Here is a 232657-nt window from a genome sequence, read left to right on the forward strand (position 1 = left end):
AACCGTATCAGTGCTACCCATATAGCAATGACCCTTCTTTTTACAACCATATCAGTGCTACCCATGTAGCAATGACCCTTCTTTTTACAACCATATCAGTGCTACCCATGTAGCAATGACCCTTCTTTTTACAACCATATCTGTGCTACCCATGTAGCAATGACCCTTCTTTTTACAACCATATCAGTGCTACCCATGTAGCAATGACCCTTCTTTTTACAACCATATCAGTGCTACCCATGTCACAATGACCCTTCTATTTACAACCATATCAGTGCTACCCATGTACCAATAATTCTTCTATTTACAACCATAGCAGTGCTACACATGTAGAAATGACCCCTTCTATTTACAACCATATCAGTGCTACCCATGTACCAATGACCCTTCTATTTACAATCATAGCAGTGCTATCCATGTAGCAATGACCCCTTCTACTTACAACCATAGCAGTGCTATCCATGTAGCACTGACCCCTTCTATTTACAACCATAGCAGTGCTATCCATGTAGCAATGACTCCTTCTATTTACAACCATAGCAGTGCTACCCATGTAGCAATGATCCTTCTATTTACAATTATAGCAGTGCTACCCATGTCACAATGACCCTTTTTTTTACAATCATAGAAGTGCTACCTATGTTGCAATGACCCTTCTATTTACAATAATAGCAGTGCTACCCATGTAGCAATGACCCTTCTTTTTACAACCATAGCAGTGCTACCGATGTAGCAATGACCCTTCTTTTTACAACCATATCAGTGCTACCCATGTCACAATGACCCCTTCTATATACAACCATAGCAGTGCTACACATGTAGCAATGACCCCTTCTATTTACAACCATATCAGTGCTACCCATGTACCAATGACCCTTCTATTTACAACCATAGCAGTGCTGCCAATGTAGCAATGATCCTTCTTTTACAACCATATCAGTGCTACCCATGTAGCAATGACCCTTCTTTTTACAACCATATCAGTGCTACCCATGTAGCAATGACCCTTCTTTTTACAACCATATCTGTGCTACCCATGTAGCAATGACCCTTCTTTTTACAATCATAGAAGTGCTACCTATGTTGCAATGACCCTTCTATTTACAATAATAGCAGTGCTACCCATGTAGCAATGACCCTTCTTTTTACAACCATAGCAGTGCTACCGATGTAGCAATGACTCTTCTTTTTACAACCATATCAGTGCTACCCATGTCACAATGACCCCTTCTATATACAACCATAGCAGTGCTACACATGTAGCAATGACCCCTTCTATTTACAACCATATCAGTGCTACCCATGTACCAATGACCCTTCTATTTACAACCATAGCAGTGCTGCCAATGTAGCAATGATCCTTCTTTTACAACCATATCAGTGCTACCCATGTAGCAATGACCCTTCTTTTTACAACCATATCAGTGCTACCCATGTAGCAATGACCCTTCTTTTTACAACCATATCTGTGCTACCCATGTAGCAATGACCCTTCTTTTTACAACCATATCAGTGCTACCCATGTAGCAATGACCCTTCTTTTTACAACCATATCAGTGCTACTCATGTAGCAATGACCCTTCTTTTTACAACCATATCAGTGCTACCCATGTCACAATGACCCCTTCTATTTACAACCATATCAGTGCCACCCATGTACCAATGACCCTTCTATTTAAAACCATAGCAGTGCTACCCATGTAGCAATGACCCTTCTTTTTACAACCATATCAGTGCTACCTATGTCACAATAACCCCTTCTATTTACAACCATATCAGTGCTACCCATGTAACAATGACCCTTCTATTTACAACCATAGCAGTGCTACCCATGTAGCAATGACCCTTCTATTTACAACCATATCAGTGCTACCCATGTACCAATGATTCTTCTATTTACAACCATAGCAGTGCTACACATGTAGCAATGACCCCTTCTATTTACAACCATATCAGTGCTACCCATGTACCAATGACCCTTCTATTTACAACCATAGCAGTGCTATCCATGTAGCAATGACCCCTTCTACTTACAACCATAGCAGTGCTATCCATGTAGCACTGACCCCTTCTATTTACAACCATAGCAGTGCTATCGATGTAGCAATGACTCCTTCTATTTACAACCATAGCAGTGCTACCCATGTAGCAATGACCCTTCTATTTACAATTATAGCAGTGCTACCCATGTCACAATGACTCTTTTTTTTACAATCATAGAAGTGCTACCTATGTTGCAATGACCCTTCTATTTACAATCATAGCAGTGCTACCCATGTAGCAATGACCCTTCTTTTTACAACCATAGCAGTGCTACCGATGTAGCAATGACCCTTCTTTTTACAACCATAGCAGTGCTACCCATGTCACAATAACCCCTTCTATTTACAACCATATCAGTGCTACCCATGTAGCAATGACCCTTCTTTTTACAACCATAGCAGTGTTACCGATGTAGCAATGACCCTTCTTTTTACAACCATATCAGTGCTACCCATGTCACAATGACCCCTTCTATTTACAACCATAGCAGTGCTACACATGTAGCAATGACCCCTTCTATTTACAACCATATCAGTGCTACCCATGTACCAATGACCCTTCTATTTACAACCATAGCAGTGCTACCATGTAGCAATGACCCTTCGTTTTACAACCATATAAGTACAGTCTCTAGCACTGATGACCCCTTATTAAGTAACTGCCCCTATTAGCCATGCTCCCCCCTTATATTTACCAGTTGTTGACATGTCGTTCTGTTTGACCTAACTAATCCCTTCTTATTTTGGTATTAGTTCCCTCAATTATACTTTTCAATGGATAACACCACTCAATAAACCAAAGCAGGCAATGTATTGATAAAATGTTCACTAGTATAAATGTTAAATAATCATTGTATCCATCTCCACATGAGAAAATTTAAGTGTATTTAAATTCTAATTTTAGCCCATTCAAGCGTTTACATCTTCAATAATAGGAATTTATTTCTGTGCATCGAATATCGCAGTCTTTCAACTCATTACACAACTGCCCTTGGACCTATTATATTCCATTGAAATTCTTTCACAAAAGATATATTCAAACTTGATCTCAGCCTATTCAATAGGATGAAACGCTACAAGGCTTTTTGTAATAAGATATTTAATAATATTACAAAGGAAGTCAAAATGCAGGGGAAATATATCAATAAATGTCGGACAGGTACCCTATTTATTGTGAGGTTTAAAAAGGGGGACAGTAGTGTCAACAGTTGTTCAGCTGGATGTAATCAAGAACATTTAGTTATTAATCTATTAAAGCTGTCTATTCAAAAAAAGGATGAGCATTGAAATGTCCCAGCCACATGGTGTAGTTCAGGGACATCTAATTTGCACAATAAGTGTTATGTAATGCAGTAACATTTATCTCTTCAATATAACTTCTTCAAATTATGCTAAATTCCCCAATAATAGGCCATAACAAACTTTACATATAATAATGAGAGCAATTATAAGGTAATTTTCATACAATCTACCTTTCCAAGGACATTCAAAATGTTCAATAAAAATTCATTTTCGATCTCAAAAAATAAACTTGCATAGGTAAGAATAGTTAAAAGACATTATTTCATGCTGCAATACCCAAAGCTTTTAATTGAGCACTGTCTTCTGAACTGATTAAAAAAATTAACCATTACTTAAATCAAACCTATCAAGAACTGTAGAGGCAATAGCAATTTTTATATCAATTATTATTTCCAAGGGCCATAACTAAAAATTTTTTGATTGGTACTATTTATTGAACTATATATTGACCTTCATGTAATACTGTATATATAAAAAAAAATTATCAAAAACCATCAATAATTGCAAGGGAGAGAGCTTACAAAGAAATAACCAGTATCACATAATTTATACATCTTCTCTCAAAATGTTCAATTGGCACTGATTTATAAACCTGCTTCAGATACATTGTTTATATAGACCTTTCGTATGAATTTTATCAAAATTAAAGAAGCACCATGGGTACATTAGGGGAGTTGCATCTATGGATTTGTAGTAAAAGAAACATATAAACTCCCTATTAACATTAATCGCTAATGATTACTACTTTTGTTTTTTTAATCATATTCTAATAGACCTTATTTATATGTTGATAATTTTTTTATATACCACAACGAATTCATTGGCAGAATCTATTCATGAAAATAGGTGCACAAAAATCAGTTCAAATACAGTAACACATGATATGATAATGATGTAAACAACTACAGGTCACCTTACAGCCTTCAACAATGAGCAAAACTCATATATACCTTCATCTTTACTGTCCAGCATTTTCAGTTAATCTCTTACTTTTACAAGGGATCAATGTTCAAATTAATATAGCATTTCATTTGATGGATAGAATTGTGCATAAATTTAAAATTTTCACATACCAATAGTACTTTCCCATATTTTTTACAAAACAAAAGAAAGTGACATGTTATAATCGAATAACCAGCTATGCCAAAGCCCATGATAAGCCATTTTGTGCATTTTACATTTTTTTTTAGGATAAAAGGAGATATTTATACGGATCTAACCCAAAGTAAGTGAAGTGGCTCTGTAGAAAAAGGCATGAGGATAACTTTAAATGTATAAATATTGGGTCAAATATGACAGTTAAAAGTCCCATAACTCCAGGACTGCACACAAGAAAATTCTCAAAATCAAAAACAAGTCTAAATTCACCAATGCAAACAACAGAGTAAAGTTTGTAGTAAATTGATCCAAGCATACTAGAGCTAGTATGACATGTAAAACAAATGTGAGCAAAGAACTGAAAAAATTGAAATTGAACTATCACCTATTATGGTCTAATATCCAAATTTAAATACACGGTTAGATTCAGCATATCCAAGTACACCAAGAATTTTATTTAAATTATTTATTAATGAAATATAAGTTAAGTTTTTAAAGGGGTTTGTTTCATCATAAAATAAAATGCTCCGCTGGGCGCAGCTTGATACGACGGCAGAGGTCGAACCCTGAACAGTTGGGGCAAGTATGGACACAACATTCAAGCTTGATACAGCACTGAATTTGGATTGTGATTAAATATTTGACACAGCATAGGTTTCTGACACAGAATGAATGTGGTCTAAGAACTAAAAAAATTTTAATTTACCTCTTCAAACCATATCATTATTATTTGCTTTTATATATAAATCAGAAATAACCAATTTAAAATGGAAAATTTTAAAGAAAAAAAAGTGGTATTGAACCTTATGGTAAAATTTCATAGAGATCCATTCACTTAAACTAAAGTTAGAGTGCGAAAACCAATGTGTCTTCGGACGACGATGACGACAACAAAGACGCCATCGTCATACCAATATACGACCGCAAAATTTTTTTGCGGTCGTATAAAAATTAAATAAGTGGGGAATGTGTCCATGGGACACAGATGATGCCCCCCTTGCATATAACATTATAAAGGGACATAACTCAAGAACTGTAAAAGTGACGCTACCCAAATTTGTACTTGATCTGATTTTTGTGGTAATAAACATTGTTTATAAGTTTCATAACATTTGGTTGAGGCAAATTAAAGTTAAAGAACATAAACAAATATTTCAGCACTTTTTCCATTTGTAAAGGGGCATATCTCTAGAAGGGTAAAAGTGACGCCACCAAAATTCAAACTTGATCTTTGTTTTGTGGTAATAAGCATTGTGTATAAGTTTCATAACATTTGGTTGAGGCAAACTAAAGTTATAGAACGGAAATGAAAATTTCAGCATTTTTTCCATTTGTAAAGGGGCATAACTCTAGAACGGTTAAAGTGAAACCACCAAAATTCAAAATTGACCTGTGTTTTGTGGTAATAAGCATTGTGTATGAGTTTCATAACCTTTGGTTGAGGCAAACTAAAGTTAGAGAACGGAAACCAAATTTGGGACGTACGTACGGACGTACAGACGTACAAGGGTAAAACTTAATGCCCCCTCCGCTACGGCTGGGGCATAAAAACAATTTTCAAAATATTATTCATCATTAATACAATGTCTTTAAAAATTCTATAAAACTTTCCTTTAATTATTTTCGAAATATCTAATAATGAACAGTAAATTTCAAACTATATCTACACATAATTTCTAACATTAGAATTTAGATGCTATATCTATTTCAAAATCAAAAATCTAGCTTCATGTTCAGATTCAGCATATCAAAAAACCCGTTGAATTCAATTTTTGTTAAAATCGAAATTAAGTTTAATTTTGGACCCTTTGGAACTTAATGTCATGAATGTGGACCAATTTGAAAACTGGGCCCAAAATAAAAAATCTAAATACATGTTTAGATTCAGCATATTAAAGAACCCCAAGTAGTCAATACTTTGAATTAAACCCCATTGAAGTTGGTCAAGAAATAAGCAATTAATACAAAGTATTGTTTTTGGCCCCTTTTTCCTAAACGGTTAGGGCCATAACCCCCAAAATCAAATCCCAACCTTCCTTTTGAGGTATGGAACTTGTGGTACAATTTCATAGAGATCCATACCATTATACACAAGTTATTGTCCTGAAACAAGAAAAATGCTTGTTTTAAGCCCCTTTTTGGCCCCTAATTCCAAAACATATAGGACATTAACCCCCAAAATCAATACCAACCTTCCTGATGTGATATGGAACCTTGTGGTACAATTTCATAGAGATCAATACACTTATACTCAAGTTATTGTCTGGAAACCAAATGTCTTCTGACGACATCCTCGCTGCCATAACACTATACTAATTACTATATTAAAATTTTAGTTCTTACAAAAATTGCTTCAAAGTGATTAAAGTACCATAACTCTGGAATGACAAATAGGGAATTTTCACAATCAAAATTATCTTACTTTCATCAATTCCAATATTTATGTAAAGTTTCAAGTAATTATTCCAAGCAGACTCAAGTTAGAGTAAAACATGTGGAAAATTTCCTTAAATGTGACAGTTAAAGTCCTGTAACTCTGTGACAACATAATAAAATTTGTTTAAATCAAAATAAAGCTTTCTCACATCAATCCTTATATGGTGTTACAATTTCATGAAAATTGGTTAAAGTGAATTTGAGTAGGAAGTGTTGACAGACGGACGAAAGGTAGTGGTATACCATAATACATGTATACATGTTTATAAAAGGGCATATATTATTTTCATTTACCTGTGTATAATTTGACGCAGGTTTTTTCAAAAGTGATGATTTTCTAAATATTGTTTAACATTTCACAGTGGTATCATACTTTAACTTTGTTTAAACCTGTTAATTATTTTTGACCTTAATTATTTATCCCTTATAATTTTTATTAACTATGTATTTGCATTCAGGTATCACAGATCAAATTTATTCATTCATTGTGTGTTAATTTGCGTTTTTTGATTGAGTTAAGCCTTCCAATTGATATTTTATAGTATGTCTTTCTATGTTGTGATGTTATACTATTGTTTCAGAAAAGGAAGAAGGTTTGGTACCATAAAAACATTTAATCCCGCTGCAAATGTTTGCACCTGTCCTAAGTCAGGAATCTGATGTACAGTAGTTGTCGTCTGTTTATGTAGTTCATACCTGTTTCTCGTTTCTCGTTTTTATATAGATTAGACCACTGGTTTTCCCCTTTGAATGGTTTTACACTAGTAATTTTTGGGGCCCTTTATAGCTTGCTGTTCGGTGTGAGCCAAGGCTCCGTGTTGAAGGCCGTACCTTGACCTATAATGGTTTACTTTTATAAATTGTTACTTGGATGGAGAGTTGTCTCATTGGCACTCATACCACATCTTCCTATATCTATATAACTCATGAAAGGTAAAAGTGATGCCACCTAATTTCAAACTTGACCTGTGTTTTGTGGTAATAAGCATTGTGTATAAGTTTTATAACATTTGGTTGAGGCAAACTAAAGTTAGAGAATAGAAACCAACTTTTGGGTCAGACGGGACGGTCATGGGTAACACTTAATGCCCCCTCCGCTATGGTGGGGCATAAAAATACCCTGTAAAGAAAATAAAACAAAAGAAGATGCAGAATCGTATTAATATCTTTATATCTATATCAATAAGAATATGTGTCCACAGTACACCTTAAATCTCTCACATCATCATATTTCCATGTAGTCAAGTGTTAAATCTGCTTCAAAACCCTAAAAAAGTTCACATCATAATGAACATGTGTACTAAGTTTCAAATTGATGTGACCACAATTTCATGGTAGACTTCCCTTTATCCACAAAACATTTTTTAACCTCATATGGGATGGACAAATGAGTGGACTTATGGTCATACTGACCAGAAAATGTCTCCCTACTGTCCCAGGTTGGACATAAGTTGGTAAGTAAAGTAAATGATCATTTGAATCCCCCCTCCTACAAGGACAAGGTCATCTGTTTCCACTATAAAAGTAGTTATCTTATTTTGTTTAAATATTGAACCTAACTGTTTATCAACTTTATCAATGGGATGTACTTGAGTTTTACAGAAAAACAAAAGGAGCATATAGTCCTCTCTCTGGGAAAGACTTGGTATTAATTTTAACTACCATGTGCCCATCCCCACTTGGGACAATTGAATTTTTTGGGAGTATATTGTTACAAGATGTCTGTTGATTGTTTGTGTTGCTGTTTTATTGACCCTTACCCCCACATCTCCTTTTTATTTATCTGTATTACAAGTAACTTCAGATTACCATAGTATTTTTTCATTTTATTTTCCAAAGCTATAGTGGTTTTTATTGGTAATGGAGTTTTCTCATTAAATCAAATATATTACTTTATATAAGCCATGAACTGGCATATCAAGTGGAAACAAGTAAAATTCTAAAAGAGAGCAAAGAAACAGAAAAAAATCCTAATGGATGTGAATTTATAAATGGTAGATGACTGCATCTTATGTCCTAAAGGCAGCTCTAACATTTGAAGTTGAATAAAAATCTGTTACATGATTAATGCTAACCTGTTACATAATTTATGCTCAGCTGTTACTTGTCAAATAGTGCAAATTGTGCATTCAGAAATTATTGTGAGGTTTTTATGAATGTGAATTATGTGACTTGGTAAGTAATGCAGTAATAAGAACACTGATATCTGATAAATATATCTGTATGCAGAGTTTCCATCAATCTTATATATTTGCCCTTTCTTCAAAAATTGCAATAATAAATGCATGAAATAATTTCTGAATTTACAGTATATATGTTAGGGGCAATAAGTGAAATCAGGCAATAAGCTTAAATCGTAGGCAATAAGCTAACACCTAGGCAGTAAGTCTATTGACTAAATGGTGTTAGGCATAATCTCAAAACCTAGGATTTAAGCTTAAATCCTGACAAATGTGTCCAGGCATTAATCTTAATGCCTAAAATGTAAATGCAGGTAAATAAAAAGACATTTATTCAAAGTTAAAATACATTTGGTACATAATAATATGATAAGAACTGAAGTTTAAAATGTCAACTATCTGAAATAAATTCACTAGTTCTAGCCACTTTAATTTTAACACAGATATATAACCAAACTAAAGCTGTAAATTCACGACCATTGTCACTTTGCAGTTTAATGGGCGCACCAAAATTTTTGAAAACTCAATTAAATAAAAAGTCACCTCTGAAGCACATTTTGACCTTAGAAATCAAATGTTACAAACTTTTATTTTGTGATTTTGGTACACCATAAGAAATTTATAGTTTCCATCTGAGTTTGATTGGAAATCCATTAAATCAACCTGTCCTCTACTGTTGAACTCTTTGGATAAAATGAGTTTCACTACTATATACTCCCTTACCTAAACACTTTTTCTTCATGTTACAATTTTCCCAATTTGATAGAAATTGTTTGAAGGAATCACGAGAAATATTTTGCATAGCCATGGAATCACGAGAAATATTTTGCATAGCCATGGAATCACGAGAAATATTTGCATATTAATTAATAAGTTGTTTAAATCATACGGTCTCTGTCGCCATGACCTGTTTATATGCCTTTTCCAAAGTACCCTACAGTTCCTCTAGAAAAAACTAAATTTGGAAATTTTCCTCATCATTCCCTTTACTTAACTTATCAAAAATCTTGGGATTATAAAAGTTGTAAGTTTAATCTTAGCCAAAATATCATTTTACTGTCTTGGGTATATGCTCCTTGTTTTCTGTTATTCAAATTTAGACCGCAAAGATTCAAGACCAGATGGGCCAAGTGTATTTAACAAAATGTTTCACAGTATATTTTTATACATCCAATAAAATCAATGGAAAGATGATGTGAGCAAAAATTCATATCTATTGTCTACTTTTGACCAGACTAAAACCAGCTCGACCAGTGAATTGTGAATTTTCTTCAAATAATTTTCAGATGGAATCTTCAATCTCCCCTCCCTCCTTTAACTAGATATAATCACTTGTTTTAAACATTTTAATTTTTGTAATACCACAAAGAGTTGCAAGTTAATTATGGAAAAATACTAAAATTCAAAGGTCTGTTAAATTAATGTATATTAATATTTGGAATATATTTAAACAATATTTTACATCAGGAATATTTCACCGAATGTACATGTGCTTGGAAGATAAAACAAAAATCCCCAAGTTCACTTATATCCTAAAATGATGTTTAGCAATAGGTTGAATAATCATCATCAGATTTCAAGAAATAAGCTTAATGCCTAAAAATTTCAGGCAATAACTTAATGCCTAGGATTTAAGCTTACTGTAATGCCTAATTTAACTTATTGACGCTAACATATATACATCAGATATTGTATAGTGCATTCTTTTTTTGTTTTCTTACTTTACTGCGATACTTCATCATAATGTATAACTTCTTATGTCCCTTAAACATTTTTGAAATATCACATATCTTTTGTACTTTATATGAAACGACAATATACCTAAAATCTGGTCATTTGGATGGATGCTTTGTCTTTACTCAGTAAGTGTCACAGGGTTAGATGCAGTTAACATACCATTTCATCTGTCATCTAAAAATAGAAAGAAACCTTTACATCAATACTTTATACAGATGTTTTAGGAGTAACATGATTAAAAAGGTCAATATATTAACATATTACTATTAATAACAAATATATGTACTGGAATAAAGTTAAAACATTGATCATATATCTCATATAGACAATCACAGTACTTTTATAAAACAAAGTGTGACCTTCTGACAACTATTTGAACTAAGCAAATGACAAAATGAAGCTAAATAAAAAAATAAACTGTAGCTTAAGTCACTTGTCAGAAAACCAATCTGAAAACTTTAACTTGGAGGTATCTAAACCAGATGGGAAAAAAAGGAAGTTAAGCAATTTGCAATTTTTTTTCTAAACTTAATGGTAACATTCAACCCAAAGTAAAATTGGACACAATCTATATATAATCAGGATTTTGTTCATCCCTATTGGGCACATTCCAACCATAATAGTAAAACTCTGATTCCTATTGGGAACTTTCCAACTGTTTTACAATCTGCTTTTTTTTTTCTGGCCCTATGTGCACATTTAAATCATTAAAAATAAATGGAGAATGTGTCCATGGGACACAGATGATGCCCCACCTTGCATATAACGTTATAAATGGACGTAACTAAAGAACTGTAAAAGTGACGCCACTAAAACTCGAACTTGACCTGAGTTTTGAGGTAATAAGTATTGTGTATAAGTTTCATAACATTTGGTTGAGGCAAAGCCTGCAATGATAAGTATACAGATCCATTTCCTTTTAAAAACTACTTAAGACTCTTCACTGATAAGGAAACAGAAAGACAATACACAAGCTGGAAGACAACAGCAATCAATGATTGCTCTGATGTTGCTGTATGAAATAAGGTTCCCACACTTTAGAAATCTAAATATTGAAAGGTTTTTCTGGGATTTCTAAAGAACAATCATCAAGGACATTCATATTGGGAAAAGTGACATACATACTGTCTTATAAACACTCCAACGTCTAAAGTAATGGTCAATAACTAAGTGATTCAATTATATATAGGGGAACAAACCTGCTTCTAACAAATTTTACCCAGGGTAGAATTTTCATCAATTTTAAGGGCATTTCTTGGCCATAAATGACTAAAACAAACTTCCAGGCTTTTTACATTTTCAAGGTAGAATGAGCACTCTTGATGAAATCTACTGAGAAATACAGCTATTGATATTAAAGTGTAAGAAAGCATGCTTTCTATATGATAACATTCAACTATATACCTGTTGTAATTCCACTGATCAAGAAAAAAGTGGAGGGTTTGATAACTCACAAGTACTAGTTTAATCACATTAATCATACGAACATCCAATGTCTGGAACCTTGTCTTGTTTCTCCTACAGAGAACTAGGTGTTACTAGCAGATCTTTATATACAGAGAACTAGGTGTTACTAGCAGATCTTTATATACAGAGAACTAGGTGTTACTAGCAGATCTTTATATACAGAGAACTAGGTGTTACTAGCAGATCTTTATATACAGAGTACTAGGTGTTACTAGCAGATCTTTATATACAGAGAACTAGGTGTTACTAGCAGATCTTTATATACAGAGAACTAGGTGTTACTAGCAGATCTTTATATACAGAGAACTAGGTGTTACTAGCAGATCTTTATATACAGAGAACTAGGTGTTACTAGCAGATCTTTATATACAGAGAACTAGGTGTTACTAGCAGATCTTTATATACAGAGAACTAGGTGTTACTAGCAGATCTTTATATACAGAGAACTAGGTGTTACTAGCAGATCTTTATATACAGAGAACTAGGTGTTACTAGCAGATCTTTGATAGATTCTGTTTAATCTCTTTTTATACTTTTCTAGACTCATAAAAACAAGCTTGAGATATTGTACAAAATCTTTAAGACAATATTCAGGCTTTCAGATGTGTTTTATTGCTTTGTGTGGTTGGGTTACTGTTCAATGTGTACTCACATCTCAAAAAATTATTTAAAGATCTATTTAATCACCACATCTCATCCATTTTACACAAAATGCACTTGTCTAAGAGGTCTTTTGCATTTTTTTTGTGGTTGGGTTGCTGTCCCATTGATATATATACCCAATATCTCCTTTTTTTTATATACAAAACAATATCAACTGTTTATCTGATACACATTTTTCAGGCATTTTTGTTGTGTTGCATTCATTTTTGCCTCCATACTATTAAATAATCAAATTCGTACTGATTGACTTTTATTTACATACATCCTATAAACATAATGGATTACAGAAAGGTCATGTATGTACTTTTAAAGTAATTGTTTATAACAGGAAGTACAATGAACTTTCACTTATTAATATTCATTACCCAAGAATAAACTCACCAACCATATAAAACATTTTTAGCCCATGCAGTATTCAAATTTTTGAATATATATAAAAAATCATTGTAGATATTTTTCTAGACAGCAATAATTTTCATTGGTATTAAACAAGATCTAATTTGGATGTTTATTTCTATTAAAGCAGTATAGTTATATCAATAATAGGTTATATGGTATAAACACTTGTCTATTGTTGAATAGCTTATGTGGACTATAGATGTCTGTTGAGGATAAATTCCGTCTCATTGATGTAAAAGCATTGTTTATAAGTTTCATAACATTTAGTTGACGTAAACTTAAATTAGAGAACAGAAACAAAAATTTCAGCAATTTTTCCATTTTTAAAGGGGCATAGCTCTAGAACAGTAGAAGTGACGCCACCAAAATTCAATCTTTATCTGTGTTTTGTGGTAATTAGCATTGTGGATAAGTTTCATAACATTTGGTTGAGGCAAAATAAGGTTAAAGAACAGAAACGTGGTAATTAGCATTGTGGATAAGTTTCATAACATTTGGTTGAGGCAAAATAAAGTTAAAGAACAGAAACAACTATTTCAGCAATTTTGAGATTTGTAAAGGGGCATAAATCTAGAACGGTCAAAGTGATGCCAAAAAAATTCAAACATGATCTGTGTTTTGTGGTAATTAGCATTGTGCATAAGTTTCATAACATTTGGTTGAGGCAAACTAAAGTTAGAGAACACAAGAGTGCACATGCTGAAATGTCTCGCCTTCTTTATTAATCATTGATATTATGTTGATAGTCCTAAATATAAAGCTTTATTACAACTGTCACATAAACTTAACATTAACCAAAAAACTAAACATTGACCAATGAACCATGAAAATGAGGTCAAGGTCAGATTAATCATGCCAGGCAGACATGTACAGCTAACAATTCTTCCATACAACAAATATAGTTGACCTATTGCTTATAGTTTAAGAAAAACAGACCATAACATAAAAACTTAACACTGAGCAATGAACCGTGAAAATGAGGTCAAGGTCAAATAAAACCTGTGCGACCAACATATAGATCATAAAATATTTCCATATACCAAATATAGTTGACCTATTGCATAAAGTATTAGAAAAAAAGACCAAAATTCAAAAACTTAACTTTGACCACTGAACTATGAAAATGAGGTCAAGGTCAGATGAAACCTGCCAGCTAGACATGTACACCTTACAATCATTCCATACACCAAATATAGTAGACCTATTGCATACAGTATAAGAAAAACAGACCAAAACACAAAAACTTAACTATAACCACTGAACCATGAAAATGAGGTCAAGGTCAGATGACACCTGCCAGCTGGACATGTACACCTTACAGTCCTTTCATACACCGAATATACTAGACCTATTGCTTATAGTATCTGAGATATGGACTTGACCACCAAAACTTAACCTTGTTCACTGATCCATGAATTGAGGTCGAGGTCAAGTGAAACCTGTGCGACCAACATATAGATCATAAAATATTTCCATATACCAAATATAGTTGACCTATTGCATATAGTATTAGAAAAAAAGACCAAAACTCAAAAACTTAACTTTGACCACTGAACCATGAAAATGAGGTCAAGGTCAGATGTAACCTGCCAGCTAGACATGTACACCTTACAATCATTCCATACACCAAATATAGTAGACCTATTGCATACAGTATAAGAAAAACAGACCATAACATAATAAAATGCTCTGCTGGGGCGCAGCTTGATACGACCGCAGAGGTCGAACCCTGAACAGTTGGGGCAAGTATGGACACAACATTCAAGCTTGATACAGCACTGAATTTGGATTGTAATTAAATATTTGACACAGCATAGGTTACTGACACAGAATGAATGTGGTCTAAGAACTTAAAATTTTTTAATTTACCTATTCAAACCATATCATTATTATTTGCTTTTATATATAAATCAGAAGTAACCAATTTAAAATGGAAAATTTTAAAGAAAAAAAAGGAAAAAAAAATCCCTCCTGCCCCCCCCCCCCCCCCCCCAATTTTTTGAACCCCCTTATGATTCATCACTCGCAAACTCAATCCCAGCCTTCCCTTTGTGGTATGGTACCTTGCAGTACAATTTCAGAGAGATCCATACACTTGAACACAAGATATTGTCTGGAAACTAGAAAAATGTGTTTTTTGGCCCCTTTTTCCTAAACGCTTTGGGCAATTACCCCCAAACTCAATTCCAGCTTTCCCTTTGTGATATGAAACCTTGTAGTACAATTTCATAAAGATCCATACACTTACACACAAGTTATTGTCATGAAACTAGAAAAATGCTTGTTTTTTGCCCCTTTTTTGCCCCTAATTCCTAATAAAATGCTCCGCTGCGGCGCAGCTTGATACGACCGCAGAGGTCGAACCCTGAACAGTTGGGGCAAGTATGGACACAACATTCAAGCTTGATACAGCACTGAATTTGGATTGTAATTAAATATTTGACACAGCATAGGTTTCTGACACAGAATGAATGTGGTCTAAGAACTTAAATTTTTTTAATTTACCTCTTCAAACCATATCATTATTATTTGCTTTTATATATAAATCAGAAATAACCAATTTAAAATGGAAAATTTTAAAGAAAAAAAAAGTACCCCACCCCAAATTTTTTGAACCCCCTTATGATTCATCACCCCCAAACTCAATCCCAGCCTTCCCTTTGTGGTATGGTACCTTGCAGTACAATTTCAGAGAGATCCATACACTTGAACACAAGTTATTGTCTAGAAACTAGAAAAATGCTTGTTTTTAGGCCCCTTTTTGGCCCCAAATTCCTAAAAATTTAAGGCAATTACCCCCAAACTCAAACCCAGCTTTCCCTTTGTGATATGGAACCTTGCAATACAATTTCATAAAGATCCATACACCTACACACAAGTTATTGTCCTGAAACTAGAAAAATGCTTGTTTTTTTGCCACTTTATGGCCCCTAATTCCTAAAATTTTGAGGGAATTACCCCCAAAATCAATCCCAGCCTTCCCTTTGTGGTATGGTACCTTGCAGTACAATTTCAGAGAGATCCATACACTTGAACACAAGTAATTGTCTGGAAACTAGAAAAATGCTTATTTTTGGCCCCTTTTGGCCCCTAATTCCTAAACGTTTTGGGCAATTACCCCCAAACTCAATTCCAGCTTTCCCTTTGTGATATGGAACCTTGTAGTACAATTTCATAAAGATCCATACACTTACACACAAGTTATTGTCATGAAACTAGAAAAATGCTTGTTTTTTGCCCCTAATTCCTAAAATTTGGAGGCAATTACCCCCAAAATCAATCTCAGCTTTTCCTTTGTGATATGGAACCTTGTGGTACAATGTCACAGGGATCTATACACTTACACACAAGTTATTGTCATGAAACTAGAAAAATGCTTGTTTTTTGCCCCTTTTTGGCCCCTAATTTCTAAAATTTTGAGGCAATTACCCCCAAAATCAATCCCAGCATTCCCTTTGTGATATGGAACCTTGTGGTACAATGTCAGAGAGATCCATACACTAACACACAAGTTATGTCTGGAAGTTACAAAAACGCTTATTTTTGGCCCCTTTTTGGCCCCTAATTCCTTAACTGTTGGTACCATAACCCCCAAAATCAATCCCCACCTTCCTTTTGTGGTATTGAACCTTATGGTAAAATTTCATAGAGATCCATTCACTTAAACTTAAGTTAGAGTGCGAAAACCAATGTGTCTTCGGACGACGACAACAACAACGACGCAAACATCATACTAATATACGACCGCAAAATTTGTTTGCGGTCGTATAAAAATTGGAGGCAATTACCCCCAAAATCAATCCCAGCATTCCCTTAGTGATATGGAACCTTGTGGTACAATGTCAGAGAGATCCATACACTAACACACAAGTTATGTCTGGAAGTTACAAAAATGCTTATTTTTGGCCCCTAATTCCTTAGCTGTTGGTACCATAACCCCCAAAATCAATCCCCACCTTCCTTTTGTGGTATTGAACCTTATGGTAAAATTTCATAGAGATCCATTCACTTAAACTAAAGTTAGAGTGCGAAAACCAATGTGTCTTCGGACAACAACGACGACGCCAACGTCATACCAATATACGACCGCAAAAAAATGCGGTCGTATAAAAACTTAACTATTACCACTGAACCATGAAAATGAGATCAAGGTAAGATGACACCTCCCAGCTGGACATGTACACCTTACAGTCCTTCCATACACCAAATATACTAGACCTATTGCTTATAGTATCTGAGATATGGACTTGACCACCAAAACTTAACCTTGTTCACTGATCCATGAAATGAGGTCGAGGTCAAGTGAAAACTGTCTGACGGGCATGAGGACCTTGTAAGGTACGCACATACCAAATATAGTTATCCTATTTCTTATTATAAGAGAGAATTTAATGTTACAAAAAATCTTAACTTTTTTTTCAAGTAGTCACTGAACCATGAAAATGAGGTCAAGGACATTTGACATGTGTCTGACGGAAACTTCATAACATGAGGCATCTATATACAAAGTATGAAGCATCCAGGTCTTCCACCTTCTAAAATATAAAGCTTTTAAAAAGTTAGCTAACGCTGCCGCCACCGCTGGATCACTATCCCTATGTCGAGCTTTCTCTGACAAAAGTCGCAGGCTCGACAAAAAACTAATATTTAAGCAACTTTTCCATTTGTAAAGGGGCATCACTTTAGAACGGTGAAAGTGACACCACCAAAATTCAAACTTGATCTGTGTTTTGTGGTAATAAACATTGTGGATAAGTTTCATAACATCTGGTTTAAGCAAACTAAAGTTAGAGAACAGAAACGATTGTAAAGGGGCATAACTCTCGATTGGTAAAAGTGATGCCACCAAAATTCAAATTTGATCTGTGTTTTGTGGTAATAAGCATTGTGGATAAGTTTCGTAACATTTGGTTGAGGCAAACTAAAGTTAGAGAACGGAAACTATATTGGGATGTACAGACGGACATACAGACAGACAAAGGTAAAACGTAATGCCCCCTCCGCTACGGTGGGGGCATAAAAATCTTAACCAAAAATATTCATGCATTAAATGAAGGTTGAGTTTCCCCCAACTTTATATAGGGTTGACCTTGATGCCAAATATGATGCATCAAATGACAAAAGATAATGATCTTTTGTTATTTTTAAATGCCTCATATTTAGTTATAGCTGCTTAGATATGATCCTTCACGTAAATTTTACCAAGGTCGAACCAAGGATGGACCATTGAACTGAAAAAACTTTTATTTTCTCTCCACAACTATATTTGACAAAGGAATAACAAGTAAACTTATTTTATTCTGTTCAGTAAATAAGGTGCCAAAATTAACCGATAGGATTGATTTTTGTCGAGCCTACGCTTTGTTGCAAAAGCGAGACATAGCGATCCTACATTCCATCGGCGTCGTTGGCGGCGTCCACAAATATTCACCCTGTGGGTAAAGTTTTTGAAATTTTAATAACTTTCTTAAACTGTTCTGCATTTCAACCAAACTTGGACAGAAGCTTGTTTATGATCATAAGATAGTATCCAGAAGAAAATTTTGTTAAAAAAAAATCCTGTTTTTCCGTATTTTACTCATAACTGGACTTAAGTTTTTCTGCCAGTTAACATTACATTTGGTTAAAGTTTTTCAAATTTTAATAACTTTCTTAAACTATCCTAGATTTGTACCAAACTTGGACAGAAGCTTGTTTATAATCATAAAATAGTATCCAGAAGAAAATTTTGTAAAAAAAAATCCTGTTTTTCCCGTATTTTACTCATATATGGACTTAGTTTTTCTGCCAGTTAACATTACATTCACTCTGTGGTTAAAGGTTTTAAAACATTTATTAGATTCATAAACCTTCTTGGATTTTTACCAAACTTGAACAGAACTTCTTATAAACAAGAGATAGTATCTAGAGGAAAAATTTTTAATAATTTTTTCCCCATTTTTGTTGAGCCTGCGACTAACAGCAAAAGTAGGCGAGACACTGGGTTCCGCGGAACCCTTACGAATTTTTACTCAAAATTACTGTTTTATCTGTAGCACTTTTGAGTATGTAAAAGATAATCAACTGGATCCCGTGAATCAACTTTACACTAAGGCCAACTAAAATCAATTAGTAGATTTTCATCCAGATTTTTGAATAAAATGCTTCGCTGAGCGCAGCCTGATAGGACTGCAGTGGTCAAACCCTGAACAGTTGGGGCAAATTTGGACACAATATTCAAGCTTGATACTATCTGAATTTGGATTGTGATCAAATTTTTGACATAATATAGGTTTCTGACAAAATAAATGTGGTCAAAGACCTTACAAATCTAATGCGCAATACTGTGCAATTACACTTAAACAAAAGTTATTGTCCGGAAACCAATGTTTCTTTGGACGACGACAACGTGATACCAATATACGACTGCAAAATTTTTGCGGTCGTATAAAAAAAATGGGGCAGTTGGGAGGATTTTTTTTTTTTTTTTTTATTTCCTCCGAAACCCTTTTGTAATGTGTTCTTCATGTGTTCTTCATATGCAAGGGTAATATTAATAGGATTGTGTATATATATATATATATATCATGGTTATATAAGAAATTCTACATCATTTTTCAAATTCTTAAATAAATATTTCTGATTGGCAACCACTGTTCTAAATGTAATTACCGGCATTAGAAACTTATTTTCAATAAATAACAAAAAGGTGGAGAGATGCACTCTTTTAGACTACCTTGATCAAATTATTTTGCTTTCTAAGCTATGATTTGTAGTGACCATATGCATTGGTATAAAACACAAGTATTATGAGTACCCAGTAAAATGAAAACTCAAACTGTGTTGAAAATACTAGGGCTGATGCTTTTATCATTCTTATGCAAGGTGCAAATATAATTATACAATTTGTAAAACAAGAACTTAACCAAAAAAGAAGAAGTTGTTTAATGACTCTATTGAAATGCTGGGGGACAGAGGGTATTTGCTGTTTGTCAACAAAAAATGACAGCCTTGTGGCTTTATATAATACAATTTGTATGTTGGCCGACTTTTTGTACTCAATATACGGTCATAAATCGCACAAGTTCGTGCTTGTGTCAATTTCGTGCTTGTGTCAATTTCTTTATTCCAGTCATGTTTTTTGTACCAATGTGTTCCACGATTCTTTGCTTTGGATATCATTCACAGTCCAAATTTCCTATCACATAGTCAGTTTAAAAATATCCACGGTTTTCTAATCACTGAAATTTGTGACATACCGAGATTTGCGTTCTTTGGACACCTCCTATTACTTGTAACTTAAATATTTCATGCCCTTCCCATAATCAATCTATATTCTTGGAAGATAATGTTATCATAGAGCAGCAGAATATGTCGACTTAATTATTTTGGTTAAATGTTACTCGGAATAAATACGAAAACCGAAAATTTACAACATTAAGTTTTGAATGAAATGAAATTATCTACAGTTACCGGTATCGGAAATGAACAAAATGCGAATTCATAAATTTCTAAAAATAAAAAAATTTGGGGGGGGGACAATTTCAGAGGGGCAGGCGGGGATGAAAATCTATTTTTATAAAAATTAATTTTAATTGGCCTAACAGATAAAACACACTGCAAACTCTATCATATGATTTTCAGTTAGAAATGAATAATTTCAAAACTGAGATATGGTTTCATGACATTGTTTGTTTGCTGTCTCACCGACATAAACACAAAATCTCCTTTTTTCATACTGCTCCTTTGATTTACCAAGTAATTCATAAATCTGTTGTACATTCACTTTATTTATGTTCTTTTCCAATTTTTATGTGTGTACAATTGATGAGGTAATTGGACTTACATGTTTATTATGCTGACTGTATCGTCTGAAATTAAGTACAAATAGATCACATCACTGACAACAAAAGACATTATCAAAACTACCTTGAGAAACAAATGTCATCATTTATTATTCATAACATAGCAGAAATATACACTGGATCAAATTTTTTGAAATATAATTCAATTTTTGCAAGTTTATACATGTTAGTCTAAAAGATTATCTTTAATAAAGCCTTATATGGGAACAGTGATTGGCTGATGTACTAAAGCAATTGTTTCAGAACTTTTTTATATTGTAATAAGAAACTCAATTTCAAAGTTTCAACATGATATCTCTATCTGGTACTAAGATATGGACATTTGAAAATGCATATAAAATAGTGACAAAATCTCACTGTATAGGTTGCACTTCTGTAAATATAGACAATGCAATTTCCCATAGGAACTCCCTTTGCGGCTAAAGCCTGTGCCACTTATACTATTAAGTTTCGTAAAAAATTATATCCTAAAACGGAAAGTTGATATGCACTACTTTCTTATTCAACAGACAAAACATAGGGCTGTGCGGCATATTTTTAACATTTATATGCCCCGAACTTCTAAGAGTTTAAACTTATACTAAAATTCTGTACAATCCCTACCTTCACTTTGAGTCTCCCTCAGAATTCAATTTTTCCCACTACCATGTTTTTTTTATACTGGTAACATTCCCAAGTTATTTCATTATGAGATGAAACATAGAGATCATATCTGGGAACTAGGGGCCTTGGTGGCCAAGTGGTCTAAATAGTTATTACTGTAATCACTAGCCAGTCAACACTGAGGTTGTGAGTTCGAACCCCGCTTGTGCAGGTGCACTTGACTCCAATCTTAATTGACTAGGATTGTCAGTTTTCCTATCGAAGGTAGGTGGTTTTCTCCGGGCACTCCGGCTTCCTCCACCAATAAAAACTGGCCACCACGAAATAGCCCAAAAGTGGTGCTTAAAAGTGGCGTTAAAATACCAAAAATCAAAATCAAATCAAATCTGGGAACTAGTACGTAAACAAAACAAAATATCGATGAATATTATATTATATCTCCCCAAAAGAGGCGTGGCTTGTGAAACTGCTGTATTTACAAAGTGCAACCTATACCTGGGAAGGTACAAACCATTCAATTATCTGTAATGTGTCGTTACCTACAGTAGGTATTTTCAAATTATAAAATCATATTAAGTGTGTGAAAATGTGCACATTTTTAACGAGAGATGAGGTATAATGGCCATTTAGATAACTATCAATTAAGATAAATGGGGAATGTGTCCATGGGACACAGATGATGCCCCCGCTTACATATCATATAAAGTTATAAAGGGACATAACTGAAGAACAGTAAAAGTGAAGCTATCCAAATTTGTACTTGATCTGAGTTTTGTGGTAATAACAATTGTGTACAAGTCTCATAACATTTGGTTGAGGCAAACTTAAGTTAGAAAACGGAAACGAAAAATTCAGCAATTTTTCCATTTGTAAAGGGGCATAACTTTAGAATAAAATGCTTCGCTGAGCGCAGCCTGATACGACCGCAGAGGTTGAACCCTGAACAGTTTGGGCAAATTTGGACACAATATTCAAGCTTGATACTGTCTGAATTTGGATTGTGATCAAATTTTTGACATAATATAGGTTTCTGACACAAAATAAATGTGGTCAAAGATCTTACAAATCTATTGCCCAATACTGTGCAATTGAAGATTTCTTCTTGAAACTTTTCAAAACTTTGAAATATGAAAAATTTTGAAAAAAAAATATGAATCCCTTAAAAAAATTGGGAAAAAAAATCCCCCCCCCCCCCCCAACTTTTTGAAACCCCCTACGAGCAATAACCCCAAAACTCAATTCCAGCCTTTCCTTTGTAGTATGGAACATTGTAGTACAATTTCAGAGAGATCCATACACTTAAGCACAAGTTATTGTCTGGAAACTAGAAAAATGCTTGTTTTTGGCCCCTAATTCCTACTTGTTTGGGGCAATTAACCCCAAACTCAATCACAGTTTTCCCTTTGTTATATGGAACCTTTGGTACAATGTCAGAGAGATCCATACACTTACACACAAGTTATTGTCATGAAACTAGAAAAATGCTTGTTTTTGGCCCCTTTTTGGCCCTTAATTCCTAAACTGTTGGCCCAATAACCCCTTAAATGAATCCCAACCTTTGACTTGTGGTATTAAACATTGTGGTACAATTTCAGAGCAATCGAAATACTGATACACAAGTTATTATCCTGAAACTAGAAAAATGCTTGTTTTTGGCCCTTTTTGGGCCCTTAATTCCTAAACGGTTGAGACCATCATCCCCAAAATCAATCCCAACCTTCCTTTTGTGGTATTGAACCTTCTTTAAAAATTTCATAGAGATCCATTCACTTAAACTAAAGTTATTGTCCGGAAACCAAATGTGTCTTCGGACGACGACGCAGACGACGACATCATACCATTATACGATCCCAAAAATTTGTTTGCGGGTCGTATAACAATAAAAGTGACACCCCCATAATTCAAACTTGATCTGTATTTTGTGGTAATAAGCATTGTGTATAAGTTTCATACCATTTGGTCGAGGCAAACTAAAGTTAGAAAACAGAAACGAAAATTTCAGCAAATTTTCCAATTGTAAAGGGGCATAACTCTCGAACAGGTTAAAGTGACGCCACCAAAATTCAAACTTGATCTGTATTTTGTGGTAATAAGCATTGTGTATAAGTTTCATACCATTTGGTTGATGCAAACTCAAGTTAGAGAACGGAAACCAAAAATTTAGCAAATTTTCCAATTGTAAAGGGCATAACTCTAGAACAGTAGAAGTGACGCCACCAAAATTCCATCTTTATTTGTGTTTTGTGGTAATAAGCATTGTGTATAAGTTTCATAACATTTGGTTGAGGCAAAATAAAGTTAGAGATCGGAAACGAAAAATTTAGCAAAGTTTCCAATTGCAAAGGGGCATAACTCTAGAACGGTTAAAGTGATGCCACCAAAATTCAAACTTGATCTGTATTTTGTGGTAATAAGCATTATGTATAAGTGTATAAGTTTCATAACATTTGGTAGAGGCAATCTAAAGTTAGAGAACAGAAACAAACTTTCGGACGTACGTACGGGCGGACAAGGCTAAAACTTAATGCCCCCCTCCGCTACGGCGGGGGCATAACAAAAGGACATGTTTATGTTGAAGACCGTACTGTGACCTATAATGGTTTACTTTTATAAATTTTGACTTGGATGGAGAGTTGTCTCATTGGCACTCATACCACATCTTCTTATATCTATTAACCTATCCACATTCTATATGTCCCATGTCAGGAGCCTGTAATTAGGGAAAGACCTTAATTACAGGCTCCTGACATTGGACAGAGGTTAAACATGTCCTTTTGTCTTAATTGAATGTTTTTTTTCCCTTTTTTTCTTCCAACATTTTTTAGACATGGCCTCAATCTGTTTCTCTTGAAGTTATCATTACCAAATTTGGACCATCGATAGACCTCATTACGAAGTATTACCAGATGACCCTGTGTAGGATTTCATCATCCCACTTTTAGAGTTATATCCCCTGGAACCAATTTCCTTTTATTTGCATATATATCTTTAAATTGGTTATACAGATAGAATTGATCTGAAAATGGCAACACGTACAGGAACAGATGGCAATGTTTATAAACATAAACAATTATTTTGTTATCAACCCTTATAAGAGTTGTTTCCTTTGAAATATAATACCGATATTTTGAAAAATTATATTTCGAGAACCAGAAGAGGTAGAGACTTGGGGACCTTCACCATCCATTCAAAAGTTACGACAAGATAATTCTTTTAAGTATAGTTTTTTGTATATATCTTTGACATATATATCAACCTACTATAAACTGCAAAACTGATCAGTATTTTAAGACCATCAACTTGAGGACAATGTCAAGGTTAGGAGGATATTTCACCTGTACCTTGTGACCTTTAGACAGATCAAATGGACTGAGTTGAATGGTGGTAGTCTCATGTCTCTACAACTTCCGGTTGTCAAGTTCTGTATTGCATCACATATCTAATTATTCATTGTGCCCTAAATGAGCTAGGGAAATGGCCCAATTTTTTTTTGACAATGTTGTACGTTATCTGCAGATCATCTAACACTGAGCAGATTTGAGATATCTTTTGTCGTTTTAGAGATATTGTAGTTTGAAATTTTGTGAGGGGGGCATATATTTCTGAATCAACAACAGCTAGCCACCTGAAATTATCAGAAATTGAACAGTTTAACATGGTTATATGTTTGACTAAATACCAAAAACATTTGATGAAAAACAAAGAAAAATAAGCAGTTTGAAATTTTTGGGTTTTACATTGACTCTTTAAGTTTCATAAGTTCTATTTATAAAATTGATATTGCATCATTTTTTGGACTTTGCCAAATGGTGTCATATGACATATGAAATTGAACATCAAAATGAGCTCTGTTAAAAAATGAAAATTCTAAACCCCTTTTCCATCGGAAAGAGAAGTATGGATTCATTAAGTGCAATAAAGAGCTGCGCCATAAGCGCATGATACGCCCGTCGCCAATTGGACAGTTTTCGACAATTTTTCAACTAATAAAGTTTAATAACGCCGCAATGTCATACCAGAAATTTATACAAAACAAAAGAGAGCTAATTTCAAGAGATATAAACAAGTCACCAAAGTTTCATGATAAATGCTAAAAGTGTTTTTGAGTTTGTCCGAAATACTGTAAATCCCCCCTTTTTTATAAATAAAGTCCCAATATTCAATAAAATGCTCCGCAGGGCCCAGCTTGATACGACCGCAGAGGTCGAACCCTGAACAGTTGGGGCAAGTATGGACACAACATTCAAGCTTGATACAGCTCTGAATTTGGATTGTGATTAAATATTTGACACAGCATAGGTTTCTGACACAGAATGAATGTGGTCTAAGAACTTAAAAATTTTAAATTGGACATTCACCTATTATGGTCCAATATCCAAAATCTAAATACATGGTTAGATTCAGCATATCAAAGAACCCCAAGAATTCAATTTTTGATGAAATCAAACAAAGTTTAATTTTGGACCCTTTTGACCTCAATGTGGACAAAGTTGATAATGGGGCCCAAAAATCAAAAATCTACATACATGGTTAGATTCAGCATATCAAAGAACCCCATATATTCAATTTTTGTGGAAATCAAACAAAGTTTAATTTTGGACCCCGCTTTGGACCAACTTGAAAACTGGGCCCATAATCAAAAATCTAAATACATGTTTAGATTCAGCATATCAAAGAACCCTAAGAATTCAATTTTTGTTAAAATCAAACTTAGTTTAATTTTGGACCCTTTAGACCTTAATGTAGACCAATTTGAAAACGGAACCAAAAATTAAGAATCTAAATACACGGTTAGATTCGGCATATCAAAGAACCCCAATAATTCAATTTTTGATGAAATCAAACAAAGTTTAATTTTGGACCCTTTGGACCTCAATGTGGACCAATTTAAAAACGGGGCCCAAAATCCAAAAACTTAATACACGGTTAGATTCAGCATATTAAAGAACCCCAAGAATTCAAGAATAAAACCCCATTGAAATTGGTCAAGAAATAAGCAATTTATACGAAGTATCTTCTTTTGCACAATACTGTGCAATTGAATATTTCTTGCTATTGCGCAATACTGCACAATTGACAATTTCTTGCTATTGCGCAATATTGTGCTATTGGATATTTCTTGCTATTGCGCAATACTGTGCAATTGAAGATTTCTTGCTATTGCGCAATACTGTGCAATTGAAGATTTCTTGCTATTGTGCTATACTGTGCAATTGAAAATTTCTTGCTATTGCACAATACTTATTATATAATAATTTACACATCCTGTTTGGTGTGTATCTCCTACCATATCATTATTATTTGCTTTTAAATATAAATCAGAAATAACCAACTAAAAATGGAAAATCTAAAATAAAAAAAAAGGAAAAAAAGAAAAAAAAGGAAAAAAAAAATCCCCCCCCCCAAATTTTTTGAACCCCCTTATGATTCATCACCCCCAAACTCAATCCCAGCCTTCCCTTTGTGGTATGGTACCTTGCAGTACAATTTCAGAGAGATCCATACACTTGAACACAAGTTATTGTCTGGAAACTAGAAAAATGTGTTTTTTGGCCCCTTTTTGGCCCCCAATTCCTAAACGTTTCGGGCAATTACCCCCAAACTCAATCCCAGCATTCCCTTTATGATATGGAACCTTGTGGTACAATGTCAGAGAGATCCATACACTAACACACAAGTTAGGTCTGGAAGTTACAAAAATGCTTATTTTTGGCCCCTTTTTGGCCCCTAATTCCTTAACTGTTGGTACCATAACCCCCAAAATCAATCCCAACCTTCCTTTTGTGGTATTGAACCGTATGGTAAAATTTCATAGAGATCCATTCACTTAAACTAAAGTTAGAGTGCGAAAACCAATGTGCCTTCGGACGACGACGACGACGACGACGACGACGCCAACATCATACCAATATACGACCGCAAAAATTTTTGCGGTCGTATAAAAACATAAAATCAGAAATGTTTAAAAATAGAAAGGGAACTTATGTCAATATACATGAACAATTAACTAAAGTTTCATGAAAATTGTTCAAAGCATTTTTGAGTTAAAGTCAGAAAACTGGAAAATTCCCCATTTTATATGAATAAAATCCCACAACTCGGAAACGTAAAATCTAAATTTTACAAAAATCGAAAGGGAGCTATGTCAATAGATATAAACAATTCACCAAAGTTTCATGAAAATTGGTGAAAGTGATTTTGATTTATTGTCTGACATGTTGATGACGGATGGAAGGACAGAGGAACGGAAGGACAGGGGTATACCATAATACGTCCAGAAAACAGGCGTATAAAAATTAATAAAATGCTCCGCAGGGTGCAGCTTGATAGGACCGCAGAGGTCGAACCCTGAACAGTTGGGGCAAGTATGGACACAACATTCAAGCTTGATATAGCTCTGAATTTGGATTGTGATTAAATATTTGACACAGCATAGGTTTCTGACACAGAATGAATGTGGTCTAAGAACTTAAAAATTTTAAATTGGACATTCACCTATTATGGTCCAATATCCAAAATCTAAATACATGGTTAGATTCAGCATATCAAAGAACCCCAAGAATTCAATTTTTGATGAAATCAAACAAAGTTTAATTTTGGACCCTTTTGACCTCAATGTGGACAAAGTTGATAACGGGGCCCAAAAATCTAAATACATGGTTAGATTCAGCATATCAAAGAACCCCATATATTCAATTTTTGTTGAAATCAAACAAAGTTTAATTTTGGACCCCGATTTGGACCAACTTGAAAACTGGGCCCATAATCAAAAATCTAAATACATGTTAAGATTCAGCATATCAAAGAACACTAAAAATTCAATTTTTGTTAAAATCAAACTAAGTTTAATTTTGGACCCTTTGGACCTTAATGTAGACCAATTTGAAAACGGAACCAAAAATTAAGAATCTAAATACACGGTTAGATTCGGCATATCAAAGAACCCCAATAATTCAATTTTTGATGAAATCAAACAAAGTTAAATTTTGAACCCTTTGGACCTCAATGTGGACCAATTTAAAAACGGGGCCCAAAATCCAAAAACTTAATACACGGTTATATTCAGCTTATTAAAGAACCCCAAGAATTCAAGAATAAAACCCCATTGAAATTGATCAAGAAATAAGCAATTTATAAGAAGTATCTTCTTTTGCACAATACTGTGCAATTGAATATTTCTTGCTATTGCGCAATACTGTACAATTGACAATTTCTTGCTATTGCGCAATATTGTGCTATTGGATATTTCTTGCTATTGCGCAATACTGTGCAATTGAAGATTTCTTGCTATTGCGCAATACTGTGCAATTGAAGATTTCTTGCTATTGTGCAATACTGTGCAATTGAAAATTTCTTGCTATTGCACAATACTTATTATATAAAAATTTACACATCCTGTTTGGTGTGTATCTCCTACCATATCATTATTATTTGGTTTTAAATATAAATCAGAAATAACCAACTTAAAATGGAAAATTTTAAAAGAAAAAAAAAAGGAAAAAAAGAAAAAAAAGAAAAGAAAAAAATCCCCCCCCTCCCCCAAATTTTTTGAACCCCCTTATGATTCATCACCCCCAAACTCAATCCCAGCCTTCCCTTTGTGGTATGGTACCTTGCAGTACAATTTCAGAGAGATCCATACACTTGAACACAAGTTATTGTCTTGAAACTAGAAAAATGCTTATTTTTGGCCCCTTTTTGGCCCCCAATTCCTAAACGTTTCAGGCAATTACCCCCGAACTCAATTCCAGCTTTCCCTTTGTGATATGAAACCTTGTAGTACAATTTCAGAAATATCCAACCACTTACACACAAGTTATTGTCATGAAACTAGAAAAATGCTTGTTTTTTGCCCCTTTTTTGGCCCCTAATTCCTAAAATTTTGAGGCAAAATGAACAGTTGTACTTTTCTACTTTTTTGAGGAACAACTGAAAACAATAGATATATATACAATGGCACACATAAGTTAACTATTTATCATGATATATAAACCACTGCCCTTATAGATGTCCCTCAACCTTTAAGCATATGTTAAAGGATGTCAAAGTGGTAATGTCTACACAATGTTCTCCTAAATGTACATATATGTTAAAGGATGTCAAAGTGGTAATGTCTACACAATGTTCCCCTAAATGTATATATATGTTAAAGGATGTCAAAGTGGTAATGTCTACACAATGTTCCCCTAAATGTATATATATATGTTAAAGGATGTCAAAGTGGTAATGTCTACTCAATGTTCCCCTAAATGTATATATATATGTTAAAGGATGTCAAAGTGGTAATGTCTACACAATGTTCCACTAAATGTATATATATGTTAAAGGATGTCAAAGTGGTAATGTCTACACAATGTTCCCCTAAATGTATATATATATGTTAAAGGATGTCAAAGTGGTAATGTCTACACAATGTTTATATGTTAAAGGATGTCAAAGTGGTAATGTCTACACAATGTTCCCCTAAATGTATATATATATGTTAAAGGATGTCAAAGTGGTAATGTCTACACAATGTTCCCCTAATTGTATATATATGTTAAAGGATGTCAAAGTGGTAATGTCTACACAATGTTCCCCTAATTGTATATATATGTTAAAGGATGTCAAAGTGGTAATGTCTACACAATGTTCCCCTAAATGTATATATATATTAAAGGATGTCAAAGTGGTAATGTCTACACATGTTCCCCTAAATGTATATATATATGTTAAAGGATGTCAAAGTGGTAATGTCTACACAATGTTCCCCTAAATGTATATATATGTTAAAGGATGTCAAAGTGGTAATGTCTACACAATGTTCCCCTAATTGTATATATATGTTAAAGGAGGTCAAAGTGGTAATGTCTATGCAATGTTCCCCTAAATGTATATATATGTTAAAGGATGTCAAAGTGGTAATGTCTATGCAATGTTCCCATAAATGTATATATATGTTAAAGGATGTCAAAGTGGTAATGTCTACGCAATGTTCCCCTAAATGTATATATATGTTAAAGGATGTCAAAGTGGTAATGTCTACACAATGTTCCCCTAAATGTATATATCTAATTATACCTTTTCTTGAAACACTTCAAAAAAGTTTCATGAAGGTACAACAAACTGGTTGGCATTTAACATTTTTCTCCCATCAAATATTTGTAGGCATTTGAAATCTCAATACTGAAAGATAAAAAGTAATAATATTGCATTTATGTCATACAATTCAATTCAAATATGTATTACATAACATTTAAAGGCTTCTCAATATTTCTATGAAGGTAAAAGGTTTATAATCATGTCAAGTCTTATCATTACAGGTAAACAATCCCCCTTCATATTTGCCAACCTCTGGCAATGAGAAACCATATCATGACATGCAGAAATTTATGCCTTGCGTTTTTACTCTGAAAATCTTCAAATCAAATTTAAGTACACAGAAGTAAGTATTGTAAACTTGAACTGTTATTATATTTCACAGTTGACTGATTGGCTAATTAAAATATCCTAGTTTGATGCATTCATGACAAATACAGTATCAATTGCAGCAATTGCAAAGGAAAATTATGTTTTGCAGCTAAGTTTGAAAAGTATGCCTTGGTGCTGATAGTCAAAGGCAGCTGTCTCTGAATGATTTTTACCTGTATATCTTTATACAACATGATATGCATGTAATATTTGTCACAGTACATTAGAAACCCATTCATCATCATTTAATTGTGAGGAGATCAAGTTCATCCCTATCCATACCTCATTCACAATCATACATCTCATCAAGCAAGAAAAAAATATTATTTACATGAATACTCTATCAATAATATTCTAAGTTATTCACTGCTTCAATAAACACTGTAAATTAAAAAAACTTAAACTTAGGTCGAATTATTTTTAAAAAAAACATTGTAGGATAAAAAGTGCAAGTTTACTTCCTGTTACATAGCCTATTCAATGAACCATTATTCAAGACTTTGGATAGGTTACAGAATTAATTTTTTAAATTATTAAGAAATAAAGAAACATGCTTTTCATTCCTGGTATGACTTAAGGACGCTTTGTTGATGTGATCATTCCAGAAAACATTAGCAAAAAGTACACATGCACTAAATGTTTTGTTTCCTTGAGGAAGGGGATAAAAAATCTTTTATTTTTTTAAAGTCTATCATTCTCTCATGCCATATTTATAAACTTTAACTACCAAACATTAAAAAAAAGTACAAATGTACTAAACATGTTTTTTTTTTCCTTGAGGAAGTGGATAAAAATCCTATGTTTGTAATTTCTATCCTTCTCTCATGCCATATTTATAAACTTTCAAGCTTTCTTTTCTTATTTTTGAACCAATTTACATCAAGAACATTTCAATATTAGCAATTTAATTTTTTTTATAGGTATTTTGAAACCTGTTCAGTTAAGATCAAATGCTGGTCACGAGATGTTTTTACAGATGGTCTATGTAGAACCATTTGAACGGATGTCAGCAATAGTATAGTACCTTCAAGTTGTTGCAAGTATCAACAGAAACTAAGAGTGTATAGGACAGCATGATTTAATACTAGTATATAAAGTTCTAAGAGCTTGCTTTCACTAGCTGTGAGTATCCTTTTTTTGCAGTATTGTTTATACTGTATAAAAGAAAGTAAGAGTACTTAATCTACTAGTATAACTTTTATGGCATGTTCTATCATGTTGACCTTTTGTTTATATACTGGTGGATACTGAAAATGGGAAGGGTTGAGACCTCAAGAAAATATATAATCCCACCTTTATTCATATGATTGTGTGATATAGCCAGCAAAGTAGGCAGCTGTTCTTGACAATGTAGGCGAGGGGTCTGGGGGCTGCCCAAGCCTCTGCCCCCAGAAGCTGACGACTTTTCAGCATTTTACCACTGTTTTGATTAGTCAAAATGTTCTTGATTTTTGTTAAAACTGATCTACCAAGTTATTAACTTAAACAAGAATTTGTGTCCACAGTAGACTCATGCCCCGCTCACAGTGTCATTTTTAATTTTCAGTGAACCATGAAAATGGGATAAAAACCCCTTTTTTTAGAAAATTAGAAATACCACATTATAAGGAACATGTGTACTAAGGTTCAAGATCATGTGACTACAACTTCACCCTAAACTACCTTCACCAAAAACTGCAACCTGATCAGAGACGGATGGGCGGACTCACGGACCAAAAAACATAATTCCCTCTTCTATCATAGGCGGGGCATACAAATAAAAGTAATGTGATTGCAAAACAATTTACTCTTATTCAAACATCACAACTAGTACAAAAGAAAACACTACTGACTCAGTTCAGTAAAGAGCCATTAGGATTACAGTTTTTAGCCCAGCAATCACGCTAATAACCTCTCTATATCAATTTTGAATGAGCGATGCACATGCATTAAAGCAAGTGATGATCATGATAGACAATCATCAATGTTGATCTCAAACAGTTCTTTATTCTCTTCATTGCATTATATTAAGTTACCCCTGTGACGGTGACAGGTGTTAGCAAATCAGGAAATTAACAAGCATTCCGAGAGTATTGCATTGCAATACATAGTCCCCTACCGGTTAAAAATTAATTGTACTGGAACAAAATGCTAACTTGATATATAACTTGTCATGGTGTAAATTATACAACAAATATCAAGTCAATATCTTCAAGCATGACGAAAAAAAGTGCGGAAAACTGATAGTTTAAGTGAATTTTCTAAGTCCAAGGACCATAACTCTGCAAAAAATCATCAAACCAAAACAAAATATAAACTTGGTCTGTAACTTTTCATGATAAAACTATATACCAATTATCAGATCAATATCTTCAAGCATGACGAAAAAAAGTGCAGAAAACTGATTATTTGAGTGAATTTTCTAAGTCCAAGGACCATAACTCTGCAAAAAATCATCAGACCGGAACAAAATTCGAACTTGATCTGTAACTTGTTATGATAAAACAATATACCAAATATCAAATCAATATCTTCAAGCATGAAGAAAAAAAGTGTGGAAAACTGATTTGCCGGACTGACAGAAGGACAGACAGATGGACAGACAGACAGAGTGCAACCTAAAGCCCCCTTCGACTTCGACTAAAAACTTGATACAGGAGAATAACTATAGAAGACGGTTAATGATGGTTTTATTTTGTGAATGATTTTGACCAATCTTTATAATGATTAATATGACTTGATAAGTCTGACAGCCATATAAAAATTTCTGTTCTGGTTAAAATAAAAAAAATTTATCTGTTAAAATAGAAAATAGTTATGCATGCACTTATAGTCACCTTGACGGAAAAGTAAGTTTGTAAACTTCTTTCCTTTCTTCTGTTAAAAGACTTTAAGTCTCCTTTTCACTGCACTACTAGTAATAGTGCCGTCTGTAAAGCACTCACAAATGTCCAGGTACCGTGGGTCAAAGCATGTAACTTTGGTCAATGTGTCGACTGTCCTGTCATCTGTCCTGGACGAACTTGCAGGATTTGCCTGTTTGTCATTAGTGTCACTTTAACTACTTGCTTGATTTTTATCTGCTGTTTCTTTCTTTGCAAAATACGATTTTACAAGTCTTTGCATTTTGTATGGTTTTTTGTTTACTTGTCTTCAAATCAAGGTACCATGACTTACCAAACTTCCTGATATATCAATAAAATGCTCCGCAGGGCGCAGCTTGATACGACTGCAGAGGTCTAACCCTGAACAGTTGGGGCAAGTATGGACACAACATTCAAGCTTGATACAGCTCTGAATTTGGATTGTAATTAAATATTTGACACAGCATAGGTTTCTGACACAGAATGAATGTGGTCTAAGAACTTAAAAATTTTAATTTACCTATTATGGTCCAATATCCAAAATCTAAATACATGGTTAGATTCAGCATATCTAAGAACCCCAAGAATTCAATTTTTGATGAAATCAAACAAAGTTTAATTTTGGACCCTTTTGACCTCAATGTAGACAAAGTTGATAATGGGGCCCAAAAATCAAAAATCTAAATACATGGTTAGATTCAGCATATCAAAGAACCCTAAGAATTCAATTTTTGTTAAAATCAAACTAAGTTTAATTTTGGACCCTTTGGACCTTAATGTAGACCAATTTGAAAACGGAACCAAAAATTAAGAATCTAAATACACGGTTAGATTCGGCATATCAAAGAACCCCAATAATTCAATTTTTGATGAAATCAAACAAAGTTTAATTTTGGACCCTTTGGACCTCAATGTGGACCAATTTAAAAACGGGGCCCAAAATCCAAAAACTTAATACACGGTTAGAATCAGCATATAAAAGAACCCCAAGAATTCAAGAATAAAACCCCATTGAAATTGGTCAAGAAATAAGCAATTTATACGAAGTATCTTCTTTTGCACAATACTGTGCAATTGAATATTTCTTGCTATTGCGCAATACTGTACAATTGACAATTTCTTGCTATTGCGCAATATTGTGCTATTGGATATTTCTTGCTATTGCACAATACTGTGCAATTGAAGATTTCTTGCTATTGCGCAATACTGTGCAATTGAAGATTTCTTGCTATTGTGCAATACTGTGCAATTGAAAATTTCTTGCTATTGCACAATACTTATTATATAATAATTTACACATCCTGTTCGGTGTGTATCTCCTACCATATCATTATTATTTGTTTTTAAATATAAAACAGAAATAACCAACTTAAAATGGAAAATTTTAAAAGAAAAAAAAAAAAATCCCCCCCCAAAAATCTTTTAAACCCCCTTATGATTCATCACCCCTAAACTCAATCCCAGCCTTCCCTTTGTGGTATGGTACCTTGCAGTACAATTTCAGAGAGATCCATACACTTGAACACAAGTTATTGTCTGGAAACTAGAAAAATGCTTATTTTTGGCCCCTTTTTGGCCCCTTATTCCTAAACGTTTTGGGCAATTACCCCCAAGCTCAATTCCAGCTTTTCCTTTGTGATATGGAACCTTGCAGTACAATTTCAGAAAGATCCATACACTTACACACAAGTTATTATCATGAAACTAGAAAAATGCTTGTTTTTTGCCCCTTTTTTGGCCCCTTATTCCTAATATTTTGAGGCAATTACCCCCAAAATCAATCCCAGCATTCCCTGTGTGATATGGAACCTTGTGGTACAATTTCAGAGAGATCCATACACTTGAACACAAGTTATTGTCTGGAAACTAGAAAAAATGCTTATTTTTGGCCCCTTTTTGGCCCCAAATTCCTAAACGTTTTGGGCAATTACCCCCAAACTCAATTCCAGCTTTCCCTTTGTGATATGGAACCTTGTAGTACAATTTCAGAAAGATCCATACACTTACACACAAGTTATTGTCATGAAACTAGAAAAATGCTTGTTTTTTGCCCCTTTTTTGGCCCCTAATTCCCAATATTTTGAGGCAATAACCCCCAAAATCAATCCCAGCATTCCCTGTGTGATATGGAACCTTGTGGTACAATGTCAGAGAGATCCATACACTAACACACAAGTTATGTCTGGAAGTTACAAAAATGCTTATTTTTGGCCCCTTTTTCCTTAACTGTTGGTACCATAACCCCCAAAATCAATCCCAACCTTCCTTTTGTGTTATTGAACCTTATGGTAAAATTTCATAGAGATCCATTCACTTAAACTAAAGTTAGAGTGTGAAAACCAATGTGTCTTCGGACGACGCCGGACGACGCCAGACGACGACGCCAACGTCATACCAATATACGACCGCAAAAAATTTTTGCGGTCGTATACAAAAAATAAATTGCTTTGCCGGGCGCAGCTGGATACGATCGCAGAGGTGCAACCCTGAACAGTTGGGGAAAAAATGGACACAATATTAGCGCTTGATACAGGTCTGAATTTGGATTGTAATTAAATATTTGACACATTATAGGTTTCTGACACAGAATAACTGTAGTCAAAGAACTTAGAATTGGTTATATGATTTGAATTTATATTCAATTTTTGCTTTTGTACAATACACTGTGCCTGTGCGAATTGACCCCCCACACCCCAAAAAAATAAATAATAAAATGCTTCGCTGGGCGCAGCTTGATACGACCGCAGAGGTCGAACCCTGAACAGTTGGGGCAAGTATGGACACAACATTCAAGCTTGATACAGCTCTGAATTTGGATTGTGATTAAATATTTGACACAGCATAGGTTTCTGACACAGAAAGAATGTGGTCTTAGAACTTCAATTTTTTTAATTTACCTATTATGGTCCAATGTCCAAAATCAAAATACATGGTTAGATTCAGCATATCAAAGAACCCCATATATTCAATTTTTGTTGAAATCAAACAAAGTTTAATTTTGGACCCCAACTTGGACAAACTTGAAAACTGGTCCCATAATCAAAAATCTAAACATGTGTTAGATTCAGCATATCAAAGTACCCGAAGAATTCAATTTTTGTTAAAATCAAACTAAGTTTAATTTTGGACCCTTTGGACCTTAATGTAGACAAATTTAAAAAACGGGACCCTAAATTAAAAATCTAAAAACACAGTTAGATTTGGCATATCAAAGAACCCCAATAATTCAATTTTTGATGAAATCAAACAAAGTTTAATTTTGGACCCTTTTGACCTCAATATGAACCAATCTGATAGCGGGCCCACAAATAAAAAATCTAAATACATGGTAAGATTCAGCATATCAAAGAACCCCATATATTCAATTTTTGTTGAAATCAAACAAAGTTTAATTTTGGACCCCAATTTGGACCATCTTGAAAACTGGGCCAAAAATCTAAAATCTAAATACATGTTTAGATTCAGCATATCAAAGAACCCCATATATTCAATTTTTGTTGAAATCAAACAAAGTTTAATTTTGGACCCCAACTTGGACCAACTTGAAAACTGGTCCCATAATCAAAAATCTAAACACATGTTTAGATTCAGCATATCAAAGAACCCCAAAAATTCAATTTTTGTTAAAATCAAACTAAGTTTAATTTTGGACCCTTTGGACCTTAATGTAGAGCAATTTAAAAAACAGGACCCAAAATTAAAAATCTAAATACACGGTTAGATTTGGCATATCAAAGAACCCCAATAATTCAATTTTTGATGAAATCAAACAAAGTTTAATTTTGGACCCTTTTGACCTCAATATGAACCAATTTGATAGCGGGCCCACAAATAAAAAATCTAAATACATGGTAAGATTCAGCATATCAAAGAACCCCATATATTCAATTTTTGTTGAAATCAAACAAAGTTTAATTTTGGACCCCAATTTGGACCAACTTGAAAACTGGGCCAAAAATCTAAAATCTAAATACATGTTTAGATTCAGCATATCAAAGAACCCCATATATTCAATTTTTGTTGAAATCAAACATAGTTTAATTTTGGACCCCAACTTGGACCAACTTGAAAACTGGGCCCATAATCAAAAATCTAAACACATGTTTAGATTCAGCATATCAAAGAACCCTAAGAATTCAATTTTTGTTAAAATCAAACTAAGTTTAATTTTGGACCCTTTAGACCTTAATGTAGACAAATTTAAAAAACGGGACCCAAAATTAAAAATCTAAATACACGGTTAGATTCGGCATATCAAAGAACCCCAATAATTCAATTTTTGATGAAATCAAACAAAGTTTAATTTTGGACCCTTTGGACCTCAATGTGGACCAATTTAAAAACGGGGCCCAAAATCCAAAAACTTAATACACGGTTAGATTCAGCATATTAAAGAACCCCAAGAATTCAAGAATAAAACCCCATTGAAATTGATCAAGAAATAAGCAATTTATACGAAGTATCTTCTTTTGCACAATACTGTGCAATTGAATATTTCTTGCTATTGCGCAATACTGTACAATTGACAATTTCTTGCTATTGCGCAATATTGTGCTATTGGATATTTCTTGCTATTGCGCAATACTGTTAAATTGAAGATTTCTTGCTATTGCGCAATACTGTGCAATTGAAGATTTCTTGCTATTGTGCAATACTGTGCAATTGAAAATTTCTTGCTATTTCACAATACTTATTATATAATAATTTACACATCCTGTTTGGTGTGTATCTCCTACCATATCATTATTATTTGCTTTTAAATATAAATCAGAAATAACCAACTTAAAATGGAAAATTTTAAAAGAAAAAAAAAAGGAAAAAAAGAAAAAAAAAAAAAAAAAAAATCCCCCCCCCCAAATTTTTTGAACCCCCTTATGATTCATCACCCCCAAACTCAATCCCAGCCTTCCCTTTGTGGTATGGTACCTTGCAGTACAATTTCAGAGAGATCCATACACTTGAACACAAGTTATTGTCTGTAAACTAGAAAAATGCTTATTTTTGGCCCCTTTTTGGCCCCCAATTCCTAAACGTTTCGGGCAATTACCCCCAAACTCAATTCCAGCTTTCCCTTTGTGATATGGAACCTTGTAATACAATTTCAGTAATATCCAAACACTTACACACAAGTTATTGTCATGAAACTAGAAAAATGCTTGTTTTTTGCCCCTTTTTTGGCCCCTAATTCCTAAAATTTTGAGGCAATTACCCCCAAAATCAATTACAGCCTTCCCTTTGTGATATGGAACCTTGTGGTACAATGTCAGAGAGATCCATACACTTACACACAAGTTATTGTCTGAAAGTTACAAAAATGCTTATTTTTGGCCCCTTTTTGGCCCCTAATTCCTTAACCTTTGGTACCATAACCCCCAAAATCAATCCCAACCTTCCTTTTGTGGTATTGAACCTTATGGTGAAATTTCATGGAGATCCATTCACTTAAACTAAAGTTAGAGTGCGAAAACCAATGTGTCTTCGGACGACGCCGGACGACGCCGGACGACGACGACGACGACGACGCCAACGTCATACCAATATACGACCAAAAAATTTTTAATTTTTGCGGTCGTATAAAAATTAACCCATTTTTTTTTGCTTTTGTGCGATACACTATGCTGTTGCGTATTGAACCACCCCCTTTTTTCCAAAAAAACAAAATATGTGAAGAAATTTTGTTTAATTTCTGAAATCTGAAAACATGTGGTATAATTTCAGAGAGATCCATACACTTAAACACAAGTTATTGTCTGGAAACTAGAATAAACTGCTTCGCTGAGCGCAGCTAGATACGCCCGCAAAGGTCCAACCCTGAACAGTTGGGGCAAAAATGGACACAATATTCAAGCTTGATTCAGGTCTGAATTTGGATTGTAATTAAATATTTGACATATTATAGGTTTCTGAATAAATGTAGTCAAAGAACTTGAAATAGGTTATATGAATTGAATTTATATTCAATTAAAGATTTCTTGATGTTGTGCAATATTATAAACAAATAAAGTTCAATTAATTCTCAATGTCATATTTGAAATTTATGAAAATAAAAAGGGAGCTTACATCAATAGATATAAACAATTCACCAAATTTTCATGAGAATTGGTGACAGCATTTTTGAGTTATTGTCCGAAAACTGGAAAATCACCCCTTTTTTTAATGAATAATACCCCATAACTCAGAAATGTAAAATGTAAAATTTATAAAATTCTAAAGGGAGCTTACATCAATACATACAAACAATTCACCAAAGTTTCATAAGAATTGCTGAAAGCAATTTTGAGTTTTTGTCAGAAAACTGGAAAATTCCCCCTTTTTTTATGAATAAAACCCTGTAACTCGGAAATGTAAAATCTTAAATTTATAAAAATCGAAAAGGGAGCTCATGTCAATAGATATAAACAATTCACCACAATTTCTTGCAAGTTGGTGAAAGCATTCTTGACTTATTGTCCGAAAACTGGAAAATCCCCCTTTTTTTAATGAATAAAACCCCATAACTTGGAAATGTAAAATCAAAATTTTATAAAAAACGAAAGGGAGCTCATGTCAATAGATATAAACAATTCACCAAAGTTTCATGCAAATTGGTTAAAGCATTTTTGAGTAAATGTCCGACATGTTGACGACGGACAGACGGACGGACGGACGGACGGACGGACGGACAGACGGACAACGGTATACCATAATACGTCCCGTAAACGGGCGTATAAAAATGCCTTTTTGGCCCCTAATTCCTAAACTGTTAGGACCATAACCCCCAAAATCAATCCCAACCTTCCTTTTGTGGTATTGAACCTTATGGTAAAATTTCATAGAGATCCATTCACTTAAACTAAAGTTATTGTGCAAAAACCAATGTGTCTTCGGACGACGACGACGCCAACGTCATACCAATATACGACATAATAAAATGCTCCGCTGGGCGCAGTTCGATACGACCGCAGAGGTCAAACCCTGAACAGTTGGGGCAAGTATGAACACAACATTTAAGCTTGATACAGCACTGAATTTGGATTGTGATTAAATATTTGACACAGCATAGGTTTCTTACACAGAATGAATGTGGTCTAAGAACTTGAAATTTTTTAATTTACCTACTCAAACCATATCATTATTATTTGCTTTTATATATAAATCAGAAATAACTAGGGATGTCAACGAGAACTCAAGTAACGCTCAGTCGTATAGAGTATCGAGTACCAAAATGATACTCGACTAATCGATTTCCTGTTAGAATGATGTTGCTTTCTTAAGTTTAAACAAAAAATATTTTATTGAGAGCGCCTCCCGGGAAATTATATATACTAATCAAAGTTAATAAAAATCAAAATACTATTCTAATGTTTGCGTTTAACTGTCATTCAAAATTCCTTCAAACAGAGGTACATGTATGATATATGAACAAGAGTATTTTTCAAAGGCTTACACTTTTAGCTTATCTTAGTCACTCCCCCACCTCTGTACCGTCAGAGCATGCATTTTCATCAGCAGGACTGTTTGTTACCTAACAAATCTGAGAAATCGCTACATCCAAGAAAAAGTTGACAAAATAATATTTTTAAATAAGAACAAATTCGTTGCACTCTGTGTCGACCCTAAGAAAATAATAAATGGCATCAGTAAGCTCTAATCACCACCCCTTTGTCGATCATTAAATGTGTTTTTTTACGGTTCACAAATACTGTTGCTTAAGTAATAATTTTTCTATAGATATATTTTATTAATTAATTACTTGATTAGATTATTACCAGTTTACATAATTAGTGCCTGTAGTAAATGAGCTATTAATTATGGTATAAAATTCATTGGACTATTATCTGGGCCTAGGTAATAATGTTGAGGGTTTTACGATCATAAGACAACGACCCACAATACATAAATAAATGTTTTACCGCTCGGTAAATCCAAAGAGTAATCGATTAGTAAATCTTCACCGAGTTGACATCCCTAGAAATAATCAATTTAAAATGGAAAATTTTAAAGAAAAAAAAGGAAACCCCCCCCCCCCCCAATTTTTTGAACCCCCTTATGATTCATCACCCCCAAACTCAATCCCAGCCTTCCATTTGTGGTATGGTTCTTTGCAGTACAATTTCAGAGAGATCCATACACTTGAACACAAGTTATTGTCCTGAAACTAGAAAAATGCTTGTTTTTTTGCCTCTTTTTTGCCCCTAATTCCTAAACTGTTGGTACCATAACCCCTAAAATCAATCCCAACATTCCTTTTGTGGAAAATATGCCACGATTGCAGCATGTGCGTTATATTTAACGCTTAATACAATTTCTGTATATTCAATGTGATATTAATGAATGAAAAGCGTAATTACCAAAATAACCAGAGAAAAATTTACAAATACCTTGAACTTTGAGCAACAAATATTATTCTTGACAAATTGATGAGTAGGCAAGTGCCTACATTGCCTATAGGTGGCTACATCACTGATAGCCTCTGTTTAATTCATTCACAACATGTTAGACTTTAACAGATTTATAGCTACCAGTAGACATATTGTATTGACACCTGTCTATTGTTAATGATTATTTGACCTCAATTTTGTGTTATTTGTGTTGCTGGGTTGCTGTTTCACTGAGGTAAAGCCTACATCTCCTTTTATTCATACATTTTTTAAGTGAATTATGTCATTCTATATAACTTCATTATAATCTTACTTTTACATAGTTGCTAACCAGTAGCAGGATATTGGATTTAAAAAATACTAGGTCATGTGTGTAATCATATTAATTCGGTTATGATGTAAATACCTAACACAATTTAAGGACAGTGATGTAATGATTTAAAAATATCTAAATAAAACTATCTTATTTTGTAAATAATTCAATTTAGACTTGAATAAAGCAAGTTTAGTTCTATCATGTCACATAAATACTAAAATCTGAGCTCAATTTTGGGTCTTCCGTCAATGGGTCATTATGAACTGTTAAAAAATTGTACAGTATAAATGTTAAACAACTAATCAATAAAGGTTTAAGTGAAAAAAGCTGTTAAAATGAGCTAACATGTAATATTCTTTATAGCCTTTTAGAAAAATGAACCTAAATAATTTTATCTATTGATATTACTTCAAAGTAAACTCCAATTTGAAAACAAATCTGATGACATAACCTAATATATATACATCTGTGTGTTTGAATAGCAAGGCTGATCATCTACCAATGTTAAACAATACAAAAGCTCTACAATATGTTAAGGAAAAATTCAATAAATTCTAGTTGGCATGAGAACAGAAAGTATGGTTTCAACGTCATAAGATTTTCTAATTAAATTCCTGAATAGAAGTACATTGCCATGAAAAAAATAAGGACACTAGCTTCCTGATGCTGTCTACTCAATATCATTTCCTTCTAAATGGCTTTGTTAGCTTATAATAAATATTTGCACTAATCCTATAACCACATCTTTTTGTTGTTGTTGATCTTTTGCTTTAATTTACTACAGTCTTCTTGTGTTGGCTCAACTGACATATATGACTAATGGTAAAAAATAGACAAGTATTGAACCCCAAAATGGCTCCTTAATTAAACAAGAGGCTCCCAAGAGCTGGAATTTCACCTGCCATTTTGATATTTATTTGACTTTAATTGCAATCAGTTATTATAACACGAGTGCACACGGTGAAATGTCTCGCTTGCTTTACTGACCATTGATTTTATGTTGAAAGTCTTAAAGATAAAGGTTTTACTAAACATGCTAAAAGCATTACAGAAACTTGACATTGAGGTCAAGGTAAGATAAATTGTGTCAGACAGACATATACACTTTATAATTTTTTTATTCACAGAATATAGTTGACCTATTGCATATATTAATTGAAAAACAGACCAAAACACAAAATCTTAACATTGACCAAAGAACCATGAAAATGAGGTCAAGGTCAGATGATACCTGCCAGACAGACATGTACACCTCACAATCATTCCATACACCAAATATAGTTGACTTATAGCTTATAGTACTTGAAAAACAGACAAAAACACATACACTTAACATAGAGCAATGAACCATGAAAATACATGCATTAGAGTATGGGTTTTGCTTACTGTTGAAGGCCCAATTGTGAACTATAGTTGCTCACATCAACATCATTTTGCACTTTGCTGGTCAGTTGTCTCATTGGCAATCCTAACATATCTCCTTATTTTTATACTGTAAACAATTTCCCTATGTTGAAATATTTCATACCTTCTCCAGATAATAAAACTTTTATTTATGTTTAGTCGAGTACATCAATAAATTTTCACTTGTCAGTTTTACACATACTCATTTAGAAATCATTAGATTCAGTTATACATGGTAATCTAATAAAAAGCTACATCAATTTACAAGTCAGATTTCTGCTCGGTTTTCTAAATACTATTCAAATGTAAGGAACTTTAAATCTGACACAACAGTTCAATAAGAAATTAAAATGTATTTAAGACAGCAACAATACCAGCACTGTAAACATGAAATTTCTCTACAGGATGCTGTTCGAAAAGGATAAGCATAATTTTGCAAAATTCAATTAATTATTTCAAAGTACATAAAGCTTTAATATTAATCAAACTTGGCTGATATTCAAATTTAATCGCAGCAATTATTTAATCCAGATACAGTTAAAAAGTTACAAACATGACACATTAGCAAAACATCAACAAATTAATGGGGAATTCAGCAATTTTTCTATATGTAACGGGGCATAACTCTAGAACAATAAAAGTGACATCCCCAAAGTTCAAACTTGATCTGTATTTTGTGGTAATAAGCATTGTGTAAAAGTTTCATAACATTTGGTTGAGGCTAACTTAAGTTAGAGAACGGAAACGGAAAATTCAGCAATTTTTCCATTTGTAAAGGGGCATAACTCTAGAACAGTTTAAGTGACACCCCAATATTAAACCTTGATCTGTGTTTTGTAGTAATAAGCATTGTGTATAAGTTTCATAACATTTGGTCGAAGGCTAACTTAAGTAAGAGAACGGAAACGAAAAATTCAGCAATTTTTCCATTCGTAAAGGGGCATAACTCTAGAACGGTTATAGTCACGCCACAAAAATTAAATCTTGATCTGTGTGTTGATGTAATAAGCATTGTGTATAAGTTTCATAACATTTGGTTGAGGCAAACTAAAGTTAGAGAACAGAAACAAAAAATTCAGCAATTTTACCATTAGTAAAGGGGCATAACTCTAGAACGGTTGAGATGACGCCACCAAATTTCAAATTTGATCTGTGTTTTGTGGTAAAGAGCATTGTGTATAAGTTTCATAACATTTGGTTGAGGCAAACTAAAGTTAGAGAACGGAAACCAACTTTGGGACGTACGTATGGACGTACAGACGGACAAGGGTAAAACTTAATGCCCCCTCCACTACGGCGGGGGCATAAAAACCTAAGTGGTTCCGCAGAACCAAGTGTCTCGCATGCGAATGCTGATACCAGTTTATATCCATTTATCATTAAAATACAGAATTTTTCTAAAAAATCTAATTTTTCTTAAATGCTATATCTCGGTCTTGAAGATTAGCTTCTGTCCCAGTCTCATAATAATCCATGAAGGTTGACAAATTTATCATGTCAAATAAATTTAATCCCAGACTGTCTTTAAATGTTTACTGTAAAAAACTAAGTCCATCTATCACAAAAATACTGAAAATGAAAGTAGATGTGTTGGAACGACACGAATGGCCCCACCTGCAAAAAAAGCTTGAAGATTTGTAGGAGTGGAAATTTGAGAATGAAAATCAGTATAACTGTTATTTTCACAAAATTTTCAAAAACCATTGTTGCGAGGCCATAAACAATATATTTTCAAAAGTTTGCCTCAGACATTATCTCTTAATCATAAAAAAGCTTCTGCTAAAGTTTTCATAAAATTCTATGAAGCTTTGACAAGGTAATTGATGTGTAATAAACTTCAACAGAAACTTAACATTTTTAAAATTCTATGACAATGAGGTCATGGTCAGATAATACAGACATATACACCTTACAATTTTTTTATTCACTAAATATAGTTGACCTATTGCATATGCTAATTGAAAAACAAACCAAAACACAAAAACTTAACATTTGACCATTGAACCATAAAAATGAGGTCAAGGTCAGATGATACCTTCCTGACAGACATGTGGACCTTACAATTATTCCAAACACCAAATATAGCTGACCTATTGCTATTAGTATTTGAAAAAAACACCAAAACAAAATAACTTAACATTTGACCATTGAACCATAAAAATGAGGTCAAGGTCAGATGATACCTTCCTGACAGACATGTAGGCCTTACAATCATTCCATACACCAAATATAGTTGACCTATTGCTTATAATACTTAAACAAGAGTGCACATGCTGAAATGTCTCGCCTACAGTACTATACTGACCATTGATTTTATGTTGATAGTCTTACACATATAAAGTTTTACTACAAGTATCACATTAACATTTATGATCCAAGAAAATGAGGTCAAGGTCAGATAAACCAAGCCGGAAATACATGTACACCTTTTATACAATCATTCCACACACAGAATATTGATGACTTATTGCTATTAGTATAAAAGAAACAGACAAAACCATGGAAATTCTATATTGACCAATGAACCATGAAAATGAAGTCAAGGTCAGATGAACCTGCTAGACAGACATGTACACCTTTAATCAATCCATGGATCAAATATAGTTGACCTATTGCTTATAGTATCTAAGAAACAAAGTTAACCAGGAAAACTGAACATTGACCAATGAACCATGAAAATGAGGTGAAGGTCGGATGATACCTATCAGACAGACATATACACCTTACAATCAATCCATACACCAAATATAGTTGACCTATTGCTTAAAGTTTAAGAAACAGACCAAAACACAAAAACTTAACACTGAGCAATGAACCGTGAAAATGAGGTCAAGGTCAAATAAAACCTGCCAGACTGACATGTATATCGTAAAATATTTCAATACACCAAATATAGTTGACCTACTGCATACAGTATTAGAAAAACAGACCAAAACACAATAAATTGCTTCACTGAATGCAGCTGGATAGGACCGCAGAGGTCCAACCCTGAACAGTTGGGGCAAAAATGGACACAATATTCGTGCTTGATACAGGTCTGAATTTGGGATTCTAATTAAATATTTGACACATAATAGGTTTCTGACACAGAATAACTGTAGTCAAAGAATTGGTTATATGATTTAAATTGATATTCAATTTTCTGCTTTTGTGCAATACACTATACTGTTGCGAATTGATCCCCCCCCCAAAAAAATTTCTTTTTGATTTCTGAAATCTTGAGGAGAAAAAATTGAAAATGACATACATAATCATGGCTAAAATTAATATTCCTTAATCAGCATTTTTAAATAGTAACTTCTAAAAATGAATTGACAGCTAATCACCTCAAGACAATAAAACATTTCTTTATACATAATTCAAAAGCAGTGTAAGGGAGGTAATCCAAACATAACATTGTACTTTTTTTTAATTGTCCATTAATCAGGAAACCCTTGTTTTCCCTCTTTTTTATTCCCTTATTCCTAAACAGTTTGAGCCATAACCCCCCAAAGCCAATCCTAACCATCCCTTTGTGATATGGAAACTTGTGGTATAATTTCAGAGAGATCCATACACTGTTCCACAGGTTATTGTCTGGAAACTAGAATAAACTGCTTCGCTGCATGAGCACAGCTGGGTACGCCCGCAGAGGTCCAACCCTGAACAGTTAGGGCAAAAAAGGACACAATATTCAAGTTTGATACAGGTCTGAATTTGGATTGTAATTAAATATTTGACATACATGTATTAAAGGTTTCTGAATAAATGAGGTCAAAGAATTCGAAATTGGTTATATGAATTGAATTTATATTCAATTAAAGATTTCTTGCTGTTGTGCAAAACACTGTGCTGTTGCACATTACTTAGTAAATCTGTTGTCAGACTATAAACAAATAAGTTCAATTAATTCTAAATGTCATATTAGAAATTTATGAAAATCAAAAGGGAGCTAACATCAATAGAAATAAACAATTCGCCAAAGTTTCATGAGAATTGCTGACAGCATTTTTGAGTTATTGTCTGAAAACTGGGAAATCCCCCCCCCCTTTTTTTAATGAATAAAACCCAATAACTCAGAAATTTAAAATGTAAAATTTATAAAATTCTAAAGGGAGGTTACATCAATAGATATTAACAATTCACCAAAGTTTCATAAAAACTGCTGAAAGCATTCTTAAGTTATTGTCCAAAAACTGGAAATCCCCCCTTTTTTAATGATTAAAACCCCATATCTCGGAAACGTAAAATCTAAAATTTATAAAAAACGAAAGGGAGCTCATGTCAATAGATATAAACAATTCACCAAAGTTTTATGCAAATTGGTTAAAGCATTTTTGAGTCAATGTCAGACATAATGACGACGGACAGACTGACAACTAAGTTGTGACGGAGTGACAACGGTATACCATAATATGTCCCGTAAATGGGCATATAAAAATGCTTATTTTTTGCGATCGTATAAAAACTCAACTATTACCCCTGAACCATGAAAATGAGGTCAAGGTCAGATGACACCTGCCAGTTGGACATGTACACCTTACAATCATTACATACACCAAATATAGTAGACCTGTTGTTTATAGTATCTGAGATATGGACTTGACTACGAAAACTTAATCTTGTTCACTGATCCATGAAATGAGATTGAGGTCAAGTGAAAACTGTCCGATAGGCATGAGGACCTTGCAAGGTATGCACATACCTAATATAGTTATCCTATTACTCATAATAAAAGGAAATTAACATTACAAAAAATCTTAACTTTTTTTTTCAAGTAGTCACTGAACCATGAAAATGAGGTCAAGGACAATGGACATATGACAGATGGAAACTTCATATGATAAGGCATCTATATACAAAGTATGAAGCATCCAGGTCTTCTATCTTCTGAAACATTAAGCTTTTAAAAAGTTTGTTAACGCCGCCGCCGGATCACTATCCCTATATTGCGCTTTCTGCAACCCTGAACAGTGGGGAAATAAAATGCTCCGCTGCGGCGCAGCTTGATACGACCGCAGAGGTCGAACCCTGAACAGTTGGGGCAAGTATGGACACAACATTCAAGCTTGATACAGCTCTGAATTTGGATTGTGATTAAATATTTGACACAGCATAGGTTTCTGACACAGAATGAATGTGGTCTAAGAACTTAAAAATTTAAATTTACCTATTATGGTCCAATATCCAAAATCTAAATACATGGTTAGATTCAGCATATCAAAGAACCCCATATATTCAATTTTTGTTAAAATCAAACAAAGTTTAATTTTGGACCCCAACTTGGAAAAACTTGAAAACTGGGCCCATAATCAAAAATATAAACACATGTTTAGATTCAGCATATCAAAGAACCCCAAGAATTCAATTTTTGCTAAAATCAAACTAAGTTTAATTTTGGACCCTTTGGACCTTAATGTAGACCAATTTAAAAAACGGGACTTAAAATTAAAAATCTAAATACACGGTTAGATTTGGAATATCAAAGAACCCCAAAAATTCAATTTTTGATGAAATCAAACAAAGTTTAATTTTGGACCCTTTTGACCTCAATATGAACCAATTTGATAGCATGGCCCACAAATAAAAAATCTAAATTCATGGTTAGATTCAGCATATCAAAGAACCCCATATATTCAATTTTTGTTGAAATCAAAAAAAGTTTAATTTTGGACCCCAACTTGGACCAACTTGAAAACTGGCCCCATAATCAAAAATCTAAACACATGTTTAGATTCAGCATATCAAAGAACCCCAAGAATTCAATTTTTGTTAAAATCAAACTAAGTTTAATTTTGGACCCTTTGGACCTTAATGTAAACCAATTTAAATAAAATGCTTCGCTGGGCGCAGCTTGATACGACCGCAGAGGTTGAACCCTGAACAGTTGGGGCAAGTATGGACACAACATTCAAGCTTGATACAGCTCTGAATTTGGATTGTGATTAAATATTTGACACAGCATAGGTTTCTGACACAGAAAGAATGTTGTCTAAGAACTTCAATTTTTTTAATTTACCTATTATGGTCCAATGTCCAAAATCAAAATACATGGTTAGATTCAGCATATCAAAGAACCCCATATATTCAATTTTTGTTGAAATCAAACAAAGTTTAATTTTGGACCCCGACTTGGACAAACTTGAAAACTGGTCCCATAATCAAAAATCTAAACACATGTTTAGATTCAGCATATCAAAGTACCCCAAGAATTCAATTTTTGTTAAAATCAAACTAAGTTTAATTTTGGACCCTTTGGACCTTAATGTAGACCAATTTAAAAAACGGGACCCAAAATTAAAAATCTAAAAACACGGTTAGATTTGGCATATCAAAGAACCCCAATAATTCAATTTTTGATGAAATCAAACAAAGTTTAATTTTGGACCCTTTTGACCTCGATATGAACCAATTTGATAGCAGGCCCACAAAATAAAAAATCTAAATACATGGTAAGATTCAGCATATCAAAGAACCCCATATATTCAATTTTTGTTGAAATCAAACAAAGTTTCATTTTGGACCCCAATTTGGACCAACTTGAAAACTGGGCCAAAAATCTAAAATCTAAATACATGTTTAGATTCAGCATATCAAAGAACCCCATATATTCAATTTTTGTTGAAATCAAACAAAGTTTAATTTTGGACCCCAACTTGGACCAACTTGAAAACTGGTCCCATAATCAAAAATCTAAACACATGTTTAGATTCAGCATATCAAAGAACCCCAAAAATTCAATTTTTGTTAAAATCAAACTAAGTTTAATTTTGGACCCTTTGGACCTTAATGTAGACCAATTTAAAAAACAGGACCCAAAATTAAAAATCTAAATACACGGTTAGATTTGGCATATCAAAGAACCCCAATAATTAAATTTTTGATGAAATCAAACAAAGTTTAATTTTGGACCCTTTTGACCTCAATATGAACCAATTTGATAGCGGGCCCACAAATAAAAAATCTAAATACATGGTAAGATTCAGCATATCAAAGAACCCCATATATTCAATTTTTGTTGAAATCAAACAAAGTTTAATTTTGGACCCCAATTTAGACCAACTTGAAAACTGGGCCAAAAATCTAAAATCTAAATACATGTTTAGATTCAGCATATCAAAGAACCCCATATATTCAATTTTTGTTGAAATCAAACAAAGTTTAATTTTGGACCCCAACTTGGACCAACTTGAAAACTGGGCCCATAATCAAAAATCTAAACACATGTTTAGATTCAGCATATCAAAGAACCCCAAGAATTCAATTTTTGTTAAAATCAAACTAAGTTTAATTTTGGACCCTTTGGACCTTAATGTAGACCAATTTAAAAACGGGACCCAAAATTAAAAATCTAAATACACGGTTAGATTTGGCATATCAAAGAACCCCAATAATTCAATTTTAGATGAAATCAAACAAAGTTTAATTTTGGACCCTTTTGACCTCAATATGAACCAATTTGATAGCGGATCCACAAATAAAAAATCTAAATACATGGTTAGATTCAGTATATCAAAGAACCCCAAGAATTCAATTTTTGATGAAATCAAACAAAGTTTAATTTTGGACCCTTTTGACCTCAATGTGGATAAAGTTGATAAAGGGGCCCAAAAATCAAAAATCTAAATACATGGTTAGATTCAGCATATCAAAGAACCCCATATATTCAATTTTTGTTGAAATCAAACAAAGTTTAATTTTGGACCCCGATTTGGACCAACTTGAAAACTGGGCCCATAATCAAAAATCTAAATACATGTTTAGATTCAGCATATCAAAGTACCCTAAAAATTCAATTTTTGTTAAAATCAAACTAAGTTTAATTTTGGACCCTTTTGACCTTAATGTAGACCAATTTGAAAACGGAACCAAAAATTAAGAATCTAAATACACGGTTAGATTCGGCATATCAAAGAACCCCAATAATTCAATTTTTGATGAAATCAAACAAAGTTAAATTTTGGACCCTTTGGACCTCAATGTGGACCAATTTAAAAACGGGGCCCAAAATCCAAAAACTTAATACACGGTTAGATTCAGCATATTAAAGAACCCCAAGAATTCAAGAATAAAACCCCATTGAAATTGATCAAGAAATAAGCAATTTATACGAAGTATCTTCTTTTGCACAATACTGTGCAATTGAATATTTCTTGCTATTGTGCAATACTGTACAATTGACAATTTCTTGCTATTGCGCAATATTGTGCTCTTGGATATTTCTTGCTATTGCGCAATACTGTGCAATTGAAGATTTCTTGCTATTGCGCAATACTGTGCAATTGAAGATTTCTTGCAATTGTGCAATACTGTGCAATTGAAAATTTCTTGCTATTGCACAATACTTATTATATAATAATTTACACATCCTGTTTGGTGTGTATCTCCTACCATATCATTATTATTTGCTTTTAAATATTAATCAGAAATAACCAACTTAAAATGGAAAATTTTAAAAGAAAAAAAAAAGGAAAAAAAGAAAAAAAAAGAAAAAAAAAAATCCCCCCCCCCAAATTTTTTGAACCCCCTTATGATTCATCACCCCCAAACTCAATCCCAGCCTTCCCTTTGTGGTATGGTACCTTGCAGTACAATTTCAGAGAGATCCATACACTTGAACACAAGTTATTGTCTGGAAACTAGAAAAATGCTTATTTTTGGCCCCTTTTTGGCCCCCAATTCCTAAACGTTTCGGGCAATTACCCCCAAACTCAATTCCAGCTTTCCCTTTGTGATATGGAACCTTGTAGTACAATTTCAGAAATATCCAAATACTTACACACAAGTTATTGTCATGAAACTAGAAAAATGCTTGTTTTTTGCCCCTTTTTTGGCCCCTAATTCCTAAAATTTTGAGGCAATTACCCCCAAAATCAATTACAGCCTTCCCTTTGTGATATGGAACCTTGTGGTACAATGTCAGAGAGATCCATACACTTACACACAAGTTATTGTCTGGAAGTTACAAAAATGCTTATTTTTGGCCCCTTTTTGGCCCCTAATTCCTTAACTGTTGATACCATAACCCCCAAAATCAATCCCCACCTTCCTTTCGTGGTATTGAACCTTATGGTAAAATTTCATGGAGATCCATTCACTTAAACTAAAGTTAGAGTGCGAAAACCAATGTGTCTTCGGACGACGCCGGACGACGCCAGACGACGACGACGACGACGACGACGACGACAACGACGACGACGACGACGACGACGACGCCAACGTCATACCAATATACGACCAAAAAATTTTCAATTTTTGCGGTCGTATAAAAACAGGACCCAAAATTAAAAATCTAAATACACGGTTAGATTTGGAATATCAAAGAACCCCAATAATTCAATTTTAGATGAAATCAAACAAAGTTTAATTTTGGACCCTTTTGACCTCAATATGAACCAATTTGACAACGGGGTCCACAAATAAAAAATCTAAATACATGGTTAGATTCAGCATATCAAAGAACCCCATATATTCAATTTTTGCTAAAATCAAACAAAGTTTAATTTTGGACCCTTTGGACCTTAATGTAGACCAATTTGAAAACTGGACCCAAAATTAACAATCTAAATACACTGTTAGATCCGGCATAACAAATAAATAAATGTGATCAAAGATTTTACAAATCTAATGCGCCATACTATGCAATTAAAGATTACTTATTGAAATTTTTCAATATTTGAAATTTGAAAAAAAAATAATATTTGAAGAATATTTTTTTTTAATTTCTGAAATCTGAAATGAGAAAAAATTGACCCCCCCACAATTTCTTTTTATCCCCCCCCCCTTTTTTCCCCCAAAAAATTCTTTCCCTCAAGATATGGTCATAATCTCAATTCAAATTTCCAATGGAGTTGGCAACCATAATTACCCATTTAAATTTACCATAGTGCTAACTTAATCTATTTTATAATAGAATTAAAAATATAGTGTCAAATCTTTCATATGGATTTTTTTGTAAAAAAAAAAAGATGCAACATTTGCAGATATTTTTACTGGTCTTCCTTTATAAATATGCATTTCTTTAAACATAATTTAAAAGCAGTGTAAGGGAAGTAACCAAAACGTATTTGGATTACCTCCCTTACACTGTTTTAAATTATCTTTATTGTTCATTAACCATTACTTTATACATAATTTAAAAGCAGTGTAAGGGAGATAATTTCAATGATGTATTTGATTTATCTCCCTTACACTGCTTTAAATTATGTTTTGTACTAAAGTATTTGTCCATTAACAAGGACAACCTTGTTTTTTCCCCTTTTCGCCCCTAATTCCTAAACGGTTTGAGCCATAACCCCCCAAAGCAAATCCTAACCATCCCTTTGTGGTATGGAAACTTGTAGTATAATTTCAGAGAGATCCATACACCGTTCCACAGTTATTGTCTGGAAACTAGAAAATGCTTATTTTTGGCCCCTTTTTGTCCCCTAATTCCTTAACTGTTGGTACCATAACCCCCAAAATCAATCCCAACCTTCCTTTTGTGGTATTTAACCTTATGGTCAATTTTCAAAAAGATCCATTCACTTAAACTAAAGTTAGAGTGCGAAAACCAATGTGTCTTTGGACGACGACGACGACGCCAACGCCATACCAATATACGACCACAAAATGTTTTTCGGTCGTATAAAAATGCTTGTTTTTTGCCCCTTTTTGGCCCCTAATTTCAAAAATTTTGAGGCAATTACCCCCAAAATCAATCCCAGCCTTCCCTTTGTGGTATGGTACCTTGCAGTATAATTTCAGAGAGATCCATACACTTGAACACAAGTTATTGTCTGGAAACTAGAAAAATGCTTATTTTTGGCCCCTTATTCCTAAATGTTTTGGACAATTACCCCCAAACTCAATTCCAGCTTTCCCTTTGTGATATGGAACCTTGTAGTACAATTTCAGAAATATCCATAGACTTACACACAAGTTATTGTCATGAAATTAGAAAAATGCTTGTTTTTTGCCCCTTTTTTAGCCCCTAATTCCTAAAATTTTGAGACAATTACCCCCAAAATCAATCAAAGCATTCCCTTTGTGATATGGAACTTTGTGGTACAATGTCAGAGAGATCCATACACTAACACACAAGTTATTGTCTGGAAGTTACAAAAATGCTTATTTTTGGCCCCTTTTGGCCCCTAATTCCTTAACTGTTGGTACCATAACCCCCAAAATCAATCCCAACCTTCCTTTTGTGGTATTGAACCTTATGGTAAAATTTCATAGAGATCCATCCACTTAAACTAAAGTTAGAGTGCGAAAACCAATGTGTCTTCGGACGACGAAGACGACGGCAACGCCAACGTCATACCAATATACGACCACAAAATTTTTTTGCGGTCGTATAAAAACTTAACATTTAGGTCTTCCTTTATAAATATGCATTTCTTTAAACATAATTTAAAAGCAGTGTAAGGGAAGTAATCAAAACGTTGTATTTAGATTACCTCCCTTACACTGTTTTAAATTGTCTTAATTGTTCATTAACCATTACTTTATACATAATTTAAAAGCAGTGTAAGGGAGGTAATTCAAATATTGTATTTGATTTATCTCCCTAACACTGCTTTAAATTATGTTTTGAACTAAAGTATTTGACCAGGACAACCTTGTTTTTTCCCCCTTTTTTGCCTCTAATTCCTAAACGGTTTGAGCTATAACCCCCCAAAGCAAATCCTAACCATCCCTTTGTGGTATGGAAACTTGTGGTATAATTTCAGAGAGATCCATACACCGTTCCACAAGTTATTGTCTGGAAACTAGAAAATGCTTATTTTTGGCCCTTTTTGGCCCCTAATTCCTTAACTGTTGGTACCATAACCCCCAAAATCCCAACCTTCCTTTTGTGGTATTGTACCTTATGGTAAAATTTCATAGAGATCAATTCACTTAAACTAAAGTTAGAGTGCGAAAACCAATGTGTCTTCGGAAGACGACGACAACGACGACGACAACGACGACGCCAACGTCATACCAATATACGACCCCAAAATTTTTTTGCGTTCGTAGAAAAAATGGACACAATATTCGCGCTTGATACAGGTCTGAATTTGGATTGTAATTCAATATTTGACACATAATAGGTTTCTGACACAGAATAACTGTAGTCAAAGAACTTAGAATTGGTTATATGATTTGAATTTATATTCAATTTTTTGCTTTTGTGCAATACACTATACTGTTGCGAATTGACCTCCCCTCTCCCTTTTTTTTTCAAAAAAAAAAATTGAAGGATTTTCTTTTTGATTTCTGAAATCTTGAGGAGAAAAAATTGTCTCCCCCCCCCCCCCCCCCCCCCGGCACCAATTTTTTTTTTACCCCCCCCCCCCCCCCCCCCCCCTCAGTCATGGTCATAATTTCAATTCAAATTTCTAATAGAGTTTGCAACCATAATAACCCATTTAAATACATCATACGTATTACGTCTTAAAATAGAAAATGACATACATAACAAGAAATGATTGTAACAGGATGCTGTTATGAAGTCTCCCAAACGAAGCTCCTATAATTCGTAATTCCAAGAGTTGCCTGACACTGGCCAAAGTCCACTGAAAATTGGTTTGGTCCAGTAAAGTTATATGCATTAATGATGCCTGGGGACTAACCCTGTTCATTCAAATCATCTTGGCATGACAAACCTGAATATATATGGTTTAGGGGTGGGGATCCCGACCATTAACAAGATATTACAACATTGGGGGTGGGGGTAACCCCTGGGGACTGACCCTATATGTCATTCAAATGTTCAAGACATGACGAACAGGAACATATATGGTTTAGGGGTGGGGATCTCGACCATTTACAAGATATTAAAACATTGGGGGTGGGGGGAACCCCTGGGGACTGACCCTATATGTCATTCAAATATTCGAGATATGACGAACAGAAATATATATGGTTTAGGGGTGGGGATCTCTACCATTTACAAGATATTACAACATTGGGGGTGGGGGTAACCCCTGGGGACTGACCCTATACGTCATTCAAATGTTCAAGACATGACGAACAGGAATATATATGGTTTAGGGGTGGGGATCTCGACCATTTACAAGATATTAAAACATTGGGGGTGGGGGGAACCCCTGGGGACTGACCCTATATGTCATTCAAATATTGGAAACATGACGAACAGGAATATATATGGTTTAGGGGTGGGGATCTCGACCATTAACAAGATATTAGAATATTGGGGGTGGGGGAACCCCTGGGGACGGACCCTATATGTCATTCAAACGTTCAAGACATGACGAACAGGAATATATATGGTTTAGGGGTGGGGATCTCGACCATTTACAAGATATTAGAATTTTCTGAAATGGCAGGGGTTCGGGATGATCCCTGGAGACTAACCCTGTATAACTTCAAACCATCTTTGCATGACAAACCAGAATATATATGGTTTAGGGGTGGGGATCTTGACCACTTACAAGATATTAGAACTTTCTTAAATGGCAGGGGGTAGGGGTGACCCCTGGGGACTAACCCTGTATTTCATTTAATGTGCTTTATCATTTAGAACATTTTCAATTAAAAAGATTGTGTCTATCACAAACTGTTTTCAATTTATAATCATTTGAAAATTTTAAAAAATAAAATCCCATAGGGTTCTTTAGTAAAACCCTCCTTTCGTTTTGCCCCTCAAAGTACCCCTTTATAAACCCCATTGCACAAACAAAAACCTGATTGCACCAATATACATGTTAGTCGTACATATTGTGAAACCCTAAGTTAATCTAGAGAACAGGTGCGGACAAGTTCAAATTTAAAAGCGGCTGAAGAGAAAGAAGAAGAAGAATGTATTTACTTATTTCTATGAGAATTTGAATGTATTTACTTATTATTATGAGAATTTGAATGCATTTACTTATTTTGAGAATTTGAATATATTTACTTATTATTATGAAAATTTGAATGTATTTACTTATTATTATGAGAATTTGAATGTATTTACTTATTTTGAGAATTTGAATATATTTACTTATTATTATGAGAATTTGAATGTATTTGCTTATTATTATGAGAATTTGAATGTTTATTTACTTATTATTATGAGAATTTGAATGTATTTACTTATTATTATGAGAATTTGAATGTATTTTCTTATTATTATGAGAATTTGAATGTTTATTTACTTATTTTTATCAGTTTTCAATTTTCAACATGTAGTGTTGTTTTAAACATTCCTAATTATACCAGTCAGGAAATGCAAAAACTCATTTTCTTAATGGAATTTCTGAATTTAAAATTTATTAAAATTTAGCACGACAATTGGTGCACAAACTTTGTGCTCTCATGTTTATACCTTCTGTGAAACAAAACATCAACATTAGCAAGGTTAAAGTGTTCATCTTGTTTACCTGTGGAACTTGTTCTATAATTTATCCCTCTCTCTCTCCCTCTGGAAAAACACAGATAAAAAACATAACATCATTGCCTTGTACATGAATGCATAGCTTATCCCTCCATCAAGTCTCAAAATTCCTTAAATCCATTTTTATCAGCAAAACACAAAGATTTTCCAAACATATTTGACAATCCTCTAAATTTTGTTCTAAATTTAAACCAATAAAATATTGAAATCCAGCCATTTTGACATTAGTTATCATAGTCATAATTCTGCTAAAAAATCAAACATTTTCAACATAAAATATTTATGAATAGCTTCAACTTAAGACCTTATCCAATACATTCTTATTTGTAGCCTTGTACAAAAAAAATAATTATGCAAACATCAGCTCAAGGCCAATTTCATATCTAAAAGGGGGCACACCAAGTACATAGCCAATTATAGGTTTCAGGTTTAAATAAACAAGAGGCTCCAAAAGCTCTTTATTGTTCACCTGGCATTTTTGCATTAAATTGATACAATGCACTACAAACATTTGTGTTAAATGCATGGACAGTGGCGGATCCAGAAATTTTCATAAGAGGGGGCCCACTGACTGCCTAAGAGGGGGCCCGCTCCAGTCATGCTTCAGTGATTCCCTATATAATCAATTAAATTTTTCCCACAAAAGGGGGGCACGTGCCCTCTGAAAAACCCTCTAAATCCGCCCCTGATGGAAGCAAAAATTTTGTCTTGATTATCATTTTTGCTAGACTGTATTGTTTCAAGATAATAGGCAAATATGAAAACAAGAAGCACACCTGCAGGGGTTCAAATTTACTTTTAGCAATGGAAGGTCCAGGACTTTAGACTAAAGACACTTAAAGGTCCTCCTTTATTCTTAAGTCCATTTTTTATTGAAAATTCAATTTATAAAAACAGAAAAAGCTTACTTTAACAAAACACCCATCATATCTTACTTAATTAACCTCATTTTTTTTCTGAATTTCTTTAATAAATTCAGTCAGGGTTCCCCTTTTTCCAACACTATATGCTGTGTTAAATAACACTGTACCTTTATAATTGAATTCGTTTGGTTTCAATTGCTTCATAAGAACACTGGGGCTAGCTTTGTGTCAGATAACAGCTCAACTTCGTCTTCAAACTTGGGGTCAGTTTCTTTTAACCACTTTTTTTGGTAAGATACATAGATGCTGGGTGGTTATTTTTCCTCATGATTTTTTATGGGTCAAGTTTTAATTTTTTTGTCAAACGAACCAGGGCACTTTCTCTTTCACTGATTGTGGGAAAATTTACATTCTTGTTTTTCCCTGACGTAGTTTTGGTCTTTAGTCAAAGAGTAAGTTAGAGAACTGAAATGAAAATTCAGCAATTTTTCCTTTTGTAAAGGAGCATAACTCTAGAACAGTAAAAGTTAAACGCCACCAAAATTCAAACTTGATCTCTGTTATTTGGTAATAAGCAAAATAACATTTGGTTGATGCAAACTCAAGTTAGAGAACAGAAACGAAAAATTCACCAATTTTTCCATTTATAAAGGGGCATAACTCTAGAACAGTTAATGTGACGCCACCAAAATTCAAACTTGATCTGTGTTTTGTGGTAATAAGTACAAATGTATTGTGTATAAGTAACATAACATTTGGTTGAGGCAAACTAAAGTTAGAGAAGGGAAACCAACTTTGGGACGTACGGACGGACAAGGGTAAAACTGAATGCCCCCTCCCCTGCGTGGGCATAAAAATTTTTTAAATACAAATGGATCTTTCAGGGGCAACAACTCAAGAACAATTAATTAGATTTTTCTCCAACTTTATGGTTGGATATGTCTTGTCATGCTGATCATTTTTGAAATTTACACTTTTAAACTAGCTCGTTAAGTTTTTGAAACAATTCTACAGAAAATACCAAAAAAGTTAAAAATAAATGCAGAATGTGTCCATGGGACACAGATACCCCGTTTGTAAAAATACTGCAATTCTGAAATTTTTAAATTTACAAAGGGACATAACTCTAGAACAGCAAAAGTGAAGCAACCCAAATTCGAAAACTTGATCTGTGTTTGGTGGAAATAAGCATTGTGTATAAGTTTTATAACATTTGGTTGAGGCAAACTAAAGTAAGAGTGCGGAAACAGCAAATTTAGCAAATGAGCGCATGATACGCCTGTCGCTTTTTCAAAGAATAACTCCTCAATATCATTTCAGAAAATTTAAAAAAAACTTAAGGTAGGTTATAATAGATATAAACCAGTCACCAAAGTTTCAAGAAAACTGCTCAAAGTCAGTGGGCCCCCCCATATGAAAAATTCTGGATCTGACACTGTTACCTGACTTTGGTATGTATCCCCCAGCCCATGATGCAACTGCATACCAAGTTTGGTTGATGTAAGTTTTGCGGTACAAAAGTAATCAGCCAAACACAAATTAGACAAGGTCTTACTATCACAGAAGTCCAATTTCAAAGTCAAAATCAGACTCATTTGACTTTGCTATATGACACACCCTTAGTTCAGGTAGTATCTGCATACCAAGTTTGATCAAACTAGGTTCAATGGTACAAAAGTTATGTGCCAGACACAAAATGGGATGGATGGATGGAGAGAGACACGGACATGGCGATTCCTTTATACCCCCAAACTTTGTTTGCAGAAGGTTTAATAAAATGCTCCGCTGGGGCGCAGCTTGATACGACCGCAGAGGTCAAACCCTGAACAGTTGGAGCAAGTATGGACACAACATTCAAGATTGATACAGCACTGAATTTGGATTGTAATTAAATATTTGACACAGCATAGGTTTCTGACACAGAATGAATGTGGTCTAAGAACTTAAAAATTTTTAATTTACCTATTCAAACCATATCATTATTATTTGCTTTTATATATAAATCAGAAATAACCAATTTAAAATGGAAAATTTTAAAGAAAAAAAAGGAAACCCCCCCCCCCAATTCTTTGAACCCCCTTATGATTCATCACCCCCAAACTCAATCCCAGCCTTCCCTTTGTGGTATAGTACCTTGCAGTACAATTTCAGAGAGATCCATACACTTGAACACAAGTTATTGTCTGGAAACAAGAAAAATATTTGTTTTTGGCCCCTTTTTGGCCCCAAATTCCTAAACGTTGAGGGCAATTACCCCCAAACTCAAACCCAGCTTTCCCTTTGAGATATGGAACCTTGTAGTACAATTTCATAAAGATCAATACACTTATACACAAGTTATTGTCCTGAAACTAGAAAAATGCTTGTTTTTTTGCCCCTTTATAGCCCCTTATTCCTAAAATTTTGAGGCAATTACCCCTAAATCAATCCCAGCCTTTTCTTTGTGGTATGGTACGTTGCAGTACAATTTCAGAGAGATCCATACACTTGAACACAAGTTATTGTCTGGAAACTAGAAAAATGTGTTTTTTGGCTCCTTTTTGGCCCCTTATTCCTAAACGTTTTGGGCAATAACCCCCAAACTCAATTCCAGCTTTCCCTTTGTAATATGGTACCTTGTAGTACAATTTCATAAAGATATTTGGAGGCAATTACCCCCAAAATCAATCCCAGCATTCCCTTTGTGATATGGAACCTTATGGTACAATGTCAGAGAGATCCATACACTTACACATAAGTTACTGTCATGAAACTAGAAAAATGCTTGTTTTTTGCCCCTTTTTGGCCCCTAATTCCTAAAATTTGGAGGCAATTACCCCCAAAATCAATCCCAGCATTCCCTTTGTGATATGGAACCCTGTGGTACAATGTCACAGAGATCCATACACTAACACACAAGTTATGTCTGGAAGTTACAAAAATGCTTATTTTTGGCCCCTAATTCCTTAACTGTTGGTACCATAACCCCCAAAATCAATCCCAACCTTCCTTTTGTGGTATTGAACCATATGGTAAAATTTCATAGAGATCCATCCACTTAAACTAAAGTTAGAGTGCGAAAACCAATGTGTCTTTGGACGACGACGACGACGCCAATGCCAACATCATACCAATATACGACCGCAAAAATTTTTGCGGTCGTATAAAAAATCGAAATGCTTGTGAGCACTGAGGGATAAAGATTGCTTTCATTTTGCAATTATGTGCATTGAATTATAATTAGATGGGCAAATTATAAATTTGAGCTGGAGTTATCTTCCTTTGTTTATGACTGTACATTTGTAGTTGAGTCTATTTTTTATAACAGATTCATACACCATGAATAACATGTAATTTTCAATAAAGAAAAGTATTGTTATTCAAATACACATCATATTGTAACTTGAATATCCAAGTATAACATATCATTGCATGAAATTGACTGGATAGGATCTAAAGAATGATCACTTCACTGCACTATTTTGTTTGAACTATCAAAGGCAGTGATAAACCTTGGAAGATTTAGATATCAAGTCAGTACATTAGGGTTTTGATTGCATTTCATGCAATCTTTACCCAAAAACACCAAAAGACATCTAGTCTAAGATTAAAATATATCTTATTCAACAAAAGATACAATACTTAAAGCTCTACATTGCCAGCTTAAAAAGTGTGAATAAATTTAACACACACAAACAAATATCTGTCATCAACCCCTTATTAAATACATAAGTTCACAACTCTTGTGTTTTTATTAATACATCTCTATGACAAAATCAAGATGTATGTTTAGAGGAACTGATGTCAAAGAAAAATAAAACAAATCATCAGTTTGATGTTCATTTTGGTTTTTGTTTGTTGATTTGCAAATTGTAGACAAGATCTGATAGCAAAACATATATTAATGACCCACCTGCACAATAACAGGACTCCCTAGTTCAGCAAAAAGTAGGTCATCTGGAACACATTACATAATTTAATGTTTTTGTACTTTGGAGTTTTGGCACATCAAAACCTGTCTTTCAAACTACAAATATAAAAATACCACAAATCATAAAATCAGTAACATGTCTAAAATGGCAGCTGCACAAATTGTCAAGATAGATATCTCAGTTTAACAATCATACCATAGGCCTAAATAGACTTATGTAAGATTCCACTTACCCTAGGGACCCTAATTCATAGAGCCTACTCAGATTTGTTTGTCATTCTGATGAGCACTATTAAAGTCAGACTATTTCCCCTGTTGGAACCAGTAAAATCTTTTATTTGTCTACCTACCAACCCTAATTTTTGTCAGCATGTTGTGTGTATTTTTTACCTCAACCAGACATACATTAAAGTTATAAGGAGTGAGTATTACATAGTACAGACTGTTACCATTAAGAACAATTTAAAAAGTAGCCCTTTGAACATATGATTGAATGCAGCAATGTTCCAAATTTAGTACTAAAGGGTTTACAAAGTTTATGTATTTCCTTGTTGTTAAGATAGATTGGTAGTGAAGAATATATCTGACAGTTGATTACCATACTTGTGTCATTATGTTTTATTATATGTAGCTGTATATAGTTTAATGTCTAACACTCTGTGCTAGATAAATTATTTTCTAACGTGAAAAAAAAACCAACCTTAGTCTTATGCAACCAAACAGAATTATATGTACTACATTAAAATGTTTCCAAACAAAACAAAAACCTTGTTGAAATCTGCAAAGGGAAAAGAACAACCAACAACACAACGAGCACACATCGCAAGCAGCCATGACATTCAGACATGTGTTACAACATCTGTCTATTTAGAAAGTTCATTAACTTTAATAATTTATTCTGATAAGCATGTTTTGTTTATTTGTTAACTGCTGATTTTTTTTTACTTCAAAGCATTTTTTTTTACTAGGAAAATATAAGATACCCAATAATGCAAACCAAACTTTAACAAAGAATAGAGAGTACTATGGACAAAATGAAATGACAAAAACGTACATTTGGAATAAACATTTATTATCCAGATTTTGCCAACAATAATTGTCATTTTTTTAATAACATAACACAAAAGTCAAAGTCATCTACCATAGGAGATCAAATAAAGACCAATTAGAGACAAGTAAATATTTACAGATAGGGAAAATATTAAAATACATTAAAAATTAAAAAAGAGAGATATAATAACCTCTTACCTGACTGTAAACCTCACATCATGTCAATATGCTATAACTTCAGGGCATTTCAACGTGACATACAAACTGAACATAGTGTACTATTACCATTTTTGGATAACTTAATTTTGCAAATTGTAACATTTTCCAAATTAAGAATTTTTACCTATGAGCAGATTGATTATCAAGACACCAAGGTACTAGGCGAGACATTTGCAGAACTATTGGACAACAGAGAGCCCTGTATTGAATATCAACTTAATAAATGGGGAATGTGTCCATGGGACACAAATGATGCCCCCGCTTGCATATGAAGTTATAAAGGGACATAACTCAAGAACAGTAAATGTGAAGCTACCCAAATTCGTACTTGATCTGAGTTTTGTGGTACATGTAATAAGCATTGTGTATAAGTTTCATAACATTTGATAGAAGCAAACTAAATTTAGAGAACGGAAACGAAAAATTCAGCAATTTTCCATTTGTAAAGGGGCATAACTCTAGAACGGTAAAAGTGATGCAAACTTTCAAATAAGCATTGTGTATAAGATTCATAACAGTTGGTTGAGGCAAGCTTAAGTTAGACAAGAGGCTGTCAGAGTGACAGCAAACCAAATTTTTCGGCAGAGGTCGAACCCTGAACAGTTGAGCAAGTATGGACACAACATTTAAGCTTAAAACAGCTCTAAATTTGGATTGTGATTGAATATTTGACACAGTATAGGTTTGTGACACAAAATGAATGTGGTCAAAGAACTGAAAAATTTGAAATCTGAAATTTACCTATTATGGTCCAATATCCAAAATCTAAGAACATTGTTATCATTAGCATATCAAAGAACCCCAAGAGTTCAATTTTTGAAATGTTGATGAAATCAAACAGAAGTTTAATTTAGGATCTTTTGGACCTCAATGGGGTATTATCTAATAATTAATAATGAAAATAAATAAAGGTTTAGATTCAGCTTTTTAAAGAACCCTATATATATTCAATTTATGTTTTTGAAAACTGGGCCCAAAATCAGAAATCTAAATATATGTTTATTAATAGACAAACTTAGCTTAGTTTTTAAAGGAGTTTGCCTCATCAAAAAAAATATATATATAAAATTCAGAAAATAAGTTTATACAGAATAACAAACAAACCAACCACAAAATTCTTCAAACAATTTACAAAGGAAAAGATGAAAAAAAATCCAAAATGTCATTCATCGTTAATACAATATATCTGATAATAAATGAGGTCAAGGACAATGGACATATGACAGATGGAAACTTCATATGATAAGGCATCTATATACAAAGTATGAAGCATCCAGGTCTTCTACCTTCTGAAACATTAAGCTTTTAAAAAGTTAGTTAACGCCGCCGCCGGATCACTATCCCTATATTGCGCTTTCTGCAACCCTGAACAGTTGGGGAATAAAATGCTCCGCTGGGGCGCAGCTTGATACGACCGCAGAGGTCGAACCCTGAACAGTTGGGGCAAGTATGGACACAACATTCAAGCTTGATACAGCTCTGAATTTGGATTGTGATTAAATATTTGACACAGCATAGGTTTCTGACACAGAATGAATGTGGTCTAAGAACTTAAAAATTTTAATTTACCTATTATGGTCCAATATCCAAAATCTAAATACATACATAGTTAGATTCAGCAAACAGGGCCAAAAATTAAGAATCTAAATACACGGTTAAATTCAGCATATCAAAGAACCCCAATATTTCAATTTTTGATGAAATCCAACCATATTAGTATTATTTGCTTCTATATAAAAATAAAAAATAACCAACTTAAAATGGAAAATTTTAAAGAAAAAAAAAAGGAAAAAAAGGAAAAAAAAATCCCCCCCCCCCCCCCCAATTTTTGAACCCCCTTATGATTCATCACCCCAAACGCAATCCCAGCCTTCCCTTTGTGGTATGGTACCTTGCAGTACAATTTCAGAGAGATCCATACACTTGAACACAAGTTATTGTCTGGAAACTGTAAAATTGCTTGTTTTTTGGCCCCTTTTTGGCCCCAAATTCCTAAATGTATAGGGCAATTACCCCAAAACTCAAACCCAGCTTTCTCTTTGTTATATGGAACCTTGTAGTACAATTTCATAACGATCCATACACTTACACACAAGTTATTGTCCTGAAACTAGAAAAAGGCTTGTTTTTTTGCCCCTTTTTGGCCCCTAATTCCTAATATTTTGAGGCAATTACCCCCAAAATCAATCCCAGCCTTCCCTTTGTGGTATGGTACCTTGCAGTACAATTTCAGTGAGATCCATACACTTGAACACAAGTTGTCTGGAAACCAGAAAAATGCTTATTTTTAGCCCCTTTTTAGCCCCTTATTCCTAAACGTTTTGGGCAATTACCCCCAAACTTAATTCCAGCTTTCCCTTTCTGATATGGAACCTTGTAGTACAATTTCAGAAAGATCCATACACTTAAACACAAGTTATTGTCATGAAACTAGAAAAAATGCTCGTTTTTTGCTCCTTTTTTGGCCCCTAATTCCTAAAATTTTGAGGCAATTACCATAGAAACTCGCCTAATAGTCGATCCTACTATAAGTCGGGGGCCCTTTTCAGCTCCAAATTCTAAGGATTTAGTCTTGACCCTCGTATAAGTCGGACAAAATTTGGGCATTTTTTTTTCAGCTGACAGTAACTGAACGCCGGTAAAACCAATGCAAATCCAGGAATAATATTCATTTCTGCATTAATGTTTGTTTGGTTTGAATTTAGTTGATGCTGATCATGATAATTTATATTGCTGTTAATAATAAAGATATATTCATTTCTCTTGTTTTGTTCACTGTTCAAATGTTAGATTAGCCATGTGTTGTTTACGTAATGCATCAATGATTTTGTAGGGTATGACTAACAACCTATTGTTTGAGAAAAGCGAATATAAACCAATATGAACCTGAAAAATTTAAAGTCAATCAACACTTGATGAAAATATTTTTCACAGCATACATAACTCGGTGTTAAATGAGCATGTACACTTCATAATTCTTATTATATTGTGATGATTAAAGGATTCAAAAAATTAAGTGAAGCTAATCAATATATTAAAATAACTAACTCCAACTCATTAGTGTCACCTGTTTACCTATCACTGATAGTTTTCACACCTTTAGTAAATACAACTCTTTGTCTCTTAATTGGGGTTATCAATGGATTATATTGGCTTGTCAATCAATTTTGTAATTTTTGTTTACCTGAGACACTTTAATGAATAATATTTTGATTTTGGGAATGAATCTTAAAATTATTTTTTGATTATTATATGATTTATAAACATTGAATTGATATCATGATATCACAATAATGACACAATAACTCCGCTGAAAACATCCTTTCACATATTTGGTACATTGTTATCTCCTTTTCATTTTTGGTTCTTGGCTCTTCTTTTGGGTTTATAGGAAAACCATGTGACCATGAAAATCAATACACAAACCGGAAACAGTAGAATTTCAACACGAATTTGCAGAAAATGTTAACCAAAGAACAAATAAAACACAAAGACAGTATTGTAGACATTTATTTTCAACAAAAACTTTTTATTTATTGATTTATGTAGGTTTGGCAATCAAAAACGTAGTTTTGAACAGGAAATTCACTCCTGACCACTTTTCTCAAGCTTGGATTTTTCCTCTGGTCGCTAGATCTCGTCTAATAGTCGGTCCCCCTCTCTGGATTATGAATTTTACTCCCAATTTTCCGACTAATAAGCGAGTAGGAACGCTTTTTTGAGCCAGCCGGACATTTCATATCTTATCCTGATTTTTTATCCCTTTAGACTTAGTAAATTAGGCAACTATGATAATCAGTTGGCCATCATATATGATATAACCAATGATTGACATTAAAACGATATTAAACTTTACTTTGATATAAATTCGATGTTCAGACGTAAAGTGTTAGATTGAAAGTGCAGCATTCGAAGTGTGCAACATCAGCGTACTAATTCTGCTTAATTCTGCTTTAGACTCTTTATTTGTGCAAAATAACGCTGTAAAAAGCTTTACTTTCGTTTTTAAAATCACATTTTCCTAATGCCGGATGTTGACTTGATAATGGTAAATCACGGATCAAAGACTGATACGTAATATCCGTGTAAGTTTACGATTGAGTTAAGTAGCCTTTTCAAGTTATTTCCTCAAGAAAATACTCGAAATGAACGTTAGATAAAGGTATCAATGATAATTTTAGCATTATTGAAGAATTAGGATGCATAATTAAATTTCCCACCAGCGGACAATAGACACATGCGCACACGTGTACTAGTTCAAACAACGTGGTTCTGACGATTATTAGTTTAAAACCTTTTCAAATTTTTCATCAAATCATATTTATTAACGTATTTCTTATAATTTCAATCTTTTAGACTTAATTAATTAGATGCAACCCGCTGAAATGTAAGAAAATAACTTTGAATACCCTTAAGCGTACCCCAGTATTTAACACGATGTACAGTGTTTTTAAATATAATAATGAATATCATACAAATTCGAATTCATTTATAAATATTCTTATTTGAAGAATTATTTTAAAATGTAAGGATACTTTTTTAAAACTGAATGCTCATTTACAATAATATCTACAAAGCGTAATTAAATAGGATGTTGTTCCTTACACGCTTACATGTTTGACCTCGTTTACCTGATCACCTTTATCACCTGTTTATGTTCATTGTTATGCATCATCAATTCTATTGATTAAGACAAGCTAAGGTCTCTCATCAAAGGTAATGACCTGTAATCAGTGAATGATTTATGGCTTCAATATTACTCATTGAAGGGATAATTGTTTGACAGCTTGTTGTTTTTTAAATAAAAGAACAAATGTTTTTTTCCACTTTTTATTGATGTACCAAGCCGTGCATTTGTGTACCCAGATGATTAGACTAACTGAGACACTTCCAAGTATGAAATATCTTTGTGAAATAGATTGCCACAATTATAAACTATAATGCCCAAACGGACATTTTTTCCGATCGATAGTTGGTAAAAAAAGTGAAATGACCGTTTTATGAAAATGCCTTGAATAACAAAAGTGGCAAACCTATGATATTTGACCGTTTGAGGCTGAGAGCAGCCGGACTTTTTATATAAATTTCGGTCAAGTCCGGAATATATGACCGTTTTGGAAGCCATGAATTACCCCCAAAATTAATCCCAGCATTCCCTTTGTGATATGGAACCTTGTGGTACAATGTCAGAGAGATCCATACACTAACACACAAGTTATTGTCTGGAAGTTACAATAAAATGCTTCGCTGGGCGCAGCTTGATACGACCGCAGAGGTCGAACCCTGAACAGTTGGGGCAAGTATGGACACAACATTCAAGCTTGATACAGCTCTGAATTTGGATTGTGATTAAATATTTGACACAGCATAGGTTCTGACACAGAAAGAATGTGGTCTAAGAACTTCAATTTTTTTAATTTACCTATTATGGTCCAATGTCCAAAATCAAAATACATGGTTAGATTCAGCATATCAAAGAACCCCATAAATTCAATTTTTGTTGAAATCAAACAAAGTTTAATTTTGGACCCCAACTTGAACAAACTTGAAAACTGGTCCCATAATCAAAAATCTAAACACATGTTTAGATTCAGCATATCAAAGTACCCCAAGAATTCAATTTTTGTTAAAATCAAACTAAGTTTAATTTTGGACCTTTTGGACCTTAATGTAGACCAATTTAAAAAACGGGACCCAAAATTAAAAATCTAAAAACACGGTTAGATTTGGCATATCAAAGAACCCCAATAATTCAATTTTTAATGAAATCAAACAAAGTTTAATTTTGGACCCTTTAGACCTCAATATGAACCAATTTGATAGCGGGCCCACAAAATAAAAAATCTAAATACATGGTAAGATTCAGCATACCAAAGAACCCCATATATTCAATTTTTGTTGAAATCAAACAAAGTTTAATTTTGGACCCCAATTTGGACCAACTTGAAAACTGGGCCAAAAATCTAAAATCTAAATACATGTTTAGATTCAGCATATCAAAGAACCCCATATATTCAATTTTTGTTGAAATCAAACAAAGTTTAATTTTGGACCCCAACTTGGACCAACTTGAAAACTGGGCCCATAATAAAAAATCTAAACTCATGTTTAGATTCAGCATATCAAAGAACCCCAAAAATTCAATTTTTGTTAAAATCAAACTAAGTTTAATTTTGGACCCTTTGGACCTTAATGTAGACCAATTTAAAAAACGGGACCCAAAATTAAAAATCTAAATACACGGTTAGATTTGGCATATCAAAGAACCCCAATAATTCAATTTTTGATGAAATCAAACAAAGTTTAATTTTGGACCCTTTTGACCTCAATATGAACCAATTTGATAGCGGGCCCACAAATAAAAAATCTAAATACATGGTAAGATTCAGCATATCAAAGAACCCCATATATTAATTTTTTGTTGAAATCAAACAAAGTTTAATTTTGGACCCCAATTTGGACCAACTTGAAAACTGGGCCAAAAATCTAAAATCTAAATACATGTTTAGATTCAGCATATCAAAGAACCCCATATATTCAATTTTTGTTGAAATCAAACAAAGTTTAATTTTGGACCCCAACTTGGACCAACTTGAAAACTGGGCCCATAATCAAAAATCTAAACACATGTTTAGATTCAGCATATCAAAGAACCCCAAGAATTCAATTTTTGTTAAAATCAAACTAAGTTTAATTTTGGACCCTTTGGACCTTAATGTAGACTAATTTAAAAACGGGACCCAAAATTAAAAATTTAAATACACGGTTAGATTTGGCATATCAAAGAACCCCAATAATTCAATTTTTGATGAAATCAAACAAAGTTTAATTTTGGACCCTTTTGACCTCAATATGAACCAATTTGATAGCGGGTCCACAAATAAAAAATCTAAATACATGGTTAGATTCAGCATATCAAAGAACCCCAAGAATTCAATTTTTGATGAAATCAAACAAAGTTTAATTTTGGACCCTTTTGACCTCAATGTGGACAAAGTTGATAACGGGGCCCAAAAATCAAAAATCTAAATACATGGTTAGATTCAGCATATCAAAGAACCACATATATTCAATTTTTGTTGAAATCAAACAAAGTTTAATTTTGGACCCCGATTTGACCAACTTGAAAACTGGGCCCATAATCAAAAATCTAAATACATGTTTAGATTCAGCATATCAAAGTACCCTAAAAATTCAATTTTTGTTAAAATCAAACTAAGGTTAATTTTGGACCCTTTTGACCTTAATGTAGACCAATTTGAAAACGGAACCAAAAATTAAGAATCTAAATACACGGTTAGATTCGGCATATCAAAGAACCCCAATAATTCAATTTTTGATGAAATCAAACAAAGTTAAATTTTGGACCCTTTGGACCTCAATGTGGACCAATTTAAAAACGGGGCCCAAAATCCAAAAACTTAATACACGGTTAGATTCAGCATATTAAAGACCCCCAAGAATTCAAGAATAAAACCCCATTTAAATTGATCAAGAAATAAGCAATTTATACGAAGTATCTTCTTTTGCACAATACTGTGCAATTGAATATTTCTTGCTATTGTGCAATACTGTTCAATTGACAATTTCTTGCTATTGCGCAATATTGTGCTATTGGATATTTCTTGCTATTGCGCAATACTGTGCAATTGAAGATTTCTTGCTATTGCGCAATACTGTGCAATTGAAGATTTCTTGCTATTGCGCAATACTGTGCAATTGAAGATTTCTTGCAATTGTGCAATACTGTGCAATTGAAAATTTCTTGCTATTGCACAATACTTATTATATAATAATTTACACATCCTGTTTGGTGTGTATCTCCTACCATATCATTATTATTTGCTTTTAAATATTAATCAGAAATAACCAACTTAAAATGGAAAATTTTAAAAGAAAAAAAAAAGGAAAAAAAGAAAAAAAAAGAAGAAAAAAAAATTCCCCCCCCCCCCAAATTTTTTGAACCCCCTTATGATTCATCACCCCCAAACTCAATCCCAGCCTTCCCTTTGTGGTATGGTACCTTGCAGTACAATTTCAGAGAGATCCATACACTTGAACACAAGTTATTGTCTGGAAACTAGAAAAATGCTTATTTTTGGCCCCTTTTTGGCCCCCAATTCCTAAACGTTTCGGGCAATTACCCCCAAACTCAATTCCAGCTTTCCCTTTGTGATATGGAACCTTGTAGTACAATTTCAGAAATATCCAAACACTTACACACAAGTTATTGTCATGAAACTAGAAAAATGCTTGTTTTTTGCCCCTTTTTTGGCCCCTAATTCCTAAAATTTTGAGGCAATTACCCCCAAAATCAGTTACAGCCTTCCCTTTGTGATATGGAACCTTGTGGTACAATGTCAGAGAGATCCATACACTTACACACAAGTTATTGTCTGGAAGTTACAAAAATGCTTATTTTTGGCCCCTTTTTGGCCCCTAATTCCTTAACTGTTGGTACCATAACCCCCAAAATCAATCCCCACCTTCCTTTCGTGGTATTGAACCTTATGGTAAAATTTCATGGAGATCCATTCACTTAAACTAAAGTTAGAGTGCGAAAACCAATGTGTCTTCGGACGACGCCGGACGACGCCAGACGACGACGACGACGACGACGATGACGACGCCAACGTCATACCAATATACGACCAAAAAATTTTCAATTTTTGCGGTCGTATAAAAATTCGTAAGGGTTCCGCTGAACCCAGTGTCTCGCCTACTTTTGCTGTTAATCGCAGGCTCAACAAAAATGAGGAAAAAAATCAATAAAAATATTCCTTTAGATACTATCTTTTGATTGTAAGAAGCTTCTGTCAAAATTTGGTATAAATCCAGGATAGTTTATGAATCTAATAAATGTTTTAAAAACTTTAACTGCAGACTGTATTTAATGTTAACTGGAAGAAAAACTAAGTCCATTTATAAGTAAAATACGGATAAACAGGTACAAAATTTTAACAAAATTTCCTTCTAGATACTAGCTTTTGATCATAAACAAGCTTCTCTCCAAGTTTGGTACAAATCCAGGATAGTTTAAGAAAGTTATTAAAATTTTAAAAACTTTAACCACAGAGTGAATGTATTGTTTCCTGGCAGAAAAACTAAGTCCATTTATAAGTAAAATATGGAAAAAATGAATTTTTTTTTTACAAATTTACTTCTGGATACCATCTTATGATCATAAACAAGCTTCTGTCCAAGTTTGGTACAAATCCAGGATAGTTTAAGAAAGTTATTAAAATTTTAAAAACTTTAACCACAGAGTGAATGTAATGATTCCTGGCAGCAAACTAAGTCCATTTACAAGTAAAATACTGAAAAACAGGAATTTTATTTTTACAAAATTTACTTCTGGATACCATCTTATGATCATAAACAAGCTTCTCTCCAAGTTTGGTACAAATCCAGGATAGTTTAAGAAAGTTATTAAAATTTTAAAACTTTAACCACAGAGTGAATGTAATGATTCCTGGCAGAAAACTAAGTCCATTTACAAGTAAAATACTGAAAAACAGGAATTTTATTTTTACAAAATTTACTTCTGGATACCATCTTATGATCATAAACAAGCTTCTCTCCAAGTTTGGTACAAATCCAGGATAGTTTAAGAAAGTTATTAAAATTTTAAAAACTTTAACCACAGAGTGAATGTAATGTTTCCTGGCAGAAAAACTAAGTCCATTTACAAGTAAAATACGGAAAAACAGGAATTTTATTTTTACAAAATTTACTTCTGGATACTATCTTATGATCATAAACAAGCTTCTGTCCAAGTTTGGTACAAATCCAGGATAGTTAAAGAAAGTTATTATAATTTCAAAAACTTTAACCACAGAGTGAATATTTGTGGACGCCGCCGACGACAACGACGACGGAATGTAGGATCGCTATGTTTCGCTTTTTCGACTAAAGTCGAAGGCTCGACAAAAATGCTTATTTTTTGCCCCTTTTTGGCCCCTAATTCCTTAACTGTTGGTACCATAACCCCCAAAATCAATCCCAACCTTCCTTTTGTGGTATTGAACCTTATGGTAAAATTTCGAAGAGATCCATTCACTTAAACTAAATTTATTGTGCGAAAACCAATGTGTCTTTGGACAACGACGACGACGCCAAAGTCATACCAATATACTACCCCAAAAATTTTTTTGGGGTTGTATAAAAATCTATAAAACTTATCTGTAATTATCTTCAAAATGTCTAATAATGAACAGTAAATTTCAAACTTTATTTATACTGTCCTACAGATCTTATCATCAATACTTAGGAAATAAATCTGTCACTCCAATTATAATTGTGTGATAAGATATTTACCAGATGTTTTGTTATCTATTAACAGTTGAAAATTATTTAAAAATACTTAGTATAATCAAAACTCTATATATATAATTAAATAGTTCCCAATATTTTTTCTTTCATTTGTCACAAACTAATAGATCTGCAACTTATCTATCAATGTCAACAATTTTATCTACACAATGTAATGTAATGAAATATATCCTTTAATGAAAATAGATTTTTTTTCTAATGAAAATAATATTTGCAAATCACAATTTCTGTTCAAAGGGAAATAACTCAATCATATAATAAGTATATATTTGGACTTCTAAAAAGTTGAAAACTCAAAAACGAGAGAAGCTAAAATCTTGAAAATTGAACTTTACCTTCATTAAATCACAGGAAACAACACATCAAAATTCAAATCAAAAATTTGTCAAAGCATTTGCATGTTAATGAACGGACACTGTTTGGCAGCCGCCTGCCCATCCACCCGCTGTATCCCCAAAGCAAAAGTAATGCCACCAAAATTCAAACTTGATCTCTGTTACTTGGAAATAAGCATTGTGCATTAGTTTCATAACATTTGGTTGAGGCAAACTAAAGTTAGAGACCACAAACCAATTTTGGGACATAAGGACGTACTGATAGACACACACTTCGGGTAAAACTTCATGCCCCCTCTGCTATGGCGGGGGCAGCCGTAGGCATAAAAAAAGGTGGATAAGCTAGGCATTGATGTGCTAATTTGCCAGAGCAAACTAAATTTTTGGGATCGACTGGCTAAATCAGCCATGTACAACTTTTATGTATAACATAATTAGTTGAAAATTTTGAGATATTGTTCATTTATAGGAAATTATAGCATTGTATATGGAATACTACTGAACTTGCAAATACATTATTGTTTTCCATGATTATTTTATTCTTATTTTTAAAAAAAGGACAAAGGGTCTGTATTTCAATCAGATTAAGGGGTACATACCAATAAAACAGTAACAATAAAATACATATAAAAGAACAGAGTTCCAATGTCCCCGCATTGCACATATCTTATCTATCCAAGAGCAATAACTAAAAAAAAGTTTTGGTTTGTTCTTTAGAACTTTTTATAAATATCTTAGATAAATGAAGGCTTGAGATAAATACAATGCAATTACCAATATAAGTAATATTTCCAAGGGGCATAACTCTATGATATAAGATCCATAAAAATCTGGCAAGAATTGTACAAGAGAGTGCTTACAATGCAATTTTTTTTTACAATTAATATTTCAAAGGGCATAACTCTTTTAAAAATAATTGATCGGCACTGATTTTCCAATTTGTCTGAGATATTACTGATATAAAACTATAATATAGGTTTTGAAAAAATCTGGCAAGAATAGTACATGTGAGAGCGCTAACAAGAACGGAAAGACAGACTTGATGTCCAGTATTTCTTTGTTCCCCGCAACACATCGAGCGGGTGACAAAAAAACAACAAAAGACATCTACTCTTAGATTTTACTGCTCTCTACCAGGCAGACCAGCCTCCCACACTTTCTGCTAGTTTATTATGATTCATTAGTAACATAATTTACTTCAGCAATGAAGTCTATTTATGTGACTTATAACTGTATCCTACAGAATTTTTCATTGACTAATGAACCATGAAAATGAGGTCAAGGTCAAATATAGTTGACCTACTGCTTATAGTTTCTGAGAAACAGACCTAATCATGTTCCTTTAACCTTGACCTCTGATCAATGAAATGTGGTTGAGGTCAGGTGAACCTTGTCTGACAGGCATGTACACCTTGCAAGGATTCATATACCAAATATAGTTATCCTACTACTCATAATAAGTGAGAAATTCCAGGAAAAAAAATAGGATTTTTCAAGCAGTTGCTGAACTATGTAAATGAGGTCAAGGACAATGGACATATGACAGATGGAAACATTGTTACATAAGCTATTAAGGTATTTGCATACAAGGTATGAAGCATCCAGGTCTTCAACCTTCTAAAATATAAAGCTTTATAAAAATAATTAACACCAGCTGCCGCCGCCATAGGATAGTAATCCCTATGTCTCGCATAACTTTCATAGCAGGCGAGACAAAAACTACTTGAACTAGACATTTTTTTAACTTGTCCCAGCTGACTGTGTTATTATGGAAATAACTTATCCCTGATAAACAAGTAGTTGGAAGATATTAACTCGTCCTCGAAATTTTATTACAAGCCAAACAAGTTGTGCATGGTATATCCTCATCCCAGTTATATACCAAATTATGTTAATTTATCATGTATAATACTTATTGCAAAATAAATGTGGATAGTGTCCACATGTGGACACAGATGATGCCCCCGCTTGCATAGCATATAGTTATAAAGGGACATAACTGAAGAACGGTAAAAGTGATGCTACCCAAATTTGAACTTGATCTGAGTTTTGTTGTTATAAGCATTGTGTGTAAGTCTCATTACATTTGGTTGAGGCTAACTTAAGAAGAGAACAAAAACTAAAATTTTTGCAATTTTTCCATTTATAAAGGAGCATAACTCTAGAACGGTTAAAGTGACGCCACAAAAATTCAAACTTGATCTGTGTTTTGTGGTAATAAGCATTGTGTATAAGTTTCATAACATTTGGTTGAGGCAAACTTAAGTTAGAGAATGGAAACTAAACATTTTGCAATTTTTCCATTTATAAAGGGGCATAACTCTAGAACGGTTAAAGTGACGCCACCAAAATTCAAACTTGATCTGTGTTTTGTGGTAATAAGCATGTATAAGTTTCATAACATTTGGTTGAGGCAAACTCTTTTTACAGAACGGAAACCAATTTTGGGTTGTACGTACAGACGGACAAGGGTAAAACTTAATGCCCCCTCTGCTACGGAGGGGGCATAAAAACCTCATCCTGAAAACTTGACCTGACCATGTAATAGTGTAATTGAGGACAAGGACATGTGACGATGACTTGCCAACAAGGTGTCATCATGAACTTCCCCAATGCAAATTCATCTTAGGTAGAAAGTTGTTTATGATATTGAGATTATTAGCAGGCAAAACAATAAAAGGTATTCAAAGGGAGATTTCTATTTGTTGTTTAAATCAATTGGAAGCTGACTCTAATACCATAGAGTTGACACCTGTGTCTTTATTATGAATCATTTTTGTTATTAAGAGTCATACTTCATTTGAAAAAAAAATATGATCTCAGGTCTTTTACCTCTTTCACAATCTGTCTTCATGTTCATTCATTGCTTGAAGGGTTATGAACTATGTCTGAAAGTTTCAATATTACCTAAAGCCTTTTTCCGTATCATTTTATCTATATTAGTACACATAAACAAATATATAATCTTAAGAAAGTAGGATTAGGGTCACAAAGGCCTAAATTTGGCCCTACAAATTAGACTTTGTATTTTCACATTTAAAAACCAAAATTTATGATCAAATAATTATATGTGCATATAAAAATAAATGGGGAATGTGTCCATGGAACACAGATGATGCCCCTGCTTGCAAATAACGTTATAAAGGGACATAACTCAAGAACAGTAAAAGTGGCACTACCCAAATGTGTACTTGATTTGAGTTTTGTGGTAATAATCATTGTGTATAAGTTTCAGAACATTTGGTAGAGGTAAACTTAAGTTAAGTTAAACTGGAATCTCTCTGAAATTATACCACAAGTTTCCATACCACAAAGGGATGGTTAGGATTGGCTTTAGGGGTTTATGGCTCAAACCATTTATTAATTAGGGGCAAAAAAGGGGGAAAAACAAGGGTTTCCTGGTTAATGGACAATTAAAATAAAATGCTTCGCTGAGCGAAGCCTGATTTGACCGCAGAGGTCGAACCCTGAACAGTTGGTACAAATTTGGACACAAGATTCAAGATTGATACTGTCTGAATTTGGATTGTGATCAAATTTTTGACATAATATAGATTTCTGACACAAAATGAATGTGGTCAAAGATCTTACAAATATATTGCCCAATACTGTGCGATTGAAGATTTCTTTTTGAAAAATTTTGAAAAAAAATATGAATCCTCTAAAAAAATTAGGAAAAAAAATCCCCCCCCCCTCAATTTTTTGAAACCCCCTTGGAGCAATAACCCCAATACTCGGTCCCAGCCTTTTCTTTGTAGTATGGAACCTTGTAGTACAATTTCAGAGAGATCCATAAACTTAAACACAAGTTATTGTCTGGAAACTAGAAAAATGCTTGTTTTTGGCCCTTTTTTGGCCCCACATTCCTACATAATTGGGCAATTAACCCCAAACTCAATCCTAGCCTTCCCTTTGTGATATGGAACCTTGTGGTACAATGTCAGAGAGATCCATACACTTACACACAAGATATTGTCTTGAAACAAGAAAAAAATTCGTAAGGGTTCCGCGGAACCCAGTGTCTCGCCTACTTTTGCTGTTAATCGCAGGCTCAACAATAATGAGGAAAAAAATTAATAAAAATATTCCTCTCTATACTATATTTTGATTGTAAGTAGCTTCTGTCCAAGTTTGGTAAAAATCCAGGATGGTTTTTGAATCTAATAAATGTTTTTAAAACTTTAACTGCAGACTGTATGTAAAGTTAACTGGAAGAAAAACTATGTCCATTTATAAGTAAAATATGGAACAAAATGGAACAAAATTTTATCAAAATTTCCTTCTAGATACTAGCTTTTGATCATAAACAAGCTTCTGTCCAAGTGTGGTACAAATCCAGGATAGTTTAAGAAAGTTGTTAAAATTTTAAAAACTTTAACCACAGAGTGAATGTAATGTTAACTGGCAGAAAAACTAAGTCCATTTATAAGTAAAATACGGAAAAAATGGAATTTTTTTTTTACAAAATTTACTTCTGGATACTATCTTATGATCATAAAAAAGCTTCTTTCCAAGTTTGGTAGAAATCCAGGATAGTTTAAGAAAGTTATTAAAATTTCAAAAACTTTAACCACAGAGTGAATGTAATGTTTCCTGGCAGAAAAACTAAGTCCATTTATAAGTAAAATACGGAAAAAATGGAATTTTTTTTTTACAAAATTTACTTTTGAATATAATCTTATGATCATAAACAAGCTTCTGTCCAAGTTTGGTAGAAATCCAGGATAGTTTAAGAAAGTTATTAAAATTTCAAAAACTTTAACCACAGAGTGAATGTAATGTTTCCTGGCAGAAAAACTAAGTCCATTTATAAGTAAAATACGGAAAAAATGGAATTTTTTTTTTACAAAATTTACTTTTGAATATAATCTTATGATCATAAACAAGCTTCTGTCCAAGTTTGGTAGAAATCCAGGATAGTTTAAGAAAGTTATTAAAATTTCAAAAACTTTAACCACAGAGTGAATATTTGTGGACACCGCCGACGACGACGACGCCGACGGAATGTAGGATCGCTATGTCTCGCTTTTTCGACAAAAGTCGAAGGCTCGACAAAAATGCTTGTTTTTGGCCCCTTTTTGACCCATAATTCCTAAACTGTTGGCCCCATAACCCCTAAAATAAATCCCAACCTTCTACTTGTGGTATTAAACATTGTCGTACAATTTCAGAGCAATCGAAATACTTATACACACAAGTTATTATCCTGAAACTAGAAAAATGCTTGTTTTGGGCCCCTTTTACGCCCCTAATTCCTAAACGGTTGGGACCATCATCCCCAAAATCAATCCCAACCTTCCTTTTGTGGTATTGAACCTTCTTAAAAAATTTCATAGAGATCCATTCACTTAAACTAAAGTTATTGTCCGGACACCAATGTGTCTTCGGACTACGACGCAGACGACAAGTACGACATCGTACCATTATACGATTCCAAAAATTTTTTTGCGGTCGTATAAAAAGTACAATGTGATGTTTGGATTACTTCCCTTACACTGCTTTTAAATTATGTATAAAGAAATGTTGTATTGTCTTGAGGTGATAAGCTGTCAATCTATTTTTAGAAGTTACTATTTAAAAATGCTGATTAAGGAATACTAATTTTAGCCATGATTATGTATGTCATTTTCTATTTTAAGACTTTAATGATGTATTTAAATGGGTAATTATGGTTGCAAAATTTATTTTTTTTGTGTTTTTTTTTTGGGGGGGGGGGGGGTCAATTGGCAACAGCATACTGTATTGCACAAAAGCAAAAAAAAGGGGGTCAATTCGCAACAGCATAGTGTATTGCACAAAAACTTGAATATAAATTCAAATCATATAACCATTCTAAGTTCTTTGACTACAGTTATTCTGTGTCAGAAACCTATTATGTGTCAAATATTTAATCACAATACAAATTCAGACCTGTATCAAGCACGAATATTGTGTCCATTTTTGCCCCAACTGTTCAGGGTTAGACCTCTGCAGTTGTATCCAGCTGAGCTCGGCGAAGCAATTTATTCCATTTGTAAAGGGGCATAACTCTAGAACTGTATAAGTGACGCCATCAATTTTCAAACTTGATCTGTGATCAGGGATTTAAATGAATGCAGATAGAAGAGTTAATCTGACAATTTCCAGTCACTGACCACTGTATTGATTTATGACAATGTTTTTCCACGAGTGTTTACCTATAAACATTATCTTTGATCCCCATGATGAATAATTAGTGATGCATTGTTATAATTGTTGAAAAATTATTCAAAATGTTTTAAAAACAATTAATCGTAATTATACACTAATGAGCTTGGTTGTGTATAAAGTAGGGATAAAGACTTCTGTTGGTGATCAACTCAAAACTATTCAATCAGCGTCTTTAATCTTTTTTTTTTTCTCTTGCAGAAAGAGATTGAAATAAAAGAAAATGAAAATATTTTTCTAAAATCTCTTGTATAGGAGAATGAACAATTTTGTCAACTTTAAAGAATGCTAAGTTCGATTGAAAATTACTCTCTCAGATAAAAAAACACAGGCAAAAACTGTAACTGTACAAAGAAATAAATAAGAGATAAAAAAAATAAATGTGGATAGTGTCCACATGTGGACACAGATGATGCCCCCGCTTGCATATCATATACTTATAAAGGGACATAACTGAAGAAAGGTAAAAGTGATGCTTCCAAAATTTGAACTTGATCCGAGTTTTGTGGTAATAAGCATTGTGTGTAAGTCTCATAACATTTGGTTGAGGCTAACTTAAGTAGAGAACAGAAACTAAAAATTCAGCAATTTTTCTATTTGTAAACACGCATAACTCTAGAACGGTTGTGTATAAGTTTTATAAAATTTGGTTAAGAAAAACTAAAGTTAGAGAATGGAAACGAAAAATTCAGCAATTTTTATGTTTATAAAGGGACATAACTCAAGAATGGTAAAAGTGTCGCCACCAAATTTCGTACTTAATCTGTATTATGTTAAGCATTGTGTATAAGTTTCATAACATTTGGTTGAGGCAAACTAAAGTTAGAAAAACGGAAACAAAAAATTTGTACTTGATCTTAGTTTTGTGGTAATGAATATTGTGTATAGGTTTCATAATGTTTGGTTGGAGCAAACTTAAGTTACAGAATGTAAACTAAAAATTTTGCAATCTTTCTATTTATAAAGGGGCATAACTCAATAATGGTTAAAGTGACATTTTCCAAATTCAACTTGATCTGTGTTTTATCAGTGGAAGTCAAAATTAAACATTGCATTGTATAAAGCATTGATTGTAGTTGATTCAACTATATTCATGGACAAAGGAAGATAACTCCAATTTTAAAATTACTTGATATTTAGAAGAAAATAAAAATTTGCAATTTTTCCATTTATAAAGGGGCATAACTCTAGAACGGTTAAAGTGACGCCACAAAATTCAAACTTGATCTGTGTTTTGTGGTAATAAGCATTGTGTATACGTTTCATAACATTTGGTTGAGGCAAACTTAAGTTTAGAGAATGGAAACTAAATATTTTACAATTTTTCCATTTATAAAGGGGCATAACTCTAGAATGGTTTAAGTGACGCCACCAAAATTCAAACTTGATCTGTGTTTTGTGCTAATAAGCATTATGTAAAAGTTTCATAAGATTTGGTTGAGGCAAACTTAAGTTAGAGAAAGGAAACTAAAAATTTTGCAATTTTTCCATTTATAAAGGGGCATTACTCTAGAACGGTTAAAGTGACGCCACCAAAATTCAAACTTTATCTGTGTTTTGTGGTAATAAGCATTGTGTATAAGTTTCATAACATTTGGTTGAGGCAAACTCAAGTTTGAGAATGGAAACCAATTTTGGGACGTACGTTCGTATGTACGTACATGCAGATGGACAAGGGTAAAACTTGATGCCCCACCACTACGACGGGTGCATAAAAAGACTATAACATATGATGAAACAGATACATTGATCTGAGACCGGGATATCGATTCCCTATTCATCTGATCTATTTTAGCTTTACCAAGCTAAGCAAGAGTTGTATCCCTTGGTCCTTCAAACTTCCGTTTTTTGTTTGTGTCCAACTACGGGTATCTCAAAATATTTCTCTGGTCCGGCTGACTTGGAGATAAGGAGAGTCAACTGTATAGGAAAAGAGATGCATAATGAAATCATTTACAAATATCATATATATTGAATGAGGTCATTTTTTCAATTATTGTGGATACAACAGAAAACAACCACCACCACTTTCCCCCTGTTTCTGTTAGTCAGGGTATATAATTTGATTTTACATTTTGGAACTGACTTATTTGTTACTGAAAGCTGTTCAACCATAAACATAATAACTAAATAAGATCCTAGCTTCACTAATAATGATAAATGTTTACCAGCTTCCTACTCAAAGATATATCAAATAACAGTGACAAAACCAGACACAGAAAAAACTTCGTCACCAAATAATCTAATGCTGAAAAAGTTCCCAAGTCTAGGAAAAACATTTGGTTGAGGCAAACTTAAGTTAGAGAACGGAAACTAAAAATTTTGCAATTTTTCCATTTATAAAGGGGCATAACTCTAGAACGGTTAAAGTGACACCACCAAAATTCAAACTTGATCTGTGTTTTGTGGTAAAATGCATTGTGTATAAGTTTCATAACATTTGGTTGAGGCAAACTCAAGTTAGAGAACGGAAACCAATTTTGAGACGTACGTACGTACAGACTGACAAGGGTAAAACTTAATGCCCCCACCGCTACGGCGGGGGCATTAAAATCACGAATTTTCCCTTTAACATATGAATAATCTTTCTTTTAAGTCTTAGGGATCTTGGTTCAAAACTGTGGGAGACGTAGAAAACTTTTATCTTCTTTCATAAAATATTGCTGAAAAATGAATAAGTTCTAAAGTCTGGAACAAGAGGCTCCAAAGAGCTGAATTGTTCACCTGGTAAAAAATGTGAAATTTTGATAGTTCTTTATCCCTTCATCGTAATCAGTTATCATGGTTATGTTTGCTTATTTGTAGATCTTATTTATGTGCATTTTTGTAGGTTTTGACATGTATTGATGATCTTTTGACTGTTTACAGTATATACCTGTCTATTAAAGTTTTTGTGTGCTGCACATTTTTGCTTTTTACTGTTTCTCTATCTATCATAGTTTTTGCAAAACTGCAAACATTGAAAATCACCTCTCAATAACTTGTCTCAGGTGTCAAGTAACAATTTCAACTATGCTGACTTATTTTTAGATCTTATTTTGCAGTCCATTTTTGTTATAAATTGCTGCTCTCTATCTATCTTTGTTTCTCAAAAAAATCCATAAAAAGGCCATTCTTGGGCAATAACACCTGAAAAGTAAGTGGACATTTTCAGCCATGTTGACTTATTTGTAGACAGACATTGAGTTGGTATTTCAGTACTTCGAATATTAATCAAGTTAACTTTCTTGAAACAGAATTATTTTTTCAGGTGTGCTCCGTTTACCTTTGGAATCTTATACACTGAGAAGTGAATTGTTTAATATAGATTATATGTCTGCCAAAGACCAATAAACTGCTTCGTCAAGCGCTGCTGGATAAGACCGCAGAGGTCCATCCCTGAGCAGTTGTGGCAAAAATGGACACAATATTCAAGCTTGATACAGGTCTGAATTTGGATTATAATTAAATATTTGACACATTATAGGTTTCTGACACAGAATAAATGTAGTCAAAGAACTTGAAATTGGTTATATGATTTGAATTTATGTTCAATTGAAGATTTCTTGCTGTTGCGCAATACTTAGTAAATCTGTTTTCAGACTATATACAAAGAATTAGCAAATTAAATTTTGACCCCCATTTCTTAAATCTTGAAGGAAAAAAAAATGACCCCCCTCCCCCCCCCCCCAAATTTTTTTACCCCCACCCCACCCCCCCTCCAAAACAAATTATATTTGAAGAAATTTTCTTTTTGTAAATGTGGTACAATTTAAGAGACATCCATACACTTAAACACAAGTTATTGTCTGAAAAACTAGAAAAATGCTTGTTTTAGACCCTTTTTGGCCCCTAATTCCTGAACGGTTTGGGCAATTACCCCCAAAATGAATCCCGACCTTCTACTTGTGATATTGAACCTTGTGGTACAATTTCAAAGCAATCAAAAATGCTTGTTTTTGGCCCCTAATTCCTAAACGGTTGGGACCATCACCCCCAAAAACAATACCAACCTTCCTTTGTGGTATTGAACCTTTTGTAAAATTTCATAGAGATCCATACACTTAAACTAAAGTTATTGTCCGGAAACCAAATGTCTTTGGACGACGATGTGATAGCAATATACGACGGTCGTATAAAAAATGTCTGATTTAAAAAAAAACAGAATTCAAGTAAAAAGATGTAATGAGTTTATTACAATTTTAGTCTTTCTGTAAATAACGTATTTATCACGAAAACTAAGGAAATCTTTGCAAATTGTGTGGTTCTATGAAAAATTTATTCAAATAGAAATGCCTACTGACAGATTCTATTTATACGAATTAATTCTAAGGATCATTATTGAGCCATACGATCAGCAGATTACCAGTAGCAATAAAATATGAAACCTGTTGTGACCGTTATCTTGTGTGGTTAACTTGTCATAATCATGTCGCCAGGCAAAATTTTGTGCATTTTTTTTTTTACTTTTACAAATTCAAGTGAAGAACTTGATCACAAAAAAATTTGAAAATCATTTTGTAAATGCCGAAAAATGGCCAGTGCTGGCAAAATCATTGCATTGTAATACTGAAACAAAAGAATGTATTATATGATACAATAAGGTCTTAATGCTCTGCTATAAAAGTCATAATTTTCAAGTATTCATACTTGTTGTTCTGTTTTTAATGAAATCCATTGTCCAAGAAGATTAAATTTATGAAATTCAGTTAGTTTGTATAAAAATATGACTATTTTCTTAAGTTTAATATCTTGTGTATATTTGACAATTATTGTTATGTATCTTAAATCATTGTTTTGATGTCATTCAAAAGTTGTCAATTGTTTTCTTAATCGGTCACTGAAACAGTCGCCATATTATGTCCAATTGTCTTATTAACTTACTTTTGACTTTTTCAATTTTCAGACGCACCACTGGTGAAAGAACTCAAATCTTGAAGTCATTTGGTAATTTGTGACAGTTTTGCCCAGTAGAGTAACCCTTCAACTACCAATTGGTTATAAAGTTGAATCTAAATATATGAATATAATTGGGCATGTAAAGGTTTCATTTTCATAATGTGGAAAATAGCAGTACATAATCTCACCTACATTTTACTACAAATATCACAAAAACATAACATTATCAACAATCCATGTAAATGAGGTCAAGGTAAGATGAACCCTGCCAGAGGGACATTCACACCTTACAATCATTCCAAACACAAAATACAGTTGACCTATTGCTTGTAGTATCTCAGAAACAGACCAAACCATGAAATCTTTACTTTGACTAATGAACCATGAAAATGAGGTCAGGTGTACCCTATGAGAGGAACATGAACAACTTATGAACAGGAGAGGCAGCAAATACCAATTTTAAAGTCTTTGGTTTGACCGGACCGGGGGTTCAAACCCACAACCTCCCGCACTCAAGGCCAACATGCTACCATTAGACCACTGAGGCAGTCAACAATGTCAAGAAGTTTAATATTTACAACAAACAAATTCTAGACTTTATTTGGAAGTATTTTGCAGTTGACCAACAATATTTTTTTTATAGTCCACAGCAAAAAATACTAAAACTTTTCAAGTGGCACTGTGGAAGATTTGATTGGATGCTAAAAGGTCACTGAACATGACCCCTTACTGGATGTCTTCAGGTTTTACATTCAGTGAACAACAAAACTATTGGAGCAGAGTGATCATACTGATGGATATGATTTTAATCAGATTGGAACAAGTATTGATCAGTTGTTTCACCTTTATTATCTTTCTTAAATATTGAGATTTTCCATTACAGCAATCATCATTAATAAAATGGGGAGCAAATGAGCATGGAAACTGGTTACAACTTTTCAAAATCATTGATGATGGATTGTGTTATATAGTTATAGTTGGAGGATAAAAAGTAGGCTGTTACTTCCACAATGGGAAGTATAATGAAACAAGCATATTACGTAACTATACCTAGACAATGATTATCCTGTTGATCTAATGGTTGATAATTTTGTTGTGCAAATGTGATTTGGTTAAACGGTCTCTATCCTGATTTTTTGTATCCTTCACACCAATCTGAAAAGATACAAGAAATGACTATAAATAGAGATTTTATTAACAAACTATATAGTAATGTTTAAGGTTACAAACAAATAGGAACCATCTCAGAATTATTCCTGTAAATAAAAATAATTGTTATATATATCTATTTCGTCACAAGTTTTTTTTCCCTTTTAAAACGACAAATTGACATGATGTTTTTTTTCTATTTTGTTTGGTTCCCTTTGGTCATATAGAACCTAAAGTATTTATACAACCTCTGATTTCTAATTTTAAGTTTTCAGGATTCCTATAAAAAATGTAAATCAAGAAAAGCACTTCAAAAGCAACAAATTTATAAAGTGTATAAACACTCTCATATTCTGGGTCAACTTTTTCTAAACTGATAAAAAACTTCATAGAACCTGTTGTGTTTTTTTAAGTTTTATATGGTCTGTAACCAATCATTTAAAGTTGACAAAAGGTCTAACAGTATAGTAAACTTTAAATTGAACATTGCATAGTATTAAGCATTAGGAAGGCAATACTATGAATTGGAGATACTGGTTCAAGATGTGTGTTCAACTACAATTATGGACAAAGGAAGATAACTCCAATTTTAAATATTACTTTAATAGTGAGCGCTATTATTTGTATACATTTCACTGGCAATTGTTTTACCCCAAGATAATACTCAAATAATTGTTTTAAAAAGTAAGTCATGATACATATTGTAGCAAAACAGATGAGTGAAAAGTATTAGTGTTGTATGAGAGAAAGTCAGAGAGAGAGAGATTAATCAAATAGAATTTATATGTAATCTTAAATACTCTTAACGTAAAAATCAATTAGTCAGAGATACATGTTGTATACTGCATTATTATTCTATATTTAACCCCTTGATACCCTTGTCAGGTGGTAGTGTATGGGGGTATGTAAAATCCTGACTATTGAAAAACAAATAAAAGATAAAAAAAAAAGATAATACTCAGAGTACAATCTTGTACGAGTTCTGATTTGATAATACAGGATTGGAATTACTCTTAATCAAAAGCTTATCCATTTAGGTTTCAAAAAACAAGAAAATCAAATTCATTCTTTTTTTTACAAAATATAGAAAATGTAGATATAGAAGCGCGCATAAAATTGCCTTTTTCATAATGTGAAAAAAAATATTCTTATTTCAACTGCATTTTAAATCAACTTTTGCCCCATGACCATATATTTGTTTTACTGTTATACACAGCTGACATTTCTAGTAACAGGAGCTGCTACCCATTTTTGCCTAGCTTGTGTAGTCTTCAAGAAATAAAATATGGAACACCATTGGTACCCTATAGAAAAATGCATTATGAATAATTGATGTTTTCCAAACAGACAGATTCATGCACCATGCATACACACAACTTGGGTAATTTTCTTGACAAGTATGGTTATACACATACACATCATTTTGAAACTAAAATATCTGTGTACATACTTCACTGATAAATTTCTTGCTGATCCTTTTTGCTATTTTAAGAGTCTATCTATCTATTTTTGTTTTCAAGATAATCGGTGAAAAAAAACAAAAAATTGGTAAAAATCGACATTATAGAGCACTATTTCCAATAAAGAGACGACTGTCTTGATGATCATTTTTAAATTTTCTAATAAAGTTTTTAAGATATTAGACAAAAACTGCTGATTTCTCAAAAAAAAAATTTCCCTGGTGATCCTTGAAGAAAATCTGCCGATCCTCACTATTATTTCTATAGAAAAATTATGTTGGTCAATTCCTTCTTTTCCAGAACTCGGAAATTGGTTAAAATTGTCATGATAGGGCAATAACTCGAATAAGGAGTTGACAGACATGATGACTTATTTGTAGATCTAGTCTTGCTGATCATTTTTGTTATTAAAAGTTTCACAAAGAAAAAAATCAATTTTTACAAAGAACTTCAATTCAATAACTACCATAATCGGCCTTGTATAGTTCGCACTGGTACATTGTCTGCACCCCCCTTCTCGCAACAAATATTCAGAAAAAAATACTTTTTGTTACTGTTAGTAAACGTCTAATGAAACTCCGTTAATTTCAAATCATGTGTGATCGTTTGTGGTATTTTCATGGAAAAAACCCTTTTACCATCATCGAATAAAAGTTGAAAATGCTTGTAAATGATTCTAGAACACTTCACGAGTGTTTAGTGTTAAAATAAGTCAAAATCACAAAAAAAAAATTTTGAAACTTATATATGTTTAAACCAGAAGGACGAATAGCACGTTTAAATGAAAATAAATACGGTGAGAGTGTACGGAAAATCCGTACTTAATAGATATCACTAGAATACGTCCTTGAAAGTAAAACAGTTCCATCTTTGAGTAAAATAACATATCTATCACATTAATGTTTGAGGATCTTAAGCCAAAACAAAAGACATGCATCAGTATGTAACACCAAAAACCTAAAGAATAACTGGTTACATTTTGTTGTTTATACATCGTTATGAAACTGGTTCCTGGTTGACTTCTACACTTTTTCTTTCTATAATTCAAGCAGATTCCTGTTTATTTTAAGCAATGCAGTGAAAAAAAACGAGAAATTTGTAGTGAAGCATTTAATTTTGAAATATATGAGTTTATATTTGATATTGAATAAAAATTTCATATTGATATGCCTTAGGTAAAATTATTAGTTTTGAAAATGATAAGAGCGCCCTCTACAATTTCAAAAACAAACATGGTGGAACATAAACCTCACGTATTTGAATTTTTTCTCTTATTTCTTGCTTATCGTACTCTATAGTCCGCACTCCTGTCTGGCAGGTTCAATTTTAGAGAATAAAACCGTGGACTATACAAGCCTGACTTCGGTAAAACAACTTATTTAAACCAAAACCTTGTCAGAATGGAGCAGTGAAAAACTGCCTTCATCCGTGTCAGTAACATCTTTCAATACTTCTTTTTAAATTGATTGTTTTCCATATGTATACAATCTGTTGTTTACTTAAGTTTTTATTTTTTTTGTGTGTGGATATTTTATCCTTACACATGAAGAGAGGATAAGTTTGTCTGCCATAGACACGGATCAATCGGAACTGCTCAGCCATTTTTGATTTTTGTGCAGCGGAAATGGCTGATTAGTTCCAAACACAGACATACATTAAATAAGAAGTTGAATCCAGATCGCTATTTACGGAAATCAGAGTACGGTCAGAAAGAAAAAAAAACTTAGAAAAGGACCCAAAATTTTTTTGAGACAGCGGCCTTTTTTCCAGTCAGTCGTGTCATGTGGAAACAAATCTATTTTCTATTTTGGCCCTAACAGACAAAGAAGACAACAGACATCAATGAATGAGAATACCTGACTTGGCCCTTTGGAGGTGGTGAGCTCAAAAAAAGTTATATGGCAGATTCTGAGAGGCTGTAGGTGGACTTAAAAACATACCCCTCACCCCTAGAGTATCCAAATGTATTGAAATTCAAACCAGTTTCTCTGTGTTAAGTTGGACTCCTCGTTTGGCTAAAAGCTATGTCCTGTCAAATTTGGGACAGTAAATCTAATGCCTTGTGTAAGTATAGTCAGGGCTCGACAATAACGCTTGTCCGATTGTCCGGTACCAGAGGAAATAAAATGCTTCGCTGGGGCACAGCTTGATACGACCGCAGAGGTCGAACCCTGAACAGTTGGGGCAAGTATGGACACAACATTCAAGCTTGATACAGCTTTGAATTTGGATTGTTATTAAATATTTGACACAGCATAGGTTTCTGACACAGAAAAAATGTGGTCTAAGAACTTGATTTTTTTTAATTTACCTATTATGGTCCAATGTCTAAAATCAAAATACATGGTTAGATTCAGCATATTAAAGAACCCCATATATTCAATTTTTGTTAAAATCAAACAAAGTTTAATTTTGGACCCCAACTTGGACAAACTTGAAAACTGGGCCCATAATCAAAAATCTAAACACATGTTTAGATTCAGCATATATAAGAACCCCAAGAATTCAATTTTTGCTAAAATCAAACTAAGTTTAATTTTGGACCCTTTGGACCTTAATGTAGACCAATTTAAAAAACGGGACTTAAAATTAAAAATCTAAATACACGGTTAGAATTGGAATATCAAAGAACCCCAATAATTCAATTTTTGATGAAATCAAACAAAGTTTAATTTTGGACCCTTTTGACCTCTATATGAACCAATTTGATAGCGGGGCCCACAAATAAAAAATCTAAATTCATGGTTAGATTCAGCATATCAAAGAACCCCATATATTCAATTTTTGTTGAAATCAAAAAAAGTTTAATTTTGGACCCCAACTTGAAAACTGGGCCCATAATCAAAAATCTAAACACATGTTTAGATTCAGCATATCAAAGAACCCCAAGAATTTAATTTTTGTTAAAATCAAACTAAGTTTAATTTTGGACCCTTTGGACCTCAATGAAGACCAATTTAAAAAACGGGACCCAAATTAAAAATCTAAAAACACAGTTAGATTTGGCATATCAAAGAACCCCAATAATTCAATTTTTGATGAAATCAAACAAAGTTTAATTTTGGACCCTTTTGACCTCAATATGAACCAATTTGATAGCGGGGCCCACAAATAAAAAATCTAAATACATGGTTAGATTCAGCTTATTAAACAACCTCATATATTCAATTTTTGTTGAAATCAAACAAAGTTTAAATACTGGACCCTATCTTGGACCAACTTGAAAACTGGGCCCATAATCAAAAATCTAAACACATGTTTAGAATCAGCATATCAAAGAACCCCAAGAATTCAATTTTTGTTAAAATCAAACTAAGTTTAATTTTGGACCCTTTGGACCTTAATGTAGACCAATTTAAAAAACAGGACCCAAAATTAAAAATCTAAATACACGGTTAGATTTGGAATATCAAAGAACCCCAATAATTCAATTTTAGATGAAATCAAACAAAGTTTAATTTTGGACCCTTTTGACCTCAATATGAACCAATTTGATAATGGGATCCACAAATAAAAAATCTAAATACATGGTTAGATTCAGCATATCAAAGAACCCCATATATTCAATTTTTGTTGAAATCAAACAAAGTTTAATTTTGGACCCCAATTTGGACCAACTTGAAAACTGGGCCAAAAATCAAAAATCTAAATACATGTTTAGATTCAGCATATCAAAGAACCTCACATATTCAATTTTTGCTAAAATCAAACAAAGTTTAATTTTGGACCCTTTGGACCTTAATGTAGACCAATTTGAAAACTGGACCCAAAATTAAAAATCTAAATACACTGTTAGATTCGGCATAACAAATAAATAAATGTGATCAAAGATTTTACAAATCTAATGCGCCATACTGTGCAATTAAAGATTACTTCTTGAAATTTTTCAATATTTGAAATTTGAAAAAAAAATAATATTTGAAGAATAATTCTTTTTAATTTCTGAAATCTGAAATGAGAAAAAATTGACCCCCCACAATTTCTTTTTATCCCCCCCCCCCCCTTTTTTCCCTAAAAAAATTCTTTCCCCCAAGATATGGTCATAATCTCAATTCAAATTTCCAATGGAGTTGGCAACCATAATTACCCATTTAAATTTACCATAGTGCTAACTTAATCTATTTTATAATAGAATTAAAAATATAGTGTCAAATTTTTCATATGGATTTTTTTGTAAAAAAAAAACATGCAACATTTGCAGATATTTTTACTGGTCTTCCTTTATAAATATGCATTTCTTTAAACATAATTTAAAAGCAGTCTAAGGGAAGTAACCAAAACGTTGTATTTGGATTACCTCCCTTACACTGTTTTAAATTATCTTTATTGTTCATTAACCATTACTTTATACATAATTTAAAAGCAGTAAAAGGGAGATAATTTTAATGATGTATTTGATTTATCTCCCTTACACTGCTTTAAATTATGTTTTGTACTAAAGTATTTGTCCATTAACAAGGACAACCTTGTTTTTCCCCCTTTTTTGCCCCTAATTTCTAAACGGTTTGAGCCATAACCCCCCAAAGCAAATCCTAACCATCCCTTTGTGGTATGGAAACTTGTAGTATAATTTCAGAGAGATCCATACACCGTTCCACAGTTATTGTCTGGAAACTAGAAAATACTTATTTTTGGCCCCTTTTTGGCCCCTAATTCCTTAACTGTTGGTACCATAACCCCCAAAATCAATCCCAACCTTCCTTTTGTGGTATTTAACCTTATGGTCAAGTTTCAAAAAGATCCATTCACTTAAACTAAAGTTAGAGTGCGAAAACCAATGTGTCTTCGGACGACCACGACGACGACGCCAACGTCATACCAATATACGACCACAAAACTTTTTTGCGGTCGTATAAAAACGGTTGGACAAGTAAAATCTATATCAAGCTTGTCCGACGGGACAAGTTAAATTATTATGCAGAAAATAAATTTAATCCAACTTTGATGAACAAAGTAATTATAAACAAAAAACAAGAAAAGAAGATAAACACAAGTATCAATTTGACATGTTTACTTGCAATCGATAATTTAAAACTGGTTCTTTGTCAGGTACTTTTAACAGGTAAAAGGCATACTATTCTCGGAAACCAGTCTTACTGATCCAATCAGCGATGCGCTTTGTAGATAAGGTAACTTTACAAGACCGCTCGGAAACATTCGGCTCCAAGTTAAATAGACAGTTTGGCACCGTAGGAGACATCTTTAATAGACATGATTAATAGACAGTTTGGCTACGCAGGAGACAGGAGAGCAGGAGACAAGAGACATTTCGGGACCAAGACAAATCAGTAACTCTTTTCCTACCTTATTCTGTTGCTTTATAATAAATACCATACCGTAATTTTTTTAACAAAAATATTTTTTAAATAAAAATGAAGAAATTATTTACCTTAAAATTCCCAAATCATATTTGATCATATATAGAAGAAAAAACAAAACTTGCAATACGGTGACCTATAGTTATTAATATCTTTGTCATTTGGTCTCTTGCAGAGAATTGTCTCATTGGCAATCATACCTCATCTTCTTTTTTTTTATTGATTGAATTTGAATAAACTTGTTTCAACTTAAAAAACCAGGATACAAATCCAATGAGTGGAAATTGACAGGCCTATCAGACGGTGCCTCATGTGTAGAGTCGGATGAGACTTTGGCATTGATGAAAACTAGAACCTAAGTCCTGTGACATGACTAGATTCAGTTGTTCTCCACTCATATTTTTAAAAGGTATTTCAAAAGATATAAATCAAATTCTGTTCTATTGTTTTAATTCATTTTGTTCCTTGAATCAACTTAAAATGCAAGAAAGGTTATTATTAAGATTTTTGTTGGACAAGTTACAATTTCATTCGGACAAGTAAGTTTTGGTATGTACTTGTCCTACTGGACAAGTTGGAAAAAAAGTTATTGTAGAGGCCTGATAGTGTCGCTCTCTGCAAGTTAAAATACCATTTTAACAGTTATTTCAGGGCTAAAACTTTGGCTGAGCTACACAAACTGAACCAAAAAACTGGGTAAGATATCAGGTGCTGTGGAAGGGTAAGCAGTTCCTGATCCACATAAGGCATAAAAGGATATGAATGTATAAATGATCAAATGAATACATGGTTATAACAATTTTTCTTGTGTAGTTAAATATTAAAATCATTATTTTATCAAAATGTTTTCCATTTGAATTCACCTTGCAAATAATGTGGTATATCTAGAAGTGTTGTATAATCGGTTGAAATTACTAAATGATTATGTATTACTATTGGTTGACAGCAAACAACCTACTATCGGATATAAAAGACAACTTTCGAGTTCGATGCATTTCCGTCAAAAACTTTGGTTTTAGTGAACATCATTCATGCGTTTAGGGGCATCGTCACTTCTGTTCCCATGTTGAGCGAGTGGTTGGAGAACTATGATGCTATATTGCACGTATTATTCGGCAAATTGAATTCTCATAATTGACAATCAGCACTGATGTCATTAGGACAGCAGGGAATTGTGATTTAATACCTACAGAACAAACATTATTTCTAGTTCATCCTGCACAATGACGATCACTAAGACGTTAACAGTGCAGGGATACAGGCGATCCCCTCTATCTGGTAAATCATAAATGCGAGCATAATTGATGAGTTTTTTCCTGTGAAGGACTAACTCGAAGTGGTCTATTACATTATCATTACTTGCTCTTTTTTATATTTAACAAAATGTCTGTTAATCCATGAGGAATTTTTCAATTTTTGGGATCATTAATCTTTTGTCAGTTGTGCTATTCTTGCGTCTGTAGTTATTTGGGTGCAGGCCGTTTCGTAACCTGGTCGTTTCGTAACTAGTCGATTCGTAACTTACTAGGTCATTTCGTACCTGAGACGTTTTGTAACCTTATATCAATATATATAATGACAATATGAGTCGTAGGTTACGTAAAAATTAATAAAAAGACTTATTGATGCTTTGATGTCTCCAATACTTGACACCACTCATCTTTATGTTGCTTAGTTCTTTATCTTCTTTTTTTTTCTATCATAAGTTGTTTCTTTCATGTTTCTTGTTTTTAGTCTGACGATGTTGAAGCCTATAACTACAGAAGGAACACCTAAGCGCTTGACATCTTTTGCGAGTTGTAAAATCTCTGATGCTGTGTGTGATGCAGATAATTTGTCACAGATGCCGTTCTCTCCAATCTGTATGAAAACAAAGTCTGGTCCCCAGCCCGGGTGAAAAAGGAGGAGGGTTATGCAATTGCATGTAAAAGTGAAAAAAAAGAAGAAAATAATTATTTTTTTCAGGTCGTGTGCCATTAATCTACTTAATCACTTTACACCTACTGTAATTACTTTTTATTACCTGTCATTAGTTGTCATAAAACCATTAAAGCGGTCACGAGCGTCATTACCAATTATCCAATAATTAAAAAAGATTTAAGAAAGTTTTAAATTAAAAATATTACAATATTGTTATTATTAGATGAACAATTTGATCATTTTTAAATAATAACTTTAACTGTTTCATTTAAACTAATTAATTTAAACTAACACTTTATAACCATATATTATTACACCAGGTACGAAACGTCTCAGTTACAAAACAACGTAGTTACGAATCGACCAGGTACGAAACGACCAGGTTACGAAACGACATGCATTCAGTTATTTTCGTAAGAAAACAGATTTATGTCAAAGTTGGTTTGTTTCCAATCCCTGGTCCATATAATATTCAACGTCAGTCGATGAAGAAATTACAAAAATAAACCATGTTTGTCAAGCGATTGGGAAAGGAATATAAGGTGTTTAATGCAATAAATGAATGAAACATTAACTACAGGCAATTTTCATCATGTTCTAATGAAGTAATAAATTTATTTTGCAGGAAATCAGATGCTCTTGTGTAACAAGGATCAGAAATGAGGGAAATACTTCATAAAAAGTTGTTTCTTTGAAATAACATACCCTCAATCTGTAAAGTTAACACTTTCGCAACATTTTTTAAGAGAGAAATTGCTTATTGAATGTTTGTCATTGTTATTTTCATTCAATTTGTATGACTGCACATGCGAAATGCAAACCGGGAACAGTAAGGAAGTAGATATCCTAAATTCCACTGATGACCTGAGGCAGTGATTTTGCTAGCGCTCGTCACTTTCGTCATTTACGAAACTGTTTTCAAAATGACGAAAGTATTTCAAATCAGTTTCGTCACTTGAATTTGGAAAGTGTAAAAATATTTTCGCATTGAAAAACAATTCTACCTGTCTTTATGTTTCTGACAAGTTTATGACCCTCCGCTAAATAACATTTACAACAAGTGTTATAAAGTTGTGATTACAGTTAATCCGCTTATCGCCATCGGATGGGTCACTAATCTGTTAATTATTACCAAACTTCATAATTGACCATCATAATTATTCTCCCCAGTTAAATCAAGTCAGTCGGTATTTAAATTTCAATATTTCCAAAGGCCTTCGACCACAATTTGCAGTTCGTTTGTCGTAGTTTCGTCATTTGAACAAAATATTGTTTTCCCCCTGACAGTTCGCTTTTTAATTTCAATGTTTCTAAAATGATCACAATTTGCAGTTCGTTTGTCGTAGTTTCGGCAAATGATCCTATTTTTCGTCATCTTTGATGTAAAACTTTCAATTTCGATTAAAAAGATAGAACTTTATTCAGAACGTTCAGAAATGTTTTCACGAGTCAAACAGGTGCTTCCTTTCCGATGTACTGCGCATGCGTGAAAGTATTCCTATGAATTTATAGACACTAAAACGTAAAATACGAAATAAATTTAGTATCAAAATAAATGAAAGAGACAAATATAGCTCTTAATAAGCAAATTAAAATTATAAAATGATAATTTCCTGCCTTTTTTAAACACGAACCAATCCGTAGATGAATCCGGATTCATTTTGAATTTATAATTAATCTACTTGTCACTTCCCGTTTCATTTCATTTGAAAATCGAAAGTAAACGTGATCAATTCTCGATTACAATTTACAGTTATTAGAATCGTTCCAATAAGGATTTGTACAAATCCTTTGTTCCAACTGACAAATTGAAGCCATTTTTTGTTGGGCACATGAAACTTATTGAAGTGAAAGTTAGTCCGAGATTACTCTGACGTCCAACGGCTATATCGCCAGACAAGCTGGGGCCGTAGTGAAAGTTTGAACTAGATTTCCAGATTTTATATCCTAATCTTCATTTTTGAAGTGCCACATCAGTCAAACCATTGCAGTTACTGCCTAGTAAATTTATGCCTTAGTCCTTCAAAGTTTGACAAAGATGTATAGCTAGTTATATACACACATCCTTGGTCCCTTTGCTGTTACCCAAAATAATGTTGATTTTCATCTCACGCAAAAGTGACTAAAGCCCTCAAAATCCTAGCTTAAACCCTGCTGAGGTCATTCAGGGGAAAAGGCATCTTATCACATTGTGATGTGAAGAAATTTGCTTTGAGACCTCAAATTTTACTGGGGAAAACCAACAGATGAAAGATCATGTATCAATTTTGTACCATTATATATTTTCTATACAATAGTGTTTTTATTGTGGAAGTACAATCAAATTCTTTAGAATGATTCAAAAACGTAAAATCATGTATGTTACAATGTATTGTTACACTGTATACATGACTAACATCTCAACCGAAGGGTACAAAACCAAAGTTTTCCTGGGACTGGGAATTGACTAAACCTAGATGCAAATCTGGCACTTGTTTGACTTCTTCTGTGTCAATGAGGGATCTATAAAATTCAAACTGGAAAAGATACCCTCAACAGACGTCAATCATGATTATCTAGACTACTAGTACTAGCTGCGAAAACGTAGCTCTTAAGGTCCTTTTGATGATTTTGATATTTGCGGACCAAAAAAAAATTCAAAGGACAATAAAGCTACGTTTTCGCAGCTACTAGACTACCAGCAGTGGAAAAATAAGGCTGTTTACATTAAATATTTCATGACATTAAATATATTATGTTCGAATTCATGTCTTTGGATGTCATCATTGCACTTGCATCAATGCCTTGTGGTTGGCATTCATCTGTAATGCTTAATTAGGTTGTCATTGTGTGAAAATTACCTAGCAAATATTATTTTGTTTTGACGCCATTTTCAATACAGCGTGATTCCGAAGAATTTGTTTCGAGAGTATATCCCAATTTCCGGATATCTATGATTACCTCCCTTTAATTCTTACGGATCCTCAAGGGGGCACTCCATAAGTAGTAAAAATCGTCGAATTTTGAAAAATTCTCATTCCCCATAATTGCCAAGATACTTATCATATTTTACATTTAGGCTTTAAAGTAAAAATAATTTTCAATAAAAATAACAATTCAATTTGTAAATTTATTGGGGTGTAAAAGCGTTGACCGAAGTACATTTGTATGAAGCGCGGAAGCAAAGCGCGGAAGCGAAGCGCTTCATTCTAAAAATGTGCGCACTGTCAACGCTTATACAACCCTATAAAATTACGAATAGAAGCATTCAATACTTATAATTTTAATTATAAGTTTTTTTGGTAGGATCATGAAAACACGATTTCTATCAAGTTTTTCTTTTATTTACCTTTGCACTTTATTGTGGAAGCTGGTGTCATCATGAAAGTTACATTACATTTCATTTTGAAATGAAGGTTAATATCAGAATGACTCAGGCGAGATTACTGTTAGCCAATCAAACTAACGTATTATAATGAAACATGTAATGTAATTATTATCAGATATTTGCCGCAGTTTTCTTAATCATTTTTAATAGGAATTCAGTTTGAACATATTTTGATAAATAAAGCAAAGTAAAGTAAAGTAATCTTTATTTAAAGTCGGGTTGCATATATACATAATAACAAGGAACATGAGCTCTTAAGAGACTGATATTAATAAACAAAACATACATGTAATAACATCAGATTCATATACAACACAAACATACAGACAGCACATACATGTATTAATCATGTTAATACATAGATAGCACATGCAAAATAAAAGCTAAGCAAGATATATATTAAAACAAATGTCAAATATCAGTACGTAGTAACACACAATATGTGTATCCAAGTAGCACATACAAAATTAAACACTATAAAGCACAAGCAAAAGACTGCAAGCAGCTACAGCACAGGTAATGCATAAGCAAAGCAAATAAATAATAAATAAAAATAACTGCAAAAAATAAAAAACATAAAACAAACAGCAGGCTTCAAGGTCAAGTCATATGACAGCAAGGAGTTACATTATTTACAAGAACTGCAGGTACAACTTTCTGAAAAACACCAGGTGCCTCGGAGATAAAATTTTTGAACTGGCAAAAAGCTTGCCTCATTTGGCAAGGAGTTCCAGAGTCTTGCTGCCTCATAACTAAAGCTTTTCTTACCATACCTTGTTGTTTTTGGCCGTGGTATATCCGCTATGCCTTTGTACCTGAAGTTATATGAATTTTCTTTAATGTTTATTAAATTGTGTAGGAATTCTGGACTTGATTTATTAATTATTTTATAAGTCTCTAATGCCATGGTTCTCATTCTTCTGATTTTTAGTGCTGGTAGCTTAGACTAGCTGTTTAAGGAGTGTATCGTAAGAATTTGTGTAGTCATCATAAATGAATCTGAGTGCTCTTTCTTGTATTTTTTCTATTTTCTTTGTGTTTTGTTCACTGCAGAAGTGCCATGTGAGAGGACAATAGCTGAGGTTTGACAAGATAAATGAGTGGTATATTGTAAGTTTAGAAAGTCTGGTGAGATGAGTGCCGATTCTTTTGAGTACGTTTAGTTGTCGTGCGGTTTTTTTACATATATTTGAAATGTGAGTGTTGAAATCCAGTTTAAAGTCTATTGTTACACCTAGAAGTTTCACCTCATCGTCACATTTATGTTGAATCCATTTAGGTTGAAGACTATATTTTGAGTGTGTGTTTTTTTACCTATGGCAATTGCCTGGAATTTTTCTGGGTTTGCCTGCATTTTGTTGAAAGAGAACCATGCTATTAGGGAGTTACTATCTTCCTCTAAAGGTTTTATTACGGATTCCAAATTAGTACCTGATTTAGAGAGGGTGTTATCATCAGCATAAATGCAAAGCCTTCCGTACCTTTTTATAAAGGTTAAACTTGTGGAACTATTATAGTACTCACTAACTATCAAAGTCGATCCTCTACCATTTATGCTCCCATTTATATAAATGATTTATTCTTGTTAATTAATTATAATTGCTCTCTGTATAGTTGTGCAGATGATTCAGTATACTCTGTCAAAGTCTGGTAAATGTCTCCAGACTAATTTCAACTCAGTGGTAACAAAATGCATGCCAAATCGGGAAAATTCCAAGCAATCAATGTTGGGTAATACACATGAGAAAAATGTAATTTTTAATTTAAATGGTATATCTTTATCATAAGAAGAAATTATTATGTGTCTCTATTTATTTGAAATGAAATTTTAATTTACGTATTTCTGCTGGGACTTTTATACTGTAAAAAATAATATGTCAAATTTCAGTTATTGCCCTTTGACTTGGTATTATCAAGGATTTTTATAGTATTTATACAAATCTTTGGTATTATATTAGTGAACGAAACGTGAATAAAATTGCGAAAAATGTTTTGAAAAATAATCAAATTAACGTCCCTTAAAACCAGCCGTATGCACACTGTAGCCATATAGTATGGGAAATAACATTCACAGAATAAGTTGATGATACAAATAGTAATCGCCCTTTGTCCTTTCATCATTCGAAAGGGTGTTTTAAAAAGCGAGACTTAAAACAGGAAAAGTTTGAATTTCGTATATTTTCGCGCTTGCGACGAATGTTACAAAATGCAAGACATGAATATATATTGAATCAGTCGGAGTCGATATTATATAGTTGTTAAAGGCTTTAATTTGATATTGCAGAAGGTAAAAAAAAGGGAAATGATACGGTCGAAAAAGACAGATATATGAGGATGGATTGGTATTAGACGTCAAGTTTCAAAAAAAAAGAACAAAAGACAAGCAGACAACAAGCAAACAGTCCACAAAACACCACACAGAAAAGACAGGCCTAGCATCACGGACCTCACCAAAACCATGGGTAAACTCAGATGCTCCACTAGCGAAACCCGTCATGGTACTCCTTTTACTACACGACAGAATATAACAGTTTGAAATAAAACTCCAGTCTTTAAGGACAAAGGAAAGGCAAAACCTTTACATATGAGAGACAGTACAGACACTGAAAAAATTGATAATGATATAAATACAACACATAAAACTAAAGCAAAAAGTAACATGAGCTCCCTTAAAAGACATGATAGATATCAGATGCATGTTAAGTTGCCTCGCTGCCTCATTGCAAACTATGCCACTAAATGAAGCATTTTACTATATAAAGCGGGAAAATGATGTTCCAGTTATTCATACATATAAACATTTGTTTCTGTATAAAGTGGTTCAGTGCTCTGAGTTATAATGAGTCATCTACCATGTCATGCTAAACATCAAGTCGATCATAAATATAACAACCCATATTATGAAGTTGCTGAATAATTTTCATTTCCGAACGTGATACAGAACAGCATTATACTTGATTATTCACTGTGTATTTATTATGTGTGTTATGGTATGAGTTCACATATTGGAAAGTATAGTTAAATTATTCTTATTTTGTTACCAATAAAACAAACTTCATATTCACCAAATTCTAGATTACTTGCTAATCATCTTCCATGCCCCTCCATCAAAAACAAATCGTTGCTCCTTACGATATTTTTTTTAGAGATTTCCAGCTTTTCTGCATCAGTTAGAAAACAGGAAAAGAAAAAAATGACTTAGTTCTTGAAAATTGTCAGAAGGTAGAGGTGAAACAAGGTCACAGTACATTAGAAGTGTTGGTTATAAATAAGAATGTGCCCCACTCGCACTATCATTTTCTATGTTCAGTGGACCGTGAAATCGAGGTCAAAACTCTAATTTGGCATTAAAATTAGAAAGATCACATCATATGGAACATGTGTACTAAGTTTCAAGTTGATTATAGACTTCAACTTCAAATTCAAGACTTCATCAAAAACTACCTTGACCAAAAACTTTAACCTGAGGTGGGACAGACGGACGGACGAACGGATGAACGATTGGACGCAGAGACCGAAAAACATCATGCCCCTCGGTGGGACATAATAAGCTGTGATATATAGTTTTGATTTCATATCGTCAACTCCTTTACAAAAAGGTTGTCGGTATTAACTTTTGAATCCGCAGAATATATTACGTCGCGTGCGTTGTATTTACTGATACATGTTATAAGAAAAAAATGAATATTGTATGCTAAAGAAAACAGAACATACAATAATAAACAACAGAACATACAATAATAAACAACAGAACATACAATAATAAACAGACTACAATATTAAATTGATCTATCACAATATAATCATGAAAACGATGTTGTAGGCATTTAGGAGGAAATGAGTAACGTTAAAGCCACGTTTATTTCATTGTTGCCAGCAGATTTATTGTAGGACTACACGTGCTTTAATATCATTTGAAAACGCATGAATAGGCAAGTTGACGGTAAAATAAAGAGATTTCCCGAAATTAACTTTATTTCGTCTGGATTAAAGATTTCCGGACAGAAGTTATATAGCTATTAATTATTCCAGTTAAACGCGATTAGTTAACGGTTTAAAAGGGCACTAGCTGTCAAATTCATGTTCACCGATTTGATTCAATTTCTCATATTTGATTTATAACAATGTAAAACATTTATCCAAATCATAAAAAGTCTAAAATAAACAATATTCCGGGCATGGGCTCGATAATATGTAGCTTCGTTTTGTGTGTATTTTAGTCTAGACGCCATCTAATTAACTGTCGAGTTGACCCCCGAAGACCTCCGATTGCCATATAAGCGATATAAACATAAATAAAGATATAAATAGATAGCAGAATCGTGCATTTGGATTTTTTTTAGGTCTGTTTAATTTCATATCATAGATTAAAAATATATGTTAATCATCGTGTTCACCTGTATAAGAATGATTTCTTGTGGATCGAATCAGTCAATTAAATGATTTACCTTTGTTTCACTTTCAATGTTGACTTTCTTTTCCTTTAAATAATTGAATACGCACAATACATGCGGTGTCGATCTCTAGCCAAGGGGTTAAATTGAAGTTCACATGAATACGGATTCAATGAGGTCGAATTATTTACTTGCAAGTGAATAATTCATCCTCAATGTTTTTTAGCTTATTTTGACAAAATTGAACCATACTGGCTGCTAAAAGCGATATATTATTTCACTATTTCACTTTCATTTATGATTGAATCAAAAAAAAATCGTATTTTATATTTTTTATATATCTCGTAGCTAGTGCCCCTTTAATCGTACAGATGCGCTTTTTGGTAGTTATATTTTGGTGCTTTAAAACATATGATAAAATTTCAAAAATTTCAAAATGCTTCAAACTTAATGAAACTTAATATAAATGTTATCTGGTAAGTATAAATGAGACTTCTGACTTTCGAATTTCCAAAATGGCCGCTGTTGCCATGGAAACAGCAAAAATGTGTAAAAATTTCAAAATGCTCCAAATGTTCTGAAAATTTACAGAAAGATGTAAAGCCATGCATATATGTGCATTCACTGTTTAAAATTTTCGAAATGGCTGCCGCTTAGAAGCAATGGGGGAAGGGTGACATCCGCTATTGCTTGCAATGGCAAATCTAGTTTATATTGCACTTTGATACATTTTAAAACTGTAGTTAGCGCAAATATATGATTGCCAATTTACCTGCAGTTGATTTTATATCTCGGGTAACATAAGATAAATAATGATCGATTTTTACGTACGGTCTGTTTGCGAAGAGACCAGTTAGTCAGTTTGGTTGTTTTTCTTGTTTTGAAGACTTTGATCAAGTTTTTAGTATAGTTTTTTATTGTCAGGTCCAGTTGGATCATCAGAAAAATCGCGGAGACATAACTTTGTAAACATGTCATCATCAAGACAATATATGAGGTAACTTTGGTCAATTTTTTTGCTTAATTGTTTTGGGGAATAAGTAAATACGTTAAAGTTCATATTTATAGTATACTTTTTACTTTGATTTACAACCACTAGGTCGATACAACCGTTCGTTCTCATCATTCGCCTGTAGTTGATATCTCGCCACTAGGTCTATACTACCGTTCGTTCCCATCACTCGCCAAGAGTAAATATCTCGCCACTAGGTCAATACTTGTGTTGGTTCCCATCATTCGCCAGGAGTAAATATCTGGCCACTAAATAGATATAGGAAGATGTGGTATGAGTGCTAATGAGACAACTCTCCATCCAAGTAACAATTTATAAAAGTAAACCATTAAAGGTCAAGGTACGGCCTTCAACACGGAGCATTGGCTCACACCGAACAACAAGCTATAAAGGGCCCCAAAAATTACTAGTGTAAAACCATTCAAACGGGAAAACCAACGGTCTAATTTATTTAAAAACGAGAAACACGTATGAACTATATAAACAGACGACAACTACTGTACATCAGATTCCTGACTTAGGACAGGTGCAAACATTTGCAGCGGGATTAAACGTTTTAATGGTACCAAACCTTCTCCCTTTTTCTGAAACAATAGTATAACATCACAACATAGAAACTAAGTCGATATACTTGATCAGAGAGTAGATTTTACAAATGTCAAAGTTGCCGTTTTGCACATTCCCGTTAAATGCATGTGCTTATATGGACCAACAGGTCAAGGTTGGCCATATCGTGCATTCTTATTACAAAAAAAAATACACCATTCTCCTTGTATGCAGTTGTCAATATGGACGGGAATAAGACGGACGCATTTTGATTCAGGCGTTGGATTTGGCGGCTGAAGAGACTGAAGCCTAAAAATGCAATATTTATAACCCAAAGTACTTACATGTATCAGTTTATTGAAGGTAATCATAAATGTATTTTACATGCTACGGTTTTATCAAAAAAGTCCCTCCTCCTTCTCAACATTAAACAAACATTCATATTCGAACATACTGAGGGGTAGGTGTGTCTGGATTAGAAATCCGACGACCGGACACATACAAAAATATAGATTGCATATGTAAGAGCCCCCTTTTTTTGTGGGCCATCCAAGGGAGGGGGTTCCGGGGGTTGGAATCCTCCTTTTTTGACGATCAATGTTTTTGAATGAGGACATATGGTTGGAACACCCCCACCCCCCCTTAGGATCAGCCCCTGGACAAAAGTTTTTTGCTTGCATGTTCTTTAAGACATTGCCATATGGGATCAAAATTTTAGCTTCAAGCAAAGGAGTAATTAAATGATTTTTTTTTTAATTCAAAATATATTCTAAATATTTTTTTTGCTATTGGAATTTCCTGAACTATGTTTTTTTTTAATATCATGTCTTGAAACAACTTGTAGTGAACACTATTAATAATCTCTTCTGTTCATGCTATTAAAAACAATTTCCATTGTTATGAATAACAATGGAATGTGTTTTCGGGATGTAGAAGCAGGGGTTTAAAACCCCGCTCGTCACACCCTGTGGACAAAATCCATTGTTATTCGTAAAAAATGAAGTTTTACAGTTTAGGGAAACACAAAAATTCATTGCTTGAACCAGTCACCAAACTGAACAATGAAAATTTCAGAAGTATGCAATATTTTACATCAAAATATATTATTAATCTGATAAATAGCTTTTGAAATACGGTATTCCCGATGATTTGCGTGTGATGCCAAATTTTATTGTCATCTACCCGTCAATTATTGTATGCGAAATGTCAATCAAACTCCACTGAGAGAATACACATCACCAGCAACCTTTACAGGTGTGATTATAGTACCTGTTGATGACAATTAACTAATTAGATTTTATATCATTAATGAGATTAGAACGAAATTGACATTTTACGATGTCCCATTGGAACAGGTGATGAAAAGGTATTGATCAATCAAGTATAATTTCCCTACAATGAAGAACACGTGTAATAGTTAGAAATATAATAATTCAAATGTCACCATATGCCAAAGCATTTTTACTGATTCATATATCTATATCCATTATATGTTTCCACACTGAAATACTCTGGACATTGTAGAGCTAAAACTATTTTGACCCTACAAGAACGGAAATCGATTACATTTCGCCAACATAATGAACACTATATTTGAATCGCATAAACTAACAATGTAAAGAAATAAATCTGGCTATATGGTATCAAGTTAAGCCATTTGTACTCTCTATAATATATAATGATCATATATGAAATATATGACAATAACATCCTTCTTTTACATACATTATCACATATACTCGTCCTGAACATGTATGAAATATTTTTTTCAAATACAAAAAAGTAAAAGAACTGGGACTAAAGGAGAGAACTACAAATTTTAAAATCATTATCTGCAAACATGCGTTGCTTTGCAGATTATGGCCAGTGTTTAAAGACTTTTGAAATGTTACGCGGTCACTTATGGGCGGTACATATATGAATGTATTTATTTTTTACAAGAACAGATATTATTATAGTATTATCATTTCCACGTTGTTCTGAAGCAGCTGAGTATTGCCGAGAGGAATTGGCAGACATTCGAAAGTTCCCAAAGAAAAGAAATTGATGATGGCACAAACAGACATACAAGCCAATAAATGGAACAATGCCTTACTTGTCAAGTTGAGTCAAAAGTACAATGGAATCTTACTGTCACGATCAAACCTAATCCAGCTTTTTTGCTTCCAACATAAGGTGCTTTCTATTTTTATTTTTTTTAACTATTTAGAAATTGTTGAGTAGATCATCTTCCCGTGTAGAAGGATTGAACTGAAGGGGTTCGTACAATTCCCCAAAGGACAATCAATAATTTAGAATGAAACCTAAATGTTGACAGGTAAACAATTCATTCTGCTGATGAATCGTAGCGATGATTGAAATTCATTTACTAAGCATATTGAAATATATATGCTATTTTATAAGAGACCCATGCTGGTGTTCTGGGATATGTCAAGTGTCAATCTCTGTATGCAACCTGTCAATATCGTCTGATTCCCGCACGTGCGCTGCATATGCCGGCACCACAATTAACGTAAAAATGCGATCTTTCATTATCTTGCATACATTGTATAAAAAATGCTCTGTATATGCGATCTCTTCACATATACCTTTTAAAAAGCATACAGTTTTTTCCAATATACTTGCTATTATAAATCAAGATATTTAGAGTCAGGAAAAGGGAGACTACACATCAGACAGATGAGCTGGGATTGCTGCAACTCGTTTATATGTTTGATTCGATGAAACAGTCGTGGCTTTTCCAATGGGAACAAATCCACAGGCTTATCAAAGATTAATGCATATTTTTGTTCTGAATCTCTAATTTTTGTCAAAAATCAACATACTGGACATAATATTACATCCAAATGTGATCCTTGATAAAACAAAGATCTGGTACATATATTAAAATTTGGCTTTTTTAACAAAAATCTACAATTGTGGTCTTAAAAATAGTTTTAAATCAGTATAATTAAAAATAGTTTTTAATAAGTATAATTGGAGTTTACAAAATATTTATTTTTTAGATGATTTGTTTTTCTATTATTTCAAAGACCATATTTGTTCCAAAGAGCTAACTTCTGTTGTTCCAAAGAGCTACCTTTCAATTGTTTAAAGTGCTACTTTTCTATTGTTCAAAAGATCTACCTTTCAATTGTTCCAAAGAACTACCTTTAAATTGTTCCAATATGCAACATTTCAATAGTTCAAAAGAGTTACTTTTCTATCGTTCGAAAGAGCTACCTTTCAATTGTTACAAATTGCAACCTTTCAATAGTTCCAAAGAGTTACTTTTCTATTGTTTCAAAGAGCTACTCTTCTATTGGTTCAAAGAGTAACCTTTCAATTGTTACAAATTGGTACCGTTAAATAGTTCCAAAGAGCTACCTTTCAATTGTTCCAAAGAACTATTTTCCTTATTGTTCCAAAGAGCTACCTTTTAATTGTTCCAAAGTTCTATTTTCTATTGTTTTAAAGACCTACCTTTCAATTGCTTCAAATAGCTATTTTTTCTATTGGCCAAAAGAGTTATCTTTCAATTGTTCCAAAAAAAATTCCTTTTAACTGTTCCAAAGAGCAACATTTCGATAGTTCCAAAGAGCTACTTTTCTATTGTCCGAAATAGCTACTTTTCAATTGTTACAAATTGCAACCGTTAAATAATTTCAAAGAGCTACTTTTCTATTGTTTCAAAGAGTTACTTTTCTATTATTTCAAAGAGCTACTCGTCTATTGTTCCAAAGAGTAACCTTTCAATTGTTACAAATTGCAGCCGTTAAATAGTTCCAAAGAGCTACCTTTCAATTGTTCCAAAGAACTATTTTTCTTATTGTTCAAAAGAGCTACCTTTCAATAGTTCTAAGGAGCTACCTTTCAATTGTTCCAAAGAGTTACCGTTCAATTGTTCCAAAGAGTTACCTTTCAATTGTTGCGAGGAGCATTGGGCTCAATATTAAATATATTTTGTCCTGAAACTAAGTTCAAAATGAAGTTGTCTGCGTGGGTTCATTGCATTTGCGCCAATTTTTGAAAGATGCATTATTTCATTTGCGCCACATGGTTATATTTCATTTGCGCCAAAAATAGATACTGCTTTTGCACCTATTTTTAGGTATAAAATCTATAACGGAAACGTTTTTTTTTAAATATAAGTTATATCCTGAATACTAAGATCGTAAAAGAAATGCTGTTGAGTATCACACTCCCGTGCCCAACTTGGGTAAGTAAGTGAGTTCAAACTCATTTTTCCTTCAAAACCGAAGGTATAAAATTGTAAAGTGTTTACTTGTTCGAGGTGATAAAAAGGACATAGGAGACAAGTATAGAGGAGGAAATATGTTTGTAATTTTATAAGACCTCACTTAAATGATATATTATGTACTGGAAAATGGAGACAAATCATTTAGATGTACACAAAAAAGTTGCCAAGCAAGAACATCGACAGACATGGACAGCAAAACAATCATAAAACATTGAATGATACAGTCAACCATGGATTAGACCAGCAAAAAATACAATCTCAGCATGTTATATTTTGCTATTAAAGCTAAGTTGCAACATTATTATCAAAAGTCTCTTTTCAATATAGATATAAGAAGATATGGTATGAGTGCCAATGAGACAACTCTCCATAGATCTATTATTTATACTATGTACCTGTATTATTGGCGCAATTGCAATGTATTAAATTGTTGCGCAAATGAAATATGGTTTGTGGCACAAATGAAATGCAAACTGGCAACAAAAAAAAGCACCGGTCTGTGTGTATCGAGGAACACCGAGGAGTCAAGAAGAATCGTCCATCAATGTGTGTTCCCGATGTATGAAATCAAAGTAACAACGATTTCAAAAGGTTTATGCTATGTTCTAATGATAAATCCACTTCAGCATTTGACTAAATAACGAGCTCTGACACAAATTGCTCCTTCTTCTTCTTTTGTTTGAGTAATTATAACCATGGAAGTATTATATTGACTTTACTTCCATGGTATAACCATGTAAATGTTCTGGTAGGTAAAGGAACAAAAATCATTTGGACAAATATAATACAAGAAGTACACAATGTCATTAGCTTTCTGAAAGTTCTATCAAAATCATTGCCCTGGTTCAGGATGACGCAGACGGGCGATAGAATCTTTTTCAAAAAGAGCTGCCTTTCAATTGTTACAAAGATCTACCTTTCAATTGTTACAAAGATCTACCTTTCAATTGTATCAAGGAGTAACCTTTCAATTGTTTCAAATTGCTATCTGTCAATAGTAATGTAACGTGTAACCAGGCGTTTATATCTCAAACGAACGTTCCAGTTAATACTTGAATCCAAGTTGTCCACAAACAATACGGCAAAACTAAAAACAATTTTGATTATGTTTTCTTATGTTTATCTTTGTTATGATGAAATTGTGTGATTTATTGTGAGTGGAGTGTGAGGGCCTCAAGGGAGAATAGTGTTTGTACTAATTGAGCATACCCTCTTGAAATAAAGATTATTATTATTATTATTATTATTATTATTATTATTAAACTATATATCTATCTATGTTATGCACAATGAACTAAAATATACACACTGACTCTTTTTCGATATGAAGTTACCATGAACAATAATATATACAAGTATTATATAATATAACAGCCTGTCCTCCTTATGGGACGGTATGTCACTATAGGACTATAAGGCTGGTACAGCTTGTCCTCCGAGTGGGACAGTTTGTCACTACTAGACAGTGCGGACTGGTACAACTTGTCCTCCGAGTGGGACAGTCTGTCACTACAAGCTTAAAATATCCAATCCAACCTGTACGTTTACTTTGTACCCGGTACAAATTGTCCTTTCGATATTATTGCTCGCACGCAACTAATATCTTCACCACGTAATTCTGTTGGTTTACTGGTCTTCTTCTATGTAAGAATATTGACAGCTCATTGACAGCCAATTGACAGCTCCAAGTGGCGTTTCTCATTCTCTTATATACCCGTGGTCGAATACATTATTTCCTTTATAGGGGTGTTCTCTAAATGTTCCCCTTGCGGAACATAGATAATCCCTTACTAACACCCCTATAACCTTCGAACCGGCAACTAACTTTCCCGCCAAACGTCTAAATCGGCATAATGCTTTCCTAGGCGTAAAGCATGCAATGCTATACAATAGGATTATACTTATTTGTAACCTTAGCGACCAATAAACATTACAGTAACAAAGAGATACCTTTCAGTTGTTCCAAACAGTTATCTTTCAATTGTTCCGAAGAACTACCTTTCAATTGTTCCAAAAAGTTACCTTTCAATTGTTCCAAAGAGCTACCGTTTAATTGTTCCAAAGAGCTACCTTTCAATTCTTCCCAAAAGCCAATTGTTTCAAAGAGCTACTCTTCTATTGTTCCAAACAGCTACTCTTCTATTGTTCAAAAGAGCTACCTTTCAATTGTTTCAAACATCTACCTTTCAATTGTTCCAAAAAGTTACCTTTCAATTGTTCCAAAGATCTACTGTTTAATTGTTCCAAAGAGCTACCTTTCAATTGTTCCAAAGAGACAATTGTTTCAAAGAGCTACTCTTCTATTGTTCCAAAGAGCTACTCTTCTATTGTTCCAAAGACGGCTACCTAGAATATGTAATGTATTGAAAAACGAAAACAATTCATTTAGATGTACCCTAAAAAGTTGCATAGCAAGAATCACAACAGATGTTGAAAAAAACATTATAAAACATTGAATGATACAGTCAACCACGGTTTAGACCAGCAAAATGTAGAACCTCATCAGGTTAAATAAGTTGCAAAGCAAGAATCTCAATAGATAACATTAGTTAATAAAGATTTTCTGAAAATTCCATCAAAATCATTGCCCTACAGGTTCAAGATGCGACGATGAAGGACGATAGAATATTTACATTCCGTTTTACTAAGTGAGAGACGAAAGGTGCGAATATATTATTTCCTTTTTTGTTCAAGGAGCATGGTTCCTTGAATAATTCAAGAATGAAAGGTCTCATGAGCTGATTATACCACAAAGAAGCTTCATGAAATTAGCCTTGTTCACATATAGCTTCTTAATGTGTAATTATGGCTCAGTAAGAACAATATGTTTCAAAGTATTAACCATTCGGTTGCAATTCGACACAATTCTTTTAGAAAACCACTGCCATTTTTACCGTTACAGCATATCACACCCAAAAAGTATGACTGACTGTACTGACCATTCGTGTTTAACTCGTATATTTCTTTTTGTAACAGGGGAGAGGAGGTCATATTTGTCGGCATTTAAGATTGTCAATTATAATTCCAAAAAAGGGATCATACATTTAATTATTTCTCTACGGCTTGATTAGCCCTAGAAATGGTCACATTCGTGTTTTTCTTTGATTAAATAAGAAGTGGTATGATTGCCAATGAGGGAACTATCATACAAAGATTAACTGATTAAAAGACAAGGATGTAAATAAGCATAGGTCATCGTACGGCATTCAACAATAAAGATTTAAGGTCCGGCATGACAAAATGGTAAAATTCAAAAGGGACACACAGCGGGCTTTATCAAGCTAAAAAGAGTAAATGAATTTAACATATATGATAGATAGAAACCAACGACAACCACTGAATTACCAGACAGGCATCTGACTTTGGAAAGATACATAAGGAATTAGGCAGGGGTAAAACATGTTTAATTTTTTGGGGCCCTTTATAGCTTAGTGATCGGTGTGAGCCAAGGCTCCGTGTTGAAGACCGTACTGTGACCTATAATGGTTTACTTTTATAAATTTTGACTTGGATGGAGAGTTGTCTCATTGGCACTCATACCGCATCTTCTTATATCTATTGTTATGCTAACTTGGCACATTCGTATTACAATACAACATACGAACATACTGTAAAAATCAGTTGTAAGGGATTGACTCATCAAATCGACAGGAAGCACTAAAACCAACTTACAAAACGACAAAAAAAAAACACCAAGGCGTCAATCTTAGAGTACTCGCAACTACTAAAAGCTAGTTCCCTGACTAGTATAGTATATCAATCAGACTCAGAACACATCCAATGGATTTTGTGTAAAGACGTAATAACCAGTCTGAGAAACGCATGATCTTGTGAACTGCCAAAATATAAGTATCGACAGGATGTATGGTCATAAGTGATCAAGATCTTTTAAATAATTTTTTACATGATTTTTTCCAGATTTTTTATTTCGAAATCTCCAAATGTAGTAAGGTGACGACCATTTTTTATTTCGGTTTGTGTCATCAACAATAATTTTGTAAGATGATCTCATGTAACATTTCTTTAATGTTTACTGAAAAAAACTTCAAATCATATATTGTTTTTAAAAAAATATGTAATGCCTATATTTAAATTAATTGTTGTATCATCAACATTGTGTCATAAAGAAGATCATACATATATGATATATCATTTACTTTTAAGTCTTGAAGCAATTGGCCTTGGATGATTTTTTCTCTTTTTTCGTGTTTTATATTTCATTGCCATTTATACATCTATTTTCTGAAGAAGAAACACAGGCACTTGTCTCTGAAAAAACACATATAAAGTATATTTTAGAGACAAGTCCCTTTGAGTAGAAAGGATTTTTTGTATTTTTTTTCTAATTTTAGTAACAGTGCCACTCATGTTTGGAGTTGAAGTGTTAAAATGTACACATCATTAACTGCTTAAAGTCTGATTTAAACTAGTTCTTTACTTGATATTCAAGATATTTTATTGAGGTTTTTTTTTACCAAGTTTGCTAAATTTTTTTCAACAGATTGGTTTGATAGTTGCTATCCCATCACATTAAGTATAATCTTATAGTTTGTTTCTTTGTGAAGAAAATTAAAAAGATATATATATCTGAAAGCTGTGGATGGTTCTTGCAAAATCTGAAAGTTTTTCACATCAGGATCATAAATGTATTATTTCCCAAAAGTTTAATGGTGAATTACCTCTATAGTTTTTGAAGCATTTCCATTGAATTTTGTGCCAATTTTTCTGTTTCAACAGCGATGACGGCTATGTTCCAATGGTAGTTGGGATTGACATTTAGGTTCATATCAAAATTGAAATCCTGTCCATTTTTTTTGTTACTCTGACATTGACTTTAGATATTGTAACCTAAAAATAAATAGCGACCCTCCTCTCAGTTTATGTGAAATGATTTCCAAGTAAGGTTGCAATCTAACAGGGTGTTTAAACCAAGATGACTGACAGACTAACGGGTCAAAACTTCTATATCATACTCCTTAGTATCATGAGGTAGCCTACAATATTTTTTAAAAGGATGAATAAATGAATGTTTTTTGTCCCGCTGTCAAACTTGTCAATTACCTTAAGAACAAGGATAATGTTGAATAGGTAATATTTGTAATAGACTGCTACATTGAGAGTTGGATTTTTGACATGCAAATTCATAAGGTAACAGTCCATAGGAAAACCTGTCATCTCATCCAGACACACAATTCTGATGCCATAGACTTCACTCTTAGTCCAAGAAGTCAAATACTCCGTTGGGAATTAGCAAATACCAATTTCTAAGTCTTTAATTTTGAATCATTGCAAATCTGAAATGTGACTTGAATTAATTACATACTAAATATGTAGAGTATATAGGGAGCAGTTTAGGAAAAAGATTTTGAACTTTGCAAGATTCTCTGAAAAAATCATTGGACTGGGAAAATGTAAACTGTAATAAACTAAAATTAAATCTGTAGCTTAGATTTGGCCATAACTGTGCAGAAAACTTGGAGGTCAAAAAAATTTCTTAATTCAAGGGCCACAACTCTGTGAAAATCATTTATCCATTACAAACATGAACATTGCTCTATCTATATGCCAAATATAACTAGAGGCTCTAAAGAGCCTGTGTTGCTCACATATGTGCATCTTCAACAATGGAGACTCTCCATCTTTGTGGACTAGAATAGAATTCATGACAACAATCTCTTCTCTGTTGATCTAGTCTTGCTGATCATTGTTGCTTATTTAAGTTTCTATCTATCTAATATAATTTTTCAGATGGTAGGCAACAACACAAAAAATGATAATAAACTGCTTTGCCGAGCGCAGCTGGATACGAGTGCAGAGGTCCAACCCTGAACAGTTGGGGCAAAAATGGACACAATATTCAAGCTTGATACAGGTCTGAATTTGGATTGTAATTAAATATTTGACACATTATAGGTTTCTAAATGTAGTCAAAGAACTTGAAATTGGTTATATGATTTGAATTTATATTCAATTGAAGATTTCTTGCTGTTGTGCAATACACTGTGCAGTTGTGCAATAATGAGTAAATCTGTTTCAGACTAGTTACAGACTATATTAGCAAAATAAATTGTGACCCCCAATTCGACTTTGGAAAATTGACAATTTCTTAAATCTTGAGGGGAAAAAGTTGCACCCCCGCAAAAAAAAATTGTTTTTACCCAACTCCCTCTCCACCGTACCCCCCCCCCCCCTTTTCCAAAAAAAATGATATCTGAAGAAATTTTCTTTTCGTAAAATGTGGTACAATTTAAGATACATCGATACACTTAAACACAAGTTATTGTCTGAAAACTTAGAAAAATGCTTGTTTTAGACCCTTTTTTACCCTAATTCCTGAACGGTTTGGGCAATTACCCCCAAAATGAATCCCAACCTTCTACTTGTGGTATTGAACCTTGTGGTACAATTTCAGGGCAATCAAAATACTTATACACAAGTTATTGTCCTGAAACTAGAAAAAATGCTTGTTTTGGGCCCCTTTTTGGCCCTTTATTCCTAACTGGTTGGGACCATCACCCCCAAAAACAATCCCAACCTTCTCTTTGTGGTATTGAACCGTTAGTTTAATTTTCATTGAGATCCATACACTTAAACTAAAGTTATTGTCCGGAAACCAAATGTCTTCGGACGCCGACACTGACGTGATAGCAATATACGACCTTTTTGTGGTCATATAAAAATTGTTATTCAAGAGAACAACTTAAAGAAGGGGTCTTCAGACAATTTAAACCATGTTGACTTATTTGCAGATCTTGTCTTGCTGATCATTTTTGCTTATTTAAGTTTCTATCTATCCAATACAGTTTTTGAGATAGTAGGCAACAAGCAAAACTAGAGGCTCTCAAGAGCCTGTGATGCTCACCTGTATCTACTGTGTTTTTGGAAATCATGTAAAATAAGGTTAAAATCATAATAAATAGTATAAGATACCCTAATAATGATTGAGGCCAAGTTTGGTTTAACTTGGCCCAGTTGTTAAATTAAAAGCAGGTCATCCTATTTTAGTCTTACTGAAGACCCCTTATCATTATTTAAATTAGTTTTCAAGTTGTGACCATTTGAAATTGTTTTTTTTACAATTTTCCCTTAGACTTCTATAGTACACCCCTATGTTCTATTTTAGCCATGGTGGCCATGTTGGTTGGATGACAGGGTCATCGGATACATTTTTCAATCAAGATACCCTATCAAAAATTGTGGCTAAGTTTAATTATATTTGGCCAAGTAGATTACCGGTAAGTTGAGAAGATGTTTGTAAAAGATTACAAAAATTTACGAAAAATTGACTATAAAGGGCAATAACTCCTTAAGGGGTCAATTGACAGTTTTGGTCATGACTTATTTGTAGATCTTACTTTGCTGAACATTATTGCTGTTTACAGTTTATCTCTATCTATAATAATATTTAAAGATAATAACCAAAAATCAGCTGCACCATGAGCGTATGATACGTCCGTCACATTTTTTAAGAATAAAGTTCAATAACTTCTCTATGTCATATCAGAAATTTGTGAAAAACTAAAAGGAGGTTATCTTAATTGATATAAACCAGTCACCAAAGTTTAATGAAAACTGCTCAAAGCACTATAAAGGTATTGTCCAAAAACTGGAAAATCACCCCTTTTTTATGAATAAAATCCCATAACTCGGAAGTGTAAAATCTAAAATTTATAAAAATTGAAAGGGAGCTTACATCAATAGATATAAACAATTCTCCAAAGTTTCATGAGAACTGCTGAAAGCATTTTTGAGTTATTGTCCGAAAACTGGAAAATCCCTCTTTTTTTTTAATGAATAAAACTCCATAACTCAGAAACATAAAATCTAAAATTTATAAAAATTAAAAGGGAGCTCATGTCAATAGATATAAACAATTGACCAAAGTTTCTTGCAAATTGGTGAATGCATTTTTGAGTTATTGTCCGAAAACTGTAAAATCCCCCTTTTTTTAATGAATAAAACCCCATAACTCAGAAACGTAAAATCTAAAATTTATAAAAAAAAGGGAGCTCACGTCAATAGATATGAACAATTCACCAAAGTTTTATGCAAATTGGTTGAAGCATTTTTGAGTTAATGTCCAACATGTTGACGACGGACGGACAATGGTATACCATAATACGTCAAGTAAACTGGTGTATAAAAACTACAAAATTTCCTTAAAATGACCAATTCAGGGGCAGCAACCCAACAACGGGTTGTCTAATTCGTCTAAAAATTTCAGGGCAGATAGATCTAAACCTGATGAACATTTTTATACGCCCGTCAATTTTTGACGGGACGTATTATGGTATACAAATGTCCGGTGTCCGTCCGTCTGTCCGACTGTCTGTCCGTCTGTCTGTCCGTCTGTCCGTCTGTCTGTCCGGCGTAAACATGTCGCACCGTAACTTGAGAATGACTTATCCAAATTTCATGAAACTTAACATAGTTGTTTCTTATGATGGTCAAACGATCTGTATACTTTTTGGTGAAAATAAGATTAAAACTTTTTGAGTTACGGGACTTAGTAACTAAAACAGGTGTGTGTTTTTTTCACATGTCACGCCGTATCTCAAAAACAATTTATGATTATTGCTTAAAACTTTACACACTTCTCAGTTATATTAATCTTAAGATATGTATACTTTTTGGTGATGATTCAAAATTTTATTTTAGAGATATTGAGTATTTTGTTAAAAAAGGGGGAGGGGTTTTTCACATGTCGCGCCGTATCTCAAAAACAGTTTATGATTATTGCTTAAAACTTTACACACTTCTTAGTTATATTAACCTTAAGATCTGTATACTTTTTGGTGATGATTCAAAATTTTATTTTTGAGTTATTGAGTATTTTGTAAAAAAAAGGGGGAGGGGTTTTTCACATGACGCGCCATATCTCAAAAACGATTTATGATTATTGCTTAAAATTTTACACACTTCTTAGTTATATTAATCTAAAGATCTGTATACTTTTTGGTTTTGATTCAAAATTTTATTTTAGAGATATTGAGTTTTTTGTAAAAAAAAAAAGGGGTTTTTCGCATGTCACGCCGTATGTTAGAAACTATTTATACTTATTGCATAAAAATTCACACACAAGACGACGGGCGTATTATGCGCTCATGGCGCAGCTGTTTATTACCAAATGTCAGATTTGCTGTAAATGCTTTAGTGTCAGAGATATAAGCAAAAAACTGCATTTTACCCCTGTTCTATTTTCAGCCATGTCGGCCATGTTGGTTGGTAGGCGAGGTCATACGACACATTTTTTAAACTAGATCTCCTAATGATGATTGTGACCAAGTTTGGTTAAATTTGTCTCAGTAGTTTCAGAGCAGAAGATTTTTGTAAAAGATTACAAAAATTTACAAAAAAATTGTTAAAAATTGACTATAACGGGCAATAACTCCTTAAGAGGTCACTTGACAATTTTGGCCATGTTTGACTTATTTGTAGATCTTACTTTGCAGAACATTATTGCTGTTTACAGTTTATTTCTATCTATAATAATATTCAAGATAATAACCAAAAATGGAAAATTTTAAAGAAAAAAAAAATCCCTCCCCCGAATTTTTTGAACCCCCTTATGATTCATCACCCCCCAAACTCAATCCCAGCCTTCCCTTTGTGGTATGGTACCTTGCAGTACAATTTCAGAGAGATCCATACACTTGAACACAAGTTATTGTCTGGAAACTAGAACTAGAGGCTCTCAAGAGCCTGTGTCGCTCACCTGTATTTACTGATGCTTTCGAAATCATGTAAAATAAGGTTAAAATCATAATTAATAGTATTAGATATTAGATATTATAATGATATCTAAGATAATAACAAAAAACTGCAAAATTTTTGTAAAATTACTAAATCAGGGTCAGCAACCCAACAACAGGTTGTCGGATTCGTCTGAAAATTTCAGGGCAGATAAATTTAAATCTGATGAACATTTTTGCCACCTGTCAGATTTGCTCTAAATGCTTTAGTTTCAGAGATATAAACTAAAAACTGCATTTTACCCCTATGTTCTATTTTTAACCAAGTCGGCCATGATGGTTGGAAGGCAATAACTCTTAAAGGGGTCGACTGACAATTTTGGTCATGACAACTTATTTGTAGATCTTACTTTGCTGAACATTATTGCTGTTTACAGTTTATCTCTATCTATAATAATATTCAAGATAATAACCAAAAACTGCAAAATTTCCTTAAAATTACCAATTCAGGGGCAGCAACCCAACAACAGGTTGTCAGATTTGTCTGAAAATTTTAGGGCAGATAGATCTTGACCTGATAATCAGTTTTATCCAATGTCAGATTTACTCTAAATGCTTTGGTTTCAGAGATATAAGCTAAAATCTACATTTTATCCCTATGTTCTATTTTTAGCCATGGCGGCCTTCTTGGTTGGTTGGCGGGGTCATCGGACACATTTTTTAAACTAGATACCCTAATGATGATTGTGTCCAAGTTTGGTTAAATTTGGCCCAATGGTTTCAGAGGAGAAGATTTTTGTAAAAAGCTAACGACGAGGACGACGACGACGGACGCCAAGTGATGAGAAAAGCTCACTTAGCCCTACAGGCCAGGTGAGCTAAAAATGCTTGTTTTTAGGCCCCTTTTTGGCCCCTTATTCCTAAACGTTTTGGGCAATTACCCCCAAACTCAATTCCAGCTTTCCCTTTAAGATATGGAACCTTGTAGTACAATTTCATAAAGATCCATACACTTACACACAAGTTATTATCATGAAACTAGAAAAATACTTGTTTTTTGCCCCTTTTTTGGCCCCTCATTCCTAAAATTTTGAGGCAATTACCCCCAAATCAATCCCAGCATTCCCTTTGTGATATGGAACCTTGTGGTACAATGTCAGAGAGATCCATACACTAACACACAAGTTATGTCTGGAAGTTACAATAAAATGCTCCGCAGGGCGCAGCTTGATACGACCGCAGAGGTCGAACCCTGAACAGTTGGGGGAAGTATGGACACAACATTCAAGCTTGATACAGCTTTGGATTTGGATTGTGATTAAATATTTGACACAGCATAGGTTTCTAACACAGATTGAATGTGGTCTAAGAACTTAAAAATTTTAAATTGGACATTCACCTATTATGGTCCAATATCCAAAATCTAAATACATGGTTAGATTCAGCATATCAAAGAACCCCAAGAATTCAATTTTTGATGAAATCAAACAAAGTTTAATTTTTGACCCTTTTGACCTCAATGTGGACAAAGTTGATAACGGGGCCCAAAAATCAAAAATCTAAATACATGGTTAGATTCAGCATATCAAAGAACCCCATATATTCAATTTTTGTTGAAATCAAACAAAGTTTAATTTTGGACCCCGATTTGGACCAACTTGAAAACTGGGCCCATAATCAAAAATCTAAATACATGTTTAGATTCAGCATATCAAAGAACCCTAAGAATTCAATTTTTGTTAAAATCAAACTAAGTTTAATTTTGGACCCTTTGGACCTTAATGTAGACCAATTTGAAAACGGAACCAAAAATTAAGAATCTAAATACACGGTTAGATTCGGCATATCAAAGAACCCCAATAATTCAATTTTTGATGAAATCAAACGAAGTTTAATTTTGGACCCTTTTGACCTCAATGTGGACAAAGTTGATAACGGGGCCCAAAAATCAAAAATCTAAATACATGGTTAGATTCAGCATATCAAAGAACCCCATATATTCAATTTTTGTTGAAATCAAACAAAGTTTAATTTTGGACCCCGATTTGGACCAACTTGAAAACTGGGCCCATAATCAAAAATCTAAATACATGTTTAGATTCAGCATATCAAAGAACCCTAAGAATTCAATTTTTGTTAAAATCAAACTAAGTTTAATTTTGGACCCTTTGGACCTTAATGTAGACCAATTTGAAAACGGAACCAAAAATTAAGAATCTAAATACACGGTTAGATTCGGCATATCAAAGAACCCCAATAATTCAATTTTTGATGAAATCAAACGAAGTTTAATTTTGGACCCTTTTGACCTCAATGTGGACAAAGTTGATAACGGGGCCCAAAAATCAAAAATCTAAATACATGGTTAGATTCAGCATATCAAAGAACCCCATATATTCAATTTTTGTTGAAATCAAACAAAGTTTAATTTTGGACCCCGATTTGGACCAACTTGAAAACTGGGCCCATAATCAAAAATCTAAATACATGTTTAGATTCAGCATATCAAAGAACCCTAAGAATTCAATTTTTGTTAAAATCAAACTAAGTTTAATTTTGGACCCTTTGGACCTTAATGTAGACCAATTTGAAAACGGAACCAAAATTTAAGAATCTAAATACACAGTTAGATTCGGCATATCAATGAACCCCAATAATTCAATTTTTGATGAAATCAAACAAAGTTTAATTTTGGACCCTTTGGACCTCAATGTGGACCAATTTAAAAACGGGGTCCAAAATCCAAAAACTAAATACACGGTTAGATTCAGCATATTAAAGAACCCCATGAAATCAAGAATAAAACCCCATTGAAATTGGTCAAGAAATAAGCAATTTATAGGAAGTATCTTCTTTTGCACAATCCTGTGCTATTAAATATTTCTTGCTATTGCGCAATACTGTACAATTGACAATTTCTTGCTATTGCGCAATATTGTGCTATTGGATATTTCTTGCTATTGCGCAATACTGTGCAATTGAAGATTTCTTGCTATTGCGCAATACTGTGCAATTGAAGATTTCTTGCTATTGTGCAATACTGTGCAATTGAAAATTTCTTGCTATTGCACAATACTTATTATATAATAATTTACACATCCTGTTTGGTGTGTATCTCCTACCATATCATTATTATTTGATTTTAAATATAAATCAGAAATAACCAACTTAAAATGGAAAATTTTAAAAGAAACAAAAAAGGAAAAAAAGAAAAAAAAGGAAAAAAAAATAAATCCCCCCCCAAAATTTTTTGAACCCCCATTATGATTCATCACCCCCAAACTCAATCCTAGCCTTCCCTTTGTGGTATGGTACCTTGCAGTACAATTTCAGAGAGATCCATACACTTGAACACAAGTTATTGTCTGGAAACTAGAAAAAAATGTGTTTTTTGGCCCCTTTTTGGCCCCAAATTCCTAAACGTTTAGGGCAATTACCCCCAAACTCAAACCCAGCTTTCCCTTTGTGATATGGAACCTTGTAGTACAATTTCAGAAAGATCCATACACTTACACACAAGTTATTGTCATGAAACTAGAAAAATGCTTGTTTTTTGCCCCTTTTTTGGCCCCTAATTCCTAAAATTTGGAGGCAATTACCCCCAAAATCAATCCCAGCATTCCTTTAGTGATATGGAACCTTGTGGTACAATGTCAGAGAGATCCATACACTAACACACAAGTTATGTCTGGAAGTTACAAAAATGCTTATTTTTGGCCCCTTTTTGGCCCCTAATTCCTTTACTGTTATTACCATAACCCCCAAAATCAATCCCAACCTTCCTTTTGTGGTATTGAACCTTGTGGTAAAATTTCATAAAGATCCATTCACTTAAACTAAAGTTAGAGTGCGAAAACCAATGTGTCTTCGGACGACGCCGGACGACGACGACGACGACGCCGGACAACGACGACGACGCCAACGTGATACCAATATACGACCACAAAAATTTTTTTGCGGTCGTATAAAAATGCTTATTTTTGGCCCCTTTTTGGCCCCTTATTCCTTAACTGTTGGTACCATAACCCCCAAAATCAATCCCAACCTTCCTTTTGTGGTATTGAACCTTATGGTAAAATTTCATAGAGATCCATTCACTTAAACTAAAGTTAGAGTGCGAAAACCAATGTGTCTTCGGACGACGACGAAGACGACGCCAACGTCATACCAATATACGACCACAAAATTTGTTTACGGTAGTATAAAAACTGCAAAATTTCCTTAAAATAACCAATTCAGGGGCAGCAACCCAACAACGGGTTGTCTGATTCCTCTGAAAATTTCAGGGCAAAAAGATGGACGACCAGATGACCATGTGGGCTTAAAATGATAAAAATCTTTATTAAAGAGAACTCCAATAAGGGGTCATCAGATGATTTAAACCATAAAGACTTATATGTAGATCTTATCTTGCTGATCATTTTTGCTTATTTAAGTTTCTATCTATCTATTATAGTTTTTCATATATAAGGCAGAGACGCAAAAATTGGTCAGAACAATCATTAATGGGCTATAACTCCAAAAAGTGGTCATCAGACTATTTCAACTATTCAACTTATTTGTAGATCTTGTCTTGCTGATAATTTTTGCCTTTTTAAGTTTCTATCTATCTATTATTCTATTTTCATAAATTAGGGAAAAATGCAAAAAATTAGTAAAAATTGACGTTAAAGGACAATAACTCCAATAAGGGGTCATCAAACGATGTCAACCATGTTGATTTATTTGTAGAACTTATCTTGCTGATCATTTTTGCTATATAAAGTTTCTCTCTATCTCTTTCTATTATTATTTTCAAGATAATAGGCAAAAATTAAAAAAGTTGGTAAAATTCGTCATTTAAGGGCAATAACTCCTACAAAAAGTAGTCTAACAGTTTGGAAGTAAATAGACAATAGGTAGATCTCATCATTCCAAACATTTTAGCCCTGTCAGATTTTCTCTATCTATAGAGGTTTTCAAGATAATAGACCAAACTTGCATTTTACCCCTATGTTCTATTTTTAGCTATGTTGGCCATCTTGGTTGGCAGGCAGGGTCATCGGACACCTTTTTTAAACTAGATACCCTAATGATGATTGTGGCCAAGTTTGCTTAAATTTGGAACAGCAATTTCAGAGAAGAACATTTTTGTAAAAGTTAATGACAATGACGGACAACCGACACATTGTGATGAGAAACGCTCAAAATCTGGAATAGTTCAACGTAGTGACAGACAAATTGACCAAACGAAACACAAATGAAACAGATAACCCTCTTATGTTTTGTTAGAGGGGAGGCTTCCGAACACCTCACTCCTATGTCCATTCAGTCATAAACCACAACAAAATATGTGGTAAACATTCTTGTAATTTTGTTGACTCCATGATGATGATAGGCTACAATACAGAGTACATCTCCTTGTCTGGACTAGATAGAAAACAACAGTAACAAACAAGTTTACATCATTTTTTTATTAAAAAGAATGTTTTCATTAAACAGGTAGTTACATTTGTATTATCTATATTGTATTAACTGGACTTCTTAAAGTTTAAAGATTTTAAACAATCAAATTTCAACTATCTGCTAGAGGAAAAGAATTTTTCATACAGCTGTAAAGAATACTGAAACCAGTTAGAATATAATACACTTATACATTTTATTTTTGTTTGAATATTTTAAAATATATTTTTTTTAACAATACATTAGAAGAAAAATACACAAATCTCTGTCAGCATTGACCGTTTCTGAAAACCCATATTCTAAAATCTGAATTCCTGTCCGGTGAAAAAGTAGTGGTTTCCTGCTATAAATAACAACAGTAAAAAAATCTATTTAAAACAGTTCATTATTTTGAATTAAGAAATTTTCGATAAAAAGTAATATGTATTAAAGTAAAGTAACTGTTTGAATAATATATAAATCAAATATTGTAGGAAAATCTACAGGACATACGGATAAGATTTTTTAAAAGATTTATGGGAAAAAGACTATTCTTTTCAAAGAAGTAAATTTTGAATAATAATTCATTTGTGAAATAATTCAGTTTACATTTCAGGAGAAACTTTTTCCATTTAAATTCACAATACTTGTGATACTCTATACTTTTAACTCTACTCTAATTATTATGAAAAGTACCATTATATCAAGTTTTACATAATAGCAACTTAACAAATTATTACTATTTTGATTGTTACAATTTAAACATATCTATACAATCGAAGAGACATTTGAGCAAGAAACACTACATAAAGAATTCTACACATATTACATATGATTTTTGTACAGGTATTATGCTTCTTCACTTAAGTCACAAAAAAGTGACAATAATTTAATTTATTTCACAAATCATATCTATATCAAAGTTATATTTTCCTACATGAATTGACTTCAAACTATATAATTCAGTGTAAAGCATTTTCCTTAAAAATTAATATTTCCAACATTAGCCTGAAGTCAATTCCTACATAAGACTCATTACTTTTTTATATCAATTTTTAAAATCTGAAGAATTATTGTCGAGAAATTTTGAAGAATTAAGCTAAAAAAAAAATAAAAAAGATGTTACAAATGGCGATAATTATCTGGTATATTTCTCCTCGAGTCCTTATACAATAAAAATCCATAAAATATTAAGTAAAATAAAAGTTATTTGATAAATCAATTAAAACAAATTAAAAGCAATAAAAAGGAACTCCCTTAATGTAGCATTGAAAACTTGTTTTATGGGACTAGAAAGAAACTTATGTTATTGCATTTTCCCCAAGACTTGTGAGATCTGTTGCAAATATAATGTTAGCATGAAATTTCCATAGAATAAGAAATTAATGCAAAATAATACAACATACTTTTCCTCATTACTTTAAAACTAATTTCAAAACTTTCATTTCTGTAAATAAAAAAATGTACTAAAAACTTCTGCAGGAACAACAAATAAATTACACAGCTGTCAAATTCTATACATGGCAAGATACAGCACAGCTTATTACATAAAAAAACATTTGTACAATTTAATCTGGGACTAGTAAAACAGCTATAGATACAACAAGGACATTCTGGAATGTCTTTTCAGCAGATAAAATGTATGGTGGGACTAAAACAAAGACTTTGTTCTATGGTTATAAATAAAAAAAAAATGATTTTATTTAATATGAAAACAGATGAAGGTTACAACTTAAATAACAGTAATAATAACAAAATGATGAGCTAATTATGCGATTCTGGAATAAAATTTGTGAATAACAAGATTTGGTGAAATTAGACTGATTTATGTATAATATTTGAGTATGTATAAACATTTAAAGCAGACACAAACAAATGGCTACATTAAGGAGACTTTTATTTACAATTGACTAGAGATTGTTCATCCTCCTTGCAGAGAGTTAGCTCCCTTTCCTACAACAGAGATTTGTCATCCTCCCTGCAAAGGGTTATTGCCCTTTCAACTCCCTCACAAGATAACTGTACTGTTTACAATTTAAACATATTACAATATGAGATAGGCTTAGTTGAACAAGGAAATGTCCGAAAGCTACTATAAATGCTTCTAATATGTGACAAGAAGTTACAAAATGTACAACAAATAGAACAACACACACACATTTATAATAATATCATTGTGGCAATACTGAGATGGCGGCAAATACTGAAAAGTAGCAGAAACTTGGCACAAAATAAAGAACATATCATTGGAAGAATACTGGTCATCAAAATATCTAATACTTGGTGGATATTTACACAAATATATTTTGAAATTGGCACTAGACAGACAATATAAACAGAAAATCATGGAAATAATACTGCATCAATAAAATTGGCACCAGGAAATGCAATTCATGCCTAAAAACTTGTGTAATCTTATGACATCTTTCCTAAGATTTAAATTAAAAATTAAAGTTTGATTTAGCCAAATCATCATACGAACATGGAATGAGTATTTAAATATATATAAGACAAGATCGAAGGATGATTTAAAAAAAAAAAAAAAAAAATAATACTGTTTAATAACCAATTGTTGGCACAAATGCTGAATAATACATGGAACCTTGGCACATTTTAAAACAGTTCAGAGACTGTTTGGTTCAGTAAGATTGGAACACATTGTGAATGTCAAACATAACAAACTTGGAATTCTGTGATGGCTTAAAAAAGTTTGGCAGACAGGGACAACTAACAACAATAACAAAACAGGAAGACAATGAATTATAATACTGATCTAGGTTAGATGTCAAGTTACCATGGTAACCAAAAAGTAGCCATGGAAAACTTAAAGCACTCATCCTTTTTCACATAAGGTCATACATTTCACACATTCACCATTAATACACTGAATTTATCCCATAACACACACACATACACACACAATTATACATTAAGGAACACACAAATATATGTATATATATATATATAAACAATAATTTACAACACAGATTGCACATTTTGACCTTTGCTCTGCCAGTTTTGACTAGATGAACAAGCACCAAGACAAGAACTAAATTATTAACAAATTAAATTAAGTCTATCAAACCAAAGCTTAATAACAAATCAAACCAAGTCTATGAAACCAAAGCTTAATAACAAATCAAACCAAGTCTATCAAACCAAAGCTAAAACTTATTTACTGCATATACACACCATACAACTTTCACATCATAGGTTATCAGGTCAACTTAAACTTCCATTAACAACTTAGTCAACTCACAATCTAATAACGGAAATAAACCTGAAACAAACAACAAAGACAAAGACAGGACAGGACAGGACAGGTTTTGGCACACCAGAATTCACCATAGCTTATCTGGGATTTGCCCTGACAAGATTTTGGCACAAGAGGAATCATCAAACAGTAAAAAAGTCCCATCACAACTGATTTGTAAACTCTCACCAGTCATTAACAGGTCAGAAATACATCCTTTCATATTTAAAACATTATTTGACATAGGCTGTCAAAAATATGACTGTATAACTTTATATAACTGATTTTTACATAATAAATTTGCAATTTTTTCAATGAAACTTTTTCTTGAATATTGAAATGCTGAATAGAAAAGATGTATTTCTGCATTTTCTCACTCTGGGACTTTTTCAGCTGTAAAAAAGTTAATTTGATTTATACAACAGTTAACAGTATTTCCTTGTTCAACAAAACCTACATCCATAACAAAAATTTACAATTCATTGGCAGTGTTATGTATAAAAAAATCCATGATACATAGATATACATCTGGTATGAGATTTTTCAAGTAAAGCTTCTAATCTATAATTTGAGAATTTACTATATTTGGCACAATATATTTAACAATTGAATACTGAAAAAATGTTTGTTATAACTGAGTATTTAGTTAACAAGAAATTGGATTAAAAAAGTAAACAAAATGGTTTTATTGTGGTCAACTGTATTTGGCACAGAACTTGTAGTCTTGTCCTAATAAGAAGGTTTTTACAAACCTATTATGAAGTAAATCTAAAGATTTTTAATACAAATATGATACTTTAATGAACATAAAAACTTATTTGGCACCATAAGACTTTAATACTGTTTATTCTCATTATTTGTAGAGAGGTTGGGCAGACAATTTGATTCTTAACTTCATATTCTTATTATTTGTAGAGAGGTTGGGCAGACAATTTGATTCTTAACTTCATATTCTTATTATTTGTAGAGAGGTTGGGCAGACAATTTGATTCTTAACTTCATTCTTTTTATGTTTGGCACAAATAAATACAGTTTAATATTATGCATGCATTATAAATAGAAATAATTTAGTTATTGGTTATACTACAATATTTCTTTGGTTAAGTAACTAATAAATAACATAGCATTAGGATTGTAAGCACTAAATAAACTTCACACTTTACTACAGATAATACAATTCTCAAAAACATGCAAATCTACCTTCAAGTAAATATTTGTAATGTAACATACATCAAAAGCATATTAAATTTGCCATTCTAACAATTTATTGAGTATTAATTCTCAGGTATACTGATTGGGTGTGCAACAAAGTTGCTGTGCCAACAAATTCATGCAAAAATGTACATTTCTTCCTTAATGTGTTTATGAAAATGGTCCCATAGTTTTAACATGAAATGATGTCATGGTTTCTTGGAAGAAAAACGAATATTTACAACTTACTTCAGCAAAAATATACACACTTTTCAAATTTTAAAAATAACAATATTATCTCCCTTTGATTAAAAACTGTTGAGACATGGTGAAGGAGCTTGGAATGGAATCATTAACAATTATCATTGAGTTCATTAACAAGTGAAATTATGTCAACAACTTAATGTCTTCCTGAGAAGACGCGTGTCCTTCAGTGACATGAACACCTTCCAGTATTATATTGTAAAACTGGACTATAAATATGTCTGCCATTTTAAATCATTAAACATCTATTCTTAACAATAAGCACTAATAGTATAATAACAACAGAAATATTCTGAATTCATGGCAGACATGAATGTCTATTCCTTTCTTAAGTTTTGGATATTAACCCACTAACTTATGAATAGATTAGCTAATGCACAAAATATTGTTCATATTAAAAATTATTGCACTTGTCAATATTGGACTATTCTCACTATGACAACTAAATGCTACAATTAAATTCCTCCCGTGTTGGTTTACAGTACTTGTATCGATGGTTCATGTGTTGACTGTATGAACCAGAATGACTGAAGCGCTTGCCACATTTCTTACACTGGAAAGGTTTCTCACCGCTATGTAGACGCCGGTGCTCAGTAAGGTGGTGCTTGTGTTTGAATGCTTTATGGCAGATCTCACAGTTGAATGGTCTGGCACCTACAAATAAAACAACAATGGTGAGTCAAACAATCACTTTTGTCTATTGTGGGTTTATTTTGTTGTTGTCTTACTGATGTTTACATCACATCCTTTTTTTTCAACCAGACAAAGAATTTAAATACTGATTCTTTACAATGAAAATTAATATTCCGAACCAAAGTTAAATAGTACAATCAAATCAGTAGATCTGGCTTCATCTTCCGTTTTAATTCATAGCTTCAAACCAAGTCATCTGTTCATTTGTCTCCTTTATTTTGTGCATTTTTTAGTGTTAGGGACTACACAGTGTGATTGTTAGATGTTCACTCAAATCATCTGTTGTGAGAGGCTGTCTCATTGGCAGTATCCCAAAATGTCCTTGCCATCTTATTCTTGACTGTGTATCAAAATGTAAATAAAATCCATTTTTAAAAAGTCTTCCTTCTCCAATACTTATATTTTTTAAATGACCATCTTTTGATTACTTGTAAATCCTAAACATGAGCTTATATGTTCCTAATTCTTTATATGTGGTGTGGATCAATTGATTCACATTTTTCATGTCAGGGCCTTTATAGCTGACTATACGGTATGGGTTTTTCTCATTGTTGAAGACCCAATACTGGCCTCTAATTGCTTACTACCATTTCATTTTAACTCTGATTGATAGTTGTCTCATTGGCAATCATACCATATCCTCTTATTTTTATATACATCTAGTTAGTAGAACCATCATTTCTAATATATGTCTTACCTGAATGCTCATATTTATGACGGGCCAATGAACTCTGCTTGCTAAACATCTTCTTACATTGGTCACAGCCATACAACCCATCATCAGCTTCCATACGGTGGTTCTTCCAGGAACGACGTTTCTTACGGTATGGATGGTCTTCATCTAACATGGCATCATCAAGGTCTAACTGAATCTCTTCAGATTCCAACTGTAAAACCAAAGAGAATGGTCAATTAACTATGTAAATTCAAATTAGAACTTAATGCTGATATAGAAAAAACTGTACAAATGTATACCTTACGATTTGAGATAAATTCACTGATACTATTTAAAATGTCATCATTCATATCATAAATGTAAAGCTAAAACAAGGTAGTGCACTATGAGCCTATTTTGGTGGCTGAATCATAATAATAAAACAAAATGTATATTGTATTGTATATATATATTCAGGATGCACTTCATTCATCCGTTCATTCATATATCATGTGTGTAAAACCTAGGATTAGGAATGTTCCTCAAAGTTGATCTCTGACAGTTTTTTATCCACGCAATATGTTATCACTTTCTTTTAGATTGTGATTTTCATTTAAGGAAAGCAATTCACTTCATTTGTTATAAAATAACTCTTCTTTTTATAGTCTTTCTTTCAAATGCTTGTTTGATAACGAGAACAAAATATAAATGCTTTTAAACATGGTCAGCAATAAAAATTTAACACTCTTAAAAATTAACAAAGTAACAGAATTCCATGCATTATATGTCAATCAATATTTCATGAGCATTAAAAATCTTCAATACTTAAATTTAAAAAATAGTGCATTTCTTTCAATATTTAAAATGTATATATACCATTTAAGATATTAAACAGATCCCACACATTCTTTCTGAATTTATAATCTTAATTTTTCACCAAATTAAGTTTTTATATCAGAATATATACATATGATTAATTGAAATGCACTAAAATGGGAAAATGGGAAAATATTATGATAAATTCTATTTTTCCAACAAAGCTATTTTTTTAATTCTAGTTTTTCTGTTATGATAGATATTTTCTAACAGCAATCTTTCAAAACATCAGAAAAGAATTTTTGATTATCCACTTTCTTGTAAAAACATACAAATATTTGAAAGAAGTTCCCATTTTCTTTTTTTGTAAAACGCATGGCAATATTATCCAACAAATACCAATGGCATACATCTATTTTTTGCCATACTGTCAAAATCTAACATATGTATCACATCAACTTCATCAAACTTAGAAAAAATATCTAAATAAAACAATGTTCTTCCTTCTTTCTTTATTCTCTCATTTTATAAAGTAACTATTGATTTCAAATCTAAAAAAGTTTCAAAATGTTCAAATTTCACCCAAAAATTTTTCTACCATTATTTACATTACATAATCTATCATTCATTAGAAAATAAATACTGCCCTTTCAAAATGGAGTACATCTAAATAATTTTTGAACTCCTTCTTAAGTTTTTCATAAATTTCCTGAATAATGTTAGTATAAAACAAGTACTAACAATTAACACTGATTCCAAATCACTCATGCCAAACTTTCTATGCAATGATACACAATTAGTAAAATATGAAATTGACAAGATGAACTTATTGATGATGAAATGATGTTAACACAATGTGGTCAGATTCTGATAGCATGCACTTAAATATTTGAGACACACAGCCGTAGGTAATGTGAAGGTAATGTTTGCCATGCATTTTCTAACTACAGGTAAAAAGGTTAAAAATACGGGATACAGACATAGTCTCTCTCTACCTGTCTCCATGACTTCTTCCTCATACGCTTCAGCTTGATCTCGCTGTCGACAGTAAGGTTGGCTCGGTCTGCTAGGCTAACTTCAGCAAGGGTGGCTAGGTTGTGGGTGGCATGTTCCATGGCAGCATCAAAGTGGACACCATTATACTGAGATCTGTCGTGGTAACTATCACTACTAGAGCTGCTGTCACTTTGGCTATCATCATCGTCATGCTTTGGAGTGTTACGGGCCTGGTGGATTTTGTTGATGGCAAGGTGGACCTTCTGCTGAAGTGAGATGGTAATGTTGTTGGTGTCTGGTCGGCTGTAGTGATGGTGGTGGTACATTGGATGACTGGAAGTGATGATGGCTGGCTCACAGGTTGGGATAATCCTGGTGTGTACTGGAGCTTGCTGGATCATACTTGGTGTTGTTGTGATGGTTGGGTTTCCCACGAAGTAACCAGGAAACAGACCTTCTTGTTGCATGTACTTGTAGATTGCACTGCTTTGTAGCTTCCCATCCATTGGATACTTGTGTGTTGGTGTCTTCATGAACATACTGTCTTTCAGACTGTCACTTAAGAGTTTCTTGGCATATTCCATATCAGGTTTTGATGAAATGCTAGGCTGGACTTCTGGTTTGACACTAAGATTAAGGACTTCATGACTACTGGTAGGTGGAGTAATACAAGATGCTGGACTACTTCTGTTACTGTGAGCTGGTGCTGGCCTGGTACTCAGGTCTAATGGTTGTTCAATTGTAGTAGCTGTATTGCTGATCTTCTTGCTGCCTCCATGAGCTGCTACAGGAAGGATTGCGGGAGTAGATGATCTAGAATCACTGATGGAGTGAGAAGGACTGTCACGCTTAAACCTGGCCATGGATGGAAAGTATGGAACCTCTTTCCCACGTCTGCGATCTCTAGCTCTCATGTTCTGGAACCAAACTTGAACCACTCTCTTGGGGAAACCAATTTCATTACCAATGCGAATCAGTTCATACTTGCGAGGACGTGGGTTGATGCTGTAGAAGGACTTCAAGACATGTAACTGCTCGTCACTGATCAGGGACCTCATACGAAACTTCTTGCTGTCATTCAAGGCATTGTCATCTTTGTCATCTTGATCTTCTGATTCAGTCTCTGGACTGGCGCTTGCTATGGAGAGAATGTGACTATGGTCAGACATACTGCTACTTGGAGAGTTACGTGGACTACCATCACTCATTCGATGAAGGTCTTTGTTGAGTTTACAAATGTAGCGTTCATGTTGATGGAGGCTTACTGGACTGTTGAAGACTTCATCACAAAATCTGCAGGACAATGTCTCTGATGACTTTTCATCACTGGTAATAACTTCTGATGATGTTGACTGGTTGGTCTTACTTTCATCACTACTGGCATTACTACTGGTGTTATGCTCATCTTTCTTACAGATGTACCTCTCATGTTGGTGACAGTCAACTGCACTGGCAAATATCTCACAGCAAAATTTACACTTGTAAGTTTCTACAGTTGTTTGTGGTCCTGATGTTAGTATTGAACTGGTTTCCTTCTTATCAAAGACTGGTTCTTCTTTAGTGACATTAGCATCTATAGTGACAACTTTAGTGTTGGAATTGACATCTGGAGAGATCTGCTTGGTGGCCATTACCATACTGGATGGATGTGGTGTGGAATGTTGAATGGATAATGTATGAGGAAGCAGTGATGTCATGACAGGTCTGATGGCATGGTGGTACATTGGCAGAAATCTGGCTCCAGCTGGCGAGTAGTAGGCAGGAATACCTGGCTTCATTTGCTCAAAATGCATCATTGGATGTGGATAAGAGTGCATAGTGGTGCTGATCCCTGGTCTAATGGTAGAACTGGTTGACTCAACAGTTGGTGGACAAGCTCTGTTCTGATTCATTACCCAACACTTTTTGGACGTCATGTGGCTGCTGTAGGACCCGGAATGGCTGAACCTCTTGGAACAATTTGGACACTGGAATGGCTTTTCCCCACTGTGAATACGGATATGCTCCTTTAGGTGATGTTTAAACTTGAAGGCTTTCCCACACTCTGGACACTTAAACTTACGCAGATCGGTACTCTGGTCATGGCTAATCATGTGACGTTGAAGACGATATACATTGGCAAAAGTCTTGTTGCAGATGTTACAGGATTGTGATGTTGGGGAATGCATGGCTAGGTGTTTATCAAGATGAGACTTTAGTAGGAATGCTTCATCACACTTTGGACAGAGGTACTTAATGGGTAGATCTGGATGAACCTCCCTCATGTGGTCTCTTAGAATGTTGAATCTGCTGAATGTCAAATCACAATGGGCACAATTCAGGACAATATCTTCATCTATGCTGAAGCAGTTTTCTGAAGAAAAATAAAATAAAACACATGAATAATGAAAAACCCAATTATTATTTAAACAAGTCCAATACACAACAGATATGAAATTAAGAGGCTCCAAAGAACCCTAATAACTAACCAACCATCTCTTTGCTAAATATATCTATAATGACCATTACTTATATCAGTTTGTTACGTTGAAATAATCTTAATGCTGTGTTTTAAAATCATACTTTTTTTTTTTTTTTTTGGTAGATTCCGGTTGCTCAATGCTTCTTTATCTATGTAGTGTTTAGTCTTTTTGGCCATGGTATTGTCATTTTTCTCTTTGCCTTATGAGTTTTTATTGTTCCTTTGGTATCCTATGCCTCTTTTTATAATAAAGTCTATAACAATTTATACAAGATATCATTGACGTATACTTCTTCCATTCTTTCTTTTAATTAGTATTTGGGGCCTCGGTGGCAGAGTGGTCTAAGTAGTTACTACTGTAATCACTAGCCAGTCAACACTGAGGTTGTGAGTTCGAATCCCGCTCGTGTGGGTGCACTCGACTGCAATCTTAATTGACTAGGATTGTCAGTTTTCCTATCGAATGGTCGTGGTTTTCTCCGGGCACTCCGGCTTCCTCCACCAATAAAAACTGACTGCCACGAAATAGCCCAAAAGCGGTGCTTAAAAGTGGCGTTAAAACACCAAAAATCAAATCAAATCAATTTAATTAGTATTAGGACCTTCTTTGGCTGCTTTCAACCCCTTATCAACTCTGTTTTTATTCAGAAAGATTCCATAAGTTTACCAACCAAATTGAATGATGACTTTTGGTTATTTGAGTGGTTTGTTTGATATCAATGAAATGTAAGAGTCACCGGCTCTTTTCACAAAAAATCTTAAGAGTAAAAATACTCGTAAGTCATACACATTTCAGTACAACTTACGATCAATTGTAATCGTAAGAATTTTTGTGAAAAGAGTCGCAGAAGTTTGTTTCTAATTTATCTGTTCCTGTATCTATAGGGATAAATATTTGATTGTTTCACAGTCTGTAATACTGATATCATAAGGTAAAGTGGTCTGTTTTCTATTGTACTATCTTCTATCCACCTTTATCATCCAACTGATCAATGGGACAACTGAGTACTCAACAGTCAGGAGAATTATTTAAACAAATGGTTGAAAATGAATTAATCATAGATAACTCATGGTAATAACTGGAACAAATAATATAAAAATCACTTCAGCAATTTACCGGACTTTTCCAAAACCATTTCAGACACCTCTTATTAATGAGCCTTTCCACAAGTCAAGAGCATTGACAGTGATTGTCTGTGGTTTCTTAAAAGAATTTGTGGTCATGGGGAACCATTAGTAGTCTCTAGTTTAAATTATTCACAAATTGTGCAAACTTTGGCCAATACAGAAATTGGCATTAGATAGGATCATTTGTATATCACTAAAAACCATATATGTCATGTATGTTGACTTCAATGTTTCTATCTAGATTTATTGTCAAGTTGGGTTACTGTCTCACTGATGTATACCCCAAATCTCTTTGATCTTCTGTTGAAGTTTAAATTTACTTACCAAGTTCTTGTGATGTGTTGGCTTTGTCTTCATCATCATCATCATTGTCACCATCTTCCCCTTCACTGACTGGTTCTGGGTAGATCACTACGGTATTTGTCTGACTAAGGTATTCTCGTAACTTCTCATCATCTGTACATTTCTTGTCAGCCATTATGGTTGGAATGTCACTTTTTGTGGATACTGGTGGAGTGATGTCTTCTTTAGAAGGGGATTTTACTTCTGGTGTCGAAACAACTTCTGTAGTTACTGAAATAAACAACATTCTGTAAAGAACTTGGACTAACAAGGAGTGAGATGGTCAGCATCAAACTAAGACGTCTGCTATAACTCTTAGTTTAAACATATTTTATTGTTCATAAACTATACAAACGAATGAAGATCAGCAATAAAAGCAATGCTCCTTTGTTTTTAGTTTTGTCAAGTGCTGGTTAAAGTTGTATGTCATGAACTAATACACAATAATCTTTCTTTTCCTTTAATTCTAAGAAAAGTATAAACTGTTGGAACTACACATAGATATGAGTTTAGGTATGTTGAATGTGATATACATGCAGAGATAAGAAGTTAAACTATCACATATTGAGCTGAAGAGCAGTTTGTTATTGGAGGGTGTAAAATTTCAATGTTTGGAAAGTTAAAAGTAAAAGTATAATTTGTTCATTTCTTAATGTTCAATTTTTCAAATATATTTATAAATACACAGATATGGCTCTGTACATAATATTGGCAGTTTTGGTCTTATCAAATTTCAATGAATAACTTTACATAGCTAAAATTTGTACCCCATTTACTGCTACATGTTATATGATGGTACTTTAAAATTATTTTCCTTTCCGTCCAAACACTATGATATGAAAAGCCACCAAGCATGGTTAAAGGGTACACAGTTATGCTTACACTTAATACAACTTAAAATTACAACTGGTAAAAAAACTGTATGCTATCATAGACTTAAGCATTGGGGACAGAGATATTTCATGTTTAATTGAAAAAGAGATATCATATTGTGTATTTGTGTATTAAACAACACTAAGGAAATACTTTAGTAAATTATATTTTTTTCAAACACCTGATCATAAATAAATTAAGTAAAAACAACTGAAATAGAAAGCCAAATATTCAACATTACTGCTATACATTTTTTTATATTCGCTTTGTATAATATTTTTGTTTTCTTTCTTTAAATTGAAAGAATTTGAAATAAAACCAGAAACAGTTCATTACAATACATATAATAGTACAAAGTGATTAATATAGGTTGTAAATGTGGGTACTTCAGGTAATACTATGAAAATACAGCATCAAAGTGTGATCAAAATAATCATTAATGTCTTTAACTCTAAGTATATTTGACAAGCTGATATTGCTATCAGTTTTATTTTAGTTACTACTATAAAATCTGCTATTTTACCTTAAATGCCCCCTTAGTACATGTAATAGCATACAATATTTTTCATGTTTTATACTAAGTATATAAACTCATCACAGATAGATATAAGAAGATATGGTATGAGTGCCAATGAGACAACTCTCCATCTAAGTCACAATTTGTAAAAGTAAACCATTATAGGTCAAAGTATGGCCTTCAACACGGAGCCTTGGCTCACACCGAACAGCAAGCTATAAAGGGCCCCAAAAATGACTAGTGTAAAACCATTCAAACAGGAAAACCAACGGTCTAACCTATATAAAAACGAGAAACACTTATGAACCACATCAACAAACAACAACCACCGGACATCAGGTTCCTGACTTAGGACAGATGCAAACAAATGCAGCGGGTTTAAACATTTTAATAGGCGCCAACATTTACCCTACCTGAAACAATACCAACGTTAGTGTAATATCACAACATAGAAAGACACACTATAAAATATCAATTGAAATGGATTAACTCAATCAAAAGACATATTAACAAAAACAAGTGAACATACATTGAACGAAAAATTTTCATCTATGAAACAATGTAAATAAAAATAATTTTGTTGTAAGGTATACATGGAGTACGGAAATAATTTTTACAAAATAAATAATTTTGTTGATACCAGGATTAAAGTTTTGTATGCCAGACAAGTGTGTTTTGTCTACAAAAGACTCTGAAGTGCTCAATTCAAAAAAGTTAAAAAGCCCAAATAAAGTACGAAGTTGAAGAGCATTGAGGACCCAAAATCTTTAAGACAACCAAGGAGGTTATATGGGATCTCTGAGACAACAAATATATGTGTATTATCGAAACTGGCACATACTGGATGTAATGTGAATCAACATCATTTTCAGCCTCCCAAAAATAAGTTAAAATGACCTTATAATATTCTTTCTCATCACCATGCCAAAGAGCAATATAATTTTGTCAATAATAGAGTATTTATCAGTGCATATTTATTTTATTTTTATTATTTTACATCATTTCAGAAAATATCATCTAATTAGGGAATCTTTTAGGTTGTTTGGTTACTGTCTGTTTGACACTTTCCATATCTCCTTGAATTTCCAAAAAAAGGAGAAATTATATAGTCAAAAACTAACCATTTTTCTGTGGTTCTGTGTTGTCATGGTTATCTGTTGTGGTGTCATGAATCATGTTGTCATGGCTACTACTGTCATGGACATCTGATTTTTCTGCATCTGTTTTCTGTACTTTGGTTGCTGGTTCCACACCCTCAGTTTCAACTGAAAGGTAATTAATATCATATAGTATGAGCCATATAATTGACATAGTTATCTCAAATTTACTAGGGAAAAACTTGTTAAAAAAAGTACTGTTATCGAGTTCAAGTATTACAAACTTTATGAAAATAAAATTATGAGAAAGTTCTTCATCATTTATCAAATAAAGATGTCCTGAATCTACAGTAACTTGAAAATTGGGACCATTCTATTTAAAAAAATGGACGTATTTACACTGTACATTCTAGATGCATCAATGTAACAGAAATTTTAAACTATTTAAGAAAGTCTTTTGTCCAATGGTTCCTGAAACCTTTGTAATGATGATAAAGAGAGGTTATAAAGTTATTATAAAACAGTTTACCTTGCACCAGTAAAACATTCAAAAACTCTTACATGATTCATTATGAATCAGACCACCTCTGTTATAACATGCTTAATTTGTATAATTAATAACTTAATTAATGACAAATATGAGAGGTAATTGTCTGTATTATATAAAATTATCCTTTAATAAGGGTGTTGGTTTCCAACAGAAACAAATGGTGCATGTATAGAAGCTGTATTTACCATTTCTTTGTAATTATATGGTACATGCTAGCTGGCAGAAAATTGGATATAGAAATTCAGCAGAAAACCATTAAATTACCTTTAGATAGTAACTAATAATATATAAGTACATGATTGTGAATGCTACATGTGGAAATAATTATCTAAGGTAATGGGACAAAACATCATGTTTAGAAATCTCAATGTTGTGTATTCTAAATAGCATACAAACTAACAACAATAAGCATGATTTTAAAAATTCAACCTTTTGGTATTTTTCTCAGAATAAGAATCATGCATCTTTTTATTAAATCAGTAATAATTTTTTATTAAACATTTAAAATATAAACCTTGTTGGCAATCATAAATAACCTATAAAGATTGTAATTTTAACAAACTTTGGTTTTGTATAAATCTATTAAATATTTCCACATTCTCAAACAGTAGCCACTTTGTCTCAGAATATCAAATATCAAGTTACCCAAACTTCTTGTGACCCACTTAGACAACATAAACTTACCAAGTTGAAATATTCCTGTACAAAATTCCTTCAACATTTTCAATACCACATCTATACTAAATTAGATAGAAGTTCACCTGATGAAGGTTAAACACCTTTTACCTTAAAAACCAATTTTTACTACCTTAATAATCATACAAATGTTTGCATAAAGGATCTTCCAGGTGTAAGCCTTTCAATTTAATCACCTCTAGTGGGTAGCCAATCAGAAATAAGTATTGGCTTCTCTGCCAACCTCCCAGGTTCAGTGCTTATTTCAGCTGTTATATGCATCAACCACAGGTTTAAAATGGGGTTCAATTAAGGGATTCAGGTAAACTTTATTGGGATAAGCATGAGTACAAAATATTCCTATAGCTAAGTTACTATAAATTATTAGTTTCTAAGATTTCCAAATAAAATACTTATAGAAAGGGATCTTTTGATACTTATCATCAAAACAACTTGTTTGTCCAGCTCATTGAAATCTGGGAAGATGTTAATTTATATATTAAGTCCCATTTTACTTTAATTTTTTTTTTTCCATTTAAAGAAAAGACATGCCACACTTAGTAGAGATGTACCAAAACATTAAGGATTTGTTTTTCAAAATGTGGTATAAAATGGTTTAATTTCATGAAAATTTGAAATTTCAAACAAAAATGAGAATAGGTTTTCTTCAATTTTCCTTCTGCTCACTTGTTAATGTATTTGAAGGTGGAGTTTGTTACCTGTCATTTCTACCCAGGATAAATCTACCCTCCCCATTGCTTTCCTATTGACAACCAATCTCTTCTCATCATTTCCATTATTGATCCTATAATCAATACACAGCTAATGTTTCTTGCAAACCCTTCCATGCTAGTCAAACATACCTGCAGTCATTGATTATTCAACATCATTACAAAAATGTTTATTTACAAAAAGATGTGTTATTAAATACACATTTTATTATCAAATTTGTAAAGATTTTTAGTATTCTGTCAGGACTGAGTCTGGTTGATATTAAATTCATGTTCATGTTAATTTTGAGGTTAACAATCCCAAACAAGAATGAAATCTAGCAGATCATTTAAAATAAACTTTTATCATCACATTCAACCACATCAACAATTTATTTTTATTGTGATATATTTTTAAAATCAATTTCATAATTATTTTGACAGATTTTGGGACTATTATATTGATGCATGTATAAATGTCTTGCATTTATATGAGTTTTTATTGACATGAAAGTGGCTCCTTTAAAACAGTGATTAATCAAAAACCATGGTGGAAAAATCTTTACAAACCTATCATTTTTTTTCCAAAAAATAGTGAAATTTTAAGTAAATTTCACATATTAACTTTTAAGTCCAAAAATAAATTAAGTACAGTTATTTTCCCCCCATGTACATCCTACTTTATTATTTAGTGGCAAGATTGAAGAACAGATAATCCCATGAAAAGCAAACAAAGGTACTGTTAAATACATCCAGATTAACAGTATCCTACCAAGTACCAAAGAAGGAAGAAATGTGTTGAGGATGAGTGTCACTACCTGCTGATAAGTAATAACAGGAAATGCACAAATCACCACATCATGTTTTTATTTATCTATTATGTACAGTGTTTATGAAGTATTCTATTTTTGTCATGTCAAGGTACACACATACTGAGAGATAGGTAGATTATAGTGAAACAGGAAGAAACATTATTCTCTAGGATGTGGAGTAATAACACTTACAACATTATAAAGACATTTTGTTGTATAGTACTTGAACAATAAATTAAAATACTTATTTCTGAACTATAACTAAGGTGTAGTTTCCTGCTTTCAGTTTTAAAACTAAAATAAATCCTACTATTGTTTAAACTGAAACATAGATTCTTAGTCAGGAGGTCGTCAATCTACCTATGTCAGTTCTATATTTATAAATAATAAATTTAATACAAAATCCTTGAAAACAATATTTTGTATATAAAGTTTTCTGCATGTATCTTAACAAACATTATTTTGTTTACTCTGACTTGAAATTTAATTGGAGAAAGAAGTGTTAACATTCTCATATAAATCTTAATAGTGTCTCTAACTGTTGTTTCTTATCAGTTGATTACTAACCAGAAATGAATCAAGTTATCAACAGACTTCTTTGTCTCTGTTTTTGCTCTCATGACAGTTTTGTCTCATTAAAAACAATTAAATGGAACAATACAAAACTTCTGTTTGGTAAGCTGTAAATTCTGGATAGTAACAATCACAAAATCATTCCAACAAGGCTGGTTTATCATGAATGCTCTTGTGACATTATTATTATTATTATCATTGTTTTTTTTATTTCTTGGCAGATACATATCTTTTGAATTAAGAGTCGATTTATAAGTCTTTTTTTTTTCATTGCTCAAAAAAAAATTTGGGAATTTAGTAAATTTTTGAATGAACAAACCTACAAAAAAATGTTTCCTTTTCGTACTCAAATAACCAAAAAAGAAATAATTTGGAAAATCAACGTAAAAACAACACCCATATCTGAATTAAAATGAAACGAGTTTAAACCATTTTTAACACGAGTCACTTTTAGATCCAGTTAAAGAATCTTTACCGCTAACTGACCATTGGACTGTTGATACTGAGATGTATGTTTATTTTTAAATACAAATTTGGTTAACATCTGATTTACTTGGCTAACTTAAAGAAACACCCTATAATCAGTATATTTATGTATGTCTTGATTGTGATAAGATGTCAACACCTAGGATGGCTCCATAATATTTTACACAACTTTTGTTAATGTATATAAAAAGAACTGGCTTGATGTTCTGAAGTTGAATAAGTCACAAAATTTCTATATTTCAGCATTTCTCTCTCTTCTGTTAAACAATTTTAGTAAAATTCAAATAAACTTACTGCATTTTACTGTTTAAGGAAAAAAAACAACTGAATTTAGTACATTGCATACCAAAATAAAAACTTCAAAGTTTAACCAACCTAGTGCAAAAGACTGCCTTAAATTCTAATACAGTTCTTATCTAACTCTATTGTCTCATCTGAAACTTTTATAATTATTTGAATTTTTACTACACCAATCAATTAATTCATTTATATCTCTGCTCAATGAATTATTTTATTTGTAGCTTATGATTGATTCAGGATGGTTTTTTTTCCTAGAATCTTTTATGAAACACATCTTTTAAAAGGAAACTTATTAACATACATATAAGTCTGACAAAGTTATTGTTAGTGGCTAATAAATGATATCAATGAAATTTAAGCGTTTGTGGTCAGTTTTAATAATAAAATAAAGTTCTCCATTAGGGAAATGCCATTTTTGTCTTTTCAATGTTCTAAAAAGTGTAACTTAATAAAATACTTTTAAGCATTTGATTAGTAAAAAGTTATGAGTTTGCAAGATATGTAAATTTCTTACCATACATCCATTAGGCCAATGTAGCCGGGATGTTGCTGAGGGAGTTTTTTTGGGTCTGGACTCTCAGACTCTTATAGTCTTTATAAGTATTTTTGTTTTCAGAGGGGAGTTTTTCCCAACTCCCTATCCCCCTCATCAGGCAACACATATGTCCATGATGCAACTTTATTTAACTGGAATCCCTGGACTCAGTGTCCTACAAGTCAAGTGTGTTTTAATAATCAGGACCATATTTTCAATGATGCCATACCCTATCTTTGTGTGACTGTTTTCTTATCTTAATCATATTTTCCCTGTATTTACCCCACACAAAAAATTGTCAAAATTGTTTCTAGAAAAGTTTGACAACATGTTTCAAGATTTACTACTGAACTTATAAAATGGTACAGAGAATTCTGACAATAATCTGTTTTCATTAGTATTCATTACATGCTTAATACATTTATATCAAACAATTTAGTGGACCAAACAGAAGCACCTCATACATTATACCAGTGAAACAGACCATGAAGAGAGCAGCCCATAGATAAGTCGTCACTGACATCTCTACTATGTTTATAACACTATTTCATATGCCAAATTTAACATAGTTTTATCATCAACGACTTAAATCACTAATCTTGATAAGAAATTGGTGATTAAGTTTTAATGATCAGTAATTGTAGAACTGAGATTCAAAAGAAGTGCAGGGTCAGAAAACAATTCATTTCTTTGGTGAGTCGTGATTTAATTTTTTAATCATATTTAACAAATTATATAAACTTGACATTTCCAAGCTTCCATTTTCTTTTTGCAAAATGGATCCTTTTTTAGATAAATCTTTTTTTGTATTGTTTTCAAAAATAAATCTGCAGAACATTGCCTGAATTCTGACATGACCTTCTATATTATTATAAAATTACACATTACTGATACTAAAATGATAATTTTTATAGTTACAGATATCCCTATTAACAATGATATATGAATCATTGTATTTTTCATAACTTTATATTAACCATTTAATTCTGTTTTAATGATGTAGCAGAGTAGATCTAGCCACTTATTGTCATTTTAAGTCAACCAATGTACCCTATAATCAGCCAATCACATTTTAAAACACCCTGTAATTCACCAATCATAATGGTACATGCTCCAACTTGGGTAACCTAACATTAGATGTAAGATAGCTTCCGTTATGACTGGCAAACACTGCCAATAAAACATTCCATTTAGAAATTGATTGTACTTTATAATATCATGTGGAATGGTCGTCCATCATAAAGCATGCGTCCTAAATATCTCGGAAATTACATTAGAACATCTTCTCATTACTGGCATTGTCTGGGTTCTTCCTGTTCCACATCTTAACTTTCTGGGATTATGACAGATCCGAGAAAATGCAAACAAAGGAAATTTTATCTGTGTATTGTTCTGCAGAAGACATATCACCATAGAAATTGATTTTTATCAAAATTACATTGCCAATCACTGAGTTCTATAAATATTCTTCTTATAAACTTATTACATTGATTAGGCATTCCTATTTAAATATGGTAAAAAACATGCATGCTTAAAAAACTTTCTAGGGATGAAAATGGTCCAATATGTCTTCTTAATTGTCAGTTTTAAGTCCTCATATGAAATTTGCATTATGTGTCTCCTAGGAAATATAAAAACAAATTAACATTCAATTGACAGTGAAAAAATCCACTTTCCTGCACAATACTTTCCCTTTTATAACTCACAGTTCATTTATCATATTCTCCAAAACTTAAAAATTTCAAACAATAACATTTAAAAATGTTTATGTGTTTGTGTATGCTTATATGATCATGAACCTGCCCATTTTTACTGTAAACAAAAGAGAATAGTGAATTTGAGCAAACTTTGAAAATTTTCATATTGTAACAGGCGAAAATATAAACTGGTACTTTTATGAAATTTGGAAGGATAATAAAAAAAATCCTCTTTAAAAAGCCTGCACATTATATGCTTCGCTATACTATTGATCCTTTAACTGCTTTAATTACAGGAGCAAAAGTGAGGAGGAAATCAACTTGATAAAATCTTGCGTCAATGACACGCGATGAAGTATGCTATATATGAATAGTAGAAATACAATCAGTTTTTTCCATTTGCCAACTTCACACAGCCGAAGTTAAGAGTAAACATTACGACAAACGTTCAAAACATTTTCTCCTCGTTAACGGAAGATGAAGTGTTAAGTGTATTAAATAATCAATATGACTCCTTTTTGGATTTGTTTAGTAAAGTTTTATTTCAAAAGAAATGATGACTTTTGATTATAAGTGATCTTGGTACTTCAATTTATCTATTTTTTGTAATATTTGGACAGTGACTAAATGCTGTTTCAATAGATTCATTAGGACTGAAGCTGCAACTCTTGTATAAACACTCAATTTGCTACAATGGCTCTGCAGCCACTAATGACGAAGAAAAGGACTTACTGTTTTAATCAGAGGACTATTACCTGGAGATGTCACATTTTATTTCTCACCTTTTTCAAACAGATATTATTGCATTTATTTATCCACTTAAAAACCATAAGACCTAAAAGGGGTTTTCCTCTCCAAACGGATATCAAAATGGGATAAAAATAGATTATACAACCAAAAAAAAATGGTTTCAATTACAAAAAAAAACTTGAGTAACCAAGGCAGATTAGCCACTGTATGTTTTAACTAGTTACACTAGTTTGAAAGAGAGAAACAAAATTACCAAAAGAAAATAAGAAAAAAACCAAAATGCAATGAAGTTAAATATCATAAAACAATATTGCAATGGAATAACAGAAAAATTATGTGGCAAAACACTTAATTACAACCTGAGCAAGAATTGCTGACTTTATGTATATTTGTTTAAGAACAGAAGGACCCCAGCAGAGCTACATCTGTCACAGTTTCCATCTTTGTTTTTAGAAACCATAAATAGACAATGCTTCTCTCATGTTAATTACATCTGTATTAAATTTAAACATAACGGAACTTCCAATTTTCATAATTTGTTATTAAAATTTGTTATAACAATAAAAATAATCATTTCTTCTTTGATCTCCGTTACAGTTCTACATCGATGAACTTAAATGTAAATGACCGCTGGGTTGGTTAAAATAATATTCATCATTTGGCTAAATAACAACAAGCACTGACCAATACAATGGCCAATTATTAATTGCCCATACCAAATGTAGTCTTAATATTTAATGACAACATCAATACCATTATGAACACCTTTCAGAGAGACATTATTTCAACCATTTTCCAAGGTGGGCACAGAAAGATAACAATTTTTTTTCTTGAAATAAATATTTCTTAATTACAAAATCAGAAGAAGAGTATCAAGCAAATTCTAATTTATCTAGTTATTCTTATTATAAAAATAAGGAGATGTGGTAAGATTGCCAATGAGACAACTATCCATAGACCAAAGGACAATCAATTTCATCTAACAACGACAATAAATGTTATATTTGTACAATATTCACTTGTTTTATATTAACAGTATTCCATATCGTAACAATTAGTAAATGGCCAAACAAATTACATCAAATAACAACTTAAAACAAAAGCCATGAAAACAGAAGCCAAAATTCCCTGGAGGATGAATTCCATTAGGTTTTGTCCAGCACACATCAAATAAAACAAGAGAAGATGACACCAGACATAAAGCTGATAATGGGGTTCCTATCCTAATTATACACAAATCTAATTATAATAAATGATTAGGTTCTTTGTGCTGGGTGTTGGCCATCAGTTGGAGTGATGTAACTGTTATATAACACCTACCCCTGGGGGAGAGACATATGGAGTTGGTGAAAACTGTAGTAAGTTCATACCATCTTCAGAGTCCTTTCTGAGTGTCGATTAGTTAGTCAGAATTTTCATTTTTAAAAAATATGTACTGACACAAAGTGTGCAGTTAAGCTAAAAGGGTCCTGTAAATTTTCTAAAAGTGTCTTCAGCAAAAATACTTGCTACTCAATTGGTCATGACTGTAAAAATGAAACAGAAACTATTTCTGTAAATTAACCCATATCAAAATCCCTTCACACAGCTTATTTTATATATAATCCAAATTTACCATTCAATATAAATATACATTTTACAAGTTTGACCAGATGTCCATTTAATGTTGTCCTTCCAGAATCCACAGCAATGTGACCAGTGAACCATGGATCTATCAATCATATAAATTGTGTCTAATATCATTCTGTATGACAGAAATCAATTCTCTTTTTATTGAACTATTATCTTTCTTTCCAATCTCTTCTTTTAGTTATTGATGAAATTCAACACTAATCATCTCAAAATGTTCTGGTGTATAAAATTATCTTGGTTATGATATCTTGGAATTTTATTTTAGATTCTAAGAGATACAGTACAATATGTCACACTAATTCTTATGAGGAACTGCTTCTATATAAAAATAGAGAGAACACTAATTAATATACAGAAACTACTCAAGACCAAAGGATTTAACTGGCTTGCAGAGGCAATGCTGTATAAACACACACCTGGCATAAGGTTTCAGAAGCATTCATGATTTGACATGTATATATTCATATCCATTCCAGTAATAAAAGTGCATCCATTCAAATTACGAGGGATGTCTAGCAAAAAACAACAACATCTTATTTTGTAGATTCAATTCTATAGAAAATTTATTTTTGCAGTATTAATAACATAGAAAAGGAAAGTAAAGTTTTCCAGACTTTATACTCTATTTTGTTTCAAATAAACCTCTAAAACTGAATTTATTTGCTGTCTAAGATTCCTAGCTTATAATGATTTGACAAGAAATTCTTTATTAATACTTATCTGTTCAAACCTTTATTTCATTAAAAATATTCTTTCTACAAAAAAAACAATGTACTTGGTCTTATGATGAGCCTTTGTAAACAGAATGACAGGTGTAAAAACTAATAATTTTATTCAAACCACAGAATGTCAAAAACTGCAACCAGCCTGATAGTTCTATATTATGTTATTGAATTTTGAAGATTCAGCACTATTTCTTTGATTCCTGTCTTCAAAGTCTCTATAAGCTTCAATTACAGCAGGTAATAAGAGCATTAAATATTTATCCTTGTAACAACCACCTGTGTAACTATGATTAAGATCAGAATCACCTGTCTGATTAAACATCAAATTAATAGATGCTTATATTTCATAATATTTTGTCAAATTTTAGATTTTGAAATCTTTAATCTTAATATCCAATGTAATCATGTAATCATTTTGAATTATCATTATGAACTTCATAAACAATAGTTTTTTAATACAAAATACTTAAAATACACATATGCTTATGAATTTCATAAAGCAGTTAAAATATAAATTTTTATTAATTGCAAATAAATTTTTGAGAATAATCATATGTGGCTGTAAATTTTGAAGATAAATACACTCTAAATTTATTGGCCTTAAACTGAACCTAAGGGTCACCTGCAAATGCTGTAGCTGTTGGGTATGCACTTCTATCCTGAGATAACACCGATTGTCATCACCACAACATGCCTCACAAATTACAGAATCTAGTCTTAACTTTATTTAATGATACAAATTCAATTACTGTTTATTGAAAATCTTTAATAGTTGGACAATAGTGTCAAAAGAAATTATGTCAAGTTAAAACCCTCAGAGCTAAAGCTGTATCTCTCACCTGTCCGACCATTATTGTAAAACTTGAGTATGTCTAATAAAAAATTCACATCTTAATGATTTCCTTCTGGCAAAGTTCCGTTTCTTCAATTTAAATGAATACAATGTTAAAGACATGGATTTTAGAACTCAAGTGCTTCATTAGCATTTATAACAATGGCTACAAAAAAGGGCACTGAAAATAATAAAGGTGACAAAACAGTTTTCTTTGTTTCCTCGTTTTGAAAATTCTCAATGTTCAAGGAATAATTTAGCGTCTTCCCTCTGAATATGAATTAATTTCTACCTTGAATATAGTCATGTCTGAAAATGGCTCGTGCCGTTAATTCACCTGAAGTGGTATAATATAAGGTTTCGAGTTGCCCGATTAAAGACCTCAACACATGGCATAGGACTGAAAGAAAAGAACAGTTACAAACTGAAACAAAAACCTTACAAATGTCTTTTCTGATTAGTTTTTTCACTGCCTCACGAAAATTGAACATAAATCTGGGTTCTTAAAATGTTTTAATTATTTTAATAATCAGCTGTAAAAAGAAGCTTTATTGTTGATCTGTCAGAAGAAAAGGGTAGTTGAATGGGCTAACAGACCTTTGCTTTTCAAACATGCAGTTTTCTCTATTTATTTTAGAAACAAAACAGTTGAATGAAAAGGAAATTTTTATTTATGAAACTGGAGCAAAACATGCATTAAAGTTTTTACATTAGTTATTTTTGGGGCCCTTTATAGCTTGTTGGTTGGTTTGAGCCAAGGCTCTGTGTTGAAGGCCGTACTTTGACATATAATGGTTTACTTTTTCAAATTGTGACTTATAAACATGTACAGTGACAACAAGACAAGACCATGTAAACATGTACTGTGACAACAAGACAAGACCATGTAAACATGTACAGTTACAACCAGAGAAGAACATGTAAACATGTACAGTGACAACAGGACATGACCATGTAAACATGTACAGTGACAACAAGACAAGACTATGTAAACATGTACAGTGACAACAAGACAAGACCATGTAAACATGTACAGTGACAACAAGACAAGACCATGTAAACATGTAATGACATCAAGACAAGACTATGTAAACATGTACAGTGACAACAAGACAAGACCATGTAAACATGTACTGTGACAACAAGACAAGACCATGTAAACATGTACCGTGACAACAAGACAAGACCATGTAAACTTGTACAGTGACAACCAGAGAAGAACATGTAAACATGTACAGTGACAACAAGACAAGACCATGTAAACATGTACAGTGACAATAAGACAAGACCATGTAAACATGTACAGTGACAACAAGACAAGACCATGTAAACATGTAGTGACAACAAGACAAGACTATGTAAACATGTACAGTGACAACAAGACAAGACCATGTTAACATGTACAGTGACAACTAGAGAAGAACATATAAACATGTACAGTGACAACAAGACAAGACCATGTAAACATGTACAGTGACAATACAAGACCATGTAAACATGTACAGTGACAACAAAACAAGACCATGTAAACATGTACAGTGACAAGACAAGACCATGTAAACATGTACAGCGACAACAAGACAAGACCATGTAAACATGTACAGTGACAACAAGACAATACCATGTAAACATGTAAGGTAAAAACAAAAGATAAGATTTTGTAACAAGTAAAGGAAAAGATAGAAAGGGGCATTCAAAAAAAAAACAAACAACTCCATGGCCAAAGAATAAAATGAAGAAAAGACTAACAAAAGTCTTCAAAACACTACACAGAAAACAGAAGATTGAGCAACTTGAACTAAAAGAAAAAGTGGCGGTGATCTAAGGTGCTCATAGACTCAGTACAATGTAGTAAAATCGTCAATCTACCATTTACCAAAACTTTAACCTGATACAGGATTGACAGACTAATGGACGGCAAATGGATGCACAAATGAAATGGAAAACATAATGCCCCTCTTCTGTGTGACATAAGGTAAATAGATATTAAAAGCCAATTCATTTCAATATAAACTGGAAATTATTCTAAAACTATGTAGTCCAAGAATTCCATTTCAGACAATGGTGAGCGCTCAATATAATCATTTTCCAGTATGTGATAGAAGTAAACATTTCATTTCTTACAAAAGCTCTAAAAATAACCATTGTAATAATTTGTATGATTGAAAAAAAAAAGAAGGTTATATACTGCATCAAAAACAGAATAATGTCCGAACAAAAGCTGTCTCACTGGTCATATAAATCAAATTATCTGTAGTTAAACCACCTACGGACAAAATGCAAATTATCTAAATGCAAATATTCTATCATTTTTACTTCATGTGCATTTATACATATCAATTAAGGGTATTCTTTATGATTATAATTGTCAATTTTTCCAGATGAAAAAACCAATAAAATAAATGTTCTCAAAATCTGCACAATTAAATAGTGAATAAAAAATAAAACGACAGATTTCCATGGTGTTTCTTTTGAATATAAATGAGGCTGAAATAAATTTCACTGTCAACCAAGCATATAATCTTTTTTATCAATTAATCCATCTCACTCAAAAAATAATGATGAGCAAATATCCTTGATCAAATCTCCCGACATGATGGTAGCATTTGTTGAGGTGACAAAAACATAAATTTGTAGCTGTATTCTATTATCGGTCTGCTTTGTAACGGATCCACGGCACGCGTTACCTTGCTCCCTTTGGGTATTTATTGATATTTCAACAAAGCCAAATGTCACACCTGAATGAGTTTTAATGGAAGTTCATTGAGTCAGGTAAACGGTCTTTGGTCTCAAGAGAAGCAATACTCAGTAATTTCCCATCTGTACAGTTTTCCTTTCCTCAACAATCTCTTCAACCATTAAAAACACTCAAGTCTAAAAGAATTTAATCAGAAAGTTTCCCAGACTTAACTGGGTAAAAAAATATAATTAAAGCTCCAAAATAAATGAAACTGAAATGTTGTGGGACCAGATGACCCTTCTTAAAAGTAATTAATATAGGTCCAAATTGAATTGTCTTGTAGACAGCTTTTGTATAACATTAAAAGGCAGTTCCTTTGAATGAAGATTGGCTGGTTTATCTTTCAATGTGTTAAAGCAAAACACTTGCTGCAGTCAAAATCAAACTTGGAATGACTGACTTTAAATGACAGATTTTTTAACACAAATGCCTATGTCAGTACTCTTCAATCACAAACAATTTTATTTTGAAGTATAGAAAGTAACAACCCTCTATAAAGTCAATTATTCTATAATATACCTGGATGAACTCATAATGAATTGCCATGGAAACAGAAATATCAGAAATTGTATCTCCAATATTACCCATTTCCTTGGAGAAATATAAAAACATTTATCATTTAATGGACTTTAAGAGAATTTATCAATACCTAATACATAACAGAGCAATGTTTAAAATTTGCATTTTTTTTTTCCTATTTCAAATTAGAATTTCCATAGCCAATTGGCAGATGAAACACTTTTAAAGTAAAAGTCCTGCTAAGCGGCTCTACCAAAACGTCTACATTAACCAGGCAAATGTTTAGAACATTGTTTGATCAATCCCAACTATCACACTATATCTCAAAATATCATTTCTTTAAAAACTGACATCTTACATCCCTTTCTTCAAGCACTTCAATATTCTTACTAGTCAGAGTATAAAGTTCTTACCTAAAGTTACTATTGACTGAAAAATAAAGTCACCTACTTTCTTCCCAATCTAAGTCAATGATCTCAATTATATAACTATAAATATGATATTTATAAACAATTCTTACATTCATATTTTGTCATAAATGAGTCATAATACTGATGTTATGCTTATAGGATATATATCAGCTGATAAAAAATACCTTTTCAATAATTTTAGTTAGACTTTTAAGACTTTAAAGAAATAGAAGAGGACCCATCTACTATATCAAAAGATTTCAGAACATGTCATATTAATGATTCCATCATTAACATTCCAACCCTAGAACAATGTAGAACACCTTTGCCAAAATACCTGACGCCATTTTGATCTACCTGTTAGCACACTTTGAATAAATTATGTTAAACATATAACATTTTTGAACATTTAGAAAATCCAGTTTAACCCAATTCAATCTTTTGAAAATAGGTACCGAATTAAAATCTTCACTACTTTTATAACATTTATAAACATTTTTGAAGAACTGCGGATGAGATATCATCATTCCACCTGCACACAATTATCTTTTTCTTTTAATTCCCACAGTCATTACAAATCTTCCACAAATAAAGTACAGCCACATAATCATTTACTGGCAAATAAATGTGGATCAAACCATGCAATTATTAAGGCTCAATACCTCCATGATCAATCTAGACAAAACCAATAATCAGACTACTTAATCTGAGAATCAAAGTAGCACCTTCCACATTTGTCCTACCTGTAACCCTGTAAAAGTTTTACCTAGTTTCTTCTTTCTCAGTCTAGTCATCATCATCTTTGAAGAATAAAGTTTTGTAATCCAATAACCTGTTTAAATCCTTGTAGAATTAATCTATTACATCTCTTGGTACCTAGGGTTTCTACCTTAAGTACCAGGTTATGTCAACAAAAATCTACTTTTCTTACTTTGGTTACTATGGTAACTGCAGCACACCTAGTAGGTAACAAATCTTGATAGGTGTATCAGAGAGGTACCAAATGGGAGTCAAAAGTTTTCAAACTTAACAAACTTTTCTTGCACTGCAACAAATGAATTTTCTTCCTTAAATTAATAATGCCTATCATATTTAAAAATGAAACACTTAGATAAAAATACTTTCTATCATAAAAAATAACTTTCTAGCTGAGAAAATTTACATTGCATGTTTTTTAGCATACAAAATAGCATTAATGTTTAACACCTGTCCCTAAATCATCATCAGCTTCAATACAGCCACTTGTCATTTTTTTCTGGTGGTTGCACTATTATTGAAGCAAAAACATATATATATTCAAGGTATCAAGATGATACTATAGACTAAATTGCTTTTTGTATATGAATGGTTTCTGATACAAATGTTGACAAATATCAAGGTGCAAAGTCAGAATGTAAAACAGCTGTTAATGTTTTGTCAACAAGCTCAGGACATTTACACATATGGTTACTATGACAACTTGTAGACTGAATAATTTCCCTAATTTACATGGTTATTCAAAATTCAATCTATTTGCTCAGAATACAATTTACTCCAATTCGGCAATTGTTTTAAATACATCTAGATAGGGGATGTATCATACCCAAACTTTTATTTTACATAAAAAAGTTAAATAGATGCATTATAATATCTTCTGTTTCAGTCCTAATCTTTGTGATTTTTGAATAAAAAAAAACATAATGAAATATATGCAAAATGAGAATTAATATTAATATATAAATAAAAGGACTGGAATCCATGGAATCAAATACATGTATTCAAAACTTTAGTACGGTTCTTTATTCAGAAAATGAGAATTTTATTTTTTAGTCATTTTTACAAATAAAAAATTCTTATCATTCACCAAGAAAACTTTCAATTGATTGTTTCCCCCAAAAAATGTGTATCCAAAGAAAGTCAATCTTAATTAATGCAATTTTTATGCTAACAAAGGTTGAGTCATACTTGACAATATTAAAGCCATCTCTACAAGGCAGCCTAGATACCCGTCCATTGTTAGGACACAGTTCTTAATTTCTCAATACACTAGATCAATTAAGACACACACGTTGGATTGTGCGATTTCTCAATCTGACAGGATTCTTTCAGATTACAGAAATATAAAATGACATCTCCCACACGCCAGTTTTAATTTACAATGTTTTTCCAAACAAAGGCTTTGCTAACATATCACCCTTAAGTAAAATATGGTCACTGTCATTATCTCTCTAAAAAAGTTTGAAGATTCAAGAGAGGTGAGGCATCTGCCTTAGAGAAGGTTTCTCAATACTGTTTTCACATTTATTTTCAATACAATAGACTTATAAATACCAATGAAATCCAAAAGATACATAGACATAACACAAACAGAGAAAAGTATGATACACCAAAAAAGTCAAAAATATCTTAAAATGCACAAATTCTCATTATTCTGATAACCCCATAAAAGGCAGGCATCATTTCATTTATATTCTAATATTATAACTTCTGTGATTAACTTTCTTCTTGACTTGTTATTAATGTTTACACAGAGATGAACGTTTCTACGATTTATTCCACGTCTTTTGTCTCTTTATCAATATTGAAATTCATTCCCATGTTACAAAAGGAGTGAGTACTGCGACCTAGGCTCAGCCAAATGAAAAGGTAAACACAGCCAAGAATTGGCAATAAGACATTGAAAATTGTGTTTACTCTCAAGATTATTTTTTTTGTCTAGAAACAGGTAGTTAATTATTTCTCTGATTTCTCTTTGTGTTGTTATGTCAAGAAAAAATTAATGGTATAAATTGTAAAAATGTTCATGATAATTCTGTAGACAACAACAAAAATTTCAAATTTCTGCTCAAAAACTTTTCTGTTAAGGCCCATTGTCACTATTAAAGTTTTCTTGGTCAAATTTTTTTATTTATTTTTTTTTAGTTGGAATAGAATCTCATTCTATTTTTCTTGAAACTTGGATGGATTTGGATGGGAATTATGCAGCACAGTTTTTTCTTTGACCAAGTTTTTGATGAAAACATTTTATAGTGACAACAAATGACTTGGACCAAGTTTACCTCAGGTCAAAGTTTTCTCCGACCCAAGTTTTTGATGAAAAACTTTGATAGTAACAGCAGATGACTTGGACCAAGTTATATGGTCAAAGAAAACTTTGACCAAGTTAACTTTGATAGTGACAATCAGGTTAAGAATGTAAAACAAATAGATTCAAAAAAATTTATATTTTCAAATAAAAGTTTAAGATTAATATATATATACGAAAACTTTCCCAAATTAAGGAATTTTGTAACAAAATGTGCTTCCAAATTTTAAAATTTCAAATCACCGTGTTAATAATCTCACCGATTTTTTTTTTATTTTCAACAAAACACCTTTCACAACTGGAATATCAGTTTAGACAAAAGAAAATTGCCTTCTCGCTTTGATTTCCACCTTCAAAAATAAACTGGCTTTGTTGATTGAACAAAATACAACACATATTTAGAAACTTTAAATTGCTAAATAATGGAATTCTGATGAGATGTATTATTAGAACCTATTAAAAGATTGTTTACGCAGTTGGTCAATATACTGTAATTGTCTTTACACCAATTTCTGACTTAAATTCAAAATTTTAATAATTGCTTTATAATTTGGTTGAAGCCTTCAATATTCTTCCATAAATAAATCAATGTTTGGTTTGATTGACCAGGTGATGAAACTTATTTTTACATTAAGTGAACAGATTGCAGCCTTAGGAAGGTAGAGAAACCCTGCTGTACAGACAGAATGCACCAAAGCCCTTCAAATGGACATGTCTTAATTACTGATGACAAATTTAGTAACAACGGAATGAACAAATCTAATCCAATATCCAGAACAATGAAATAGCGTCACCTGAGAAATACCTTTAATTGACAAAAGTAATTAACAAATTATACCTTGTTTAAATTGGTTTCCGAAGCACTCATTTCTACCTGTCATGGATATGTATAGGAGATTGATGAGTTTAATGATAACAATTGATGACACAAATGTTCTAATAAATTCACCTTTTACACACTAAAAGTTCTCTCCCTCTTATGCATATGTATATATTCATACTTTTAATAAAACATATTTCAGTAATTAGATTGCTCTATGATAAGTAGATTCAGAGTTTACGTTTCAGATAGGGTAATCTACATAAATATCCTTCTCAGGAATCAACACAAAATTTGTCCTTTCTAAGTTTTAAAAAGTGTTTATTTCTTTCATGTTCTATTGCACACCTGGTATCAAGATTTCAGTCCTCAGAGGGATCCGAATCCCAAGGAACAATTCCACTAGACCTAAATACAGTGGGTAAGTAAAATCTGGATTTGATTCCCACGGAGCTTAATATTCCTTGGGAACCGGATCCAAATTTTACTTACAAATTGCACTAAACAAAATGTAATTGCTCCTCAGGATTCGGAACCCTCCACTGATATTGGATTGGGTTAACAGGTGTGTATTAGCCTTAAAAATGAAAACAAATCCTAAAACTACACACTTCAAATCAGTAAATTAAATGAGGGACAAAATAAATCTCGAGAATTAAATAAAAAAAATATAGGAGACTCTGTCAACGTATATTTGTTCCAATTACAGAAGTTCCCCTGAAAACTTTGTAATAAACAATGTCATAATATCTGTTCCTGTTGGAACAAATATTCTATAAAGAACAAATTCTGTAATATGTGTTCCAGTGGAAATAATATCACAGAATATTTCTTCCACTTGGAACTTATATTATAAAGGAACTTCTATTTCATGACAACTCAAACATTGTTAAACAGAAATGGACTGAAGGCAATCCTATATTTTACTTTTTAAGAAAAATAGTGCATGTTAAATCAGTCTCAATTCTGAACCAGCTTTTTCATAATTATTTTAAAAGCTTATGAAATATGTCTATAATAGTCATACTAAGATGCTGCTGCAAATGCATACTTCTATAAGGTTTACTCTGCAACTTCATGTTTGAAATCAAGATTTTGAATATTCAAAACTTTCTTCAGATGACATGCAACTAGGCATTTTTAATGTGACTCAATTTTAAATCAGGTTTAATTGTCTCCATATCAAGATATAAGATAAATAAACACATCTGCAGTTGGACTTCTTGAAAAATTTGCATTCCAAATGGTTAGTTAAACATTACACCACTTCCCATCCTTAAGTCATTGTATTTCTGATTTTACTTTTTATTAGAACAACTAATGTAGCAGACAAGGTATGCTCACTAGGTGATACATAAATAAAAGGAAAAGGAAACAATATCATGGCATGAACAATTTCAATAATTTCCTGCGTTTGTCATTTTACAATAATTACACCTGAGCATGTCATTTCCAGTAGAAAGCTCTGAAGTCTCATTATCCAGGATCACTTACAGAAATTACCTGGATTTCTACAGAGTATAGCCAATAACAGGTAGAACTACCACAGAAAAACTTCCCATGAGAGTAATAAAAACACTAGGTGCTTTGCAGATCATGTCATCATTATTTTTATTCTAATTTGATTAAAATCAATGACAACAGAGTTAAGTTAATTACAGGTGGAAGACAATGAAATTCTCTAAGGAATTCTTCCACAAGTTCAAATAACTTCACAGAATATTTAGAACTGAAATAGGTTATGAAAACACATAGTATCTCTAGTGTATTATTGAACTCAACTAAAAGTTATCAAATCCTATTGTGAACAAAAAACATGACTGATTCAAAGACTGCATAATTTAATAGTTTAATACATACAATTAAGTTTACCTTCAAATAGTAATCCACCATTCTAAAAACTAACATTTCAAACAGCAAAAACTGCTATTGTGAGATTATATTAAGGATACAAAAAACCAAGTACTTTAGAGTTTTGACTTAAAAATAAAAGTTAGTTTATGCTTAGAAAAAGGTTTGACCCCAGTTATATATATAATGATCATCTTTGCATCATTAACAAGTAAGGTCTTTCAAAAACAACAAGAAAGAAGTTGTATGAGTTGTCAAACTAGTCATAACCCCACTCTTATTTCAAAGTATCAGAAAACATGAATAAGGTGTCTGACAAGTAATACCAGTAAATGTGACCAAAATATTTGCTGAACAAACAGACAGACAGACAAAGTGATACACCTTATCACTATTCCCGCTTGACCCGAGAATCTGTCCCACTTGAACTTTTGACGTCATGCAACAATCACTTTTCCATTGTGGCGTCAGATATTTTCTACTATGACGTCAAAATTTTACGGGAACTTTTGTGATGTCCAGTAGTGGCGGACAAATAGCGATAAGGTGTATTGCACTAAAGACCCCACTTGTAATACTTGTAGAGTGGGGGTAAAAAAACATGACCAAAAACCATGTCTAGACCTTAACCTTAAAAGATTGAAACATTCTCAAGTGTAAGAATTTCATCAATGTTCATAGATGCAACCAATTTAAATGCAAATGTGGTAGTTCCCAAAGTAGTTAGGATCCAGACGAAAGGATGGTTTTATTTTCATAGCACTGATTTGACAGGTATAACTTTACAAGTGAGAGGTTTTAAGCTAGCTATAAAACCAGGTTTAGTCCACCATTTTCTACATAAGGAAATGACTGTACCAAATCAGGAATATGGCAGTTGTTTGTCATTTGTTTGATGAGTTTGATAGGGACTTTCTGTTTTGAATTTTCCTCGAGAGTATATTTTTGTTATTTTACATTTTTTAGCAAGATTTAAATGCTGTGTTTCTTGAGTGTGTTTCTTCCTTGGTAGGTTACTGAATATTTTTATAATTTATAATTGGGTTATTAGCAGGCCCCAAATGAAAAGAATTATAAACTAGAAGTTGCAGATCTGTCTATGATACAAACTAGGTACACTAGAGAATGACAAAATGACATATTAAGTTCACGCTAGAGAACAACAACATAGATTAAAAGTTCCACACAAGATAAACCTGACAAAATAAACGGGGAATGTGTCCATGGGATACAGATGTTGCCCCCACTTGCATATAAAGTTATAAAGGGACATAACTCAAGAACGGTAAAAGTGACGCTACCCAAATTCGTACTTCAATCTGAGTTTTGTGGTAAAACGCATTGTGTATAAGTTCCATATCATTTGGTTGAGGCAAACTTAAGTTAGAGAACAGAAACGAAAAATCCAGCAATTTTCCATTTGTCAAGGGGCGTAACTCTAGAATGGTAAAAGTGATGCCACCAAAATTCAAACGATCTGTGTTTTGTGGTAATTATCATTGTGTATACATTTCAAATTTATAGCATTTGGTTGAGGCAAACTTAAGTTAGAGAACGGAAACCAATATCAGGACGTACGGATGTACCGACATACGGATGGACGTACAGATGTACAAGGGTACGGTGGGCCATAAAAATAATTAAAATCTTTCCTAAATTATAAGATGCACACCTTTGATTTATGTATGATCTCTGTTTAAAGTTTGAATAATGCTGAAGGAAAACTGTGGGAGTAATTGATGACACAAACTATGTATCCTGGTGTTTCAGATAGACATAATGGCAAACAGAATGACAGACTGACATTGATGTGGACCCTATGTCTTTAATCCCACTAACAGATTATGATGCACCTTCTTAGACTGTGTAGGGAGATAAAAAATACATTTATTACTTTTTCAGTCCCTTTCTTGGTTTCTGATTTCCTCTCCAAGGTATTCTATCAGTATCTTCATTAATATGTGCAGGTCAAACATAGTACACAGCTTAGATTTAAATTATCAGGACCCTTAGCTCAAAATTAACCTAATCTGACAACTTAATTAGATTAAGATATTGTTTTTCAAGGTGTGTTGTTTTCCAACAGGTAAATATTTTAATTTACTGCATATCTGGAAACCTTCAACAAAAGGAAAGTTTCAAAATACAGTTAGCTCGAGCGATTCAGATACAAAATATATATCTATAAAATAAGACCATAATAAAATGCTCCGCTGAGGCGCAGCTTGATACGACCGCAGAGGTCGAACCCTGAACAGTTGGGGCAAGTATGGACACAACATTCAAGCTTGATACAGCACTGAATTTGGATTGTAATTAAATATTTGACACAGCATAGGTTTCTGACACAGAATAAAAGTGGTCTAAGAACTTAAAAAAATTTAATTTACCTATTCAAACCATATCATTATTATTTGCTTTTATATATAAATCAGAAATAACCAATTTAAAATGGTAAATTTTAAAGAAAAAAAAGCAAAAAAAAATCCCCCCACCCCAATTTTTTGAACCCCCTTATGATTCATCACCCCCAAACTCAATCCCAGCCTTCCCTTTATGGTATGGTACCTTGCAGTACAATTTCAGAGAGATCCATACACTTGAACACAAGTTATTGTCTGGAAACTAGAAAAATGCTTTTTCTTTGGCCCCTTTTTGGCCCTAAATTCCTAAACGTTTAGGGCAATTACCCCCAAACTCAAACCCAGCTTTCCCATTGTGATATTGAACCTTGCAGTACAATTTCATAAAGATCCATACACTTACACACAAGTTATTGTCCTGAAACTAGAAAAATGCTTGTTTTTTTGCCCTTTTATGGCCCCTAATTCCTAAAATTTTGAGGGAATTACCCCCAAAATCAACCCCAGCCTTCCCTTTGTGGTATGGTACCTTGCAGTACAATTTCAGAGAGATCCATATACTTGAACACAAGTTATTGTCTGGAAACTAGAAACATGCTTATTTTTGGCCCCTTTTTGGCCCCTTATTCCTAAACTTTTTGGGCAATTACCCCCAAACTCAATTCCAGCTTTGCCTTTGTGATATGGAACCTTGTAGTACAATTTCATAAAGATCCATACACTTACACACAAGTTATTGTCAAAAAACTAGAAAAATTCTTGTTTTTTGCCCCTTTTTGGCCCCTAATTCCTAAAATTTGGAGGCAATTACCCCCAAAATCAATCCCAGCATTCCCTTTGCGATATGGAACCTTGTGGTACAATGTCAGAGAGATCCATACACTTACACACAAGTTATGTCTGGAAGTTACAAAAATGCTTATTTTTGGCCCCTTATTCCTTAACTGTTGGTACCATAACCCCCAAAATCAATCCCCACCTTTCTTTTGTGGTATTGAACCTTATGGTAAAATTTCATTGAGATCCATTCACTTAAACTAAAGTTAAAGTGCGAAAACTAATGTGTCTTCGGACGACGACGACGCCAACGTCATACCAATATACGACCACAAAAATTTGTTTGCGGTCATATAAAAAATCATTAATTAATGAACTCAAACTTTGATTCTAGAGTCAACCCTGTACCGAACCAGTATTGTATGGTGTAGTCATGTTTCAGCATTTTAAACACTTTAATCAAACAACTAATGCAGATACGTTAAATTAGTGCAGTTTTAATTTATATTGGTTCCTTAAAGCTCTGAAAAAGTCTGAGCTATTCAAATAGCAACAGGACTTTTCATTTGGAATTCTAAAATCATATGCTTTCTGGGGCAGTTGCATCCCCCCTCCTCAAGTATCTGGAGCTGTTTCAATGAAAATTCTCTTGTTTGACACAGCCCCTAGTTACACCTGATGCAAAATTTAAACAATAGCCCACCTTTATTCACCTGTATCAGTTTTAATAACTATTATAGATAACAAAGGTTAACAGGTGAAATTTATTCTGATTTAAATTTCCTGTTCCAGACCTACACTAGTGATTCAGTTTCCATCTGATACTTTCCCTTTCAAAGGTTAATTCTTCGGTTTACAATCCTTTTCAGTAAATGTTTTATATGTTGTTTTTTTTAACAAGTAAAGGAAAATTTTCTCTTGATTAAAGATTACTTATGGTGCCAAATCAGAGCATCATATATCTATAAAAATGTATACAAAAATAAATAGAGAATGTGTCCATGGGACACAGATGATGCCCCTGCTTGCATATAAAGTTATAAAGGGACATAGCTCAAGAATGGTAAAAGTGATGCCACCCAATTCGAACTTGATCTGAGTTTTGAGGTTGTAAGCATTGTGTATAAGTTTCATAACATTTGGTTGAGGCAAACTTAAGTTAGAGATGGAAACAAAATATTCAGCAATTTTTCCATTTGTAAAGGGGCATTTCTCTACAACTGTAAAGTGACACCACCCAAATTTGAACTTGATCTATGTTTTGTGGTAATAAGCATTGTGTATATTAGTTTCATAACATTTGGTTGAAGCAAACTAAAGTCAGAGAACGGAAACCAATTTTGGGACATAGGTACAGACAGATGTACAGATGGACAAGGGTAACACTTAATGACCCCTCCGGTGACGGTGGGGGCATAGAAATAAACGATTGACCAACCTTAATCATAAAAATTATTCAACCTGGTTTTAAATCTTTTAAATCATTGAATATTGAGGAAATGCATCTGCTATCTCATTTTCAAGGGACAAAAAAGGAAACATGGGTGCAGTATTATAGGACTACATCATAATCAACAAAGCTAGTCACCCTTTGAAAGAAAAAAATCCTCACAAGCCAGAAAGTCTTTTTACAGTTTTTGAAATACCTTTATAAAGGATATATAAAATATTTTATTTGCCATTCACATTTATTTCTGACCTAAGCCATGCTTGTTTAATTTAAAAGTATGACAACTGAACAAGGCAGAGTTGAGAGTATAAGAGATAGACACAGCATTGCAGTTGACACTGTAAGGCCAGGTTTTTTTTGTTTTTTGGTTGGTGTACATATTTTATATCTGAAAATTTTGGGTCGATTAAAAGAATAATAATATCTTACAAAACATAAAAGCGAAAAGTTTTATTGTGTATTTCAAAATTACTGACATATATTTGGTATCTTCTGTTAGCAATTGAATAAAAAAATTCTTCTGAAAAAAAATGGATCATGAACATTTACTAATATGGAAATTTTAAATGTAAAAATCAGAAAAAAGTCTTTTAAAAACTCTATAATGGAAGGTGCATACAAATTAGGTATTCACTCAACTCTTCACTCTCTGAATATCCGAATACTATCGTGACTATAAGCTGGATTTGGACTTAAACCAACCGGGCCAAAAAATTGTAATACCCAGAGTATTCATAAAGCTTTCTATCCTTAAATTATTTTTGTAAACCCCATTTCTCAATCAATTGCCATTGGCGAAGTTTTTTAGAAAACAAAGTGTAATAAAATAACACATAATTGAAGGTTAACATTTCTATACAGATATTTTTTGCTTTCATTTGTCTGAAAGTATATTTTGTATTCATGTTTTAAAACTGATATTTTATTTAACATTTATTTATTATACAAACTTAGATTTTGCTATGCATCTTTTTGGTCTATAATAACAACAAGTAGAAGTCGTTTATACAGTTCACAGTTGAACATTCTCATAACAGAACCAGCCCTTTTACAGGTAAAATAAACAACCAATGATACACCTGTCTGAATGGAAAGACAACCAATCACACAAAAGCTTTCAGGACTATTATCTGATCAATAAAGAAAACAGTTCTACATTGATAACATTAAATAGTTGTAATCTCAGGTAATTGTTACAATTTACCTGATTTTACCTGATTATTTACAGTTAATCTGGTCAATAAATCATAAAGAGATGTCATAAATGATATTAATGATATTTAAATGTGTTGGTCTATGTGTTTTTTAACTGCTTGACAATTCTCAGTACTTAACTTTTGCTATTTTTTTTTATTTCTTTGCTTTTTATCAATAGAAAGGAAATATGAAGTCCATAAAATAAGCTGTTAAATTATCCTTTATGTTTAAATATTATATTTAACACAGCAATTTTGAAAAAGGGGAAAGTGTAGATAGCACTTAACATAATGATAAATTTTATTTCATTTTTTTTACTTGACATAAACAGAAATACTATAATCTTAAGAAAGACATCTTCAGTTATTGACTGGTTAACAAATTAAAGATCTATGTCTTTTCTCTATACTGTTCTTTGACAAGGTGATCTACTGTATCCATTTGTCTAAACAAAACTGCATCCAAAATTTCTGATTATTTTGAACTGAGGACATGATTTTCTCTGCTATGAAGATTATAAAGATCAGGATTTTGATTTCAAAAACTAGAACAAAGAATTTTTATAGTGAAATAGTACTATAAATATCCTTGCCTGACCAGATTTTTTTTTAATTTTTTCACTTGAAATGTATAATTTGGCTTTCTGCATATCCATTCTTTTTTGCTTTTAAAATATCTTTTACGGAAAACAGTTTGTGTTACATTTTCAGGAATGGCCAGGTGCAAAGGCAATTTTACTGTTCAACTTTTCTTCTAAGATTGTAGGGATAGGAACACTTAATAACAAACTGCAGTAGCAAGAAACCTTAATTTTATCCTTGTTCTTTTTATTTTAACCATAAATTATACTGTCAAAAAATTCTGTTAGATTATGATGAAATGACAATGTGATCTTTTGGGGTGTAAATTATTGGGTGTTTTGAATGACAGGTCGATTTAAGAGGTTGTGTCCAAAACAGCTCAGGTGTGATTATTTTGTAAGTAATTTACCTGCATATTATCTTGTCGCGTGTTCGTCACACGACAAACTTTATCCTTTTTTATTGTATTTATATGGGACATTTACATTACAAAGATATTATTATTATTTTAGAGACAGTAACTTAGACCCATACCTAAAAGATAGCTCAAAAGCTAATGATGAAAATTATAGGGTTTGACATCTGATGTGAGGCCTTTTTTTTAAATATTCAGCTACTTCTTTGAATGTAGATCAAAAGGCAAAAAAATAATTCTGCTATTGTTCATGAGAGGATGAAGAAAAATTTTAAACTGATTACTTCTAGTTCACCTTGCCTCACTTCAATTATTTATTGAAAATTTTCAAGTGGACATTTTATTCAAAATATCTCATCTGTTCAAAATGAAAAGAACAAATGTCAGTTACACAGGATCATAATGATACAACCAAAAGGTAGTTACAAACCATTGTTTGCAAAAATGGTAATTCATTTATGCTGAATATAATCAGTTGCTGTATTAAGTGGGAGGGTCTAAGATCAAGCATTTATTCTAATGGGTATTAAAGAAATTTACATACAATGCGGCAATAATTTTCAGGTGAATTAAGCAGACAATACCCCTAAGATGTGGTATGATCAAAAGATTTAAGGATTTACCTGAAGTTTAACCTTAATTGCCTTCTGTTGAATTAATTGCCTCAGCATGTAAAACTTAGTACATTTTTCCTGAACAGATTTTGTAAAATTTTATAATTTACATACAATAAGTTGCAGTACATAAAATGTATTTTAGTGAAGTCTTTATGGAAATATCATGTGTCCTGTGATAGCCTGAATGTTTGGTATTGTTATGCTCCAATAATTAATAATTATATATATAAAGACAACATTTTTAGCAAGCCCTCCAGTAATAATTTATCCAACCAAAATTTCTGAAATATCTTTCAATATCATTTATCAATTACATGTACTATCTGTGACCCACCAGAGTACCCCTAACTAAAACCCATTCCCTTATTGCTGCCTATCATACAACTTATCCCTGTAGGATTGATACCAGATACCTCTTACAGGATTACAAAACTTCAGGTTTAATTTGGAATGAATGGGAAACTGAAAGAAAGTTTTGGCTTTTCTCTGGAGTATTTGAGTCAGATTTGGCTGTTCTATTAAGAATCTGTTTGGATTTATTTTTCAATCCTTCAGTTCTTTTATTTGACTTTAAAACTTTTGGTCTTGGGGAGTACAAAATGGTGAATCAAGAAATTTGTGTTGGAAATATTGAAGTTTTCAAATGTGAACAAGCCTGTAAAATTAACATAATGAAGATAAGTTATAGAACTGGACAAATCAATTTCTTTTGGTGAGGGCACTATTGATTCATGACGTCATGAGTATGAGTTCATACACAGGCAAAACAGTTCTGTATAAAGTGTTCATCGAATATTTGATCTGGTCATAATTATTACTGCCTTTTTTTTAGTTAAAAATAATAAAAGGTATTTTAACAGAGTGGCCCTTCACTCAAAAATAACTAATCATAAAGTTCTTTCTGATTCATTTAGATTATGAGTTGGTCAAGTTCACACCTCAATAAATTTCCTCATAATAAGCTTTATTACTAAAATAGTTTTTATACTTTTTTTTGCAAATCTAAAAATGTAAAGTTGCTTCAGTGATGTACTTTAAATTCTTAATAAAGATTTCCCCTTCCTATCTCAGAACTTATTTCAAGAACATTTATTTCAGAGCCTGTTTTATTTTTCTTAAATTTCCAATACATATCAAAAGATTTTGCTGCTAAATCTAAAAATTGCAATGACCCGAAAACATAATATTTTGAAGTTGATTTGTATATTCCTACCAACTTAGTGGTAAAAATTTGAAAACTGAAGAGATGTATCAATAATTAAAACAGACTAAGAAAAGAAAGAAATTATAAATTGCAAGCATTGCTGACTGTTAGAACCCAGCGATTAATTGATTTTTATTGTACATTAAGTGTGTAGAATAAACTAATATTGATCTCTATAGAAATTTTCCTAATTCATCATGCCTTACATTAAAAGGAGAAACGTTATCTATAAATGTTTGCTAAAATTGACCAATAACTGCCAACTTTACATTATCTGACTGAAAATGATCAAGTTCTTCACAAAATTTATGTTCTATTTTGGATTAGAATTGAGATTTGATGATTACTTTTTCAGAACATTGGCTTTTTATTTTGATGTCATATCAATCATGAATTCCTATTTTTCAATTATTCAACATTCTGAATTAGACTTTAAACTTTTCTGGTTCTACATACTTTCATTTATAAGGAATGCTTTAGGAATTACAAAAAAAATGTTGGAACTACTGGTCTTCTAATAAATTAGTGGAATTAATTAGTTCTTTTGTTATTCAAATAACAATAAATATAGCAATTTCAGAATCAATGAGCTTCAATTATGTTCATTGAAATTTATTTCCCAATGACCCAAGTTTAGCATAATAACCCATGTTACCAGAGATTTTCCAACTTTACCTTAGAGACTTTCAACACCTGGACAAAAATTAAACTGACAAAATTACCTACAATTAAATACAAGTGAAATGACTTGGTAGATTGACATTATTATAGTGACAGATGTCCAAAAATAAGTTATAAAATGAGAAAGATAGAAGGATGCTCTCTGTTAATTCCCAAAGTTTGATGACTTTTATTTGAAACTATTTTCTATGAATTTTGAATTTAAGGTCGTTAAACCTCAATATATACTAAATTAATAATTTCTTATTTAAAAAATAAATATTGCTACATGTACTACTAAAATTTCTGAGTCTAAAGAAAACTTCCAGAAATTTAAATTCTGTGAAACACCCATACACAGATTTTAAATTTCTTAAAGAATGTGTGTATTAAAGCACAGAAAATTGTTTTAACATTAACTATTAGACTTATATTTATCCGTGCTAAGAAGCTATAGTTGAAAATATTTTTCCTACCATTGTCTTTGTCCCAAAATAAATGGTAGTAGTCATATATACAATCAAGTCTCTTTTCATATTAAGAATGTTTCAAAATGCTGTATATCAAACTCATCCGATAAAATAAATCAATTTTATCAAATCAAACAGGCAAAGAAATATTACCCTGAGTTGTTAAGGTAAGGGATCTAGTTTTGCTGTGACACTTATTCCTTTTTTCCTTTGTTTGAAAATTATTCATGAAGATCAACATCTTATTATGTTTATACCAGCAAAACTTTTAAAAAGTCTTTTTCTTGCCCCCTGTCGGTATCAAGGTGTACAGGACAGTCTCCAGACCAATTTAGAATATACCTATGGATTATATCTCAATTTCTGAAATTTGAAACTTTTCTATGTGGTTGTAATCAGTTTAGATAATGCTGTGTCAAATGTTTTCAGTATGACCCAAATTAATTTTCTACCTTTAGACAATGTACACCTTGAACATCCAGGTTTTCCTCCAATGTTTAATATGACTAAATAAGTGGGCGTTAACACAAATATTTTTGTTGTACACGTTTTTGCACATAAAATAAATAAATGAATTTCTCTTAGTTCTATTTAATTTAATTTTTAATATAAAATATCTTAATTAATTAACAAAAAAAAAATAACAAACAAAAAAGGACAAGTTGTTGTTTTATTTAATGACCATAAAACAGTGAATCCATATAAATTTTAATTAAAAATCAGATTCAATCAAATTGTTAAGATGTTTTTTTTTACCAATTCTTCCATTTATATTTTATAAAAATAAATAAAAATACAGACATAATATAATATCATAAAAGTAGATTTCACATTGGGCTAAACAGCTGATAAGATCCGCCATCATGATTTAGTTTATCATATGATGATGTTGATGAAGTCGAACACTCACAAAATGTCGATTTATAGGGTCACCTATAAATCATACCTTTGCAATAAAATTTTATATTTCATGTTTAAGAACATAATTTTCTGAATAAATATGTAGTAGAGTATATTTTTTTCGTTGATTTCTATTCGTTTTCGTCAAAAAAAAATGTCTCAGCATCACTTTCAGTGTCAGGTACAGCAAGGTAGGGACACCTAAGAAATCTTACACCGGGAGACTAAACTAATGTCTTACTCTTTTTTTATTGAAGAAAAGGCACTACGGAAGCATTGATTAACAGATAAAAATATGTTTTTAAGTTGACTTACCATTTTTTCTCTTGGGGTTGGTCTGCTTTCGTCTTCCGCACCTGTGTATCACATCTGCCATGTTTTCATTTGAGCAACTTCTAACCTGGTAAATATTATTGCGCATGTACTGTTACAAAATCAAATGACAGTTTCCGGTCAGGTCTACTTAATTTGTCTTTTTTTAATTATTACAAAAGTAAATTAAAGAATCTTCAATATTACATTTTATGAATACAATCAACGTTTGTGAATATTTGATAGCCAAGCAAGATGCCATGACGGGGGAAAAACATACCGAGATGTCCCCTGCACAGGTACCCCGTACTATGTCTATGACACCTATGCAATGTTTCAGGGAAGAAAAAAAGTATAGAGTATTATAAAACTATATAGCGTTGGGAAAGAATTCAAAATACTTTTTTGAAATAAATTTCTTTGGAAATTCAATTTACCTACGTTCTAAGATCTTATATTAACTAGCTGCAGGTAAATCTGTACATGACCAAAAAATAAAGCAACCTTTAAAATAGCACTTGAAATTTATACGAGGGCTTTCTGCTTAAATATCCTTCAACTATTTTTTTTCCATTGTTGGAACTCTGTAATGGAATCTGTGATTAAAACCAGCACACCTGAACAGGAGATTAAGGTAAAGCAAGGTGTGTTTAAAATGCGACTCTTTGGTAGGACCCTGATTTGACTGATTTTCTTATACTAGACGAACATAAATATTTAAATAAGCTTTGATTTTATATAACATGTTCTTCCTAGATCATCATTTGCGACAATCACCTGGCGGAGTATCTACGTAATAATTTATGAGTTTCTAGAATTTAACTTTCTGAGAAATGAACAGGGAAACGGGAAAAATGAGCAGGCAACAATTTTAGTGAATGATTGTTTACATTATATAGTCAAATTTAATTTATAATATAATTGCAACCTGAAAGGTACCTCTTCTAGACTTGAGTCACATCCTCATCAACAAAGTTTCGGCCATGTTGTTTTTCACTAGGGCGTAAGAAATTTGATATTTCTCCAATGGATTAAGCTGAGTGATGCTTTCTAAACAAACATTACTTTCTACTTTCATATCAACATTGTTAAAAAGACATTTGTAATTGAAACAAAGAAATAAAATATTTATTATGAGTGTGACGTTATAACTGCAACGCAGTATAGCTAATTGCGATATTTATTTATGGACAAACAGAAGCCGGCGTTTTTAATATAAATTAAAAGGATGTGAGGGGTTATCTTAACGTGTCAAATTATGAATAAAGGAATTAAAACTAATAACCCCTGCAATAATGTACAGTTTTAAGGTTTATAATTAAAAAGAAAACATTTTCACAGTTTATTAGAATTAAAATATTTCATCAAGATTATTTTAAAAAGGTCCTTTGACCCGTTATTCACTTTTAATATTAAAGTTTAAAATGTAATTGAAACAAATACATTATTTGGGGGTGCAATGTTTATACTTATATTTCTTTTATATGTCCTCCTTTAATATAATTAATTTGGTGATTTAATTCTGACACTTATTAATATTATAATACTAAATTATTTTTTCAGAATTTTACATATTAAAAGTTCAACGCAAAATTCCAATAAGACTTATATAATTACAAAATATGCGGTTTGATATTAATTTATGATTCCAGAAATATAAATTTTATAACACAAATACATATTTTTTATAAGAATACAAGTCAACATATCTTTACGTGCAAACATACTTACGATGATAATGATTGATTCTGGTCAAACTTGCAGTAGATCGTTTTGATACGTGATTGAAGATCAATTAAGATTAGTTAATGTTTACAAATCTTAAGTTCGTCAATAAAAGCTACCTGAAAATCAATCGATTATCCAATCAAATTTTCCTCTCACCTGTCAATCATCATCACACCTGGCGCGATCACCTATTGCGGTCGCGTGGCGGCAACCGTTAGAAAGCTGTAATTGATAATAATTTTATTGCTCTGTTTACCTGTTCCTGTAATTAAATAATTAACATAGCAATAGTTCAAAGAAAAGGTGTGAAGCTGTGAATTAAAAATCAGTGCAACTCTAAATCTGACAGTAGCTAACTATACAGATTTTATGGCTGTCCGAAATTAGAAATTTCAAATAAACAAAGTTTTGCATTAAGCTTTAGAATAAAGACAATTTAGTGAAAATTTAGTTAATGAACCTTTTTTAAGAGAGATATGAGGATTGGGGGTTTGTTTGACCTACATATAACAAGATGATGAACAAAGTTTTATATATCATAAATAATTTTTTTAAAATAAATCGGGTTTTAACCAAACATGAAATACGTTTGTATATCAATTATAAAATCAAATTAATTTGTCCAAAAACAATCCAGGTAACATAATTTCGGAATGAATTTAAAAACCTAAACATTTTAGTTTTGATTTTCAAAATCGTAACTTACTACAGTTCAATAACAATATCCACCCCCTAAAAACAACAATAAAAACGAAAAACTAAAAAAAAAACTTTATGTACAAGGACCTTTTCATTAGGTTTCTTTCATTACTAGTATCGGGTATTTATATTGTTTTCAATGTCATCATCAAAAACGTTATCAGCGCATCTGCTTAAACTAAATATTAAAACAAAATTGGACGTTAGATACATAGAAAGTTTCGGAAACATATCGCTCCTCGAATTGTTGCTTGACATTAGATCTGTGTACTTGATTTTGATAGATTTTTTCGGACTTTGAATGTTATTTGAATTCGAATATGATGTACCTTCAAAATGCATATCAAAGGTTAATAGGAACCAATTGTCTTTCAGAAACATTTTTATTCATATTGTTCCTAATATCCCTCGATATTTTTTTGTGTACAAAAACCATCGAGAAATTTTGATAATTTACCCATTTTATAAATTTTTTATATGTATTCAGTTTTCTTTTGTTAAGATTTCCATTACAAATTCAGTAAGATGTTGAAAAGTATTTCATCTTGTCTATTTTAATTGAACTATTATATATAAAGCAACTTTGTTAACGTCAATTAAAATTGGAAACGAGCGCACTTGCCACGAGCGGGGTTCCAACTCACAACCTCAGTGTTGACAGGCTAGTGATACAGCAGTTCGGTTACTTAGACCACTTGGCCACCGAGCCCCCTCCCCCTGAGATTACTATGCGTTATAGTAATCTCAGTTTATATTTATAGGAAGAATATTAGTCAGATTTTTTGTTTTGTTTTACCTAGACTTCGATTATTCTTAAGGAGTTTAGGACTATTCACAGATCAACTCAAGATACCTATGTCGCTATCCAACTTAAGGACACATTTATGGACATATCTTATCATAGGTGGCTTTCGTTATAACCTGAATTAAGACTAAGACATGTGGTAAGATCACCCTAAGACATGTTCTTGTCCCGAGATAACTGTGTTGGCATGGCCCTACGTGTAGATTCACAAGTTAATTGAGATACGAAATGTATATATATGGACACAATGTCATGTTCCAACTTATTTAGGGTCTCATTCTTTTTCTTTTGATCGCATGTATACAATCGGCCATCTCTACAAATTATATGAAAACAGCAAAACATATGTATATGATATGACTTTCAGGTCTACTACAATACTACAGGCATAGTAGTTAACTTAGCGTCAACACCGTGTGAACGTACAGAAACTCATTGGATTGATTTGATTTTGATTTTTGGTGTTTTAACGCCACTTTTAAGCACCGCTCTTGGGCTATTTCGTGGCGGCCAGTTTTTATTGGTGGAGGAAGCCTGAGTGCCCGGAGAAAACCACCGACCTTCGATAGGAAAACTGACAATCCTAGTCAATTTAGATTGGAGTCGAGTGCACCCGCACGAGCGGGGTTCGAACTCACAACCTCAGTATTGACTGGCTAGTGATTACAGTCGTAACTACTTAGACCACTCGGCCACCGAGGCCCCGAAACTCACTGGACAAAAAATAACTGGATAGACAAAAAGTACCAGGACGGGCAGAGACTCACAGGACAAAAAATTTACAGGACGGACAGACATTCACACGACAAAAATTACAGGACGGACAAAAACTCACAGGATAAAAAATTACAAGACAAAAAGTGCCAGGACGGACCAAAACTCACAGGACAGAAAGTTACAGGATAAGAAGTACCAGGACAGACAGAAAGTCTCAACATTGTTAGGATAAAACGTAAATGTTGGACAAATGTCATCATAACATACGATAGGAAAACTGACAATCCTAGTCAATTTAGATTGTTTAAATATTTAAAGGAAAAAATAAAAGACTCAATTTTGGTTATATGAATTTATGGTACCATGAATTAATCAAGCCAGCTGATTGACAACTGGAAAACGGTATTATATGTCTTAAAGATAAAATGAAGCAAACATGGTTTGCTACAAATGAACAAAACTAATAATAATTAAAAAGGGTTAAGCATACAGTCTTTAAAAAAATCGACACAAAATGTAAAGCTCTAACTCGTCCCGCGTCTAAAAAAGTTATGAATCAATTGCACGAACTATCAAAGATTTTTCATCAACCCAAAATTCTTCACGTAACAAAAACATTAAAGAGATGTGCCTCAAAGGTAAGCGGACAGAAAGTCACACATTTGATAGAGCAAAAAGTCACACATTTGATAGGACAAAAAGTCACAAATAATTTTTTTATAGTTGTTTGAATATATAAGAGAAAGATCTTGAAATAATTACTTTTTATCACATATATTCATTTTACATCAGTTAAGGAAATTGTTCATGAAGCCTTGATAAATAAAGATTTATCAAATTTCAATCATGCAAAGGATATATTTTTGGCATTATGAAGCCATTCAAGTACCAAGCCATGCACTTTGTACAAATTTGTTTTCCCAACAATAATTTGATCATTATTGATTTTTTGAGAAAATGTTGATAACAACATTGCTTAATATATAAAAGTTCAAGAAAAATACAAAAATGTTTTTAAAAATAAGTGTTTTCTTATTCAAAGAAAAATAATCTCAAAACTGAATTTTGACTCTTTGTCCTGTGACTTTTTGTCTGCAACTTTTTGTCTGTGACTTTTTGTCCTGTGACTTTCTGTCCTTCGACGAGGTTCCCTAAAGACACATGCCTATGTGGCGGGGTTAAACTAGTTTAAGAACACGTTATGTTATAGACTATTATGCAATCTACTGTGGATTTTCGGGGGCGGTGGCTGTGATAAATTAACGGTTACATTCTAACAGTATATATACAGGTATTTAGATAATTAACAAGATCATAAACTTTAAAAGAAAGGTGTGAAGGTGATAATGAATTCGAATCAAATTTTTACAACAAAAGAAAATAGATAAGACAATCAAAGGTCTTTAAAAGAAGTTCAAAAAAGCGCCAGAATCATGATAGGGACGTTCTCGATAGAAAATACGATAAGCAGACGAAAAGTCTGTCACAGAACAAAAAGTCACAATTTATTGGTTTACAGTCATTTGAATATATAAGAGAAAAAATTTTGAAATCCATTTTAAGAGTTCATTTTCATTATGAAATGAATATTTATTGATTTTCAATCTTATACATAGGATACTTTTATAAACATCAGGAAGAAAATAAATTTACAAGCCACTTATACATTATGCCAGGATTTTGTTTTTCAAATATTAGAACAGTATTGAATTTTTGACAATATATTTTATTTACAAAGTTGTTAGATTTTAATAGATATAAATAAAAAAGATGATTTTTTTTTGTTAATCGAACGAAAAATGAACTAACACTGAATTGTGATTATTTGTCCTGTGACTTTCTGTAACTTCCATCCTACTTTTTTGGGTTTTCAACACGATAAAATCAAATTTGTGACTTTCTGTAACTTCCATCCTACTTTTTGGGGGGTTTCAACACGACAACATCAAATTTGTGACTTTCTGTAACTTCCATCCTACTTTTGGGGGGTTTTCAACACGATAAAATCAAATTTGTGACTTTCTTTCCTGTGACATTCTGTAACTTCCATCCTACTTTTTGGGGTTTTCAACACGATAAAATCAAATTTGTGACTTTCTGTCCGTTTACCAAAAAAAAAAAAAAAAAAAAACACGCATAAAAATGTAGCGTCGGAGGAAAACGGAGGTTTTTCGTAAACTTTGTAGGTTGTTTAAACACAAACAAATTATTTCTGCCATGAAAAAAAAATATATCTATATAATATAGAAGTCTATAAAAAGGACCAACCAGCAAATTTAATATACGCAGATAAGAAAAAAAATATGTAAGTCTAAAGAATTGCACAACAGTACTATAAGATATAAGATGGTAATATACGAAGATGATGTTATAAAATGGTGTTGACAAATATTTCGGCTTAACAAATAGCCTTCGTCAGTGTCAATAATTTTCAATCTTTAGACTTATATATATAATATATATACGCACACATATAATAATAGAGTTTGCCACTTTAATAGGTAAATGGCCCTCTTTTTTGCATGATTTATATAGTATAGAAATTGTGAGGCACCAATAACAGGTTAACATGACAAGATATTATTATCATAAGAATATTCAAATACCAGGGGGATTTTTGTTTTCTTAAACTTTACTCTAAAGACCTATTTTGCAACACAATGTCTTTTCAATATATAGTGTTCCAATGGGTTTCTTGTTTTTTATGAACACATTCATTCTCACATAAGCTTGCTGAATTTGCCACGTAGGCCACAATAAATATTTGCAACATGGCACACTTGGGGATTTCGTAACCTCAAGATCCGTCTCGGTTTTAAAACAAAGTTAAGATATGCGTTGCTTATGTAATTCAAAATAAACATATTCATATAAGATTTATTTCGTTCCTATAAATCAGGAATCTTCATTGCAGCGAACGGAGGATGACACGAGAAATCCATGCACACCCACGCATATCAACCCAACCAAAAAAGCACAGTCGACATGAAGGAGCCAACGAAAACTTTAAGCTCAAGGAAAGGAAAACTGACAATGAGACAGGAAAAGTCGTCTTGTTTGTCATAAATTATGGATTGAAGAGTATCATGACTATTATTATTAAAAATGTCCCTCAAGTTGTGTTTCGATATATCATTATGAATTTTTGACATTAACTGTGCAGTATATCAAGTAAAGGAATAAATCTGCAAAGAGGGGGACACTCTGGTTCATCTCCATCGGAATACCAATCATTTGGCATGATCCTGTATTTTACAAAACGTACAGTAGCTGGGCGGGGGGTTTGGATACACCTGTTTCTATCTATATATATATTTTGTTGTTGTTTGGTATTAAATTTATATTAAGATCCATTTTGTTACATCTTGTGATACGTTTATTTGGCAATCGCCATGGCAGTCAGCAGGGTTTAAGAACATCAGTTGTTCGACCTGTTAGTCAAATGCGTTTTGTTAAAATATACTTTTTCACTTTTTGGTCTTTTGGAAAAAATTTGTACACCATATCTGGATTTCGACAATTAATGTCTCTTCAGTGATGTTAGGAATCGAAACGGTATTTGGAAGGCCATATAATTTACCTCAATTTAGGATAGACTCTTGAATTTTGAAAGAGTCAAAATAGGATGAACGGATCATATAAACCCGAAGGCAAATATAATACAAGTCCAAACGAAAAAATATAAACAAGTCTAAATTGAAAACAACGTTCAAACCTATGATTGCGTTGGATAAAAATATATGCATAGAAATGTGTACAAAACAACACCAATATTTAAAAAATAGAAACAGTAAATAATAAATATTTCGGATAACAGATATCCTTCATCAGTATGATGAAAAAATGAATCTTATTACTTACTTGTGGGGTTTTTAACGACCTTGACTGGCTATAAAGCCCTCGCACGGTTGGACCTGGCTTGCCTTTTTGGGCATTTAAATAATTTATTTTTACCATAAGATAATTGATATAGTTTTGAGTGACAAATTTAAAGAACCTAATATGAATTAAAAGGTAATAATGAGCAAAAATTTGAAGGATAGAATAAGTAATAAATACATAAAAAGGTGAATAAAAATAAATGATGAAAAATAAAATAGAACTTAAATAAAATAAAAGAATATAAAAATGATTTTTTTTTTATAGAAAACCAAAGAAGATAAAAAAAATAAAAAGTAAATAAATAAAAAAATAGAGCCACCAAAAGTAGGAACAGGAGGAAAGCTAGGCTAAGCAAACGGCAGTGAGCGGCAACAACGTTGTCCTGGTTCCCCAACAGCCAAGTAAAGAGCGGATAAGTTTGATATGCCAAATTGTGTATGTGAATTAAGTTGCCAAATATTTTGTATAAACCGAAATAAGCCAAAATATGTGTATGTAAATTTTGCAAAAATAATTATTTAGTTAACGGTTTTGTATGTACAAAAAAAGATAAGTAAATAAACAATAAAATAGATAAAAACCAAAGGGTGTATGCATAATTTTGACTGCTTTGTGCTAGCCTACTTATATTGAGGACTTTATAGTGCTAGTACACTGGAACGCTGTCCGCAGGAAGACAAACGCCTCACGCTAATTAAAACTGGGTTAGCGCAAATCAGATCTTGCGAAGTACCATTTTTTAAGTCTTTGATTTGATTTGCGGCTTAATGATATGAAAAATTTAAATAACTAAAGTCCAAAAGTGTAGACACAAAAATAATTTGGGTGCCGCAAATTTGGAAAAAAAATGCCAAAGATTAACGCGAGTTACTGTTTAGTTAGCATAATTTCAATAGTTTAATTGTTTTAACACTACATACATTTTAACTGATAAATAAATTTTATTTTTATTTTTAAACTTAGATATAAATATATATTCATTTATTTATTTATTGTTTTCTTTTTATTCCCTTTAAATTTATTCATTACTGCCGGTTACGGCCTGACTCCATTTCTGAGTCACTAACAGGTAATTCTTGCAATCTAATTAAAATATAGATCTCGGATTTCGTTATACTACGTTACCTCGTATGTAGTATAACGTAGTATATCGAAATCCGTGATCTATATTTTAATTAGATTGGTAATTCTCGCAGTGTAGTTGGTCTTCTTAACGGTGTGGTCTTTAGTACTGCCGGTTACGGCCTGGCTCCATTTCTGAGTCACTAACCGGTAACTCTTGCAGTGTAGTTGGTCTTCTTAACGATGTGGTTTTTAGTACTGCCGGTTACGGCCTGACTCCATTTCTGAGTCACTGACCGGTAACTCTTGCAGTGTAGGTTGGTATTTTCGCATAACTTGTTTTTATTACTGTCGGTTACGGCCTGACTCCATTTCTGAGTCACTGACCGGTAACTCTTACAGTATAGTTCAGTTATTTTAGAATCTTATCAATTTATTCTTATTAAATATATATATATTTGCGGAAGCCGGGATTCGAACTCATGCTATTGGGATATCGAGACAACACCGCCTGCACTGTGTCCAGCGCTCTAGACCACTCGGCCACCTATATATAGACTGAACAAAAAATTCTGCTTTCGGTGGCCTAGTGTTACCTTTCCTCGTCAGTAGAATTTAGAGTTGTAATATACATATATATATATATATATATATATATATAAAAGAGGGTCCATTCCCCAGGCGACGAACATAAATATAATCAAGCAAAAAGTTACGACTTTATAATCAATTCTGTGCATTTCAGATGATGCATAACTTAATTCTGTATAAAAATAAGGAGATGTGGTATGATTGCCAATGAGACAACTATCCACCAACGTTCAAATCTAGTTTGGTTTAGTCAAATATTGACTAATGGGCTTCAATCTGAGGTTTAAAAATATCATTTCGTTTGAATACTGCTGCATATACAGTGATAAGATTGATACACACAGAGCAGTAGGATTGATACACATGCAACAGTGGAATTTATTCACAAACATGCAGTAGTGGGATTGACAATCATACATCAGTGAGATTGATACGATTCTGTTGCATGGAATGATACACATACAACTGCTGAGTAGGATTGATACACATCCAGCAGTGGGATTGATGCAAATACAACAGTGGGATTGATGCAAATACATCAGTGGAATTGGTACACATACATATCAGTGGGATTTTTTTCTCTTTAAGGGGGGAGAGGGGTCTTGATTGACCACATATTGGCAGAAAGTTTTTTGTTAATGAAAAATCCTGATTTGTTATCTGGGGCATGGTTTTCGAAAGTATCTTATGACTAATACATGTCTTACGATGGTCTTATGAAACGTCATAGTCGTAAGATATGTTTTCGAAAGTGTCCCAAGTTACGATATGTCATAAATTTTATCGTAAACATAAGACACCTCGCGAAATGACTTATGATGGTCTTATGGTTATAACAAAAGTTACGACATCACTTCTACCGTTCTAAGGAGATCAGCGTCATTTACTGCATTTTTCTTTGCACATGCAGCCTCCCGTGCTCTCTTTTTGGCACTGTTTGTTGTAGTGTTGCTCAGTCTGGTCAATAGTGAATATGTATTCTTCTGCGCTTCGTCAATTAAAATTAAAATCTTCCGCAGCGAAAATTTTGTGCTCCTTTTCTTACTCATGAATATTTTTAATAAATATATATATTATTTATTTCCCTATATAGAAGTTATTAACGGTTTTGCATGGGCGTTTCGATAAGCGGGTACTCGATGTACCAAATCTGAAAAGTATTCACAATTAAATAACACTTCGTATAATAATACAAGAGCGTTCTAGAATTTTATTATATATATCTGAGACTACTAGTGTAGTCCCAGTATATATACAAACTAAATTTAAACAAATTATCAAATCGTATTTGTATTCCTGTTCATATATAATTTCCTGTTCATATATAATTTGAACAGGAATAAAATATTCGTAATCATAATAAGAATGGTAATAACTATTTTCATACTTATTATTTTTTAATTATTTTCATCATTTTTTCATCATTATTTAAAATAGAATAAAATATGTTCACTTATGACATTCATAAGGGCATCATAGGTATGACTATCGTAGGACAGCTTTGATTTACATTCTATGACATATCGTATGATAGTCATAAGATGGTCATAACATTTGTCCTAAGACATATCTGACTTTTTATCTTGAAATAAAAGTATTTTCTAATGCACGTTAGAACAATACATTTGAAAGAAACTACCGGTTAAAATGTTATTCTCGGTATAAATATACAAATACGACAGGTCCTCAAAAGATAAAGAACTCACTTATGATGAGCACCTTAAGAATGAGTTTGTACAGATTTGGCGATTTTAAGTTTAAAATCAGCCATGTTTTATAGCTTTATACGTTTACATGATTCATGTATATATTATAACTGTATGAACAATGAAGTCGGACGCAAATAAATCAAAGTACATGTTGGTACAAAGAGAAGCATTTGGTTCCCGTAGGAATATAAAGTGTCTGTTGAAAACAACGTCTATCAATCGTTAACAAATAACAAGCTTCTTGTCAGTTTTACAGTTCAGACCTCTTGTTTGAATCAGACATTTTAAATAATAATTTGTCCGTGACAACAAGAAAAGTGTAATTTGGTAATTTTATGAAACAAAGTTAGACTATTTGTTTTAGGTCAAATGTTTGGAACTATGGTTCACTCTTTACTGGGTAGTACACGTTTTTCAATAATCTCTCTTTATTTTTTTATTGGTGTTTTTAACGATGACAAATAATGTCTATATGCTAACCAAGTTTGCTATCTCATAACTTTGTCACGTCAGAGCCACAAATGAATAACAATTTGTCAGTTTAGAATATTACATTTTTTTTACTAGATTGTTTATGAAATTGGTCTTCTTGGTATTCAAGCTAAAGCTTTTCTACTAAGCATCTAGTAATGCTATTACTGGTCAATGAAGACAGAATTAAAGGCTGAATTATCCTTGTTTTAATGAATGCCTCACTCCCATGAGATGCAAAATCTGCCCCCGTGCGACACATAACATTTTGATTAAAAATTAAATTTGAAACCAAGAAATATTGACTGGAAAGGAAGCATTAGGTCTGATTCTATGATAGGAATTCATTTCTATATAAAAAAAAAATACGGAAATAGGTCGCAGAAATGAAGTTTTCATCCAGCAATTTGCATTTATTTTAAGTCTCAAAATCTACTACACGGAAGAGTGACGAGGGATGTTTGAGAAAACGGAGCACCGTGGACATTTTCTTCTGCTTGCTGCATGGAAATAGATTATGGGTTTGGTACCTTCCGTGCAATACACTATTTGGTGCTAACAGTTCTAACAAAAAAGAAGAAAATTCGATACTTTTACTTTCTACCTTGATTGTTTTTCTTCTCTTCGAAACCACCACCCTGTGTCAAACATCGCCAACACCCCGAATGTGGAGTTCTGCACTGTGTATATGTGTGCTCAAAATGTCGTTCAATAAAAACAAATTTCTGTGTTTTTATTAACCAAAGTTATACAATTCGTACTTAATACACAATTCTATCAACAACACTATATTAGCCTGAATGTGTCGGTTATCATATATGCACACATTTAGTATAACATCCTAAAAGTTTTAAATGCATTTCAAAATTCCAAAGGGCCAAGTGAGCTTTTCTCATCACTTTTCGTCCGTTAACTTTTAAAAAAATCTTCTCCTCTGAAACTTTTAACCTTATTTAACAACACTTGGCAACAGTCATCATTGGGGTACTAGTATTTAGATTTAAAAACATGTCTTATGACCTTACTTGCCAACATACATGGCTGGCTGATAGGGCTAAAATAGAACATAGGGGTAAAAAATGCAAGTATTATCTATTATCTTGAAAACCATAACAAATTGAGAAAATCTGTCAACAGGGGCAAAAATGTCCAAAATGTTGAGACCTACCTACTGCTATTTATATCAAAACTCTCAGACTACTTCTTATATGAGTTATTGCCCTTAAATGACGAATTTTACCATTTTTAAAACAATGTTTGCCTATCATCTTGAAAATTATAGTAGATCGATAGAAACTTTAAATAGCAAAATTGATCAGCAAGACAAGATCTATAAATAAGCCAACATGGCCGAAATTGTCAGACGACTTCATATTGGAGTTATTGCTCTATATATAATGACGATTTTCATCAATGTTTTGCGTTTTTTCTTGTACCTTAGATAGTATAATAGACAGAAAGAAACTGTTATAAGCAAAAATGATTAGCTAGACACGATCTACAAGTAAGTCACATTGCAAATTTATTTGCTGTAACTCGTTTAAAGCGTTGTTCTGTAACGAAAAAGGAAAGTATGATAGATACACTTACTGCCATGGAAATGTGAAGATACGATTGAAGCTTTAAATTTTCTCCTGGACAACATATATGCACGTTTTGGCGATAAAATGTATCGACAGGTAGTAGGTATTCCTATAGGCACTAACTGCGCCACTTTATAATAGCAGATTTATTCCTGTATAGCTATGAATCTCAGTTTATGACCAAACTCAGTAAAGATACGTCATTGTTACATTTGGTTGATACATTCAACAATACCTACCGTTATTTTGATGATATTTTTTCGTTAAATAATCCAGAGTTCTCTAGATATACTACCGAAATTTACCCAAAAGGAACTTACTTTAAATAAGTCTAACATAAACAGCAGTAGTTGTTCTTTTCTAGATTTAGACATTTCAATTTTTAAAGAGAAACTCGATACTAGAATTTACGACAAAAGAGACGATTTTTCATTCCCTATTGTTAATTTTCCCTTTTTAGACGGCGATGTTCCTTTGGCTCCATCATACGGTGTTTATATATCCTAACTCGTTCGTTATGCCCGTGTGTGTAGTGATGTCATAGATTTTAACGAACGTAATCAATGCATCACTGGTAAATTATTAAGTCGAGGGATTTCGTTACCATAAATTGCTTAAAACTTTTACTAAATTCTTTCATAGATACAAAGATTTGATTAGTAAATTTGGCTGTACCTGTAGAAAACTTATTAAAAACGGTATTTCACATCCTAAATTTTACGGTAATATTGTACTAGAAGCGCGGAAATCACTATGTGATCCCTGTAAACTCATCGAACCTTTAAACAAACTTACTAGTAAAGGTTATCTTACCAATGTTGTAATTAGATCTTTGAATATAGTTTACATTGACACAAATATCGATTTTGTCATCAGCAAATTAAAACATAACTTCATTTGTATTCTTTTCAAACGTTTTTTTTGGGATGTATAAATACACATCCACGTTCATTTTCTGTATAGAGATTATTCTATCTATATGAATTACATTATACATATTTATTTAACAGGTTAACTTCTAACTATCCTACTGCATTTCGATACTTTTATTTTGGCATTGCACAAGTCATGTCTTCTTTGAATGTCCATGACGTAAAAACACTAAATCCCTGGGATGTGTTTTAGTTGATTTTAGTCTCTGATACATGATTTTTTATTATTAATTGTTTTTGGCTTTTAACTAGCTTTCAGTAACTGCGAGTACTCTCAAATCGTACTTTCGTGTTAATTTGACCTGTTGATACATTTGTAATGTATTTTTGTTATTTAATGTTTACCTATTCAGTGTTATATCTAGTATCACTATTTTTAATATATACCACCTTTGATAAGTGTTTAGTATGACAATAAATTTTCACTTTTGTTCTCGTACTAGGAACAACAAAATTATTTATTTTGTAAAAATTATTTCCGTACTCCGTGTATACCTTACAAAAAAAATCTTTTTATTTACCTGTGTACGTTATTTCATTTGGCGGCATTTTGTCCAAGGTTATGGTTGTCTTTCTGTATTGTTTTACATCTAACCCCTTGTTTTATTAATTTTGTATTTACATTGTGTCATAGATCAAATTTATTCGTTCTGTGTATGTTCACTTGTTTTTGTTAACATGTCTTTTGATTGAGTTAAGCCATTCCAATTGATATTTTATAGTGTGTCTTTCTATGTTGTGATATTACACTATTGTTTCAGGTAGGGTGAAAATTGACGCCTATTAAAAGATTTAACCCCGCTGCATTTGATTGCACATGTCCCAAGTCAGGAAACTGATGTTCTGTGGTTTTCGCTTGTTGATGTGGTTCATAAGTGTTTCTCGTTTCTCGTTTTTTTTTATATAGATTAGACCGTTGTCTTTCCTGTTTGAATGGTTTAACACTAGTCGTTTTTGGAGCCTTTTATAGCTTGTTGTTCGATGTGAGCCAAGGCTCCGTGTTAAAGGCCGTACTTTGGCCTATAATGGTTTACTTTTACAAATTGTGACTTGGATGGAGAGTTGTCTCATTGGCACTCATACCACATCTTCTTATATATATGACTGAAATCGTCGAACGACTCCTTATTGGAGTTATTGCCTTTTAATGACGATTTTTACCCATTTTAAGTATTTTTGCCTATTATCATGAAAACTATGATAGATAGAGTGACACATTAAATAGCAAGAATGATAAACAAGACAAGACCTACAAAGAGGCAACATGGCCGTAATCTCACCCCTTATTTTATTGATATTGCATTTACATTGTGTCATAGATCAAATTTATTCGTTCAGTGTATATGCACTTGTGTTAAGATGTCTTTTGATTGAGTTAAGCCATTTCAATTGATATTTTCTAGGGTGTCTTTCTATGTTGTGGTGTTACACTATTGTTTCAGGTAAGGGTGAAGGTTGGTACCTATTAAAACGTTTAAACCCGCTGCATTTGTTTGCACCTGTCCTTAGAAGTCAGGAACCTGATGTTCAGTGGTTGTCGTTTGTTGATTTGATTCATAAGTGTTTCTCGTTATTTTATATAGATTAGACCGTTGGTTTTCCTGTTTGAATGGTTTTACACTAGTCATTTTTGGGGCCCTTTATAGCTTGCTGTTCGATGTGAGACAAGGCTCCGTGTTGAAGACCGTACTTTGACCTACAGAATAATGGTTTACTTTTACAAATTATGACTTGGATGAAGAGTTGTCTCATTGGCACTCATACCATATCTTCTTACATCTATCTATGAAACTTTGTAAGAACATGCCTTTAGGTGCATTTAATCGTATTAATGAGACAATTTTCCACAAGAAACCATATGTCGTTGACGTAAGCATCCATGGCTATGTTGTTGTACGTTTATAAGGCTAAAAATGACAAGTGTAACACAATTCAATTTTGATAGATAGACAAACGACAACTATTGAATTGTTAAATTGAAGATCATAACTTTTGACAGGCATATATAATATGCGTCTGAGTTTAACATGTTTTCTGGTACCAAACCGTCCCCCTTACTTGAATATTGGTGTAACGGTTCACAAATGTTGTTTAAAGCCTTGGTGGCCGAGTGATTGAAGTAGTTCATCTTTAGTAATCAATAGAGAGGCCAAGTTTGGTTTAATTTGGCCGAGTAGTTAAACTAAAAGCAGAAGATTTTTGAAAAAAAATGATAAAGATTACCAATTTATTTCAGAAAATGTTTTTAACGGACAACAACCCCAATAAGATGTCAATTGCCAATTTTGGTCATGTTGACTTATTTGTAGATCTTTCTTTGCTTTATATTTTGGCTGTGTACAGTATATCTCAATCTATAATCATATTCAAGATAATCAACAAAAGATGCAAAATTTCCTTTCCTTCGCTCCAAAATTAATTTCACCCAGGGCCTGTATAATGCTGGAATTGCCTTTAAATGGTTTTAACGCCCTTCATAAAAAGATTGGGAAAGGGTCTTGACCCCGACTAACCTGTCTGGTCTGGGAGCATTCACCCAATATAAGTATGGTGAAAGTATATGCCATTAATTCCATTTGGCCCAATAGATTAAGAGGAGAAGATTTTTTTGTAAAAGATTACAAGGATTTTTAAAAAAATTGTAAAAGATGACTTTAAAGGGCAATAACCCCTAAAGAGGTTAATTGATAATTTTTGTGATGTGACTTTTTTGTAGGTATTACTTTAATTTACTGAACATTCTTGCTGTTTACAGTTTATCTCTATCTATCATAATATTCAAGATAATAACAAAAAACTGCAAAATTTCTGATATGTTTTTTAACTAGCTACCCTAAGGATGATTTAGGCCAAGTTCGGTTTAACTTGGCCCAGTAGGTTCAGAGGAGAAGATTTTTGTAAAAGATTACAAAAATTTACGAAAAATTGTGAAAAATTGACTTTAAAGGGTATTAACTCCTTATGGGGTAAATTGACAATTTTTGTCATGTTGACTTATTTGTATATCTTACTTTGCTGAACAATTTTGCTGTTTACAGTTTATCTCTATCTATTATAATATTCAAGATAATAATCAAAAACTGCTAAATTTCCTTAAAGTTACCAATTCAGGGGCAGCAACCCAACAACTGGTTGTCTAGTGCGTCTGAAAATTTCAGGGCAGATAGATCTCAACCTGATGAACATTTTTACTCATTATCAGATTTGCTCTAAATGCCTTAGTTTCAGAGATATAAGTAAAAAACGGCATTTTACCCCCATGTTTTATTTTTTTATGATAAAGGCCAAGTTTGGTTTAATTTGGCCCAGCAGTTTCAGAGGAGAAGATTTTTGCAAAAGTTAACAACGACGACGGACGCCAAGAAATGAGAAAAGCTCACTTAGCCCTCTGTGCCAGGTAAGCTAAAAAAGCAAAACGGACCGAAAGCAACGGACAAAAAGAAAAAGTGTCGGACCAAAAGCAAAATTATCGGACAAAAAGCAAAACGGACCGAAAGCAACGTACAAAAAGCAAAAGTGTCGGACGAAAAGCAAAATTATCGGACAAAAAGCAAAACGGACCGAAAGCAACGGACAAAAAGCAAAATTATCGGACAAAAGCAAAACAGGACAAAAAGCAAATGTCGGACAAAAAGCACACAAGTTAATTAAAATCCTTTATAATAAATTCTTTCATAGATACACATATTTGGTTTGGACATTTGGTTGGGTTTATAGAAATATTCATGACAAGTGTTCGATTCCACTGCTGGTGGACTGCTACACTAGCTTATTAGTCGATGCTTCGGTACTGACATCATTTATATCAGACCTATCTTAAATTCTCCGTTGAGAAATATCGAACTAAGGTTCAAACTACATCAGAACTTAGGTTGACTTGGACTTTCTGTTTAGTTTATAACGATTTTATTTGCTCATAGATACAAAAAGGATCGGACACAAGTTTAACCAACTTATGAAGTCTTCTCTTTACATAATATTACAATAACAATTATACAGAGCATGCACAGTTCAGTAGATATATATTAAAGGTAATAGTAAAATGAGGCATTTGCACAGTCAGAGAAGAAAAAGAAAAAGAAAAAAAAAGCCTAACACAATTAACAAGGAAAAGGATAGAGAATTGAGAAAAATAAAAAAAAAAAAAAAAATAAAAATATAAATAAAAGAAAAAAAAGTAAAATAGGAAATAATACAAATATATAAAAAAAAAAAAAAAAATGAAATTCTGTGGACACGGTGTTTTTGTTCATTCATATCTTATTTGATTATACTACAAGGAATCTTTTTGATTTTTTTATATATTTAAATACTTCTTTAAAGATTTCACAGTTTTCCTCGTATGTTAAAAACACTGGACACTTTTAATTTGCAAAACACTCATTTGCAAATCCGCCGCCGCCTCTCCTTAGAGCTACAGTGTCGTGTATATAACCAAAATGTGCGGAATTACATGGGATTCGATAATTTAATTGCTTTTCTGCTGTTATTATTATACATATTTTGTAATTTGATTTAGAAAAACATGGGATTTTCAATATCCCATGGGATACGGCAAATCCCATGGGATTGACCATTATCCCATGGGATTTTGGTTAAATCCCATAGGATTTTTTTGGGTCCCATGGGATAATTGTAGTCCCATGGGATATTTGTTGTCCCATGGGACAAAAAAAATCCCATGGGACTATAATTATCCCATGGGATTTTTAATATCCCATGGGACACATGGGATAATATAAAATCCTATGGGATTCAAATTATAAATATACAGTAAATAAATGTGTATGTTACAATAAATTCTGTTTGGTAGTAAATTGTTTTAAGATGAATCTTTTTAGTTGAATATCTTTTTTTCCTTGGAAATGTTAATGCAATTATATTGTTCTATAACTGTTCAAAACTAAACTTTTAAACAACAAAGCAGATAATGTAAGTATCAATATATGTTTATTTATGAATTCTAGAATACTTTTTTGAAACACAATTTTTCCCATTTGAAATCAATGAAAACTCTATTAATAGGCTTAACATACTAGTAGCTTTTTACATAAATCTATTTTTTTTTCAGGATATCCCTCTACCCAAAAAATTAATAGTTTCTTATCATCCAGCATTGTGTGATCGTAATGTATAGTCCACTTTTTGGCCATTCAGCACAGAACATAGTCTTTATTGTGGTTTTAATATCTTTAGATATTTAATAGAACTTCAATTCATTGACTGAGTGATGAAAATAATAACTGATCTGACTTTTGTCTTTGAATTTAATTTGGTCTTGTTTCTGTGTTTTCTCTTTTTATTCTAAGTGATGAATTTCAATCCTTCTGAAAAAGAACCAATAAAATCCGAAGTTATGGATAATAAAAAATTGTTTGCATACATGTAGCAATAACATATGATTTTCAATAAAAATAGCTATGCGGTATGGATTTTACTGATTGTTGAAGGTTGTCCAGTGTCATCAGTTGCTAACCTCCTACATCCTTTGGTCTCTGATGGAGAGTTGTCAAATTAGCAACATACCACATCTTCCTATTCTAATATTATATAACAATCAATTTATGTATTCTTCTTTATACCATTTGGGTATTTTCCCCAGTTATATATATATATATATATATATATATATATATATATATATATATATATATATATATATAGATCAATGTTAAAACTTTAGGCAATTACAATAAAATTCCATTTTTCACAAGAATTTGCAATATATTATACAGAAAACCAACAATAGAAACAGCACTTCTTCAAGCTTCTGAAGTTCTGAAAGAGTTCCACTTGTGTTTTATTTCAATTAGAAAATACATTGAACTCTTTGGACATGTTGGAAATTATAACATTGATACAAAAAATTATATTGTTTTTTTTTCTTATTTTTGTGTTGTTCGGTTGCTGTCTCATTTTTATATATGGTTATACATATATCCTAAATCTTCTTTTTTTTTAAAACTTAATCATTAATAGTAAAAATGGGATATTTTTTATTTTGATAATCTCAAAACATTATTATTCTATCAAATAACTTATTTCCAAGTTCACAAAACACCAACCAATGTGTCAGATATTAAATTTAAGACATGTATAAACATGATCAACAAGCAGTTGACAGGATGTCATGCAAAAATCTCACTTATATTAAACTTTCACAAAAACTCCATACTCAGCGAGTACTATTAACGTTCTTTATAGTACATGACAAATTCCTAATACAGGACACCATGCCTGGTAAACACTAGCATGTGTCAATGTCTAGTCAATCATGTAATCAGGCTCAAAATCTTAGTTTGGCACTGAATTTAAAAATTCAACACATAATGAACATGTGTATGAAATTCAACTTTATGGTAAGCTATATACCTTAACCTAAAACTTTAACCTAAGAATGTACTATAATTTCACATTATGACATTTCTATGTTCAGTGATTCATAAAATCAGGGTAAAAACAGTAAATGTGGTGTATAATGTATAAACAAGAGTGCACACGCTGAAATGTTGCGCCTTCCTTACTAATCATTGATATCATGTTGATAGTCCTAAATATAAAGCTTTACTACAACTATCACATAAACTCAACATGATCCAAGAAAATGAATTCAAGGTCATATGAACCTGACAAGAAATATATGTACACCTTACAATCATTCAATATACTAAATACAGTTGACCTATTGCTTATAGTTTCTAACATTGTCTAAGAAGCACTCTTAACCAAGAAAACTAAACATTGACCAATGAACCATGAAAATGAGGTGAAGGGCAGATGAACCATGCCAGGCAGACATGTACAGCTTACAATCCTTCCATACAACACATATAGCTGACCTATTGCTTATAGATTAAGAAAAACAGACCAAAACACAAAAACTTAACACTGAGCAATGAACCGTGAAAATGAGGTCAAGGTCAAATAAAACCTGCGAGACTGACATACATGTACATCATAAAATGTTTCCATACACCAAATATAGTTGAACTATTGCATTTAGTATTAGAAAAAAAGACCAAAACTCAAAAATTTAACTTTGACTACTGAACCATGAAAATGAGGACAAGGTCAGATGACACCTGCCAGCTAGACATGTACACCTTAAAATCATTCCATACACCAAATATAGTAGACCTATTGCATACAGTATAAGAAAAACAGACCAAAACACAAAAACTTAACTATAACCACTGAACCATGAAAATGAGGTCAAGGTCAGATGACACCTGCCAGTTGGTCATGTACACCTTACAGTCCTTCCATACACCGAATATACTAGACCTATTGCTTATAGTATCTGAGATATGGACTTGACCACCAAAACTTAACCTTAAATATAAAAAAGAAGATGTGGTATGATTGCAAATGAGACAACAACTCTCCACAAGTGACCAAATGACACAGAAATTAACAACTATAGGTCACCGTACGGCCTTCAACAATGAGCAAAGCCCATACTGCAGTCAGCTATAAAAGGCCCCGAAATGACAATATAAAACAATTCAAACAAGAAAACTAACGGCCTAATTTATGTACAAAAAATGAACGAAAAACAAATATGTAACACATAAACAAACGACAACCACTGAATTACAGGCTCCTGACTTGGGACAGGCACATACATACAGAATGTGGCGGGGTTAAACATGTTAGCGGGATCCCAACCCTTCCCCTAACCTGGGACAGTGGTGTAACAGTACAACATAAGAACGAACTATAACAAGAAATGAATGTAACAGGATGCTGTTACGAAGTCTCCCAAACGAAGCTCCCATAATTCGTAATTCCCAGGGTCGCCTGACATTGGGCAACTTCCAGTGAAAATTGGTTTGGTCCAGTAAAGTTATATGCATTAGTGATGCCTGGGGACTAATCTTGTATATCATTCAAATCATCTTGGCATGACAAACCAGAATATATATGGTTTAGGGGTGGGGATCTCGACCATTTACAAGATACTAGAACATTGGGGGTGGGGAGGAACCCCTGGGGACTGGCCCTATACGTCATTCAAATGTTCATTACATGACGAACAGGAATATATATGGTTTAGGGGTGGGGATCTCAACCATTTACAAGATATTAGAACATTGGGGGTGGGGGGGACCCCTGGGGACTGACCGTATATGTCATTCAAATGTTCGAGACATGACAAATAGGAATATATATGGTTTAGGGGTGGGGATCTCAACCATTTACAAGATATTAGAACTTTCTCAAATGGCAGGGGGTGGGGGTGACCCCTGGGGACTAACCCTGTATATCATTTGATGTGCTTTATCATGACAAACCAGAATATATATGGTTTAGGGGTGGGGATCTCGACCATTTACAAGATATTAGAACTTTCTCAAATGGCAGGGGGTCGGGATGTCCCCTGGGGACTAACCCTGTATATCATTCAAACCATCTTAGCATGACAAACTAGAATATATATGGTTTAGGGGTGGGGATCTTGACCACTTAGAAGATATTAGAACTTTCTTAAATGGCAGGGGGTGGGGGTGAACCCTGGGGACTAACCCTGTATTTCATATGATGTGCTTTATCATGACAAACCAGAATATATATGGTTTAGGGGTGGGGATCTCGACCATTTACAAGCTATTAGAACTTTCTCAAATGGCAGGCTGTCGGGGTGACCCCTGGGGACTAACCCTGTATATCATTCAAACCATCTTAGCATAACAAACCAAAATATATATGGTTTAGGGGTGGGGATCTTGACCACTTACAAGGTATTAGAACTTTCTTAAATGGCAGGGGGTGGGGGTGACCCCTGGGGACTAACCCTGTATTTCATTTAATGGGCTTCATCATTTAGAACATTTTCAATTAAAAAGATTGTGTCTATCACAAACGGTTTTCAATTTATAATCATTTGAAAATTTAAAAAAATAAAATCCCATAGGGTTCTATAGTAAAACCCTCTTTTCTTTTTGCCCCTCAAAGTACCCCTTTATAAACCCCACTGCACAAACAAAACCCTGATTGCACCACTAGACATGTTAGTCTAACATATTGTGAAACCCTAAGTTAAACTGACAAGCGGTTTTGGAGAACGGGTGCAGACAAGTTCAAATTTAAAAGCGGCGGAAGAAGAAGAAGAAGAAGAAGAAGAAGAAGAAGAAGAAGAAGAAGAAGAATAATAATAATAATAATAATAAGAACTGAGCAAAAACAATAAGTCTTCCCAAACTTCGTTTGGGTCTTAAATGGCAGGGGGTGGGGGTGACCCCTGGGGACTAACCCTGTATTTCATTTGATGTGCTTTGTCATGACAAACCAGAATATATATGGTTTAGGGGTGGGGATCTCGACCATTTACAAGCTATTAGAACTTTCTCAAATGGCAGGGGGTCGGGGTGACCCCTGGGGACTAACCCTGTATATCATTCAAACCATCTTAGCATAACAAACCAAAATATATATGGTTTAGGGGTGGGGATCTTGACCACTTACAAGGTATTAGAACTTTCTTAAATGGCAGGGGGTGGGGGTGACCCCTGGGGACTAACCCTGTATTTCATTTAATGGGCTTCATCATTTAGAACATTTTCAATTAAAAAGATTGTGTCTATCACAAACGGTTTTCAATTTATAATCATTTGAAAATTTAAAAAAATAAAATCCCATAGGGTTCTATAGTAAAACCCTCTTTTCTTTTTGCCCCTCAAAGTACCCCTTTATAAACCCCACTGCACAAACAAAACCCTGATTGCACCACTAGACATGTTAGTCTAACATATTGTGAAACCCTAAGTTAAACTGACAAGCGGTTTTGGAGAACGGGTGCGGACAAGTTCAAATTTAAAAGCGGCGGAAGAAGAAGAAGAAGAAGAAGAAGAAGAAGAAGAAGAAGAAGAAGAAGAAGAAGAAGAAGAAGAAGAAGAAGAAGAAGAAGAAGAAGAAAAGGAGGAGGAGAAGAAGAAGAATAATAATAATAATAAGAACTGAGCAAAAACAATAAGTCTTCCCAAACTTCGTTTGGGAGACTTAAAAATCAGTTGAAAGAGGCTTAACTCATCAGATGGATAAAAATACAAATACTACAAATACAAGTGGACGTGGCCGGGTACTTGTACATCCAAACAACAAAAAGACACTAAGTATAGATCTGAGAGTACTCGCAGTCACTGACAGCTAGTACAAAGCCACTAACAACTAATAAAAAAAATCATGCATCTAAGACTAAGTTCTTGTTCACTGATCCATGAAATGAGGTCTAGGTCAAGTGAAAACTCTCTGACGAGCATGAGGACCTTGCAAGGTACGCACATACCAAATATAGTTATCATATTACTCATAATATGAGAGAAATTAACATTCAACAAAATCTGAACTTTTTTTTCAAGTAGTCACTGAACCATGAAAATGAGGTCAAGGACAATGGACATGTTTCAGACAGAATTGGTATCATGACATGCATGAGGCATCTATATACAAAGTATGAAGCATCCAGGTCTTCCACCTTCTAAAATAAAAAGCTTTTAGGAAGTTAGCTAACGCCACCGCCGTAGCCGCCACCCGATCACTATCCCTATGTCGAGCTTTCTGCGACAAAAGTTGCAGGCTCGACAAAAATACATGAACATTTTAAAGTACTAAATTTTTAGTATACCAACACTATCAAAACAGAGCATAAAACTTACCGAACAAGATCTTTCAGAAGCAGGAAAATTGAAGTGTTTCTTTTCTTTCTCTGCCCTCCATGATATAAACTTCAAATTCATTCATGCAAAATATGAAAATCTGCAAAAGTAGGACCTTGTACCGCAGCTTATCCACATTTTGACTTTTGAACTGCATTGTTCTTTTCATCTTGCTGGCAACCTAAACATAAAAAAAAAAATGATAAACACATAATTCTGGATTAACTTCGTGTATTTATTTTTGTTGGTACAAACAATTTTTTCCAACTTTAAACTAAATCTGCCTCTGCTTTAAAAAACAACTGGAAACCATTATTAACTGCATGTATTTATCTTAATTGAAAACAATTTCTTGAGTTTTTCTCATTTGTATCACCCTGTTATTATATATAAATTTTATTTTTGTCCCTTTTTAAAAATAGGAATGCATGGTTAAAATTCCTTAATAATCATGATAATTCTAGGTCAGTCAATTAAAAATGTATGAATAAATTATTCAACCTATATACTATTAATATCAATATATTTATTTTTTGATAAAAACTAGGCTCTGTGTTAAAGACCATACCTTGACCTATAATGGTTTACTTTTATAAATTATGAATTGGATGGATAGTTGTCTCATTGGCACTCATACCACATCTTCCTATATCTACAAACAGATTCTATGGGCGAGCAGACATTACACCCTGGAGGTGGTTTTATAAAAAGCATACGACTTAGATGTACCATAAGCATGGAAAAACAATTCAGCAGTCAGTTTCACAAAAAAACTTACAAATAATATTGATAGTAATTATTAAAGTCATGTACAATACAGTATACTTTATACGATTACTTGTATTTTTTTTTTTGTAAAACCGACTAAAGTATACTTATAATCAATCTTAGTCGTAAGTATTAAGTGTTATTCATCTTTTGGATAATTTTATGTTGGTTTATTTTATGAATATGCAGTGGCGGATCCAGAACTTTTCATAAGAGAGGGCCGGCTCCAGTCATGCTTCAGCCTCGTTGTATTGCGGAATAACGATTTAGGCAAATTGAGAAAAACATCATGTCTGTGGTTGATAATAGTGTGTATGCTTTAATTTTCTATACCTTCTTATTAAATATTTTTCCAATTTTGAGTACTGACGGCAAGTGTTGTAACGTATAGTGTACCAATGTCTTGAGACCAATGTGCTATTTACAAGTGCGATCGAGGAATGCAGGGGAAAGAAACTTATCAATTATGTTTATTCTTAAGACAAAACTGAGCCGCCGTAAAAATGAACCGTGTCGAGAATGTTACTGACACGTAATAGGGCAGAGACATATATACACATATGTGTATATATGTCTCTGTAATAGGGTCATCCCTCGAGAACATTAACAAGTACATTGATAATTTACTATGCAGTCAGTATCCCGAAAAAAAAACAACGTATGGATGCAAAACGCTTAGTGGTTTCGGCTGACTGCTGATACGTGCACTTTGTCTCAAAATATCCCGGATAGTTGTTTCATTACCAATCATACCACATCTCCTTATTTTTATATATACGAAAGCTTTATTCATATTTTTTGGTGTATTGATGAATGTGTAAAGATACATTTTAAAATACAGCACAAGAGATGCAGATTATATAAAACTTATAGGTCGAAGACATACTGACAACGCCATGGCAAAAACTTAAAAACGACCAAATGACGTACAACAGTCTGTAAAACTTAACTATAGCATACAAAACGCAAATATTTAAAACACATAAGAAGCACCCAGACAGTCAAATAGAAATTAAAAGAATAAATAATTTGTAAACTAGGCCTACAGCTATATTTTCTTATCATCTAACAGTAAACATAGGTTCTGGTATTATGTGATAAGTCATTTTTTCATGCAGACCCAGTTTCATTGATACTTTGAACTTAAAGTGGTTTTATGCATATCAGCCCAGATTATCATATGTGTGTAATTTTATTAAACAATTCACCAATACATATTCTAAACAGGTTAAATTCAATTTACAAATTCAGATCTACTGGCATTCAACACCCAATTACTTACTTGCTGTATATTGCTAACTTAGATTGTATATTGTCAATCCCTCAACATCGTGAATACGCCATGCGAGGTGTTGGCTATGTTTGATACAGGGTGGCGGCTTCGAAGCGTAGAACAAAATCCAGGTAAATGAAAGTATAAAATTTTGTTGTTGAAAATTTTAAGTACTAAATTCCTAAATTTGTACTTAACTCCGTTCTACGGGTAACATGGTTGTTTGATATGAAAATAGGATAAAAGCTTCCGAAAATTATCACATTATAAGTATTCGTAAATGGATATGAAAAAACTTAACAAGGAATAAGTATTGGTAAACGGACAGAAAGTCGCAGTACAAAAGTTTAAATTAATTATTTTACAATTGTTTAAATATATGAGAGAAAGTTCTTGACGAATTGACTTTATTTATAGATAAATGTATTTAGCTGAGGAAATGATTAATTCGCCTTCAAATAGTTTTTTTTTTTATCAAAAACTTATAAAAAGGAGGCATTTTTGACAGCATGAAGCCAGTTAATTACCAAACCACTTTGGCAGATTGTTTTCTTAACAATCATTGTTCAATATTAATATTCAAAAATAAATTTTGTTTACAAGTCCGTTTCCTTTTAAAAATATTTCAGAAAAATGCTGAAACGTTTTTAAAATTAAGTTTATTCAAAGAAAAAAATATCCCAAAACTGAATCGTGACTTTTTACTTGTTACTTTATGTTGTACGTTCTAAGTGTCAATCCTAGCAAACACAAATTTGGAAATAAAATCGATTACAATGTAATTTTATAGAAGAAAAAAGGGGGTTAATGAACAAGTTATTACTATACACTCATATACTTCTAAAAAGATTTGAATTTGTAAGCTGTCTATAGATAATGTTAAATCATTTCAAGAGTTTCAATTAATTTAGGAGAAAAAAAAGATTATAAACAGTTTAGTTTTCGTCGCCTACTACTATAAAAAATAGTGATTCTTTTTGTAGATTTGGTACTTCAGTTTCGACTCAAAATTTCCTATTGAAATTGTTAGAAATATTTAGGAGAAGATTGTATTTGTAATTTATGTAATTGTGGTGATATTGGCGACGCGATTCATTATATTATAGCAAGGATTTGTACAAATCCTTGATTATAGAATGTTCGACAAGAGACGAAAGTAGACAAACCCTATTTAAACGGGGTTTTGATATCCAAGGACGCCACATTTTACATCGAATAAGATCTATATTTTTTAACGTTTTCAAATGAAATAACTTGAATTGAAAATTTCCCGACTATGTGAAGATTTCTTATATTTCGAAATGGCTCCAATTATTACATACAAAATGGAAAATGTATTAAACTTCTTTTTGTAAAAACAATATTCATGTATTTTTAGAAACATAAGTTATACAGATGTTCTCAATAAAAAACAATCATTAATATACTTTATGGTGATATTTATAATGACTGGCAAACTGCTATTTAAAAGTGCGGTCATATGCCTCAGTGTTATAGGTGACTGCAATTTAATAAAATTGAAATTAAGATTTTTATTAATATTTTGTATATAGGTATCCCGCAATGATGTATAGCATGGACAGACTGAGAAGAAATGGTATTCATCCTCAATTTCTTGTCTACTGCAGGATAGGCAAATAACATAAGTTTATTTGCTACTTTTTTTCTTCTTTATTTTATATAAATGATTTTTTTTTCTTCACATTTTAACATTTTTTTCTTCGAAAAATTTGTAGTGTTGCAACAGGGAATGGACACAGATACTTAACTATATTTAACGAAAGAAATTTTGTGTAATGTCATCAATCTGTATTACACATCGACAGGATGTTCTCTAGAAAACTATGGTATTTCTAAAACGTTATACACACCCCAGGGTACACGCACTGTCGTAATGGAAAATTACTGCATGCTTTAATTACCTGTAATCAGCCATGCAACAAATCCGTTGACTGACCATGTCATTACAGTTTAAATTTTTTTTCCTTAGATCTAAACGGAATATTTATTTTAACTTTAAAATTTAAAACTTTAAAAAGTATACTTTGACATAATTATGAAGTAAAAGAATTTAACAATTTAATAATTGGATTTTTCCAAAGATTAAGATACAATTATTATATTTATTATTCTAGGACTGACAGATATATCACAGACACTTGTCTCAGATTTTTTCCCCTATATACCTTAATTAAAGTATATAGATTTTTTTTCTGAGACAAGTGCCTGTGAGATATATACATGCATAAGTCCCAGACATATATACTTGTAAATCAAAATGATTTACATAATTACTGGGAAATAATATAATGTTTCAGTTTTGTTGATGTCACAAATACACATGAATTATTTGATGATGCATGCTGGAATTTCTTATCTAAATGCATGACCGTGACTACAGACATATATCCATTTACAGATTCTATAATTTCTTGAGAAAAAAAATCAGGAGGGAAGTCAGAGGGAAGTGAAACAAACATTTTAAGCTTTTATTAAACATTGTTGGGAAAACAATAAAATACGACACTGAGTTTTGAAAAAAACATTTATGATTGGTCTTGATTTTTTTTTAACAAAGATAGAAACAATGCCCCCTTTTTAGCCACACCGACACACGCCGATGAATGGAGAATTCCAAGTAGGGTCACAAGGTCACATTTTAAAACTTTCTCAGTCGCCCAGTCTCAAAAAGCAATTTTGATTGGCTTTGTTGTATATTTTTGCAGGTCAGGTTGCAAAGTGGCAGGTCGGATTTGACCATGTTGACAACGGTCCTAAAAATATCCGAAAAACGTTGAATCAAACCTACACAGTTTTAATTATAAGACTGACACACACCATGCAGTGTGCTAACTGTGCTGGGTGAGGTGCTGTAACTTGATATACATGTATCATTAAGTTACAGTACTGTTAGGATTTGCCTGCCTTTTTACAGGGACTTTCTATACTAACTGTTAGTATAGACTGACCCTGGCTTGAAAGTATGGTTCTCTGCTCAGCAACGGTCGCGTGATTGTAGCAGTAAAATACATCGGGGGGGGGGGGGGGGGGGGCACTTCAATACTTAATTGATAGGGGTGTCGCTTGGGTTCTGTTACCCCACGCTTTTCATATAATTTAGATCTTAAAAATGTATACCTTTTCATATATTGCGTCGGTAAAATTGTAACCTTTTCCCATATTGGTTGGGTTTCGTGGGGTGTGTTGGAAAAGTGGAATATTTAAGGCTAAGATTCTGTGTGTAATGTTTACTTACGGCGAGACTTTCGGCTGTGCAAAAATGACAGGGCTTTGCATGTACAAGTACATATACAAGTAATTGGAACTTTATCGACCTTATCATATATTTCTGACAGTTTTCCCCACCTATTCCCATATTTTCAAGATGGAAAAAGTGACCTATTCCAGCGGCACGTCCTATCACCTTGTATATAGGAAGTGCCCCCCCCCCCCCTGAGTAATATACGCAAATGTATAAGTTAATACATTAACTCAGGAGCACAGTCTGTCTTTAACGTAAATAACTTCGAGATTAATATGTAAGTTTACTTGCTTATTGATGTTCCTGTAATTCAGATTTATATATTTATTTGTGAGACCCCCGTATATTTATATTCACTCAAGAGTCACTCAAAGAAAGGGGTTCTCCGTTACTGGGAAAATCTTATCTGATTTAGGATCAATTTATTGGTTACACTCCCCTATCACCAGTGATTCTTTGTCGTAAGCTGACATTTTGAAAAAGGTATACTGTTGACTATCAATTTGCATGATTAGTTACAGATGTCGACTCGGACTACTGCAAAAGACAATAATTCAGTTCACTGATTTAGATTGAATAGTGGTTCGGTTAATTCTCCTTTTCCCCAAACAAGTAAGAATAAGGTTACATCTTTAGGTAGTCAAAATAATTATGACGTCTTGCAAGACTATTTTAATTTTTTTTCTATCTATCTATCTTCATATTTCCGCACTCAGTCACAACTTTGACTATTATGTGGCCAGAAAAAAGTTAAAATAGCCTTGCAAGACGTCATAAATTTTTGGATTAATTTTTTGGCAAATATGGTCGTACAACAGGGGTTTAATTGTTACAATTTGCCGGATTTTCTATCCTTACGAACCCTGAAAAACTAACCAGGCCAGGTGATGAAAAATCTGTCTCCACTTTTTATCCCACCAGAAAATCAAAAGGTTGTCTCCTTATGGAGCTTTTTGGGGGGGGGGAGCTAGGATGAAATTTGTAAAAAAAGCAGGACAGGAGTTTTGAGTAAAAAAAAAGGCAGGATGAGCAACATGGCAAAAAAAAAAAGTCAGGATAAACTAATAAAAAAAAAAGGCAGGATCGAATAGAGTGAAAAATATAAAGGCAGGACAGAGATTACAACTTAAAAAAAATGCAGGACAACATTTTTCATCCTAACCCCCCCCCCTCCATAAAAATCAAATGGTAACTCCCTTACACCTACATGACAAAAACATATACAAATATGGTATCATTGGACATTGCCAATGTGACGCCTCTTCAACAGAAACTAAAGACGTAGAAGTTAACAACTATATAGGTCACCGTAGGCTCTTCAACAGAAACTAAAGACAGAAGTTAACAACTATATAGGTCACCGTACAGATTTCAACAATGGGCTAAAAAGCCAAACTGTGTAATAAGCTACAAAAGGCCAAAATAGATAGACGATATCTGACAAGGGTAGAAATGATCAGAATGTTGAAAAATAAAATCTACTGTCCATTTTAAATGGCATCAAAACTGGCAGCTGACTCATAGGAGTTGTTGCCTTAAATACAGATTTTTACCTTTCTTTTTTCTTCATATTTCTTGAATTTGCCTTTTTATCTCTAAAACTGTAATATTTAAAGAGAAACTTACATTTGTAAATCTTATTAAAAAGTTATTGCTTTTCAATGATGATTTTGATCCAGTTTTTGCAAAAACTTGGAAACTTTAAATCTTGGGTAAACTCCTTATATTATACTGCCTGGTCTCGTGGTAGCGTGTTAACCTCAAGTGCAGAAGGTTGTTTATTTTGAACCCAACAGGGTAAAACCAAAGACTTTAAAGTTGGTATTTGCTGCTTCTCCCCTAAGCACGCAGTATTATTAAGGAGTAAGAGCAAATACTGGTTTGTTCAGAGTCAGAATTATGTGTCAAGGTAAGGTGACATGTCTAACTGAGAACTAGTGTAAGAGATAAATTAGTCCTTGTAAAAATTGTCTGGTCAGACAAATATAACTAGTATAAAAAGTCCATGGATACAGAATTTACTAGTATATTTAGTCTGATGTCAGTAATTTATGTCCCCAGACTATTTTTCCTAGTCCAAGACATCACTATTCCTAGGTAAAAATGTCCAGTTTTTATACGGCCGCAAAAAATTTTTGCGGTCGTATATTGGTATGACATTGGCGTCTTCGTCTGAAGACACATTGGTTTTTGCACAATAACTTTAGTTTAAGTGAATGGATCTATATGAAATTTTACCATAAAGTTCAATACCACAAAAGGAAGGTTCGGAATGATTTTTGGGGTTATGGTACCAACAGTTAAGGAATTAGGGGCCAAAAAGGGGCCAAAAATAAGCATTTTTGTAACTTCCAGACAATAACTTGTGTGTTAGTGTATGGATCTCTATGACATTGTACCACAAGGTTCCATATCACAAAGGGAATGCTGGGATTGATTTTGGGGGTAATTGCCTCAAAATTTTAGAAATTAGGGGCCAAAAAAGGGGCAAAAAACAAGCATTTTTCTAGTTTCATGACAATTACTTGTGTGTAAGTGTATGGATCTTTCTGAAATTGTACTACAAGGTTCCATATCTCAAAGGGAAAGCTGGAATTGAGTTTGGGGGTAATTTCCCAAAACGTTTAGGAATAAGGGGCCAAAAAGGGGCTAAAAATAAGCATTTTTCTAGTTTCCAGACAATAACTTGTGTTCAAGTATATGGATCTCTCTGAAATTGTACTGCAAGGTACCATACCACAAAGGGAAGGCTGGGATTGATTTTGGGGGTAATTGCCTTAAAATATTAGGAATTAGGGGCCAAGAAGGGGCAAAAAACAAGCCTTTTTCTAGTTTCAGGACAATAACTTGTGTGTAAGTGTATGAATCTTTATGAAATTGTACTACAAGGTTCCATATCTCAAAGGGAAAGCTGGGTTTGAGTTTGGGGGTAATTGCCCTAAACGTTTAGGAATTTGGGGCCAAAAAGGGGAAAAAAAACAAGCATTTTTCTAGTTTCCAGACAATAACTTGTGTTCAAGTGTATGGATCTTTCTGAAATTGTACTGCAAGGTACCATACTACAAAGGGAAGGCTGGGATTGAGTTTGGGGGTGATGAATCATAAGGGGATTAAAAAAATGGGGGGGGGGATTTTTTTTTCCTATTTTTTTTCTTTAAAATTTTCCATTTTAAGTTGGTTATTTTTTATTTATGTATAAAAGCAAATAATAATGATATGATTTGATTTCATCAAAAATTGAAATATTGGGCTTCTTTGATATGCTGAATTTAACCGTGTATTTAGATTCTTAATTTTTGGTCCCGTTTTCAAATTGGTCTACATTAAGGTCCAAAGGGTTCAAAATTAAACTTAGTTTGATTTTAACAAAAATTGAATTCTTGGGGTTCTTTGATATGCCGTGTATGTATTTAGATTTTGGATATTGGACCATAATAGGTAAATTAAAAAATTTTAAGTTCTTAGACCACATTCATTCTGTGTCAGAAACCTATGCTGTGTCAAATATTTAATCGCAATCCAAATTCAGAGCTGTATCAAGCTTGAATGTTGTGTCCATACTTGCCCCAACTGTTCAGGGTTCTAACTCTGCGGTCGTATCAAGCTGCACCCAGCGGAGCATTTTATTCTAATACTGTATGCAACATGTCAAGTATATTTGGTGTATGAAAATTTTTAAGGATGTACATGTTAGTCTGGCATGTTTTATTGGACCTTGACCTCATTTTTATGGTTCATTGCTCAATGTTATTTTTTTGTTTTTTGGTCAGTTTTTCTTATTTCTTATTTTCATATTAGCAATAGGTCAACTATATTTGGTGTATGGAATGATAGTAAGGTGCATATCATGATATGTTTGACTGAGAAGTTTCGTCTTACCTTGACTTTATTTTCATAGTACATTGGACAATGTTTAGTTTTTGTGGTTTGGTCTATTTTTCGTATACTGTAAGCAATAAGGCCCCTATATTTGGTGAATGGAATGATTGTAAGATGCACATGTCTGTCTGGCATGTTTTATATGACCTTGACCTCATTTTCATGGTTCATTGGTCAATGAAAAGTTTGCATTGTTTTGTCAGTTTATCATATGCTTTAAGCAACAGGTAAATTATATTTGGCGGATGTAACGATTGTAAGGTGTGCATGTCTGTCTGGCAGATTTATATAACCATGACCGTATTTTATGGTTCTTTGGTCAATGCTAAGTTTTCTTGGTTTTTTCTTTTTATCAGATATTATAAGCATATGTCTACTTGTAAGTGTATGGAATGACTGCAAGGTGTCATATAAAAATAAGAAGTTGTCTGTCTGCCAAGGTTAATGTTACTGTGACCTCATTTTCATAGAATATTGATAATATTAAACAAACAAAATGATGATTATGACAAGATATACAAATGATCCAAAATTGTCAGTTGCCTACTAATTATGTAATAGTAGTTATTGTCATTAAATGATAATGTTTACCCTTTTATGTGTAGGGCAAGAACATTAAAGATAAAGGGAAACTATAAACAAAAGAGATTATCAACAAAAATAGATTTCAGACGTCAACAAAGCCTAAATGGTAAGTCCACTTCTATAAAAGTTATTGCCCTTGAATAATGATTATTATGAAAATAAGATGTGGTATGGTAAATGAGAAAACTATCCACCAGAGTTCAATTAAGTGGATGAAAGCAATGCAATTACTTATTAGAGGCCAATGATGACCTGTAAATAATGAGAAAACCCATAACCTATACATGACATAGTCATCTATAAAAGACACCACAAACAAAATTTGGAACAAAACACGAATTCAAACTTCAAATAGACCAGACTAATTCACAAAAATGAACAAGTTATGAAAAAACAAATATGAAGGACGTGAACCAACATCAACCACTGAACTATGTACAGGCTCCTGATTTCGGACAGGCAAAATATGGCAGGGTTGATATGAAAATAAGAAGCGGTATGATTGCCAATGAGACTTTTCTCCAATAAGGATCAAATGACATGAAATTTAACAAAATTAGTTCACTGTACAGCCTTCGACAATGAGCAAACCCTATACTGCATAGTAATCTATAAAAGGCCATGAAATTCAAAAAAACAAATGTAAAACAATTCAAAAAGGGCATGGCGTCATTTAAAAAGGGCATAATGTCTATCCATACTAAACATGCTTGGGGGATACACCACAAAGGCGAAAGCTAAGTGCCTGATTTTTGCACAAAACAATAAACAAAAAACAAATGTGATATATAGCAACAATTGACAACCACTGAATAACAGGCCCCTGACTTGGGACAGACACTTACAAAATGTGGCATGGTTTAACATGTTTGCTGGCACCAAATCCTTCTCTAATTAAGGACAGTGGTGTAAGTGTCAGTTCAATATAAAAACTATAAAATCAGTTGAAAAGGGCTTTTTTCTGCTCTTGGGTCAGGTTATTTTTATACATTCCTGTTTTCATTCTCAATTTTATTAACTCATTAGAATGCAACAAAGCAGAAAAACAGCTACCAAAAACACAGACCGGATGTGGCTGGACATTTATTCTTTCCCTGTAACAAAAAAGACTCAACATACAGATCTATTAGTACTCACAGTTACTGACAGCTAATTCATAGCAAATATCAACTAATAAAATAAACATTTTGTGAGCACCCATCCCACCCCTAACCTAGGACAGTGGTTTTAATAACAGCACAACCTTTGAACAAACTGTAAACATTTGTTGCAATTGGCTTAACTCAAAAGACTGCAACAAGGCACAAAAACAACTAATATGAAAACCATAGACACAAAGCACTGAAATAAGAGTACTTACAATTTTAAATATTCAAATGAAAGTTTTATCAAAATGTACATAAACATGATAAAGTAGCCATTTTATTGCTGTATTTCTCTTCATTTATAATTTTTGAGTTTTGTGTATTTGTAGGTCAGACATCTTGGTTTTCATGATCATCATTCAACAGGTCAATACTGAACAGAAAACTTAAAGTTGATATTTTTCTATATAGTGTGACTTTTTTATTAATTTGAAATGGAATGTGTTTTTTTCCTACATAAGAAAGAGGAAATTTCAACATAATGACTATAAACAAAAAGGAGTCATATTATCATGATCATAGATGCACAAGAACTAAATCATGTAAATGCAACAACGTAATTATCAATTGAAAGAAGGGAGGAATGAAAAAATATATTAGTAATTTGTTGTCCAAATGAACTTGCTTTGTCCACTCATTTAAATCGCTCCATCCAATAAAGATGTACGGAGGAGGATTTTTGAAGAACAGATTGCAAAAATGTTTTGTCTAAGAATTGTAGGAATATTCTAGTGGATGAAATAATTTATTTACTTGACTCTTATGTAGTGGACTGAATAATTGTACATAGCAAGCTGAAACAAGAAAACTAAAACTTAACAGGAAAAGTGTTTATTTTATAAATTTGCAAATATAAACGTAATACTATGAACACCACAAAGGTATAAGATTCAAATTGTTTGCATATTCATGTATTGCAATGGAACTATAACAAAGAAAACTTTACCTCATTAAAAGAGTAAACTATTAACTGTGCTTTGTCAATTTATTCAGTCAGAATATGAAATATTTTTTTCAGTTCTATTTTTCATAATAAAACAAACAAAACAAAGATTTCAAATCAATATTTTTTTCTTTTATTAAGACATGTCATCATTTTATTTCAGTTAAAGGATTTTATTTTTTAACTTTAAATATTATTATACTTTCCAAAATAATAATAATCTTTATTGTCATATAAACAAATTAAAAACATGTTTTTGACAAAATGAAAAAACCCAAAAAACACTAATATTTATATTATAAACTTTTTACTACCAAACAGAATTCATTGTAACATACACATTACTGTATATTAATAATTTGAATTCCATAGGATTTTATTTTGTCCCATGGGATATTAAAAATCCCATGGGATAATTATAGTCCCATGGGATTTGTTTGGTCCCATGGGACAACAAATATCCCATGGGACTACAATTATCCCATGGGACCCAAAAAAATCCTATGGGATTTAACCAAAATCCCATGGGATAATGGTCAATCCCATGGGATTTGCCATATCCCATGGGATATTGAAAATCCCATGTTTTTCTAAATCAAATTACAAAATATATATAATAATAACAGCAGAAAAGCAATGAAATTATTGAATCCCATGTAATTCTGCACATTTTGGTTATATACACGACACTGTAGGTGTAAGGAGAGGCGGCGGCGGATTTGCAAATGAGTGTTTTGCAAATTAAAAGTGTCCAGTGTTTAAAGTTTGGCTACCCTCAGTGAGCAACTGTAGATTTATTGTCACTTGTAAACGATGAATGTTGGTTAATAGATCGTTCCTTATATCGGCGTATTTATTGCAATTAAAGAAGAAATGAAATGAATCCTCACGCGGAGCGCGACAAGCACAATATGGACTTTGTATTATATTTGATTCAAATAGGTCGTTATTTAGAAATAAGGCTGAACATCGCAGCTGTGTTAAAATTGGCCTTTCTGTGCTGGTCACTTTTGCGCATATAGTTTCCAAAGTATTTATACATCCATTGGCCTTTCAATTCTTTGTATTTGGGTGTTGCTGTTGAAGGTATATCAAGAAATTTATAAATTGTTGTTATAATTTTAAATTTAGCATAGAGTAAGATATTTGAGTATTATCTTTGTCGGTTATAACATTGATTTTAATTTTAATAGTTTAACGACAAAACTATAAAACCTGTAGTGTTATCCTGGTACCGACAATTATAGTCCTACATGCTGTCGATACTTTGTCATGTTTTTTAGACTGCCTATTTATGACGTTTTTATACTAAATCCGTTGGAAGTACATACTGATTAACAGTCTAAACTAGGAGAAGATGGTTTATTTATTAGTTTTTTTTGGCTTTGAGTTGGCTTTAAGTAATTGCGAGTAGTCTTTGATCGGAACCTTGTGACTGGTTTTGTTATTTGTTTTTTTGTCCTTGGCTATGTTATAGGGAAGGTTGAAGCTCAAAAACATGTCAAACGGTGCACCCTCTATATACATCATGTACATGTTCTAGCCTTGGACATGTATCACAGAGGTTGTCGCTTGTTGCTGTCTGCTATATTTGGTTTTCGTTCATCTTTGTAGTATAATCCAAGCTGTTAGTTTCCTATTTTATATTGTTTCAGATTTTTAGTAACGTAGCTTTTTATAGCTTATACTTTAAGCGTTTTTATATATGGATGCTGATCATTATTGAAGGCCGTAAGGTGACCAGTAATTATTCACACCTTTTTCCCTTAGTATATGTGTATAGTTGTCTCATTGGCATCAGCACAACACCTCCTTTATATCATTATACTTATATCAGAGGAGTTGACAATCATCACTTCCACTTTATAAGATCAGATCGCTTTTTGGAAACAACACCACATGTTTATGATTGTTATTCAGGCTCCTAGGGCTATAAAAACTCTCAAATTTGCTATAGAAATGGTTGAAAATGGCCACCAACTTATAGTTGTATACAATATTTGATCATATTTAGATAGATTTGAACAGGAGATAATTCAGTTTTGTTATTTCATCCATAGCTGGCGGAGTGACAATTTGTGAACTTCATCACAATACCCTTTTTTATACTTTCGCAAGCCATGAAATAGTAGTTATGCAAGGTGAAGGATCCAGACTTGCGAGCCTTGCATTTATCTTTAAGAAAATAAGGAGATGTGGTATGATTGCCAATGAGACAACTATCCACCAAAGTTCAAATGAAGTGGATTTAAGCAATTATAGGCAACAGTTTGTTTGTTTTTTTCTAAGAAATTTAATGGGACTCTGTTTATGATTTCAAATCAAGCATCGTGGCATAAAAAATATGTACCTCATCTGAGAGTATATAAAAGAAGATTCTTATAAACTGAGAAAATTCATTTTTGACGATGCGCCACGTTTACATTATAGTCACTGTTTGGTTCAATGCACATTCGTAAATGCTTTTGTTAACCTTGGGACCGTAAATTTGATAAGAGTCAATCGAAATTTCGACTCGTTCAATTTCGACACATCAGGAGTCGAAATACATGTATTTATACGGAACAAAAGTCGTGACCACGGGAAAATTTCAACTCACCCAAAATTTCTAGGCAACGATGGTTAACTGTATTTGTTTTTTTTTAAACGGTTATCAGATAATTCAAATATGACCAATAACATATTCATATAACGAGGAGGATATAGTACTTTCCCGACGGACCAATAACATATTCATATAACGAGGAGGATATAGTACCTTCCCGACTTAATATTTTACAGTGAGTGACCAGTGAGAATAGGGCATTGGACGTAAGAAGAAAGCAGTGATGGTCGCATCAAAATATTGAATTGAAGTTGAAACTTTGCAATTTAAATTTCAGTATGTATATTTCAAATAGCTATACTTCTTGTGCAATCCTTAAATATCATTAAGCATGCGAGATAGTTACATCATATATCATGAATATCATGCAAAAGAAATAACCGTCAAATCGATACAGCAGAATCTATATACCTCAAAACGACAACTAACAATTCAATTACCGGCTTTCAATAATGTGGAAAAAATAGTTATATAGTTCTTGTTTTCGTAAAATGACTCTTCTATTTTTTTACGGGTCCAGATGGAAACATTTGCTAGTAATATAATTTCTTGTAACTTAAGTACCGATAAAAAAAGTCGATAAATTCATTGGTTAATTGTAAGGTGCATGCGATAGCATCGAAGATCCGTCAAAGCAAAAAACCGCCACAACTGGTACTGTGTTTCAACAAACCTTAAATAACAATACCAAAGTTAAGGACCGTGAAAACTAACATGTGACAGTTTCTTACTCTTTTACATTGAACAATGATTCTTTTGTCTAATATTTTCATTAATGCTCCTTTATCAATTTTGATTTCTATTTAATTAATTATTAATTGAATCAAATAAACAACTGCTGTGTCTATTGGTGTAAGGAAAACGTTTTAGCCAAATGTTGTGTGATTTTGTTCGATAGAAGAGCATTTATTGATTGGTTGATTGATTGCTTAGTGTTTAATGCCACTTTCAGCACTATTAGCTATTTCGTGGCGGTCAGTTTTTAATGGTGAAGGAAGCCGGAGTGCACGGAGAGAACCCACCGACCTTTGGTAGGAAATCTGACAATCCTAGTCAATTAAGATTAGAGTATAAACTGGTTCGCCATTCCATCTAAATCTTCGCAACTTAGTGTAGCGATAAGTGAACACAACAGGGGTCCAGTTTAGATTAGAGCCGAGCATATTGTTTCACTGTATTCTGAATCCTTACTGTTTACGTAACAGTTCAATTTTGAGTCAACTTTGCAGTATACGTTTATGCAACGTCGAACATAGGCGCTTGGGGAATGGATTCTGTTATATATGTTTTTAAATATCAAAGGAAAAATGGCTATCATTCCCTAAGTGCCTGTTGGTCAACGCTTGCTTTCTGTGCCGTAAGATCGCACAAATAAATGTAATAGTTTCCTTCAATGTACATATATTACATACATATTTATATGTTATTATCAATTAAACGTGTAACAATGAAGTATTGCACGAAATATACAGCAACAATGACGGTGACGATGCTGATCAAAAGTTACTCCTAAACAACAAGCGTACATTTTTTACAGAAAGCAATTCTTAAACTGTGTTATAAGAAATATACATGTGTTCATACATGTAAATACGTGATGTTTTATTTTCATTATTTATCGAGATAACTGCATTAGAAGCTTGTAAAACTGAAATTTAAAAAAATGTTCATCTGCTGCATATCGATAAAAAAATAGAATAGAAGTCTGTATTTATATTTTCACCAACAGGAAGGATGCTCTATGATATTGAGGGTTTAAAAATGAAAGATACACTTATTTAAAAATAAAAGAAACCACTATCTCTATCAATATGTGCTTGTGTGTGATGTTTCTTAACATGTACAATGTAATGACAAAGATTGTTTTAGTACTCAGTCTACTTTAAAAATCCTTGGTAGTGGTAACCAATATTTTCATAGTCATAATTATTCTATGACCATAACATGGAGATCCTCAATCCAATAAAATTCCTTCACCATGCAGCAATACAAACAATGGCGTGCGCGACGTATATTTCGTTTGCTTTGGGGACAGAAAGTGTTCCTGAGAAATAAGAACTCAGATTTTTGTCTTTAGATATTAACAACTGTCATTTTCTATTTAGATTTTTATGCTGTGATTAAGGAACACTAAAGAGATACTATCAAGAGGTTTTAAGTTTCAATATCGAGTTTTAGAAAGAAAACACACAAATCTTTCGAATTGATTTTTTTTTCTAAACAAAGAAATGCATTCATTGAAACGACAGTCGTAAAATCTGTCTGTCCATCGTAGAGACCGCAGTGATCATCATAGAATTTCCGGATTCCAATAATTCTTCGGTCTTTCTTGACACTTAAAAATATATAATCGACAAAGATTGGGCTGGCGACCCTAATGTTTTTACCGCATAGTTTTATAAACTATACACAGTATATCGTTAGAGAACCTACATTGAAATAAACCAAAATAACGTTACAGAGCCTACATTGAAATGTACCAAACCAACAGTGAAATAAACAAATCCTATATTTAAATAAACCAAACCTTTATTGAAATCCCCTCCCCTCTCATAAAGTAAAGCTACAAAGCCTACATTGAAATCATAAAATCAAACAAACGAAGTAACGCTGCATATCCTACACTGAAATAACTCAAAACAAAGTTACCGGCGTTACAGAGCCTACATTGAAATAACCTAACAAAGTAAGTAACATTACAAAATCTACACAGAAATAATCAGAAGTAACGTAACAGAGCCTACATTCAAATAAATCTAATCTACATTGAAATGTACTAAACCTTCATTGAAATAAACAATACCTATACATTGAAATAAACAATACCTACGTTGAAATAAACCAAACAAAGTAACGTTACATAACCTACATTGAAATAAACCAAACAAGCATTTTTGCGCCTGCCCCAAGTCAGGAGCCTCTAGCCTTTGTTAGTCTTGTATTATTTTTAATTTTAGTTTCTTGTGTACAATTTGGAGTTTAGTATGGCGTTCATTATCACTGAACTAGTATATATATTTGTTTAGGGGCCAGCTGAAGGACGCCTCCGGGTGCGGGAATTCTCGCTGCATTGAAGACCTGTTGGTGACCTTCTGCTGTTGTCTGTTCTATGGTCGGGTTGTTGTCTCTTTGACACATTCCCCATCTCCATTCTCAATTTTAAAGTAACGTTACAGAGCCTACATTGAAATAAACCAAACAAAGTAACGTTACAGAGCCTACATTAAAATTAACCAAACAAAGTAACGTTACAGATAATAGATATAAGAAGATGTGGTATGAGTGCTAATGAGACAACTCTCCATCCAAGTCAAAATTTATAAAAGTAAACCATTATAGGTCACAGTACGGTCTTCAACACGGAGCCTTGGCTCACACCGAACAGTAAGCTATAAAGGGCCCCAAAAAATTACTAGTGTAAAATCATTCAAACGGGCCTACATTAAAAAAAAAAAAACATAGTAACGTTACACAGCCTACATTGAAATAAACCAAACAAAGTACTAGTAACTTTACATAACCTACACTGAAATAAATCAAACAAAGTAACGTTACAGAGCCTACATTAAAATTAACCAAAGTAACGTTACAGAGCCTACATTGAAATAAACCAAACAAAGTAACGTTACAGAGCCTACATTAAAATTAACCAAACAAAGTAACGTTACAGAGCCTACATTGAAATAAACCAAACAATGTTACGTCACAGAGCCTATATTGAAATAAACCAAACAATGTAACGTCACAGAGCCTACATTGAAATAAACCAAACAATGTAACGTCACAGAGCCTACAGTGAAATAAACCAAACAAAGTAACGTTACAGAGCCTACATTGAAATAAACCAAACAAAGTAACGTCACAGAGCCTACACTGAAATAAACCAAACGAAGTAACGTCACAGAGCCTACACTGAAATAAACCAAACAAAGTAACGTTACAGAGCCTACATTAAAATTAACCAAACAAAGTAACGTTACAGAGCCTACATTGAAATAAACCAAACAAAGTAAGGTTACAGAGCCTACATTAAAATTAACCAAACAAAGTAACGTTACAGAGCCTACATTGAAATAAACCAAACAATGTAACGTCACAGAGCCTACATTGAAATAAACCAAACAATGTAACGTCACAGAGCCTACAGTGAAATAAACCAAAAAAAGTAATGTTACAGAGCCTACGCTGACATAAACAAACAAAGGAACGTCACAGAGCCTACACTGAAATAAACCAAACAAAGTAACGTCACAGAGCCTACATTGAAATAAACCAAACAAAGTAACGTTACAGAGCCTACATTAAAATAAACCAAACAAAGTAAAGTCACAGAGCCTACATTGAAATAAACCAACTTATGTAACGTCACAGAGCCTACATTGAAAAAAACAAAACATAGTAACGTTACAGAGCCTACAGTGAAATAAACCAAACAAAGTACTAGTAACTTTACATAACCTACACTGAAATAAACCAAACAAAGTAACGTTACAGAGCCTACATTGAAATAAACCAAACAAAATAACGTCACAAAGCCTACATTGAAATAAACCAAACAAAGTAACGTTACAGAGCCTACACTGAAATAAACCAAACAAAGTAATGTAATAGAGCCTACGCTGACATAAACAAACAAAGGAACGTCACAGAGCCTACACTGAAATAAACCAAACGAAGTAACGTCACAGAGCCTACATTGAAATAAATCAAACAAAGTAACGTTACAGAGCCTACATTAAAATAAACCAAACAAAGTAAAGTCACAGAGCCTACATTGAAATAAACCAATCAATGTAAAATCACAGAGCCTACATTGAAATAAACCAAACATAGTAACGTTACAGAGCCTACATTGAAATAAACCAAACAAAGTACTAGTAACTTTACATAACCTACACTGAAATAAACCAAACAAAGTAACGTTACAGTGCCTACATTGAAATAAACCAAACAAAGTAACGTTACAGAGCCTACATTGAAATAAACCAAACAAAGTAAAGTCACAGAGCCTACATTGAAATAAACCAATCAATGAAAAATCAAAGAGCCTACATTGAAAGAAACCAAACAAAGTAACGTTACAGAGCCTATATTAAAATAAACCAAACAAAGTAAAGTCACAGAGCCTACATTGAAATAAACCAACTAATGTAACGTCACAGAGCCTACATTGAAAAAAACAAAACATAGTAACGTTACAGGGCCTACATTGAAATAAACCAAACAAAGTAACGTCACAAAGCCTACATTGAAATAAACCAAACAAAGTAACGTTACAGAGCCTACACTGAAATAAACCAAACAAAGTAATGTTACAGAGCCTACGCTGACATGAACAAACAAAGGAACGTCACAGAGCCTACACTGAAATAAACCAAACGAAGTAACGTCACAGAGCCTACATTGAAATAAACCAAACAAAGTAACGTTACAGAGCCTACAATAAAATAAACCAAACAAAGTAAAGTCACAGAGCCTACATTGAAATAAACCAATCAATGTAAAATCACAGAGCCTACATTGAAATAAACCAAACATAGTAACGTTACAGAGCCTACATTGAAATAAACCAAACAAAGTACTAGTAACTTTACATAACCTACACTGAAATAAACCAAACAAAGTAACGTTACAGAGCCTACATTGAAATAAACCAAACAAAGTAACGTCACAAAGCCTACTTTGAAATAAACCAAACAAAGTAATGTTACAGAGCCTACGCTGACATAAACAAACAAAGGAACGTCACAGAGCCTACACTGAAATAAACCAAACGAAGTAACGTCACAGAGCCTACATTGAAATAAACCAAACAAAGTAACGTTACAGAGCCTACATTAAAATAAACCAAATAAAGTAAAGTCACAGAGCCTACATTGAAATAAACCAAACAAAGTAACGTTACAGAGCCTACATTAAAATAAACCAAACAAAGTAAAGTCACAGAGCCTACATTGAAATAAACCAATCAATGTAAAATCAAAGAGCCTACATCGAAATAAACCAAACAAAGTAACGTTACAGAGCCTACACTGAAATAAACCAAACATAGTAACGCTACAGAGCCTACAATGAAATAAACCAAACATATTAATTTCACAAAGCCTACTTTGAAATAAACCAAACAAAGTAACGTTACAGAGCCTACACTGAAATAAGCCAAACAAAGTAACGCTACAGAGCCTATATTGAAATAAACCAAAGAAATTAACGTTACATAACCTACATTGAAATAAACCAAACAAAGTAACGTTACAGAGCCTGTACATTGAACTAAATAAAACAAAGTAACGTTACAGAGCCTACACTGAAATAAACCAAACAAAGTAACGTCACAGAGCCTACACTGAAATAAACCAAACAAAGTAACGTTACAGAGAATACATTGAAATAAACCAAACAAAGTAACGTCACAAAGCCTACTTTAAAATAAACCAAACAAAGTAACGTTACAGAGCCTACATTAAAATAAACCAAACAAAGTAACGTCACAGAGCCTACATTGAAATAAACCAAACAAAGTAACGTCACAAAGCCTACTTTGAAATAAACCAAACAAAGTAACGTTACAGAGCCTACATTGAAATAAACCAAACAAAGTAACGTTACAGAGCCTACATTGACATAAACTTAACAAAGTAACGTTACGGAGCCTACATTGAAATAAACCAAACAATGTAACGTCACAGAGCCTTTATTAAAATAAACTAAGCAAAGTAACGTTACAGAGCCTACACTGAAATAAACCAAACAAAGTAACGTTATAGAACCTACATTGAAATAAACCAAACAAAGTAACCTTACAGAGCCTACATTGAAATAAACCAAACAAAGTAACGTTACAGAGCCTACATTGAAATAAACCAAACAAAGTAACGTTACAGAGCCTACATTGAAATAAACCAAACAATGTAACGTTACAGAGCCTACATTGAAATAAACAAAACAAAGTAACGTTACAGAGGCTACATTGAAATAAACCAAACAAAGTTACGTCACAGAGCCTACATTGAAATAAACCAAACAAAGTAACGTTACAGAGCCTACATTGAAATAAACCAAACAAAGTAACGTTACATAGCCTACATTGAAATAAACCAAACAAAGTAAGTAACGTTACATAACCTACACTGAAATAAACCAAACAAAGTAACGATACAGCACGTATACTGAAATAAACGATAGTTACGTTACATATTCCCCATTGAAAGAAACCAAAGTAAAGTTACAAATCCGTCATTGAAACAAACCAAACAAAGTAGCGTTGCAGATCTTACATTGTAATAAACCAAACAAAGTAATGTTGAAGAACTTCCATTGAAATAAACCAAACGTTACAGAGCCTACATTGAAATAAACCAAACAAAGTAACGTTGAAGGACCTACATTGAAATAAACCAAACGTTACAGAGCCTACATTGAAATTACTCAAATAAAGTAACGATGCAGAAACTACAATGAAAAAACTCAAACAAAGTAACGTTACAGAGCCTTCATTGAAATAAACCTCCATGGCAAATATGTTGTTGTCCCCGCAGATTTAGTCTCAAACAAGGTAGTTTTTGTGTGTAAATCACATTACATAAACTGCTTGATAAAGAAATTCGGTAATTACAATTAATTTGGAAACTCAACATATACACCCACGACACTTACCAAAGAGGAAGTCCTGCAAAATCATAGGTCTGTTCTATGTTCCTTCGGAATCAAACTAAAGATGAAGAACTGGATCTTCCTTCATTTTATAGCATAAGTGTCCTTACAAACACCGCTACATTTCTTGGTCATCCAAGTGCTCCAAGAAAATTAATTTGTACCAGCAACTAAAACCGGACTTTAGGGTTATTGTGAAACTATCAACTCTTGGGGTTGTGTGAATCAGATGTGGATATTAAAAAATTCCATACATCTGTTAGATCCTGTTACAGTACATACAATCTAATTCTTTTTCCTGCAAAAGTATGAAAAAAACATTTCACTGTTATATCCTTTAGAAAAGTATTCCCCGTTTCAAGCTTAAAGACAAATTGAAAGAATTGGTCCTATTTTTCTTTTATATAAACGAATGGTCAACGTAGATACCAAAATATTTTTAGGGAGGGATAACACATACTTTGTAAAAACACGTTTCGGTATAAAGATGATGTCCTCTCAGTAAAATATATAGTTCAAAGTTTGGTTACTTGAAATTAAGGATGCATCAGATACAGTTAAGTCTAACGCATAATATTCTTAGGAATCAACTATTGTCACCATGACGTTTGATAGTGAGTATATAAGTAATCTTAATTCAAATTGAAAGATAAAAAACATGACAAATATAAAAAATTGAATATAACGACACTTTGAGATCATAAAAAGTGCTCTTGACAAGTACATTATTTAACAAGGGAGAAATATTTGTTCCGCGACCAGCAGAAATAGGAATTTTCCCCCGCTAGTTTGTTTTGATTAACATGAATATGTCAATTTATACCTTCTGTCAATCTATGGGGACAAGGACGTATAACTAACATATACGTCCTTGATTAAGTGAATCTAAATGTTACAGATAAATGTTATTTTAAAAGAGGTTTATCTTGGAATAAGATCTTGTAACTTTTATTATACCTATTTCAAGAAGAATCGTAATGCTTAGATTTGGGGCATATTTGTGTACTTTAGCATTTATAAAGTTTGCCATGACAAATATAAAAAAATTGAATATAACGACACTTCGAGATCATAAAAAGTGCTCTTGAAAAGTACATTATTTATCAAGGGAGAAATGAAAATTAATGTTCATCAAAAATTGTATGAAGCCAAACAAAACTTAAAACTCTTGAGTCTTTCCTAATTAGCAACCTTCTGTGCAAGGTAGAATGTGTATTTTATGTTACAAAAATGATAACAAAACTGGTATTTGTTATAACAATTGAGATGAACACTTTACAGTTAACCTTTTCAATTTCATTGGATGGAGTTATTGTGTTTTTCGTATCGATGATATCTCACCTTAACAAGGAGAAATTGTCATAAGGGTATGATACAACCTGTCGTATTCTGTGCCATCTGCTAGTGTGTTCTAGCGATTTCTACAGCATAAGTTAAAAAGATGAGAAATGTATTACTTTTCTATATATTTGTAATTTCATGATTTTCCAATGTGGAAAACTGAATATTCATCTTTACTTGTATCATTTTATCAATCATATTTCATCGTGTTTCAAAGGCAAGATAAAAAAAAATGTTACGAGTGTCTCCAAAGATTGATGAAAAATTATGTTTTTGTTTGTATTTGGAAAACAAATTAAGTTACAAATTACTTTCTAGCAGTATATTAGGGATGGATTCAGTGTGAGAACGATGGTAATATTGTGAATTCTTGGAAAGTAACTTATGAAAAAATCTACTGAAGTAAATTTAACGACAACATAGACGGCAGAACTGGGGTGGTACATGTAAAGGGGAACCCCATCCCTTCCCTCTCCATCCGCTCCAGAAGCTGGTGATGTTACAATCATACCCTGTGATGATGCCATCGATAATTATTTTTTTTATACTATCAATAAAACAACTGTAAGCATTGAATGATGTTTTTTTGTTATATTTAAGCGATTAGACCGTAAGAAATGAACAGCACATTTTTGTTGATAAATTTCATGACAGATGTCAACGAACTTGCATAATTTCCCAAATGATCACCTTCTTTGATCCAGCGCTAATGAAATGCAGCGTCAAAAGTCAGTATTTAATAATCAAATGTCCAGGAGAAGTGGACAGATGACCGGGTTTGACTCTACTCTGGACATGTGTGTCCAGTAACTGACCGTTGGTCTTGTCACCTGGAGTGACCCTGTATGCTACTTTTAACAACTCGTGTCTTACACCGACGATTAAAACTTAGTAAACTTTAATTTCAATGATACTGGACAAAGACCGTCGTTTATAATGTATCATTATTGCTGTGACCCGTATGTGAAGATATTATTTATCAATCATGCGGGATAATTCATTATCGTTAAATCTTTAACCTATGAACTTTCAATAGTTAAGTCAATAACGGGGAGTTAGCCACCCGTCAAATAAGCACACCTTTACTTTGTTGAACATAACACGTCTTCGCGGATGATGGCGTGTGCCAACACCGTTAAGACACGGCGTCCAGTTTGTTTATGTAATCAGATTAGCCGGAAAAGTAGCGGGTATTTAATATAAAGTAAATAATTGTTAAGATTAAATTCTAATTTACGGAAATGACTAGTACTACCCTCATCACTTGAGCGATCAGAAATTGTGCGCTGTGACAGAAAAATGGTCTAAATTGGATTTTAATATCGCATTTTAAGTTTTGATCGTGATTCAGTCTTTCCTTATGTTCTTAGAGAATTTCCTGGTTGATATTAAGTTATTAAAATTAAAGCCATTGAAGTTCTATTTTGTTTGGTAAGAGAAGTTAAAGATACATATAAAATTTCCAAAAAAATAAAAATCTTTCAAAATCTCAATTCACAATCACGTTCACTAATATTCTTTTTCAGACCAATACTTTGCGTTTAAAAGAAATGAAAAAAATTATGGGATTTAAATGAATAATTGCTACCGTTGAAAAAGTGGATTTTCTTTCGATGCTTAAACAAATAGTATTATACCCTGGAGATATAATGAGAATTGTAAATACATTGCACGATAATGGTATTTAATTTTTTTTCGACCGTAACTGTAAATTTGACGATTTCATAAGAGGCATTCCGCTAGCAATCGTCTCTGATTTCGAATTTCCGTTAAATGACACTCGGTCGCGAGTTTTAGTTATTTTTTTCTATTTCACGATCGTCTATCCCAATTATTCACTGCGAGAAGAGGACATGGCTTACTTTTGACCGGACAACTTGGAAGGCCTGTCGCTAATTATTCGGAGTACTCAAACACCCTAGCAACCTCTAATGATAACATACAGAAACAAATGTCATTTAGTTCAAACATGTTAAGTTTTATTGGGATGGTCACTGAATGCGGAATAAAAAATAATGAAAAATCGCGTCCATGCAAGTAGTATATCACGGAAATGCAAGATAAGTACTTTGTGTAATATAAAAATATATAGGTTTAAAAAGAAAGAGAGTGCCTATGAGGTATTGTAAAGATAAAACTTAACCTTATTCTAAAAGGTTACCTATTCAACACTGTGATTAAATCTTTGAATATTGATTTTGTTATCAGTAAATCAAAACCATACTAAATATTACACATATGTACTTTCACGGTACTACAATCTGTCGATACTTATAGTTTGGTATTGCACAAGGTCATGTTTTTCTCTGACTGTTAATGACGTCTGTACACTAAATCCATTGGATGTTGGATGTGTACTGATTGATATTTTAGTCTTAGATACATGATTTTTTTCATTTGTTGTTATTGGTTTTGAACTAGCTGTCAGTAATTGCGAGTACTCTCATATCTGTACGTAGTTTCTTTTCGTTTTTCGGATGTACAAGTATCCATCCAAGTCCACTCTGTTTTTTTGTTAGATATATTTCTATTTGTATCCATCTGATGAGTTAAGCCTTTTTCAACTGATTTTTAATGTAATAAAATTTGATAAAAATCTAAAGAGGCTAAACATTTAAAAGCAATAACTCTATATGGGGTCATTTGATGATTTCTGTCAATTTGACTTATTTGTAGATCTTATTATTCTGGACAATTAGACGGTTTAGATTTTTTCTTTATCTGATATAGTTTCAAGATAATAAGTGAAAACCGCGAAACTACCAAAAAAATGGAATTACAGGGACAATAACTCATAACCGGATTGCCCATTTTTTTTTTTTAAAAGGTGATAGACCTTGACCTGCTGATCAATTATATCTAAGTCAGATGTTCTCTAACTGTTTTAGTTTTTGAGATATAAGCCAACACCTTTTAAATTTACTAAAAATTGACATTCCAGGGGCAATAATTTCTAAATGGATTTTCAGATTTTTCTGAATATTCCACAGGTGATAAACCTTGACCTGCTGATATTGTTTATTTGAAAGATTTGCTCTTATTTCTAGTTTTTGAGATATAAACCAAAACCTGCATTTTACCCCTATGCTCAGCCCCTATGTTTAATTTTTAGCAACAGAGGCCATGGTCGATCCAATCCCCGAATACAATTTGTAAAGTAGATACCATTAGGAACATCCTGGTAAAGTTTGGTAACGTTTGGCCTAGTAGTTTCAGAGGAGAAGATTTTTAAAAAGTTGACGTCGACGGACGGACGACGACGACGGACGCCAAGTGATGACAAAAGCTCACATGGCCTTTGAGGCCAGGTGAGCTAAAAAGAACGACGCTTTGCTATCCGCCCACATACCCTCCCTATACGTAGTAGGGTAAACATACCCATGCAGCAACCCCACTGTCAAAAAACGGAGGATAGAGACAGCTTGTCTGACAGAATTTATATGAATCTTAAACATTTGCATTCTTATAATTTTAAACGAATCCACGAAGATTACGAAAATTGCTCAGTTTTCTTTTTAAAAAAAACACCGTTTAATCTTGTCATCATTCGATTCAAAGCGAGACAACTCCAGCAGGAAATATATCCCAGCGATAAGACTAACTCGAAATAATACCAGTCTGCAATCTAAACTTCTATTCCATTTTCAGTTGTATGTCCTGCATTGTTCCCTCTACTTTGAAACGAAAAAAAAGTATAAACACCAAGAGGTCGTACGGACACTTTACACTATACCAAAAAGAAAATAGTCAAAGAGTGGAATTGCCCTTCATACTTTGCCTATAATATATACGAGTGGAAGACGGCTTGATTTTCAATATCAACAGTTTAAGTGTCTTTGGAATTGCTTTTAGTAACAGCAAGAGTGGTTGTCTTATTTGTACTTTTTTGTCAATACCAGTGCCGTTTTATAAACATGATAAGTGGTTTTTTTTCTGAAATGTTTGATATTGTACGGCAGCAAAAAAATGCACTGTATAACAGTAGTTTCATTTACTTCCTACTGGGACTAAGACGGTGATCTATATATCTATTGGCCTTAGCTTTCATTGTGTAGATAGTGTGTCACACAGTGGTAGATTGTTTATATCATCCGTCTTGTAGTCAACGCTTTGACACTGACATTGTTTAAATAAATATACTTCCTGGGAAATGACTTGATGACTATCCTATGCCTTTTATGGCCTCATATTTCCCATAGTTTTCGAATTCTTGTTATAATTGATGATGTCCTGTATTGATAAATAGATAAATATACCAGTTTCAACAATTAACCCGAAAGTTATGTCTATAATAATATTTGCCCTCGCAAATTTGGGCCGGCTTGGAAGTTTGGCTGTACTTGTAGAAAACTTACTTGTATTACAAACGGAATAGCGCATCCTATAGTTTTTACGGTGATGTTGTTTACCGAGCCCGTAACTCTTATTGACCCGTTAAATAAACTTATTCTTAAAGGTTACCAATTCAACACTTTCTCTAAACATTGTTTTTATCAATATAAATATTAATTTTGTTATCAATAAAATAAAATCCAACTAAATATTATTGTTAAACATGCACATAGATACATTCACGATCCTACAGTCGGTCGATACCTATATTTTGGCTTTGCACAAGGTCATGTTTTTCTCGGACTGACAATGACGTCTTTACACTAAATCCATTGGATGTTGGATGTGTACTGATTGATATTTAATAGATACATAAATTTATTTGTTATTGCATTTGAACACGCTTTCAGTAACTGCGAGTTCTCTCAGATCTGTACTTTGTGTCTTTTGAGTTTTTGTTAGTTTTTTTGTGCTTTGTATCGAACTGATAAGTTTTAAAGTCCTTTTCAACTGATTTGTATATAAAAATAAGGAGTTGTGGTTTGATTTCCCATGAGATAACTATCCACAAAAGTTCAATGAAGTGGAAAAGCAGTTGAAAACTGAAGGGCTTAACTTATCAGATCTAAACAAAGCAGAAAAACGTCTAACAATAAAAGAAGAATGTGTCCATGGGACACAGATGCCCGCGTTTGTAAATATACAAGGTCAATGTACTATAATAGAGTGCGGAAACGGCAAATTCACCAATGTTTCCATTTATAAAGGGACATAACTCAAGAACGGAGAAGTGATGCCACCAAAATTCGAACTTAATCTGTGTTTGGTAGTAATAAGCATTGTATATAAGTTTAAGAGAATTTGGTTGTGGCAGAGACATATAAACGCATGTATATATGTCTCTGATTGTGGCAAAGTAAAGTTACGGCAAATTCGCCATTTTTTTCAATTTATTCCTAAAGAACGGTGAAAGTGAAGCCACCCAAATTCGAACTTTATCTGTGTTTGGTAGTAATAAGCATTGTATATAAGTTTAAGAGAATTTGGTTGTGGCAGAGACATATAAACGCATGTATATATGTCTCTGATTGTGGCAAAGTAAAGTTACGGCAAATTCGCCATTTTTTTCAATTTATTCCTAAAGAACGGTGAAAGTGAAGCCACCCAAATTCGAACTTTATCTGTGTTTGGTGGTAATAAGCATTGTAGATAAGTTTCAGAACATTTGTTAGTGGCAAAGTAAAGTGGGGAAACGACAAATTTGCCAAATTTTCCATTTACGAAGGGACATAACTCAAAAACGGTGAAAGTAACGCCATCCAAATTCGAACTTGATCTGTGTTTGGTGGTTATAAGCATTATGCACAAGTTTCAGAACATTTGATTGAGGAAAACTGAAGTTAGAGAACGGAAAACAATTTCGGGACGGTCGGACGAACCGTGACGGACAAGGGTATACTTTAATACCCGCGCACTCGTCGGGGGCATAAAACACAAACCGAACGTGACAGGGAATTGATACATCCCTTACAACAAAGAGACATCTTGACAGTACAGATCTGAGAGTACTCGCAGTTACTGACAGATAGTTCAAAGCCAATAACAACTGATAAAAAAATCATGCATTTAAGACTAAAATATCCATCAGTTCACATCAAACATCTAATGGATTTAGTGTAAAGACGTCATTAACAGTCAGAGAAAAACATGACCTTGTGCAATGCCAAAATATAGGTATCGACACATCGTAGAACCGTGGATGTGCATATGTGTATAACAATAATATTTAGTATGATTTTAATTTACTGATTAAGAATTCAATATTTATATCAATAAAAACAATACTCATAGATTTTTTTACTGTGTTAAATTGATATACTTTAAGAATAAGTGTATTTAAAGGATTGACAAGTTTACCCGGATCGTATCTAAATTTCTGGCCTCGGTGAACAACATTATCGGAAAAATTAGGATGTGCTTTTCCGTTTGAAATCAGTTTTCTACAGAAACAGCCAAACTTCCAAACTGTGGCCAAATCTTTTGTGTCTATGGATGAAATTAGTAACCGGGTTTTAAATTATTTGTGGTAACGAAATCCCCAACTTAATAATTTACCAGTAATACATAGATTACGTTCTTTGAAATCCAAAACGTCACTACAGACACAGGCATAGCGAACGAGTTGGGATACATAAAAACCGCAAGACGGTGCCAAAGGAACATCGCCAAAAAAGGAAAATTAACAATAGAGGAAGAAAAATCGTCCCTTATGTCGTAAAATTTTGTGTACATTTTCTTCGTGTAAAACTGAAATATCTCAATCTATGAAAGAACAGGTATTGCTGTTAATATTTGATTTATTTAAGTAAGTTCCTTTGGGTAAATTTCGGCAGTATATAGAGAATTCTTGATTATTTAACGAAAAAATATCATCAAGATAACCGTAAGAGTTGTTGAATTTATCAATTAAATGGAATTAAGACGGGTTTTCACCGAGTTTGGGCATACACTGTGATTCATAACAGTACAGGAACAAGTCTACTATTAAAGGGCATAAGTGTTGCCCATAGGATACCTACAACCAGAGACATATATACACATATATATGTGTGTATATATGAGGCGCCGTTTTACTATTTATTCCTTATTTTCTGATATCAAAAAATATTTCTTGTTATCAAAAAATTGAATTCCTGATATCAAAAAATGATTTTTTGATATCAAAAAATATTTCTTGATATCAGGAATTCAATTTTTTGATATCAAAAATTGCCTTTTTTGATATCAAGAATTCGATTTCTTGATATCAGAAAATAATCTTTATTTCTTGATATCAGAAATTCGATTTTTTGATATCAAAAAATCATTTTTTGATATCAAGAAATCCATTTTCTGATATCAAAAAATAGATTTTCTGATATCAAATATTACTAACGATATTTTGTTATCAAGAAATACATTTTCTGATATCAAAAAATGAATTTTTGATATCAAAAATTCGAATTCCTGATATCAAAAAATGATTTTTTGATATCAGAAAATAAGAAAAATATCAACGATTACTCCCTGTGTGTCAATAAAAGCATCAACGTTCACCAATGAGCTCTTACATTAAGTCTGGTTTTTCGGTCGTGTAATATATTATACGAAAGCATATATCAGAGTTCGACTTCATCAGTCTTAATATAAGAAGTTTTGTGTTTTTTGTGTTTCACATATTTATTATTTTAAGGTTTATAGTCAACAATTGTAAGTTCTCGCTTCTTTTATAAGCAATTATTGGTTTCCTCTGAAACAGATTTGTGCAGTCAGGTTTTTGCAAATATCAAGCCCCATTGTTTTGTTCATCGTGTTTTTAAATTTTTTTCCCGTTGTTTATGTTGAAGATTTAGTAAGTAAGTTAGTTCTGTTAAGTTTAAAAATAAGGAGATGTGGTATGATAGCCAATGATACAACTAGCCATTAAAGTTCAAATGAAGTTGATGTAAACAATTATAAGCAACCGTACGGCCTTCAACAATGAGAAAACCCCATACCATATAGTCGCCTATAAAAGGCCCCAATATGAAAAAGAAATAAACAACTCAATTTAGAAAGCTAAATGCCTTTATGATTTATAACAAAACAATTTACGTAAAACAAATATGGCAGACATCATTCGTAAATATAAATCAACATGCAGACTTCTTTACAAAGCACAAAAATGTCGGCATTCACCTCAAAATCTAACCAAACCTTTAAACAGACTTATTCGGAAAGGATATACCGGTAGTTACGGTACTGTTGTCAATTAGTCATTAATGATTGCATATTTTGGTATTAATATTGATTCACTCATAGGGTCTTTGCATCGGAAATAAACACATTTATTCTAAAACCAGTTGTGGGCATGATACGGTTTATGTTCTTCTTATATATTCTATGGTGGTATGATACTAAACTCATAACGGGAGGGATTGTACTGGATATTGTTATGATGATGAAGACATAATCTTTCAATCAGTTTAATTGAGGTCTGGAGCTGGCATGTCAGTAACTGCTAGTAGTCCTTTGTTCATTTATGTATCATTGTCATTTTGCTTAGTTTATTTTGTTACCTGTTCTGACATCGGACTCGGACTTCTTTTAAACTGAGTTTTACTGTGCGTATTGCTATGTTTTTCTTTATTCTACATTGGCTAGAGGTATAGGGGGAGGCCACGGTTGAGATCTCACAAAACATGTCTAACCCCGCCGCATTTTTTCGCCTGTCCCAAGTCAGGAGCCTCTGGCCTTTGTTAGTCTTGTATGTTTTTTAATTTTAGTTCATTGATATGTTTTGGAGTTTAGTGTGACGTCCATTTTCACTGAACTAGTACACAATTTTGTTCAGGATCCAGCTGAGGACCACCTCCGGGTGCGGGATTTTCTCGCTGCGTTGAAGACCCATTGGTGGCCTTCGGCTGTTGTCTGCTCTTTGATCGGGTTGTTTTATCTTTGACATCCCCCCCCCCCCCCCCATTTCCATTCTCAATTCTATGAACCAAGACAATGCACGAAACTGCAGGCTCCGGACTTGGAACAGACACGTAAAGAATGTTGCGGGATTAAACATGTTTGAGCGCTCAACTCTCCCCTTAACCTGGGACACTGGTGTTACATTACAACATAGTGTAAGAACAAACGTGGCAGGGTAACAAATACCAAAAGGCACAAATTACAGATGTGATAGTGACAACTAGTTCAAAGCCAACAACAACATAAAAAAATGCATGTTTTGTATTTTCAAAAGATTTGTCTATTTCGTCTTTTTACGAGACTGCTAGTATTTCTTATGAACCGCGTCTTCCATAAACCTTTTAAATACATATGAGCTTTTTCTGTGAAGCAATGAAAAGTTTCAGTAGGTTGGATGTACGTTTTCATCTCTAAAATACCTTCATTTTGGAAAAGTTTGTCTTTATATTGAAAGGATTGTCAAGAAATTTTCACTTCATTTTGAGAAAAGTGGTAAGTACAATTTAGTAGGGTATACATTTCGACTCTTCAAAATTCAAGAGTCTATCCTAAATTGAGGTAAATTATATGGTCTTCCAAATACCGTTTCGATTCCTAACATCACTGAAGAGATATTAATTGTCGAAATCCGGATATGGTGTACAAATTTTTGCACCTCATGTTTGCGGTATACCATCTTTTCCGCAAGTTTATTGTTTTCTGTTTGGTATTAAATTAATAATTAAGATCAATTTTGTTACATCTTGTGATCCGTTTATTTGGCAATCGCCAATGGCAGTCAGCAGGGTTTAATAACATCCGTTGTTCGACCTGTTAGTCAAATGCGTATTGTTAAAATATACTTTTTCACTTTTTTGATCTTTTGGAAAATGTTGTTTGTGCTGTATTTAGACCCCCTCTACCAAGAAATTTGTTTTGCATGCACACGTATAAAAATTGCGGTTTTTATCCAACGCAATCATAGGTTTGAACGTTGTTTTCAATTTAGACTTGTTTATGCATTGTATTAGATATATAAGGCGAAAAGATCGTGTATATCGCCAGTTGAACCTGAATATATTATCGAGCCATCGTATCTAAATCTTGAAAACATTTTCCAGTATGTAGTAAATTCTTAGGTCGACATATCCCGTCCATTCGGATTGTACGACACAAGAGTAAATATGTTTTATTTAGGAATAATTGTAAAAAATCTTCCATATATTGTCTTTTAGTGCATGGGTCTTGAATTTCGTAATAATTTTGATCAAACTGAAGATTAGTGTAAATACTTTTTTTGCTTCAAATATTGTTATTAAATAGCAGTTTTCCGGAGACTTTGAAGTCTTATTCATGTTTATAAAACTTGAAGTGTATAAGCATTTTTTTTTGTAACAAGGGACACAATGTCATCAATATAATGACCAATACCGTGTATAGTGGTACTCCACACTATAAAACAATTGGTCTACCGGGAACATTATTTCAGATATTTCCTGATGTTTGGCCTCACTGGTGAGCCTGAATGTTTTAAATGACACAGAGGGAGCCATCATTCATTTATTTCTTATTTTCTGATATCAAAAAATCATTTATTGATATCAGGAATTCGAATTCTTGATATCAAAAAATGATTTTTTGATATCAAAAAATCTATTTCTTGATATCAAAAAATCAAAAATATTTTCTGATATCAAAAATTCGAATTTCTGATATCAAAAAATCTATTTCCTGATATCAAAAAATGAATTTTTGATATCAGGAATTCGAATTTTTGATATCAGAAAATATTCTTTATTTCTTGATATCAAGAAATCGATTTTCTGATATCAAAAAATAGAATTTTTGATATCAGAAAATCATTTTTTGATATCAGAAAATAGGGAATAAATAGTAAAACGGCGCCTCATATGTATATATGTCTCTGCTACAACCTGTCGATAAACTTTATTGGCGAAACGTAAATAAATGTTGTCAAGGAGAACATTTACAGCTTTAATCATCTCATCACAAATCCAGTAAGTATATATAATCTATCCTGTGCATATTCATCTTTCTTATTAAAGAAAAAGGCTTTATATGAGTTGCAAAAAATAAATTTGCAATCGGATTTTTCAAACGACCATTTAATCAAACAGGAAAACTTTTGTTTGATAAGATTGTGTGGAAGTGTACTACAAAGAGTGGAAAAGTCAGAACTGTCAACCAAATCAAAAGGACCATCAAAAGCACGTAATTTAATTTGAACATCCAAAAGTTACTGATAAGTTCTTTGATAGTAGTTAAGAAATTAGTTAAAGCACTGACAGATTAGTAGACGAACACTAACTAGAGGCCAAAATGAAACAATATTTTATGGCTTTTTTGTGTAATTTAGGTAACCAATACATAATAGGGACCTTCAAATGTTCAGAGGTGGCCTTAAGCTGAGCTGTGGCAGTGACATGATTATTTAATATTTGCCTCTCTGTGGAGCACACAGCCTTGAATGTGATTGAATGCATTATTTCATTCTTTCGGACTTTCGTGTTGTATTTACATCATACCACCTCCACGTTATTGAATTCTTTGTTGGCCGGTATGAACACAAATGCTTTGCGAGTACTTCCATTTTGTTTTTAATCCTAGACTGAATGGGCGTATTACTACTTCTTTTGTTTATTTCTTAAATATTTTCGAAATGTGATATGCGAATATTGAAAATATTCAGACATTTTATTTAAACAGGAATTAAGTGACCTTTTGTCCGATTTCTCCCGTTTCCACAAATTTTTACAATAAGACGAAAGAGCACTGACACACTCTTTCCAATTTATTTTCGACCGTGGACGATATTTTGGTCCATTTTTCACAAAATTTATAACCTTTCGGTCTTGAATGATAGTTTGTATGTTGTACTATTACACCACTGTCCCAGGTTAGGGGGAGGTTTGGCGCCAACAGATATGTTTAACCCAGCCTCTTTTTGTATGTGCCTGTCCCAAGTCAGGAGCCTGTAATTTAGTGGTTGTAGTTTGTTGCTGTATATCATATTTGTTTTTCGTTTATTGTTTTGTACATAAATCAGGTCGTTAGTTTTCTCGTTTGAATTGTTTCACATTTGTCCTTCTGATGGCTTTTACTATGCGGTATGGGTTTTGCTCATTGTTGAAGGCAGTATGTTGACCTTTAGCTTTACACCTTTTCATCATTTGGTCTCTGGTGGAGAGTTGTCTCATTGACAATCATACCAAATCTTCTTATTCTTATACAGGTGTGTCATAAATTCAGGGGAAACTGATCCTAACTGTTTATGGACAAAAACTAACTCCATAACTGCATATTGCAAAATGACAAGTTAAAGCTGCTTTTTGTAGTTTTGTAGGGGCCTTACAGTATGGTTTTGTGGCACCTCATGCTATAGTGATATGGTCGGTTTCCACATTATTTACCAAATTACCAATATGAATCTGTTCCCCATTACTTAAAAATAAGAATACAGTTTTATGCATTAAGTGTTACCCTTGACCATCCTTCCGTCCGTCCCATTTTAGTTTTCGCACTCCAACTTATGTTTGCCTCAGGCAAATTTAATGAAACTCATACACAATGCTAAGAAAAACAATTCGCAGACAGAGTTCGAATTTGGGCAGTGAGTCATTTACCATTCTAGAGTTATGACCCTTTTGCAATGCTGCGGGGTCATTCATGTCCTCAGTTACATTCTTCTTTTATCAATGATTGCCATTTAATGCACCTTTTTTTTGATAAAGGTAGGGAAACAGAATCCTAGAACTTTCATACCTTACTACATTTTAATTTGTTTATTAACATTGTTCAAGACAACATTCAGTATAAAAAATAAAATCTAAACTTCCTAAATCTAAGAACTGATAATTTTTTATGATCTGAGCATCTCAGAAATTATGTTACAACTGAGACTATTATCAACACTTTACTGTGTTATAGTCTCTGGTTATGGTTGTCACTTAGAAATCATATATTTCAAAGATATGAGCAACATAGCATATTTTAGCTGTTTTTTTTTTTACCATAACAAAAAATTCCATTGCAAAGCATGTAAAAAACATCAAGGTTTAAAAGAATACTGTGCAAGATTTCCCTTGATCAGACTTTTTGGATACTATTAATTATAATAACTACAGATGTGCCAAGTGAATTTTGATGTATGTACGAATAACACCAATTATTGTCAAAAGTCTATTGTTGAATTCAAATATAATAAATGAATTGCGTGTGTAAAAGGTTTAGTTCCCTATGAAACTTAACTATTACTGAAAAGTAACGGAGTTGACAATACTGAAAACTTTGTGATTAGGGAAAATATATAGGATGTCACGAGGAATGTTTCAAGAAAACTTATTTGGTTAAAACTTACAAGCCACTTTTGAATTTGTGTTTTATTTTCTCAGATGTGCTATCTTCCTCCCCACCAGTTAGGATACTTAAAGTTGATCCATTTCTTTCCTTTTTAATAGTTAAATTTGTTTATATTGTCTCTCATCATATTTTTGGTTAACAGATTGAGGAATTTTCTCTCTGTCTCTAATTTAGTTTTTTGGTATTCTTCATAAGGAGTTTTGTATTTGCCTTTTATTTGTTCAACAATGTTGTGATGCACATGTTTTATGTATATTTTATGTCTTTTTGTTTATATATTTGACCATGCACATTTATCATTTTATAAATTTTTTAAAAATCAAAAGTGCCCTGTTTACTCTTTGGGCTTGGTTTGGTGGATATTAATTGATTGATTTAGGTTTCAATCATTATTTGTAAGTAGAAAGTATGGTAAGAGCCATTATTTTGCCCATGAAATTGCAAAAATAGAATTCCTTCAATTCTTACAAAATAATGTTAGTTCTACTGTTACGCTGCACAACAGACCCTTCTCATTTTGTTTGAAACCAATGGCAACTAGCTGCTGTTGTCATATAGAACAAGCAAGGAGTTTTCTTTATATATCCTTACTTCTGGAATGAAATATTAGGCTATTCATTGGTTCAGTTTAAGGAATATTATTGAAATAACACATCATAATTAAGCATAAAAGAAAAAGAGTTCCAATGTCCCATGTGTTGTGCATATTTTATCTGTCCAAGGTCATTAACAAAAAAATTTGTTTTGGTCCTTTTAAGCTGTTTATAAATATTATAGAGAAATGTAGGCTTGAGAGAACTTACATGGCAATTTCCATATGATCAATATTTCCAAGGAGCATAACTCTTAAAAATAATTAATCAGCACCGATTTTTGAAATAGCCAGAGATATTGCTGATATAAACTCTTGATATAAATTTCATAAATATCTGTCAAGAATTGTACACATGATAGTGCTTACAATGCAATTTTCTATAGAATTTACTCATCTAAACCACATACCTCCTGAAAGAAATCATCAATTTGAGCTCATTTTTAAACTTGTTCCTGACATTTCTGATATAAACCTTCAATAGATAACAATCTTAAAGAAATGTGAGCTTGAGAGTTTTAAGAATGCAGTTTTCTATATAATTAATATTTCCAAGGGCATAACTCTTTTTAAAAAAGTTTATCAGCTCTGATTTTTGAATTTGTCCTTGACATTGCTGATATAAACCTTTGATATAAATTTGATAAAAATCTGGTAAGAATTGTACACGCGAGAACGCTAACAATGCAATTTTTACCAGAAACTTCTAAGGAGCATAACTCTTTTAAAAATAGTTGTTCAGCACATACTTTCAAACTTGTCTGAATCATTACTTATTTAAACCTTTGATATAAGTTTCATATAAATCTGACAAGAATTGTACACGTGAGAGCGCTAACAAGGCCAGATAGACACCTGGTATTTCTATGTCCCCTGCAATGCATCAGACGGGGAAC

The 232657-nt window shown here is 32.8% G+C and overlaps 1 protein-coding gene and 5 long non-coding RNA genes across 25 annotated transcripts in view; 1 reads left to right on the forward strand and 5 right to left on the reverse strand.

The window, feature by feature from the left end:
* The window catches only part of LOC127728615 (uncharacterized), an 8247-nt gene extending 4544 nt beyond the window's left edge, over positions 1-3703 (reverse strand). For 2 of the 12 annotated variants that reach the window (XR_007994265.1, XR_007994263.1), the window contains exon 1: positions 770-3694. This is a non-coding gene — a long non-coding RNA (uncharacterized LOC127728615). Of the gene's footprint in view, positions 1-237 lie in introns of all 12 variants that reach the window. The other 10 variants (XR_007994273.1, XR_007994272.1, XR_007994274.1 and 7 more) reach the window with 9 other exon arrangements.
* Positions 3704-28070: 24367 nt separating this feature from the next.
* Positions 28071-123562, reverse strand: LOC127728613 (uncharacterized). Of its 7 annotated transcripts, none has more exons than XR_007994262.1 (4): positions 69703-74878; positions 61646-62046; positions 38385-39151; positions 28071-28772 (listed from the first exon to the last, which is right to left on the reverse strand). It is a non-coding gene; the product is annotated as an uncharacterized LOC127728613 (long non-coding RNA). The 7 variants fall into 7 exon arrangements; XR_007994261.1 differs by lacking the exon at positions 28071-28772 and adding an exon at positions 34268-34971; XR_007994259.1 differs by lacking the exon at positions 28071-28772 and adding an exon at positions 123405-123562 and having other exon boundaries at positions 36765-39151; positions 69703-73016.
* Positions 40779-53867, reverse strand: LOC127728616 (uncharacterized). Its single transcript, XR_007994275.1, has 3 exons — positions 51045-53867; positions 49294-50520; positions 40779-41158 (listed from the first exon to the last, which is right to left on the reverse strand). It is a non-coding gene; the product is annotated as an uncharacterized LOC127728616 (long non-coding RNA).
* A 1235-nt stretch (positions 123563-124797) lies between the features above and the next one.
* LOC127728573 (zinc finger protein 1-like) lies at positions 124798-169789 on the reverse strand. Of its 2 annotated transcripts, none has more exons than XM_052236047.1 (6): positions 169697-169789; positions 139091-139234; positions 136562-136810; positions 132633-135001; positions 130879-131068; positions 124798-130142 (listed from the first exon to the last, which is right to left on the reverse strand). In XM_052236047.1, the coding sequence occupies exons 1-6, from the start codon at positions 169755-169757 to the stop codon at positions 129931-129933; spliced, it is 3225 nt and encodes a 1074-aa protein (XP_052092007.1). In that variant the 5' UTR covers positions 169758-169789; the 3' UTR covers positions 124798-129930. The 2 variants fall into 2 exon arrangements, with proteins under 2 accessions (XP_052092007.1, XP_052092008.1); XM_052236048.1 differs by lacking the exon at positions 169697-169789 and adding an exon at positions 153779-153922.
* Positions 169790-188803: 19014 nt separating this feature from the next.
* Positions 188804-194959, reverse strand: LOC127728624 (uncharacterized). The gene is made up of 2 exons (XR_007994283.1): positions 194528-194959; positions 188804-189199 (listed from the first exon to the last, which is right to left on the reverse strand). It is a non-coding gene; the product is annotated as an uncharacterized LOC127728624 (long non-coding RNA).
* Positions 194960-200053: 5094 nt separating this feature from the next.
* Positions 200054-206409, forward strand: LOC127728618 (uncharacterized). 2 transcript variants are annotated; one of them, XR_007994277.1, is made up of 3 exons: positions 200054-200442; positions 204315-204400; positions 205769-206409. It is a non-coding gene; the product is annotated as an uncharacterized LOC127728618 (long non-coding RNA). The 2 variants fall into 2 exon arrangements; XR_007994278.1 differs by having other exon boundaries at positions 200058-200313.
* Positions 206410-232657: the final 26248 nt, after the last annotated feature.

This window comes from Mytilus californianus, unplaced genomic scaffold (assembly GCF_021869535.1).
Source record: "Mytilus californianus isolate M0D057914Y unplaced genomic scaffold, xbMytCali1.0.p SCAF_2, whole genome shotgun sequence".
Classification (NCBI taxonomy): domain Eukaryota; kingdom Metazoa; phylum Mollusca; class Bivalvia; order Mytilida; family Mytilidae; genus Mytilus; species Mytilus californianus.

Excerpts from the sequence above, each read along its gene's own strand:
- LOC127728573 (XM_052236047.1), bottom strand. The coding sequence starts at position 169,757 with ATGGCAGATGTGATACACAGGTGCGGAAGACGAAAGCAGACCAACCCC. Across the intron at positions 139,235-169,696 it reads CAACCCCAAGAGAAAAAATG|TTGAAACTGAGGGTGTGGAA; the intron begins GTAAGTCAACTT and ends ATTACCTTTCAG. Across the intron at positions 130,143-130,878 it reads TCATAAATATGAGCATTCAG|GTGCCAGACCATTCAACTGT; the intron begins GTAAGACATATA and ends TTTTATTTGTAG.